The following is a 284,723-nucleotide window of genomic DNA, read 5'->3' on the forward strand; positions in this document are numbered from 1 at the left end:
TGAGAGAGGTGTCGTCAGTGGGGAAGACACTGAGGAGAGTATCGAGTTCCTCTAGAAAGTAGCCTAGGGGTCCAGGAGGGCGGTAGACAACAATTATCAGAATATTGAATGGAGAGGATACAGCAACCACTCCATGGAATTCAAAGGATGAAATGTTGAGATGGGGCAGAGAGAGGGGTGAGTAGCACCAGTTCCGAGATAGCAACAGACCTGTGCCACCACCCCTGCCAGTCTGGCGAGGAGAGTGAGAAAGCATAAGCAGAGGAGAGAGCTGCCGGGGTAGCCGAGTTGTCAGGGGATATCCAGGTCTCAGTCAGAGCCAGAAAGTCAAGAGAGTGGTGTGAAGCAAGGGCGGAAATGAAATCAGCCTTCTTTACAGCAGACTGGCAATTCCAGAGACCACACAGGTGCATCACAGGTGTTTTGGCCTTAGAAGGTTAAAAGGTCATGAGGCCAAATGGATTTGATTGTTAATCATGTGTTAAGCTATATAAAATTATGTTGCCATTTTTTTTTGCCAAAACAAGCCTCCTGGTATATCAGGGATATTAGTCTGCATGCATTACAGTTGGATTATTAGTCTGCATGCATTACTAACATGCAGGAGTTAGACTCCGCCGCTTGGCATAAATATTCCAGTCAGAGCAAGCGTGAAATACATTTTTTGGATATATACAATATATTGAATATTAAGTATAAAACTAACTTTACCATAGTAAAACACCGAGGCCAGAACCATATGTGTTGTAAAAATTTTTTTGTAGGATTCAGATACCTTTGATCCAACAAAGTAGGGTTACCACGATCCCAGCAGAAGGGCGAATTCAGGGAGGACTTCAGGAACAGAATGCAATAAAACTTTTAAATTGGTCAAAAATACATTTGTATAATGTAATATATACATGTATGTATATTTTGCCCTTGAACCATTACAACGATAGACATAAGACTACTTGTTTAGCCATTCAGTACACTAAAGTTAAAAAAAGGATTTTGTCCCCACAAAATAATCTGCAGAACAGCCATCAAAATCAAACAAAAACACCACATGTAATTTTAGCTGTCATTCATCACTGTATATAAATTACAAATAAAATTGAACCTTTTGATTGAACTGATCAAAAGCAGTTTGTAATGATTATGTTACGGGTCCTACGTGGGGTGACCGACATCTCCTAATACAATCCAAATTACCTTTATGCTATTTAATTTACTAGGTATCTCCGCCTGTCAGGATGCAGGAGGCCAGGCAGGCTGGAGGTGGCAAAAGACTAGGCAGGATGGCGCAAATAAGGGCGAACGAGGGTTTATTTGGACTTGCGGGGCGTAGAGATACGCACATTCCAAACATACAACTACAATAATAACAATGACCGACATCCGACAGGGCAAGACATAGACTGATATACAGAAGACAAGCCGACAACAACAGGCAACAGCTGGCCACAATTGGGGAAGCACACGTGGATGATAAGGGGGCGTGGCACACCCGAGAATCAGACGAGCTGGGCATGACAGAACCCCCCCCCCCAAAGGCACGCACTCCGGGCGTGCCTCAGGGGAGGCGATGGACGAGACAAGATTGGGGGTACGGGGAACAGGGAACAGAACTGAAATGCAGAACAGGCACAGGGACAGGAAGTAGGACAGGACCTGACATAACACGGGGAACGCTGACAGACAGACCAGAAAAGGAGGTGACACAGAGGGAACAGAGACAGGCGGAACGAAAGGGCCGGGAGTGAACATGGGAGGCACAGAGGGACGAGGAGCAGAGGCACAAGGAGGAAACAGAGGAGGCCAGACGGGAAAGGTTGGGGGGACTAAGGGGAGTCTGAGGGAGCCCCAGCCGGAGGGGCCACAGGCTACTAGGAGGCCGGAGCTGGAGGGGACCTCGAAGGGGTTGAGGAGAACTATCTCTTGAAGCTCATCGAGAGAATGCCAAGAGTATGCAAAGCAGTAATCATAGCAAAGGGTGGCTATTTTGAAGAAACTAGAATATAAAACTTCCATCCATCCATCCATTTTCCAAACCGCTTACCCTATTGGGTCGCGGGGTGTCCGGAGCCTATCCTGGAAGCAATGGGCACGAGGCAGGGAACAACCCAGGATGGGGGGCCAGCCCATCGCAGGGTACACTCACACACCATTCACTCACACATGCACACCTACGGGCAATTTAGCGACTCCAATTAGCCTCAGCATGTTTTTGGACTGTGGGGGGAAACCGGAGTACCCGGAGGAAACGAATATAAAACATGTTTTCAGTTATTTCACCTTTTTTTAAGTACATAACTCCACGTATTCATTCATAGTTTTGATGCCTTCAGTGAGAATCTACCAATGGTCAATGGTCATGAAAATAAAGAAGACACATTGAATGAGAAGATGTGTCCAAACTTTTGGCCTGTACTATATATATAGTATTTAATTGTTGTTGAGCAGATGAGTGATCTGAATGTTCAAAAGAAATACTAAATAGAAGCGGATGTTTCTGTTATTTTGTTATGCTATTGTCTGTCTCTCCAAATAACACTTAAATTGACTCACACTTGCAGTTGTACCTGCTGTTCCTCGCATAGCTAGCAGCCTACATTGCGGCACGTCATTCCATTTAGAACACTGGTAACCTTGAAAAGTCTGTATCTGGATCAAGGTGATCTAATGTAACGTTGCTTTGAAAAACCAGCATGCGGAGCATCGGGTGGAGGCGGCGCCGGAACCTCGGACCTTCAGGACCGGTAAGGCAGGCTCGGGGCGGGTCAGGAACGGGATTCACGGGGGGTGGAGAGGGGGACTGCACCCCAGCTGCGGACGCTGTCTTCTTGGGGATTTTGGGGACCCGTGGAATAGCATCCCCAGCTAAGCTGGGCACTGGCTTACGAGATGCGGCGGTGGCCCAGTCCGGGATAGAAAGGGGCATCATCCGACACCTACCAGGGGAGACTGCGGAGATCAGGGTAGCTCCCAGGACGATTTCCGGTATCGCTTCCTGGTTATGGAGCCTCCGCTTTCCTTTCTTTTCCCCAGCTCCAGGGTGCTTCCGACAGGTGATCGTACAACAGTCCTCAACCTAAGTTCACCTATATGCAAATCTCCTCTGCTGCCGTCTCTCTGAGCCCCTTGAGGTTTTCGCGCACCTCTTGAGTTAGGTGTGCATCACCAGGTAGGGAATCTCCTCCAGGAGATCCCAGCTTCGGTGAGCGAGGGTTTTGGCAACCGGATCCTCCTGGATCTCAGGCTGCTGAAGCCATTAGAGTACCTCGTCGGTGAGCGCGAGGTACTCCAAATCGGTAAGGGGCAAAGTCTTCTTTTCACCGGCTCTTGGCTCTTGGGGAAGATGGTGGCGCAGGAGGTAGTGCTATCGTTTGGCAACTGGAGGGTTGCAGGTTCGAGCCCTGGTTCCTCCTGACCCCATCAAAGTGTCCGTGAGCAAGACACTGAACCCCAAATTGCTCCCGGTGAGCAGGTTGGCGCCCTGCATGGCAGCCTCTGCCACCGGTGTGTGAATGAGTGTGTGGATGGGTGAATGTGAGGCATAAAATGTAAAGCACTTTGAGTACTCATAGGAGTAGAAAAGCGCTATATAAATGCAGTGCATTTACCATTTCTTTCAGAGTCCGGTCATTCTGTAACGACCACGTGTCGGGCAAGCGAGCATGGAGATGATGGAGCGGGGAATCAGGGTCAGGTAGACAATGTCCAAAAGCACAGGGTTTAGTCAGGCAAAACCACATACACATGGGGAAACACTACGTCAATGACCGGACTGGGGAAACAGACTTGAACGCGGACTAAATACGCAGGACTATTCAAACTGACAGAAAACAGCTGGGTACATTCGGGGTAGAACACGTGGTTAATGAGGCGGTGTGGCACACACAAAGATCGTACGAGCAGGTCATGACACCTGTGCCTTAGTGGACTTGTATCCAAGTTCCAATATGTGGTGGCCTAAGATAAGAGACCCCCACCGCTAGCACTACTAGTTTTGGTTTAGTTGCACTTTAAGTTTATTAACCCTTTAGGATCCTGGGACACGGTCAACAGAGAGGACATTCACTACCTTATGGGGTCCTATTCCACAAATGCTAGCAACCCTCCTAGTTATAGTCCCCTCTCCCAACACCCAATGAAAACATGGCAGACAGTTGTAACACCACTACACCCTTGCACAGCACTCGGCTCTACTCGTGAATTCCACTCTACCTAACACAGCACACAGCAATTGTTAGCTCTTAGCCAGCAAATCAATTGTCCTTCAGCCGGGGCTACACAGGACCCGTCCTGCTGTCCAAGGCGCTACCAGAGTAACACATTTAAAGACACACACCTTCACCAAGACAACGGACAACAAATATAACGAAATGGCGCCCATCGCGCCAGGACACCACAAATACATCAAATACTGAGCTAAAGGAGTAACACGTTAGAGGCTTAGGGCAGCGTCCCCGGGGTTAAGAACATCCAACTCATGGACAGTTTGTAAGCCTACTTAAGAATGAACTGCTATAACCCCGTTATATTAAAAATGTGGGTTATATACAATGGTTTGTGATAACTGACACATGGACTACTTTATGATGCTTGAGATAACATCATGTGGCTTCTGTGGTTTGGCAGCTCGAGGTTCATTACGCGCAGCAGGTGCAGCCTCCAGAGCAGCAGGCAGAAAATGGGGGTGTATGTTGCAAACACTGCTCGTCCAGCTCGCGACTCCCCCGGGCTAGATGGACCTCCAAGGCGTAGCATGTAGCCGAGCAGCACCACCCTGGCAGCCTCAGCCTGCTCCCTCTGACCGCCTTGCTCCTGCTCCCAGCTTACCGGCTCTTCGTGCTGCTTCTCCAAGCCGCGCTGCTCCTACTCCGTGCTCCATGTTCCTGCTCTGGTTGGACTCCTGCAGCCGCTGCCCATCCTGCAGGCTTTGGTGTGCCTTCTCATGACCCTGCAGTACCGTCCTCAAAGTATCAGCCTCATGCTTTTGGCTGCCGCCCTTGCAGCTGAGGACACACCGTGGCTTCCTGTGGGGGGGAGGGGGGTGTTGAGACCGCTCTCTAGCAGGGAAGTGGTTGGAATTCCTGGAAGCTGCTGCCCCAGTTGGAGCTGGAGATGTTGATGACCATGCATCAGTAGTTTCTCCCTGATTTCCAAGCGAAGGCTTGCGGTGATGAGCTCCCAGCTTGGAGATCCTGGTCCCCCTGTCCATGGTTAATGAGCCTCTGTGAATCAAGGCGCGACAGCGGATTCCTGGTGTGTTTTTGCACAATGGACCAATGCTTGTCCAAATCCACTTTCTGGATTAGAAACGGATGAGGGTGATATATGGACCATATTTACATTGAATGTTACCAAACCTGGCCTGTATTTGCACCACAGTCAAAAACATGAGCTCAGTGAAAAGTGGCATTCCAATGTACTTGTGCACTGTGCAAATAAAGCATGCTTGTTTAAACAACCGACCAATTCTACTCCAGGAGCCTCTCTTCACATATGTGGGTGATGAGGGGCTCAGTGGGCTAAGTGTGTGTGGTTATGAGCAGATGGTAGAAGATGGGGTAGGAGAAGATAAGCATTCCAGTGCAAAATTTTACTTCCACAACATAACAACATAAGAACATAAGAACTATACAAACGAGAGGAGGCCATTCGGCCCATCAAGCTCGTTTGGGGAGAATTTAACTAATAGCTCAGAGTTGTTAAAATCTTATCCAACTCTGATTTAAAGGAACCCAAGGATTCAGCTTGCACTACGTTATCAGGAAGACTATTCCATACTCTGACTACACGCTGTGTAAAGAAGTACTTCCTTAAATCCAGTTTGAAATGTTCTCCCGCTAATTTCCACCTATGGCCACGAGTTCGTATATTTGAACTAATGCTAAAGTAACTATTTGGTTGAACAGCATCCAAACCTGTTAGAATCTTATATAACTGGTGTTAACCAAAATCCGTCTTTTGTTTCTTTATAAAACCTGGCTCTAGTATTAAGAGTTTTACAGTTGGCATAATAGCGCCCCCTGCTGGTCAACAGGGTTTGCACCGCAATATTTACGTACTCTCGCCAGTCTGCAGTCTACCTGACTGGGAGAGGCTTAATTGGTCTTACGGTGACAGTTGAACTTTCCGACACTTCATAAAGAGTCTTGCACCAGAACACAACGCAGTGTGGCTGGTTAACACCAGACCAGTCATATAAAGTATAAAAAATAAAGAAAATAAGAAAAACAAAATTTCCTGCCCCTTTCCTCGTTACACAGCGTGCACAGTAATGTCGCGTGTGTTTACGGCAGTGGGGGGGGGGGGGATTCCCTACCATCATCGAAAGAACATCTAAACCCTTTGTCATGCCCGGCTCGTCTGCTCCTCGTGTGTGCCACGCTCCCTGCTTACCCACGTGTGCTTCCCTGATCGTACCCAGCTGTGTCCGTTTACTTTCAATCAGTCCTGTCTATTTGAGTCCTTGTCTTATCAGAGTTCGAGGTCTGTCATTGATGTTAGCTGTTGTCAGTCCGCGTCATATATTTCCCAGTCCGCGCTACAACATTAAATACCCGTTTTACCCCTTATTCTGCTTCATGCTTTCCCGCGTACACGCTCGATCGCCCGCTTTTAATCGCCGCGATCGTGACAGAATGACAGACCCAACAAAGAGGAAGAAGAGAAGCAGAGGAAGGCGAATCCCGGAGGCATCGGCGATCCGCCTGGGAGCTTGCTCTCTCGCCAGGCTATGGCTCCCTACTGGGCTGCGGGACCCGGAGCCAGTCGCCGCGGAGCTACCGCCGCCGCTTGACCGGTGTTTCTTCCGGCCCGAGCGGCTGGCGAATAGAGGAGCCAGCGCTGTGAGAGATGCTGTTCCGCGTGTGCCCCGGAGTCTTAAAGGGGCCACGCCAGTCTCGCTGGCCCAGGACCTGCCAGTCCCGCCGTCTGCAGCAGCAACTTCGGAGGCGCTCCCTTTGCCTCTGCCTGCTGCAGCCCCCCAGCCCAAGGCGCTCCCTTTCCCTCTGCCTTCCATATGCGCTGCACCCCAGCTGGAGGTCCCGGGTGAGCCCCTGGCCATCGCCAATCGGTTCTTCACCCTCCAGGGACTTTACTGAAGGGTGATGGGGGGGGAACCGGCTACACAGGGCTCTCCGGAGGGGGAACAGCTTGCAGCGCAGCTGGGGCAGGATTTCGCCGCGTTCTCTCCCACCTTGCCTCTAAGCGACCTGGAGAAATTGGCCGAGGATCTCCGGAGGCTGATCTCCGGAGGCTGATCCTGCTCCGGAGAGCAGCGGCCCCAGCGCCCGAGCAGCCTCCTCTACCTACGGCTCCCTCTGCCTGCGTTGCCTGCAGCTCCCCCTATGACCCCAGATCCTGGCCCCGCTCCGGTCCCGTCTCTCCCTGCGACCCCTATGCCCTCACCCCGGCGACCTCAACCCCGACCAAGGGTCTGTGTCTCTTAAGGGGAGAGGACACAGATGCAGGACGGGGGTCACTCCCACCCTACCTCCTGGCTCGCCCTCCGTTGCCTGTGCTGAGGCTCGGTTGGCGCCTGTGGGTCCAGGGCGGCTGTCGCCTACGGGTCCCCCTCCCTGGCCTCGTCGCTCTGCCTCGCTCTGGTCGGTCGCCTGCGGGCTGCTCAACAGCAGCTCCTCGGTCGCCTGCTGGTCCCCCACCTTCTGCGCGTAGGAGGACGTCGCCGCCTATTGTGGCTCCCCCCCTTCTCCTTGCCCTCGCCCAGGTCCCCTCCAGCTCCCTCGTCCCCTTCCCTGGCTCTCCCTCCAGCTCCCTCTTCGGCCCCTCCGTTTGTCCCTCGCCCTGTCTCCTCGACCCCTCCGGGGTCCCTTCCGGCTCTGGCCTCCCAGCCACCTGAGGCCCCTCCAGCTGCCTCCTGTCGCCCGCTGGGACTCCCTCGGGCTACCCTTAGTTCCCCCTCCTTCGTTCCTTCCTTTCCTGTCCCTTTGTCTCCCTTTGCTCCTGCCTTTGTCCCTCCGTTTGCTCCTTGTCCCTTTGCTCCGCCTGTCTCTACTCCTTGTCCCCTGGTGTTCCCTCCTGGCACTCCCGGTCCCTTTGTTCCGCCCATTCCCTCTGTCTCTCCGCTTTTCCCGTCCTTTGTCAGCTCTTGTCTTACATCCTGTCGTTCGCTCTGTTTTGTGCCTTGGTCCTGGTCCCTCATAGATTATTTTGTTGTTCTGTTCTAGGTCCCGTTTCCCTCGTCCCGTCCGTCGCCTCCTCCTGGGCGTGCCCGGTGAAGCGCGCCTTTGTGGGGGGGGGTTCTGTCATTCCCAGCTCGCCTGCTCCTCGTGTGTGCCACGCCCCCTACTTACCCACGTGTGCTTCCCTGATCGTACCCAGCTGTGTCCGTTTACTTTCAATCAGTCCTGTCTATTTGAGTCCTTGTCTTATCAGAGTTCAAGGTCTGTCATTGATGTTAGCTGTTGTCAGTCTGCGTCAGATGTTTCCCAGTCCGCGCTACAACATTAAATACCCGTTTTACCCCTTATTCTGCCTGCCTGCTTCCTGCTTTCCCGCCTACACGCTCGATCGCCCGCTTTTAATCGCCGCGATTGTGACACCCTTGTACAGAATGATCGTTGTATCTTAAGCCGTATTAATTAGAACTGGTAAATATAATTCATTTGTCGTTTGGATAATTATTTATCCAGTTGATAACCGTGACTTCAAATTATGACAGTTTTGAAGACAACATTGAGCTTAAGTTTTATTAAAACAATCCTCAACTGAAATGTACCTATTGCGAAAGATATTTATTAAAATCTGGATGCATTTTAGTGGCTAGAGATGGTTTACACTTGATATTTCTGATATTATCTGTTTCACATCAGACCAGCTTGCTTTTTGTTAAGCTTAATGGAAAGCTATTGGCTAAGTTAGGCAGGCTGTATGGAGACGTTTAAATAGCAGTTTAGCACTTGTTGGGGATTACCCCACGTTATTAATTGAAAATTGACTAAGTATAAATACTAAATTACAACCACAATCCCCCGAATCCTTTGTCTCCCTAAATGCCCACGGTACTCTCAGAATAGAATGAATGAATGAGCAAACGAATAAAAGTTGCATTTATACAGCACTTTTCACAACACCCAAAACCCACATGGATGATGTGACGGCAGCCATTCTGCGCCGGTACGCTCACCACACAGTAGCTAAGGTAGTCAGGGGGCAGGAGAGAATTCATCAGTTAGATGCACAGGACATCGGGGTACCACCCCTAGTCCTCTGAAAGATATACAGGGATGTTTTATGACCTCAGAGAGTCTGGAACTCAGTTTTATGTCTCATCCGAAGGACAGCACCATTTTTACAAAACATTGTCCCTGTCACTGCACTGGGGCGTTGGAATCCACACTGATCACAGGATGGGCTCCCCTGTCGGCAACAGTGTCCCCATCACTACACTGGGATACACACTGACCACAGGATGGGCTCCGCTGTTGGCCATAGCGTCCCTGTCACTGCACTGGGCCATTGAGATCCACACTGACCACAGGATGGGCTCCGCTGTTGGCCATAGTGTCCCTTTCACTGCACTGGTGCATTGGGATCCACACAGACCACAAGGTATGGCCAACAGATTAGCCCACCAGCACCAGCACGAGGGCTCATTACGCAATCAGCCTCTGTCTCATTGGCGTGTGCTTCCAGAACATGATGGAAGCCTGTCAGGATGGTGTGTAAGGCATTGTGGTGGACACAGGCACCCTGAAGGTGGTGACGTTGCCCTGCCCTGCCCAGGCAGCAGAGCACATGAGCAAGGTGAATGCCTGGCTGTGGGCCTTAAAGGAGAGGCTGGTGGAGGATCATCTGGAGGAGTTGCATGGCGTTATAGCGTGACACAAAGGATTCACATGCAGTAATGTGAGGGGCAGCTGCCGCTGCGGAGGGGCTTCACATCTTACCAAGCACCTGTGAACCGACATAAGCAGCATCAAGCAGAGGATGCAAGAGCTCACCCTGCAGTTCCTGCAGCCGGGGCACTGTGTTCCATAATGAGTAATATCCATCCATCCATTTTCCAAACCGCTCATCCTACTGGGTCGCGGGGGGTCCGGAGCCTATCCCGGAAGCAATGGGCACGAGGCAGGGAACAACCCTGGATGGGGGGCCAGCCCATCTCAGGGCGCACTCACACACCATTCACTCACACATGCACACCTACGGGCAATTTAGCAACTCCAATTAGCCTCAGCATGTTTTTGAACTGTGGGGGGAAACCAGAGTACCCAGTGGAAACCCCATGACGACATGGGGAGAACACACATGTGACCCAGGCGGAGACTCAAACCCGGGTCCCAGAGGTGTGAGGTGACAGTGCTAACCACTGCACCACCATGCCGCCCCCATAATGAGTAATAATGATTTAATAATGATGTAAGTAATTTGCTCTTACGGCTGCACTTGTCTTGCCATTTGCAGAACTGCAAGTTCATATGGACCTGAAGATGAGGGCTATTCAAAATTCTCACTAAAAACTTTTTATTAACTTTGCTTTTTGTTTCCAGGGCTGAGGAAGTGACTAACTCTGGCTAGGGCTGCTTCCTGTGTGTTTAAGACAAACAGAAATGTCTCCTATTCTCAGAGATAGTTAATTTCACTGAAAAAAAAATCAGTTGAACAAGCATAAGAATGCAATATATTCTACACAATATTGGGAAAATAACAGGATGCACTGTTTTTTGTTTATACTGGCTTTGTTATCTGTGTTCAGTGCAGGTGTCTGTCCTGTGTTCAGCATCTCATGTTCAGTTTGTTAGAAACAAGTCAGTCTGGAGCAAAACAAACAAATCCCTCCTATTTAAAGCCTGATTTGTGTTTCGCAAGCACTACAGGGGAAACAGACTATTTTACTGTAGCAAACAGAACACTGCACACATATTAACATTTATTTAGAAGCTGATTTTGAGCAAACTGGCTTACAAGCAGAGGGCCTTGCGAAAGAGTCCAAGAGTACTATCACTGACCACAGGATGACCACAGCAACCTTCTGATGACAGGCACAGGGCCACACACCACTCAGCATATTGAAGTTCTGCATGTTTGGAAGGGCAGGGCCTGTAATATTTTTAGGTGTCTTGGGCTGCATCATGGCTGTGGCATGTTGTCACAGTGTGTCTGTTTGATCCTGTGCAGTTTGAGAGCATCTTGGGTGTGCTGGGGAGGCTGGAGGCCGGGAGGGTGCAGTTTCAGGTGGAGAAGCTGGAGGTGGATGTGGAGGGCAGTATTGATGTGGATGTATGTGAGGAAGATGTTGGCAAGTGGATTCGCAACCAGCTAGCAGGAAGCATTTAGCGGGCGCCAGCCTTAAAAGGCTCATCAAAGCATAATATACAGGAGGTAGATAGGGCATGGTGGAGCACAACCAAGCTGGCGGAGGCTGACTGTTAGCTAGCAGCATGCTTCTCGGTCTTGGAGGATGAACATCCAGTTGCTGGAGATGGTGACCTTCACCTCCAACCTGAAGCCCAAGATGGCTGCCGTCCAGCAGGTCCTTGCTGTGCTGGAGCAGCTGCTGAGTGACCTGACCCTGCAAGTTGAACAGCTGGCCTGGGATTTGGGGCACAAGGATGAGGACGTTGTCCTGCTACAGGAAGCCATCGCCAGCCTCAGTGCCTCCCTGCAGCTGATCGCTCTGGGGCTCGACGACAGCCTCATTCCCGCAGGGACGCCTCACACGATGCCTGCAAGGTAAAGGGGGATCACAATGCAAACTTCAATGGTGATCAACAACATCATAAAGTCAAGTGCTACTGTTAAGAACATGTACAATAAAAGTTCTCGTATCCGGCAGCGTTGGGACTGAGGTTCTGCCAGATAACTGAATTGCCGGATAGTTGAATGTTATTCTTGAAATGTCGGATGAAGTTCATAGAACACAAGAGATCATGAGGGCACAATGACAGATCAAGTGGAAACTCCACTAAAGCACGTTGTTCTGTAGACATGGGCAGGTACTGGCATAAGTATCACAAATGCCGGTTTACATGTCGACATTCGCCCCCTGATTTTGCTATGGAATCCCTGAATGAGGTCATTACTGCTGTAGGTAATGGATTCATCTCTGCTGAACGTACCAGCATCCTACTGCCAGAACCAGGAGGATCACTGCTAATGCTCCTATTGACCCTCCAACAACAGCAGCTGTAGGACAAAGAACACGAGATTAACAGACGACTCATACAGAAAGAATTATACAGAACCACCTGCAGATAAACACAGACCTGCTGTTTGTCTAAATTCTGACACAAAAGAACCCCGACTAGCGCCTATGTTGTACATTGTGCTCATTCCTACCTTACAATAGATATTCAAATGTATGTAAGACTGGAACAATCTCATCGTCTTAACATCATTAACATCATTACTGAATGGAGATTCCAGAGTTTAACATTTCACTCTCCTGATCATCAAGTTTACTAAATGAATTCAGGTTAGTGTTAAATTGTGTAACAAAGCTATTAATCGCTGCCCTCGGGACAAGAACCATTTAGTGCTGTGTCTGAGGACGCCTCGATCTACTTACTCACCGGTGAATCCATGAGTTGTCGTCTCTTCTTGAACATCATCCAAGTTGCCGAGGGACACAGAGACAAATAAGGAAAAGATTTTGATACTGAAAGCTGGCGTGAAATTGCATAACAAGGGTATAAATGGCTGGGCTCAGGACAGGAACCATTTAGTGCTGCGTCTGAGGACGCCTCGATGGAGTTCCTCTTACTCACCAATGAATCCATGACTTGTCGTCTCTTCTTCTCCAGCATCCGAGCTGACTAGCGACACAGAGGGAAAAGTGGTCACTTTTAAAATGGAAATGATACAGCATACAAGTTCTTCTAATCGTAGAATTAGCCACAAATGCCACAAAAACGGCCATGTGTAACTCAGGCATTTATATGCAGAATGTGCCCCACACAACTGGGACTTCTGTGGCTGAGGTAACAGTAACACACACAAAAATACAGTGTGATGTTTGATTACCTAAAATTCTGAATCCGGGGAACAGACCGGCCTGAGGGAGAAAGTGAGATTCAGATGCGATAGGTATTTTCAATCAGTGCTGCTTAAACCTAAAATGAAATATTGAGTCATAACGTATTCAGACTAATGGACGAGTCTGAATCAACAGGCAGAAAATTTTTCTTTAAAAATCCCCATGTCCCCATATAGTAAGTAATGTCTTAGATTAAAAAAGATCAGCTTCCTTTCTGATATTTGCATAAAAACAACTTTATGTTTTGCATAGAGATTTCTGTTGTCATGAATTAAATGTTAAGTTTTGTTCACAAGTGGGTCATTTTCATCGTCTTGACATTCCCATAAAATCAGCTGTATTTACTATTATCATGTCACTGCTCAGGCAAATTGAAACACTGACATTGTCAACAACCAATACATGAACTCTTTCTAGCTCCAAATCATGACCCTGCAAGATTCCCAGTCTTTGCAAAATCATAGTCTGTGACTAAAGACACATTGTCTTTAGATGTGATATGTTGTCTGACTTTGGTCTTTAAAACATCTTTTTAGAATCTTCCCAAAGTCTTCAAGTGCATCGATATCATTTGTTTCAGTCAAACCTGGTCACATTGCAGCATCAGAGTAAGGTTGACACATTTCTTCATCCATATCTCTTGTGCTGTGAGGCGAAGCACAGGAGGACTGATGTCGGTGTCCCCCTTCGAGTAATACCCTACTGGAAGTGAATTATCCTGAAAAAAGAGAAGCTACAGATTTTTTTCTGTATGTGTCATATCAGACCATTGGGATTAAATAGTGTTTATTACATGCCATTACAGCCCCGGAAATGAGTTACCACCGCAGTACATCTAGTGTTATATACCATACCAGACAACTGCAGAGCCAAACAAACTTGGGTGAGGGTGAAGACTATCCCTACAGAACGTAACAATACTGTGATATTGCGCTGATACGCGGCCGAGTGATTTAAAACTGGGAACACCACCCCCGAAATCTTATCTCGCAGAAGTTGGATGTGCCGGTTCCTGCACAGACCAAACCCACACACCCAACTCTCGCGAGAGGGCTTTGCGTCAGAGTGAGCGGTGGTGAGCGTAACGGAGAGAGAGAGAAATACTCTCACTGGCTTTTTACAAGTCAGTGTTGTTTGGTGACATTTCGGGTTTTTCCAAACATGACGGAAGGCTTGACAGATCGAATGCAGTCTGGAAACTTCGTCGTGCTGCAATTATGTACACGGGGAGCACAACAAATCTAGGTTCTCACCTGAAGCGACGGCATGGGTGCAGGACTAAGCCCCATGTGCCGTGCACAGCACACACCATTAATTTGGCTGCAGAAAAATCCTTAAAGTAGATGAAATCATAAGGGTGAAATCATAAAATATAGAGAGAGGGAGTCTTTAGACCTGGGTGGTGAAGTGTTGCAGTGGGGGGGGGAGAAAGCAAATCGATCTACCTCAGACTTCAGCCTTGGCTAAGAGCTTGTTATGTATACCAGCAATGAGTGTTTCCCCTGAACGAGTTTTTAGCTCTGTGGGTAATATTGTTACTGCTGAGCGCAGTCTCCTTCATCCTGACCATGTGGATCAGCTGATAGTCCTTAAAAAAACATGAAACTACACCACTTGGGTTAAATATTAATTATGAGACAGGGACTGTTGTTAATTTCAGTAGTTCATCATCTTGGATTTGGAGAAAGGTGTAATGTGTACCTTTTGTCTTTTGTGTTTTTGTAACAGCTTATAGAAGATCCGCAGTTTAGGGTTCAACTCTTTAGTGAACTGAGTTGCATTCAGCACCTATGAAGAGCCACCAGAGGCTTGAGTTTGGGGAATCGTCGCATTGTACCTGTTAATTGTAAAGCAAACCGTAGGAATAAAGAAAGAAAATGTGTGCAAATACAAGTATATGCCTACAGTGAATGAACAACTGACAGTCCTTAGTGAAGGAAATTCTGGTTCTTTTTAGAGAGCCGGATGATTTGACTCAGTTCAGGAATAAGAGTCGGTTCCTTTGCTCTCAGATGGCTCTGAATGATCGGACCTAATGGTGCCCATGAACTACCCACAACACTTTACTGAGACCCCCCCCTCACTACTCAAATCACACAATATTTTTCTTGATCCCTACTGCATGTATGGAACATGCTATAGTGCTAGAGTATTATCATGTCTCAGACAAAGTAAGGTCACCACTGTTATTTAAAATCTTTATATAGTACCGTCGTGTTATCATTCTTCAGCTAGTATTCTGGTGAAAACATAAAAATATCCAGTCTTTTCCCATTAATATCAATCTAAATTAATAGAGTGTCACACTGTTAAAACGTGAGCTTTGGCTGGGGCACAGCAGATAAACAGCCCAGTCAAAGGAGACATTTACGCGGAAAATAAACATTTGTGACCCATCACCACGAAATGAGTCTTAAGTCGCACTGGTAGAAATACACCCATAAGACTCATTTCGTGGTGATGGGTCATTTAGCCCAAACAATGAATATAAGTTACAGATCTCACTATTATTTTCAACTAAACTAAGGCTAATAATATACACTGATCTAAGCCTTGAAGCGTGAGCAACCAAACGAGCAACTGTGGTTAAACTGCTGGACTGAAGGAGCCCAGACCCTCACCTGCTCTTCGCTGATCCATTCTTGATCACACAAGGTGATGTTCATCCCCACCATGGCTTCTGTTCGGATGCGATACCTGCCGCCGTCCCTCAGCAATGAGCAGTTCAGGTTTATGGTACGAATATCCGGCATACTATCAGACATACCTGCAAAAGGAGCATATTTTTTTAAGACCATGTATGAGTGAGGCTGGTGCATTGAGGTCAGGAACGTTGCTAGACATAAATCTTTACTGGGGCACATGTTTGCCATTACTTAAATTACATAATTTTTTTCTTGAATGCCTGCTGCATTTAAAAAATGTGCTATACAATGTACTATTTGTATACTTTTTATAGCCAACTATTACTACTACTGCCATACTGATGTTCCTCAGCAGGACACAGGAGTCAATAATGTCGAAGTCAAGTTGAAATCAAAGCAAGATCATCGGTATGATTTAAAGAACTTTAGTCTTGCCGTATTAACATTCCACAGTCCTGATTCTTGTTTCATGCACGAGTTGATACACAGGTTGCTGTGGGCGTGGCCACGGTGCACCGGGAAAAGAAACTATTAATGCACCATGTGTAATGTGGGCCATGGAGTATGATCTCAGACCACAAAGCTTGTATTCTAGGTTAAACTGCATTTCTTTGACATCGTGGATTAGAAAGAAAAAAAATTATTTTCCTGTTACTATCAATCTATATAAGAGCTTGTTAAAATGTCAGATTTTACTTTAGGGGACATCAGATTAATACTGGGGCACGTGCCCCAGTTAATAAAGGGGTATAGCAAAGCCCACGATCGAGGTTCTTATAAACACCAGGTTTACAGTTGTATCACCGTTGCACAATGCTTTCAGCTGACGCTAATTTCTGTAGAGTAATAGACATTAACTTTTATCGAGCACTTTCTTTGCTTAATCATTTTGTTTTCCTGCCAGGGGAACTAAGCGGGTCGTTGACATTCTGATGGTGATTGTAATAAACCGGCACTTTTTTGCAATGGATTTGGATAAATTATACCATTAATGCAGGGGCGGCATGGTGGTTCAGTGGTTAGCCCTGCTGCCTCACACCTCTGGGACCCGGGTTCGAGTCTCCGCCTGGGTTACATGTGTGTGGAGTTTGCATGTTCTCCCCATGTCGTCGTGGGGTTTTCTCTGGGTACTCTGGTTTCCCCCCCACAGTCCAAAAACATGCTGAGGCTAATTGGAGTTACTAAATTGCCCATAGGAGTGCATGGGTGTGTGAATGTGCCCTGCGATGGGCTGGCCCCCCATCCTGGGTTGTTCCCTGCCTCGTGCCCATTGCTTCCAGGATAGGCTCCGGACCCCCTGCGACCCAGTAGGATAAGCGGTTTGGAAAATGGATGGATGGATACCATTAATGCATTATTTTTCGTTTATAGGATATACAGTACTATGCAACAGTCTTACGCAATTACAGAAAATGATGTTTAAATGACCTTTGCGTTGCTGGAAAACTGTATGTCAGCCATAGTGTGACAACTTAGCCATATCAAAACCTCTCCTAAAATCACCACAATATCCAAGACATATACCTATGCATTTTTTTTTACTCAACCATTGCTCCCCGCCCACCTTAACAGCGGTATTTAGTCAGCCTAATTTCATCTAGTCAGCTCATTAGATTTCAGTTTCAGAGAAGAATGGAAAATTCTGCTCGTTTTATTGTGGTGTTGCACATGTCCTAATATTAAATTGTATTATTTTTGTTCTGAGCAAATATATACTTCACACGCTATGTGAATTATCTGTGAAATATACTCTGACACCGTGTCTTAATAACACATTAACAAATATTCTAAAATAGATTTCAAACAGATTTTGTGTAATTATACACATTAAAGAATAATAGCCTGTAGTATATAATATAGTAGCAAATTCAAAACGAAAACATACTCGGTAAATCAGCATATATATATATGCGCCGCAGCCTTCATGCAAGATGCTTGGTAAACGGCACAACTGCACAGATAACACTGGCACCGCCCGTTTCCCATGCCAATACACGTCAAATAGCTTTAACCTCCAAGGAAGGGTTGCCAACTCTCAGGCATCTGGCGTGACACTCACGCTTTCACACTTACGATCACGCAAGAAATCTTACGGCAAATATATGTTATTCCATTCTAAACCTAAAACTACCTACATCAAAAGCGTTGGGGTAGTTTACCCTACAGACTATTTATTAATATACTCTCACACTGTTAAAACGTGAGCTTTGGCTGGGGCACAGCAGATAAATAGCCCAGTCAAAGGAGACATTTACGCGGAAAATAGACATTTGCGACCCATCACCACGAAATGAGTCTTAAGTCGCACTGGTAGAAATACACCCATAAGACTCATTTCGTGGTGATGGGTCACATTTAGCCCAAACAATGAATATAAGTTACAGATCTCACTATTATTTTCAACTAGACCAAGATGAATAATATACATTGATCCATACAGAACTGCTTTGTCACTCCGACTATTATGAAATGAATGAGAAAACATTACTTATGTCACCTTTTATACTTTTTTAAAGTAAGACCACCCACAACTATAATAGCGATTAAAGTCTACGTATAAAATATATTTTTAAAATGTAAAATTTAAAATGGACACGATATGCTATTCCTCCCGAAACTTGGAAAAATGTAATACTGTGATATAATACGGCCACCGTCCAAAAGGGGGAAAATAACGTAATAATTTTTAGCTCATATCGTCCCCCCTACTTACTACCCAGATTAATAGCCTAATACTAGGAGCGGGCGATATGACCTAAAATTATTATCTCAGTATGGGATCCACTTTGTGGATGGTGACGTTATTATAGCACAGATTACTTTTTCTCTACATTTTGGGAGTCGGAGATAACAATACATCAGCTGTTGCTTCCATCTCTTACTAGTCTCGATGTATGGTGTAGCAGTATGGCGGGCCAAACTATTACAAGTGAAAAGCTTAGCCAAGGTAGAAACCATCCATCCAGCTTCCCTTCCCCACCCATCGCACGGTTGCGCCATCGAGTCCGGTCGAGCGCGCGCTTCCCAGCTGCCTTTCCCTATCCATTGCACAGCAGCGCTACGAAGTCAGCTCGCGGCCCTGTAGCACAGTCCGGTCACAGGAAAAAAATAAGTAGTAATCAATAATAACGAAACAAACCGTGGCCATCAAAGAGCTCACTTAAAGATAAATAATATCTTTATCAACTCAATTTTGCTTGGAGATTGTGTGGCACCCTGGGCATTTTAGGGGCTAAGATTATTTGCAGAATTATTATTGTGCTCCTTTCCGTTACCTTTCTGTTTATTATTTAAAGGTAACACTTCATTTGACAGGGCACGGATACTTTGTAATAGTTCGGTTACTGCTGAAGTACAAATCATGAACAAATATAGTCCCTACCTGACATAAAACTCGTGTTATTCATCGCTTGTTCCTCCGGTATTTCCCTCCGTAGTTCATACAATTAACAGATTAATCAATGATGAATTAACACGTGATCAGTATGTAAGACTTTGATGTTATTTCATACATACGTAATAGCATAATAGTATATTATTTGTGCCTTGTTAGGAAAAGTGCGAGGCACTGGGTCGCGTGCTACTTTCACTGCGCTGCCAGCTGGACGCTGCCTGGAGGGACACCCATGTTATTTTGGGGCGCGCTCCACTGGCGTGGATGATTGACATCTCGCTGGTTTTGCTCTGGTACGGGTTGCCTCTTCATATTCACGTACATGCGTGTTTTTAAGTGATGTAACGGGTCGTTTGCGTTTCCATCCTTTGCTATCAAGACACGGCGACAAAGTTTTATTTTTCTTTCCCAACCTCAAGTTTTTCCTCAAACTTGAGTAGTAGTAATATACCTTGTTTAAGTGGCTACTTCAGGCACGTCACCACACCTTAGTGTAGACATACGCCGACTTAACGAATACGTTTTGCTTTTTAATTTGCTACTGTATATAACTGGGTTATTTTTGTTTAATCTGTATAATTACACTAAATCTATTCGTTTTTAATTAGCTAACCCTATGGGAACCAACAGGGGTTCATGCTGAATTGGAAAACAAGCCAGGAAAAGCACAAAAGAATTGTACTAAATCGCCAAGCACAGGAGCTTTACAGTTTTGAAGTAGGTTAGGAAAACAGGTGTTGTAGTTTGTAGTGCTGAACCCCCAAAGCTACTTCATACATTTCTATGACTGCCCATTTACTTCCGCACAGTACTGAAAATAACGTGGAGATAAGTGCTGAGCAAACCTTCAAAACAAAATCCGAGCTCGAATTTTTCTTGAGCTATACTGAATTACGAAGAAATTACTTACACATCAAAATCCCATGCGCAAAAACAAAAATCAGTTCAATACGTTGCATCCCGGTGCTTCAGAGAAGACGGCTTATCATGCGCGGTTATATCAGAAAGCACAAGACAAATGGGCGGCACAAGAAACATGCCCGCAACACGCCCGCTACTGTAATCCAGTGACGCATGCCGCACTTCGCTCGTGCCGCTTGGGTCACTGCAGGAACGTACCTGCAATATTTTAGTAATGAAGAATGGTCGAATAGGAACCAGTGCCCACAAACATGAGCTCACAGAAACTGTGTTATTATCTGTTATAATCAACTGACAGGAACATGCAATTGGGGGGTGGGGGGGGGGGGTGCATCCTTATGCTTAAAGATATGCACCCTTTTCCAATCTACTTACACTGAAACTGAATCTGTGAATCACCCTGCTGGCACCCCCCCCACTGTATCTTTGTCTAGAACGATCATGTCATAAGTTCCTTGATAAATTTAGTTCCACTATGTGTATTATCTGAGCAAGCTGATGCACCCCCTCCACCCCTGCATGTTTCTCTCAGTTGATCTTCTCCTAATATGCTTCTTATAAATCTACTCAATAGACCAACATGAATAAACAGTGCAAACTTTGTAAGGTACTAACAACACAGTTACTGAGCCAGTTTCGTAAATATGAAACATGTAAGCTGCAGTAAAATGCATCCCCCTCGCGTGCTACACATGATATGGCATTAAGGTAAGACAGGGCAGGCGGCAACGAACTAACATCAATGACGGATTTGAGGAAACTAACTCGGACGCAGACTGAAATACACAAGACAAGCCGAAAATAACAGAAAACAGGCGATCACAATTGGGAATAAATACAGGGTAACCGGGGGGGGGGGGGGGGTTCACACAGGATCGGACGAGCAGGTCATGACAATTATTATTATTATTGTCACAAATTCTATTTTTATATTGTTGTTTTATATGTCTTTTAATAATAAACGACAGATAAAATATTTTGTTTGATATTTGCTTCATTACATATTACAGATTCATAACTGAATGACCTTTACACATTCCCGAGCCTTACCTAACTTACCTGGGACTGCTCTGTGTACAACGGTGCTTTCTGGTATGCGTCCTTATCTGCTTACAGCCCCAGCAGACACTGACAACGAACAGCAGTGTCCAGGTACACCAGTTCATCATCCATCCATCCATCCATCCATCCATCCATCCATCCATTCCAGATAATATTTCTTTCGGTTTGTCTAGTGATATTGGAACACTAAAGGTCATTAATTCCTCATTTTACACACTACAGATGTTAAGATTTTGTAAAATATTATTGCAAATGTCTTTGTTATAGGACATCCCAGGTTGATATAATGTAGCATAATAAACTCTGAGTTTGTCTCTGGGGTCAGTTAGAGAGATGCTTGGATCTTCTTGTTTTATGTGTAAGGAATTCAGCTCTGTGCCTTAGCAAAGAGCCGAGCGCCATACAGACCAATGTAATTGTCCTTTGCGTGTCTCCAGAGTATGTTATGTTTTGAAAATGTTCCAAATTATTTAAAGGTGCCTCTAGGTTCTCATGGAGAGTCTGGATTTGTTACAGTGAGTGGAAAAAGAAACTTTGATATCATCCCTTAGGATTCTGGGCTCATCAACTGATCCAGTGTATATATCCATAAATCATCTTTTTTTTTTTCCTCCGAGAGTGGAATAATTTCCATCCATCCATCCATTTTCCAAACCGCTTATCCTACTGGGTCGCAAGGGGTCCGGAGCCTATCCCGGAAGCAATGGGCACGAGGCAGGGAACAACCCAGGATGGGGGACCAGCCCATCGCAGGGCACACTCACATACCATTCACTCACACATGCACACCTATGGGCAATTTAGCAAGTGTAATGGGCCTCAGCATGTCTTTGGACTGTGGGGGGAAACCAAAATACCTGGAGGAAACCCCACGACAACATGGGGAGAACATGCAAACTCCACACACATGTAACCCAGACAGAGACTTGAACCTGGGTCCCAGAGGTGTGAGGCAACAGTGCTAACCACTGCACCACCATGCTGCCCCTGAGTGGAATAATATACATTGTTTTTTTAATAGGAGAGAGAAACACCAACGGATAGCTTTGTGTGGACCTAGAAGTATGAGTTTAGCTAAAACAACTCTATGTTCTGAGAGCAGGCAGGTGATCAAGTGCTGGAGGAAGAGCATTCATATCTGCAGTAATGATTTAAGCATAATCATGGATATCAGGTAGGATTTTAGTTATGTTGACAAAGAAATCTGGATCAAATTGAGAAGGACTATCTACAGAAATAAAAGCAACTTTACACACAGAAATAACAGAACAGTTTTATATAAGATATTCTGCCGTCCTCACTACTAAAATACCCTTGAGGAGTAAATGCCAGTAAATGCTTAGAAACAACAAGTACGCCCCAAGATTAATTATCAAAAGAGGCAGAGACAACAATGTGATGAATATTTGTTCTTTTTGAGATTAAAGTTTTGTATATTAGCAGTATTTACTGGTGGCTATGAAGTTTATGAAGACAAGCTGCTCGCTTAGTTGAGCCATTCAGTCCATTTGCATTCTGACTTGCAATCTGTAAGATTGTGATGTTATCTTATAAAAAGGTTTTATAGAAAGAGATTATTGCAAAATATTTGCAAAGCATCAGAGGCTCAGTTGTACATTCTGAAGGAGACATGATGAAAAAACTAACCTGCCCAGTAACTGGTTGCCACCAAAAGCCCCCCCCCAAAAAAAAAAGAAATGGGAAAAGAAATAGCGAATAAGACCAAAAATTTGAGCAATTAGATTTTACTGTAAAATCCCCAAACAATGGATCATGTGATACTGAGGAATCTCCCCCTTAACTGGAAGCTGATGAGTTCCAATTAAGCCAATGTCATTCTTTTACAAATTTATAAGTAATATTTTACCAATCTACAACATGGCATGGCCAGATTGTGGGTGTAGTTATGGATCACCCACTTTTTCTTTGGCGTTGAGGAAATACGCAGCTTCCTGGTGAGTCTTGAAGATATGTTGCTCAGGGTCGCGGGATAATTTCAGCTTAGCTGGTTAGATGACCGTCGCGAAGCTAAAAGATACTTTCTGATTATCTCATTGTGGTTATACTTCTTCCTTATTACTGTTTGGGGATTTCTGTCAGTTCTGTATCATGTGCAAGTAGCGAGGAGAGCAGATTGATACAGGAAGTAATTCAGGCAATCTGTAAAACGTTTTTGAGTCTGTGCTTTACATAGATTGCGCAAAGGCTGAGAAAATGAAGAACATATTTCAAACCTTGCTGGTGTCTGGTACATAATTTGAGAAACGCAAACTGTGTGGGAGGCCATTTTCTAAGGTTTGTTTTGGGCTTGCGGAAAAGCATCGTGTAGCTTAAAATGAAAGTGCTGTTGTTGGCAAAGAAAGTATGTCCTTACCTTCAAATTTCTGTGGCGAAGATCTTGTGGCTTCCAGAATTTTGTCATCTGCCTGGGACAGTTAGTTTCTTTTGGCAATAAACGTGCGAGTAATAGGTTTGCATGGTATTTGTGCTTTAGTTTAGCTCCCCATGAATGGAATCAAATCTGCTCTGTAATGAAGAAACTGTGTCTCGATGATTAGTCACTGTTTTTACATACTGGCTTCTAACATGATGGATAATGGCTCCCATGTATCAGCAAGAGGGTCGCTCCCTTTGATTGTTTGTACGACGCTGTGTGGCTGTGTGGTTTGGAAAGGAAATATCGCAAAACATTGAAATGAAGTGGGATGCGATTTGTGGGAAATCTCGTGAAAATAGCAAAGGATTGAAATGGCAGCAGTTTCTGTATCCTGGACAGCATGTTGCGGAGCTCAAGAAGCTGTCAGACGCCTGATGGGTTTGGTGTGAGAGAGCACTGAAGACTCCTCAGAGTATTCTGAAAGCTGTTTGGAAGATCCTTGATGACATCAATGAAAGCAATCCACCTAAGATGGCCCAAGGGGATGCAAAGATGTATAGAAATGTAATCAACTTCATATTTATTCTCTGATTGGAAATGACCATCCCAGTCTTCCACATCACTGTTCTAGCATTAGATTCTTTGCAGGAAGAAAGCTTGGACCATCCACTACCTACCAGGTAATTCATGGCATGCTTTGCACGTTGCAAACAATGAGGTCTGAGGAGAGGTTTCAGGAAACATTTGGAGGTGCATCAGAGGAGACAGAGAGCCTCAGCATTCCAATACTTACTGTATTGCCTGGTGAGGAGATGAAAGGGAAAGTGTAAGTGTGTTTCCAGCACAGCCCAAAACCGTCACAAGTGAGGGATCAGTTTGAGTCTGTGGAGGTATAGTTCAGGACTAGTGTGTACTACATATTCTTAGATACCATGGCTGAGGGGCTTAACAGGGAAGCAACGGTGGGAATCCCACTGACAATCATTCAGTCCTTCAACTCCTGGTGAAGATGATAAAAACCGGTGCAACACGGCCTGCGTCAGCAGCTTCTGTAGAGAGATTATTCTCAAAACAGCAGATGATCGAGAACAAACTGAGAATTCTCTGTCGAGAAGAGTGGCTTACTGACCTTCTCCTGTTTACCAGGAAGACATCCAGATAAACCATAGCGAGGTCATCAGAATCTTCCAAGATAAGGCACAGAGGAGGATGCTCCGGTAATGCAGGAGAACGATCTTACTCCCTTCACCAGATGGTCTGCCTGTTATCTGTCTGTCCTCCTGTGCTCTCAACCTTGATGATTTTCGTTGTGTTCTAGGGTCTCTCTCTCCCTCCCTCCCTCCTGGGCCCATCTCTCTCTTTCCTGGGCTCAGCATTGAGCATAATACCCATTTAAAAATATAGTTATTGCTTGTCTCTTCTCCTTTGTTGCATTCAGTCTCTCTCACTGTGCTTCACACCACAGACATGTCTCTCTTGCATTTTGCTATGTCTAGTGTCTGTTCATTTTCTTCTGTCTCCCTTGGGGTCCCTCATTTCAACTTTCCCCCCAGTGCATGAAAGTCCTCTCTGTTCATGTTGAAGTTGTGGATCGCTGTGTATTGCTAATGTCTCTTCATTACATGTTTGTTAGAAGTCACTGGTTCTTCTGTTTATTCGTTCTCTCAATACCGTTTTTAGTTTATGTCTTTGTTTGGGGTTCTAAACATCTCCTTCACTGCATTTTGAACTGGTACCTGTCGAATTTCCTACGGATGAAGACCATTGTCTCTTTGTGCATTTGTAATTTCTGCTGAGTCTGCTGAGTATTAAACATCTGCATGGGTGTATGAGTATTGAAATAAATATGTAAAAGGTGTGCTACTGTATTATATATTTTTGAAGAATATAACATTTTTTAATATAAATATAAAAAGGGGTACTCTCTTTTTCACTTGAGCACCTGTTCCTCAAAATTTCTGTGCAGAACCCAGATGTAACAAGTAAAGCTTGAAATATAATCCTACTGGGTCTCCACTTGACACATCTGGTGAAGAGCTGCATTATGGGAGTTGTAGTGATCGGGAGCAATCCTCAGTAGAGCATTTAACAGCCTCCCAGTGCATCTCAGTTGCTCCGATACAGCAGTTCTGTTTGTTTACAGATTACCAAACATGAAAGGGCCTTAGTCACTTTTTCGTCTTACACTAACAATATCATTGTTATTTTGAATTTCTTAATGTTCTATTTGCCATTTGTACATGTACAAATACATGTATATTCGATTCCAAAATTTCTGCAGCCCCCACCTGGATGATGTAATGGCAGCCATTCTGCACCAGTACACTCACCACACAGTAGCTAAGGTGGTGAAGGGGCAGGAGAAAATTCACCAATACAGGGAGTGATTAGGAGGTCAGATTTAAAAGGGCCACAACGGGCAATTTATCTAAGGCAACAGGGAACCAACCCTAGTCTTCTGAAAGATGCCGAGAGATCATTTATGACTTCAGAGAGTCTGGACCTCCATTACATCGCATCATTTTTACAGCACAGGGCTCCCACAGACTACAGGATAGGCAAACCTGTTAGTCTCACCTCTTCCGACAGCAGCCCAAGCGCTCCAGGTTAGTCTCCGATCTACATATATACTGGCTATGGCCATACCTGCTTAGCTTCAGATGGATTACCTAGTTCAAACTGCAGGTGGTTTGGCTGCTGACAAATCCCTACATTACCATACTTCATATAAGAATTAAAAAGAGAATAAGACACTTTTCTGAAAATTTATTTCAAAAGCTAATGCTTCACACTGCACAAAGTCATGAGGTCATTCTTAAATCTTTTAAGTGAAAAGTGCGTAATGTTTTGCATTGATAGCTGATATATTTCCCTTTTTCTAACTTTTTTTCTCACTGCAATTTTTTTAACTACAAAAAATCCCGTGTCGCAAAATTATGCGTATTAAATACGTGACGGAAGTGCGGAAGTCCATTTGGGACACCCTTCGTCACTCGCCCCGCCCCGCTTTGCCAGCGCTTCCATGAGCAGGGCCCCGTTTCCAGGTGATGTTGCGGTAAAGATGGACCCCGGTGTAACAGGGAATATGGTAGCGGGGGTACCCGTACCTGCGCTGTGTCGGGGTTAATCGCAGATCCCCTTTGTTCGTGGCAAGAGCTAAAAAGGGACAGTAAAGTCACAATCAAAATGTCTGGCTCCCGGAGAACTTAAAACTGCGCCTAGGAATACACGTTTTCTAATCATGGCCGGACTGATCAAGAAGCAGATCCTGAAACATCTCTCAAGGTCGGTATCCGTCGCCTGGTAAATGTCTGTAAGGATATGGGGACACCGAGTACGTGACGAGCGCCGATTTCAGGCAGTATGATTTAACACTTACTTAGCTGGTTGGCAGGAAAGCAGAAAATCCAGCGGGGCGAGTCGGCTGACTGGTAACCGTCCGTAATAGTAACGCTTTAAATTCTTTGTCCCTGGCGCTTCGACGCGATCTGCTTAGTCCTGCTTGTCGCCGACCCGGTCCGCTTTTGCCGGTCCGGGCCCGAATCTGCATTTCGGAGGATTCTTGCGGTGGCGCCGTACTTTAAGTTGTTTCGTAACTTCTTGGAGTGTGATAGCCAATGTCACGCTGCCGTGGGAATGAATCGCGTCCCTATCCGGTTAAAGCCGCGGCTTTCTGGTCGCCGAACCGGACAGGGCTGATGGTTTCCGTATGGGCTCGGGCTTGGCACTGGAATACCCCAGATCTCCCCCCATATTCCGCCCCCCGAATCAGTTGGAGCGCTTAGAGGTGACTTAGAGGAAGAGCGTCCTGTCATACAGCCGGTGCTGCTTCCTACGATCAGAATCTGCCTATAAAATAGAATTGATTCACTCAATAGGTGCTGGTTATCCATAGCGTATCTTTTTTATTTAATTTATCCAAGGGGGAGGATGACCCTACTTGGAAAGCCTGGTGTATTCCCATTGTCTTCACTGGGCCTGAATTATTTATTGATACATGACGCCAGGGGGAAAATCTGATGGACTGAACAGCTTCCTATTAATGTTTGGGCCGCGGATGGACGTCCCTCATGATGCTTGTTGATTTGATGAACTGAGTGTGCCTTGGATCACATTCATAAACTGGCAGCAAATTCTCAGAACGTCATAGGAACACTTAGGGCGTATAGTGTGTAATGGTTGGTGGTCTGACTATCATTAGGGGTCCTTGGTCTCAGCAAGGGTGAGAGCCCCTGCTCGCAGGACCTCCTGCGAAGGACTCCAAGTCACTTTTGCTCAGTTTCATTGTAGCTGTCATGAGGCGGTATTAAAGCATGCTAAACACCGAAGCTAATGATAATGTTTTCAGGGACATCTACAAAACATTAGCTTGGCTTCACTCGAGAAACTTAAAACGTTTTTGTTGCAATAAAACTCTTTCTGTCTGATCCATGTCAACAGATCTTACCCTGTGTTTCAGAAGGCCGTTTGAATATAGCCCAAAATACCTGTACGAAACTGGCTAACGTTTAATGGGCAGCGAGTTGGACAGTCTGTGGCCTCCTCCTCTGCAGAACAGGCCCTGGGTGATAAACTTGCCTCTGGCTGCTATATTTGTGCGTGTGCCTGTATCTTTATTAGTGAACTTTACCCAGTGAAACTACGGGTCAAACAAACCAGGGTGTCAGTGTGGTTCAGGGTTAATTTCAGGCCATGTGCACAGAGCTCTGGCACGAACATATGGGATAATAAAATGCCTGGCATTTTCCCTACTTTTGTTCCATTTGAATACACTGATTCCCACTACAATTTTGCAGGTAGTTATCATTCTTTAATTCAACGTTTCTCAAACTATGGGCCGCGGACCGGTGCCGGTCCGTGAGAGGGTTCCTGCCGGTCCGTGAGAGGGTTCCTGCCGGTCCGCGGAGCCTCGCTTCTGTACCAATCAAAATTCAGTCAGATCAGGTCTGGTATAATAATAATAACAATAATAATAATAGTAATACTATCTATTTATACGAATAATATCTATCTATCTATGCGGATACGCATCCGCGGGGGGGGGGGTGGGTTGGGGGCGGTCCTTTATTCAGGGCCCTGCAGCCCCAATGCTTGACATGACTGGTCCCCAGGACAAATAAGTTTGAGAAACGCTGCTTTAATTGATCTCCTTTAATGTGTACTTATTTATTTTGACATTCTAAAGAAGAGCAAATTATTTACACAAGGATTAAAAACAGGCTGCAACCGCAGGGTGATTGACCCAAACGCAAACAGCACCTCTAGAGCCAAAAAATTGACAGGATTATGTAAAACCAAATTTGAAAGGAGTCTGTATATGAAAAGAGAGCAGCATACAGTTATGGAAAGAGAGAGCAGCAGTGGACTTTAAAATGATGAGAGTCAGAATCTATTGATGCGCCTATTTCTGTTATTTTAGACCGAGAGCTATAGGCGATTGTCAGGACGGAATTGATGCAACCTTAAAATAACCGTTATCGTCCAAGATTTCTTACAAAATGCCAACATTTATCATGCATATCTATGTTTAGATTTAACATTTTACATTTACGTTTATTTAGCAGGTTATTTTGCCCAAAGCCAGTCAAGCAGTCAGGACGTTACTGTTTTAGGCCTTAATATGCCATTTTTATGCCTTAGATATTTGTGTTTTATTTATTAATATTGACCAATGGAAATGATATTTCATCCTGCTGCTTGACCCATGCGTCACAGAGCTGAGATGACGGTGAAGATTATGGCTGTAACGGTGCGCAGAATTCGTAGTTTGGTACAAACCTCGGGTTTGGGTTCACAAACTCGGGTTTCGGTACTGCAGAGAAAACCGAATTTTTGAAATTATGTATTGTTAAAGCAGCAAACAAACAATTAGGAACAGTTGTAACACAAAGGCACCGCATCTGTTGAAGTGTCTGAATAACCAAAGAGATGCTTATTTGCACATTCTACAAATAAAAAAATCATCATCAATCATAACGAACTAAATCCCAGGTCCTCTACCATAAAGTTAGGTTGTATTTCTGTAGAGATAAACATAAACGAGCATGATTGCCCCCCCGTCCTCCCTCCCCCGCTGGTCTGTGCTCACACTGCTCTTAAAGTTCTGGACCCGAGAATGTTTTAGTTGCATTTTCGACGGCTTGTCTGTGTTCTGTGCCTGGGCACGGTTAGCGATCACGCTAGATGCATAACGTTCCCAGGTCCGACTAACCATGCCTAGTCCCATCTTTACAAGCTGACCTCGGAAGACGATAACTAAATAATAATGATTTTGCGAGGCCTAAGACTATGACGAAGTGTATTGACACTTTCGTCAATGAATACAAATGAGATGAACATGTTTGCTGGAAACGAGATACAATCACATCTAATGTAGTTCACATACATGGGTATTCAACTAAAATGTAAAGAACTCCATCCATCCATTTTCCAAACCGCTTATCCTACTGGGTTGCGGGGGGTCCGGAGCCTATCCCGGAAGCAATGGGCACGAGGCAGGGAACAACCCAGGACGGGGGGCCAGCCCATCGCTGGGCACACTCACATACCATTCACTCACATACGCACACCTACGAGCAATTTAGCAAGTCCAATTAGCAAGTCCTCAGCATGTTTTTGGACTGTGGGGGGAAACCGGAGTACCCGGAGGAAACCCCACGACGACATGGGGAGAACATGCAAACTCCACACACACGTAACCCAGGCGGAGACTCGAACCCGGGTCCTAGAGGTGTGAGGCAACAGTGCTAACCACTGCACCACCATGCCGCCCCAGTTAGAGAATATTTCTTGAAGCAAAGGTCCGGAAGATCGTAATGTCTAACTATTTAGTGTGATATATATTTAAGTAGCCTGTTACTTGTATCAACATTGCATGTAATCAGTACCTGGCTATCAAATCAAATTAATTTAGTACAACTGAAAAACTTTTTGACAATATTTATTGTCACATGACATAGAGCTGAACATATATGTATGACTGCTGATATGTGTAATGTTTTCTCATTTACTAGTTTTAAAATAACTTTTTAAAAGCAGGGCTGCATTTCAAAATGAGATATAATAAAATGTGGAAATTGTGCATGTTTGAATAAAGTGCTTAACTTAAAACCCTAATGCAATCGTTGTTATGTGATATATTTTAGTATTCATGGATTTAAGTATTAGTTTTGATAATCCCACACCGGTAATAAAATTAAAGTCTTGTTTTAATATAAATACATACAAACATATCACTTCAGTCGCTGTTAGAGTAGGATATGGGCGGCTTTATAGCGTTATATTTGTCGGAGTAACAACGCAAACGGAATGACGAGCCATTTCAGGTGAAATCAGTGCATTTTTCTTTTCATTAAAAATAAAACTTGGGGTTGCCAACTTCAGCCAGCTGGCTGGAGTGAGATTTTCAGTTCGATTTGTCTGCACACAAATGAAACAGTTCTTACTTTGTAAATAGTCTGCTTTTGTATTTAATTGTGTAAATATACTATTTATGTAGCTAATTTTAGGTTTATAATGGAATAATATGTAGCTTTGGGGTAATTATTTTGCTGTTGAAAATGCTAAAATGGAGTGGTTGCACTTGCAGCTACTGATAGCCCTTGAGAAGTATGTTTTCAATGTTTTTTTTTTCTTGATAATGGGCATAAATCTCTGATACCATTATTGGTCTTTTTCTTTGAACATATTTGAGAATTTCAGATGAAACATTTAACAGCGAACAATAGCAAATAAAAATATTACAAATATTAATTAAAATTATAACAAAGATTTAACAAAGAGAGCAGGCCTGGTGGCATTATAGTCTATGCACTTTTGATTTTGTGATTTTATTTTTGCACTAATGGCACTATTGATTGTACAGTACACCGTTTCTGGGTAAATAAACATATGTTTGTGTTTCAAATAGGAGTGAAATCTGTGTATTTGTGTCCTGCACAGTCAGACCTTAACACCGTTCCCCCCCCGTACGCACACATACGCTGGGTAGTTGACCCCCCCCCCCCCCCCCGCGTACGTACGCATGGGCGATCGTCAGTTGACTTATGCACTGCTTTTTGGAGCTACAAACGTTCCTGTTAATTTAAGGGATAACAAAAGAATAATGTCATGAGATTTACTGTAATAAAATCACTTTCAAATAAAACAAAATGGGTCGCCATTGTTACAGTGCCTTTTAAACCAGATATTTCTGAGGTCAGTGGTCCTTTGCAAACCTGTTTTTGTAGATCGTTTATGAGATATTGTTTAAACAGAGACCGATCGTCCTAAAAAAACTCATGTCACACTCAGGAGCTGTGGCCGTGTAAAAGCTAGAGATGGTGTGGGGAAGCACCGATCATGGTCGTTTTGTCTGATGGCGTTTGCACTTCCTGCCTTAAAGCCTTAAACTCGGCCCCCATTGTCATTTGTTACGTTGCATTCAGGGGCAATGGGGCGCGGCTGTAAGAGAGTGGTAATTTATAACAGAATAAAAATAACGTCAAACTTTCTATCCAACTTGGATTTATTTGAATATGTATGTCAGGCGAACAGTTGTTACAGACATTAATAATAATGGTTAGTGTTACATGCTTATAATTCTGCTTGCATGTTGATTCGATGTTCATGGACTATCCGGCCGGCTGATGATCAGGAGATGTACTAAAGACGTTTTGAGTTATATGCACGAATGGAATACAGTCCAGCAGGTCAGGTATCGTGAACGAAACACTTAATTTTGAAATTTCTCAAATTGATTCACCCCCCCCCCCCCCAGCATACGCACATGTACGCAAAATGCGTACGTACTAAAAGTATGGCCCCTAAATGATATATCGAGTTGAAGGGCTTCCCCATTTCCCTCTATTTTAGGTGGTTTCCGATATTGCCAGCTGTTTGTGCCTGAGCCAGATGTGGTTGGGGAGGATGTTTGTGTGTGGCATGTAACCCTAACCTAGTCAATACGATATCAACAAGCCTCATCAAACAGTACTATGGTGAAGCATATTTCAGATTAACCACCAGCTTTGCATCTGGTTCCCTGGTTAAAATTGCCATCTTTCCATATGACTGAGACTCACAACAGCCAGCCCTTGCTTCCTTTTCATTCTGCTGGGTTTGGATAGAAACAGCTGCCCTGAATTCAAAGGTAGAGTGTCCCAATCCTGTCCTGGGTGTCCACTGTGTACTCGAGTATTCGTTAGTCAAGCTTTAGGCCAGGTAAGTCGGCCAGTTAAATTTAATGACATACGTTTTTGTTTAATGTTTTATTTTTGTCCTGGAAGGCATGGGCCGCTCCAAGGCAAAATGAATTGGGGATCCCCCCCCCCCCCCCCCCCCCGTTTAGGTAGTTTTACAAAGTTGTTAGGCTTATTAGTATGGTAAGGCAATGACTAATATAATTTCCAGAACAAGAATGTGAAATTGCTTGCAGAACAACACAGTTTCTTGATGTGCCTGATTAACGTTGAGTGGGATACTTGACTTCTCCTGCCGGTTCTGAAATCCTGTTCTTCAGGCTGGTCTTCAGGCTTGCCTGCCTCTCCCTGAAACGTAGAGGCCTGTCTGTTCTTTCTTGTTCCATTGCATCATGCGCCTGCTGAAAACCAGCTGCTGTTCCCAGGATAGGTTCTGCCTAGTTCCGCCCGGAGCCAAACTCCCATCGCAGTCTCTCGCTTAGGTTCCCACCCTCTCCTTCGGTCTCCTAAGCACTAAATGGCCTCAGGATTGGGTTTTCAAGTGAAGCATAAGCCAGAAAACCTTAGTTCGTTATTTCTATCAGGTACACTCTGCTGAGTTAAGAGAATAGGCACAGACGGCCTGCTGTGATTGGAGGATAGGGCCCGATAGCTCACTGTGACTGTGAATCTGGTCTTCATTTAGCGCTGGTGATTGAATGTAGGGGAAGTGATGTCACCATCCCGGCCTGAAGTCTAACAACAGATGATGAAGCTGCTGGCCTGGCAGGTAACCTAAGCTTCCAGTGACCTGATAGCATGGACCCCCCCCCCCCCCCCCCCCCCCCCCCCCCCCCCCACACACACACACACACACACACACACATACATACAAACACTTCACTGTAAAAGTATATAAATATTTTACCATGCTGTACCTGCTCTGAGAGGATCATTGCTCCTTTTGGACCGAGCAGAGCGGGACCGACCTGAGTTTGGTTACGATGTAGCTGAACCGTTAAGCTTTGTGGCTTTGAACTGTCAGATGTCATATTTAAAAAAAAAAAAACGTGTCAGCGATTCGCAAAAGGTAGTTTTCTGCAGGGTCGTTTAGCATCCTGTGATTGGAAATGGGGACTGTAGTTTCAGGTCCTTTTCCCCCAGAGGCTGTGACACCCTCACCACGGAGGAGTGACGTTTTGCAGCCTAGAGAAAGTGCTGCCCTGTCTCCTGTGTGTCTGTGTGTGTCTGTGTGTGTCTGTGTGTCTGTCTGTGTGTCTGTCTGTGTGTCTGTGTGTGTGTCTGTGTGTGTGTCTGTGTGTGTGTCTGTGTGTCTGTGTGTGCGTGTGTGCGTGTGCGTAGTCAATAGGAGATTTCTAAAGCAGAGTTAATAATCTGCAGCTGCTTGAGATGGAAGCTGAAAACCTACTTTCATTCATTCGGGGTTCAGGTGGGATTTCACAGTGCGTTGTGACGGTTGGTGAAGCTCCTCAGTGCTAGACAGAGATGAAACGAAGACAGAGGTCCTCTGGCTTAGAGCAGTGCAAGTCACACTAATGACTAATCTGAAACTAAAAACACTAATAAAAGTCTGAAGGCCTATAGAGCCTCTTTCACTTGCGCTGGTCCAACAGTCATAGGGAGTGAACACACCTAAAAATATTTTACTACAGATATTTATACAGTTAGAAGCACAGCAGTGTGACCTAATATGATGATGTTCCTTTGTATATTCTGTCTGGCCAAAAAGAAAGCCGCACGCTGTAATACTTATTTGGACCGCCTTTAGCTTTGGTTATGGTGCATGTTCACCAATGCACTGTTCCCACATGCTTATGCAACAGCTCAACATTTTTTTTGTCCAGATTCGCATTAGTTTCTCATCAAAATCTTGTGTTGTTGATATGTGAGTTGAACCACTCCGTAACGTCGTCTTCAGTACATCTCCGACTTTCGTTGCGGTTGAGGTCACGACTCTGTGTTGGCCAATTCGTGTGTGAAAGTGATTCCTCATGCTCCCCGAATCACTGATTGACAGTTCGAGGCCGATGAATCTTGGCATTATCGTCCTGGAATATGCCCATGCCGTTAGGAAAGGAAAAATCCACTGATGGGATAACCAGGCCATTCAGGAGATTCAGGCACTCAGCTGATTTCACTTTATTGCTGCATAACATAATGATCCAGTCATTGGCTCTTAAGTACTGGCTGATTTAAATTCACATGGTGAGATTTTTTGGCCAGGCAACGTATAAAGTATCGCAGCTAAAGTTACAAAAACCCAGTACTGTCCCGATTCTCATCCCAGCTGTTCATAGTTTCATTCCCACTGTGTTTCTTTCTCATCCTATCACTTCCCAGTCAGTCGCAGGGCTTGGCTGTGCGTTTTTTCCATTTTCTGTCAGGCGATCAGAGTTTCCACACGATCCTCTGACTCATGCGCTTCAGTGGTGTCGCTTTCTTCGTTCGTAGAGGGCAAAGCTTATGCAGCTATGCGTTTATAATACACACACATGATCCTTGCTAACATAACAACTAAGCGTCCGCGGATGACGGCGGTATCAGAACTTCCCAGTCCGTGTGTAGGCTGTGAATCTCTCTGACATGTTAATGAGGCCGAAGCAATTAGTAGGTGTATTAAATGGCAGTGCTACATCCTCTGCGTCGGCTGTTATATAAAAAGGGGAACTCTGTGTTTCTTGAAGACTGATCCATGTGTGTCGTGTTCCTCGATAGGTCCTGGCTTTCAGGAACAACCTGAATGTACAGGGCCATTCCACGTTACGTGTGTCACAGTTTTGACTCAATTTGACTTTGACTCCCTATTGCTCTGATATGGAAAGGTCTTTGCCAAAACTTTTTAGCTTGAAATATAGCTAGTTTAGTTGTTATCCGTTTGATCAATAAAATCTTTTTATATGTAAGCAGCGTTACGTGCGTCACATTCAGACGCAACACAAAAATAAAAAATCAATGAAAAATGTGAAAATTCTGTGAAGTGTGTTATTACAGACACCAACTTTTATTGCTGATTGTAGTCTAAATTTAGTCTAAAAATCAGTAAAAAAAGAGAATTCTGTACTCATGCCTTTTACCAGTTTTTATAGGTGAAATGTAGTGTTACGTGTGTCACAAAAAATTCTGAAGAAAAACATAAAGAATGCTTACATAATTTGCCACTTTTTTTGACATATTTAGTCCAGTTTTAATAAAGATATGGATATTTTACTGACATCTGCTGGTTTTTTGTGATTTTTTGCATATTAATAAGAATTCACATCACTGGCTTCAGAGGAGGGCCATGTCACATGGCTTCCTCACTGGGTTGAATGACACCATTCAGTTTGGCATTTGTTGTGTTTAGAAGACACGCAGTTGGTGATGAAGATCATGAAGAAGCCATTTAAAAGTTTGCCCTTTTAAGGAGGAGTGATTTCTGCTGGAGGCCAGTTGTCATAGATTGATCCATGAGGCTTAATCACTTAATTTTGAGCCTAGATTTTTGCTCGCGCAGTAGTGTGAACTTGTACACTGCTGCTCTGTACAGCAACCTAGAACCATGTAAATCTTTCTTGGTTGTCACTGATAGTCAAGATAAGGGCAAGGATGCCGTCTACACTTTCATGCTGAAATTAGCAAATCTGATAGATTTTAAAGAGAGTGATGATTTGATCATTTATACAGATGGCCCGTCTTCTGATTTTAAGAATAAATATGATTAAACTGGTGTCCATTCCATCTGAAAGATATGACTGTCAAGTCCAATGGAAATATTTTGCCATGTCATGGTAAAGGTCTTGTAGATGGAATTGGGGGAGCTGCCAAGTCTAATGTCAGACGTAGGGTCATGAGTAAAGGGGCCAATGCTAGAGTTGTGCAGAGTGCCATTGATTTTGCTACTGTTGCGCAAGAAAGTTCGGAAGAAGTTAATGTACTTCATGTGCCACAAGCTTATATTTCTGAGTTTATTAAGAGTGAACATCCTTGGGGGACGGTCAAAGATGCACCGGGTATTAGCAAAGTGCATGTGGTAAAATGTTTTGATGGTTTCTGTGAACTTTTTCATACGGACAGAGATTCAGAGTCGTGGTATTCAGTGGTGTATGAGACTGCTCAAAAGAAGGTGAACCTGAAAGTTGGTGACTTGGTGGTTGTGAAGTATGATGATTTGAAATTCCCTGGGGAGGTCATCCAAATTGTAGCTGATGATGTAAGAGTGTTGCTAATGCACAATGCAAGGAAAGGGAAATGGTATTGGCCAAGTCAAAGGGATGCTATTGATTACAAACCTGAATACATAATAGAGAAGATTGATCCACCGTGGACCTGATTGGTCATATTGGTGCTGGAGATGGAGAGAATGTTCTGTATGACTTTGGTTTCAGAATTCATTAAGTCACCAAATTTGTGAGGCAAATGCTTAGGTAAACCATCCCAGATCTGTCATGTGGCCCAGGTTATATCTAATTATGAAAAGAATCCATAAAAAATAAGCTTTTGCAGCTTTTTCACCCCAAACAATTTGCTGTGACGAACGTAGTGTTACGTGTGTCACAGTTTTCAAATGATGTAATACTAGGAATGATGGAAGCTTTTGGAATCAGCTTCTTTGAAACTTTGTTTGTAACTATATTCTAACTTTAAAAACTAGATATGAACAAACTGAGTGGTTTGTGGTCTTCTGTGAGAAAAAATAAGAGATTTGTGTTACGTGTGTCACACCACATTTGTAAAAAAAAATTTTCTCCATTTTCCTGATAGATCAGAGTCTTAACTTTCAAAATGTTAATTTTTTTAGAGTTTTTATACATGCATCTATCAGAATAACTTTTTTTTAAGTTAACCGTCATGATAGAGCTAGTCAGTTTCAGCAGCCAGTGAGGCTGCACAGTGAGGCTGCACAGTGAGGCTGCAGACAGTGATACTCTATTTTTTCTGAAGCTTTGAGCATCAGGGCTAACAGAAAAAAAAAACTTCTTGACCCAAAAGAAATCATTTTATATTTTTCAATTCAGGACCATTTTGTGTGGAATGGACCTACATATAAAATGAACACCGGTAGCATAATCTGATTCTCTTCACTGAAGCTGCTGGTTGTGTCATCTGTCAAATCTCTTGCTCAGTGCGTCTTCTGTGGGTCGGTTCTCATGTCCGTCTCACTGTTGAATTTCTCGCAGATGTGCCATACTGTAAGTGAGCTAGGATGAAGATGATTATGATTGGCTCGGAGATCATATGCAGAGCTCGTGCAAAAAAGAGAGGAGAATGCACGAATCCCAATTCCACTGCTGCTTAATATCATTTAAAATGGGTCATTAATTATTTACTGACTCGCTACAAGGGAGCACCCGCTAGTGCATGCGACTCGACAGTCTGGTCACTGGGAAGTGAGGCCACAGTCTGACGTTGGCAGTGCCGTGATCTGCTGATTTCTTTTTGACGTGGATCTTTCATAGTAGATGTAGGCTGCTCCTGCCCTTATGGGGTTAGGGTCTCATGAGTTACTATAACCTTCATTTGCTTAGTTGGAATTTATTTTTCCCAGTGACTAAGCTGCCTGCAGATAACGATGCCCGGACCATATCGGTTTCTGCAGTTTATGATCACCTACCCATGATCAGAAGGTCACCAGTTCAAATCTCGTGACCAGCAAAGCAAGAGCCTTAACCCCAGTTGCACCAGGGGTGCTGGACGCTGGTCGCCCCTGCGCTGTCACACATGCAGATACATTTGCACGTGTCCATGGAGATAAACATGAGGTGCACGGAAAAAAAGTTTTCCTGTGGAGATGAATTAGATCACTACTGTTCCATTAAACTGAGCTGACGTGGCTGATGTGGCTGACATTTTTCTTAGTTCCTGAAATGATTAAATGGTAAGAAGTGGTTGAGTATTCAAATGGAATTAAAAGTGACATAACTTCAGTTTATTGCTGAAAGTTTTCAGTTTTTTCAGCTGCCAGCTTATTCCTTCGCGGGCTCCTAGAACACTCAAAGAAAAACAAAAAAAAATGTTTCATACTAGCAAACCTTTTGTTTCCGTCTCCATTACCAGCCACAACACGTCATCGCAATGGAAAACGTCTGTATTTTTTTTTTCCTTGCATGTTCCCAACGGAATAAATTAAAATTACTATATACATCAGATATTTTTATGCATGGTGCCATTTTTGATCAGAGCAGTTATATACAGTGAAAATATAGACATAACTAAACATTTTAAAAGTAGTTCTGTTCTTACATTCCCCCCCCCCTCATAGTAGACTTGTCCTTTGCACGAAATTTCCCAAATATTTGAGCGATATATTCTTTTCTTGCTTTGGCTAAGATCAGGGCTAATTCAAGTTTAGTCAGGCTTGACTTTTTTTTTTATTTTATGAAGATAGGTATCAGAGTTAAAATACTCGGGGCTGAAATACTCAGGGCTTGGCTTAATACTCGGGGCTGAAATACTCGGGGCTTGGCTTAATACTCGAGGCTTTATCTTTGACTGATTGGCCCGAATGATGCCCATGGTTCAGCATCGGTGTCTTTGATGTGTAGGAGAGTAAGAGTAATGTGCCCTTTACTTGCAAATTTTCACATTTGCGGGTATCTTCTGCCGCAACACCCATAAATATAAAGGAATACCTTATGCTGAAGTGTGTGTGTGTGTGTGTGTGTGTGTGTGTGTGTGTGTGTGTCTGCCTATACATATACAGACACTAATGGCCAAAATTGTGGGAATACTTCCAATTTTTATTCTTTATTTTTATTCTAACTTTATTCAACTGTTGCTCCAGTTACTTATGTAATCGTCCTGTGTATGACTTTGCAAATGTATGACAACATGTGCTGATATCATACAACCTAATTACCAGCAATGAAATTCTTGAACTCCAAGCCATTTCTCCGTGGTACCTCAGAGACTAGCGGTACACGGTCGGCAGACTGGTTAATTGGTAATTTTCACAGCTAAACTGGAATCTATAGAGACATGTTGTAACTTTTGTGGTAATAATCTGAAACATTTCATGTAGCTGCAGATCAGATCTGCACAACGCTTAGGAGACACTTTGACCACAAAATTTCTACAGTCCGATTTATTTTTAAAAATCTATGTTTTGGGGCAATTTTAAAATGCCACCTGGCCTAGCTGCTTTGGGTAGATGATTGGTGGGTGGAGTGGAGATGATATTTATCTCAGCTTGCATCAGGCAGCAGAGCAACGTTTCAGTAGGTGTAGTGACACTTGGCCTTTGCATATTGCAAATTCACGTATTAGTCATTTTGTGGTACATTCCTCATTTAAGTCTGGTTCTTTGCTCGTGAACATGTGTCTCAGGTATTTGTAACTGATGAGGGTACTGTCTGCTTGGCTTACTGGTTTGTGTGTATGTGGGCCCTTCCTGCATTTTGACATTCTTCGGAAATCCCTCTTCATTGGTCCAGGGCATTTTCCTTGGGCTCACGTTCTTCATCCAGACAGATTGATTGCTTAAGTGATGAGTTTGCAATGAGTATTAAAATGTACTTCTTGGTGTGTTCCTTTTTAAATTAGATTGCATTTGTGTTTGTTTGCCGTCGTAATGAAGATGAAGATTGACCCGACACATTAGCGACAATTAATGTTTGTTTACATTGCTTTCATTTTGTCACCAGCACGTTTGGCTGCCAGTTCGTTTGCCGTACTTTATTATTAACGGTCTGCGTCAGTGTCCATTTCCTGTTCCCTTATCAGCAGGAGTTGCATGCAGTCATCTTTTTCTTTGTCCACCAGAATGCCTTTACAGTTTGCTGGGGTGTCGTCTGTCCTGTACCTCTGACCTCCATACGGTTTAACCTTTTTGTGAATGAGTGTGGCGTGAAATGTCAGTGCACTCTACTCGTGTCTCTTGATTTCATATGATTTGGCTGGACACATTACGTCTGGTGAGGCTCATACCTAGTTGGCCATGTGACCTGGTTTCTGGTTAGATTTCCAGCAGAAGGACTGTTTGTTTGACAAGAGAATGTTAACCACGGTATCTGGGCCTTTTTTTCCGGCTGCTGCAGGTTTGCTAAGAACCTTTCTCCGGACAAGATCAATCTGAGCACTCTGAAAGGGGAAGGCCAGCTGACCAACCTGGAGTTGGATGAGGAGGTGCTGCAGAACATGCTGGACCTGCCCACCTGGCTGGCCATCAACAAGGTGTGCTGCAACAAGGCCGCCATACGGGTAAGCCACGCCCACTCCCCCCCCCCCCCATAAATCTTCATCCTTAACCTGGCGTCTTTTCTCATCATCCTCAATCATGTAATTCTGCCACGTACGTAGTGTTGAGGCACGGAACTCTTGTAGGAACAGCCATTGCTAATTTGTCACGGCGGGTTCAAATGTGATGAAGCGGAATCTTTGATGTTCTATTTGTAGTTAGCATATCTTTGTAGGAAGGTTCGGGGGGGGGGGGGGGTTTTCATTGTCTGCTTTAAGCTGAAACATGCACAGGAAACTGTTGCCCTAGTTTTGCAGTTGAAGGTGTTTGTATGTGGGAGGACACAGGAAGGTCATGAATGTAATCTGCGCGAATTCGTCAAATAAACCGCAGAACACTCACATCTTGACTTTCACAGCAATTTTTCTTCCTGATGATGGTTTTTAATGGATTCCACTGGCTTTCCAGGCGATCGGCCTTTTATAAAATAGCAAGAGGGCTGAACTGTGATAACAAAATATAATCAGCTATAATCTATTTCTTATACCTTCAGTGGCGTCAAAGAACATCATTCAATAAAAACAGATCCCTTCTTGCTTCTTGCTTCCCCCCGGGAAGCAAGAAGCCTTTATTTCATTTTCAGGCATTATTTATTTTGCCGTAGTTTACAAGATACAAGATATCCTTACAACATACCCAAATAATCAGTGTGCATGGCTGGGTAATCTGGCATGGCATCTTGAAGGATTTATTTATTTTAAGGCCTTTAGATCTATTTTGAAGTCCCCCTTCCTGGGGAAGTCTCTAAGCTGCACTCAGAACTGTCTCTAGCTCTTCCCCAGCGGTTTGAGCGTAACTGTGGTCTGTCTCGCTTTGCCCTGGTAACCCAGACCAGAGATGTGTGGTTCCCATTATGACGAATCCAAAAATTTACTGTGGGGTTTTTTCCTCTCCCCCTTATCCCTTCAAGACAAGGGTCACACTGACACAGCCTGTGTCTGTTCGTGAAAAAATGGAAACTGTATGCTGGCGGAAGATCACCTGTGTAATGGTGGTCCGTGGCGGCCTTGAATGGCACAGAAACCCATTGTGAGAGTGTCGCGTCACACTGAGGTCGGTCTTTCCCTGCTGTGGTCGTGACGCGCCATGCCTGTAGACCCCACGGTCGGCCCTCTTCTCTCACAGTGAATCTTGAGGGCATTGTGACTCAAATACTTTATTGTTTTCTAGATCCCGTGGACCAAGCTGAAGACCCATCCCATCTCCTTGGTAAGCATTCTCCCTCAAAGCCTCACATCCAGGGATTGACACAAAAGAGGAACTTACGTTTGTCTAGTCGCAGGGATTATACCTTTAATTTTTTTCCTTCTGTTTTTCTCTCGCGCAGTCACTCGACAAAGTAGTCATGGAGATGAGCACATGTGATGAGCCCCGGCCGCCCAATGGGCCGTCGCCCATAGCAACAGCATCGGGTCAGAGGTCAGGAAACCTGTTGAACTTTCTGTAAATGAGTCTGTTGTGAAATGTCAGTCTTCTCGGCTTGTATACCATTTGACATTGTTTAGCTGGACACTGTACACCTGGCGGGGGTTAGAGTCATACTCAGCTGGTCCAGAAATATTCAGGAACCTTGCAGGTTGCTGGGGGGAGTCGTGTTGGGGTGGCCATTAGGCACAGTGCATTCTCTGTGCCTGAAGCTTAGAGATTCATTTTTCTTGGAGCTGGGACCTGTGAGGGAACAAAAATGTGGACTATCTAATATATGTTGTCACCGAGTGAATGGATGTCTGTGTTTGGTCCTACCTGTTTACGTCCAGGAATGACCTAGAATGACTGTCCTGAGTGTGTATGTATCTGTCCCTCTTCAGTGAATATGGCTTTGCCGAAAAGGTGGTGGAAGGCATTTCTCTGTCCATCAACTCCATCGTGATCCGCATCAGCGCCAAGGCTTTCAATGCCTCCTTCGAGCTGTCGCAGCTGCAGGTCTACAGCGTGAACACCAGCTGGGTGGCCAGCGACCTGAGGTTCACCCGCATCCAGGACCCACAGCGTGGCGAGGTCAGCATGCCTGGTCTTTTCCGTCCGAATGACTGCATGGGGACCGCATGTGGGACTGGTCATTTTTGCAACATTGCCACCTTGTGGTGGGGAGGCCTGCCATAATCATGAGCAACAGGGCTATCAGCAAATCAGGGCGCCCCATTGTGGCTTGAGTTCTGTCAGCAGGTACCATACATCTTCCTCAAAGCAGAAAACCATGGTGGCTGGAAAAAAAACATGCCTGTACAGCGAGGATCTGCCCATCTGCTTCAGCTGACGACTTCTGCCTCCTGTCCACCCCACAGATCCTGACCTTCAAAGAGATCAGCTGGCAGATGATCCGCATCGAGGCCGACGCCATCCAGAGCGGCGATGTAGAGGTGCTGAGCGCCCCCATCAGGCTCATCACCAACCAGTCCAAGATCCGAGTTACGTTGAAGAGACGGGTGTGTACAGCCGCACGCATGCACCTGCCCGCACCCCCACTCTGACACCCTGAGAAGGATGCGGGTGGGGATGCGCTCAGTCTACAGCCAGAGAGCGACAAGCATCTTTGGAACGTCTTGCTTGTTTTCATAAATGACCCAGAGCTTCATTATGGTCACCCATCTGTTCCCCACTTGTCTTGCACTGTATGCCTGCTCCCCCTTTCCTCTGTTAGAAATGGGTAAATGGATGGTTTGTTTGTCCACTGTTTATGAAGAAGTCATCCAGACCTTTGTGTGGTTCTGCATGTTGACGTAAGGTGACGATACAGAGGGCGACTGCAGTGCTGACCACTGCTGATCAGAGTTTTTCCAAATAGAAATTTGTTGCCCAGTATCAGTAGGAAAGTACCCAGGCAACATTATTCGGCAACATTGCCCTGCAAAATTGTTCAAAAATGCCCTATGTATCTCTGGGCTGACATTACAAATGGATGGCTGATTGACTTCATTGGTTCATCTAAGACTGCTCTTGAGGACTGACTGCTTTCATTGAGTGAGATATATATATATAAGGACCCGCAGGCTGAGGCTGGGTTCGAACCTGCGACCTTCTGATTACAGGCACACAGGCTTAACCCACTGAGCCACATCCTGCCCCCAAATATATATATATGAGGCTGGGTTCGAACCTGCGACCTTCTGATTACAGGCACACAGGCTTAACCCACTGAGCCACATCCTGCCCCCAAATATATATATATATATGAGGCTGGGTTCGAACCTGCGACCTTCTGATTACAGGCACACAGGCTTAACCCACTGAGCCACATCCTGCCCCCAAATATGTATATATATTTGGGGGCAGGATGTGGCTCAGTGGGTTAAGCCTGTGTGCCTGTAATCAGAAGGTCGCAGGTTCGAACCCAGCCTCAGCCTGCGGGTCCTTGAGCAAGGCCCTTAACCCCCAGCTCCCTGGGCGCCGCTACGGGTGGCAGCCCTTCGCAGACAACTTACTCTATGAAAAAAAAGAGCACGCTGAGGGAGGCATAAACACAATTTCCCTACGGGGATCAATAAAATATCGATGATTTTATATATATATATATATATATATATATATATATTATTATTATTTTACTAGATGAAGGACTGCAACGTCGTGGCCTCCAAGCTGATCCTCATCTTGGACGACCTGCTGTGGGTTCTGACGGACTCACAGCTCAAGGCCATGGTCCAGTACGCCAAGTCCCTCAGTGAGGCCATGGAGAAGTCGGCGCAGCAGAGGAAGAGCACAGCTTCGGACTCCTCACAGGTGGGGGCCCTTGCCGTGGCACGGCTGCCGGTGCCGTTTTTACCAGTTTAATTATTCAACCCGTTTTGATTCCCCAAACTCTCGCCATGAATGTAGACTTGCTGCTGACACGACAGTCAATATGACTCATCATGAACTGATCATCACTTAGCAGCAGCTGTGTTGCTGGACCACCCCCCTCCCCCGCCCCATGCTCTCCATAACGTTATTGCTCCTCCGGGAATCTCCCCACCCCGCTCTCCAGGGTCAAGCGATGTCATCGTTCATGTATTCGCCATGCAGAAATGACTAGGCTCACTTCCTTTGTCCTCCAAGGGCGCAGCTTCTGTCACCTCGTCGCAGCAGATGCGGACGCAGCAGTCGACAGCGGCGGCCGACCAGAACGCCACCATGGCCAAGCTCTTCAACTCCTACGATGTGCGTGAGACGTCCCACCACCTGCAGATCACCCACCTGGACCTGCACATCTGCGACGATGTCCACGTTAAGGACCGAGGTAGCAAGGTCTCCTCTTCGCTACTTGCATAAATTTCCGGCTATAGTTGTTTTTTTTTCCCCACAATGCACTATGGATGCTGCCTCTTTGCCTCTGCAGTGATTGATAAACGCATCGCAGGTGGAGCCATGCAGTTGTCCTTCAGTCTCATCACCGTCGATTACTACCCCTTTCACAGAGCAGGTAAATGTCCCAGTGTTGCCATGGCGATGGGACACTGCAGTCATTTGACCTGCGGTGACTCTCCTCTTTCTCGATCGGGTCGCGTTTCTGTCCGTGTTTTCGCCCCCGTGACGGCCCCGGGCCTTATGCTCCGTGTCATGTCAGACTCTGACTCAGACTCCAACCCCGGGGAGAACACCAGGGCCCGGCTGAAGCTCCTCACAGCAGCAGGTTGACCTCCTCCTCCTCCTCCTCTTCCTCCTTTCCGCACTGCTTATGGGATGAGGGCAATGTGCTTTGGGCTGGGGATGTCACTGGGTGTTCAGGAAGCGCACAGAATGATGCAGAATGTTACGGGGTGAGGTCGCTTTTAAGTGAGGTGCTGCGTTTATAACATGGAATTCTGGTCCGTGCCCCCCTCCCACGACCTCCCCAGGAGAGACATGCCAGCACTGGATGCACTACGGCGAAGCGACCAAGGCACGGGAGAGCTGGGCGCAGGGCCTACTGGACGATTTCAAGGCCAATGCGGAGATGCTGAAGAACGCTGTGAAGGACCAGCAGAGTGTGGGCTCCCCCCCCCTCAGTTCCCCTCAGCACGGTATGCGTTTGCCCCCGCAGATGCCGTTCTCGTTGATGGGGGCTAGGGTGCGGTGAAAATCCTGCCAAGTTTCCCGGCCGTCTGTGGACCTGAGGCCTGTGGGTTGCTTAAGGGTGGGGGCCAGGACAGTATTGTCTGTTAATACCCTGTCTGGTAGGAGCATCAGGTGCTGTGCCGCTGATCGCCTGAGGGGGGCGCTCTGAGATGCTAACCCTGTGTTGACTGTCCTGCAGGGAAGATCTCTACTACATCCACAAGTTCATTCACCCCCCCGGCACAGACGCCCAGGGCAATGCTCATGTCCAGCTCCGTTGTGCTTAGGATGGCTGACTTCAGCATCTACCAGGTACACGTGTACATGATCTCACACACACACACACACACACACACACAGCTGGACTTTGCCCAGCGGGGCAGTTCTCCCAGCTGAGTGCACACCGCTGGCTTCAGGTTTCCACAGCTGAGCAGCGCCGATCCAGCCCCAAGACCATGATCTCCTGCAACAAGAAGTCCCTCTACCTGCCCCAGGAGATGCCCGCCATCCACGTGGAGTTCACAGAGTACTACTTCCCCGATGGCAAAGATTATCCCAGTAAGACAGATGCTCATGGGACTTCTACTTACATAAAAATGTAAGGGAAATGATTGGTTTAGAGAGAGAACCAATCAGATTGTAGAGTGGGATAAAAAGAGGTATGGGTTAAACTAGCTAGAGGAGGCAGGACCGACCAATCCGATATCTTGATCCCACCTCCTCTACAATATGATTGGTTACCTCATCATTTTTCCTTTTGGCCTCAGAACATTTTTGTTCAAGTAAAGCTCATGTTCGATCAAGTAAAGTCCCTTTAAGATGCTCCTATGCTGGCTATTACAGGAAAAATGGAACGCGAGTATTAGTGTGACAATGACACCCCTCCCCGCCCCCCCAGTTCCATGCCCCAACCTGTATGCACAGCTGAATGCCCTGCAGCTGGTTCTGGACACACGCAGCCTGGTCTGGCTAAACCAGTTTGCACTGGACCTGCAGCAGAGCTTGGAGCAGTTCGTGCAGCTCTACAAGCTGGACGATTCGCAGAAGCCCGACGAGCACGTGGACGTCAAGGTGGACGGACTCATGCTGAAGGTGGGAATCTGTGGGCCGCCCCACCAAATTGGAATGCATGGAATGTTAATTAATCATTTAACCAGCAATTCTATCCTTAAATGAAACAATCTGTAATTATAATAAACTTAATTATTGAGGTATGTGAAATTCAAAAGAAACTGAGTTATTATTACTGAAGTGCTTTTTATTTATTTTGTTCTAAAGTTTCAGAAGTTTTGAGTACAATTGAACATTTATCTTTTTATCTATTATTTATCTCTTACCTTCAGTAACTTTGCATGCAACAAATGCAACGAATTCTGGGCATCTTCTTAGTCAATAACAGATCTACTGAGATACAACAGAACTGAGATGAATGAATGTGAGAGTGAGGCACTAAAATTTTGGTTTCTTTTAGTCATTATAATATTATTAATATATTGACATTAGGATTGGGGCGGCATGGTGGTGCAGTGGTTAGCACTGTTGCCTCACACCTCTGGGACCCGGGTTCGAGTCTCCGCCTGGGTCACTTGTGTGTGGATTTTGCATGTTCTCCCCATGTCGTTGTGGGGTTTCCTCCGGGTACTCCGGTTTCCCCCCACAGTCCAAAGACATGCTGAGGCTAATTGAAGTTACTAAATTGCCTGTAGGTGTGCATGCATGAGTGAATGGTGTGTGAGTGTGCCCTGCGATGGGCTGGCCCCCCATCCTGGGTTGTTCCCTGCCTCGTGCCCATTGCTTCCGGGATAGGCTCCGGACCCCCCGCGACCCAATAGGATAAGCGGTTTGGAAAATGGATGGATGGATATTGGCATTAAATAACACTTTATTTTTAAGCTCAGCCTAATGCCTAGTCGCCTCCCCAGCAGAATGCTTGTTTGTAATTTGGTATTTGCTTCACTTTTATGTCATTTTGGACAGTGGAAAAGTGCTAAATGGGAATTAATTAAATGTTATGCTGAAATACAATTCTCACGATAATCTTATCGTGGATACAGTTTGAAACGGGTCACAATACATTGTCGTTGCCCAGCAGTGCTCCTGAATTTACGTGTCTCCGCATGTCTGTAGCTGGTGGTCCCCATAGAGAAGGACACATCGGGCTCTGCAGAGATGCCGGGCTCTGTGTCCATCCAGACGTCGGAGATGGTGGCGACGAACACGCGCCGCGCTGCCGGCTGCAGCCGTTCCTGCCTCGAGTCACTGCTGCAGGACTTCCAGGGGGAGGGGTTCTTTGGCCGTGGCCACACCTCCTTCCCCCACCCGGCCAATGCCTTCTCCGTGCTGCATCCCGCCTTCTTGCGGCACGCGCACGAGCGCGACACGTGGCTACACGATGTCTACCGGGGCCTGGCCCCGCCATCGTTAACCAGCGACGCCCTCAAGGCGCCTGCCGCCGCTGACCTCTGGGCCCTGAGATTTGCCCAGTTCTGGGCCGACTTCGAGGGCCGCGATGGTGGGCGCGGCAGACCCGTGCCATTTGTCGATTCCTTCCCGCTGGCCCTCTGGGTTTGCTACCCTGCCCGTTTCGCCCGCTACAAGGAGCTGCAGCAGCAGGCAGCGTTGGCCCCTGGGCCTCCTAAGGGTCTTGCGCGCAGTGAGTCCGTGGAAATGGCTGACCGCATGCACCGCAAGAGGCTGCTGAAGGAATATTATGGTGCCAATGGCATCCCGCCTGGCCCTTCACCACCCTCCTCCTCCTCCTCCTCCTCCTCCTCTTCCTCGTCGCCAGCTGACGCCGATGTCCATGTGCTAGTGCATGTGCAGAAGCACCTCAGTGCCCAGCTGAGCCACCCTCAGTATGTCTCCTTGCTCTGCCTCCAGCGCTCTTTCAAGTCGCTGCAGCAGACGTTGCAGCAGGACCGCAAGCTGGTGGACACCCGGTGCCCCGACCGGCAGGACTGCGACCGCGCCAAGCCACTTGAGGTCTGCATGGGCTTGCTGCTGCAGAGCGCCGAGGTGGCCCTGCTGATGCAGCCCGTCCCATCCTCCTCTGACAGGGCCCCTTCAGACAACGCCAGCCCCCTGGGGTCTGACCTGTCCCCCTCTGACGTGAAGGGCTCCTGTGCCACGGGTGCGGAAGAGCCTCCGCCACCGCCCTCTGCTGACGAACTGCTGTGCTGCGGGCCGAGCGAGGGCGAGAAACCCCCGCAGGGCTCCTCTCCCCTCCAGCCCCTGAAGGTGCCCCCTGATGGTGAGGGAGGGATTGAGGCTGCTGGATCAGGCGAGAAGCGGGACTCAGATGGCCTGCCGGAGCCCCCGGCCTCGGAGGACATGGCTCCCGACGCGGAGCAGCTCCCCAGAGCCGAGCAACCCGCCCCGAGGGAGGGGACAGAGAGCAGAGACCGGCCCCCGGGAGCCCGGCTGCCCCAGTCCATGTCCAGGTAAAGCCGTCTGGCTCCCAGTCGCGATGCTCCCTTGTACAACACTCTGAATGGTTGCTACATGTTATTTTACTTATGGTGTCACCGTGCTACCCTGGTCAGCTTGGCTGCTCCCATCGCCTTTGGAGTTTTGCAACCACAGCCTCCTTTGATTTTGTGTTCTTGACTGAGTGTGCTTTCACTCAATCTAAAACGTCCCCTCATGTGCTAGGCCGTATGGGTGCCTTTTGGTCACAGGAAGTCTCTCGCGCTCGTCTCTTCAGAACCCCACAATCGAAACCCCTCAGAAATCCTAATAGCATGAAAACTAGGGTCTGTTTGTGTGTGTGTGTGTGTGTGTGTGTGTGTGTGTGTGTGTGTGTGTGTGTGCGCGCGCTTCTAACCCTAACCCTAACCCTCTTCAAAGGAAAGGAAGCTTGTCAGTGGTGTCTGACATGCTGAGCTGCGCAAACCCCAGGTCCACGTCTCTCTATTCCATGTCCAACATGTAAGCACCCCTTAGCCAGGCTTGCCCTGGTCATCTGTGATCATCTGTGGTCCCCAGTGCTGCTAGTTTGTGGAAATCTCTGGTTAGTCTGTAGTAATATATATTTTTAGCATGGTCATTGGTGGTGATTTTTGGTAAGTCGTGTCATAGGTTTGTACAGTTTGGGAATGACTGTGCTTGTGCTCACGCTTAACCTGTGCACGCTCATACACATAGATACATATGTACTCGGTCAGCCATGCAGAGGTGGGTTGAACACAGCCAGTGACTTGTGCCCTGCACACACATGTTTTAAGAGCTGACATCGTCCTCGTGCCCCTCTTGTTGTTTTGTTTGTCGTGTGCTTTGTTGTCGTGTGTCGTGTGATAACTCCTCTCCTGGTCTCTGTGGCGCCCGCAGTGGGCGGCTCATCCGGGACCGATCCCAGTCCAGCTTCTCCGTCTCCTACAAGAACATGAAGAAGAGCCCCTCGCTGCACTCCTTGGACAACGTCTCCATCGACAGCTACCTGCTGGAGGAGCAGGGCCTGGAGGACAGCGACTCCTACAGCCTTTTGGACCGAGGTATCCTGGTTCCCCTGCCCAGGCTGTCTCTCGGTTACACCCACGGGCATCCGTGAATGCACGGGAGCATGCTCAGGTCATCGTGTATGAGCTGACTGTTTCCTGTGTACTTCGGCACGAGCTTGCCGCGTGTGTGAGATTGACCAAGGTGGCCACTGGGTGGCAGTAAAGCTATGTCAGTACGCTGGGAGATCACGACGCCTGAGTCACAGGGGCTGGAATCCGGAGCAGGCAAGGTGTCAGAGAACCTGGTGACGTGGCTTCAGTTTTGAAGGACACCGTGATCATTCAGCCCTCGTGTTTATCAGCCATTATCTTTATATACTAATATAATAATAAAGTTACTTTTAAATGTACTACAGTTACATAGCAGACACTTTTACCCAAAGAGACATTTTGAGAGAGGAGGGTCATACAGACCCCAGAGCAACTGTGTGTTAAGGGCCTCGGTCAGAGACCCGATGGTAACATCACTCTGCCGACCCTGTGATTTGATTTGCCGACCTTCTGATCGTAAGCCGAGTGTCCGAACTCACTGAACTATATACCACCCACAGCTGCCATATCCCAGAAGATTCCCGATTAGTCATGTTTTTGGTATCTGAGGAGGGGAAAAAAAATGCGCGATTCAAACAAAATTGCTGTTTTATCGGAATTCATCCGTCCGTCTCCTGGTCGCGTACGACACTGGGAGACCTTCACACACACTGTGGAGTGGAGGCAGGATTTGATCCCCCCAGCTGTGGGCGGGTGGGACAGCAGGGATGGCCTGGTTTAGCCAAAAGTGTGCTAAAAATAGTACTCATGATATATTAACAAAATGTTGCTGAGGTGAGATTCCCGTGGGCTGTATTTTGGACCCGGCGTCGTACTACGTCGTTTGATATTAAAAATGAGTTTCGGAACAGCAAGGTCCACACCCGCCTTGCTGGTTTTCCTGCGTCCCTGTGGATCCGGCCTGTGTCTGGCTTTGCCGGCCGGAGGTGACGCGGCGTCTCACTCCCCGTCTGCCCGTCTGTCTGCTTCTCCAGAAGGCGCCGGGGACGACACGTCCATATCTGGCTTCAAGGACACGCTGAGCGACCAGAGCGGGGCGGAGAGCGCCAACGAGGCCCTCAGCCATGACGTGGCTGTATCGCCAGACGCTGTCAGCGCGACCTCGCAGGGCACCGACGACCCCACCAGGGACCTGGTAACAGCCAGCCTCCGGACCCCGCCTGGCGTTTTCCTGCTCGCTGCAGCCTCACTTTTAATCCCGTACCTTCATATCCTGAAGCTGCTTCCTTAATAACGATGGCGTCTTGATTATCCGCCAGCGTTCGTCTCCCAGAACTTAAAATTAGTCGTCTTGCTGAAACAGTGTTGGCGGGACCCTTTTTGGACCCTAAGCAAAATTTGGGTTACCTAATTATTCGTCATCCGGCCCATTCTGAGAAGCTGATCAGGTGTGGTTCTGCTGGTCACTGGGCCATAAGCTGCTGCTCAGCTTGCTTGTGCTTCACGCCGGCCCTTTGTTCAAGCATGTAATCGCACGGCCGTTCACCATACGGGTCTGCATCCCAGTCATGTTGTCCGTCGAGGTACCCCCTGTGGTAATTGGGTACCCCCTTCGCCCCCCCCCCCCCCCGGGTCCCTGCAGGTGTCAGTGCTGGTGCTGAAGCTGCAGTCTCTGTGTGGCGCCCTGGATGTGCAAGGGGAGAGCACAACCGTGTCGCTGGAGCTGGGCCAGGTGCTGCCCGTCCAGGTGGGCAACGTCAGCGTGCGCCAGTACCTCAGCAACCGGAGCCTGGGTAAGATATCTGATTTGTGACAGTACTCACGATGCTCATGGGAGGGGGGTGGGGGGGTCACGAAGAGGTATTCGTCTGGCCTGGCTGCTGATACCAGGTCAGTCTCACACCATTTAGAGCATTGGGTTGGTAGTCTATATGGTAGTCTGGTTTAGCCTTATAAGCCATAGTAGTTCTTGGTCAGTAAGTCTCCGCTATGGCAGCGTGATTTCACAAGTGCGATAATCACCAAGGCTTTAGATAACAGAAGCATTTGTCCGGACGTCGGCTTCTCAGTAATCTACGGACGCCTACATGTGGCCACTGTTTGGTCAGCAAATTAGTACCATACCAGAAAATATTGATGAGAGGTTATTGTGAATATTGTGACTCCCGTAAGTTAGTAATCTGTATAAATTCGGCATATCTTTATTTAGTTAGCGGAGCACGCCACGTAATACCGTTCTGGTAAACCACAGGAGCGATAAGCACTGAAGTGGCGGTGAAGAAAGAAACAGCCCAGCAGTCACATCTTCCGAAAGAGGAGATTCCGCGCATAAACCAGAGAAAGATGTTGGCGCTGTGGTGGTACTTCTTGCAGCTTAAAGTCCTAAACATAAGGATTAAATTTATCCATCCATCCATTTTCCAAACCGCTTATCCTACTGGGTCGCGGGGATTAAATTTATACAGATTACTAAAATTTAGGCTTTTCATTACGCCTCTCATTAATATTTTAGGAGTACTAATTTGTTTTCCAAATAGTGGCCATAAGTAAACATCCACAGAGTACCGAAAAAGCCAGCATTTGGACAGGTGTTGACACCCGTCATCTAAAACCATGGTGATTGTTGTACGTGCCCCATATAACCGTGATGTGATATTCTGCTGTTCTAGCCTCAAACCAAATTTCTGGTGAAAGTTGTCGACCAGGTTGTGTAGTGGTGACAAAAAATGCCCTCGTGCCCCACCAGTTGAGAGACGCTGGGCATGCCTGAACACAGCCACATTATCCCCCATCTCTCCCTTCCTTGCACCGGGGCTGATTGTATTTAAATTACTCTGCCTGCTTTGCAAATTCGTATTGGCAGCGTTTGTATCCTGTCTTGTGAACACACACAGATAGCAGTAAAATTCAATTTTTACTAAGGGGACTAATAATCCCCCTTTTGACTCGATGGGATACATCTGGTCCGCAACTGTCGTCGTCTTTGAATGAGTGAGTGAGTGAGTGAGTGAGAGTGTGTGTGTGTCTGTGTGTGTGTGTCTGTGTGTGTGTGTGTGTGTGTGTGTGTGTGTGTGTGTGTGTCCTTGCCCAGCCAGTAGTCAGGCCTTCGTAAACATCAACAGCCGACGTCCGGACTAATGGTTCAGCTGATCCAAATCAGGCAGCCCTTTATCCAACAGGCCTGGGGTAAGTATGAATGAGGAGAGAGGGTCACTGACTGGCGTCGCTCTGGTGCCAGGGGCGGGGTCGACGGTGACCCCGGTGGCCAGGAAGCCACGGCCAGAGGTGCAGGTGAAGCTGGAGAGCGGCCGGAGCGCAGCGACACACTCCCCGCTGGCTGCGCGCAGTGGTTTCCTGCAGGCCCGCCTGCAGGACCTGAGTGCCGACTTCCTCACGTCCTCCCTGCGCAGCCTGGCCCGCTTCCTGGAGGACGATAACTCCACCGGTCAGGTCCTGCCGATGCGGATCAGCGTCTCCAACGCGCGAGTCAACCTGCAGGTGAGGGGGATGGAGGGGGAGACGCAGCATGGCTGGGGGGGCCATCTGGAGATGTTCTGGCTGCGTTTTAACTCGGTGGGGAACACGTCTTGTGGATCTGATGAAGGACACACCTGGACAGGACCCCGGGTCTGGAAGGATAGGAAGCTGAGGCATTGTGGAGCTTCTCTGGCACCTCCTCATTGTGGAGCTTCTCTGGCACCTCCTCATTGTGGAGCTTCTCTGGCACCTCATCAGGCGGGAGCATTTTTTTATCTCTCTGATTGGCCCCTTTGTCCGAACAGGACGACAGTCCCCGCGATGGTGTCTCTGACGCCGAATCCAAGCCCGTCGTGCTGCACATCGATAACCTGCTGATGCACCGGAGAGACGACGGCTCCTTCTCCATCGGAGGTCAGCCCAGTGCGTCTGTGCGCCCAAAAACATCCTTAAAACCTGCCTGTAGCGTAACTCTTCACCTTGGTGTCCCTCTGTTTCCATGGTAGGGGACCAGCCTTCAGAGGCGGGGCTTAAGAGCGCCGTCCACGTGGACAGTGGAAGCCTGTGTGGCTTCGCCGAAACCTTTGCCGGGATGAGCGGCGCAACCCGAGGTACACAGACGACCCCGCCGCTCACGGGGGAAGCTGATGTCGGCGGCAGTAGCAAAGAGCAGGTAAGCGCTGCTGGTCTTGTAGCTGTAGATGGCGCTCAGTGGGCCACAGGGGGCAGGGATGAATGAGACATGCTCATTCTGCAGGGTCAACAGTCTGAAACCGCAGTGTTCAGGGGGGAAATGTTAAGATGCATGCCATCTGCCGTGCTCTCAGCTGTTTAGCTGTGTTATTTTCTCAGCAGTACAACTGAAGGTGCCCTTATGGGCCCACAGTGGTCGTGCCCCCTTCCTGATACTCTAACCCCCCCCCCCCCCCCCCCCACCTTCTTCCTCCTTCCACCCCCGCAGCTGCTGAAGGAGGAGAATGATTGTTTGAAACTGGAGCTCTCTAGAGCTAAGATGGCACTAGCCGAAGCTCAGATGGAGAAGGACTCGCTGCTTCACCGCATGAAAGCTTTGAAACTGACGACCGGGGGCAACAGCTAATCGTGGTGCCGGGGCAGGGAGGGGTGTCGGGCCAGTGGTGGAGACAGATGCTGCCGCTGTGGCCCCCTGCTGGACCCCAAAGGCCACAGCACATCTCTGGTGCTTTTGTGTGGTAGTTCGGCCTGATTTCTGTCCCACACTGCCTCCCTGCACTGCCCCAGGAGCCTCAGTGTCATGAAGAGGCAGCGTTTCTCTTGCGTACACACACACACACACACACACACACGCACGCTCACTCACACACACCCCTTCAGCTACGTCAGTCTCCGACTTTTCTGACCGTATTAGCAAAGCTGCTACTGCCTCCTGCTGGTGAATAAGCTTCAGGATGGCATTCCACACGTCTGAGTTGCGGGGGGTTAGGGGGTAGGGGATCCCATACCTCCTGACTTTTGGGAAAAGAAGACAGGGTCCCTCTACCCATAGCACATAGGATGACAAAGGGGTTGGGGAGGTGGCTGGGAAAAATGTCACATTGCTAACATGCCTTTGAAGGAATGTCACAAAGGAGACGATTTGCACTGTAATGAAACACATCATGTTCTTAATACTTTTAAAATGACGACAGATAGCGGTTTAGCTCTTAAATTGCTCTAGTTAGATATGTAGTAGTTTTGATGAGAAACTTGTGTGCAGAATGTCTGTTTTTTTCTAACGATTTCTGAATTCGGGAGTGTGGGTCGCAGCGTCAGCCGCCATGCAGCTCGGACAGACTCCGTGTTACGTTCTTATGCGTCTGCTTTGGTTTTTACATACAGCACACGTGTACGTGCGTACATACATGCCGGTTTCCTGTTAGAGCGTTTGAGTAAAATATCCATACTAATTCCGGATTTGCACTTTAAGAACAAACAAAACTGAGCCGCAGGGAACACTAGCGTGCAGAGAACTGGCCGTCCAATGAGGGGAGGGAATTCAGGTGGCTTGATGACCTCAGAAGGGTGGGGGGGCGGTATACACTCAACAGCATCTTCCCATTATGTTGTGCCCAGCCCAAATCTGACTCCCACCTTGTTGAACCATACTATGGCAGTGAAAAGGCCAGTCTGCTATTCACACTACGACGGCGGGACAGAAGGATTGAGAGCCCTTGAAACTGAGACTCCCCTTATCCATGCTAAAAAAAAGAAACTTCTTTTTGTGTCATGCAAAGGAAGCTGCCTGACAGGCCTCAACCAAGGCTTCTTAAGTGCCTCCCTCTCTAGAACCCTGCTGGAGAACCTGGAACGGTGTCTTGCAGCTGGGAACCCGGGGCGTAAGTCTCTCTTGAACTGCGCTGGAAGATTTGGCGCAGCGTCCCTCTATAGAGCCGTAATGGATGAGCAGGCGCTGTCTCTCCCTGTTGAGTTGCAATGTGGAAGCTGGCAAACTGTGCCACTGTAGAGCCAAAATGGAGGACTGCGGGCCATCTGTCTCTGTTTAGTCGCGATGGGGGGATCTGCCACCGAGTCGTGTTATAAAGCACCAATGGAGGATTTGGCACAGAGATTCCTTTTCTGCTGAGGGCCTGAATGTGCTGCAAAGAAAGCCCAACCAAGCTTGATTTACAGTGTTCTTTTTAAATAGAATCCAGACCGACTTCTAAAAGGATGGACGACCTGAAGTGGCAGGGAAGGATAAAACGCTACAATTGCATAAAGACTGAGGGAGGAGTTTGTTCCCGTTTCCAGTGATTATAGCCACTCCCCATAATCATAAAGTTGTTCTGTTTGTTACCTCTAGGCAGTGGGATAAACACACGTTGCAAAAATAATGTAATATTTTGTCTGTTAAAACTGCAGAATCTTGTAAAAATAAATGGCTATCCAATCTGGTTTTTTAAATTTTGTTTTTCCTCTGCAATTCAAATGCGTTTAGCCATCCACAGCCAGGAAGACCTGTGGAGCCTGCCCCTTGGTTCAGTCAGTTAGGCTCTCTTGTGCGCTCTGTTGGAATGCAATGCTTATGTGGGTAATTTGGTGCAGTATCACAGTATCATCTACAAACTGGTCATGGCTTTGTGCTGTTCAGCCTCTAAGATGCTAAAGATATCTGTTTATTGCATATCTGTTTATTAAGTCTGTTCAAACACTTTGCTGCTTTGCTCATTGCCTTTCAATTTACGGCAGAGCGCTGTCACAATGGCAGGAAGCTTCCTGGCTTTTTTTTGAGGACTTTACTTGATCCTCCATAACCTTGATGCACCTTGACGCTGGGTGATTCTGCATCGCTTGAAAGCCTGCGTCCTGCTGGTTCGTATAACGACTCCGTTTTTAATTTCCCCCAGTTCGCAGGATATCTGTCTGTGTTCCTGACGGCACAGGCTGGCCGTGACACTCTTAATTCAAGCCCCCCCCAGCCCACAGATGGGAAAAGTCAGCTGTTGTCAGATAGCCAAATTTGGTCCTGTGACCTGGAAGAGCCTTTGTGGAAATGTGTGTCCGTATGAGAGAGGGAGTACATCTGCACTGTATAGGAGTTTTACTCTTGGACATAAATCCTGCATTTATAATGAATTTCAGGGAGCAGACAGCCTTGGGGCTACCCCCCCGTGGGCTTGGAGGATGCCGATTCAGGGGGCAAGTCTTGGCTTGGTATTCTCCTGGTGAGAGTTCTGACACTCTCCCTCGCCTTTGACTATGGACCTTATGCATTCCTGCGTCGAAATCAGCTCGGGGGATTTTGGTTTCAAGCACTTCCTGTTAGTCACCGAGAACATCTGGTGGTAAGTCCAGTGGGTCAGCTACACTCCTCTGCTGTCCCGCTTGTGTTGTGTGTTTATCTGGTAGTGAGCTCAATTTTGAACGTGCAGGCCAATGCAAACCGAGTGACTGTGTACCTGCCCCTGACCTCTGCTATAGAGACCCCGCCTGATGTACTCCCTGCGTTTAATAAACAAACACCAAGCTTTCAAATGTGACCGCTTATGGGCAAAGAAGTATCTGTATCCCCAAGAGTGTCCTTATAAATTGCTGACTCCACCCCCACCTTCCCACCAAGGCACACATTTTGCCTTCCAGCTTGCTAAAATCCTCATGCGTTAATGTTTAACCTCTGAATGTGCATTTTGTCCACCTCCAGGGTCTAGATCCCGTAAGCAAAGAAATAAAGTCTCCTTCCTTTCACCACACGTTCTGCAGCACCTCCCAGTCTGCGGCAGCTGACTGCCTGTGTGCTGCTTTACGTTATTTCTATATAAATAAAACCATTCTGTCATTCACCAGTCATGAATGGGACTGCACAGTAGGCCGGTGCATTGCACAAATGTCCTGCATATGTTTTTTATTCTGGCACATAGAGGGGGGGGGGCGTTCAGTCAAATTAATCCTGCGTGTGTGTAAGGGGCAGAGAATTATGCTTTCCCAATGGTACCACAGGCTTCTTTATCCCTTAGAACACTTAGGCTAATTCATTTGTGTTAATCCATCAGAACTCATTTTACAGCACTGAATTTTAAAATGGGTCTTATTCCAGCGGGAAAAAACTCGCCAAAATATGTACCTTGTTTAAACCTTTTTTCAAAATAACCTTGTTTTGATACACGGCAGCCGTAGAATTTAAATAACATAAAAACATAGGTATGCTACTGTTCTGTTGGAGTATTGCAATACCAGCGGTAACAATAGGTTTCTCCTCTCTCTGGAGCTGCTAAAGGTATCCACGCCCATGCTGTATTTCGCTCCCGAGAGCGCGCCGGGAAAGAGGCTGTGCGTGGCGCTGTGAGGCTACGGGAGAGAGAGAGTGAGAGAGAGAGGGAGGCAGAAGGACCTGGGACGCGAAGTCTCGCAGGCAACGCAGAGTCACACGGCCGGAGTGAGAGCGAATGCGGGCTGGAGTGCGTGTGTCTGAGAGGAGTGATTGTAGTGGAGAGGACGCGCGAGCAAGGAGCGGTGCGGGTGACGGTCCGATAGTGCGGTGTATCCAGGCAACCGGCCCTCGGACGGCTCGCGCTCCCCCGAGTCAGCCGAGCCGCCGCCGTGCTAAACACGCTATTTACGGCGCATCATTCTGTGAACCAGAAACGAGCATTTCTCGCTTTGTAGCGGAGCTGCCGGTGGAAGTCCGCTTGTGTTCGAGGGACGTCGCTTTGCCGTAGAGAGTAAAAATAGAATGGTGTGTGATACAATGAGACAGTGAGAGGATACCTTTTTCTTCTGTCTTCACCCACCCGGGATTGGATATATCTGTTAATTTACTTCGTCAGCATGGGAAAGGAGCAAGAACTACTGGAAGCGGCGCGGACCGGGAACGTAACCCTAGTGGAAAAATTACTGAGTGGCAAAAAAGGATTGCTGGGCACCGCATCTGGATCTATACCGCTGCCGAGTTTACTGAGGTATGTAAACAACACACTCCGGTGTTATGTATCGCGCTGCCCCGGTTTGGTTCTTCGCTGGTGACGAAGAGAGGCTCCATTGTACTGAAGCCCAACTTGTTTTGCAGTCGAGTCCGTTGAACGGTCACGCGGACCGGCGCATTCCGTGGCGCGAGCGGTTGACCCAGGTGCGAGGAGATGCAACGCGTGGCCGTGACAGAAAGCTCCGCCCACAAAGAGGGGGGGGGGTCCCGGAAGGCCATCGCAGGCGAGCCGGCGGCTCGGCAGCCCTTGCGAGATCCTGGTGGATTGGCATCAGTGCAATTCGTACACGCCTACGGACTCGTGTACCGATTGCATCCAGGAGTTAACTTTTAAAATGCCTAACTGCAGTTGTTTATATGTATAAATTAAGGCAGAATTAAGAAGTAATACTAACAGTTTCAGTACACTAACAGCAGTACATGGTAAGTTTGTTTTTTAAAAAGCCTCCTTACTGTGATAAACAGTAAACGTAACGTACCATAGGAGAATCTGGGCTTTTCTCCCAGGGGGTACAAAGTGAGAGAGCCCAACCAGTCATTCAGTCAGATAGATAGATAAATAAATAAATAAATAAATAGTACATACATTGACAATAAATTAATGCACATTGATATAATTCACACAAGCCGCATTTTCAAATATAATTGAATTTTATTTAACATAATATGTTAAAATATCATTTTCATATGACCGAATAGGAGGTCCAATTGCACCCATTGCAGCGTCGTTCAAATCGCCTATGTTACGTACAATTAAAAAGTGGGTATACACATATTTAGTTCAGATTCGAGACTATAAATCGCGGGCAGTTTAAACACCCCCCTCTCCACGCTGGGAATGGACGATCCAGACATTCCCTCGCAGCCCCAGGTAGGTTGTTTAAAAGGTGTGAATATAAGGAGAATGAAGAAAACTGGCAGAGCACAAATGCACAGGCAGCCCAGCACGGAACCTGGCAGCTGAAGATTGCAGTAGCGCGAGGAGGTGATTCGCTTTCCGGCATTGGACTGGGATGGGGGAGGGGGAGACATGCACGCCGGCGTGTGTGAGTGTGCGGATGCCGCAGGCAATGTTGTATGGGAGCTGCAGGGAACGATATGCAGCTTTACCAAGATATACCTTTACACATTTTTACAGCCTTCTGATTTTTTTTTGACCTGTACCTATTGGTACGTGTCAGCTAAGCAAAAGGCAGTTAGCCTAATGGCATCGGACCTGAAAGTTTCACGTTCACATCCCAGAAGTGAATTCTCAATCGTAGCATTGTGCTTGCACTTAATTTGTGCTGCAAAAGGGGCAGTACAAAGCTACATGGAAAACAAAAATGCTCAAATTGCTGTTATATATTACATTTGTTTACTATTGACAGGTGGCATCTTCCTCGATCTTTATGGACTTGAACAGTCCCTGCACTGGAGTCCAGGAGAAGCCAAAGTCCAGCTGTTTCATCCTGCTGTTTGTCACTCAGGGCTGAAAACTCCTAAACTGAGACATCTTTTCCTTTATGCAGTGTATCTTTGCAAGAGAAGCGAGTGTGGGGAAAAAAACACAGGCAGGCACAGAGCTCTCAGTCAAGGAAGGTTGAATTGTCAGTAATTAATTCATGCTTTGCATGCACTAGTTAAGAATCCAATCCCCCTGAATATTTCTGTACTCTGTGACAGCACAGAAGGTGTGATGACAGATATGATGACTGGAGGGCTTCTCCCTGAAACACTTTGTTTGTTTAGTGGCAGTCAGCGAATCTTGGTTCATGACACCCTGACTGCACTGTATCACCCATCCAGTGGAGGGCAGTGGAGTTGTCATCTCTGTCTCTAAACAGTTGCGGTGGTGATAGTGAACAGGTTGTCCTGAGCTGTGCGGGGGCTTTCACGTTTCCGTCCGCGTCTGTTTAAGTTGGCGGTGAGCAGTGGGGAGAGTCTCACTGCTGTTTTTTTTCAAACGGGCGCAGTTGCTTATGTTAGAGCACGCAGCTGCTTGGTGACTTTGCGTGTTACTGTGTTTCACCTCACTGTTTATCGCTTCCCTGAGGTGACATTTGGATGCTTGGTGTATGATGTTTATTTTTTTTCGCATTTTCTCCTGCCTTCATGCTCTCTCACGGCACCCTAGTGGTGGAAATTAGAAATTGCCACCCCTTCCCCCACCTGTGTCCACGCATTTTAATCTTCTTATGCGCTGTGTCCTTGTTTAATTCGTGCTGGCAGTCCAACTGTGGCAGACTGTGGGATATTGGGGGACTTCATGTGTGCTGGGTATTAAACCTGCCTGTGCTGTGTGTGCTTTACATGCCTGTAGAGTAGTAATGGATTTAGACAGTTAAATGGGTGGGATGATAACACGAGTTATGTAAAGCTGCAAGAACTGTCCATATTATTGTTATCTTTTTTGGAGAAGGGCCTGACATGTTAAGTGTTGCGGTTTGTGAGGATGTTCTCATGGAGATTCAAAAAGCAACTGTTACACCAAAAGTATTCTCTTATGCTCCTTCAGGACCATAATGATCGGTGTGCATATTTAATGAGGCAGTGCACTGATACCTGATCTGCTGATGTGCTTTTGGAGCAGCGGATTCACCTTGCGTGCATATCACTGAGGCCCTAGCAGAAACACTCTGTCCCTACCTCGGGCATGTTGCTGGAGCTCCAGCGTCACATAAATTAATCTCTTACTGGCGCATTTCATATCTAGAGCTCTTCTCCAGGCCCGCAGATAAGACATCGGAATTCTTTTTTTTAGCGACCGCGCCAAAAACTTACAGCTCCTTTTCATAAACATGCTCACAGCCTTTACCATAACTGGAATCTGTGGGATGCGGTATTCCGGAACACAGTGCCTCCAGGACGGGCTTCTGCTGATCTCTTCCTGGAATCGCATCCCAGATATTTCGAAGCGATTGATTTTTGAGTGCTTGAATATGGAGTCAGTAGATGGTTCTGTTTAGCTCTTCCTGAGGAGATGTGTGCTTGCCAAGCGTTCCGCGCCTCCAGTTTCGCCTGTGGACACTTTGTGGGGCCGCTGCGATTTGTAATTAAACACTCTTTCTGCACTCTCGTGATCCAGTAGGGAAGGTGATTGAACCCTAGGACTTTTGCTTACACCCCAATTAGGGTGGTGGCCAAACTGTTTGGCTCACGTTGCCAAGTTTCTTGGAGACGGATGCCAAAGGCTGGGCTACCTCTCTGCTTGCACACTCGCACCAGCACAAGCTGAAATTGTTGCGTGACATCAGCAGATGGATGATGCCGGAAAGCCCACGTGGCACTGAATGTTATGCTGTCTGTGCGCCTGCTTTATTTGGGTAATACAGTGGTTGGGTTGGACACTGTATGAATTCTTTCTTATCTCACCATGAGAGTGTTGTCTCAGTACTAGCTCGTCGTGATCTGCCAGTGGTTTCTCAGTGCGGGGAAGTTCCCCTTTTGCCACATGAAGTGGTGGCACGTTTTGGACTCCATGGAGGCGTCAGCACTTTGTTGTGTCGTCAAGTGAGAAATTCTAGGCGTCCCCCCCCAGTGTCCGCCCACAGCTATAAAGGCTCAACAAGACTAACCGGCTCCGTTCTCTCAGTAGGGCAGGGCCCTGGAGACTGGGTTTGACTGTTCAGGTAAACGTCAGCCTATCTGCTTCAGCCTGTCAAGCCAGTCCCTCTTGTATCCTGTCCTCAGTCTCTCACAGCCATGTGTCCCTCTAGAGCTTCTGTCAGTCCAGTCTGAATGATACACTAACATTTCTCACCCCTTATCCATCTGATCATGGGGCTGTTCTGAGTGTGATTCAGTAGCTCCTCCTACTTATTCTGATAGACACGCCTCCCTTATCCATCTGATCATGTGGCTATTCTGTGCGTGACTCAGTAGCTCCTCCTACTGGTTCTGATAGACTGCCCCCTTTGTCCATCTGATCATGTGGCTGTTCTGAGTGTGATTCACTAGCCCTCCCCTCCCCATTCTGAATGACCCGCTTCCCCAGCACAGAGCTACTTTAGCTGAGCTGTAAGACGTGGCTCCGTTCGACTGCTGCCAGGCCTCTCAGTCTGGAGCCCAGAGGTCTGCTAGCTGTGAGTTATGACTCGGGCGCCACAGCGACAGCGAGAAGTTGGAGTGCAGAAAGTAAATTGAGTGTCCAGAAATGTGTGTCAGGATCTGCTCCTGGCTGGTTGTTTTTCCTGCAGGTTATCTCTGAGTTCATTCATTTTTCTTCCTCTCGCTGGATCTCCAACAAGACTCCGCATTGTGTGGAAATGGTTCAGCCCCTTGAGAAATATAGAATTAAACACCAGTGTCTTTTAGCCCCACGTATTGAAAATGACAAAAAAAATGGAGCCGAGAACCATTTTGCATATGCAGGTATCGTCATATACCACTACAGACTTAGGCGATCAAAGGAAATGTTTAAAACTATTCATCTGGGTTGTAGGTGCATTTTTACTCATGGAAAAAAAAACAGTCTAAAATTAAAACATACTCTTAAACACAATAAAGAATTTGGTAAGTTTGCCAAAAAGTTACTGACACCATGTTGGCTAGATGAAGACCGCTTCAGTTCCCAAATCTCTCCTCAGGGGCACCTCAGCCGTTACGTGTATTTGCTACATTTCACAGTTATTTAATCAATTTAATTTGTTTAAGAAGTCAGTGAGGTATTGATTAGCTATACGAGGTGGGGCAGTGGTCCCGTCAAAAAGTACATGGGTGCACTGGATGGTTGCCTCATATCTTGGGATTGCTTTAGCAGAGCTTCTGAGCTGTCTAAGCTGACACACTTTGACAGACATAAAATCATAGTTTTATGCCAACATGAAGATCATTTAAATATCATTTTGTTTGACTGCCTATGGCTTTCGCACAGTTCTGCATGTGTGTGTGTGAATAGAGCGGCGCAGCCTCAGTCGAGCAGGTTATCACCGTGGTCGCTTGTGGTGGGTTTTCTCTGTTGTGGAGAGCTAGCCGGACCAGAAGCACCGCAGTGAAACCCGCGAGCCCCCCGCCGACCGCGGGGCCTCCCCCCTGGCTGGGCTGCGAGGCTGCTGAGCTCCTCGCTTTACTCTCCGACGTCCACACAGCGCACAGCAGCTTATCGCTGTTAATTAAGCAGGATTTAAACGCCACGCTGCCTGAAGCTGGTTCCGCGGTGTTTTGCATAATCCACCAGCAAGACGCGAGAGTGTCCTCTCGAATCTCTAAGAGAGGGCTGACAGGTGCTGCATTTGGCGTCATTTTTTAAAATATACTTTAAAAAAGCCTGTAAAGCTGCACCCCCCCCCCCCATACATTTGACCCCTGGGGATAGGCTACTTTAGGTGGGAATTTTTTGTCCCCCACAAGGGGAAACTCAATTTTATAAAGATCTGTGACTGCACTAAAAGTGCCAAAATTTGTATTTTGTTTTGTTACTTATAGTTAAGGTTAGGGTTGGGTTGGAGTTACGATTGAGTGGACGGTCCCAACAAACATATGAATATAAATGTATGTCTTTGCGTGTGTGTGTGTGTCTGTGTGTGTGAGCCTGGTCCCCATAAGGGAAAACTCTATTTTATAAAAATCAGTGACTGCTATGAAAAAAATGTTAAATGCAAAAACTCTATTTTTGCTTTGTTACTTATGGTTATGGTTAGGGCAGGGTGGGGGTTAAGGTTGTCATAGTTAGCATTAGCATTTTTCCCATAGAAGTGAATGAGCGGGCTCCATAAGGATAGGTATACCGTAGATGTGTGTGTGTGTGTGTGTATGTATGTATGTGAGTGAGTGAGTGAGAGAGAGAGCAAGAGAGCGAGCACAGGAAGTGAGGGTTTCTCTGCATGTAGCGAGGCTGCCTGTCATTCCACGTGTGACCCCACCCCCGGTGACACACACACCCCCTCTCCATTCTACAGGCTTCTGCCTGACAGCTGAAGGGGTGTGTTTTTTCGCTGCTGTTGATTGTGCTTCTTCAGAGCTCACCGTTGAGGAACAGGACGTGGATTGTCTCCCTTCTACTCTGGGGGGCATTAATGAATGTGCACATTCACTGGGGGGAGCCCCCAGTCAGGGTGGATCTGTGCCGTTTACGTGATGAGCCCTGATTTTTAAGTGCTCAAATTCTGGAGCCAAGCGGCAGAATGTGGCATCAGTTCTGGAACAGTACACAGGGGTGCTAGGATCTGGGGGGTGAGCGGTGGGGGTGAGAATATTTCAGTGAAAACGACGGACCCATCACTATGGTGTGCATGTGTGCATGAGTGAATCTGTCTATGCAATGGTGTGTGCATACGGGGGATAGTATGTATATATCTGAACCCAATGAGAACTGCAGCATGTATCACAAGGTTGGATTTTTGGTTTCACAAGATTTAATTTAATAGTCTGGGCTAAATGTAAGTGAATGAAGATCCATTTCAAGTCCGTTTAAACTGGGCTACCTTAAATCTGGCTAATCAGCAAATCTCCCTTTGTGATGCAGGCCCCAGGATCTGTCTTTGAGTGACACGCTGGTTTATGATCTCATTTATGATATCAGTAGTTAATTTGTGAATCCCCTCAATTATGGTTATCAAGAATAAAATGACATAAAAAATTTAATTTCTTATATCCAGAATAATCATATCCAGCTGGCTATAGCTACCCAGAATGCAATGCATTATGTCGGTTCGGCATAGTTTAATCTAGAATAGCTGTCCTTTAGACACAGTGAGATCTGAAATCCCATTATCGCGGCTTCAAGTGAAAAGATGACTTGCAGTAATGAAACTGCTGATGCCAAACCTGTCAGTCGCACTGAGTGACAGACGGCCAGCGGGTATCCAGAGGGCATGTTGTTCTCAGTCATCTTTCATTTGTTTGTGCTGGTAGCAGCAGTTGCCCCAAACGACATGCAAATTGGTCATATTATGAACTGCAATTACAGCTGTGAAGCTGAATAAAGGATCGGAGCCATTGACAGCTGAATAGATCAGTGTTTCCCAATCTGGTCCCCGGGGACCCACAGCTGGTCCATGTTTTTGCTCCCTGCCAGGCAGTCTACATTTTTGCTCCCTCCCAGTTCCCTGAGTGGACTCTCTATGGGTCCCCGAGGACCGGATTGGGAAACACTGGAACAGATAATGTTAAGTATGAGGTTTAGAAATATCTGAAATTATAGCGAGGCGGGTGCAGTGACCTCACGCCTTCAGGGTAGTGGTTTGAATCCTGACTCTGCACTGTGTGTGACTACATTGATTTCCTCTCATAGTCTGGAATCGTGATTCAGGGAAGCTGGCGTCTCTGATCTGCCCATAATGTGTGTGAATCTCCGTCCCTGCAATAGACTGGCATCTCATCCAGGGACGTCCCCAGCTTCGCGTCATGCGATTCCTGGGACTGATTCCAGGGTCACTGCCACCCTGTATTAGATAAGCGGGTAAGGAAAATGGATTGATGGAAATCTCTCAATATCATGGATTAATATAATTACTGAAAAGGGCAGTGGAATAAGAGAAGTCTATTGAACTATTGAACTGCAAAGTAGTTGGTGAATATCAAGGAATGGCGTTATGATCAGTCAGAATGTCCTTGAAATATCACTGAAGATTCTGTAATAGAAGCTTGTGCCCTGTGCTCCCTGCAAAGGGATTCAGATCCCTCAGCAAGCCTGACCAGCATAAGCGGATAGTCGACGAGTGGATAGGTCTGTAATAGATGTTTCTCACCCCAAAAGATATGCCTCAACATGAGCCGAGAGCAGAGACATCAAGCAAATAGCACTGATGCTGTGGCGCTTATGTCGCATCTGTATGGTGTGTGTGTGTCATCAGGGAATCACTGTGGTTAGTTTCTCTTCTGCTGGAGAACCTACCAGGGCGGAAGTGGCAACACGGAAACCAGCCACCTACCTTTAACCGAGGGCCCTTCCCCATCCTGCGAGAGTCACTTGCGTTGTGAAGCCTCCTGGTGCCACCCTTGCTGTCTTCTTGGCCTTTATGCTCGTTGCTGATGCTCGCTGCAGCCGTCAGGTCTGGGAAGGTGTACACAGGGCACTGAGACCCTGCAGAGGCGCTTGATATCGCCCAGGCAGCAGGGGTAAGGGCTTCCCTGTCAGCAGAGGCCATGGTTGCTATGACAGCGCATGGAAGAATGTCCTATCGTGTGAAGTGGGCATAGCTCTGGATGACATGTTTGTGTGTGTGTGTAGGTATGTGTGTGGGATCTGCGTGATCATCCATCTATCCATCCATATATCCATCTAACATTCTCTTGAACTATCCTGGGTCGCAAGGGCAGGATGCAAGTACATTGCACGACTCTTGATTATATCCTATCTATCTTTATAACACTGTATAATAAAAATTTGCAGTCTGGCACACACATTTTAACATTCCTGTACCTCACTGCCAGGTGACAGTGTGAGTCAGGTGTTGGTAAGAGAAGGTAGGGGGTCTTCAGGCATCAGTCTAAATGGTTCTGCCTGAAGGTCTAATTTGCAGAGGTCTGCACGGCAGTAGAGTCTGTTTGCTGTGGTGTTTTGCCGCATATTGACAGAAGGGGCCTGATGTAGATGTTCTCGTTGTTGCTATTTGGCAATAGGGGAGAGCATCGCTAGGTCTGGGGGTGTGTGTGTGTGTCACATATCCTCAGATGGTGTGATACAGCACTCAGCTGAGCTGGTAGCTCATGTCACGGTTCGGTGAGGGAGCTGGCGTAGGGCAGTGGCCAATGCCTTCCTTAATTGCTCCAGTAATTGTTCTCCCATTTGCGCGTTTCTAGTTCGTAGCCCGGGCAGGGAGCAGAGGTTAGGGAGCAGGACGTGAATTAGCCTCACTGATGGCTTGTAAAAGGCACTTGATAAGGGGAGAGGGTGGAACGTTTCCCAGAAGGCCGTGCCCGCGGGTTTGCCAGCGTGCCCAGAGACAAAGGCACACACACCACATAGTTCGATCAACATATACGTACATGCAAACCAAAATGGACACTTTTACAAACAAATACACAGACATTATACCAGGCCCGACACACAGAAAGACAATAGTCTGTCCACACGTGTACGCAGACTGCCATACGTGGGGAAACGGACCTACCCACACGCACAAACAAACACACAGGTTAGGTATCTATATCATTCCGGGGACTCTCTAATTGTTTCTATGGGCATAATCCTAATCCTAACTATGACAACCTTAACCCCTACCCAGCCCTAATCCTAACCAAACAAAATACAAGACTTCTGGAATTTTCAGATTTTTCACCGGTTTTTATAAAATCGAGTTTCTCCTTGTGGGGACAGAAAAAAGTCCCTGTAAGGCCAAAATAACAGGTTTTTGTCACCACTATGTAATATATACATGACCACACACAGACCCTGCTTAGAGGCTTGGCAGCAGGATATATATTAAAAAGCAGATCATCTCCATGGAACAGTGCTTCAGCACAAACAATTAACTCTTATCTTGTAGCCTTTATCTGCCCGGTAATTAGTCTAATTAGACTGTTTGTTTTTTTTTTCCCCTCCGCATTCGATATTTTATGGCGAAAGGCGAGCGGGAGCCGGGAAACAGCCAACCGTCTCCAGCCGACCTGTTAGCTGAGAGCGTGAGCGACAGCAGAACCCGAAGGTGAAAAATGAGATGTGACAGATAGATGAAATATTGATGACCCTCCAAGTGCCAGGAAGCAGATGAATTCATCATTGTTTGGGATTACTGTTCCGTGCCTGGGATGTGCCCATCGCTGTCCGGCATGCAAGCAAGAGTTTAATTTTTGTGAACGACACTGTGGGGGCGGCATGGTGGTGCGGTGGTTAGCACTGTTGCCTCGCACCTCTGGGTCCCAGGTTCGAGTCGCCTGGGTCACATGTGTGGAGTTTGCATGTTCTCCCCATGTCGTCGTGGGGTTTCCTCCAGGTACTCCGGTTTCCCCCCACAGTCCAAAAACATGCTGAGGCTGATTGGACTTGCTAAATTGCCGGTAGGAGTGTGTGCATGTGTGAGTGAATGGTGTGTGAGTGTGCCCTGCGTTGGGCTGGCCCCCCATCCTGGGTTGTTCCCTGCCTCGTGCCCACTGCTTCCGGGATAGGCTCCGGACCCCCCACGACCCAGTAGGATAAGCGGTTTGGAAAATGGATGGATGGATGGATGAACGACACTGAAGCAACTCGATAGCTTCACGAGGGCATCATCTGCAGGTTTTTCTTTGCCCAGACTTCACCCAAACGAGCCCCAGTAACATACTGCTCACGTGCTGTGGGCACTTCCTGTCCAAACAGGAAGTGGGCACCAGCATATGCTCTAATAGAGTCAGGTGTTGCAGGAGTCAGCTTTCTGTCCTCTCTTCTTCTGCCCCTGAATTTGGGGAGTTTAGGAATTATGTGTCGCTCACAAAATGAGTATCACTGGCTGCATAACGAGAGCAGCAGGAGGAAGGAGGAAGCTGGCCTGGCCTTTCTGTTCCCCCAGCGCGCACCGGCTTAATGGCAGTTTGGGCCTGATTCTGTGGCTCGAGTGCCCGTGTGGGGATGACATTTAGCGTAATTGAATGCGCTCGCCGCTGCACACTGACACACGCAGTCGCATAAATGCTTGCAGCACTCGGGACGCAGGGGCCTCCAGCAGCCAGTAATTACACACTCCCGATTTCGCGCTGGGGGCCCCGCCGCTTGCCTCATCTGCTGTTCCCGTCTCGCTGGTTAAGGTCTGGCTAGCGGAACCGCTAATTAATTGCTGAACAATATGGCTGCTCGCACAGGATCGGGTCAGGCTGTCCTTTTGTTATGGTCGTGATTTTTTTTTATTTTTTATTAACAACTTTCTCAGTGCATGTCAGTTTCGCTTTACACATTTTCTTTTATCTAGATAAGAATGCAAAGGAATAATTGGTGTGTAATATCAGGGAAATAGCAGCTACCCTCCTGGGATGTAAACCTGCAGTTGCTTTATCAGTTTGAATATTGTTTGATCGCTAAAAGGTGCTCTTATGCAGAGTGACTGTGGCTTCACCTGAGTGGGCCTGTATGAGTAGTGGGATGTAGGGCTGCGAGTGGACCTACATTTCAGTTGGGGGGGAGGTTTCATGTCGGACTGTCTGTAGATTTGTGTGTAAGTTTGGGGGGCTGGTGTTGGGGTGTGAGTGGGTTTGTGTCTTCCTTGGGGGGGCTGCTGGTGTTGGTGTGTGAATGGGTCTGTGTCTTTCTTGGGGGGGCTTCTGGTGTTGGGCTGTGAGTGGGTCTGTGTGAAAGCTGGGGGGAGGGGTGAGCAGACCTCTGCAAATGGGCCTGTGTGTCGCTATGCACTCTGTGCAAGCCCTAATGAAAGTGGCATATGGATTTTCCAGCTGGACAAGGTCCAGTCTGTTCCATTTACCCGACCCCAGCCCCCACCACCCCACTACCGAGCGTGAGAAATTAATTGGGGAAAACGAGATATTGGGATTTGTCGTTGTCGTTCCCTGTGTTCTCCGTGCGGCAGACCGGCGGTGACATTTTGTCAATAGCGGGGCCTGCACTGGAGGTGCCTGTCTGATGCCCCAGGGTGGTAGTAATGTGGGCCAGAGCGGGCCCTTTCGGCACCAGGGCACACGCCGCGATGGACCAGCTTGGCAGCCGCTCACAGAACAAGGTCGTGACTCCCACATGGTCCACAGAACTCAGTTACGACTCGCGCTCAGCCAGAACCAAGGTTTCTGGGTCGGATAAAAATGAAAGACACATGTCAGTAATAATTAAGCAACTCACTGAAACAGCACTAGGCCCCCTGGGGGAGGCTTGCTTTGGTTTAGCGTGTTGCAGGTTTGGTGAAGGTGGGGGGTGCAGTTCTGTTAAAGCTTCCGTCTCCGTGGTGTTTCGCGACAGATCAGAGTAAAAAGGGCACCAAGTAAAAGTGGGTTGTCATGTGACTCCTAGAGTCAGGTGTGTCTGCCGGCAACCTCAGAGTCACCGCTAATCTGGCTAATTATCTGTGCCATTTCCTGTTGGACACAGGGCATTGTGGGTAAGACAGATTCAAGGTGAAGAAATGGAAGAATAGAGCTGCCACCTGTTTCACCCAGTTAACTTGTGTGTTTGTCTTAATTTGATTTTTCTTTTGCCTCATCACTGTATGTCTTTTTTGAAAACCCTTGTCAGGTGCCCTCTTATTAATTCTCATTTAGAATGGAATGAAATATATCTTTACTGTCATTGTACATGTACAACAAAACTGTATTTAGTCTTTCAAAGCAATAAGCAGGTCTGGAATTATTACAATTCTGGGGGGGGGGATACAGGCTGATATGTGTGGGGATTTTGGATGTGTATATGCATATACATGCTCAGAATACACTCGTGCTACTTTGCTCCTCTGGTTTCCGTGTCAGATGTCTGTGAGAGTGATCTGATCTGTCTGCATTTTTTACAGTAACATCATCCTGTAAAAACAAATTGTTCTGCTGGGGACAGCTACCTGTTCTGTTATGGCGAAAGGACCACTTTACACAATTACTGGCTGCAGCCGGTGTGCAGAGTGTGAGACGGCGTCAGGGGGGTTGTGGGTAGTGGGCCGGGCAGCTCGTGATGGATGGAGGTGACTGTTTTTCCTCGAAGCCAGAGTCTGAGGGGACGCCGTGCTTCTCGAAACGAGTCTTGAGCAACCAAGCTGTTTCAGAGGAGCTGCCCACACCTGACCGGCCGCAGCAGGTTAAATGAACATTGTGCCGGTGCGCCGAAATCAACACGGAGGAGAGAGGAACAATTCCATCTGTGGGTTCCGTCCAGTTATAGATTTGAGAGTGAAAATGTGAGCGGTGGTCCAGACGCATGACTCCGTCTCTGTGGGCTGGCTTCGGCAGAGCCAAGGGGCACTTTTAATCAGACAGCCAACTGTCGTCAGGATTTCAGGCTTGATTCCTCAGCTTCTGTACTCGCGATCGTACTTTATAAAGGACCTTGTGTCAAGGTATTATTTGTTTGTTTTGCTGTGGCTTAGCAGGTTAGGTGCTCATGATCGGAAAGTCGCAAACCCCCCAACTGCTCCAGGGCCATGCAGACCCTGCCTTCTCAGTTGCGCTTGGATCAAATTGTTAGGTAAAAGCAAAGAGCACATTTAAATAAATGAATGCGAATTCAGTTAAATCTGACGATCTGATACTTCGCATGTATTTCTACAGGAAAAAAAATCCAGCTTTATAAATAACATGGTGAACAGGGTTATTGCCGGGGGAGAGATACCGCTGGTGCTGTTTCTGTGTGTGCGTTTGTCTCCCGGGCTGTTGTTTTTGTCACGTTTTGTCTCCCGATTGATTTACGGGGGGGTTTGGTAAACTGACCGGGGCTATAAATTTTAATGCGGGGGCCTTGCGTTGTAGGGAAGATAATATGGGACATAACAGGCCTGGCAGATACTGGACGTGTGCACCGAGTCCTGCAGCAATCTGTCAATTGGGTCAGTGGTCCTTCTGAAGGGCTAGCTCCATTCATCAATCTAAGTGCCCCGGACTAATGAACTCTGAACAGGAAGGTGGCCGGCCTAGTATTTTAGAACTGGGATGGGTGCTGATTTTTATTAAGTCACTGTTAGTGGGTTAATATGCTTGTGTCCATCAGATGCTTTTATCCAAAGCAACTTATAGTAGAGGACAGGGTTGCAATTTATGTGTGCTTCCTGGGATTCAAACCCACAACCCTTTTGTTGTTAGCGCAGTGTTCTTCTTGTTGAATTAATTAGGCCCATGGCCACCTCTATCGCATCTTTATTATGTTATGAAAGGTGAGTGTAAGGCTTTGCTTTCAAAGTGATTTCACCTATATTTCCATGTGCTGAGGGAATGGTAGACAGCGACCATAAGGCCAGGCCTGGAATCCAGGCTTTGTTTTGCTCTTACATTAGTGCAGCCTTCTCTGGTTTTGGCTCACAGATGAATTTCTGGTGGAGAAGAGCAGGACAGAGCCGCAGTTCAGAGATGGTGGTCCAGTTGTTGTCCCTCAAAGAGCAGGCGAGAGGGTGAGCTGGAACTTAGACCCAGGCCTTGTAGACCTCCCCTCCCCCCATATCTCATGAGTAGCCTTCATCTGAATGGTCCCTCACCTCCACACCAGCCCTCCTGACATTCCGGCAGCCGGGACAGCCTGGAGGTATTTGGTGGGGGCTGAGGGCAGCCTAAGATGGCCCCAAATTGCCCTAGAAGGCCATGGGAAATTCCTTCAGTCAAGTTTCCATGGGATTTGCTGGAACGCGGGGAAGGCGATGACGTTTCTGTCCTTTAGGCAAAGCTTCCTCAAGTACAAAATGTTGATATACTTCCAAGAATCACTTTTTTCTAAAAATATATCTCAGTTTCTCTGGTGATTCTTCCAGGATACACACACACACACACACACACACACACAAATATATATATATATATACCCTTTAATGAAACTTTGATTCAGAGTGTGAGGAACTTCGCGTGACTGTGGGTGTCATGTGACACTACACCCTGCATATACTGGGCTTCCAGGCAAGATCACACTTCTGATTAATGCGAGAGCCCTCCCTAGCCTGACAGAAGCGGAAAGCTGACCGGCACCTTTTCTCTTTTCTCTGCGCACGTGACCATACAGTGGTGACTGAAGCGGGTGCGGGCTGTTTATGTAACCGCCGGCTATCGCACCCGTGCACGCGTTGGGGATTTAGCTGTTTCAGCAGCGTACCTTTTGTTCCACATTGACTGAAAGGGCTCTCGGCCAAGTAGGCCAAAGCTGTACTGACGTAACACTTTGGAGGCATGTTGGCAAAACAGAGAGTACATTAGTCTTGGAGCGAGCTCCAGGGCCTCGTGGGAGTTACTCCCTCGTACGTCGGCTCGTTGCTCTCTTAAAGTGTAAATAGTAGGCGATGTGTGGCTCTGTGGGTTTGGACTTCGTACCTGTTAACGGAAGGTCATTGGTTCACATTGAAGAGTGATGCCACCATTGGGCCCCTGACTAACCCCAGTTGCTCCAAAGACCGTTTGACCCTGCTTTTTACCCTGCTTTTTACCCTGCTTTTTACCCTGCCTCTTACCCTGCTTTTTACCCTGCTTCTTACCCTGCTTCTTACGATTGTATGTTGCTTTGGATAACAGCATCTGTTAAATTAAGTTTTAAAACTGTAAATGGAATAATGGGTTAATGCAGTGCTGCTGTAGGCAGAGCGGGGTTTCGTTTATCTGTCTTGTGTCTACAGGTCTTCCCTTCTTCATCTACTCACACTGCATGGAAATACTTTGTATTCCATAGGTACAATATTGAGCAGAAGCAAGTCACTTTTCAGCACTGCTTTGTGTCTGCTGCCATAACGCAAGGCACCACCAGCTTACTTCACAGACTCTGTTGGTAAATAAGTTCATTTACAACTAAATAACAACAAAAACTTCAAATAAACTTTTTCCGGTATTGTTCAGCCCTATCTTAGAACAAGTTCATGTAAAATTAATTAATAGTAATTGCTTATATGTATTGTAATACTGCGATGGGCTGGCCCCCCATCCTGGGTTGTTCCCTGCCTCGTTCCCATTGCTTCCGGGATAGGCTCCAGACCCCCCGCGACCCAGTAGGATAAGCGGTTTGGAAAATGGAGGGATGGATGGATGTATTGTATTATGTAAAATGATGCAGCTAAGCAACAGGCCTAACCTTAGTTTCAGAAGCAATTATTTTGACATACAGGAATCACAGAAAGTAAATTAATCAAAATAATTTAAGTCAACATGATGACAAAAACAGACTAAGCTACTCTGAAAGGCTAAATCGTACATATCAATTACTGGTTGAGTCCATCAAGCCTGAATGCCTTCTTTTAAGATGTATTTGCATTGCATTCATGCTGGGGTAATATTTAAGTTCTGCTTTGCAATACTGACAGGCAGATGCACTCTCATTCACTTTTAATATTAAGTGCTTCCACACAACTGAGGTTTTCATTCTTTATTTTGACCCTCATCCTGCACGTGCCGTCTTCCTTCCACCATATTGCCAAGTAATCGATTAGGAAAATTTGAATCGATGCTTTTTAATAATCGAGTCATCGAGTTTAACGGAGTAATCGTCGTAGTTCCAGTTTTCTTGTTGCCGTGTGTCTTCTGCTCAGTCCATGTGTCTGTCTGAATATATTCATACAGTATTTGTGTGAAAAATTACGGCATTCAGGCAGAGGGTTATACAGGTACGTTGTGGACGGTAATCACCATGGTGATTCATCTCTCCCTGCATTTGAAGAGGAGGTCTGTGATTGACTCTGGTTCTGTGCTTGGGTGGTGTGATCAATAATGCCATTTCATTCTAATCGCTAGATCTGCTCCGTGACGAGCCGGGAGATGAGCTGATTGCACCGCTCTCTGCCGGGCTGTGGGAAATTGCGGCTCTCGTGTCAAGAGGACAAACTCTACGTGCCGTTTGCCGAACAAAGCAGAGGGACCCTTTTGTAGGCAGCTGGCCTGTCCTCATGTACTCGGCCTCGGGCCTGGGCCTGACTCAGAGCAGGCGGGGAGTTTACAAGCGCTCTGTGATCTGCGGCTATGTGTATGCTGTTAGGACCGGTCAGTTCATGGCTTGCCAGAAGCTGCGACTGCCTGCTGGGCCCGACAGGCTGGAGATGGAGAGATGGTGCGCGGCAGGTTCAGGTTTCACACGCACCGTCTGGGAGCTTCCGTCCAAAACCATGAGTAGTGCGCGATCATCCACAAGCATCCTTGTCAAATCACGCCTTTGCCGTTCTGCCTGTTAAGGATCGTTTGCTCAAAAAAAGTAACAGCTAGTGGTGGAAATGCTTCTTTGTTTAATTTAGCGAGTTTTAAAAAACTTATCTGTTCCTGTTCATGAGTGATATATTCTATGTGCCTTATCATCATACATACCCTGCATATCTTTTTGTGATATACACATATGTCTTGCTGCTATGATTCATTAAGCCATCAATTCAAAGCAAAGGTCTTTAGATCTAATATCTTTTTTTTATTTACTGGTAATTATGGTGCTTTTGTTTTATGTATTTTAATCTAATAGACTAAACAAGAAGGCCATATTTTCCTTATGGCTATCCTTTTCTTGAAGAATTAGAAGATGTTTAAACAATAAATCTACTAGATGTTTGGATAAGTGTAATGTTTTTTTCTTGTGTTCAAGATTTTTGTACTTTGGACATTTGTCCAACTTTCCATATATAAAGTTGTATTTAAGGGAAGTAAAGCGGTTCTCGTGACAATGAGCATTAGTTGTGGGTTTGGTTCAGTTCAGACTGAAACATACAAGTGTTTGTTGCCACTGAAATGACTTCTTGACTGTGTTACGTAATATTTACTGCGTTAGTATATCCATCCATTTTCCAAACCGCTTATCCTAGTGGGTCGCGGGGGGGGTCCGGAGCCTATCCCGGAAGCAATGGGCACGAGGCAGGGAACAACCCAGGATGGGGTGGCCAGCCCATCGCAGGGCACGTTAGTATATCACTGTACAAAAAGGAACATTCTGAGGAGCTTTAAACTGTTTTCTGTGATGTATGAATGTGGGGCAGTTTGCAGAAGAGAACATGCTGATAAGTAAATGCATTTACTATGTGCTGTTCCTGCTGTGCCCAAGATTTCATGTGAAAACTCCTGCCTCTGGCCTTTTGAATATCCCTATGGACGCCGGCCTACAGTGTATTCTCTCTGCTGTTGAGTGTCTGTAAATGCAAATCTTCACATCATAAGCAAACAAGTACAGTAACAGTCTGCTCATGATTATTCATGAGCACCTGCCTTCACCGGAACTCGATTGGCTGTGAGGAGACTGGACTTCCAGAGAGTGGTGCTGAGGACAGGGGCACCTTGCTGGGGAGTTGGCTGTCTTTGGTCCTGAGTTTCCTCATGGCGTCTGTCTCCAGTGTAACCTCGCTCCCCTCCAGGGGGCGTTGCCACTCTCCTGCTTTCGGTATTGTCATGGCGGCGTGTACGATATGCCGAGAAAACAGGCAGTCTCACATGCCCACACTCATGGTGACTCATGGTGTCCAGAAAATCCCAGATGGCCATTTATAAAATCCATACTGGGGATACTGGATCAAAAAGAAGACATACCAGAGGTTGTGTTTGTTGGGGGCAGCCGGCTGGGAGGGGTTAGGGTACTGGGGTTCCTCCCTTTGTGTTTTTAGAGGGGTGCTGACCCACCAGCCTGACAAACCCACAGAGGCCTGACTATGGATATTCAGCCAAAGTGCATTGTGGAGATTTGTGTAAATGACCCCAACAACTAGCCTTCATCTGCGGGGATTGATAACACAGTGGCTGATGCGCTTTTAACAGTCTGTGTGCCTGGGTGACCCTGTACACGGGGGCCTGTTTGCCTGTAGGAGCCGAGACTGCCCCCAGTGCCACAGGCACAGGCCAAACAGGCTGGCTTCTCGGCTGCCGCATGGCCAGGGGGGAGCCAGCAGCATGCTCGTCACCCCTATGGGTTTGTGTATGTCGCCGAATGAGGGGCTGTGGCTCGTTGTCAGCAGCAGCTGTTCCGCATCGTGTTGTGCAGTCGACGTGGCGTGTGTGTGTGTGCGCGTTCTGCGTGGAAGTGGCATGGAAATGCAGGACATGTGACAGTCACCCCTCCCCCCCCACCCCACACTTGCACACACACCTGGAGACTTTGACTGAACCCCATCATTGGAGGTGATGTATGTTATAGCAGACTGATCTCCCCATTCATTGGCTATTCGTCGCTCTGACTCCACCCTCCGAAAACTCGGTTTCCTGGCTTTGCCGGCAGAGTTAGCAGAAAACCATTTGAGGTCCTGCACCTTGTGGTAGCAGCAGAGAAGGGGTGACTCATGTTTTGGCTGCTGATGCTGACTGTTAGCGTGTGCGTGAGTGTGTGTGTGTATGTGTGTTTTGGCTGCTCTCAGTAACTTACAAAACTCCCCAGCCGAGGTTGGTAGCGATGCCGTCATTCTTCCTGTGAGTCGATTAACAGAATGCAGAAAAGTTGTGTAGAATTAAAAAAATACACATACACATTTGGAAATGTGGTGAGAGAACTGAGCTCATGCCAGTAATCGGACCAGGTGTGGGTCTGCTAACCGGACTGGTTCATCAGCACTCAACGTGCCTCACGTACGTCAATCTGGACAAAAACCTCCACCAAATAAATCAATAAATCTATAGGCTGTGTGAATGTGCCTGATTATACCTACAGCGGATCCCACCGGTGACCCGCCTACACCAACTGTACTGCCAGACAAACTTAAACGTTCTTTACGTGCGTATTTGTTGATGTTGATGATTCTTAGCACAGCTGTTTTCCCCTTTGAAAAATATGACCTAGAACATGCACATTTTCTGAGAATTTATACCGAGTCACTGAAAGCAGATCTGCGCAGTGAACGCGTGTAATCCTACTGGGCTACAGTGTGCGGCGTCACGTGACTTGTGGTGAAGAACTGCATTGTGGTAGTTGTAGTGATAGGGAGCAGTCCTCAGCAGGGCATTTTAACAGCCTCCCAGTGCATCTCAGAGAGGCCCATATATACTAGTTGTGTCCCTGTTTACATATCTGTTCATCTTGCACTAACCCTGTCATTGTGCTAATTTTGAATTCCTTAATGACGCTTTATTTATCAGTTGTACAAGCATGAGTACAGGTACATTGGAATGCTGCTTTTTCACATACCCCATCCTGCTCTACTTTGTGACATACATATTCACACACACACACACACATATATACAGGTGACAATAAAGCTTTGGTCAGCCAAACATTTATTCACATAGACATCTGCACACATGCTGTCTCAGGATTACTCTAAAGTTTCTGGGTTACTGCTGGACCTCCATACCGATGACTTGGGCACCCCCCCATACGTTGCCCCTTAAGCGATTCCCATCATTACCAACCTAATGGTGGTGGTAAATGTGAGTGAACAGGGGCAGGAACATGCTTTGCACTGGGGCCCATTAGTCTGCCAATATGCGGCAAATGACTGTGCTTCGTGAAAAAAAAAAACGGTTTCTGTTTGCATAATTAAGCTCTACGACCGAGACGAAAAAAGGCTATAAATGTGTGGGGACGTGATCCAGTGTTACGCTGGCACTGTTAAGTGAGCCTCTCAGCCTGCGCTTGTCTTATTTTCATCATTAATGAAAGGAAATTGTCCTCATGCGAGGGCAGAATATGCTCAGTATGGCCCCAGAAGTTGGACCAGCATTCCTGCGATGGTGTATGCGTAGCTGCCCGGCCCCTGACATCTCTAAAAACCTGCCTTGTATGTTTTCTCTCCTCCTTCTCCTCCTCCCCCCCCCCCCCCCCCCCCCGCCATGTTGCCTCCCCATTCAGTGGCTGGTTAGGAGGAGCTTGAAGCTGTTTTCTCACAAAGCAGGACAGCAGCAGAAGCAGCAGCAGGTTTAGTGAAGCGATGATGGGGTTTTCGTTTCCACGGGAGGATGGAAGCAGCGTGTTCAGCTACCTTTAAGGAGCCACCTGCCAAAGGGGGGCTTGGTGTCCCCATAGCTTGCAGCATTCTGCCAGTGGTGCTTAAAAGACGCAAAATACAAAGGAGAGAGTCAAAAACAATCCTCATGTTTCCTCCTGCATGTGTGACTCGGAGCTCTGGGCATCGTGTGATTGTGCGTGTTGGGAAATGTGGAATGCAGTGAGAGGCACCATATGTTGGTTAACATAACTGTATCCTTTAAAAATCTGGACATATTTATAGTTAAACGTTATCAATATTCAAAGTCTGCAGCACCCCTGCTGAACATACAGCTGCTAATGTAATGGAGATGATCGCATTGGACGAATCAGTCATTTTCTGTAGTGGAGGACGAGGGATTTCATCGGCTCGTTCAGCACTTAATAGGGGTAAAGCTACCACTTTCAATCTGAGGAAATAAGGGACATTACCCCACCCCCCCAGGTCCCAGACGATTAAACACTACAAATACATCGGACCCATTCTAGCCTCTGTTTACAAATCTATTTTCCAGGAATAACTGCTGAATTATCTTAATTTTTATTTCATAAAAAAAAAAAAAAATGACGCAGTAAAAAAAACAATTTTATACTGCATCAGTGGTGATTGGGGGAATCTAAGTTATGCAGGAAGGATTCTGTATCCCTTCGAACAACTGGCACCGTTCTGCAGTTGTCTCCTATAGGATTTCCCCTATAGTTTAGCTCAGGCTGAAGCCCTAAAACCGGTGCCTCATTTCTTGACATTAACGGGGGGGGGGGGCACTTCTCCAGGAGAAGGAGGTAGGACTATTCTTGGAGGGGTCTTTTCCAGTGAGTCACTAACTCCAGAGCTGTGATGTCATCCCCTTGCCTCTCCCTCTTCAGTGGCCTCTCCTCTGAACAGAAGCATTAACGACTGCTGAGAAGGGCAAGGATTCCCCCCAACGCCACGTTTGAGGAATCACCATAAAAACGGCCTGACGATAGCAGACTGTGAGGCTCTTGTTCGTTCGTTAAACCGTGTTCAGTGAAGAAAGTACGGGGGGACACTGACATGGGATGTATCTAGTTCCTTTAGCCAGATTACTGTGGACCTGCCCCACAGGTGCTCAGTACAGAAACCACAAAGAATGTTTGTGTAGGTAATAATACACATAATAATGCACATATTGATAAATGCAGGGGTATAGGGGCCAGGGTTAGGGTTGGGGTGGGGCATGTACCAGTAAATACTTAATTTGGCTTCCCCCCATCCTGTTATTGTGAAAACCACACGCGAGGTTTATGGATTGCTGTTTATAGCAGTGCTTCTCAGGGGAGGTGTGTGCCTTGGAGGTTTAGGTAGCAGGTGGCTGTCATCAGAAGGTCACCAGTTTGAATCCCAGGGTCAGCAGAGTGGTTTTGCCTTTGGGTCCCCAAACAAGACCCTTGGCCCCAAATTGATCCAGGGGTTGGCTCACCCTTCCTTCTCAATTGTGCATCAATTTGGCTAAAGGCATCTAATAAATAATCAGAAATATATCTGGGGGGCTGTGGGATCTGCTGGAGTAGTGGTCTAATCCCGGGACCGTATGGACAGTAGTTGGGAGATTTGCAGGCAACTCTGTGCTGCTCTGTTGCTGCTAGACAACATGTTTCTGTTCTATGGAGAGCAGATCCTATGTCTGCTTCTCATCTGTTTATTTCTCCTTGGAAAATATCATCTCTCCGTTCGTGGCAGTGTTTATTCCTGCGTGCTTCATTCCTCCTACAAGTTCCCCTTGTAGCACGTGCAATATTTCCACCTAGAATAAAGTTTGAATTTGAGTGATGTGTCGGCATCGGCCTCCGCTCAGCCAGCAGAAATGGGTGCACTTGTGTCTAAGCCGCCAGCAAAAAACAAAAACGAGAAAGAATTTTTGAAGCCTGATTCAGAAGCCAGATATAGAGGCAGTATGTGGATGCAGCGAGGGTCTCTATGCAGAGTAAAATTTTCCGTTGCGATAAGCCTCAGCTCTCCTGGAACAGGCCGCGACAGAGGAGTGGGGGAACGCATAATCTGACGACCTAGCGGGGAGAAGAATTGCATGAAAGGAAGCCTGTGTTACGAAGAATCCGGGGGCGGCAAAGGCGGCCGGCGGCCATCCATGATACTGGCACAGCGCCTCCACCTGGATGGGGGGCTGCAGAACAGAGCACCCATTCTGAGGAGCTAAAACGCTGTGACTGTGTGTGTGCATGACTGTGTGTGTGTGTGTGTGTGTGACTGTGTGGGTGTTTGCAACAGAAAATGAACCAGCATAGTATGTTTATAGGTTTGTGTATGTGTGTGTGTGTCTTTGTGTGACAGAGAGAACGAATGAGATGAGAGAGGAGAAATCTTGTTAAATTCCACTGCTTGCCCAAGTAAGTGAATGTGAAAGATCGAGAGAGAGAGAGAGAGAAAGAGGGAGGAGGAGGGAGAGATGAATGCTGAGACGCGTTGCCTCTGCCATTTATTCATGAGTCTAAGATCACTACAATCACTCAGACAGGCCTGGAAACAGGTCCCACACAAACAATTAGAGTCAGATACACTTCAAGGCGAAATGTCGGAAAATACGGGGAAAAAGTCAAAGGCGAAAGAGACGCTAAAGGCAGCAAAAGAGAGACGGGATGCAGGCTGAGCAAGCCCAGCAGGGGGCAGTAGGCCGGCCAGCTGAAGGAGGGCACACTCTTACCTCCAACACACACTAACAGGGTTAGATCGGAAGCCCTGTGCCCCCCCCCCCCCCCCCAAGCAGCAGCAGGGGGCGCTGTGACACCGATGGCTCTGTGTGTGGGTGTCTGGCTCCCTGGCTGATGGGCTTGTTATCATTGATGTTGTTGTTTTTTTCGCTGCTTGCTGTTGCCGTTGCTGTTGCTAGGTGTGTGGCCGCAATGTGAAAATGTATCCATCATGCCCGTAAAGACCTTGAAGGGAATGCAACTGAATAGAGTGAGTGAGAGAAAGACAAGAAAGAAAAGGGGAGAGTTGGAGAGAGAGATGCCAGCCTTCAGGCCAAGGAAAGTCTGGTGTTTAGTTTTTTTCCGCTCCTAGATCTGGTAGGCAGAATCTCAGAATGTAAATAAACACCGACGCTGCTGGTCTGATTATCTGCCTGGGATCCTTTCCACCAATCAAAGGTCACAGCAGAGATGTGCCTGCAACACTATAAGATTTGCATTCACTTACTTAGCGTTCATCCAGCACGACAGACAGTCGAGAGTGCTGGCGCAGCTGGTCCCTGGAGCAACTGGGGTTAAGAACTTTGTTCGCTCTGCCGGCTATGGGCCTTGAACCCGTGAACTTCCTGTCACAGGAATTGCATCCTAACTCACTGAGCCACACACCCAATCAGAATGCACGAAGGAATGAGAGATGCTTCGGGCATTCAGTATGTCTTCTGATTCTCAAAAGACTTTTTGTCCTACCACAACTGTTAACGGAGTTAATTGCTGTTATGCAGAGGATCAAGTAAAAGAAAACCATCCAAATGATCCTTAATTCACAGCTGTCTCCCTCACCTCAGCCTTCGTTATAAGGAGTGATTGGTTAACAGCTGAGCTGATGTCGCAGTGGTTGTGGGTTCAGATCCTTTGAGTGGTTTCAGAAAGCATTCAGCGGCTGTAAGCTGTGTAAGAAAGTGAAGGCTCCTGCGAGCTCCATGGGTAAGGTGACGTGGCTATGATGTTAAACTGTCCTTCAGCGCAGACTCTTCCTGTCGTAGTATAAATCTGCATTACTGCTGCTCGCATGAGACACGTCACCCACAAAACCTGTCAGCTTCCCGAGATGAAGATGGATTGTAGAATGGCAACGAGTAAAGTGTCGTGTCAGAGGCTACCGAATATAGAGGAGCCGCTACACTTTTGCATATGGAGAGCTGAGCATTGTGGGATTTCTGTGGCCAAATGAGCCACATCTGAGGAGTCCAGAAATGTGGCCGTAGGAGTGTTAGGCAGCACTGATGGCAGCAGTGACTTTGGGGTGGAGGGGGTGGATGGTGTTGATGTAACCCCCTTACCTACCAGAGTGTGCGGCGAGCTGCCAGAGAAGCACGCTGCTGGCCACCGTGTTACGCAGCCCACCACCCCGCACTTCGCGGCCCCAGGCGCGTTACCTTGCAGGGCTGCTGCCATGGTAACTGACACGCGCTTCACTTCGGATCAGGGAAGGTTGACATTTTCCTTGAAGTAACATGTCAGACACCTCCCAGGTAATGAGCGAGAATGACAGTAGCTGAAACCGAGATATATGTGTGTGTGTGTGTGTGTGAATGTGTCTCTGTGCAGTGTGTGTGTGTGTGAGGTGTAAGAAAATACACTTTCTCAGGTGTATCCAAAATGGTGACTATCGCTGACTGAGAATGTACAGTGACACGTTTTCTGTCCTATAATAATCAGCAGATGCATCGCACGCTTAAGCCCCAAGTGAATCTGAACGAGCCCCGGATGATTAGTTTAACTGCAGTGTTTTAACAGCTATGCTCTCAGTTTGAGAATGCCATACGCCAGGACAGTCCAGGGCTGTTTCCCAAAACCTCTGTAATGCTACAATCATCGTACCTTCTGAAAATTTAATTCAATGACCTTCAGACAAATTAAGTCTCTGGACCAAGCCCGCGATGATCCTAGCAGCATCCCTGATAGCCAACATCAACCCTTAATTTCCCCACGTCACCTTGTACTGCGTTCACTCACTATACTCTCCTTCTCTTCCCCCTCTCCCTGCCCCATACTCTATAGTATTACTCACTATACTCTGCTACACTCTCCGCTCACTTTGAGGTAGCAGGCAGGCACATTGCGGGGAGCCACACAGGCCCTCCTTGCACACACAGTGTGACAGCGGCCCTGAAACAGCCCTTTGTGCGCCCGTGGGAGGGACTGGCGCTAAAATTAGCTGTTTGTTGCATTCTTGGGTGTATAAACAGGGGCCGCATGATGTGAGTGGATTAGAGGTTCATTGTCATGAGCCCCATTTAATCAGCATTAAACACAGCACTGGGCAAAGCTTCCGTGCTCCAACCAGTGCCGTGACCCCAGAATGGTCTAACAGAGCTCCGTTTCTGTCGGGCATAACATTTGTTGTTTGCCATTCTAGTATAATATAGCTCTGTGTCAGTTTAGTGTAACTCAGTCTCATGGTACTCTAGTATAATATAGGTCTGTGTCAGTGTATTGTGCTCTATTTCTATACCTATTCAGTATAATGTTGCTTTGTGCCAGGCTACTGTAACATTGAGATGTTTCGTCGTGCGTCGGCGTTCCTCATAGTAAATCGGCCGTGTGGGCGTGTCAACATGGGGCCGCGAGAGAGCCGGAAGCTGGCAGACGCGGCGAGCAGACCCTCTCCCGGAGGGGAGCGCGGGTCTCGAAAAGCTCGGGGGTGACGTCACGGGCATGCGTCTGTCGCCGTGCCGCGGCCTGGGGAGAGTGATCAGCGCCGTGCGGACGGCTGCCAGCTCGGGCCACCGGAGCCGCCCATATTATTGCCGTTATGGCTTCATTTCCTAGCAGTTTCTCAAACCCAATTAGGGCTTCTGCTCTTGCATGGTTCATGGTGTTTTTTTTTGAAGCAGCGCAGTCGCTAACGAGGGTTCCTGACTTAAGAGAATGACGGTTGGGCCAATCTTTCGCCCTGCTCACATTCTTCCAGCCCCCCTGGGGCCCTGCTCTCTCACTCCCCCGAGTGGCATGGCTGCCTGCACAAATGGACTCTTCATTCCCCAGTGAAGCCAGCAGGGTTCCCTTGCACAGTGGGAGCTGGGCCTGGTCTGGCCCGTTGTCTTGGCTTCCATCCTGCCCATCTCGGAGACCGACGTGCCACCAATTGCTGCCGTGCTTTTCCGGAAATTTCACTTCAAAGGGCCAGGGTTTAGCTGTTTGCTTTCAGTGGAGACCAACCAACAACACTGCAGTGTGTGGGACCCCCTCCCCTCCCTGCATGACACATGGAGTGTGGAGTGCTTCAGGATGGAATGTTCCAGTGGAATTAATGGCCTGTCAGTCGGATACCAGTACCTCCATTGTTTCATTGGTCACAGCTGACGAATAAGGTGATGTTATAGGCTAGTCTAATCATGTGGGGGAATGGGGAGACGCCATTGGCTGAAAAAGTCACTGCGGTCTGAACAGCTGTCCATCAGGGGCTATTATATGTCTTATCTGTCCAGCACTCATTGGCTTCAGGCAGTTCATAAATCCCTTTTGTGGTTTTTAAAGGTTTTTAACTGTAGTCTGTGAGCAGCACTGTAACTACAGATACACACACACACACCCTTAGCACATAAATGATTCATAATCCACTGATAAGAGGCCATTATGTCAGAAATGTGAGGTTTGAGCACCCAGGCTAAGTGTGTGTGCTTGAATTTCAGGTTCACCACGGTTATGACATTTCCGCTGCTCCTGTCTCGGCGAGGGCCCCCCCCTTACTGTGCCAGAGCTCCGCCAGCGGCCTGGCAGGTCTGGATTGTGGGCTGGATCCGGCGCTCATCTCGCCGCCGCACGCGCTCGCCGAATCCTGTGGCATTTTAAACACCTGAGAAGCCTGCAGTTTTGTGGCATTCCACTTTTCTTCCCTCAGTAGCGACAGGCTGTCACCAGGCTCTGTGGTTTTGACCGAGGGGACGGGATGGCGGAGGGCGGATGCTTGCAGGCTTCCAAAGATAAACCATAAGGCGAGATCCTAGTGCCTCCTTATGCCTGTAAGACTGAAGAGCTTTAATGGGAAAGCACATAAATCTCCGTAAGCCATTGTGGTGCTGTATAAGCTTCTCACGCCATCCAGCCCCCACCTTGTTTCCAGGCCTGTTTGCCACTTTAGTCTGTCTGAGTTGGGGGAGGGAGGGTGTGACAGCCCATACCCCAATGAGGCCTCCGGGAGCCTCCACCCCACAGACAAATGTCCGCAGTGAGCATTCCGGCATCGCAACACGCGTACACCTGCCGGCCCAGCCCAAAAGGCTTCTGTCTGCTGAAATAGCAGCAGGCCAGCCCCTGGTGGGCGGCGCCACCATCTGGCCCCGCTCCGGAATGCCCGGCAGCTTCACGCGGCCGGTGCCGTGTTCCAACGCCCGCGCCCGTCTGCCCCATCTCGCGCTGCCCCAGGAACATTCGGCCTGACAGGTGACCGGCGCGGGTCTCCGGCAGAGAGAGGGAGAGGAAGAGAGAGAGTGGAGGGAGAGAGGCACTGGCAGGCAATGAGAGAGAGGGAGACAGAGAAAAAGGGAGGGTGAGACAGGGAAAGGGAGAGGAACAGGGAGAAGGAGAGGCACTGGTAGGTAGGGGAGAGAGTGAGAGAGAAAGGCAAGGGGAGAGGGAGAAGAACAAAGAGAAGGAGGGAGAGACTGGCAGGCAGGAGGAAAGGGAGGTAGGGAGGTAGAGAGAATGGGAGAGAGAGAGAAAGGGTGGGAGGGAGAGGAACGGGGAGAAGGAGGTAGAGTGGCAGGCAGGAGGAAAGGGAGAAAAAAGAGGTATAGAGAAGGATGGAGAATAAGATGCATTGGCAGGCAGAGGGAGAGAGAGAAGGAGGGAGAAAAAGTGGCTGTGTCAGGCTGGGGGGGAGAGAAGAAGGCAGATGGAGAGGTGGAGAGAGAGAAAGGAAGAAGGAGAGAAAGAGGGTGTGAGGGGCAGAGGAAGAGAGAGGATTTGAGGAGGGAAAGTGACCCAGAAAAGCACAGGAGAGCCTGGAGATGCTGAAATGAAGTAGAGAGAGAGTAAGGAAAACATCAGGAAGAGACTCCCGGCAAGCCTACATGCCCCCAGATAGCTGGAGTATGGAACCAGACCCTACCTGTTAATTATTTCCGGAATCGAGCAGCCAATCCAAGAGCCCCATTCCGCAAAGAGATTTATCTCAGATGCCAGGTCCTGAAAGTCATTAAGCAGTCATTATTATCTTTTTAATTATTATAATTATTTCGCACAATAGTGGAGCGATCTCTGCAATTGCTGCGCAGAGCCAGTCACTAACGGCTCTGGAAATGGATGCCTTTAGACGGCGGGCAGCTGGGTGCCGCTTCAGTCTTGCTGAGCATCGCGGCGGCAGACATCCGAGAGCCAGGTCCCAATCGCCTGGAGCGGTAGTGCGTGGGGGGGGCGTTGGGGGCGGGACTGGGCCACACAAACTCAGTGTGAGAGCAGGGGCGGCGACCTGTCATTTTCAGCCAATACACCAGCAAGGTAGTACCAGTCTGCTGCTTTAAATGCTACTTTCTGCCGACTAATGATGTGCAGCTGAGCTCGGATGACTCGGCAGTTTACAGGAGTGTTCGTCAATGTACACGTGACACTGTATTTCTGGTTCACATTCCGTGTGTGTGTCACAATGGTCACTTTTTCCACATCGACGTGTTGTGCTTCCGGCCATGTATGTTTGCGTATGTGTGTATGACCCCATAATGTGATGAAAACCTGTTATTTTGATATTGTGGGGGGCAACTTTTTTGGTCCTCTCAAGGGGACATTCAGTTTTATAAAAATCTGCTGATTGTTATCACAGATTAGGGGTTTAAGGTTGTCATAGCTGAGATAATTTTTTCTCATAAAAATGAATGGAAAGTCCCCACATATGAGTACCGGTCTGTGCGTGCGTGTGTCCCCTGAAAGGGAGCGGGCCCCTACCTACGCAGAGATCGGGCCCCTTTCCTAGGCTTGCTGAGCTCACAGTGGAGGGCAGATGCCCACCACATCAGCACCTGCACATTTTTCCCTCCGGAGATTCAAACATGGACCCATATTCACTTACCCATTACCCATACCTTGCGTACATGTCGCCCATGCGATAAGTGCAATCATGTACATCTGTCTATCATACAGGTGCCATTCTGCTCTGTTTGCCAGCTCCAGTTTGCACAAATGCCATATTCTCCCCACTGTCATCTCATGAGCCAGTGTGCTTGCTGACGCATGCAGTCCCTCAGTGTTTACAGTGGCCGGGGGAGTTCCCGGGGTGGAGTTCCCTTGGCATGGTGGGAGCGTATAGGCATGTAGGTGACGGTAACTGAGCCGGCTGCCATGGGACGGGGGGCCCCACAGCTGTCAGGACTCTGCATGGCCAGCAGATGACCCCCAGGGTCCCTCTCTGCTACGTCGACTAACACCCCGTGCTTTCCTTAGGAAGAATTTCTTAATTGAATCTTTAAGTGACGCCTGCTGCGTCCCATTTAGCCCCGAGAGCAGGAAGTGCTCTCTGGTCACATGATTCCTGGCTCATTATAATGCTAAAATCTGTTCTGTCCAGGCGTCCCCCACTGGACAGGTCAGCGTAGGGTGACCAGATAATCCATGACAGGGAGGACACTTTGAGCTAAGATAATATTTGTGAACTACCATTTCAATTAAAAGGACCTGGATTGGACTTGCTGTGTGCTGATTGGTCAGTCTCCTATAATCATGCATGTGTCACTAATGTGAAACAGCTGGATGAGTCTTTCAATGAAACAAAAAAGCAGAAGCAGTCAAAGCAGAAGGGGAACTGAACTGTTTACCCAAGCATGGCAGCCTTTCAGTTTTAAAGTAGTTTGTAAAACCTGCAATAAGTCAGAGTGTCCTACTTGACATGGATTATCTGATCAGCACCCACAGCACAGGGATAACCATGGTTTGTGTATAGTGAGAGGGGCGGCATGGTGGTGCAGTGGTTAGCACTGTTGCCTCACACCTCTGGGACCCGGGTTCGAGTCTCCGCCTGGGTCACATGTGTGTGGAGTTTGCATGTTCTCCCCATGTCGTCGTGGGCTCTCCTCCGGGTACTCCGGTTTCCCCCCACAGTCCAAAAACACGCTGAGGCTAATTGGAGTTGCTAACTTGCCCGTAGATGTGAGTGTGCCCTGCGATGGGCTGCCCCCTGTCCTGGGTTGTTCCCTGCCTCGTGCCCATTGCTTCCGGGATAGGCTCCGGACCCCCCGTGACCCAGTAGGATAAGCGGTTTGGAAAATAGATGGATGGATGTACAGTGAGATGCAAGCTGCACGGATGTTTCATTACATTGCATTTTATTTATTTAATAGATGTTTTTGTCCATAGTGGTGCATAGGATCTCAGTAATTGGGGTTAGGGGCCATGACCAATGGCCCAGTGGTGACATCACTCTGTTAGCCATGAGATTCGAACCCACAACCTTCTGGGCACAGGCATAGGGACCTAACCTGCAGAGCCTCAAACCACTCCCTGTTGCCATTTTATGTTGGAGGCCTTAAGGTAGAGGCACAGAGAGGCGCCATCGTTCGTATGCTATCTGCTGCAGCCTTCCTCAGACAGCTGGCAACACACACCTTAAGATGTCTGACAGCTAGGAAATTCTGATGTAAAGAGGCAAAGTGTAAAGGAATCTTACACCTTAATCTTGTAATACAGGTGGCTACTTAAGACCTGAAAAAATGTAGCATATGTTCCTGGTTATTTCTCAGGGGAAAACTTGATCTTTTTTTCAGTACGTGTGTCTCTGTTATGATAAAGAGCACAGTAGGAGATCTAAAGATTAGACATCAGAAACATATAAGAAATAACAGTGAAATTGTTGAGATTTTCTGGCGGTTGCATTTCAACATGTCTGGAGTGGAGATAAAAGTGAAGAAGGCAACCAAGACCCTGCAGGCGCCTATTTTGTCGATCCGACCAGCGATTCGTGCGATTTCTCTGAATGACTTCTCACAAGAGAAATTCAGGTGCTGTGAGCCTGCACAATAATCATCATCTGGTCATTTTTATCGAGGCAAAACAGAATGAGAGTTTTCCTTCCTGTTCTATTGGGGAAGGATTCACCCTTTGCTGATTGTGTTACTCTTTGCTAAAACTATTGTTCTGTGGACAGTGGAAGCTGATGTCATTGGAAGGTCAGACTTTTGCTTGACAACCCCCCTGTTCCAGGCCCCCCAGAGGGAAATAAATATGCCTGAAAATCTGCCTGCCGTTTGCCCTCGCTCATCAATGTCTTTGGCCAATCAGAAGCAGGGTGCGTTGCCCAGCAGTTGCATTTTCTAAAATGAAACCATCGCCCTCAAACGATGTTCTGAGGTTTAGGCCATGCAGGCCTGTTTCTAGTCAGGTGTGGGACACGCAGTTTAGCCTAAGATATGTCACCCTGGGCGTAGTTTTAAAAAGATCAGTGGAATGTCAGGATGTCAGTGTTTATCACTGATCCGAGCACTTTGTGCTGGTAGATGGACTCTTAAGAAAAAGCTCATACAGGAAATGCCTGGCTGCAGAAATGTGTAAACAGTACAACTGATGTGAGTCACTGTGGATTTGAGCATCTGCTGAGCAGTGAACTAATACAGGTTCTGATGAAACAGCGGGGGTATGGACACAGATTGTCCAAGGACTGTCCATGGGCTCTCTGTAACCTCAGAGTTCTGACTCTGAGCACAGGCTGTCCATGGGCTCTCTGTTACCTCCAAGTCCTGACTGAGCACAGGCTGTCCATGGGCTCTCTGTAACCTCCGAGTCCTGACTCTGAGCACAGCCTGTCCATGGGCTCTCTGTAACCTCCGAGTCCTGACTCTGAGCACAGCCTGTCCATGGGCTCTCTGTAACCTCAGAGTCCTGACTCTGAGCACAGCCTGTCCATGGGCTCTCTGTAACCTCAGAGTCCTGACTCTGAGCACAGGCTGTCCATGGGCTCTCTGTAACCTCCGAATCCTGACTCTGAGCACAGCCTGTCCATGGGCTCTCTGTAACCTCCGAGTCCTGACTGAGCACAGGCTGTCCATGGGCTCTCTGTTACCTCCACAACCTGACTCTGAGCACAGCCTGTCCATGGGCTCTCTGTAACCTCAGAGTCCTGACTCTGAGCACAGGCTGTCCATGGGCTCTCTGTTACCTCCAAGTCCTGACTGAGCACAGGCTGTCCATGGGCTCTCTGTTACCTCCACAACCTGACTCTGGGCACAGGTTGTCCATGGGCTCTCTGTTACCTCCACAACCTGACTCTGAGCACAGGCTGTCCATGGGCTCTCTGTAACCTCCGAGTCCTGACTCTGGGCACAGGCTGTCCATGGGCTCTCTGTGACCTCCATATTCTCCTTTAGTCACCCACCGTTCGCAGTCTACGTTTTCAGCAGTTACCTTCTGAAAAACTACACTCAGCTCCATTCTCCTGAGTCAGCTGAGGACATGGGGAATGAGCTGCTCTAGTCAGGGAGGGGGAAGGCAGCCAGGCTGCTTGAGTCATGTAATGATTAAAAACAAAAGCCAAATAATCGTATCTGGTGCTCTGCCAGACCGCCAGGATAAAAGCCACAAGTGGCGATGGGGTAGCGGCCGAAGCACTGAGAGGAGCCTCACGGGCAGACTATGCATACTTGTTAAAACACATGCTCCTTAAAATGCATGCTCACTAAACTGTGTCAACCGTGATGCATGTTTGTTAAAAGGACATTAGTTCAAAGTCATGATGCGGAGGACAGAATCAGCTTCTCTGTTACAGGCTTAACCTGAGGGCAGGGCTTGTAATCCTTACAGGATGCAGCTTCATGAAATTAGTTCTATCCCTGTGGCTCTTTGACCCTTAGTCCCGACGAATGGGCCAGCTAGTTTATTAGAAAAATAAAATAATTATACTATGATATGTCAGCATTAATACTAGACCCACGGGAGTAAAAGTGACTCTTGGCTGTTCTCCAGTGCTGATCACACCTCTGCAGCGTGTTTCCCCGTCACCGCCAGGCAGATAAATCACTGAGAGCACCCAGATACTTCAGGATCACTAATTGGATTAGCTTCAAACAGGCATCTGTGGTCATCGGGCTGCCCGACCCCGGCTTAACCCGTCAGAGGCCTGTTAGTGATGGATGGATGGATGGACATCAGCTGGCGGGATGTGCAGGCTTCCCGTTACCTTTACGGTGTCATGGGTCGTGACCTCTGACTCGTTGTTTGTAGCAATGCTCGGTTTCATTTCCAGGGTTAAATGCCTCGACCTTGACCAGGCAGAGGCTAAGCTGCGGTTGTGGGCGGAGGCGGCCTGGTTGTTTCGGTGGCGGTCAGCAATTGGTGAAGCGGTCACTGAAGCCACATGCACCCAAGGGAGGAGTGCTGCCTTCTCACCACCAAGCCCCGAATCAGCAAGCAGCCGCAGAATACGGGAAATGGGAAGAATTTGATCTGTTGGGGACTACAACTGATTTTCCATTTTCAAGCTGACCTCACTGTGTTGGCCAGGGGTGGCAATCTTGTGACTGGACATGTCAGTGTGGGCTTTTGCTCATATCTCTGTCACACACGCAAGTGTCTTTTTAGTTATGAGACTGTTTATAGAGTTTTTAGACAGATCTGAGGTGTAAATGTAACAGGTGAGTTGTCAGCTGGCTATTGCTGCAGCATTGCTACAACTGGCACCACAGTTAGCCATGGTGGAGTTTTTCACCCCATGAGCTGGGAAGAAGCAAGAATGTGGGCTGTCTAGGGGGTCCCCGAGGATTGGGGGTTGGGCAAAGCTGTGTGTGTGTGTGTGTGTGGGGGGGGGGGGGGGGGGTCAAAACCATCTTTGGAGTGAACTTGTACGAGTGCAGGGGCTTTGCTACGAAACACTGTGGAGAAGAGTCAGTCATGGTGGGGGCGGATTCAAACCATAGGCAGCAGATTCACGGTCCTGTCCTGCTCCTTGTTCCTTTATGGATGAAGCCACACCTGCGTCTCCCATGGGACAGAAGCTGCCCTTGCAATGAGGACACAGAGGCGTCTTTGACTTCCGAGGAGAGGAAGCTGAACCTCTTTCAGAGCCGAGAGCGGGCCCCTCTCACTCTCTGCTGTTTCCCATGCTGTGCTTCTCAGTCCCATCGCACCTATATAAGAGGCCCTCTCGCCCCATAGCGTTGAGGTGTAACAGGCTTATCGCCTCTACCCAACACCCCCCTGGGTATGACATTTTCATTAGCACTGCGCTACCACACTTTGCCCTGCTCTTTGTGTGCCGGCTAATTAGATTACAGCCTCCTAAACGGCCTTTCATGCAGAGAGAGTCTCTCGGATTCCCCGACACTCCCCTCCCATCAGGTCCACGCTCTCCTGCGTTGAGGTCGGCTTAATTACTGTGTTAACGATGGGTCTCTCACAGCTGGAGTGCCGAATCATCAGCGGATCGATGCCCCATGGAACCCGGCGTTGTGTTTCTGTGGCAACGGTGTCCCATCACTCTGTGAAGGCTTGACACTCGTGTTTCATTCCTGCGCTCTGTGCTGTGGTTGTAGGAAATGGGCCTGGGGCTAGAGAGGTGCAGGTCTGGACTGCGTGGTGGTTCTGGAATCTTCAGTAACACCTTACGTATAGCATTTATGTATAATGCATTATATATACCTTCATAATGCATTCATAAAATATTATAAACACGACTATATAAAAAGACATAACACATTATAGCCATAATGCATTATGAATGCTGTCAGCTATAATGCAGTAGAAATACCTACATAATGCAATACAAAGCATTAATCCTTATATTTACCATTATAATGCATTATGAAAGTATCTATACTGCATATAGCTGCATAGAGCTTTTATAATGCATAATAAACATGGCTGTAATGTGTTATGCCTTTTAATTAATTATTATATCTGTGTTTATAATATTTTATGAATGCATTATTATACATTATGAAGGTATCTATGATGCATTATGATGACTGCTTAAAATAAAGTGTTACCGAATCCTCTTCTCAGAGTGGGTGTCCTAGTTGTGGGGTAGGGATGAGAATTGTATGTGTTTTGAGGTCGTTGTTTATGTTTTTTGTGTGTGACACTTGGGATGTGTGTGTTTGAGATGTGTGTGTTTCAGAGTAATAGCACTAGTTAGACTGAGGACCATATTTCAGCTTGTGGGGCACTATGGATCACATGCTCCCCAACCAGAAGAAGGCGCCACTTGGAAACTGCACGGAAGCACAAATACGTGTTTTGTTTCTCTTGCTAAAATGGCCCAGGCTGTTTTGAAGCAGAGAGGGACACACAGAGGCATGAATGATATGAATGGACGTTGCATGCGCTGTCTTTGGCCGATGAATGGGCCGGCTAGCTGGGAGTGACCTGACAGAGTAGCACGCAGCTGTGAGGCTGCCTCTAGCTTGCCTGAAGCATATCTCAAACTCTGCTGCCCCTGCCGCCTCCTCCACCCCGACTGCGGTTACAGATCCGCCGAGCAGCTGCGCCGAGTGTGTGTGTGTGCATGTGTATGCGTATGTGTGTGTGGTGTGTGCCTTTATGTCTGACTGTAGCCAGATCTGTGCATCCTTTTTTTATTTATAAGCTTGTGTGGTATCCTGTTAAAAAAAAAATCTGAATTCGACATACTGGCTTCGGGCTGGGTTCATTTTAAAGTGTGGGTTTGGGCTCAAAGGCACTACATTCCTCCGGTCCACAGCCTCACACCTCTGCTACCCCCCCTTACTGGCTCCCTGTGATTTTCTGGGATGGTCTATAGTCTCCTCTGTCCTCCCAAGCAGTCGGCTAACCTCACCGTCACCGACATTCCCGTCCCATCACACTGGAATGTTTTCTCCGTCTGATTGTTGATGGTGTACGGGGCGTCTAGACTCTGCTTCTGGATGATTGACGGTTGTTATTTTGTTTCCCCCGTTTGGAAATCCCGCTAGTGGAGGGGTTAATTTTATGTTTTGTGTGCCTGTCGAGATTCACATTCCTTTCACTTATTTATTCGTTCAATGAGCTCCTGTATCCTCACTTAGACTTTCACGGAGGACGCTTCCCGCGCCAACGGCATCTGCAGCTGCAGCTCCACTTCATATGTAACATAATACAGGGGAAGAGCCACTTCTGGGTTATTTCTTTATGAGGTTCAGCCCCATAACTCTTAGCCATGCGATTATCTCACATTATTTGGATGCTTCCTAAATGACAGCTTGCAGACACTTCCTTCTGCACTACGGTATGTTAAACCGGGGCAGTTTAGCATCTTTCTCACGAGTGCAACAACTGGACCTTTCTGGTGCCCAAATTAGTTTTCTTTTGACATTTAAACCGGCAGCACCTGGTTGTGACCTCATTACCTAACCTGCTTAACTAACACCAGCTCTAAATTTTATGCGACTGAGGACAAAGGATTGTGTGTCTGTGGTCAATCTCACAGATGACCATATACTGCTTGCGGGTCATGTTAAGGTCACTGACTTGTTCGTGTCTGATCTCCACAGCATCTGGCGAGGACTGAACGTGAACTGCGCTGACAGCTCGGGGTACACGCCCCTACACCATGCCTCACTCAACGGACACCGGTAGGAGCATTGGATCAGTATGTTGGTGGTTTGTGGCTTAGCAGGTTAGGCTTCTGTGCCCATGATCAGAAGGTCACAGGGTCAGATCCTTTCTTCAGCCACATTGTTACATCTCTCTGCCTATTGATATTTATCTAGTAATTGCACAATATATATTGTTGCTGTGTTGTATATTACTGTTTGCACACTTGCAATTGCATTCCTCATTGTTGCTGTTGTAAGATTTGTACACAAGCATTTCACTCACACTTTAGAGTGTTAAATGGTTTGATCTGATCTCTGTTGGGTCCCTGAGCAAGGCCCTTAACCCTCAAAATGCTGCAGGAGTCCTGGATAAACGGCTGACCCTGTGCTTGGATCCCAGGCTTCACTCTCACCTATATGTGGGTGTCTGTCTCAAAAAGGAAGTAAAACAGGATATGCAGTGCGATTGTACACATGGCAAACGAGGCATCATTTCATAGTGGGAGTGTTGTTTTTGTCAACACACAGATCATTCTTTTGAGTGACCTGCAGTAACATGTTGATCATCGCAGTCAGGGTGGCAGTAAGTCGCACGAGGCCTGGGATCATCATTCTTTACCAGGGTCATGCTGATACTGCAAAACTGACCTTTGACCTTTTGATGGGTATGAGTTCTGACGAACAAGAATGCGACCTTTAGAGGATTAAAGCTGACTAATACATCTGTGTTGAGCCTATTCCATGACCTACGCAAATGGCCAGTGCTGCCGCGCAGTTATACATCTGCGTTGAGCCTATTCCATGACCTACGCAAATGGCCAGCGCTGTCGCGCAGTTATACATCTGCGTTGAGCCTATGCCATGACCTACGCAAATGGCCAGCGCTGTCGCGCAGTTATACATCTGCGTTGAGCCTATTCCATGACCTACGCAAATGGCCAGCGCTGTCGCGCAGTTATACATCTGCGTTGAGCCTATTCCATGACCTACGCAAATGGCCAGTGCTGCCGCGCAGTTATACTTCTGCATTGAGCCTATTCCATGACCTACGCAAATGACCAGCGCTGTCGCGCAGTTATACATCTGCGTTGAGCCTATGCCATGACCTACGCAAATGGCCAGTGCTGCCGCGCAGTTATACTTCTGCGTTGAGCCTATGCCATGACCTACGCAAATGGCCAGTGCTGCCGCGCAGTTATACATCTGCGTTGAGCCTATGCCATGACCTACGCAAATGGCCAGTGCTGCCGCGCAGTTATACTTTTGCGCTGCTGTGTCTGTGTCACTTAGAAATCACACCGGCAAACTGCTAGGTGATACATTGGTTTGGATCTTGCATTTATTGTCTTCCCACCCTGCAGTATATTCAGCTGTTGAATCACATAATTGAAACAGAAAAAAAAAACATTTAACAGCATCCATTCTAACATGTATCCATTTATCGAGTCCTGGTCACATTTGTGCTACTCCAAACTTCTGTAGACAAATTTAGAAAATTGTCGAGCTTCTACAAAGTCACTTTTTATGCATTTTCCCTTCCAAAGTTAGTGTCTGTACTACTTTTTACTTTTCTTTAGTCTTGTAAATTATGAGCAAGCTTAATGGAGGTAAGTGAAATTGGCACTGTCATACTTCGTGTTTTGTAGACCTGTTGCTACGATGCCTAGGGTGAGTTATTTAATGCTACATATAAATAGCGCTTCAGTTTCAATCAGCAGCATAAGTACACCTGGAATTGCATGCCTTCTTTAATCCCATTAAAAAGGACTGCTACCAGGCGGACCAGTCACAGTTCTTGCAGTTGCCGCAACATGTAGGTACATTTCTGGGGAGGTGCACATCAGGCTACAGGGAGGGATACTCTGTAGGATCCACAGCGATGCCAGTTCAACGCAGAAGTATGAATTAGCCTTATGTCCACGTTTTTTACCCCATAATAATTCACCCCACGGAAGCCTCACCCACTCTGTGCGATTGCTCGAATTAAGCAACCCATTAACCTGAATTTTATTTTGTTTGCGAGAAGACCCATCCATAATTCCAGTCCTTTAATAAGCTCCATCCACCTTAAAATCTCACTCCTGGCACAGTGCTCCTCGTCCAGCCTGTCTGCATCACAGAGGCACCATGGGAAGTAGGCTGAAGAGAGGGCAGCCTCATATCTCCTAATCTTCTGCAGAAGGAGGTAGATTATGGCGTGATTCCACTAGCAAGAGCACAGCACGCAAAAGCTTGTCATGCTCGGATAGGATAAGGAGGAACAATATAGCGTTTGGAAATAAACACATTGAGCATAACACATGTGCACGTACGTTAAATACTGTTTACAATTCAGATGTGGAAGGCAGAAAGTGGTTTATGTCATTATGAGTGTAATTTCAGTACTGAGATTACAGCAAATTACAGGTTCTGGTAATGTATGGTTTCAGATGTTTCCTTCCGGCGAGTTGAATCCAAAAATCTGTGACAGGTCGAATGACTGAGCGACAGCGAGAGGCTGAGCTCCTCCTTTGCTTTTCCCGGTTTATCAGATGGGAGGTGATTGTGCTGATATCCCATGAGCCTCATTCTCTTTCCCTCTCAGGGACGTGGTGCTGAAGCTGCTGCAGTTCGAGGCCTCCACCAATGTGGCTGACAGCAAGGGCTGCTTCCCTCTGCACTTGGCCGCCTGGAAGGGTGACGTGGAGATCGTGCGCATCCTCATCCGCCATGGTCCCTCCCACTGCAGGGTCAATGAGCAGGTGGGTGGGATGAAATATTGGGAAATTAGCTCAGTGTCCTCTGTTTATGTCTTGGGAAATAAGCTCAGGTCCTCTGTTTATATGTTAGGAAATAAGCTCAGGTCCTCTCCTTATATTGTGCAAAATAAGCTCAGGTTCTCTCCTAATATTGTGGGAAATAAGATTAGGTTCTCTCCTTATATTATGGGAAATAAGCTCAGAACCTCTATTAATATGTTGGGAAGTAAATTCAGGTCCTCTTTTTATATGTTGGGAAATAAGCTCAGATCATCTGTTAATATGTTGGGAAGTAAACTCAGGCCCTCTACTTATATTGCGGGAAATAAGCTCTGGTTCTCTGCTTATATGTTAGGAAGTAAACGCAGGTCCTCTGTTTATATTGTGGGAAATAAGCTCTGGTTCTCTGCTTATATGTTGGGAAATAAGTTCAAGTCCTCTGCTTATATGTTAGGAAGTAAACGTAGGTCCTCTGTTTATATTGTGGGAAATAAGCTCTGGTTCTCTGCTTATATGTTGGGAAATAAGTTCAAGTCCTCTGCTTATATGTTAGGAAGTAAACGCAGGTCCTCTGTTTATATTGTGGGAAATAAGCTCTGGTTCTCTGCTTATATGTTGGGAAATAAGTTCAAGTCCTCTGCTTATATGTTAGGAAGTAAACGCAGGTTCTCTGCTTATACAGTATGTTGGGAAATAAGCTCTGGTTCTCTGCTTATACATTGGGAAATAAGCTCATGTCCTCTGCTTATATGCTGGGAAGTAAACTCAGGTCCTCTTCTTTGATGTTGGGAAATAAGCTCAGGTCCTTCGCCCAGAGGTGCTGGCAGTGGCCTTTGCAGCAGTGTGGCCCGTGCAATTTTTCATAAGTGTAATAGGCAGTGCTGTCCTGTTCCACCCGCTAATGACCAGCTTAATCCCTGTAGCAATTAAATTAAATACACTCCCCCGTAAAGTGCTCAGGCAAAAGTTTGCTGTGATTAATAGTCCCGCTCTGGCTGTAAAGCACCATTTTGCAGTGGCTGGTGCTGCCACCTCCCAGCCTCTTTGAATGGCGCCGTTAGGGTTAGCAGAGCGTTAGCTGCCCACACGCTGCCTGTACTGTGCCGGAAGCCTCATCTGTATGTGGGTGAGGGTGTATTTTCTGTTCCTAGAGCCGCATTTCAGTAACAGACCAGAAGTGAGTTTTGCAGTTAGTAAACTAACCAGAGCGGTTTCCGAGCTCAGTTCATTGGTGGCGGCACTGTATATAGGCATGCTTGTATTTTCACGCAGAAATGACTCAGCAGAGAGTTATACAGATATTCCAGATAGCAACCTCTTCTCTCAACTGTTTGAATCATGTCAGGTTTTGGAAGCCTTCCTTGGCCGGTGTGTCTCACACTTGTGTATCTTCTGGATGTATACTGTGATTCGGGGTTCTACGTGATATATAGAGACAGCTGAAGGTTTCTCCAGTGGAACCTTTCTGCCTGTACTCTCGCACTGAGGCTGGTGAGTTTGCCAGTGTGACATTGAGGCTCTGGAGGTCAAGGATGCCAGCTGTCCTCATAGTGCGAAGAGGGGAGGGTAAAAATGGTGCAATGAGACGTCAGTTTTTCAAGACCTTACCTATGCACTTCAGGAGCACAGCTCTTGACATATGAGTGGGAGAGGAGATAAGGAAAAAGCCGGCTTCTGGTATTTCATATTTTGGCTGCATTGGTGTGTGGCAAGGGCGGCATGGTGGTGCAGTGGTTAGCACTGTTGCCTCACACCTCTGGGACCCGGGTTCGAGTCTCTGCCTGGGTCACATGTGTGTGGAGTTTGCATGCTCTCCCCATGTCGTCGTGGGGTTTCCTCTGGGTACTCCGGTTTCCCCCCACAGTCCAAAAACATGCTGAGGCTAATTGGAGTTGCTAAATTGCCCGTAGGAGTGCGTGTGAGAGTGAATGGTGTGTGAGTGTGCCCTGCGATGGGCTGGCCCCCCATCCTGGGTTGTTCTCTGCCTCGTGCCCATTGCTTCCGGGATAGGCTCCGGATCCCCCGCGACACAGTAGGATAAGCGATTTGGAAAATGGATGGATGGATGGATGGATGGTGTGTGGCAGCCAGGCCGCATTTGACCATCTGCACTCACGCAGCAAACGCAGCCCTTAGTTTCCTGAGCAATCGATTGGCCGGCATTTAATGAGCTGCCTATTTTGAAAACACTAGATCCTCACTGTAGTGTGTCTATAATTTGTGATCGGTGCCAGAAGAACAGTGAATGCGACTTGTCCTACAGAAACCTGGGGGGGGTTTGGGTGCTTGCATGGGACGAGGCTGTGCCGGGCTCTGTCGGTGCTGCTAATTGGATCCAGGTGCTGTAACACATAGGAGCTGGTGGAAGCACCGTCTGAATAATGGGAGTTTGCGGTGATGGTAATGCAAGTACCTATAAAACAGAAAATGAATGTTACTCATTACTCATCACTGAGGGTATGGATTCATTTCAGGGAATATTTGATTGTCTGCTGTATAGGTGTGTGTGTATGTGTTTGTGTGTGTGTGTATGCGCATGTGTGTGTATGTGTGTATGTATGCATATGTGTGTATGTGTTTGTGTGTATGCGCATGTGTGTGTATGCATATATGTATGTGTGTGCGTGTGTATGTGTGTGTGTTAATGTTTATGTGTGTGTATGCGTATGTGTGTATATGCGTATGTGTTTGTGCGGGTGTGTATGCGTATGTGTGTGTGTGTGTGTTCCTGAAAAAAACTGAGAGCACAGACTTCAGTCAGCAGAGAAGATCCACCCCTCAGTTGTGATTATCAATCTCTCTTGACTGACAAGGAAATCAATCGCATCTCTAAGTACTGTACTTTGCGACAGTAAATTGCAGCTATTGAAACACAGGCCTTCACTCTTTTGACAGATGTGTCACTCTTTTCATCTCCGTCCTTCAGTCAGAAACCTCCAAGCAGGGAGTTTTCATACTGCGGAGCTGCAGACTGCGGAATATCAGCAGCCGCCGTGCAGGACCCTTTATCTCGCATGACCCCGGATGTCTCCCCGACACCCAAGCGTCTGTCCCTGTCTCCGCTTGACTCGCTGACACAGCTTCAGCGTCAGTCTGTTCTCTAACCTTCTGCTTTCAAAAAGGAGGTAATAGAAATCAACTTTAAAAGGGCGAATCATGAATGTGTGGCACCGTCTCCATCGTACGTCGCTTTGAATAAAGGCATCCGCTAAGTAAGTGTAATATATTGGCCGGGCTGCGATGGGTTGGTCTCCTGTCCTAGTTTCTGCGGTAGGCTCCGAACCCCCCACAACCCTGCATAGTATAAACAGGTACAGAATATGGATGGATGGTTGGATGGATAGTATTGTCTTGGGTCCTCAGCCAGTGTCTCCAGTAAATGTCGTGTATGGTTTCATTACACAGAGACTCATACTGCGTGGTTAAATGACATAAAAATGTTTTCAGATGTGGATTCAGCAGTTAGTGATTGGTTAGGGTTTGGTTATGGTTATGGTTATAGTTAGGGTTACAGTTACAGAGATGAGACCCTGGTGTGTTGCATTACTGCTTCAACACACATTTCTTCAGTTACCTTTTCTGGTCCCAACTGGCTTTTCCCCGGCAGTGACTGGCAGCGCAGGGTAATCCCACACACTGCGCGTTTCAGAGCTTCGAAGAGCTTTCATCACTAGTGCTGTCACAATAAGCGTGTGTGGGCTCATCTCGCGGCTGGACCTGGTGATGAACCACAAGGGGCTGCCCTCATCACGTGCTGTGGATGCCGAGCTGTAGGGGGCGCTGTCTCTTAGCAGGCTTGTGGGGGGGGGGGGGGGGGGGGGGGGGGGGTGTGGGAATGCTTTATAAATAAAGTTTGAAATGAAATCCAGGTGGGAGTTTCGCTCAGCTTTGCTTCTCACGAAAGAGTAACTCACTTGGGTAGACGCCAGGAATGGCCGCCTCAGAACAGTTAAGGAAAAATAGGCTTTTTATGAACCCTCCCCCCACTGCCCCCACTTGAATAATGGTAAATAAAGACAAATGGATCAGTCATCTTTGCCCTTACGTGATATGCAGGATTAGCCAGTGTCGTTTATATGGGCTTAATGACGATGGCGCTAGTTGAACGCAGAGACGGAATCCCTTCCAGCATCCGGTCGACAGTGGGGTTTAGGTCATGTAACACGGGCACCTCCCCCCAAAGCACGCACTGCTCCTGAGCTGATGCCGCTGGCCCCCTTTAACCTGCGTCACTCCTGTGTCTCCTACAGAAACTGCAAAGAGGGAGAATGAAAAACAAAAACCAGAAGCAGAGGAGAGGAAGGAGCAGGGGGGTCGGGGGGGGGGGGGGGGGAGGAGATGGGTGTGAATAAGACACTGCTGTCCTGCAGGGGTGTGAGACTCCACCATATGTGGTTCTACTGTGGAGTCACCCTCTCAGCTGGAAAGCCCCACTGCATGATGGGAGCTGCACGTGAAAGCATTCTTGCACTGTGTGTGTGTGTGTCGCTGCGACCTCATTAACTGGCGAGAGCGGCTGACACATCTCAGGAATGTTTTCTTAGAGACGGCGGGGGAATGAAGGGTCGTGTCGCTCCCTGAATCATGACCCTGGGGATGGGTGCGTGCTGGGGGGGGGGGGGGGGTGGCTCTTCGAATCTTTTTAACCCTCTGCTACCTACATGGTAAAGTGAGGTGTTGAAGTGTCACACACAGGGCCCAGTACAGATGCTGTGTGCAGGTACCACACCCAGTGCCTAATACAGGTACTGTGTGCAGGTACAACACCCAGAGCCCAGTACAAGCACTGTGTGCAGGTGCCAATTGTAGAACCCAGTACAGTCACTGTGTGCAGGTACCACATCCAGAGTCCAGTACAGTCACTGTGTGCAGGTACCATGCCCAGAGTCCAGTACAGCTACTGTTTCGAGGTACCACACCCAGAGCCCAGTACAGTCACTATGTGCAGGTACCATACCCAAAGCCCAGTACAGGTACTATGTGCAGGTACCAGTACGGGTGCCACTGTCGGATTCCTGTTAATTCTGCTGCATTGCAGATCCCTAATTACTTTGCTCCATAATTGAACTGATACTGTGCTAAGGTACTCACACTTCTCATCTCTCACTCCACAGGATATGGTTCTAAACTGTTTACATTGGGAGGCAGTTTCATGTTATGTGTATCCACAGGTTTTGTCTCACTTCCAAAAAGCAAGGTAGCTGAGAGGTGCATAAAACAGATATTTAAGGAACTTACTTGTGTAACAGAAGCTTTTTGAAAAATTGTCTATTATTAGTTTTGATCTGTTAGGGGTCATTAATCGCTGTTTGTTTGATGCAGTGGGAATTCCCAAAAGTTTAGGAACAGAAACATGTGTGTAGGTACATGAACACGTGCGTTGTGAGTTTGTGCGTGAGATTCCGTTAGTGCTCATTGGTGTGTGTACACGCATGCTTCAGCATACCATCCAAAATTGTCTCTCCCATGCGAGCAGGCATCACTTGTCCAGTGGGAGAGGAATTCTGGGCCAGAAGCAGTGCTGGACAGACTTTCCCAGGCAGAGAGCTCCCTGAGGAGAATCTACCAGGGCGCACACATGCTTCTACTTACAGAGCCTGGGAGCCACCTCTGCGTCACAGGAAATGAACTCTGACCTTTGAACTGCAAACCACTAGATGTGACCATGAGCTGTGATCTGGCCTATGTTTTTATGGGCTGACAGAAATGGTTTGGGGGCACCGGGGCTGAACAGATCAGAAGTAATCTGAGACACAGCCGCAGTGAGGTGCTGCTCCCTTTCTGCGTCTCTGCATCATGCTCTCCTGCACACAGCTTACATGTGTTTTGCAAGGATCTCTTTACATTTTCCTGAATCAATTTAGTTTGTAGTCAGATTTTCTCAGCATCCATCACCTAAACTATGAACCACGTAGAGACACACACACACATCATCCCTGAATCAGTATTTGAAATGTTTCTAAGTTAAAGCAGTGGACAGCTGTTATTTAAGTTTCATTTGTCCCCTGTAGATGTTAACCACACTGCCCCCTGGTGGACTACATGAAAGAAATATTCCTCTGTGGAACACTATATTTTTGGTAAATTAGTTCCAAAGTACAAGCAGCATTGTTTCATGTATGTGTGTGTGGTCCAGATATACCTTACCTTGTGGGGACCAAATGTCCCCACAATGTGATGAATACCTGTTTTATTTTACTTTATGGGGACCAGTTTCCAGGTTCTCGTATGGGAAAGCTCTATTTTATAAAATATATATATATATTGGTCGCAAAGCGAATTTTCCTGTTAGAAATAATGGAAACTCAGATGATTCGTTCCACAACCCAAAAATATTTATATAAAAATGATTAATATGAAATAAAAATAAAAAGTAAAAATACATAAAACAAATTAACCTGCACTTTACCTTTGAAAAGAATCGTGGATGGTGTGAGGGAGATGAGAGAGAGGAGAAGAGGAGGGTTATTTTGTAGGATGACTTTCACTATAACTAAAGGGATCACTGCTATCTGTTGGCTCACTGGAATCTTTTTGTGTGACTTTAACAAGGAACCTATCCAATGACCGCTGCTTTTGCTTTTGCCTTCTTTCCGATTTCGCGGAAATGTGTACATTGCATTGTCGTTAAACAGATTCATCGCTCGCACTGCTACACCCTTATTCGGATGATGCTTTTCTACTAAGTTTTGACTATACGAGTGAGGCACGCCGACTGGGACCAAGCATGGGAGGCGATTACCCACAATCCCGCAGAGAGAGAGAGAGAGAAGAAGAACCATCGGCTCAGTTGTAATTACATGACACTAGGCAGACAATGCGTATACGTGATACTCGTATTGCAAGACCTCGCTCATTTATAAAATTTAAATTTATTTTTACATTTTGCTTGTCTTGCAAAAAACACTCGCATAACAAGTTACTCGCAAAGCAAGGTTTTAATGTATATATATATATATGGACGAAAGCATCATCTTAATAAATAACATGTAGGTGTATTGTGAATGTTTCACAGCATATTGTTTTATAGTGAATTGTTCTATAATTGGTGATCGCCATGCGTTTTGCATGCTGTGGTCTTGTTAGCAGCTGCCATGCATATGGCGCCTTATCGACGAATGCCTGTTTCAGTTGCGCGTGTTTGTGGGTGTATTATCAGCCCCCGCTCAGCTGAGCATACCCTGTGCCTTGTTGCTGGCGAGGGGGAGATAAGGAGCAGTGCTGCGCTGTGAAATATCGCCCCCCAGTCGCAGCTCCCCTCCATCCAAGCCCCCTCTATGCTAACCCTAAGCTCTTTTCGAGAAACTCTTTGTCTCTAGTAACAATATTGCTCCCCTGTCAGTGATGCTCCTCCTTCAGTTTGTTCTGTTTTATCTATATTTATCTGGGCTTTGCCACCTAGGTACCCAACGCCTGTCCAGTGCCCTGTAGCCTGCTACCTCACTCTTGCCTAGTACCCCTGTAGCTTACTAGTTTACTCTTGTCCAACACGCTGTAGCTTGCTAGCTTTTTCTTGTCAAGCACCCTGTAGCCTGCTGGTTCACTCTTGTCTAGTGCCCTGTAGTTTGCTAGTTCGGTCTTGTCTAGCAGCGCGTAGCCTGGTAATTCACTCTTGTCTAGTACACTGTAGCTTGCTAGTTTATTTTTTTCCAGCATCCTGTAGCATGCCAGCTTACTCTTGTCCAGCACTCTGTAGCCCGTTAGCTTACTCCTGTTCAGTGCCCTGTAGCCTGCGAGCTTACTTCTGTTCAGTGCCCTGTAGCCTGCGAGCTTACTCCTGTTCAGTGCCCTGTAGACAGTGAGCTTAATCCTGTTCAGTGCCCTGTAGCCTGCGAGCTTACTTCTGTTCAGTGCCCTGTAGCCTGCGAGCTTACTTCTGTTCAGTGCCCTGTAGCCTGCGAGCTTACTCCTGTTTAGTGCCCTGTAGCCGGTGAGCTTAATCCTGTTCAGTGCCCTGTAGCCTGCAAGCTTACTCCTGTTCAGTGCCCTGTAGCCGGGGAGCTTAATCCTGTTCAGTGCCCTGTAGCCTGCGAGCTTACTCCTGTTCAGTGCTCTGTAGCCGGTGAGCTTAATCCTGTTCAGTGCCCTATACCCATCTAGCTCATTCTTGTCCAGCACCCTGTAGCCTGCTAGCTTACTCTTGTCCAGCACCCTGTAGCTAACTAGTGATCTGCTTGATCTTGCAAAAATGGCTTCTAAAGCCACTGAGATGAATATCTCTCTGTCTCCAGACACCGTTGATTTAATCTATAGCGATCAGAGCGGTGGTTGGTCTCTGGCTGCCGGATGCTGATTGTGTCTAGCGGTTTCCTCCTGCAGCCCGTCTCCCCTTCAAGATCATCTGTGCCACATGGCAAGCTTGTGCAAAGAGGTGACAGAACACTTTCACGGGATAGGAGCTCCACCGCTTTGTGTGTCTTGGACGTGACAGTTCCAAAAAGGATCAGACGGGGGTGGATAATGACAGCTGAATCCTCTGAATCCGAGTCATGTAGATCAGTTATTAAGATGCATGTCATTATTACTTTCAGACAGCAGACCACCCGTTGTTGACACACTGCTAATGGGTTAGCGTCAGAGACACGCTTGTTGGTTTGTGCTGCCAGAGCAGGGATGCTGTGAGACCTGTTATCATTAGCCTTAGCGTCCATGTTTGCCCTCCTCAGACCCGCTGCCCCTGCTCTGTGTGGGCCTGTCTCACTGTGCAGCAGCGCAGGATTAGTTACACTGCTGTTCAGCCCCGATTTCGGCAGGCAGAGTTAAGGCCTTGGGTGTTAGCTGGAGGGTGCTGGCGCAGAGCTCTGGAAAAGGACAGACAAGGATCAGTCAGGGGTTCGGACGGATGTGATCATATATGAAAATCGACATCTACTCTCGGGCTGGCCTGGTCCGCAAATCCACACTTGTTGCTTGAGATACGAGGCAGCAGGGTTCCTGAGGATGCCGTCCGATATAACTGGATAAAAACATGCTGCTGATCTCTCCTCCCCCATACTACATTCAGGCTTAGATATACCAACACTGTCAGCCCAGCTGATGGAGAGCAGTAACAGCTCACTGTGCTGCATCTGTTTAAAACTGTCTGTTTGAAACTGTCTCTAGTGAAAAAATAAAACAGTTTACTGTGCTGTCTCAGAGTGCTGTTACAAAGGAAGACTAAAGAATTCTTATCTACATGCACCCATATAGGGCCATATCTCAGAAACTCTGTTTGATATGCTTGATCAATAGTCATTATAGAGCATTACATGATTTTTGTGCCTCTTTGGTCAGTCGGTGGCGCCCTCTGCTGTATCGGGGTCTGCAGCCACCATCGATGTGCGTATGAGCCCCATCCTCTCTCGCCCTGCCCCAGAACCACGAGAACGAGACGGCACTGCACTGCGCGGCCCAGTACGGCCACTCGGAGGTGGTGCGGGTGCTGCTGGAGGAATTGACGGACCCCACGATGCGCAACAACCACAGCGAGACGGCGCTGGACCTGGCGGCGCTGTACGGCCGACTGCAGGTGGTGCGCATGCTGGTGCGGGCCCACCCCGACCTGATGTGCTGTGGTCGCAGTGGCCTGCACACGCCCCTGCACCTGGCCGCCCGCAACGGCCACCGCGCCGTGGCACTGGTGCTGCTGGAGGCCGGCATGGACGTCAATGCCAGGGTGAGGGGGGTGGCGGGCATCTGGGGAGGGCGGGGGTGGTAAATCTGAGAAGGCAGCGGTCCATCTGGAAGCGAGATTGGCGGAAAGGGTGAAATCTGAGGTGCGAGGGGGGGGGGGGGGGGCTGAGGTGGAGGGAGAGGGAGAGGGGAGAAGATCAGAGATCCTTTGTCACCTGCTCCATGTCCCTAAGCGCTGGCATCCATCCTGTGTCATGTGACCTCCTGCCTCCCCCAAGTACCAGGTTCTGCTGCGTAAGGGGTCACAGTGAAAGGAAGCCAGGTCGGAAATGGCTTTCTGCCTGCTGGCCGTGCAACGGGAGGTGGACGGATAAATGAACATTCTGGTTTTCCACCCCCCCCCCCCCACTGGTTAGCTTGTCGCTAGACCAGCATGCCGTGGCCTCGCGGGGCCTTGCTTCCTGTAGTACTCCTGCGGTCGCAGCACCAGATAAGACAGGAACTGGGCAAACCGCTCAGCTTCTGCAATTGCTGTGTGGGGGAAGTCATGTGATTTCTTGACTTGTCGTTAGGTGGCGATGGGGACGTGTGATCTTCAGAATCCTGGGCTGGTAACCTGTGGGGTTTCTTCTGCCTTCACAGTGTCACTGTTCTGCGTTCACGGTGTCAAGGCCCCTGGTCCTAAACTCCTATGCCCTGGCCCTGTGCAGACCCACATCAGAGTCCTGTGTGTGTTTCCGAGGGTTTATTTACCGTAAGGCATAGGGGTAGGACATGAGTGCAGAATGCTGAACTCCCCAGTTGTTTAAAGATGATAAAGAACATTGAAAAGAGAGTTCAGTGGACTCTCAGAAGCGAGCAAAGGAAACTGATTGGAAGACCCGCAAATTCCTGTAAGCACTCCGTGAGGGAATTGGTTTCCTGGTGACATCGTCACCGAAATGGCACGGACGTTAGAACAGTAAGAGGTTAGGTCACAGGAGCCCAGTCCTTTTATGCTCGTAAAGGGGTTTGTCTTTAGAGGAGAGTGAATTTGGGAGCGATCGAACCGTGTGGCTCTCGAGTCTGTGATTCGGCTCTGGTCAGTACTGCAGCTCCAGGGGGCGTGTGTGTTCACCATGGGAGGCAGCGGAGTAAGCGGTGGAACAGCAGGTGACTTTTGGAATTCATCCTTCCATTTCTCCTGGAGCAGCGGGTCAGTGCTAATTGCTCCTGGCTGGCTATTTGTCATGTGACTGACAGCTGTGCTCCTCTAAGCATCAGCAGCTCTGCTGGGAGGCTTCAGGCTTCAGTGCTGCAGATGGCAGCTGGCTCGGGTGGCTCTGCCAGCAGGTGGCAGAGTGGTGAAGGACCAGCACCTGTCACGAGAATGTTATGGGTTCCAGTGAGCAATACACTTTGACACTATATCTTTCTTTCTTTCTTTCTTTCTTTCTTTCTTTCTTTCTTTCTTTCTTTCTTTCTCTTCCAGACTGAGAAAGGCAGTGCCCTCCATGAGGCAGCCCTCTTTGGGAAGATGGACGTGGTTCGACTCCTCCTGGACGCAGGTGTGTGTCTCTCTTTCTTGTAGCCCTGACCTCACAGAAGGAGCAGCTTGCACTTTATCGGTCGCCCGAAACACCCCCACACCCCTCCAGCCGAGCTGATTTCCCTGGGGACTGATGCCCACTGGTCTGTCTCACTGGCGTCACTGGCCGCTTCAGAAGTGAAGGATAAATCTGGTTAAGCAGGCGGAGGGGATTATAGCGGCCGCTGCGGATTTCTCTGCCTCTGGACGGCTTGGTGCTGACGTTCACGCTGCTAACCCCGCTCTCTCAGCGTGCTGTCGCTCACACTGCGATTTGTACAGCTGCACTGGTGACGATGCGCTAAGCCTGCATCAGGAGAGTCTGCCGGCAGTGCTGCTGAGGTCACCTGACAGATGGACAGAGAGAGAGAGAGAGAGAGTGACAGGGGCGATATCCAAATTTACACCAATTTCTTTGCTTGAGCTTGTTCCAGCCCTGGAAGACAGCACTGATAGAGGTGCAGCCGTCTTCCACCTCTAGAGGGTGCTGTTCACCCCCCCCCCCCATGTTCAGGACCCCCAAATCACTATTTACCTTCAGCCAATGTGATTGCCCAAAGCAGTATAAAGAATAGAATGACTGCAGGAGCCAAATAGATCTATTCCTTGTCTATTTTCCTGGATAAAATTTTCAGTCACAGGGCAATCATCTGTGTGTATGATCCTTCATGGTGCTGAAGCTGTAGGTTTGTTCAGACCTTCTGGTTAACCTGCTGGTTATCAGAGGGCAAGGAGTATTGGCTTCTCTCTGGACTGCGTTGTCACTACAGGCTGGCAGTTATACCATGAGGGGTGGAGCCGCTGGGGGGGGTGTTATCACAGCTCTAGCAATGATGATCCTGCTTGGAAGATTCCTTAAGAGCCACAGGTCAACCCCTCACTCCCACACTCTGCTGCAGGGATTGATGCCAATATCCGGGACAGTCGTGGTCGAACAGCCCTGGAAATCCTGCGGGAGCACCCAGCCCCGAAGTCTCAGCAAATCACAGCACTCATTCAAGGTAGGGCAGCCAATCATGGTGTTAATTCGGCAGAGGAGAACCAATCGCTGTATTCAGGCAAAGCACAGGAGCCAGGTAAAGGACAGTTCATCCCCTCCTGAATCCCTGAATTTAATACACGTTTAACCAAAAAAAGACTCACACATGACTGGAAAATACGGAGTGTAAGGGCCAAGCAGGCGCAGACTTTCACACACCCAGAGTGTCAGACAGCTCAGGCCGGTTGGCTGCTTCCCCTCTGCAGTGTGATGCAGGCTGTTGGATAAGCCTGCCCCATCACCAGGCTGTTGGATAAGCCTGCCCCATCACCAGGCTGTCTCTCTTGGTCTGTTTCATTCTCTATCTCTCTCTGTCGCTATCTGTGGCTCATTCTCTTCTGTCTGTCTTTAATTTTCTCTCTCTCTCTCTCTCTCTCTCTCTCTCCATCTGTACCTGTGGCTCATTTTGTCCCTGCCTCTCTTTCTTCTCTCTACCTCTCTTTCATTCTCTGACCCTCTTCGTCTATATCTGTCTCTCCTTTGTATCTGTGTCACGCTGCTGTTTGCTGGGGATTCTCTGCTCGACACTATCAAGTCAAAATGGAATGTTCTTTGTAATATAAACTTGACTTTCCTCCTAACTCTAGAACACCCGGGAGAACCATTTAGAATCACCCCACCAAAGTGAGCACAGCCTTGCATACAGCACCTCCGGTTTGTACTGGGACCCGGAAACAACTAGAAGGATAATCCCCAGTCCACTGGCTTAGTGCTTCCTCAATGCAGCCAAAGGATCAGCTCTACCTCTCAGACAGGTCTTGGAAGGAGAAGGTGCCTTAGTGGCAACTTCCCTGTGATTTATAGTAGGGGAGGTTAATGTCTGGGAGACAGACTTTTGATGAAAAAGTTGCAGTTGGTTTTGATTCCTGTAGCCAGAATAAGAACTGAAACGTGTAAATAAAATATAATTGTTGTAGATGAGATTTACAGTTTGGTTTGATAGAAACACAAATCAGACAAATAATGTAGGTCGCTGTGCGTAAAAACACTAGCTAAAATTAATGAAATGCAAAAAAAAAAAGTGTTAGTGTTAGAACCACACAGTCATATTGCTCTGCGGGCTGGTGTGTGTGTGTAGGTGTGTTTGTGGTGGAGGGGTGTGAGAGATAGATTGAGAAAGAGTCCCATTCCAGATGCAGGGTGTGATGTTGGGGGTGGGGAGGCGTATGTGTGTGGAAACTCATCTCAGGAGGAGCGGAGGAAAGAGCGAAATCGGCATGCCCAGCCATGTCCGCCAGAGACACGGAACCACATCCTCCACATCCCATTTGGGGACGGAAGGAAATCCCTTGTCACTCTCCCGCACGCACGCTGCGGATTCCACATGGACCGGGTTCACTCGGAGTGAGCCAGTCCGGTGGGGTGACTTCGAATGTTTTGTGAGTGAATGCTGGTCTTGCAGCTCGTGGCCAGGAGGCCACCTGACATGCACACCGGTACATGCAGAAAGCCTACAGTTACGGCCATTTGGCGGCTAGCAAGTCGCGTCACATTCGCTTGACTTCTGCAGCACGGTCGCCTTACTCCCCACAACGTAAGACGTAGAAACCTGACAAATGGAATTCATTTATAAAAGGGTGACTGGCGGTAGCATTGCGGGTATAAATAGGCATGGAGGACATTAGCATTTCACGGTTAGCCTGACAAAGCTAAGCGGGAGGCGCAGCAGCAGACTGCCCGGTCCTCAGTGTCAGTGACCTACCAGAGCATTCATGCAGGGGTGTGTTCATGCGGGGGGGCATATCCGCACCACTCTGGGGCTCACATTCTCTCTCGTGGGGTGTGCGACGTGGCTAATATATTCTACATGTCTTACCTGCGATTGATATCTGTGTTACGTGTCATTGGACAGCGGCTCACTCAGCGGTCCGCGGTCGTGGCGGCGTTAAAACCCGACTCCTCCTGCTCAGTCATGTCTGTCACGTCAGTCAGTCAGTCATGTCAGCCAAGTTTGTGCTCATTCGAGTCTCCTGCACGTTCCACGTCACCGCCGATTTTCACTTCTTTGACTTTACCTGTCCCCAGGACCCCTGTGTGCTGACCTTTGACCCTGGCCAGCTCTCTCAGCCCTCCCCCTCTTCTGGGGCTGAGGCTCGTCAGTATCTGAGTGTACATAGCTCGGCTAAAAATCACTGGCACAAAAATACCATTGTTACAGCCAGTCACTTCCTCCACTTCTCCATCGTTTGTTCTTTCTTTCCTTTTTCTTTCTCTTTTTGACTTTCCTCCCCTTCTCTCTTCACAGAGTACATGGATGTGGAGATGGACGGTAAGACTGCCCAGAATGAGCCCATCCGACACTGTCCCATTCCCACCCCCCGCACCTCTGTGTCCTCCCCGGCTGCCTCGCCCTCCCTCAGGATTAAAAGTAAGCCCCCTCCCCCCTCCCCCCACCTCCACATTTGTGATTAATCTCCTTCCGCGAACCCCATAAAAGAACATCTTGCAATGGTAGATATTCACCGTGGGGGGTGTGAACCGTCTGAGAAACGTGTGCTGGATTTTCAGGTTTTTGCTCCCACCTGGAGCTGCGCAGAGGAATTGCAGCAAGCTGACATTACAGGAGCACGGAGTTTTCGCCTATTAACCAGTAAAGAGCTTTTGGTAACTCTTAGCACAATGGGATGGTTCACTGCTGCAGGGCTGCATTACAGATGAATACAGGCAAATATACCCCCAGAGTCCTACAACCACGCTGTTCATTTTCCTTCAGCCATTTGGGGGGGAAATTAAGTAAACAGACCGAGTGCTGGCGGCCTGCGTTCATCAGCCGTGGGAAGGGCTTGGGCAGACACCATCACTCCACATGGATGCAGTACTCTGGTTGTATAGGCGGCGCTTCAGGGCAGTCAGCCAATAGCAGGGGGCTCAGGAAGTCAGTTGAGAGATGAGGTAGAAGAGTTCAGTGCTAAAACTGTAGGCAAATTAACGTTGTAGGTGAATGCTAGAGCTAAGGTGTAAATGACTGGTCTGGCAACAAGGCTATGTGGAACAGTAAGCTAGAACACAAGGGGAATAAAGATCTTTAAATGAGCTGTGTATGTTCCTGTGGGACACACCTCTCAAATCACATGGTTGCCAATTAAACTGAATGGTTGAAAATGACACTCACAAATAAGAGGAATGAATTTTGAGGATAAGGCTTCCCTAAATGTGGTCAATGCTGCCCCCAGTGGCAAGAATAAGCAATGTCACACTCAGAACCTCTGTGTTGTGCTCTCTGTTTGGCAGAGGGTAGATTTCCTCTGCTGATCTCTGACCCAAGGGGCCAAAATTACAGGCAGTTCTGCTATATTAGCGTTGTCTCCCACGGAGCCCAGGAGCATTCCACAATAGTTGTAAATTTGTGAGTTTAGCAACTTCCCTTCTTTTCATCTTGCTTCACTCTCCCTTACCTACTTTTTAGTGTGATTAAGGACCTTAAAAGCTGCAGCAGAGGTGTGTTATCGACCATCCGGGAAGTGACAAATCTGCCAATTGGAGAGCTTCGGGTTCCGAGCTGAAGGCTCTTACAGATGTCCTGTTTCGAAGCTGGTGTTGGCGTTCTCCTCGCTCCTACAGACAGGCCTCTTTTGCGGTTGTTTATGTCTTGGCAGCTCGCAGATGGAGAGGAGCATCTGATTACGGATTTCAGAGGATTGAAACCCACTTCAGTTTTCTCCGTCTGCTCTCCACCCTCTGCCACACATCACTCGCACCTTCATGCTTAACCCAAAGCCACCTCTACCTCCCCCAACCCCTCCCCCAACTAAGAATCCCTTACTTACTCCCACACACTTATTCTAAGCCAATGATGCTACCAGAAGACCCACTGATATGTGCTTGGGAGCCTGGTGAGGCTGAGAAGTTCAGAGAAAGATTTAGGACCACATATAGCAAGTTACAGACCCGAGTCACAGACAGGGAGCCACTGTTGGTGTATAGAGCCAGGACTTAATGGTAGTCAGTCCTCAAAATATATGACTTCATAAGTAATGGGAAGTGGTACGCTCCAGCAACACCTCGGATAGGAGTGCTCATTAGACGAGTAGAGTGAGGTAACCCTGATGTCTCCCATGCCGTGATAGATCATCTGCTGCTGTCAAACTCTTGAGGATCCTGACGGAGGTTCAGGAATCTCCCAGTGACGGGCCGTCAGGGATCCCAGATGTTCTCCTCTGTGTTCCAGACGAGGCCGTGACGGAGGAGCTGTCCAAGCTGCTGAGCGAGATCAAGATGTGCCGAGACAAAGAGTACTCCTTCGAGGACCTGTGCCATACCATCTCCTCGCATTCCATGGAGAGCTTCGGCGGCGGCCGCCATGTTGACGAGCAGCGCAATGGAACTTTCACACGAGTGAACAAGGTGAAGGGTGTGGGGTGGTGCTGCCCGTTGTCTGTGAGTTTGGCAGTAAAATATGGTGGGAAACAGCCTATGCAGTGCGAGTCAAAAGTTTGGACACACCTTGGTTTTACCGTATAAGTCCTTATTTTTGCTGTGTTATTCAACCTTACAGTAAATGGCCTCAGGGCAGTTAAATAATACGTATCAAATATTGCAATGGCCAAATTTTAGACTCTTCAAAATAGCCCCCTTTTGCTTCAGTGATATTATCACAGGCTCTCACAGATGTAGCAACACAGATTTTGCACAGATTTTGGGCACAAGCGGGCTACCTTGCTCTGACTCTTCAATCCAACTCTTCCCAAAACAGCAGGGTTTAGGACAGGGGGGTGTGGGGGCCAGGTCACCTGTCACGTCACTCCATCTCTTCCCCCGTTGACAAGAAAATGATTAACGTGCTACATGACTCAAGGTGTGCTTAGGGTCATTATCTTGCTGAAAAACGAATGATTTTCAGTAGGTGTTTCCGGACTTTTGCCTGGTACTGTAACTGTTCCTTTGAGGAGTTCTATTTGACTTATTTTGCTGTTGATCATGTTTATCAATATTATGAAGAGGGTAGTGCATGCTCTCATTGTGAAATGCACGTCCTCTTTTCTGTACATTGGCTTTTCCACACCAAACTGCTGCCTGTCCTGCCTGCTACCAGTAGAGGGCAGCCTGCACCAGGAATTTAAGTCAGGATAGGGGCACATTCTGTTTATATAATCATTGCTATCTATTTATAGCAGAAATGGCTTTTTCCCTGTTTGCTTGCTGGCATAAGTCAGAGTGAAGGCACATATGCGTTGTGAGGTAAATCACTGCTGCAGGTGCGCGTGTGTGTTTATGCATCGCACTGCTGCGCAGTGGCTGTCAAGCAAAGTCTTCTGTATGCGGCATGTCTGATCGGGCTGCAGATCTGGGGGGGTGGGGGTCGTTTGGCATATTCTCCTGTAGCTGGTTCTCGGCTGTACGGATATTGGTTAGTCAAGGTGAGAGACCTGGGGGTCTCTGTGGTCAGCAACAACTGGATGAAAAGTGAGAGTAAGAAGAAAAGAGAGCAGTGAGTAAGAAGAAGGTGGAAGAGAAGTCTGAGCACCATGGAGGCTAGACCCCCACCCAGTGAACGCGGGTAATCCTACATTCTACTGCGTGGAGGGTCTGTGTCCAGCAGGGCCGGTTTACAAGTGTCTTTCAGTGACGCAGCAGAGGATCATCATGGGGGATTTATGATGTGATCATGACGGAAAAGTGTCCACATCATAGGGGGTGGAAGGTGTCAGTCGAACAGTTAGATGACATGCATGGCTGCCCAGGCCACCTTCTTCTGAAGGAGTGCCCGCTTAGCACGCCAGCGTCTCTTTGTCTTGGACCCTCCGCAATGGCAGCACAGTAGAAGTATGCAGTTGTGTTGAGGTGGGAATTGATTGACTTTTAGGAGGTGCGGTGTTCAAAGAACAGCTCTCAGGTCTCTTCAGTTACATTCTTTGAAGAGAAAGATCTGCTTGTACCTTCACACTTCAAGGTAAAAACGAGGTTGATGGACATTAAACATGAGAGTCCCCTTCTTTTACTGGCCAGTGAAGCAGAATTGACCAAATTTATTATCGATCAGAGAAGGGATGGGCAGGCTGCTCACATCTGTGCTCATATGGTAGGTACAGATTCAGTTAGGGGAGCATCTGCGCCCGTTAAGTAGGGATTATGGGTAATTTTGTGGTAGCTGTTGTTGTTCTATGCCACAAAACGTATTGGATTTCTGTTGGCTCTTGGCCAGATCAGTGTTGTAGTCTTTATCTCTCCTGATGCCTGCACTGTTGGTTGGTCATGTTCTGTGTGTGGACTAGACCATGAGTACTGGGTGCTGGGTTCATGAACTGGGTGATTGTGAGTGCTGGCTGTTAAGGTATATGAACTGCTAATGGTGAGAGCTGGGTATTGGATGTATTAACTGGGTAATGATGTGTACCAGATGTTTGGTATAGGAACTGGGTGGTGACGAGTACTGGACTTTGTGTATATGAAGTGGCTGACAAGTACCGGATGTTGGATGCATGAACAGGATGATGATGAGTACTGGGGATTGGATTTTTGAACTGGGTAATTATGAGTATTATGTCTTGACTGGTAGCATGGTTGATATGTTCTTCATGTCGGTGGGTACCGGCCCCTTGTCACCATCTCCTGCTTCCTTGCTGTGACAGCGACGCTCTCCTCCGCTGGCCCCAGCTCCCGAGGAGGATGAGAGTGAGAAGAGCTGTGGCCCAGCTGTACTCTGGGAGGCGCTCACGCCCTGCAATGGTTGCCGTAACTTGGGTTTCCCTGGATTGTCTCAGGTACTTTACGACCCTGGATCTCCTCACCTTTGCTCATAAAACACTGAGCTACTAACCTGCACTCCTGTACATTACCACACAGCAAAGCCCACACTGAACCCTACCGTAATCAAAAATCCTGCCAAAAATTATGCCCTGACCTCTACAGTCAGTTCAGCAATGCACAGACGCTCCTCTACTTACGAATGAGATATGTTCCAAACTGCTGTTTGTAACTTGAAATGTTCGTGAGTCGTTATTCAACATCATTTTAATGGTATATGCAAGTACTAAGAACTAGGATGCTGGGAGTTCGCACGCTACACTGCTGCGTGGCGGGAGTAGCGGCCAGAAGTCATACTGGGCAGAATTGGCGCACAGGAAAAAATATTGATGTTGCGGGCAGCCCAATGAACACATTTTGGACTTACAGTCCTCTTTGTTTGTATGTCTGAAAGTTCGTAAGTTGAGGAGCATAACTTTCAAATACATCCTTCAGTATATATATAGTTTGCTTGACTGCAGCATATGTCTTGCTTTATACTTGTTTACATATGTGCTGTTCCTTATATCCTTCAGTATATTGTTTGCTTGACTGCAGTATATACTTTGCTTTATACTTGTTTATATATGTGCTGTTCCTTATATCCTTCAGTATATCCTTTAGTTTAACTTTAAAAATTTCCCTGCTGGGTACTGGGTGCTGTACCCTCTAGTGGACCGTATGCTGCTTCCGGAAGCTAAAGCCTAACCCCCCCCCCCAGCCCACGCGGAGTTTGTGCGTGCTGACAGTGTGTGATGCCCTTCCTGATCCTCGCGGAGGCATCCGGCAAACACCACGAGTATCCGCTAATGCTGGGTCTGTTCGTGGAGAAGGTGACGCCACAGCTCGGTCAATTCTGACGCGCGTGTTTCTTTTCCACGGCCCACTCCCGCACAGTAGCACAGCCCGCGATGCCCCTGCACCCTGTAAGCGCTTCTATGTGCTGGTGCGTTGCCATGGCAGCGCAGCGAAGGTAAGCAGTGCTGACGGAGACGCCCATTCCTCTGTCAGTGAGCAGTTTCATGGCATCAGCGCCCCCCGGAGTCAAACGCAGCAAAGCGCTCCAGATTAAAGGATTAGAAAGAGGATGTCGTTAATTCCGGGGACGAGATCTGGGCAAATTGGACAATTGACATTTTTGTTTATGCGCTATGTCCCGCCGATCCCGGGCGTCCCACTCGGTGGCTGCATCAGGATCTGCCAATGAAATTTTTTGGGTGAATCTTAGATCTTGTACTTGTGTGAGGTCATGTATCCATGATTATCTCTCTTCTGAATGTGTTTCTATTCTCCTGACCACAGTCCTGTCCCCCTTACCACCGATCCTTTGTATAACTGACCAAAGGTCTATATCCCATGACCACAGGTTTCACATGTCCCCGATCACTGATCTTCCATGTTTTTTGTCTGTAATGATCTGTCAGTCATTTGCCTGTTGCATGGTCTGTCAGATGTTTTCCACTAAACTCTAGCCCCAAACCACCCCTGTGTTTGGTGGCGAAGACCCTGTGTAGAGACATACATGGAACTGACTCATCGATGCTTGGCGTTCGCTGAATGAGGGAGAAAGGGGATGGAGTGCTGCAGGTCTCCAGGGGACAGTACAGCTATCACCCCCCTCTGTGACGGGAGCCTCCCTCTGCTAGAGAATGCCAGCAGGCTTTCTGAGGGGAACGTGGTCTGCTCTGCAATCTACATTTGAGATCTTTATGGCAGAATGTGTGTTGAGTGTGTGTTGGATTACGTGGTTCTTCATAGGATCAGTCTCTGTTCCGTCCCACTCTCTTAGAGTGTCCTGTAGTCCTTCAGAGGGTCCCATGTCTGTGAGCATGTCTCGTAGTCCCTCAGAGAATCCCCTGTCCCTCTCAGTGTCCTGTAGCCCTTTGGAGAGCCCCCCTATCCCTTAATGTCCTGTAATCTTTCAAAGAGCCATTTGTCCCTCAGAGTGTCCTGTAGTGCTTCAGCAAGTCTCATATCCTGCAGAGTGCCATGTAGTCCTTCAGAGAGTCCCCTGTCCCTCAGTGTTCTGTAGTCCTTCAGCAAGTCTCATGTCCTGCAGAGTGCCATGTAGTCCTTCAGAGAGTCCCCTGTCCCTCAGTGTTCTGTAGTCCTTCAGCAAGTCCTGTGTCCTGCAGAGTGTCTTGTAGATCTTCAGAGAGCGTCACATCCCTCAGTGTCCTGTAGTCCTTCAAAGAGCCCCTTGTCCCTCAGTGTCCTGTAGCCCTTCGGAGAGACCCCTGTCCCGCAGTGTCCTGTAGTCCTTCAAAGGGCCCCCTGTCCCTCAGAATGTCCTGTTGTCCTTTAGAAAGCGCCCATATCCCTCATAATGTTGTGTGGTCCTTCACAGAGTCCCCTGTCCCCTAGTTCCTCACAACATCCTCTTGTATATTGCATCATATGTCCTTAGAGTCCATCTGTAAACTGCTGAAATGTTGGACACTAACCATGCCTGGCATTTCAGAGGACATGCTGCTTTCTGAGTGCATGTCCGTGTGTGTTTTTAGTGGAGACACAGCTGCGTGTGAACGAGCTTGATGACTATGCTCGCTTCCCCAGCTGGAACAGACAGCCTTTGAAGAATCAGAACACTGCAAATATGCCCCCCCCCATTGTCACAGGTATGTCTTGTCATACCAGATCTCTATTGGCAGAGACATTTGGAGTATCAATGTGTTCCTAGTTATCTCCCACAGTGCAACTGAAAAGCAGCCATTTGGGTTATTAAACATTATTTGCTTGGTCAGATTTATAGCCATGTTTATGTATTGTTGCTTCTTGGTCATGTGACAATAAAGATTCAGATTTTTTGGGGTTTCGATTACAGGCTGTGTGGCAGCATGCTAGTTCATTACCCTCAGCAGATGTGTGTAGATGTAGTCACAGGGTGAAAGGTCACTTGTGGGGGTTATAAGGAGTGAATGCAGTTTTGTAAGTGTCCAGCAGGGGTCAGTGGCACTCATAACTGTGGGTGGAGGTACAAGTGCTGGGAAGATCCCCCCCCCCCCCACCCCCTGATGCCTGAAGTGGAATATTCTTCATGCATGCGTCTCCTCCTCCTGTCTCCATTTGAGACAACAGTATCTCTATGACGATAGCGAGGTGTGAGGGGAGCGTAGGCGGTGGGGGCGACGATTTGGTGGCTATGGCGGGGGGGGGGGGGGGAGGGGAGGTGGGTTCTGGCTGCTAGGGAGGGGGATTTCCTTTTTTGCGCAGAGAGACAATCTTCTCTGGGAAAAAAAAAGTTGTAACTTCTTAATTTCCAAACCCTGCAGAGGGAGGGACAGAAAGAGGAGGAGAGAGGGAGAGGAAGAGAGAGAAGGAGAGCACCAGTGTTCCGGCGTTGCTAGGAGACATAGAATTCATTAAGTGTGAGGCGTGGGATATCCACCCACTGCTCATTGACAAATCTCAGGCCCGATCAGCAAGGACGCGTCAGAGGCCTGTGCGGGTTCCATAGGAAGTTCCCAGCCGTGCTTTAGCCCTCCCCCCCGCCTCAATCTCTCAGACCCTCATTCTCCTGCATCAAGTCTTCCAGTCAAATCAGTCAAATTTATCAGCGCAAACAACTCAGAAAAGAGGTGTCATACTGCCAAGGCACTGCAGAACAATAGGGGGGGAAATTAACAGTAACAGATATTAGTGATGTAAATGTTGACTCGGAAGACATATTCTTGTGTATTGTCATGTTTGCTTTTATTTTAATAGCTGGGCTTCTTGTGAGAACAATTCGTCTCCTAGAATATTGAGGCAGTGTATAACATGCCGTTTCCAGTGCTTTCTGCAGCCTCTTTCCAGCGACCTCCACAACATCCCCCATGACTTAGAAGTTTGTGTAACTAAATTGAAGTTAAAAAATCCTGTTTTGATGACTCTGATTTCTCATTTGTCTGGTGAAGATTTCCTTGCCCTTGACCAGTCATCGCTGTCACGTCATGCAGCTTTACCCTGAAAAGTTGCCTTTCATGCGGTTTGTAAAATCCATTTAAGTGGTCGCCAGAGACCGAGTGTGACTTTGACGCGGGTGCAGGTTTTTGGTCTTCGAACGTCCTGGCCCGAGGGTGGTGGAAAAATGCAGATAAGACTGGATTTGAAGGCCACAGATGATCATCAGCCAGTTAAGGAAAACCAGCAAACTAGTCAAGTCCTCGTTGGTCAGCAATGATTCAGAGACTCCCATCAATCTGGCAACCCTGCTCAGAATCTCACTTGTGAAGTGTTTTTGATGCGTAGAGAATCTCAGGTATTATCATTGTACTTACATGAGAGTCACAGATCTGTGAAAGAGCTTCCTGTCACCTTTGATGTTTGCTCGAGTGAATTACACCATTAGAACTGTTGGGAATTCAGGCCTTGGATATTTTTATACTTTGGATGCTGTCAAGGTTCCCTGCAAAGCTGACTCAACCAGTTGCTATGGAGATGCCTCTCTTGACAACGTAACTGTAAAAAGAAATGTACGTACAGTTCTGGAGCGATGCACAGTGATGCTGCCGTGCCTGAATTAGCATCATGTGATCCCAGCAGTTTAATGAGGTGCACGTCTGTGGCAGTAGGGGAACTGAACCCAGAGCGCAGAGTAAGGGAGCCACAGAGTAAGGGAGCCACAGAGTAAGGGAGCCACAGAGTAAGGGGGAGCCCCACAGAGTAAGAGAGCCACAGAGTAAGGGGGAGCCCCACAGAGTAAGGGAGCCACAGAGTAAGGGGGAGCCCCACAGAGTAAGGGAGCCACAGAGTAAGGGGGAGCCCTACAGAGTAAGGGAGCCACAGAGTAAGGGGGAGCCCCACAGAGTAAGGGAGCCACAGAGTAAGGGGGAGCCCTACAGAGTAAGGGAGCCACAGAGTAAGGGGGAGCCCCACAGAGTAAGACAGCCACAGATTAAGGGGGAGGCCTACAGAGTAAGACAGCCACAGAGTAAGGGGGAGCCCCACAGAGTAAGGGAGAGCCGCAAAGTAAGAGAGCCCCACAGAGTAAGGGAGCCACAGAGTAAGGGGGAGCCCCACAGAGTAAGACAACCACAGAGTAAGGGGGAGCCCCACAGAGTAAGGGAGCCACAGAGTAAGGGGGAGCCCCACAGAGTAAGACAGCCACAGAGTAAGGGGGAGCCGCAAAGTAAGAGAGCCCCGCAGAGTAAGGGAACTGCAGAGTAAGGGAGCCGTCGTATTCTCGCATTTTACTTCCTCTTTCCCTGGGCTCAGACTGTAACAGCTTTCACTCCTCGGTTTGCATTCGGCCTTCATAAAACTCCTGTCTCACTTTTTGGAAACAGATTCTAAACTCATGACTGGTAATGGAGGAATCCTCTGTTCATCCGCTTGTCTTCCTGTCAGTCTTTTTGCCGTATTTCAGTCTAGCTGCCTCCTTTTTTTGACTTGTGCATATCCTTCTCCATCTCTCATATTAGCACATCTACCTGCCACACCTGCTTACATCTCCCTCTCTCCCTTGGCTGGCTGAGGCCCCTCCCTCACAGCCTCACTCTGTAAGCTGTAACCTAGTTGGACACATCAAGAAATTCCTGCCAATAATAGCTCCTTTTACATCAGAGCGTGAGAGTGCTTCTTCGGGATGGGCAGAAAGAGCACTTTGTGCGGGTTTATATTGTGGGAGTGTCGTTGACCAGTTATCCTGGGGTCTGTATGTTGGGGGGCAGATTCAGGGAAGGGTGTGGTAATTAAATCCCCCAGCCCTCAACCCGAACCCCACAAGGCCTGAGATCATGTAGCACCAGGGATGGGAGTGAGGGAACAAAGAATTTCCTGTTTAGTATCGTGGGCCTGAATTCAGAGCTGGCTAATTAGGGGCCAGAGGATGCCCAGTTTTTGTTTGTTGCTTTCCTGTAGGAGAGACAAGGTCGGCAATGTCTCTCCTCTCTTAAGGACAGAGAGAGAAAGCCGTGATGCTGTGAAGGTCTGTGAGGGGCTTCATCTCCGCAGGAAGGGCTGAGGGCTGCGTCGGGACCGCAGGTACATGTACGCTGCTCGTGGGTGGGAACGCATTGATCGATGGCACCGGCCAGGAGCACACCTTACTGGTCCTCTGGCTCATCAGTCCCTGAGGTCCAGCTGTACTGCGGGCATTCAGCTGTTGTGCAGGGTTTTTGAGTAATGTTTGTTTAGGGTTTGCGAGTCATGCTGGATTTCTGAAGCAGTATGGTGGTTGGGCAGGGGGGTAGAGTGTTCTTCTGGGCGGGGTGGGGGTGGACCGACTTTTTGTCTACTCAGAGTACTGCAGCGCAAAGTGGGCTTAGTTATGGAATTCGGCTCAAGTCTCCCAGACTAGTAATCTAGCAGAGTCAGGGATATGATCTTGCATGAAGAGATGGGAGGTTATGACAGTGGGGGCAGGGCGGGGAGGGGGGGATAGGCAGTGACGGTGAGTGAGAAAGAAGGCATGCAGGAAAGCAAGAGCAAGACAGGGAGAAAGATAAATGAGAGAGAGAGAGCAGATAGATGGACCTGCAGATTGGCAGGAGTGCTGGAGGTATGAGAGGTGGAGTGGGTGAAGGAGCAGGCCAAGTTGTCCTCCATGCCGCAGCTGTGTGCTCTCGCTCTATTTTCTTATCCGCTTTTCTCTCTCTTTTTATCTCGGCTGTGTGCTAGCAGGAGCTTTGTGTCCTGCCTCTGGCCGACCATTATGGCTTCCTGTCTGCTGAGGCCTGTGGTCAAACACTATGGTCACCACACACACATACTGCGGGAATCCAGAGTCCACTCCAGCCGTGTCGTCTGACTAATTAACACTGCTAAACAGTTCATTGACGCTAATTAACTCTGCTAGACCGTTATCTTCCGTCTGAGTGTAATCTGGGAAATAGCAGTAGCTCTGATTTCATCTCTCTGTGGACCATCTAATTCCCTGCAGAGAAAAGTTCCCGGTGTCTTCCTAGCTTTGTGTGGGGTTTCTGTGTGGCTGCAGTGTCGGTATGACCTCCCTGCATTTTGGGAGGAGGGCCGGCACTTCTGCCGAGTGAGTAACAGTGTATTAGCACCCCCTACCTCCCTCTTCCCTGGTTCTTTGCCTGCTCGGGGCAGATGGGGTATTGTGGGCGTTTTGGTTTATGAATGGGGGCATAATGACAGAACTGCAGTGCATATAAACCTATTGTAAGTTCAGCACATTCACTTTCATATGGCTGTCTGTTGACTTGGAACGTCCTTACTTTGTTTACAATACTTTCTATTCTTTCTTTTTATTTTATTAAAAATGTGAAGTGTGCCCAGTGACCCTGACCAGGATAAGCGTTTGGGAGATGGATGACTGTCATTTCTATCATTTACAAAGACATCACTGTTTTATTTTAAACATTCTTGTAATGTTGTGATGCTGACTCAAATTTTTTCCCGCCATCTCTCATTATAGTACCAGGACTCCAAGCAGCCCGCTGACATCATCCCCTCGCCGTCACTCGACGTCTTCCTGCCAGAGGACGAGGACAACCCGTTCGAATTTGTCACCAAGGCCGTCACGCGCAAACCCTGCTCGTTGGACATTGGCCGTCTGACCGGCTGCTCTGAGGAAGGTGAGGTCCATGGCGATCCGGGGTCGCCTTGGCGACCATCTCTTTCTTGTCCTGCCTGAATTGCTGTCATGGTAACCGCCTCACCTGTGCCACCTTTATGGTTGATATAGCACAGCTGAGGTTACCAAGGTTACCACCTTAGCAGGAGATGGAGGATCTGTACAGCTGCAGATTGAAGTGCAGTATTTATTTATTAGCTTGGCATACTGTTTACAGTTCTACTGTTGCACCAACTTTGCCCAGTGTCCTGCTCTAAATGTGAAATCAAAGGGCTCCCTTAAAATCCACATTTATCTTGGTTTTATGGATGTATTATCCTCTTTATTCTCTTTTATCTTTAATCCTCACTAGTTAAGATTTTTGCAGCCCGCTCCTCTGTATGAGTTTAAGTTACCTGGTGGAGTCCCCGCTGAGCATTGTGGGTAGTGAGCTCTCACGATGCTGGTCCAGGGCGGGTTTTGTGAGGGTGGGGGTATAGTGGATGTTCAGACTCTTTTGGGCACTTTCCTCAGTATGGGCAGGCAGAAGCACGGCCTTCCGTACTGAGTCCTGTTAATGGGGATTAACGGCTGACGTGATTCTGCAGCCCAAGGGCACGGCGGCCAGTCACGAGTGACGCTGCTCCTGCTTCATTCCGAGCGAGGAGCAGCAGGTGGCAGTGTCATCAGAGCTCACTACCCACAACTCTCAGCGGCACCCCCTCCCCCCCCCCCCCCCCCACAGCAGATGCCTCTTCAGCGTTCCGCGGTCAGCCACACAGATTGCAGCCAAATCGCAGGTCCCAGATGATAATGACAGGTGTCGTCAGGAAACCTTCCCGTCGGTGGGTTTTTTGTCCTCTGTCTGGCTCACACACTCTTGGGCTGCGCCTCTCTCAGCCTCTGCTCTCCTGGAACACTTCCATATAATAAGAGGAGGCAACTGGGGTGAAATCCTTTAGACCTCAAATGGGCTTTTAGAGGTTGGCCTGGATGGTGTGTATGAGTGCTGCTGGGCAGTCTATCCAGGGCTGTGTGCAAAGGGTGCGAATCAAATCTGATATCACAGCGGCATGCTGGGAGAATTTTTTTCTCTGCTGTAACATCCAAGCTGGGCTTGAATACCTGTCCTTTCATCCTGGATCAACTACATTTGCTTGCTAGGCTAAAACTTGTGTGTTAGCAATATACATATAATCTCTCCTCATGAAATATATTTCAGTAACTGATTTTTCATGAAATAAATGGGGTTAATGGTTTAAGAAATAGCCAGAGCTGAACTCCCCACGTTATGCGGAACACGCTTCATTGGATCTGAGCTCTACTGTGGCACATTTGATAACTATCACAACAGAGCTTTTATTACTGCAGACTGCATCCAGGTTTACCTCCTGCAAAGAGCTGCTTTGTAATCAGAACCAGATGCTTCTGCCTGCATCCCGAATGCGAAACAGCAGCGTCTTCAGCATCGGAAGCAGCATCTGAACCATCAAGCTCACAAAGCAGCCATTGTCCGCAGAGCAGATCTGAGGAGCCACAAGTCGAAGTCATGCGTCGTGAACATTTGTTCCTGGTTCGCATTTCTGGGGTGGGGGGCAGTGAAGGTGCCTGCCTGACACCAATGTTTTGTCAATGGAAATGTGGGCAAAAAATTTCAGCACTCAGAAACTGGAGCCATGCTGTGGAGCGGGGAAGGGGGGGGGTCCGATCTATTTGGCTCCATGCGGGCCAAATTCCATCAGCAACACAAAACTAAGGTCTACTGCATCTGAAGAAATTTGCAGAGTGGAGGGGGCGGGGGTGCGGAGGTAGCGATTACTTTGTTGCTTTCTGGAACGCAGACTCTAGATTGCGTGATCCTCATCCAAATGAATTTCAGTTCCCATGCGGAGTGCAGTCGGTCTCCGTTGAGTGCAGTTGGTCTCCGTTGGTGATCACTGCCCTGGAGGAAGACCATTGCCCTGGAGGAAGACCACTGCCCTGGAGGAAGACCACTGCCCTGGAGGAAGACCACTGCCCTGGAGGAAGATCACTGCCCTGGAGCCAGAATCATCATAGTACATATTCTGCTACAGCATAAGCATAAACTGTGTGCAAAGTTACCCCGCAAGCACAACATTAACAGTAACGAATACCAGGAGGGGGTCGGATACTAACAGACTGTATGCTCAAAATGCCCATTAGACCTAATCAGCTTTATGGGCCTGTGGGGAAAGCCGATGCCAATGGAAAGTAAACGATACAAGGTAATTAATCGGCATTAGATGCGTCCAATTGACGAGGCCGCCGCAGTCACCAAAGGTCTGGACCGTTTTTATAGGGAAACTAAGCATGAGCCGAAACTATCCAGCACACTGCGGCGGCCTGTTACCCCTCCCTGGTAAAAGCCTTGCTCGGCACGCTCTCCTCAGTATCCATTTCTGAAAGAGGTACAGAATGTACAGGCTGAGAGCAGGAGAATTTCCATGCCATTATTTTCGTACCACCGCTGCCTCCGTGTCTCGGTCAAAGCGAGAACCTGCAGTGTTTTTACCACAATCCAGAACAGCCCCCTTGGCCATCATGGCTGCCTGTGCCCAGTGCGCACTGCATTGTCACGGTGGCCTGCGAGCAGTGATAAGCTAACCAGCATGGACTATCCTGTCCTCTTTTCTATAGCTTACTGTCATATTGGCCACATGTCTGCCATCTTTCACAGGTCCAACTGAAGTGTAACATTGCTTATGTCCAGTCCGATATTATGCTGTCAATAAAATGGAATCGGTAAATAAAATGTCTGTGTAAATGGGATGATAATATTTCTGCATTCATTTACATGCCCTGCGATGGGCTTGCCCCCCATCCTGGGTTATTCCCTGCCTTAGCTCTCGGCTTATGCTCCAGACCCCTACATCCCTGTATAGCACAATCAATTAATCCATCCATCTATCCATCCATCTGTCAGTTACATATCCTGCTTAGGATCGTGGGATGGGGGGGGAGTGGCAAGGCTGAGGTTCGCCCTGAAAGAAAAGAAACAAATTTAGGCTTTGCAATGTGTGGGACACGCTTCATTGGATCTGAGCACTACTGTGGCACATTTGATCATTTTCCCAAGGGAGCTTTTATTACTGCAGACTGCGTCCAGATTTACCTCCTGCAAAGAGGAATCTCGTAATCAGAGCCAGATGCTTTCGTCTCCATCCCGAATGCAAATCAGCGTGGAGCGGAGCTTCTCCCGCAGTCGCAGCGGAAGCCAGAGTCGCTCAGCGTCGCTCAGCGTCGCTCAACACTCACGGCCGGTCATAGTCAGCAATGAGCTTCACCTGACCTCATAACGCCGGGGAATGAAGCCCAAACGTGTGCCGGCGAATCAGCCGAGCCGAGGCCCGAGTGCTGAAGCGCTGAAATTGATTCTGGTGAGTGGCGCAGTGAGCGGGGACAGCGGTTGCCATGGCAGGGCTCGCTGTCCTCTTGTGTTTTCCTTTCCATTGTCACAGATTGTATGAATCCTGCGCTGCAGCATAAGAGCAGCTCAGTAAGACACTTTAAGGGTCTCTCACAAGCCGACCCTTTGGGTTCCTATGAATCAGTGTCCATGGGAACTGCACTAAATAACACCATGCCAGAGCCCTTTATATTCATTAACTGGAAACAAATGCATTTTTACTTTCCTTCTACCAGCGAAGCTGCAGCATTCAGGTCCTCTGTGTATTTATACCTTCCATGGCAGGATGAGCCTACAAGTGGGATGTTTCACTCAGCAGGGGTCTCCGACCCTCTCCTCCAGGGGCATGAGCGCAGCTGCGTTCGTCTCCCTGTCTTTGCTCAAGAAAAGACCTCTGTCCTAGCCTCTGCCTCCCCCCCCAGCTTCAGACAAGGTCTCTTTGCTGTTGACTTTGGTCTGATGACCAACTCCCAACAGTATAAGACGTCAGCAGTCAGGGGACAAGTCTAGCCAGTGTGCTTTGTGCAGTGTGCTATTTGCCTTATTTGAATGTCACTTTGAATAAATGCACCTGCTAAATATGTAAAATGTACAAATGTATAAAAGTAAATTTAAATGCATACACGTGGACCTAAGGGACAAAGGGGAAAGAGGTCTCATGTCATACTGTGTTTTGGGGGTGGGGGGATTCCCAGTCAATCTGAATGTGACGTAGGCAGCCATTAAAATTCCCTCATGAGTTCTGTGTACTCATCAGCGTCTTCATAGTAAATATCTACACAGATGGCATCACGCTTACAGTCCGGACAACTGAGCACCACAAGAGTGGACCAACAGACCAGAAAAATCTGAGAGAATAAGAAAACACGGAGGCACAGGAATAGGAGCGTGTCAGGAGCGCGGGAAGGAGCTCCACGCTGTGGCGGATATCCGCGGGTCCTTCAGCCGGATCGCTTAATGAAGTCTCGCTCTCAAATGATTTCCCCGGAGTTCAAACACTTTCAATTAAACATTTTTCTATTCATCTTTCTGGCCGCGAGGCAGAGAGACACGCACTGACACAGATGCCATCCTCACCTGTTGCTTTCCCGCCGAGAGCCCCATTGACGAGGAGACGGTGGGAACAGAAGTGAATGGCACACGCCGAGGAGCTGAAAGCTGGACAAGCAGGAGGCATCAAAAAGCGCCCAGACATCTATCTGTCACTCTATCTGAGCACCGCTAATGCAAATGGAATGCAAATAAAATACAAATCTGAGCTTAAATGGAAAAAAAAAATCGGAGCAGATCAGAGTTGTGCCCCAGTTAGTGTCTCTCCCACATTTCCTGTGTGCCACTCGTGTCATGTGACCTAAAGGCGCCTGGCTGCTGGAATGCCACTGTTTGATATGTGCGATGATGGATGTGAAGACAGGCTTTGCCAGCTAGGAGGCTGTTTGTCTCTGCTGCGGAGGGCAGCAGCAGCTGATTGATAAGGAGTGTTTTACTGTCTAATGGGCTGTGTAAATTAGATTCAGTCCACCTCCACTCTCATCTCTTCTTCCCCCTCTGCCTTCCTTCGGTAATGAATCACATGCTTTAGAAATGCACTCCGGTTCGAGAAGTTATTCACCAGCTGTTTCTCAGAGGCACCAAGACAACAGCCACGGAGCCACACTCTGGCCCCTGGAGTGGCCCTTATGTAGGCGTGTGCATGTGCATGCGTGCGTGCGTGTGCATGCGTGTGCGTGCCCTCACGGGTTTTTGTAGTTATTACATTGTAAGTATCAGACTGCCCCACAATATGATAAAAACCTGTAACTTTTTATTTTGTGGGAACATTTTATTGGTCCCCACAAGGATAACCTCAGTTTTATAAAAATCTGTGACTGCAATCAAAAAACTAAAAATGCCAAAAGTCTTGTATTTTGTTTGCTTACTATGGTTTGGACTGGGTAGTGGTTGTCATAGTTAGGATGAGGATCCTAATAGCCCATAGAAATGAATGGAGAGTCCCCACAAAGATATGAGTACAGGTCTGTGTGTCCGCGTGTGTGCATGTGTGTTTATATGTGCACTGACATCAGTGTGTGTGTGGAGTATTTTTGTTACAGTTTGATAAGATACTACTTTGGCTGAAAAAAAAGGCAGCAGAGAGACACACACACACACACACACAATTAAGCGTGTGTAGGAGTGTGACTCACAAGCCTGAGGTACACTCCACCGTTACCTGCTTGGTTGCCATGGCGACGTGTAATCGCAGCGAATGGAAGTGCACGGTTGTGTGTGTGAGGGTGTATCAACAGAAACATGAGCACCAGTCATATGCTGGAGTAACGCCAGTCTGGTTAAGAAAAAGCACGGCTATGGCAGGTGGGGAAGTCAGGACCAGGGTGTTTGTGTTCCAGTGGTTTAATCAAAGTTCAAAGTTCGCGCAGTCAAAGTGTGATGAAGTTATGCTGAAGACTTTCAGTGTCTGCGTGGGGCAGGGAGGGGCAGCCCCACCCACCGTGGTTAAGGTCCTGCGACTTTGCTGGTCTAATGAATAAAGTCTCTTCAGGGATACGTAAATGCAAAGCTGGCGGAGAATCAAGGTCATGGTGACCAGGGTGGCAAGCTCACACTCTCTCGATGCCACTTACCTCTCCGTGTGTCTGTCTGATCCGTTCCAGACGACTCCCCCCATGTGACCATCACAGAACCTGATCTGAGTAACCATGGGAACGGCTCTGCAGGGCCGACTCCAGACTGCTCGCCCCCCTCCCCCGACACGGCACTAAAGAACATTGAGAAAGTGATCCGCCCACAGGTGAGTCAACACACGCGCATACACAAACACACACAAACACACACAAGCACACACAAGCACACACGTCAAATGTGCACTAAAGGCATAAAGACCCAGTAGTAACATGTATATACCAATATATCCTGTCACACCAAATGAATTGCACACCCAGTGGACCATATTGATAAACACATTCAAACACAGTCAAACATTCACTTTGTTTCATTATTAAAGCTCTCACTGCTCACTTTTAGTTCCATTCTTTGATTTCAGTTACCAGATGGCTGCTAGTTTAAGTGTTTACATTGTAACAAGTAATCAGATGCCATTCGGGCTTTGATAGTCTTCCCCTTTGTCCTCTCGTCCTCGTTCTGTCCATCCGTCCACTCCCTCTCAGGTCGTGCTAAGAAGATGCTGCGTAGGACAATGTTTTCCAATGTGCAGCCATCTCTGCGGGGCGGGGTTTCCTCGGTGTGTTCGCCTGTCCACATGGGAATCCTTCCATTTGAAGGGGGGGGGGGGGTCATACCACATGAGATTCCAGTGATAAGCCCCTATATGTCAACAAAGCTGCCAAATTAGTTCCCCTGTCCCCTATGCTGCATTTGCTTGGGGTTTTCAGTTTCGATCTGACGAATCCATGGGGTGTTTCTGTGTTGTGATATTGTGGTGTGAGAACTTGAGCCCCTTTGCATGAACTTTTGGGGGGGATGGGCGGGGGGTGGGGGTGATGGCACAGTCTGGTTACAGCCCAAGGTTCCCGCAGCATTCTCCGGTTTCCAGCCCAGTGAAAAGCAGCCGCTCAGCGTGATTAGAGAGAGACTGTTGTTTCCGGGGGTGAATTTCACACCTCCGCGACCAGCAAAGTGTGCCACCCTCACCCAGGAGGTGTTTATCTCATTTTTTATGAATGGCTTCCTTCACGTCTCGGAAACGGCTTCCCCCGAACAGCGACGTGCGACACAGACACCGCGATACGAACCCCCAGAACCTGTGATGCAATGACCAGCCGTCCCACAGTGGGGCATTCTGGGGCTGTTCGGCTCTTTCTGTGATCCTTGGGGCGGTTCTTCCTCTCTCTCTCTTGGTTTCGAAACTGGTCCAGCAGACACTGCATAGGTGTGAGTCAAATCATTTTCACAGTTTCATCCCTCCAAGAACCGGAAGGAGCAGCCAGGGGTTTCTCCTTGAGGACATGTGGAGATAGTAAATCCCTACAAACGATAAACAGCAGCATGCAGATACATCCAGTCACTCCCCGGCACTTTTAAAGACCCTTGTTTTACGCAAGAAAGAGCCAACAGTAACCAATGTGAAAATAATGGCACCCTTGGCGATGGCTCTCGCTCTGGGTGAAGCGCTTTCTTCCAGACCAGTTCCAGAGTTACGTAACTGGGAAGAGATTGACAAGCGGCAACGGCAGCTGTGCTGGACCAGAGACGGATTCATTTGGGAATAGTAGCCGATGAAAATCATACTTGCATCTCCTGAATACATTGTCAGGGATGATAGTAGGGTGATTAACGTATGATTGCTTGTGCCGGCATTCAGAAAATGTGCTTAGCACATTTGCCGTGTTCAGGGTATACAGTACACGCCCCTTATTGTTTAGGGGGCTGCCCATAGGGAAGAAACAGGATGGTTTAAATGTGACGTGACTGGATTCCTGAGGTCGGATTTTTTTGGGATGAATGTAGCGAGAACAAAAACAGCCTGAAGAGGAGGAGGAGGTTGAGTGGAGACCACGCAGAGATCTTCCCTTCCTCTTTATGGCATTTCGATTCAGCCTTGCGCAGTGTGAAAGGCTGCAGGTCGAAGCCCTGTGCGTTGAATGCGTGACTGAGACACGGTGAAGTCAACATATTTCTTACACCCCGGTGGCCTAACAAAGGGTCAGTTAGACTGGTCTCAGGCTGGTTTGGTTTATGGCTCTTGCTCAGGCTGGTACAGCCGGCCAATGCAGGTGACACAGATGCCATGCAATTGTGCATCAGGCTCTTTCAGAAACCCATTAAATGATTAATCAGAACTCAGCGCTGGTCGTTCTTCCTCTTGTTATTGGAAGTACGTGATGAGAGTCGGATTTTCTCTATAGTTTCTGGGGATGGTAATACTTGAGTTCTCATCTTGTTTGGTTTTTATGCATGATATAGAGTTGCTGATAGGCTGTTAAACATCATTGCTGATCCTGTATAGTAACAGCTGATTTCACCCATATGTTTTACACCTTTTTATGGATGTAACACTTCATTGTTTCATATTAGGTTACTAATTCTGAGCAATGCATCAGTAAAACTTCTAGGATTTGAACCTGTGAATTCTGGGTCATCGCCCATGTTGCTCGCCGCTGTAGTGGGCGGCTCGGTGGGTTAGGACACTGCGCCTACTATCTGGCAGGTTGCTGGTTCAAATCCTGTGGCCAATGGGGTCACAGTTATGCCCCTGAGCAAGGCCCTTAACCCACTAATGCTTCAGAAACTGGCTGACCCTGCCTTCTCAGCTGTATGTTACTTTGGATAAAAGCGTCCACTAAATAATTAAATACATTGTGGTGAACAAGCGGCTGGTGTGTGCTGATTGGGGGCGGGAGGGTTGGATTGGGTCGGGAAGGTGGATAGGTATGTGGAAGGCTGGGGCCTTGGTGCCACTGTCACCCAGGTCTTTTATACCACTGCTTAGGTTACAGTCACTGAATTATTCAGCCTGCCTGTACCTGCAGGTAGGGTTGTTGAAATGCTCACAGACGTTACGGACACAATGCAGGTGCTCTCCTCTGTCTGTGCTTCGGCCCTCTCTGCCTCTCTCTGTCTGTGGCCCTGTTAGTCAATGCTTTACCTTAACAAATGGTGGGGAGGGGCTGTTTGTTATAGAGTACCTGTATGTATTTGCGGAATATTTATTAAGCGTGGGGAAAATGGGAATGCTGTTAGAAACCCCTCCCCCCTTATACTGAGAAATGTGTGTGATTTCCTTTTTTAAACTCAAACATAGAGTCCTCTGGAGTTTGAATAAAAAATAAAACTCTGTGACAGAATAAAAAAAAAATGGTACAGTGTGCTGATAGACGTTGCCAGAAATTTCTCTGGTACAAGTGCAGGGGGAGAGAGAGCAAAATTGTCGGACACTGCTGGCGAAAAGGTTACGATGAGGGGGCTGTTTATAGATCTCCAGCCTGAGTGCTCTGTGCGTGTTACTGCTTTGGGATGAAGAGAGCGATGTATTTACGTTTATGTGTGAGCTGCTGCTGAATATCTGCCTGTGCCTGTTTACGCTTCAGAGTACGCAGCCGTGTGTGTGTGTGTGTGTGTGTGTGTGTGTGTGTAAGTGTATCCTGCGACTTCTCACTGTGTGTGGTTTGTGTGTCCCACTGACTGTGTCAGGGATGTGCGGATACACTGAGGGCTGGACCAGTATGTGTTTTTCCATTCAGAGAGAGGGAGATTCAGCTGTCCGGCTTTGAGACAGCTGTGTCATTGATATTCAGCTCTCGCTGCCCCCTAGTGACAGCACAGTAATGGCACGCTGGTCTGCAGGTCCTGGGCTAGGGGTTTTTTTTATCTCCCCTCTATGTCCATGCCCCAAGGGGGCTTTAGGCTCGACCCGAATGCCTCACCTTGGCTCTCTGATCCACAGCCAGTGGAGTTAGGGTGTATGTGGGATGGTGACATGAAAGTCCCACCTAATGATTATACTGGTAGGGGAATATTGGACCGACGCTACCAGTATGTCATTGTAATGCTCTTATTTAAATCCTCCTCCATTCCCCCTGTGTCAGTGTGACATTCACCCCACAAACGGCATAGCCGAGCCGGCCGGAAGATTAGTGTGCTCCACTAAAAAGCCGCGTCTGCAGTTCAGGGAACGAATCGCTTTTGTGCCGTAACTCTGCGAGTGATGTCATGCCGTAGCAGACTCTCTTGAGCTCTTTGAGCTGCACTGCTTCAGTGTCGCCTTATTCTCCCTGGCTGCAGTATCCTTATCTCTAAAGTTTAGCTTGACAGGATCCTTCCCCAATTAGCTTTTGCCGTAGATTCTGCCATCATCACCCTCTCTTTCAGCTTCCTCATCCCATTCTGTCCAATCTCCATCATTCCCTTTCAGCTTCAGTAGCTCCTTCTGTAGAAGCTACATCATTCCCTCTCCTTCAGCTTCCATGTCTCCTTCTGTCAAATCTCTATCATTCCCTCTCTTTCAGCTTCCACATTCCCTTCTTTTGAAGCTTCATCATTCCCTTTCTTTCAGCTTCAGTATTTCCCTTTATAGAAGCTTCATCATTGTCTGTCCTTCAGTTTCCGTGTCTCCTTCTAAATCTATTATTCCCTCTCTTTCAATTTCAGTATCACCTTTTGTCAAGTCTCCATCATTCCCTTTCTTTTAGCTTCAGTATCTCCTTATGTAGAAACTTTGTCATTCCTTCTCTTTCAGCTTCACTGTCCCCTTCTGTCAAATCTTTTCTTCCGTCTCTTTCAACTTCTGTATCACCTTTTAAGAAACTCCATCATTTCCTGTCTTTCAGCTTCTGCATCTCATTCTGTCTCAGCTCCGTCGTTCCCTTTCTTTCAGCTCCAGTGTGTCTGTATGTAGAAGCCACATCTCCCTCTCCCTTTTAGGCTCTTTCAGGTTCAATCATCTCATCAGCATCTTTCAGATCAGGTCTGTACCCGATCTGTACCTTAGATCTCACATTCCTGCTCAGAGCCACATCTCATCATTGCTGCACTCAGACTTCACGTGCGAGTTGCTCGGGTCCCGATTGCCGAAGGCCTGAGGGTCTCTGCCGTGCGTCTCCTCCTCTGATGTCAGAGCATCTCCCGTCACTGCTGCACACATGCCATTTAAATTTCTCCGCCTGTTCTGCAGCCTGCCTCTCAGTGGGAGGACCGCTCTATATGTTGCTGTTATTGCTTCGCTGTGTGTGGGCTCCACTTTGTGTGGTGCGTTGCCACAGCAACAAGATTTGAAATTAGCTGAACAAAAGTGTATTGAAGATGGGATGTCGCCGAGAGCGCGTTGAGAAAGAGGGAAAAAGCAGACCCTTAATGAGACAACGAAAAAGGCATGAATGTTTCTATGGAGCCATTTGTGCTTTTAGATGCTCGAAAGAGATGCTTCATCATGCATGAAAAAAGAGACTTTGTCAAATGGGGGGGGAGCTAATTACTACCATTATCATTGTGAGAATTATCACCAGATTCTTTACACATTATAATATTGTACTTAACTAATGAATTGATCATAAACATGCTCACAAACAGATTTGGTGTGTTATCCATGTTAATGAGGTGTAAATTGGCATACCGACCTGGGACCTGGCACTCTGAGAAGGGGGGAAGAGAGAGAGAGACAGACAGACAGACCGACTGACTCTCACGGGTGGACCGGGGGGCTAATTTTGTTTGTGGTAATTATTACATTCTTCAGAGGTGATTTTTTTTTAGAATAAGAAATGACAGATTCCCCTCACTGAGTGATATCAAGGATACACCGGTTGCATCCTCATCAAACAAGACCAGTCTCATGATTCCTTCTTGGAAGGCAAGTTAGCAAGACTGGTTTTGCCAAGAGCATGAGTACTGTTTGCGTTCTTGGTATTGAGATTGACCAAAGGTTATATGTGCCTTGCTGTGGGATCAAAAAGCCGGCAACCAGGATGTCTCCCCGCCTTGTTCCCTAAGCTGCCTGCGATAGACAGTGAGTGACCCAGAACTGGATAAAAAATTCCAAATGTTGTGGCAGTTAACCAAACCTTGTGGACATTTGCATCTTTTTAGGGACAGGTTTGGTCATCTTGGTGGCCTGCTTTTTCTAACCCTGATGATAGTTTAACTTTTTTACATTCATGCAGTTTTCGTTGCAGTATGTTAAGTTAGAAGGTACAGCTGACATTTTCACTGCCACACTTTTTTTGCAGTAATGCCCTTTAAGCATTACTGACGATCAATATTCCTCCTCACAGTAGAGCTGGGTATATCGTACCTGGAGAAAGCTCACAGTACCGGTATATAGAATGGTAACTTCTGCATTACTGAATCAAAGCACAGCACAGTTAAGGATACATAAGCAGAGATGCAAATGCATTCACACAAAGATACATCGTCGATTGCAGTAACATGGTCCCCATTGGCTACTTTACCTCCAGATGCCCCGCCCCCTTCTCCATGTCCATGACACTTAGTGGTCAGCATGAAAAAAGTGGTCTTTCACACCACACCTGCCCCACCCCTTCTCCCATCATAACATCACTCACCATCTTGGGAAAACGAGAGAGAGACCGATAGAGAGACCGAGAGAGAGACGAGGGAGAGGGAGGTGTGGAGAGTGAGAGAGGTGCAAATTGACGCTTGTGAATTGAACGCTTTCCCAGAGCCTCCATAATGGAGGTGCCATTTTGTCTGGCATGATGGGCTGTGCCGTTTTCTGACTCCCGTCTCAGGTCAGTGCTTCTTGGAGAGCGGGGTGTTTCAAAGACCAGCCTGGGAATGCCGGATACGACGGGAGGCTGTAGGGATTCACATGGCCACACCCCAAGGCATCAGGGTACCAGTGGGGGGGCAAGGGATGGTACAGTGCCCAGCATATGGGACAGACTCCGTCTCCTCAACTGAGTGCCACGTTACCTCCTACTGGCACCGCCCCCAGGCTTTGCGGGAGCCAGTCAGTGACCAAAGTGGGTGGCCCCAATGTGATATCTGAACACGCCCCTCGTTTAGCTGATGGGTCAGTATGAGTCTATAGGTGATTAGCAGGATTCCTTGAACATTTCTAAGGCATTGCTGCCCTCCGCCTATCACGTTCCTCCTCTGTACAAAATTTACCCAATCTGGAATGTGAGGCTTTGGTTATTAGCGGTTAGCCACCGGCACTTGTGGGAATCCCTCTGGAACTGGGGGAGTAGGGGGAGTGGGTGCTTTGGCATCGGCAGGGAGCAAGCCTGCTCCGCATCTCTGTCGTTTTCTGTGCCAGCTGCGATTTCATGTGCAGGATCTCGCTCCCGGTGGGCGTGGTGACCTCAAGCCGCATAGCGAAGGACGACCTTGAGAGAATGCTGCACGTGTGGCACCTAGGCACTCTTTACGCAGCAAGCACCGGCTGCGGGATATGCACACATGCAGGGCGGCCATATGCGATCGACACTGCGGTGCATCCAGCGGCACCAGGTGTCCATTAGTTTGCAGTGACTATGGGGGGGTGGGGTTCAAGTTTTTGCTTGAGGGCTGAAGCCTTTGGTGTGGGGGCTGATGCTGGATAAATGGATAAAAGCTGTGTTGCAGCACCTGCTCACTTTTCCCCCGGGCAGTACAGGGGGTATACCAGCAGGTGGTGGACATCTGAGGCGTATCTCCCTGTAGGGGGCGATCATCTGCACCGGTGGGGAGCGGAGAGAGGCAGTCTTTGATGTCCACCCTGTCACTCGCGGTGTGGTGCTATCAAGGCACGCTGCCATGTGTGGATGAGATGGAATCAAGGGGCCGCGCTGCGCAGACGGGACCCAGCCGTGCAGCAGTCTGGGCATTCTGCGCAGACGGAGTCGTCAGGAGGCCCAGCTGTCGGCCGGGGTGGCGCATGCGCTAATTAGCATGACATCTGCAGGCCGGTGATGCAACAGGAAGTTGAAAAGATCCTTATATAAGCCCTTCCTGCTGTTACACAAGCGCCTTTCGTGAGCCTCTGCCCCCATTTGCTGGAACAGCACATCCGGGGAGCGGAACGAATCTCTCGGGGGGGGGGGGGTCGTCTCCCACACTGCGGCATCCCTGGGGAAGGGGTTACCCCAGCGACACGGGTGTGTGGATGGTTGCCCTATTATACACGCACACACATTCACACACACACTCGCATACACACACACACGCTTGCATACACAAACACACACTGGCATACACACACACACACGCTCGCATACACAAACACACATACACATGCCGTCGCCTCCTTGCCACGGGGCAGGAACCCACATAGCCATCTTCAGCTAATGAGGTGCGATGCTTTAATATGAAGTGAAAAATGCAGCGAAAGCTCCACAGTGGTGGAGCCACTCACACAGTGAGCAAAAGCCCCCCCCCCATTCATGTCTCCGTCCCCCTCCTCTTTTCCCCAGCCGAAGCAGCGCATGTCCCTGTCCTCGACCCAGGAGACGCAGCGGCCCAACCACAGCTACGACCCGTCGGAAGTGAGCTCTTCGCTGGGCTACGCCAGCTTCAGCGCCAGCCCTCCCCTCAGCCCCGCCCTCAGCCCCGCCCTCAGCCCCGCCCTCGGCTCCGCCTTCAGCCCCGCTAATTACTCCATTGGGTCCGCGGAAGACTGCGGTCTGGCAGGTGGGAACGCTACTGCTTCTCTCACTCTTTGGACACCACTTTTCTTTTCTGCTTCTTTCATTCTGTTTTCATTCATGTGACATGCTGTTGTTATCGGTCCTACATTACAGGAGCAAGAACTGTTTCAGCTCAAAAAGTTCAATCCATGCATTCATCCATTCAACCATCCATCCATACACCCATCCATTCATCCATCCATCCATCCATCCATCTATCATCCATCCATCCTTCCATTCATCTATTCATCCATCTATCCATACAAATGTACATCCATCCATCCATCCATCCATACATCCATTTTCCATGCCCACTTATCCTGTGCAGGGTCACCAGCATGCAGAGCCTTTCCTGGAAGCTATGGGTTCAAGGCATGGAATAAACCAGTACTGGCCACCTAGCCAGTTCAATCCATTGTCTCATTTTTATTAACTGTTTACCCAGTTTATGGTCGCAGTCTGGAGCCCATTCCTAGGTGAAGAGGATGTAAGGTGGGGTGGTATACGGGTATCAATCTCAGGACGCACTCATCTTCACGCACACAAACTGCTGTGCTGTGGGGGAAACCCCCCGCTTAGCCCTACAGAACATGCATCCACACACGGGATTCATATCGATAACCCTGCAGATGTGATGTGAGGATGGGAGAGGCAATGTTACCTGTCAGCACGCAGCAGTGACTCAGTGCTGCCATGGGTTAGTCTAAACCAGCCTCACCAGTCTCCACACGGCAGTGACTCAGCAGCGGAGTACGCTTAGTAATTATCCCCGCAGTCGCGGTGTTCAGCCTCATCCTGGGCTGATGTGCCAGAAAAACATGGGGACGGTTCGCTGCGGCGACGCTCAAGCTGAGGTGTGATCACAGCTGCTGCAGTGCGTGACGTTTTAGCGCAGCCCCTGGAAATGCGTGCAGTGCTCAGGTATGTTACCAGTATGTGAGAGACTGCAGACGATTCCAAGAGCACTGGAGCTATAGAGGAAAGCAGGAAGGATTTACAGTATATGAGGTACATGGGTGGTCTGTGGCTCTGTGGGTTAGGCCACTGTACCTGTGATTGGAAGGTTGCTGCTTCCAGTCCCAGCACTGGCAGAGTAATTTCACTGTTGGGCCCTTGGGCGAGGCTCTTAACCCCCAGTTACTGCATGGGCTGTGTAACTTCTATTTCACAACTGCATGTTCTGCTAAATGATTGATGCAAGCTGATGGTTCTACATTTATTCTTTACAAAACCTTTTTCTACTCATCCCTGTCAATCATATGGAGAACGTAAGAAGGCAGCTCTGAGATTGGCTGAGCTTGTTTGCACGCTGACCTTGTCAGTCTTCTGCAGCAGGTATGTTTACATCTTGTTTCAGTGCAGTGATTTTGGCAGCCCATGCCGCACCATCCCCTCCCTAAGTCAAATGCGACATGACTTCCTGTTTCTCACGGTGACGTCTGAGTTGTGACATTTAGCCAGCTGGTCCTCCAGATCTTGGGGACACGCATCAGGTTCAGGCACAGGTTGCCAGTATGCGACCCACTGCCATCCCGATGCATCTATCAAAGCAGCGATGGATGTCAGAATGTTGCACTGCCTGTGGTTTTGATATGGTGGCCGACCAGTCTGGTTGAATCCCCTACCCACCGCTGCTGTCATGCAATCCACCATTCACCAGTCTGCAAAGCTTTCTTCTGCGGCCAAAATGACTGTAAGATAAATTGCCTGGCTGCAGCCAGACAGGCACCTCCCCTGTGTTCTGACTGGCTGCAGATGGACAGGCACATCCTCTGTAATCTGATTGGCTGCAGATGGACAGGCACATCCTCTGTAATCTGACTGGCTGCAGATGGACAGGCACATCCTCTGTGATCTGACTGGCTGCAGATGGACAGGCACATCCTCTGTAATCTGATTGACTGCAGAGGGACAGGCACATCCTCTGTAATCTGATTGGCTGCAGATGGACAGGCACATCCTCTGTGATCTGACTGGCTGCAGATGGACAGGCACATCCTCTGTGATCTGACTGGCTGCAGATGGACAGGCACATCCTCTGTGATCTGATTGACTGCAGATGGACAGGCACATCCTCTGTAATCTGATTGGCTGCAGATGGACAGGCACATCCTCTGTGATCTGACTGGCTGCAGATGGACAGGCACATCCTCTGTGATCTGATTGGCTGCAGATGGACAGGCACATCCTCTGTGATCTGATTGGCTGCAGATGGACAGGCACATCCTCTGTGATCTGATTGGCTGCAGATGGACAGGCACATCCTCTGTGATCTGACTGGCTGCAGATGGACAGGCACATCCTCTGTGATCTGACTGGCTGCAGATGGACAGGCACATCCTCTGTGATCTGATTGACTGCAGATGGACAGGCACATCCTCTGTGATCTGATTGACTGCAGATGGACAGGCACATCCTCTGTGATCTGACTGGCTGCAGATGGACAGGCACATCCTCTGTAATCTGATTGGCTGCAGATGGACAGGCACATCCTCTGTAATCTGACTGGCTGCAGATGGACAGGCACATCCTCTGTAATCTGATTGGCTGCAGATGGACAGGCACATCCTCTGTAATCTGATTGGCTGCAGATGGACAGGCACATCCTCTGTAATCTGACTGACTGCAGATGGACAGGCACCTCCCCTGTGATCTGACTGACTGCGGATGGACAGGCACATCCTCTGTGATCTGACTGGCTGCAGATGGACAGGCACATCCTCTGTAATCTGATTGGCTGCAGCTGGACAGGCACCTCCCCTTTCATCAACCTGGTTGCAGATGGACAGGCACATCCTCTGTGATCTGATTGGCTGCAGATGGACAGGCACATCCTCTGTGATCTGATTGACTGCAGATGGACAGGCACATCCTCTGTGATCTGATTGACTGCAGATGGACAGGCACATCCTCTGTGATCTGACTGGCTGCAGATGGACAGGCACATCCTCTGTAATCTGATTGGCTGCAGATGGACAGGCACATCCTCTGTAATCTGACTGGCTGCAGATGGACAGGCACATCCTCTGTAATCTGATTGGCTGCAGATGGACAGGCACATCCTCTGTAATCTGATTGGCTGCAGATGGACAGGCACATCCTCTGTAATCTGACTGACTGCAGATGGACAGGCACCTCCCCTGTGATCTGACTGACTGCGGATGGACAGGCACATCCTCTGTAATCTGATTGGCTGCGGATGGACAGGCACATCCTCTGTAATCTGATTGGCTGCGGATGGACAGGCACATCCTCTGTAATCTGATTGGCTGCGGATGGACAGGCACATCCTCTGTAATCTGATTGGCTGCGGATGGACAGGCACATCCTCTGTAATTTGACTGGCTGCGGATGGACAGGCACATCCTCTGTAATCTGATTGGCTGCAGCTGGACAGGCACCTCCCCTTTCATCAACCTGGTTGCAGATGGACAGGCACATCCTCTGTGATCTGATTGGCTGCAGATGGACAGGCACATCCTCTGTGATCTGATTGGCTGCAGATGGACAGGCACATCCTCTGTGATCTGATTGGCTGCAGATGGACAGGCACATCCTCTGTGATCTGACTGGCTGCAGATGGACAGGCACATCCTCTGTGATCTGACTGGCTGCAGATGGACAGGCACATCCTCTGTGATCTGATTGACTGCAGATGGACAGGCACATCCTCTGTGATCTGATTGACTGCAGATGGACAGGCACATCCTCTGTGATCTGACTGGCTGCAGATGGACAGGCACATCCTCTGTAATCTGATTGGCTGCAGATGGACAGGCACATCCTCTGTAATCTGACTGGCTGCAGATGGACAGGCACATCCTCTGTAATCTGATTGGCTGCAGATGGACAGGCACATCCTCTGTAATCTGATTGGCTGCAGATGGACAGGCACATCCTCTGTAATCTGACTGACTGCAGATGGACAGGCACCTCCCCTGTGATCTGACTGACTGCGGATGGACAGGCACATCCTCTGTGATCTGATTGGCTGCGGATGGACAGGCACATCCTCTGTAATCTGATTGGCTGCGGATGGACAGGCACATCCTCTGTAATCTGATTGGCTGCAGATGGACAGGCACATCCTCTGTAATTTGACTGGCTGCGGATGGACAGGCACATCCTCTGTAATCTGATTGGTTGCAGATGGACAGGCACCTCCCCTTTCATCAACCTGGTTGCAGATGGACAGGCACATCCTCTGTGATCTGATTGGCTGCGGATGGACAGGCACATCCTCTGTGATCTGACTGGCTGCGGATGGACAGGCACATCCTCTGTGATCTGATTGGCTGCAGATGGACAGGCACATCCTCTGTGATCTGACTGGCTGCAGATGGACAGGCACATCCTCTGTAATCTGATTGGCTGCAGATGGACAGGCACATCCTCTGTAATCTGATTGGCTGCAGATGGACAGGCACATCCTCTGTAATCTGATTGGCTGCAGATGGACAGGCACATCCTCTGTAATCTGATTGGCTGCAGATGGACAGGCACATCCTCTGTAATCTGATTGGCTGCAGATGGACAGGCACATCCTCTGTAATCTGACTGACTGCAGATGGACAGGCACCTCCCCTGTGATCTGACTGACTGCGGATGGACAGGCACATCCTCTGTAATCTGATTGGCTGCGGATGGACAGGCACATCCTCTGTAATCTGATTGGCTGCGGATGGACAGGCACATCCTCTGTAATCTGATTGGCTGCGGATGGACAGGCACATCCTCTGTAATCTGATTGGCTGCGGATGGACAGGCACATCCTCTGTAATTTGACTGGCTGCGGATGGACAGGCACATCCTCTGTAATCTGATTGGCTGCAGCTGGACAGGCACCTCCCCTTTCATCAACCTGGTTGCAGATGGACAGGCACATCCTCTGTGATCTGATTGGCTGCAGATGGACAGGCACATCCTCTGTGATCTGATTGACTGCAGATGGACAGGCACATCCTCTGTGATCTGATTGACTGCAGATGGACAGGCACATCCTCTGTGATCTGACTGGCTGCAGATGGACAGGCACATCCTCTGTAATCTGATTGGCTGCAGATGGACAGGCACATCCTCTGTAATCTGACTGGCTGCAGATGGACAGGCACATCCTCTGTAATCTGATTGGCTGCAGATGGACAGGCACATCCTCTGTAATCTGATTGGCTGCAGATGGACAGGCACATCCTCTGTAATCTGACTGACTGCAGATGGACAGGCACCTCCCCTGTGATCTGACTGACTGCGGATGGACAGGCACATCCTCTGTGATCTGATTGGCTGCGGATGGACAGGCACATCCTCTGTAATCTGATTGGCTGCGGATGGACAGACACATCCTCTGTAATCTGATTGGCTGCGGATGGACAGGCACATCCTCTGTAATCTGATTGGCTGCGGATGGACAGGCACATCCTCTGTAATTTGACTGGCTGCGGATGGACAGGCACATCCTCTGTAATCTGATTGGCTGCAGATGGACAGGCACCTCCCCTTTCATCAACCTGGTTGCAGATGGACAGGCACATCCTCTGTGATCTGATTGGCTGCGGATGGACAGGCACATCCTCTGTGATCTGACTGGCTGCGGATGGACAGGCACATCCTCTGTGATCTGATTGGCTGCAGATGGACAGGCACATCCTCTGTGATCTGACTGGCTGCAGATGGACAGGCACATCCTCTGTAATCTGACTGGCTGCAGATGGACAGACACATCCTCTGTAATCTGATTGGCTGCAGATGGATAGGCACATCCTCTGTAATCTGATTGGCTGCAGATGGACAGGCACATCCCCTGTAATCTGACTGACTGTAGATGGACAGGCACATCCCCTGTAATCTGACTGGCTGCAGCCAAACAGACACACATCCCTTAATCAGACTGGCTGCAGACAGACACACTCCCTTTAATCAAACTGGCTGCAGCCAGTCAGGCACATCCCCTCTAATCAGTATGGCTACAGTCAACTGTCAACAGTGAATCAGGCAAATGACTTCTGGTCAGGATCTCGCTGGAGCATGTGTGCCCGCCAACATGAGGGACATATGACAAATATCAAAGAGTGGATGACATCAGTTTGCATGAACAACCATGTTCCTGGTACTGCCTGTGGGATGGGAGGTATAGGGTTTGATTTGCAGAAGTCCATATAGCCTGATTTCTTTATCTTGCACAGTTGACGCTGCTTCTTTTTTGGCAGAACCAAAAACACAGCCTTAAAGATTCATGTACAGCGTCGTGTACAGACTGTAGGCCTGCATGGCTCATGGTCGGTCAGAGTCGTGTACAGACTGTAGGCCTGCATGGCTCATGTTTGGTCAGTGTCATGTACAAACTGTAGGCCTCCATGGCTCATGGTCGGTCAGCGTCATGTACAGACTGTAGGCCTCCATGGCTCATGTTTGGTCAGCATCATGTACAAACTGTAGGCCTCCATGGCTCATGGTCGGTCAGAGTCGTGTACAGACTGTAGGCCTGCATGGCTCATGTTTGGTCAGTGTCATGTACAAACTGTAGGCCTCCATGGCTCATGGTCGGTCAGCGTCATGTACAGACTGTAGGCCTCCATGGCTCATGGTCGGTCAGAGTTGTGTACAGACTGTAGGCCAGCATAGCTTATGTTTGGTCAGTGTCATGTACGAACTGTAGGCCTGCATGGCTCAGGGTCGGTCAGCATCGTGTACAGACTGTAGGCCTCCATGGCTCATGGTCGGTCAGCGTCATGTACAGACTGTAGGCCTCCATGGCTCATGGTCGGTCAGCGTCATGTACAGACTGTGGGCCTCCATGGCTCATAGTCGGGCAGCGTCATGTACAAACTGTAGGCCTCCATGGCTCATGGTCGGGCAGAGTCGTGTACAGACTGTGGGCCTCCATGGCTCATAGTCGGGCAGAGTCGTGTACAGACTGTGGGCCTCCATGGCTCATGGTCGGGCAGAGTCGTGTACAGACTGTGGGCCTCCATGGCTCATGGTCGGGCAGAGTCGTGTACAGACTGTGGGCCTCCATGGCTCATGGTCGGGCAGAGTCGTGTACAGACTGTGGGCCTCCATGGCTCATGGTCGGTCAGAGTCGTGTACAGACTGTAGGCCTGCATGGCTCATGGTCGGTCAGAGTCGTGTACAGACTGTAGGCCTCCATGGCTCATGGTCGGTGAGCGTCATGTACAGACTGTAGGCCTCCATGGCTCATGGTCGGTGAGCATCATGTACAGACTGTGAGCCTCCATGGCTCATGGTCGGTGAGCGTTGTGTACAGACTTTAGGCCTCCATGGCTCATGGTCGGGCAGAGTCGTGTACAGACTGTGGGCCTCCATGGCTCATGGTCGGTCAGCGTCATGTACAGACTGTGAGCCTCCATGGCTCATGGTCGGTGAGCGTTGTGTACAGACTGTGAGCCTCCATGGCTCATGGTCGGTGAGCGTTGTGTACAGACTGTACAGGCTCATGGTTGCTTGCAGTATTCCTGCTCCAGGTAGTTTGTATCTCAGATACTGGCAGGTTGGCCGAGTCGCTGTGATCCAGCCTATCTGTGCCCTTCTGCATGCTGAATTCATGCTGTATAGCTTAGTAATGTAACACTCTTTCACACATAGAGATTAAGCTGTTTCCCCCCCCCCCCAGCAAAAGAGCACATGAGGTAACACCAGCTCTGTAATGCAAGCAGATATATGGATAATTTCTCCTGCTGGGGGCTGTTTGGCCCCAATCCCCCTCCAGCTGAGGATCTGGGCGCCGATCACAACGCTCCCTCTTCCCGTTTTCACGTTTTCCTCTTTACCTCCATTTATTAGCTGCTTGAGGGCCACCCTGCTGTTGCCACGGTAACCCCCTCCCAAAGAGAGGCTTCCGGCGAGCCATAAAAGGCCCCCCCAGCCCCCCTCCAGTTCCGGCTGCACTTCCCTGGGCCGCCCCCCCGACACATGGGGGCCTTGCCTGCTGATTGGCTGACTCCATTTGCTGCCCACATAGGTAGAGGGGGAGTCCCACCGTGAAGGGGGGGCGGGCGGAAGGCTCTTGGTGGTGATTGGCTGGTGCCCTGTAACACCACGCTCAGATTCCACACCTGTGTGGGGGGGTCTTAGTGGTGGGCGGAAGGATGGTTTTCTGGTTGGTAGTGGTGGGGGTTTGTGGATGGTCTGTGAAGGCTGCAGGGTAAGGGGGTGTTCCTGGTGTGTGTGAGTGAGTGTGTGGCCACCTCCAGAGGGCGCTAGATCCAGGGCAGATGTTCGGTTTTAGCAACTTTAATCTCTTCATATGAGAATGGAGGATAGGGACTGGGTTCGGTGACGGTGTGTGTGTTTGCATGAGCGTGTCATTGTGTGTGTGCGTGCGTTTGGTTGTGTATTTGTGTGTGCGCACATGCATGTGTGTGTGTGTGTGTTTGTACAAATGTTCAAGCGCCCCCCTCCTTCCCCACATCGGCTGCTTGGTCCCTTTCGTGTATGTGTGTGTGTTTGTGTTTGATAGCCGTCTGCGTCTTGCGTGGGTGCGTGTTTCTGTGAGTGTATACACAAGTATTCCTGACTGTCTTCATGCACGCGCACATGTGTGTGTGTGTGTTTGTGCATATGCCCTAATCAGCCACCCCCCAGGCTGCCTGTCACACTCGCTCCAGCTGAATCGCTGCGTCGGGAGCTCGTGTGCTGGGCTCCCAGTGACTTTTGCACTTTACCCCAAAGCCAGGTGCATACAGCACGGTTAGCTGCTCGCGATTCACCAAACCAGCATGTCCTCAGAACGCATTTACAGCCCCGACTGTCAAACTAGTTGAAGGGCGGATCTACACAATGTAAGTAAAACATCCAGGTCACTCTAGAAAATAAAAATGCATTAAATGTACATTCATCTGCATCTGAAATGAACTGGATGGGACTGAGATTCTGGAATAGTTGACCATGTACCCCGGCCCTGGCAAATGACTGCCCCCAAAATAATCACCCATACATGCTAAAAAAGATTAGCCTATTAGCCTCTCTTGTGGATATTTTGGACCCGGCAGATTTGTTCTGGTGCCGACACTGCATTATATCCCTCTGGGAGGGAGGGGTTGGACAGGAGTTTGCCTGCACTGGGATTAAGATGATAAACGTGCACGATTTTCAGTTCCCGGCGGCTCTTGGGAGGGGGTCCCTGCCTTTAGGTATAACCCTGCTCCCATTGGGGGCCCCACTGATGGAGTGCCGAGCCGCTCGACGTGCCAGTGGCACACTCGCATTAATGGAGCAGGGGGGGCGGTCTGCAAAGTCAGTCTGTCAGAGTCCTGGGTCCCGGCTGAGCAGGGATGTTTCTGCTGCTTCAGCACTCGCCAGCAGCCCGGAGGCGTGAGCCGAGCAGAGTAACGGCAGTCCAGCAGGTGGCGTAGTCGTTGAAGTCATGGTGCAAAGGCAGGACCCTACTCCGGTGCCACTGAGGAAAGCACATAAATGGAAATGCTCTATAAAACATCCAGCTGTTTAAATATTTAACATAAAAAGCGCCCTTTACAAGGGAATCCGCTAAGCAGCTGTGTGCAGATGTCAAGGACTTGGACCAAAGACTGAAAGTCGCCTGAAGCTTTAAAGCTGCGTAAGATGATGGAGTCCCATTGGATGAAAGCTATTTAAAACAAAGATTTGCTATTTCTGTAGTCTTGCTGCAGATGACTTGTGGTTCTGTGCAGCTCAGTAACACCATTCTTTGTTGGAGTTTGGCTTCTCATGCTTTGAGTAACGCTGCCTTCTATTGGAGGAAATTGTGGTCAGTGGGTGGGGCTCGTGGGGGCATGAAAGAGAAAAAGTCAGCCATTCATTAGACTTTTGAGGTGGAATATATCGTAAGGGACATAGAGTGGTCTTATTTTGTGCACATGGATATGTGGATAAATGCAGATAAATACTACTTTGATAAGTCTTTGGTCGGGTGGAGTGACAGGCATCACCAAACCCAGAGCATCTGATGGCCAACCCCCCTCCCCCCCCCCCAACTGTGTCTCTCCCGCCCTGTTCCTCTCTCCCTCACACCCCCCATCCTCGTCTTCTTGTTCAGTTCATCTCGGTTCCATTAGCCATCACGCCCAGGAAACACTGTGACACTGCCAAGACATGAAGTAGACGGTGACAGCGACAGCCACGGATGACACACGCATTAGTGCTACATGGCTGTTGGGGGGGGTGTCCGCAGAAATCAGCAGATTACCAGGCACAGGCCCAAAGTTCACCGCTCGCCGTCCGTCAAGAGGCACCGGGCATGTGGGACGTGATCTCCTCCTCTAAGAGCCTGACAAAATGCGTTCAGAGGCAGCAACATCGGTGTAATATAGCGGTGTAATTAAACCACATGCTTTGCTCGGCATCTTACATGAGAGACCGTTTTTATTGGACTAAATGTTTCGATTAATCTTGGTTTAGTTTAATGGGTGCCTGCAGGTTTGAGTAGGTCTGGTTAAATCACCATGAATGGAGGGAAGTTAGGGTGATCCCTGACTGACAGGAGCCCTAAAAATCTGGAGCACAAGTTGATTGGTCATGGGGCCCAAAATTTCTAATGGCGCCCCTGCCGCTAGAGATGTTAGTACTCTGATGTCATCACGTTGATGTAGCAGAGATGGGTGTATCTCAACAGAAGAGGATTGTGGGACAGGCTCGGAGGACAGAGACTTCCTGCTCCCAGGATACATCAGTTGCCCCCACTGTGCCTGTCCGCCCTCTGCTGGCTTCGCCATCATCTCATATCCTTCCCCCTCACCAGCTGACTGCCACCCCGCCGGTGACGATCGCCATGTTGTTGCCATCCTTCAATTCTCCAAGTGGGCCATGTTCCGCTGGCGGGATCCGAGCTGGTTGCCGTGGTGACAGGCGTGCTTTGCCGAAGTGAAAGTGAACGCGAATGGCTGTCCGCCCTTGGGAGATGGGGATGAGCGGGAGGTGTCACTTTTTAATGGGGCCACCGTTGGAGATCATACCTGTACTGCGGGATGCGTGTTTATGAGGGGGGGGGTCGATAGGGAGACTCACGTCAGTCAGGGCGGACAGTGAACATCAGTGCCAATGGGACCACTGTCAATCCACCCCTGCAGCCCCACGCTCTCAGTAGCCTGTCAGTAATGGTCCTCTTATTGAGAGTGGTCTGTGGCTCAGTGGGTTAAGCCTCTGTGCCTGTGATGGAAAGGTCACCGGTTCAGCCCTCAGTAGAATAGTCACATCTCTGTTGGCTCCTTGAGGCAGGACCGTAGCTCCCAGAATGCTCCAGGCCTGACCATGCATTCAGACTCAAAGCTTTACATTCACCTGTGTGTCTGTGTGCTTCAGGTATACATTGCAAAAAGACCATTTATTTTGACGTTGTGGGGACCACTTTTTCAGCCCCCACAAGGGGAAATTCAATTTTATATAAAATCTGTGACTGCAATCAAAAAACTAAAAATGCCAAAAATCTCGTATTTTGATTGGTCACTTATGGTTATGGTTAGGGCTGGGTAGGGGTTAAGGTTGTCATAGTTAGCATAGTTAGTGTGCCAGTGGGAGACAGAGAGATGCTTGTGTCGTCTCCCCAGTTGCCTGTTTAGATTTCATTGACCCACACAAACAACTCACTCCGCCATCCTGCTGTGAATGCTGACAGACTCAGTGCCGAATTCAGGCCTGGTGGGAGTTAAGCAATCATGGCAACAAGTTGTCAGAGTTAAATTAGCAGTAGCTGGCTGTGTAAACAGGGACGCCAGCTTTCCTGTTGGTGCAGTCACGGCGTGCCCATCTCTACTCCGTGGCCACCTCCTGCCCGTGCCCTGGCAACGCGCCACCCAATTAAAAATGGTACCACTCTCAGCTGTGTGCTGCAGCTGCAAAGTTCCCCGATCGGCAGTGTCCGATATTATGCGGTTTTTATTTTTCGTGATTTTGAATTCATGGCAGGTTCAGCATTAAAAGCAAACAGAAGTGAGACCCTTGGTCCTTTCGCATACATTTAATGTGACATTAGGTGTGCTATTATGATGATCTGTTTATCTGTTGATTTCGATCTGTTTTGCCTGGGGATAGACATAGGAAATGTGCTGGTATCCCTGATGGTCTGTAATATTCACTGCTTCTGAGCTGTTGGCCTTCACCAGTCAGAGATTTCAGCAAACATGCTCAGGGGCCACTTCCGCATCATATAACAGTTTTAAAAGGGTGTGAGCCTTTATTACATGAGTTACGTTATTTGCCGGTCCTCGATGCCCCATTGGAAGTCTGCCTCCAGTCTGGAGGAGAGGGTCCCTAGATACTCCTTCTGTTACATGCTGTTCTTTTGGCTTGAAGACTGCTGATGTTGCCCCTCCCGCTTTTCATTCTAGGAAAATCAATCTGTCAATCAATAAATACATCCCGTGCTATTCTACACTGCGCCGTCTGATCAGAAACGGGTCGTCACAAAGCACTCGTAGATGGAATCAAACTCATTGGGCCGTTGCGCTTCGCTGCATGTTCTGACGTAGATATTATTGTAATTATCGCACTCGTTCATCATTGCATGTAAAGCTGCAGGGCTCTTTTGGCCTCTCTGTATAGATCTGTCCTGGTTTGTTCATCTAGATTTCTTTCTGTTGTTGTCCTTCTAGAACTTTCCAGACTTGCTTATGGTGCATATATTCCTGTTCTTCTTTTATATATGCAAACAACAAAGCCTCTCATATCACTAACAGGAGAGCTATTTTCTTGAATTTTCACTAGAAGGAATTGTTTTACTTTTGTCAGTAACGGGAATTACTTGGGTGGGCAGGAATGCATAGATAAACATATGCATTGGCCTGCAGGGGGCACCATAAGGCTGTCACATGTGGTGGCAGTGACACTTTTTGACAGTATCAGGATAAGGAGAAGCCCACTGCATTGTGTCCTGGTCATGGGTCTATAACCTGATAAGGGCCGGATGTAGGCTGCTTGGTCCACACAGGGGCGTGTCCTGCCAGACACCTGTCCATGCAGGTGTCTAAGTGGTGCTGGAATACTGTTCTATCAGATCGGAGCACCAGCTGTCAGACATGTATGGGGAGTAGGGATGGTGCTTTTGCCTTGTAGTCGAATGCTGAGGAGAGCAGAGCTTCAGGGAGATATCAGGCGAATAGGGGAATCGGCAGTGGTTTGCCGCGTCAGTCCTGAAGTGCAGCCACTCATCCACGCCTGGTCACATCTCTGCTGTCTCTTACGGATTCTGCCTGATGATTCTGGCTTTTCTTTGGCGCCTGGGCTTTGCCTGTTTTCACATCAGGGGATGCAAAGAGAGACCGAGAGCTCGAATCATTGTTAAAACGCGTATTAATGCGTATCAGAGGTATTATTGCGCTTGGTTTCGGCGTCGTCCTTAATCGCTCGTGTTCCTGCAGTCGCTGGTAGTCTTTTGCAGGCTGATTGCACACTTAGAATTGGAATTTAATTGCGAATTTGACACACAGGGAGATGTGTGACAGAAGGGCCCAGGGCATTGTGGGTGAGTGGAGCTGTGGAGGCGAGGGGGTGGCTGTCCTAAAATGCACAGAGCGCAGCTCCTGCGAGCTACTCACCCACAGACTGCGGCTATGGTGACAGGTCCATCCACATGGAGCAGCAGCTAAATCTGTAACAGGCACCACTATCATATACCAACTTCGCTTTGCACAAATGATCTTTTGCTGTTTTGGGAGTATCGTATCCTTTCCACCGCCTTATCAGTGTCTCTCCCATGTCATGTGGTGAGCATCCTGTTATGTTCATTCAGCATTTCCCAGCCGAATGTTTCGGTCATTATTCACACTGAAGGGCGCTGATGGATTCACTGGAGGCCTGGAGAAGTGATGACTAAAGTCCTGTGAGCATTTGCTAGCAGTCAGTAGGTGCATCTTCCGCTGGGCCTTAGAGAAAAGGCAGCTGTTAGGTAAGGTCTGCTTTTGTGAGAGTGTAGTCAAGGGCAGTGTGATTGGCTGGCCTGTAGGGGGCAGAAGGGCATAGTGATTTTGTCTGTCAACATGAGCATCAACCTCGCTTGTACGTCTCCTCCATTCTGCTTCACCACCTCCTTCTTTCATATTGGGTTGGCTAAGCTCTGATTTTGAACTCACCACAAACTGGCTTTTGAAGGGCGCTTTGAACAAACAGATCTGATTAATACCCCCCTTTAACCTCTTTGCACTAATTAAGGCAATTTTAATTTCTTTTGTACCTGTTTTTGTAATTGGTTGCTGTCCACCCTGACACCCAATTTTGCCTATCCCAGAAGCCACCAGTGAGATTTATGATCAGGAGACTAATTGGATTCTCCCATCATCCCTCCCTGCGTTAACGACGGTGCCCCGCCTATCTGACTTTGCCGTTTGCCTTAAATGTCCTTCGACGGCGGGCACTTGATCCAGACTGGGGGGGGGGGGGGGGGCTAACAAGCTGCCAGTCCTCGTATAAGCATTGCATTTGGCAAGGATTTGCCCACTAGTTCTGGGATTGTTTTCAGACCTCACAGCTACATTATTTGCCATCATTGAGGTTATTTGACACAGTTCATTGGGTAGTGTTGGACAGGCACCGTAACATCTTTCTGTTCAGCGATATCGTCCCTGTGTGGCATTATCCCGTTTTTGGTTCCAGTTGGCTTATCGGAACGGCCCCCATTTGGACGTGCGTGTTTCTGAACGGCACAACAGTCAGCCGACACGCGTGAAGACAAATTAAAATGGCAGCATTGTGTGATTATTACATGCTCATTATTGGCAGCGTGTTGAGAGCCATGAGGCGGCCAATGGCAGCACGATGCAGGACTGGTTACCGGCGAAATCCGATCTGGTTAAGGGAGGCTGAGAGCGTGGTTTGATCCTGTGGAGGAATCTTGGCCGATCCACCAGGTCTCCCCAGTCGGCCCTGCCAGCTCCGAGCCTCTATAATTTGCTCTCCATTGGCATTTAGCCCATTTGCCGCCGCTGTCTACATGCCAGCGTGAGTGAGAGAGATATCGGCACCTCGCTGTCTAGCTGTGACTTCTCAGCTGCTTCCCCCCCACTTGCTGGCATTCGCTCTCCATCGGGACGGCGGTACCAGCCGCTGTGTCCGCTCTTCCTCCATGAGAGCCAAGCTTGCTGATGGCCGTACCCCCTCGCAGATACCTGCTCTTTCTCAGCCAAGTGCTACAGTTCTGACCCTAAAGCACACATCTGTTTCCACGTGCTTATTGTCTTTATTACCCCGTATTGCTGATACTATCAATTATACAGGGTGTTTTATGTGAATTATACAACTGAGTCTGTAACGTACTGTCATGCAATATGAAGCACATTATCATTCATTTCCCCATTTCCTTATTTACCATCTTAGCGCTTATTTATTTGGCAGTTATGTTTGTGTTATTACAGGCCAGTCAAAGTTAACATGGGGACATTTCGTCAAAGAGCACATCTCCACCCACTAACCTGCTCTCTATCCTCCTTTGAGTATCAGGGGAACTTGTACTGGGATCCTTTCTGTTGAGGCTCTTTGCTCTGAGAGCTAGAGGAATGGGGAATTCTGAGCTTTTTTCTGGAGAAGTACTCAACCCTGGAGTCATGTGATCCATCGTGAGATAAGACAAGCTCCAAGGACAGTTCTGTATACCTCTTAGGGGTAATGATTGCTTATCTTTCCTCTAGCTGGTATCTTTTTCGTGATCCTAATTCCAATTGCTCTTACACTTTTTTTTCCCTTATCTTTGGGATAATGCTCACTCCTTCCTTCAGTCCTTCACTTTTCTCCTGAACAACCCCATGCCTTGGTGATAGGCCTTCTTCTTAACCCTGTAGCTCAAAAAGTAGAGTAATGCACTAACATCATAAAGGTTGTGGGTTCAAATCCTGGAGTACACGTAAATTATAACCTTTACTTCTACTATAAGTCGCTTTCGTTAAGAGTGTCTGATAAATGAATTAAACATTAATTAAACGTCACTCTCCTGTTCTTCTCTCTGTAACCCAGATGACGTGCCAGTTGAAGACGACTTCCGTGAAGGACACATCCCTGAGCAGTTTGCTGGGCTGCTGCATGGTTCATCACCAGCCTGCGAGTCCCCTGACAACCCCTACCAGCTCTACGGAAAGGTGCGCAAGTTCAGTGCCCCTGAGCCTGGACCGGCACATCACCACGGCAATCTGCTGCAGGCTCCCGAACTGTGTGCCCGCCTCCCCCGAACGGGCAGTGAAGCGTCCGCCCTAAAGGGTCCACGGGAACCCAAACCGCAGGTTGTTTATCGGACCATCTTCCATACCCGTGTGAACCAGAACCAGAACAAAACCCGGAACCAGAGCCAGAACGAGGCGGATCCAAAAAGCGGCTCCCCAGCTCGGTCAGGCTTGGAGGAGCGAGCGTGCACGCTCGGCAGGATGCGTTCCGTGCCTAAGGACGTGCTGGACCTGCAGCTCTCCCGGAACTTCTCCAAGTCAGACTCCAACCTCATCTCCGTGTCACCCATCCAGGAGGAACGACGAGGCCAGCCTGGCACTGGCAGAACCAGCCCCAGCAACCGGCTGGAGCGAACACCGTCCTTCACGGCAGAATGGGAGGAGGTAAGAGTGGCTACAGTGGCCACCGGACTCTCGTTCTCGTTGGTCATTGGTTCATTGTTTATGGGTCTTTGTCCTCTTAGTGGACTATGTTTGTAGTTGGTTGGCTTCCATGTGCGTATCTGTGTGTTTATACACTTTAGGCGAACTAATTTGGCATCCCATGATGATGTCAGCAATGGGTGTGGCTTAATTAGCAAATCCTTCTAATGAATAGAGCTGCCTGCATACTTTTGTCCATATATAGTGTGTTGATCTGACATCCCTATCTCACGCCATATCCATTCTGACCTCCCAAAACTCCTAAAACTGATCTGTATGCATGTCAATTCGACAATATGTAGCACTGGTTGTAGGATGAACTGAATGCTAAATGGCCTTGTGGTTGACATGAGGGCATACTTGTGGTATTCTGTAACACCTTCCCACCGGGCTGCTTTCTTACATTCGAGTAGAGTTCTACATAGACCATAAAGAGAACAAATCGCCATTCTATACCAGTCAGGTTCAGGTTTACAATTTACCCAGAATTCAACTCAAGGAGAAACTCCTTTTTAGAGGATCTCAAGTTTGGTACTAATATCAAACTCAGAGAAACCTGCCATATGAGGCAAGCTCAGAGAAACCAACCCTAAGAGGGAAGCTCAGAGAAACCAACCCTAAGATGCAAGGTCAGAGAAACCCACCCAATGAGGCAAGCTCAGAGAAACCAACCCTAAGAGGCAAGCTCAGAGAAACCAACCCAATGAGGCAAGCTCAGAGAAACCAACCCTAAGAGGCAAGCTCAGAGAAACCAACCCTATGAAGCAAGCTGAGAAACCAACCCTAAGAGCCAAGCTCAGAGAAACCAACCCTATGAGGCAAGCTCAGAGAAACCCACCCAATGAGGCAAGCTCAGAGAAACCAACCCTAAGAGGCAAGCTCAGAGAAACCAACCCTAAGAGGCAAGCTCAGAGAAACCAACCCTAAGAGGCAAGCTCAGAGAAACCAACCCTAAGAGGCAAGCTCAGAGAAACCCACCCAATGAGGCAAGCTCAGAGAAACCAACCCTAAGAGGCAAGCTCAAAGAAACCCACCCAATGAGGCAAGCTCAGAGAAACCAACCCTAAGAGGCAAGCTCAGAGAAACCAACCCTAAGAGGCAAACTCAGAGAAACCAACCCTAAGAGGCAAGCTCAGAGAAACCAACCCTATGAAGCAAGTTCAGAGAAACCCACCCAATGAGGCAAGCTCAGAGAAACCAACCCAATGAGGCAAGCTCAGAGAAACCAACCCTAAGAGGCAAGCTCAGAGAAACCAACCCTAAGAGGCAAGCTCAGAGAAACCAACCCAGCCATAAGAGTTAGTCTCAAAAAATCAGCTGTAAGAGTCAATCTCTGAGAAACCAGTCCTACAAATCAAGCTCAGAGAAACAAACCCTAAATAGTCAAGCTCACTGTGAAATCCTGTTTAGGATGAACGTGGATTTCTTATGGCAGTCAGCACAGCCGTAAGCAGAAAATATGACTTCCGCAGTGATGATGTTTCATGCTCCATCTTTGTCTCCCTATAGATTGATAAAATCATGAGCTCCATTGGAGCCGGAATCAGTACAGAGCTGGAGGAGATCAAGGAAGACGCATCAGGTGCGTGTTTGTCTCTGTGCATCTATGTGTATATGTACGCGTGTGTGTGTGTGTGCCTCCTGTCTATATCTGTGTGTGAGTAATGAAGTAAACTCGTGAAATTTACCTCTCAGTCTAAAAGGCCAAAAGTGTATTAGCAGTAGGTCAGAGGCAATAACTTTCTGAATGAGCTCGCACTGTAGAGACAAATTGCATCATGGGAAGTTCATATATCTAGGCCGTGAGGTCAGCCCAGATCTTAGGCTTGAATGGCACCCTCCACTACACTGACTGTATTGCGCTATTCTTTCATTGACAGCTCTGGTCCTCTGCCTGTCCAGAGTACCTGAAAGGACGTTCCCCTTGTGCATGATATCGTAGCCTGTGGTGCCATATCAATGCCATGTGGATGAGCTGCCTTGTTACATTTTAGACTGACAGCTGCTTGTAGGTTGTGTTGCTACGTACAGTACGCTAGCTTTAGCTGCCCATGTTTTGGTCTGTATGTACAGCGTTCCACTGTGGTGACCTGCAGACAGGAACCCTATCCTCAGCCTTTGGCGAACGCTTTGTTCTTTGTCTCCTGGGGAACCCCATTAATGATGTATGGTTAAATGTGGAGGTAGCTGATCCAGGTAGGACATGGATAGTCTGATGTGTGGAGCAGCCGTCGGGCGCTAAAGCGACCATGTGACTCACTGCCAGTCTGTGCTGGAGCCTAAGATGGAGCAGGACCACTGGGCCTTTTTCTAACGTTACATTTCTACTGCCTCTCTCTTCCCTCAAGTGTTGCATGCCGCAGTCAGTCATCGTGTGTCCCCCCTCTCCTCCTCAGCCGGGGGGGGGGGGGGGGGGGGGGGGGGCACGTGTCTCCACAGCGTATAGCGCTAATTTCAGGCCATAAAGAGTTTATATATTGAGGGAATGAGGATAAGTTTCAGGGGAGAGGGAAGAACATGAGAATCAAGAGGAGGAGAAGCGTTTATAATTTTCCCCTGATTCTGATGGAATGAAAGGTTTATCTTATGGAGTGGCAAGTGTGTATGTCTGTGAGAGTGTGTGTGTGTGTGTCTGAGAGTGTTTGTGTGTGAGTGTGTGTGAGAGTGTGCGTATATGTGCATGTGGGAGACTGTGTGTGTGTCGGAGTGTGTGTGTGTGAGAGGGATAGTGTGTTTGAGAGTGTACATGTCTGTGACAGTGTGTATGTATGTGTGACAGAGAGAGAGTGTGTGTGTGTCAGTGAATCTATGTCTGTACATGACAGTTTGTGTTTCCTTGAGAGTGTGTATGCATGTCTGTGAATGTGTGTATCCGAGAGAGTGTGTGCGTGTGTATGAGAGTGTGTATGTGTGTGAGAGTGTGTGTATGTACAAGAATGTGTATTCATGTATGTTAGAGTGTGTGTGTGAGAGTGTGTGTCCATGAGAGTGTGTGTATAAGAGTGCGTGCGTGTCTGTGAGAGTGTTTGTGCCTGCGTGTGTGTGTGAGTGCATGCGTGTGTGTGAGTACATGCGTGTGTGTGAGTACATGTGTGTGTGTGAGTGCATGCGTGTGTGTGAGTACATGTGTGTGTGTGAGTACATGCGTGTGTGTGAGTACATGTGTGTGTGAGTACATGCGTGTGTGTGAGTACATGCGTGTGTGTGAGTACATGTGTGTGTGTGAGTACATGCGTTTCTTTATCTCTTAGTATGTATGCCTGTACCTTGTGTGTTGCCGCTGTGTCTCTGTTAGTGCCGTTGCATGTGGTTTTGCATTCATGTCTCTGTTCTGCCTGACTGTGTGTCTGACTGTTTGTTTCTGTGGTTGCACACGACTGTGTGCCTGCGCTATAGGAGAAGGCATCCTCATACAGCTCCACACCCTCAGACAATGGCGAGGTACGGAGCGAGGGAGGGAGAGAGAGAGGGAAAGAGAGAGAGAGAGAGGGAGGGACAGAGGGAGGGAGAACTGGAGAAAGAGGGAACGGGAAGAAGAGAGGAGGGGCAGGGAGAGACCGGGAGGGGGGTTGAGAGAGAGAGAGAGAGAGAGAGAGGGAGAGGGAGGGAGGTGTGGGGACCAGCGCTGTAGGAGCATATAGATGAGTGTGGGAGTACTTGATAAAGAGAATTCTATCAGGCAGCCAGGCAGTGCCTGCTCCCTCTCCCTCTTTCTCTCTCTCTCTCTCTCTCTCTCTCTCTCCCTCCCTTGCGCTCTCTCTCTCCCTTTCTCACACACACACACACGCACACACACGCTCCGCGCGGGAAGCAAGAGCAACAGCTGAGCCCTCGCTGCCGCCGCCGCCGCTGCTCCGCCATGGCCACACAGCGACCCGCCGGAGCCTGAGGGACCCAAGCCGTCGCCGGGCCGCAGGGGCATCCTCCGCTCCTCCTCGGCCCTCTCCGCCTCCCTCCGTGGGCTTTTTTGTTTCCCCCTCCTTCCCTCCCCTCGTGTTTATTTTTTTTTCCCGTCTTGGTCTCGTCACGCGGGTCGCCGCGGTAACCGGGCAAGCTGGCGGGCTCTTTCGACAGCCACTTTGCCAGGAATATGATGTGGCAGTGCCAGCTGTCGCAGCCGGACTGCCGCTGCTACCGCGTGGACGGCTACTCGCTGCTCAAGCGGCTGCCTCTGCATCCCCTCATAGGCCCCCGGTGCCCGGTGCAGTCTGTGGGCCAGTGGCTCGACAACATAGGCCTGGTCCAGTATGAGAACCACCTGCTCGCCAACGGGTTCGACAACGTCCAGTTTATGGTGAGTGTTCCGCCAGCTCGCCGATCCGGCCATGCTCTATGTGCTCTGCTGCTCGGTCTCAGGCTAGGGGGAGCCGATTGAGGACCTCTGAATTACCCCCCCCCCCCCCCGCCACACACACACACACACAGACAGACACTCACACTCCACCCCCAGCGACGACACATTGAGCCCACGTTCCGGAAACTTTGTCGCATGTGGCGTGTCGCGGTTGCCCCCTCCTATCAGGCCTGCTTTGCTTTCCCTTCCAGCTATGCGACCTTGCCGGTTAGTTAATTAAATCAGAAGATGATCCCATTTAGTTTTCCTCGCCGCAGCCCGTCCCAATTCTGATTAAAGGCTTTCTTTCACACTCTGACACCTGTGGGTAGACCCTTTTTCATGGAATAGGTGTGTTTCCAACAGTCTCTGTCCATGAACATGTTTGTGTGGCAGGATTTGGGGCAAGACGGCATGTTTTCCAGAGGTTCTGCGAGTGAATTATCACATACCCCGTGCATCTGTGTCTTCGGTATAGCTTGGTGGTCCTGCACACTGGGCCAAGGCAGCCATGCACACCTCGCATGCCTGTGCACGAGATCTGGCCACCCGCCTGTAGTGCATTGTCAGGGACGTGTGCATCTCCATTGTGGTGAGATAATTACCCAGACTTCTCTGTGGAGCACATCGGAGGCATCGGAACAGGGCTCATGCGTACGCGCCGAGATCCCTCGCTTTGCGGAGTGTAGCGCCACCCAGCTATACGCGGCAGTATGAATACTTCAAAGTCAGCAACAGGTGCAAGGAATGTGTGTGTATGTGTGTGTCTGTCATTTTTATATTGCTGGCTGTTAATGATTTCAAGTAGGAGCGATGTGTGTTTGTCTGTGTGTGTGTGTGTGCGCTGTTGACGTATATGCAGAAAGAGCACTTGTGTGTTTTTCCGGGTGACGCATAGACCGCGCTGAGACAGGTAGCTTTATGTAAGTAATGGTGTGTGTGTGTGTGTGTGTGTGTGTGTGTGTGTGTCGGTAGGAAGGGCAGGCATTCTGTGTTTCTGTGTTTGAAAAACTGCAGCAGCTTGTTAGGGCTTCAGAGGGGCTGGTGTACAGCTGGCAATGTCGCACATGGGACTGGATGTGATGTCAGGGCAGGTGTAGTCGCCCTGTGCGACAGACCAGGTGTATGTCCGTGGTCTTCTGCCCAAAGTGGGAGGCTTCCTCATGCATGGCGAGGCTGCGAGCGTGGGCTGTTGTCACGGATACGCAGCATCACCACGTGCTGTGTCCAATGGGAAGGCAATGGGATGATGGTCCCATTCAGTTTGTTTTCCGGGGGAGGGGTGTCCCAAAACACCTTTCAGTCACAAGTCGTCTTGAGTAATGCAGTGTGTCGCAGTCCTGTCGGCGTTGGCAGGGTGGCGTAGTGTGGGGGACTGCCGTGAGGGTCTTACGTCGTCAAGGAAGTGCGGGATATGCGGGTAGGGGTGGCAGCATGGCTAGACGTAACGATGCCAGCTTGGTATTCTACGCCCTGCGGGGGCAGCTGTGTAGTTCTGCATTCGTCATGTGGGGGGATACAGGCCCCTCACTGAAATGAGGGGGTCCCTGAGCCTCTGGGGGGGTTGGGGGGGGGGCTCCTCACACTCTGAGGATGGCGCGATGCTACCACTCAGAGCCGTGAAGCCCGGCACCTCGGAGGCACATTGCTGAGGACACAGCATCCTCTCTCTGCCGCTGTGCCAAGGAGACCTGGTCTGCATAGTGATGTGTGTGAGTGTGTGCGCTGTGTGTGTCTGTGCCTGTCGCCACCCAGAGGTGAATGGACTGTGCGTTTGTGTGTGTAACACTGAGAGCTACATGCTCCGTAATGACGCCTCTGAGGATATTTACTGGACCCACTGTGCTGGCTCCTCTCCTCGCGTTGCTATGACCTGCATCTGTCCCTCCGGTTGCCCTGGCAACTGCAGCCTGAGTGGGCTGTTCCATGCGATCTGCAGTGCTGCTCGGCAACCGGACTGAGGGGAAGAGTCAGAGCTCAGCCATTATGCCTGCGTGTGCGTGTGCTTGTGTGTGCATGCATTAGTGAATCAGTGCGGAGGCTGAGCACCAGGGATAAAGACTGTAAAAGGACTGTTTTCGATAGAAGTCTTGTTTGACCCCAAAAGGCAGGGCAGGCCGTGCCATTAATCCAGTTAAAGAGCATGACCCCAGAGAGAGCAGAATCCGTAATCTGCGCTCAGAGGCGATATGCAATCAGGGACAAATTACATATTAATCGGTAAAGAGCTCCATTCTCCCAGGGCAGTAACACATGGAGGCTGAGCTAGCTGGCCTGTCTACTTCTGGTGTTTTTCGGCAGGACAGGCGAGTGACCCCTTAGCCAGAGCTGGCTGAGGGCTGCCAGAGCTGGTGAGCCCTTGCGTGTGGGCTGGTGACTGGATGGTCCGTCAAGGGGCCTTTTAAATAAAATCCACCCGCTGCCCCTCTTCCGCTTATGGGAACATGAGGAGCCGCTCTTCCTGCTGCTTTTGTTTTTTAATTTATTCGCAGGACGCGCTCTGGACAGCATATCATGTCTGTGTGTGTGTGTATGAGGTGGATTTGATGTGTGTCTGCACTGTAAACTTCAGTGCATTGTCAGCGCACTTTAAATGCCTGGCAATCAGTGCATCACGGTGTAAACCTGTCATCCCTGTCCATTGTTATTTTTTAAATCTCATGTAAAATGATGGGTGCTTAGGAAAACTCTGTCTGATTTGTCTGCTATATTTGGTCACCTGACCAAACCCTGCCGCCCCCCCCCCCCCCCCCCCCCCACCTTCTCCACTTCCTTCCCCCAGACGGAGGTCTGTAGATATTTCTGCCTTCTCTGGTCCTCTTCCTAGCAGACTCTGGGGGCTACCACCTCGGATACAGCGCAGCTGACTAGTGAATTAGAATACACACCTGGCTGATGGATTAAAAAACACACCTGGCTAGTAGATTAAAAAGTTACCCTGGCCAGTAGATTAAAATACACACCAGGCTAGTAGATTAAAATGTGCACCTGACCAGTAGATCAAAATGTGAACTTGGCTTGTGAATCAGAACTCGGAGAGCCGGTGACCAGTAAGACGGTTGGATGTTGACCGGTGTGAGTCTGTAGCCGTCATATCTTGGAAAGTCGATGATGCTGCCTCTGAATAGCCTCTGCGTATATTTAGCAGCGGATAATACAGCTTCCCAGTCCTTGAGTGTCTAGGCCACAATAAACACCCGGTTTCTCTGTTTTCTGGTTGCCACCATGTGACACCCAGTGGACAGCAGTGCTGGTCTCGCCTATCCTGGCACGGCTTGCCCGTTCTCTGCCAAGTTAGTCTTGTGTTCCTTTATCAGGATGTTGGAGTACTTATATAAGGTTGTACGTTGCCTAAGCGAGCTTGTGCCTGGACCTTGTGTGGCCATAGCGTCACGTATGGACGTGTGACTGCTGGTGGTTATTTGATGCGGCGTTGTGGACCTGTGCCACAACTGAGCTGTCTCTGTGTGTCTGACACATGTCTGCGAAAATGCCTGCTGCTCTGCAGAGCTCTGTAGACAGCAATCAACCACAAGTTGCCTATGTGCCCCTAGGTTCTCTACTGTTCCTGAAACACATCAGAAGAGGCCACTATCATTTAGATGCTGGGTCTGATTCTGATGGTGCAGGATCCACTAGCTGGGTCTGATGGTGCAAGATCCGCTGGCTGGGTCTGATGGTGCAAGATCCGCTGGCTAGGTTTGATGATGCATGATCAGCTAGCTGGGACTTATGGTGCAGGATCTTTTCACTGAGTATGATGATGCAGGATCTCCTGACTGGGTCTGATGGTGCAGATTCAGTTCACTGTGTTTGATGGTGTAGATTCAGATCACTGGGTCTCATGGTGCTGGATCAGGTTGCTGGGTCTCATGGTGCGAATTCAGGTCACTGGGTCTCATGGTGTGGATTCAGCTCACTGGGTATGGTGGTACAGAATCCATTAGCTTGGTCTAATGGTGCAAGATGCGCTGGCTAGGTCTGATATTGCATGATCAGCTAGCTAGGACTGATGGTGCAGGATCTTTTCACTGAGTATGATGATGCAGGATCTGCTGGCCGGGTCTGATGGTGCAGATCACTGAGTCTGATGGTGTTGGATCCACTTATCAGTGGTGCAGTATTGTCATTATTTCATGAGACCTCCTTTGGAGGCCCCCGCCGCTTACTCTAGCCCACAGAGAAGCCCACATTCACATGGACACAATTCCATTTCTTATTGTGTAACGCGGATGATGGCTCTGCGTTTTCGGATCCACACTTTGTTGTACCTTTCATGAAGGTACCTATTCTGAATTGCTTTAAAAAATGATTCAGATGCATAGCTATGTATGTAAAATTCGAAGCAAAGTAAGTCATACTGACATGTTGCTAAGCATCTTTAAATATTGATAAAGAATGACAGAACAAAGCAGTCAGGACTAAAAATAGAGGCTATTGAGAAACAAGGAGAGGAACAAAGACAAAGAGTGGCTGCCAGTGAGGGATTTAGTCTGGTGTTACAGGGCAGAGCTCTTATCCTCGTCTTGGGGCACCAAGTGGATTATTTGACCACGGAACTTTGGACATTTATAATCTTGTTTCAAAGTGGCAAGCAGTTAGCCTGGACTCTGGGTGCTGAGTGCGCCCACTCACGCAGCAGCGATGCTGCCTCTCACGCTGATTAAGGCCTTCCCTTTGCTTCCATCAGGCTGTAACTGAATACCACTTCAGTTTCTTTAATTGGTTTAATTGGCACAAAGAACTGCATTTATAGTTCATATGCAGCTGAAAGCTCGGCTAGGTGTAAAAACTAGTGACATAAAATAAGGTTTTAATACTTCTGCGCCCACACACACTCTTATCCCGAGATGGTGCCAGGATGGGACATATTTTATTGCCAATGTGGGAATGTAAAGTAAGTGGGGGGTTGGAGGGGGGTTTGTGGGGGGTTTGGGTTCAGTTTTACAGCATTTTTCTGTGCGTCAGCAACAACAGCAATAACTATAACAACGGCACCGACAATAATAATTATTATCTATATATTATTATTATCTAAACTCCAAAATATTTGTTGGCCTTAAACTTCAGGAGTGCTTAAAACATAAATTAAATAATGTGAATAAATCAGTTTGTACCATGGTATGTGTGTAGTCAGTGTCTTTTCTCACTGCTTCAGTAAACATTGCTGTTTATACCAGAGTGTGTGTGTGTGTGTGTGTGTGTGTGTGTGTGTGTGTGTCTGCAGGCAGTATGTCATTCCTCATGGCAGCTTTGCAGTTTATTTTAGTCTGTCTTTACCTCCTCCGCCACTCTGCTGCCGCTGATGTAGTTCGGCATTGCCTATGGATTATTTAGTGATACCACACAGGCCTTACCATTAAATTCTAGCCTAATTGCCCGTGAATAAAACCTTCCTTAAAGAAACAGCGCTCAGATGGATAATTTATGACTTGTTTTGCCCTCTCTGTCATCGGCAGGGACATTCAAGCTGTGTGTTTACCATGAAATGTGTGCTGGGTGAGCTAGAGGCGGCTGGGGAGTGACGTTATCTTCAAGCTGCTTGCTTATTTCATTAGGAACCACACTGATGGACACTTACAGTGTCCAAGGAAATTAGGCTGGGGGAAAATCGAGTTTGTTTGTCGTAAGCATCACGCGTGACCTGGATATGACCAGCCTGTGGTACTATAGGGTCTACAGCGAGCCGCTTTGCTCTGGAAATAAAAGACCTGCTTCCGGCTGGATCCCACCAATCAGAGGCTGTGCTTCCCCTTATCATGAAGTCAGGGATCAGCACAGCAATGCTCTCGTCTGCGGACCAAGGACATGGTCCACCAATCTGAGGGGTCCATGTGCGTTGTAATTGCTTCCCGTGAGCCATTGGGGGCAGCAAAGACACACAAATCATTGTGCAAACACACACACCACACAGTCATTAACACAGACACACCAATCAGGCCTTTCTCCTGACTGCGACTGAGTGACGCTACGTGGGTGGACTTTGTTTCTCTTCCAGGGCAGCAATGTGGTGGAGGACCAGGACCTGCTGGAGATCGGCATTCTCAACTCTGCACACAGACAGCGCCTCCTCCAGGCTATCCGCCTCCTGCCGCGGGTGAGTGAGACGGTCCGTTGGAAGGGAGGGCTGAGATTCTCATCATTCTGCCTCATGGATGCAGGATGGAGCAGAGCCACAGGGGCACTGGCCCGAGCTGAAAGCTGATTGGCTCCTGGAGTGCCCCCTCTCCTGTCACTCACTGATTCCAGATTTACCATTGGCTAAAGATGAAGTTGGCCTCTCTGTATGAATCAGGTCCTCACTTATGCGCCCCACCTTAAAAATTCCTAGAATCACCCCTAGTGCAGGGGGGTTGAATGGACCCAGGAAGTCACCTGTGAGGGTGGCTGTGTCTTCTGCGTGCAAGATGGAGGATGGCCGGGAAACTCCTGGTTCTTCACTGGACCGTTAATCCACAGGCTCAAAATAATGAGCAAATGAACAAATGGAGTTATAACGGTGATGTGTGAAAATGTCTGATCCTTAGAGATTTCGCTGTTGTACCTTTGAGCGATATAAATGTTAACTCAGTTTAATATTTTGTGACCCACACTAGGGTTCATGGACAGATTTCAGCATAGTCACACATGAGGTGTCATGAAGCAGCAAGTGGTTGTGTTACTAGGATTTTCCTTTAGCGAATGAGACTGACCTCCAGATACCCCTAAATGTAATATTTGAATTCAGCAGCTGCTCTTACCTGGCTGTACAACTTTTCAAAGGCATTAAAAATGGAACCTGCTCCTCTGTTGTCCTCTTAATGTGAAACACAGAATGTGTGTTTTCATCTCCTGTTCCTCACAGGAGCTATAGTGCAATTAACTTTTTGGAACTGAGAGCAGGGCAGTCAGAGTAGCTAAAGAGAGAGGAGTAAGAGAAACACGGTGGGAGAGAGGGACGCTGGGAGAAGGGAGGAAGAGAAGAAGAGAGAGGAAGGAAGACAGAGCAAAGCAAAGATGAGCACAGAGTGGGAGACAGAGAGAAACAGGAAGTGTAACAGAGTAACAGGAACACAGAAGAAAGCAAAGAGGAGCATAATGAGGGAGGCAGAAAGAAACAGGGAGTGAAACACACAGAGGAAAAGGAATGCAGAGCAAAGGAAAGAGGAGCAGCGAGACAGACAGAGAAACAGGAAGTGAAACACACAGAGGAAAAGGAATGCAGAGCAAAGGAAAGAGGAGCAGCGAGACAGACAGAGAAACAGGAAGTGAAACACACAGAGGAAAAGGAATGCAGAGCAAAGGAAAGAGGAGCAGCGAGACAGACAGAGAAACAGGAAGTGAAACACACAGAGGAAAAGGAATGCAGAGCAAAGGAAAGAGGAGCAGCGAGACAGACAGAGAAACAGGAAGTGAAACACACAGAGGAAAAGGAATGCAGAGCAAAGGAAAGAGGAGCAGCGAGACAGACAGAGAAACAGGAAGTGAAACACACAGAGGAAAAGGAATGCAGAGCAAAGGAAAGAGGAGCAGCGAGACAGACAGAGAAACAGGAAGTGAAACAAAGGAAAACAGAGCAACGCAAAGAGGAGCACAGAGAGGAAGATAGAAACGGGAGGAGAAAAAGTGGAGAGTACAAACAAACAGGAGAGTACAAACAAACAGGAGAGTACAAACAAACAGGAGAGTACAAACAAACAGGAGAGTACAAACAAACAGGAACAAAACGAAAAACACAAGAAACAGCAACACAGAGAAATCCATCTGATAAAAATTCCGAAAAACTCATCATCAGTGAGTGGGTGGATAATGGCTCCAAAATTAGAACCTACATCTATTTATCCCCTTGATCCCAGCAGGCAAAATACTGCAAAGCAATCAGATAAGTTTAAATTACATCCACAAGGCAGGTGCGTTAATGTACTGTGTGAATGAACTGAAGTTTCACACCACTGATGCCAAATTACTATTACATTCAAGATGCTCAGGGGCGTTGTATGCTCTACTGTTAATACATAAACAAGAAAAGGTGACCTACTGCACAAATGAAAGCCAGTCTTTATATATACTCAGCAGCTAGAACCCAAAAACAGCAAACATAATACCAATAGGGTAACTATGATCCAATAAAAAACAAGATAAAATACATATTTTGTGTTAATATCTAAACATGTAGTTATATAGTAAAAAGGCATGTTTTTTTGTGATCCAGCCAAGTTCGGGCCCATTGTGGGGCTCTCCTGGTGCAGGATGTGGAGTGATTTCTTCAAAAGTGACAGGTTCATCTAACCTGATTGATGGAATTTGTTGTGCATCCTCCAATGAAAAAAGCCCAGTGTGTATGCCTTCCTACAGGTGCGGCCAATCGGCTATGATGGGAACAACCCCACGTCAGTGGCGGAGTGGCTGGAGTCTCTGGAGCTTGGTGACTACACCAAGTCTTTCCTCATCAATGGCTACACCTCTATGGAATTGGTCAAGAAGATCTGGGAAATTGAGCTCATCAATGTAAGCAGCATCTCCTCTTGTTCCAGTCCCGTTTAATATCGCATTCTAATGGAACGCACAAAGTCAGTTAATCCAGTAGAAATATCTACCTTGATCATACGGATCTGTGGTAGGTGCCCGCACTGGGGTGCCATGACACCACGTCCTGTTCTTGTTTACAGCATCTCATCCCAGGATCGCGAGGTACTTATCTGAAATCATTCTCCTGAAAGATATAATATGTGCAGCCTGAAAGGCCTTAGGGGATTTTAGATACTGGGAGTGCAAAATGACTTTCCTTTGGACTGAATGAGGATGTATGTTTGGGGGGGGGGGGGTGTTTTGAATTTAAATAATCAGATCTTCTCTGAATTACCTTGTGTGGTTCTGAATGACCGTTAACTTAAACGGTTTGGTGTTTGATTTTAGCATTTGGTGACGGGGTAAAGAAAACGTTTCATTCATTCATTCATTCATTCATTCATTTTATCCCCACGCAATACTGGAACGGAGCTGTAGGAATAAAAAAGCGCAAAAGCACGGCATAGTGGCAGGAGGTGGGCGGTACGGTAGGCCGCGCTCTCCACCAGCTCACTGCAGTACTGAGAAGAGGGGCTGCGGGCTCCTTAGCCGCTCACACAGAGATGCTGTACAGGAGGTGGTGACCACTAGGGGGCACCAAAACCACTGCTTTTCAGTACATGTATGCACTATGCATAGGTCTGTCTTAACAAAGAGTCTCTGTGATATGGGATATGAGTGTCTGAACCCTCCTGTTAGCCAATGGCAGAACTTCACTGAGTCCCTACCTCTGAACACTGTGTTCAGAAAGTTCAGGGAATCAGAGAATGGAGAGTCCGGTGTAGTTTATTTATATAGCGCATGCAAAGCATATTCGCAGAGCGTGATGAAGCCATTGGTGTTAACAATGTACAGTGGACAGGAAATTAGGATGCAATTCCAGTGGCCCCAGTGGCCAGTCGTGATGAGCAACCTGATCTGAGCAATTTTTGAGGGGATCATGTGACAGCCTGAAGGTAAGCAGTGAAACAGCTGGAGGGCAGAGATCAGAAGATGGATGGATGGATGGATGGATGGATCAAGGAGGTGAGGACTGGAGGTAGCTGGCTAACGGGGAGCGTTCTGAATTAGGTACCCCACAGTGGGGGGGGGGGGGTTACTTGGATAAATTACTATTAAGCTTCTACTGTTCTTAATGCCAGCCCCCCCCCCCCCCCACCACCACCATCAATAGCGGCAAAGAAGCAGTTGGCATGACAAGCTCCTTATTGTATTAGGGAACAGAGATGTGGCCCCTTATTAAAGCAGAGGCTGCTCTCATCCCCCGGTTCACTGCGTTTTGGGCCAAGCCGTGTGGCAACTGCATTCACTTCCCGTGGAAATAAGAAGGGCAGTGCGCAAGTTTAGACTTTAAAGTTGGTCTACTGGGACACATGACCGATTTCATTACCGCGTTGCCCCCTTGATTGGCAATATTCTTTAGAGGTTAATGAACACACAAATGAATGCAAATTGGAATTTAGGTTCACAGCTGCATTACTGCTTCTTGGCCAGTAGAGGGCTCTGGTGTTCTTTTTGATAGTTTCCGCAGAGAACATATTGTGCTTGTGTACAGAATATCTTGCTTTACAAATTGACGAAGCCAAAAGCGAAGTTCAAGCAGTGAAGTTACTGAGGGATTCACTTTGATTTGAATACTGTGGGGAGCCAGAGATACTGAGCTGTTTTTTCTTCCTTCTGCTTCATAAAGCTTTATACGTTCGTCCGTATAGTCTGATGAAAATAGAAAGGTCAGCACATATTTACAGAATTCCCTGAGCGTGCCTGCTAGCAGGGACTTGCTCCCAAATAACCTGTGCGGAGGAATGTGGCTCTTTTAGCCAGGGGGAGTAGAATGATTTTTGAAGCCTGAGCAAGAGGTGCTGAAGCTCGTTGGAGTAGCGATATTTCCATCTGCAAGGACGTGTGTGTGATTGCACACAGCATTTCGTGCTTGATGTCGCCCTGTGTGTGTGCGCTCACCAAGCTAGGATTTCACATCCGCGCTGCATGTTTCTGTATATGACCGCAGTGTGCCGGCCTGTCCCTCTTTGAGTATGAAACATGTTTTTGCAGTAGAACCACACCTCAGGGCAGAAACACATCGTTTCTCATTGAGACATTCCTCTGCAGACACAGGGACTGAGACTGAACTCCGAGCTCAGTTTTGCAGACACACGGCAACGGGGAGCCACTGAGACTGAACTCTGAACTTTTTGTAGAGACACACAGAGACTTGAGACAGACTGAGACTGAACTCAGAGCCCATTTTATAGACACAGAGATTGGAGACACGGGAGCTGAGAATAAACTGTTTACAGAGACCAGATATTCCAGTTCCAGGTAGAGGTCTAAGTGCCACTGGCAATACTGAAGTCCTGAGAGGGGGAAATGGGCTGTATGAGGAGTGAGTTAAGCCTCATGAACAATGCAAACGATGCATGATCAGCGCGTGACCCAAGTTGTATGTCTGCGAGCCTGCTGCCTGTCAGCCTGGTCCAGCTGTGCAGGCACCAGGTCACAGCACATCGCTCAGCACAACGACCAGTCACTGTGGCTAATACAAGCTGCAGCTAAGTAATAAAAGTTTTACTTTTTGATGACCAGTAAGACAGGTAGCGGTTACTATAGCGACCTGACGCGCGGAGCAGGGTTTTGTCACTGTGTAAAACTGGCTCTTCTGAGCCTTTGGGGGGGGGGGGGGGCAAACGTGTGGCCGTGTGTTTGTGTGTGTTTGTGTGCATGTCAGTGTGAAACTGCGAAACCCGCTGCGGTAACAAAGACTCCGACCATCTGCTGCGTTCCATGTGAGACGGGCGGCTTGAGATTGGGGGGCCATGACTGCAGACTGCCAAAATGCGAACGGCCCACTGTAAACGGCCGGCCTCCCACCCTCGCCCCTGGTGCTGCTCAAACTTGGATGACACGTGCAACACGCGGGCTTGGGAGCAGACCACTCTCAGGCCTCAGCTGGGAATTCAGTGCTCACCTCGCGCAGTCTGCAGGACAGGAAGATGATGGCGCCCCCTATCTTTTAATACTGAATTCCTATTCAAATGGTTTTACTAGTCTGGGAAATTATTCTGAAAATGTATTGCCATTGCTGTGGAGCATTGCAAAAAGAACACCTATATCAAATGTAATAGGTAATACAGTCCTCGTAATAATGTAGAGATGGAAAACCAAATCTCTCTCTCTAGCATGTTGGCTCAGACAGGCGTACTCCAGGCATGCTCCAGGCGTGCTCCAGGCGTGCTCCAGGTGGTCTCGTGTAACAGATGTGTGTTTCAGAGGGAGCTGCGTCAATCCCAGCCTCCCACCAGTCACCTGACCTGAGTATGGCCCAGAGACCATGACTGCCTTTTTCCCCTGGATTCAGGGGCGTAGCCATGGCGACATTGCAGATAAGGTGGCAGTGTTACCATGGCGAGTCCACAGGTGGGATGCGAGGGGATCATCGTGGGGGCTGAGAGAAGAAAAAATACTGCTCTGTTTGCAGCAGATGCGATCAGGACCAAAATTTACAGCGCGGTCAGGTGCTGAACCAGCCGGGCACAAGCCTCACGGAGCATAAGGCAGCGTGTGCAGAAGGAGGGGAACCGTGCACCCGGGCTTCATATCCCAGCCCAAAATCCGCAGGATCACGCTGTAGTGCCGCTCTGCTTCCTCTCCAAGAGTAACGCCTCCTCTTCAATGGAGGCTCCTCCAGTGGACATGTGTGTCTGCAATGGGGGAGTATTGATGGGTGGGGGAGGGGGGGGGCGCTGAATCTGTCCGTGTTGGCCTGTGCAGAAACGTCGATGTCAGCAGACGCGCTAAGAAGCGACACTGTGCCCCCCCCGCCCGCCCTGACTCGCTGCGGCGTTGTGTCCCTAACAAAGGCAGGAGGGGGTTAATGATCCGAGCTCCTCAGCCGCCCGCCAGTTACCTGCGCTGCCGGCAAGCGTGCGAGAGCTTGTCTCTGGATGTGCCCCGAGTCGCCATAGTAACGAGGCGGAGAGCGGGCGGGCGATTGAGGGAGAGAGAAAGAGAGAGAGAAAGGCAGAGCAGGAGGGAAGGAGGGAGGGAGGAAGGGAGAGAAGGATGAGAGCGTCTGGGTAGGGAGTTGCTCGAGAGGCGAAGGAGGAGACTGGCAATCGGGCCACGCTGCGGCACCAGCACCCCGGCGGCAGAGCGAGAGGGCAGACCGGGCCGGACCGGAGCGAGCAGGCGCCTGTCCTGTGGGAGGGTGAGTGCAGACCCTATACACAGCGACCGCAGAGTGTGGGGGGGGTGCACGAGTTTGAGGGGGAGCTGCGGAGCGCCGTATTCATGACGGGCTTTTCGCACATGCTCCACAGGATGCATGCTTTCCTATTCAGTATCCCCTCTTCCTCGCTCTCCCAAGGCCCCCTAAGTTGCCCCTCTGCCGCACCGCCTGGCCAACTCTGTTCTCCCCCGTGGCCAAGCACCTTTGGGGCCTTGGGACCGCGGATCTGGGGGCAGTAACGCCCTTGGTGTCCTGGCCGAGGGATGAGATGGGGGGCCACTCTTGGTGAACTGCAAGCCGGCTGCAGGGTGACTGATGGTGCCGAGCGGCTGCCTGTGGCATCCCCTGGTCCCCCCCGGCACACGCGCCGCCCGAACCCCACCCCCCCTTGGCTGCCGGTGGAGTTTTGTTGCTCTTGCTGAAGTTCTGCATGCGATTTGCTGGTCCCGGTGCCGTCGGATTAAAGCGAATCCTGCATTCCAGCTGAGGCTGTCAAAGTTACACTTCCTGCTGCAGGAAGCAGCAGCTCAGTGCCATGTAGGCGCAGCCCGTTCTGTATCCTGGATCAGCCAGCTTACGGTGAGGCTGTGAAACCTGCTGCTCCGCTGCCGTTTTGTAATATTTAGTTTGGTAATTAGCTTGAAGTTTGTTGTGCAACTTGGTTCATCATTGAGGCCGAAGCTGGAGTTTGTTTGCCGCCGTGATTCACTGGTGTCAGGGTGCGGTTTGTCTGGGGCCACCGCTTCCAGCGTGCTGGCTCTCCGTTCGCCCTGAGGACAGTATGGTGTGCATCCCTACCGGGGTGGGGCTGGGGAGGTGCGACGACATAAAGTTGGAGATGTGAGGCACACCGCCCCCTACAGGTTGGTAACTGAGTGACATGCTGGGCTGTCCTTTATGCACAGATGGTCATAATCCAGGAAAACAAATACACACACACACACACACACACACACACGTGTGACACATACATGGAATTAATACACACATATGTTTACACCCATTCACAGTACTAAACGCACGCACATCATTACACATATACACAGAATTAAACAAACACATTACTACTCACACAAACACACACATACATGCACTCATACATACACACATACGTTTATAGCCCTACAGGCCCCTGCTCGGCCCTGCCAACGCTCACAAACTCTCACGCACTCTCTCTCACAAACACTGTCACACACGCATACATGCACTCACACACCCGCACTGAACTGCACGGTCCTGTCCACTCGCACACACTGTCTCACACACACACACACTGTCACATATACTGTCACACACACACACCAACACGCTCTCTCTCACACACTGTCATACTCACACACACGCACACACACACACACACACACACACGCCTTCAGAGGTCCTGCCTTACCCCCCTGCCCAGGCTGTGCTTTGGCTGACGTCCCTCCCGGCTGCAGTTCGGTCCCTGCAGGGAGCTTCCGGGTTCTCCTCTCCTGACCGCGCCGCCGTCTGGCCCCTCTGAGCTGTGGCCATCCGCCTGCAATGTGTGCGTAGGAGCCCCACGCCGCATGTGTGTGTGTGCCGCTCTGCGCCATGGCGTCCCACATGTACAGTGCAGCACGGCAACGCATCAGCTGGATCAACGCGCCCCCTCGCCGTATCGCCACTGGCCCGGATTTCCGCGTTACCTTTCAGCGGAGGCTGACTGCATTCTATGCATAGCGCCAGTGCCCCTTGTGGTTGCTAGGCAACCAGCTTATTCTACACCCCCCCCCCTCCCAGTCCCTACCCTCCACCCCAGTTGTTACTAGTTGTCGGTTAAAGATGGGTGGGAAATGGGAAGGAAATGTGATCCCTGATAACCAGCAGCTCATCACTGCACATCACCTGTTAACTCGGGTCGTAATCCTGTTGTTTTCTACATGGTCACAGGGTCACGGAAGTAAGGAGTAAGATCCTTCGGGACACTGTACATGGAAGGTTCTACTATTATACTATTCAGCGGAGTTAAGTTCTCCCCAAACGAGCTTGGCCTCCTCTCGTTTGTAAATTTCTTATGTTCTTATACGGTCAGGCAGTCAGGAACAGTTTCAATAAGGGTGTGTAGGTGGTTGGTGTACAAAAGCAAATAATTCATTAACAAAAATATGCAGGGTTTTCTGCTGAAGGCAGCGCTGCATGCAGCAGGTCGTGGGTCACTGACGATGTCAGTACCAGCCGCAGACAAACACTCTGCTGCAGAGTTAAAGGGCTCGAGCTTCTGGGGGCTCAGCGGACCGGCGGTGTTCCTCTCTGTGTCACGTGACTGGGTCATGGGTCGGCATGTGGGAAACGCTTACCTATATTAAGGAAGGGGGAGGCGGGTGGGAGTGGGCACTCGTCTGCATGGATGGCCGATGCCCAGGGGATCAGCCCGGTCCGTGGACCCCGATGCGGTAATGTTTTGATTGGACGGTTGACCGAGCCGCTTCCCACTGTCACACGGCGTCGAACCTGAAGAACAGACGCTCCGGCACTGCGGCCCACCATCGGCGATGACATCACTGGGCTTGAACTTCGGTCTGATACTGTGAATGAGGTCATTAAGCTGATGGAGCTCCAGAGGACCCTCACCCACCCACCCAGATCCGAATTCCGGTGGGGGCCTGAGGTCATCATGATGCTGTCAGGACCGGCTCCTCCTCCTTGGCCAGTCCAGGCTGGGGCCTGCAGGTGGGGGTTATGGCAGGGTCTTTCCCAGTGAAGCTTCTTGTTGATCTATCTGAACATCTCACTGCTTGGTCCTCCACTCCCATTCCTGCTAATTCTCTCTTGGATTATCTGCTGATCTTACGCACCAGGGACCGTATGCGTCACGCGTGTCCCTGGTCCCTGAATCACGTTCCTGGCCGTTCTGTTGGGCACCATATGGTGAACAGTGCTCAACATCTCAACTGAACGAGTGAGTAGAGTAAGTAGTGAGTAGTGAGAGTGAGTAGCATGGCCATCCTGCCGTGGTACAGTGACGGCTATCACCCAGACCAGGACAGAGTTGTCCGCCAGGGCCAGTTGCGTCTCCCAACAGTGACGGTTATCTCGATTGTCATGGTGCCCAACCCCCCCCTCTAGCAATGAGGCTTCACAGTGTCGCTGCTGCCCATCCAGGTTAATCCTGTAAGGGTGGTTATTTCTGCAGGAGTTACAGGCTTTAACAGGGATTATGTCACGGATTGTGAAACGCACCTCAGTGCCCCAGGACACGTTAGCCTCACAGAATCCAGTCACGCTTCATTTTCCGGCAATATAAATTTTGGATGTGGCTGGACTCAGCTCTGTGATTAGTGCGTAGTTTCCTTGTAAATGAAATATGAGGTGGGGCGAATATGTAATGAGACCCCCCCCCTACAGGACAGACTTGGCAGTGCTGAGCCTCAAATGCAATTTTAAGACCTTTCTGTTAAACCTATTCAAATGGATGCAGCAGACACACAAAAGCCAGTCACATGTGCAGACGTCACAGCAGAGAGCTTCCCAGAATGTCCCACGAGGTACCAAAGCAATTACAACTGTGTGTGTGGTTGTCACCCATCACCCAACGGGCAGCAGGCTTGGCAGGAGAGGAGAGCAGGCAGCTTGTTTGTTTGGAACATCAAACGCGGGCAAAGGACGGAGTTATTTTCTGCCGTTATTGTTTTAAGAGTTGGCACGTTTGGTGTATGTATATGAATCAGGATGGAGGGCTGGGGACAGGATTAGAGGGCGGCCGCCCACGGATCCAGCTCCTCCTGCTGAGGAATCAGGGAGATTTAGCCTGGGCCTCCTCTTGCCTCCTTGACCTCCCCACATATCTCAGTCCAACTGCTCCCACTCCACACCATTTTAATCTAAATCAAACGTGCCGTGTCTTCCTCCTCCCTTCTCTCTCTTCATCCCTACCTCCTTGTCTCTCCGTCTCTCCCTCTCTCCTCTCCTCCTCTCCTCCTCCGACGCTCGCCTGTGGTCCCCGCTCCCCGTCAGCGATCCCGCAGCCGTGTCTTCGCCGCGAGCCGGGAAGTGGGTTAATTACCCGTTCGGCGGCATTTAGACCGTCTCGAAATTAAACGTGCAGGAATATCGTCCGGATCGCTGCTCTGAGCCGGGAGCCGGATTGGGAGAAAAGGCAGCTGGTGGAGCGAGGAAGAGAGATAGAGAGATAGAGAGAGCTGGTGTGCCATAGAGTATATTTTATGTCTGTGTGAGAGAAGCCTACATTTTAAAGTGTCATGCTGGCTGCTTTGATCCCGGCTGTTCAAATGGGGGCCATTTTAATTGTTCATGTACGATGTGCGGGGCAGATAGCGATCTCGCTTTTGAAGCTTCTTCGTTGAAGATGTTTTGTGTCTTTTTTTATGTAAATCGCCTTCATCTGAAATCTGCTTCTTCGTCTGTTGTTTTCCCGCCATTGTCCAGTATCAGATAAGCCGCAAACAAATTTATATGCAGATTCCGTAATAATCCATCCGCAGTACATCACCTAGTCAGCCCTGCTGCCAAATTATACAGGAAGTGGAAAATGATCCAGCAGAGTTTATTACGTGAGAGGAGGGTAATTTCTGTGCCTCTCCGAGCCCGACACCGCTGTCGGCGTGAACGGCCTTGCGGGCGGCCGTCAGTGTCGTTTCCGTGGAAATCCATCCTTCTGCCTGCCTGCCTGCCCACCCTGCTGCTCTGTCCCCCTCTCTCGCTCTCCCTCTCTCTGTCCCCCACTCGCTGTGTGTGAAGGCTGTCCGTGTCTGTATCTGTGCATCCGTGTGCCAGCAAGTCTGTGTCTGTCATCCTACGTGCCTGTTTTTACGTCTGTGTGTCTGCGCGTGTGTCTGTCTGCGCATGTGTCTGCAGGTCTCCCTGCTGCAGCTGGCTCCTTACTCTAATCAGGTAGCTTCGTAATTGGTGCGGGAGTGCAGGAGATGTGGGAGTGATTAGTGTCTGGATGCTACAAAGCTGGAATGCACCCTCCCCCCCAGGCCCGCTCTGAGGATAATTAAACTCACAGCTATGTGTGAGACGCTGTGTAATTATTGTTCTGCACCCAGAAAGAAGCCCTGTCTCCTTGTCATCTTCCCAGCATGCCGAGCCCAGAGCGGAGACTCCGACGACACCGTCGTCTGTTTGCTTACCAGTCACCTCGCGCATGTGATGGTTTGCAGTATTTTTGCTGAAAGTAATCTGGTGCCTCGCTGCATGTGTGAGCAGGCAGGCTGTTGGATGAGTGAACCCACACCCTTCTGGTGTTTGACCTGTGGCCTAGCTCCCGTTGATGATGTCATGTGTGTCCACAGAGGCTTTCACTGCCCTGAACGTGCCCTGCTGAGTTCGAGCGTGCTGGGGACACAAGATGGATGGCTTTCTGGCTCGCGTACTCACAGGCACACACATACCACCAATACAGCACTGCGTTCCGTCACTTCCTAGTGCGTTAGCCACATGCTAGCAGCTCCATCCATCCGTCATTTGCTGTGATCCACGTTAGCCTTAGAATTGAGTGCTTGGAGGAATTTGGTCGATCAGTTATGTTTTGATGATGGAAAGGTACAGATGACTGAGCTTTTTCACTGTTGTGTTTCCTCCCTCAAACTCCGTCGCCATGCCGCCTTCCCAGCCACCTCACCAGCCATCTCTGCTGTCCTAGTCTTGTGTGTAAAAAGCCATCTTTCTTCCATCCTCAGGTGTTGAAGATCAGCTTGCTTGGACACCGGAAGCGTATCCTGGCATCCCTTGGAGACCGTCTCCACGACGACCCACCTCAGAAACCGCCCCGAGCCATCTCCCTGAGAGTAAGTGAGCTGTCCGGAGGCCGGCCTTCACGCCCCGCTACCATTGGCTGGTCCTAATCTGTAGGGCATCTGCATTTTCCTCCTCATGGGTGAATGAGGCGCAGTGAGTGGCTGCTCTTGTCTTGTGATGCCAGCCAGCTGGGACTGGGGGGCTAGGGGAATTCTAGGATTTTTTAAGACTAGGGGAATAAGATGGGCTATAATTCATACACCAGCCTTATCATTAGCCAACGGTATGCTTTGAATCGGTGAGTGTCGGGTGGCAGGCCGGGGGGGGTGAGTTCCAAGGACTAATCAGGTTTCAGCTGAGACCAGTGTGGCCACACCCCTGTGCACAGCCGACTGCTGTCTGGCTCAGGAAGGACTTGTTTCAACTTCCATGCGTCGTTAGTCCATGATGCTGGTTACTGGTGTGTGACAGCCTTCCTGCATGAGGAGACCCAGCTGACTGGCAATGAGCTCCTTTGATACGCCTCTGCATTCGGCATGCGTGTGGGAATGCAGCGCGCTGTCTTTATCCAGCGGGGGTGTCTGTGAAGCAGTAAGGGGGGGGGGGGGGGCGCTCAGGGACTGCAGAAAAAGCAGGGGATGGAGAGCAGAACAGGCAAGACGGGTTCAAGTGAGCCCCTCTCCCTGTTCCTCTGTGTTAAAGCGGCTTGGATGAGGCTGTGGCCGTTAGCTGGCAGCAGGGAGCAGGACTCTCAGCAAACAGATGGGCTGAATTTCCGGGAGGACAGGACAGGGGCAGCAGTCCGGAAGAAGGAGGAGCACGGAGCATAGAAAATGAAGCCAGGTGGCAAAGGGCATGTGGCACTTTTTCATACACCTGTGACCCACCTCCCCCCCCCCCCCCGCCAGTCTAGTATGCAATATCTACGTGCAGTTGTAATTAAAAGCCATCCTCCAGCTCGTCCACTCCTGGCATAATGTTGCTGGAGGTCAGCTTGTAGACCACATCTCCGGGGACTGGAGTTTATGCTGAGCCAGGGCCAGATGGCGCCCAGCCCAGGTGGGCTTCCGCAAGGGGCCCGTGCCTCCGCCATCTGCTCCAGGGGCCACAGGACAAATTACAGAAACATGGAGCAGCGGGTCCATCCGCCTGCTGACTCCTCGAGCACGATCGATCCACCGCCATGCAGGCGGGATAATGAGATTCTGCCCCAGTTGTGATGTCAAGAGTTGGGGGGTCGGTGGGGGGGTGAGTCACAGGAAGTGAGGCTATGCTGTCACAGGAAGCGGGATCCCTGTGTAACTCCAGTGCCCAGGCGGTCGCCAGCGGATCAGAGGGCAGCAGGTATGGGTTCAATTCAATATATTTTTATATAGCGCCTTTCACAACAGAGTTGCAACAAGGTGTTTGTGGCAAACCATTATACAGGTCTGTTCCCCGCTGCTGTGGCAGGACTTTGGTCAGAGTAACCATACAAAAGACAAGTGTGATCTGTTACCACGAATGCCCTTTAACGCCACAGACCCTCCTTGTCCTGCAGGAGCCCACTGGGAATCACACACCTCCGCAGCTGTCACCCTCACTCAGCCAGAGCGCCTACACCACCGCCGGCTCGCTGGACGTTCAGCACCTCATGATGCAGGCCGACGCCCGGCGCCGCCGCAACGACAATTACTTCGACGATGTGCCGCGCTCCAAGCTGGAGCGGCAGATGGCGCAAGTGAGCATGGTCAGTGCCCCCACCCCCAGGCTGTGACCCCATGGATGCCAGTGTCGGGGCTGGTGTTTGTGAGGCACTGTTAAAAACGACCTGGGATTTGGAGAGAGACCTGATTCAGCCGTCCCACAAAGTCACACATCTTTTGTTTCATGGATCCTTAGAAAACATGATGTCCCAGGACGTGCTGATAAATGCACAGATGTCCCAGGACGTGCTGATAATTGCGCGATGTCACAGGACATGCTGAAAAATATGTGATGTCCCAGGATGTGCTGATAAATGCGCAGATGTCCCAGGACGTGCTGATAAATGCGCAGATGTCCCAGGACGTGCTGATAAATGCGCAGATGTCCCAGGACGTGCTGATAAATGCGCAGATGTCCCAGGACGTGCTGATAAATGCGCAGTTGTCCCAGGATGTGCTGATAAATGCACAGATGTTCCAGGACGTGCTGATAAATGCGCAGTTGTCCCAGGACGTGCTGATAAATGCGTGAAGTCCCAGTATGTGCTGATAAATGCGCAGATGTCCCAGGACGTGCTGATAAATGCGCAGTTGTCCCAGGACGTGCTGATAAATGCGCAGATGTCCCAGGACGTGCTGAAAAATACGTAATGTCCCAGGATGTGCTGATAAATGCGCAGATGTCCCAGGACGTGCTGATAAATGCGCAGGTGTCCCAGGACGTGCTGATAAATGCGCAGGTGTCCCAGGATGTGCTGATAAATGCGCAGATGTCCCAGGACGTGCTGATAAATGCGTGATGTCCCAGGACGTGCTGATAAATGCGTGATGTCCCAGGACGTGCTGATAAATGCGTGATGTCCCAGGACGTGCTGATAAATGCGCAGATGTCCCAGGACGTGCTGATAAATGCGTAGATGTCCCAGGACGTGCTGATAAATGCGTGATGTCCCAGGACGTGCTGATAAATGCGCAGATGTCCCAGGACGTGCTGATAAATGCGCAGATGTCCCAGGACGTGCTGATAAATGTGCAGATCCATGGCATTTTTATTTTAAAACGATTGAGGACAATATCACTTGTCAGGAAATCAATTTTATCTCTTTATCCATTTTTCTGTACCCAAACCTTCAGGAATGTACAGTTGGTACAGGAAATAAAGTCCTGTGACCTATAGGGAATCTGTATATCTGTAGTTACCTAGATTCGTCAGTCAATCGAAACATGCTAGATTTCCCATAGTCCCCTTCATGTAGGGCTTCTCAGTGATTTCAGTGACTAACTCCCACTGTTGAGGTGGGAGACAAGGACACTACAGAGAGATGCAGTCATTGACAGCCCTAGGAGCAGATAACAGGGGGTTTGAGGTGTGACTATTGAATTCTGCAGTGTTTCAACACTAAGAGTTGTGGTGTGTTTAACCCAGGAGATACACACAGAAACGCAGCAGACAGCATGACTTTTTCAAAGAGCCTGATTTCAGGTTTAGGATTCTGTGGCTAATAGCTAAAGTATGATGCCAGTTGTCCTGGTTTTATTGAGTACTGCACATAGGTGACCCCTCTGTCCACCTGTAATTTTTCCGCTTTCAGCAAGGCGAGTGGTGCGAACCAATCACGTTGCGGCCACCCAATGAGGCGACCTCATCCACGCCGGTGCAGTACTGGCAGCACCACCCGGAGAAGCTCATCTTCCAGTCATGTGACTATGAGGCCTATGTGAGTCCCGCCCCCTTCCACCGAACCTCACCTTTAAGAGTCACATGAATGACCATCAGAAGCAAGGCTTTGTTTCCGTGTCCTGAGCTCCTGAATCCAGAGAGTCCTTCCCAGAGGACTGGGAACCTTACATGTGCTGAGACAGATGTTGCCACATAGATGAAAATGGTTTTTCGTATAGAAGTTAGTTTTTTTTTCTATTGTTTATTAGAATTCTCAGTGTTTCGCATCACTTACTGTTTGGGAAAACAGCTGGGGCTGGCAGCGTGAGTTATGATTGCTTTCAGATTGGGGCCAAAGAAGGAGAAATGGGCGGGGCTATCAGCGAGCCTATCCATGCATGACTCCGCCCACAGGCTGTGTGTTGGCACGCCACCATCTTTAATTAGTCGACCAGTTGTCCGCAGCAACACCGATGATGAGGTCTTAATTGCCATGTTGGCAGAAGGCGGCGATGTAGTATGAGGGGTTCCGTGCATCTCTTTGGACCTGGGCGGTGACATGACGCCCTAGATGGAGGAGGAGGAGGCCATGTTACATTGTGAAACTCTCTTTTTCAGTACCTGGGGTCCATGCTGGTAAAGGAATTGAGAGGAACAGAGTCTACACAGGACGTTTGCTCCAAAATGAGGGTAACTGTCCAGCCTGATCGTTCGGAGTCGTCCACCACACGCACACACACACACGCACACACACGCACACACACACACACACCCTGCTGGCTCCCCCCGTTTCCACGCCGACGCTGACCCCCATTACCATCGTACTTGTTACCACTCCTTCCCCTGCGGGAGGCGCAGCAGGTAATGCTGGCGTGGTTTGATGGACGGCGTCAGCAGGAAGCCCAGGTGCCCTGGTGACCCTTGCAGGGTGACACAGCGTCAGCGGGACGATCCATCCCCCTTTTACCCTCCGCCTACATCGTCCTGCAGTGCCAGCAGCTGCTTGTATTCGTTTATATCGGCTTGTATCCCGTGTTTTCAGATAGCTGAGCATGTACATATGTAACACCCAGCTTTCCAGCCCTGTGTCCTTGCTCTCGCTCGATTGTATGTGCTTCTTCGCGCTATACTGGGGCACTGCTTCATGTCACGACACTGGAATAGTACAGTTGTTGCCACTGAGAACGGTGTCTTAACAGCTGCAGCTAATCGGTACCTGACGGACCTGTAGGGGTCGCTAACTTAGCAATCAGCTAAAACATCTTGACTGACTTCCTAGGTGCAGTTACAGTCTTCTGGGCGGAGTGGCCTTAAAGCTTTTAGCGGAGCCAATCACGGCTCATGAACCATGCCAGATCTGCTGAGTCTGAATTCTCCATCCTTCCACTGTACCCCCAGCTCTGATCATCCAGAAGGCTCCCTGAATGACCGTGAATCATTCCCGGCACATCGCATGAATTGCTAATACTTTCACATGCAATTTTGAAACCCCCCCCCCACCCGCCTGACTTGCACTGTTATCAGAAAACTGCTGAATCCTTCCGATTTGTGGCAGCCTTAGAGCCCAGCTGAGACAGTCGGACAGTAGTCAGGGTAGCACAACGGGAGGCGGCCGACGCTGCCGCAACCTGACAGCACAGACTGACTGTCAGCTCCAGCTGCCTGGGTGGGATTACTGCGGGAATGTCGCATTGCTGCTGGCAAAATCGCATTTTACAGTGCAACCCTTTACACTGAACGGTGCCTCAGGGAACACTGGTGCGGAAACCTGGAAACAAAGAAACGAGTCCCACTTGCCATGGTGACGGGATGGAGTCTGATTGGCTGTTATCCCCTATAAACCCCTCCCTTTCACTTAAGTGTGTGGTGCTTTTTCTCGTGCATCCTCACACTCTGTGCTGATCTAAAACCTCCCATTTTGTCTTTCGAAGAAGTCCACCGAGCAGATGAAGAAGATCCCCACCATTGTTCTCTCTGTCTCATACAAAGGGGTGAAATTCATCGATGCCACGAACAAGGTAGGTGGGTCGCGGTTTTTGTTCTGCTCCAACCGCAGACCATGTGTGACTTTCAGTGCTTCACGTTCCCTTAAAATGACTTCTGCCGAGTTCCTCGGATCCAGAAAACAATCTCATGCCGCAGTCAGTTCTCACGCTTATTCTCCGCACTCAGAACATCATCGCCGAGCACGAGATCCGCAACATCTCCTGCGCAGCCCAGGACCCTGAGGACCTCTCCACGTTCGCCTACATCACCAAAGACCTCAAGTCCAGCCACCACTACTGCCATGTGTTTACAGCCTTTGATGTGGTGAGTACTCCATAGCGCCCCCCGGTGACAGAAAACAGGCCGCAAGACACAGCAAGGTGGCCACATCTATAAATGTGTCTTTATCTTTATCTGAAACCCCCCCATACGTGTGTCTGCAGAACCTCGCGTACGAGATCATCCTGACGCTGGGACAGGCGTTCGAGGTGGCATATCAGCTGGCTCTGCAGGCTCGGAAGAGTGGGCACGGCTCATCGACGCTGCCCGAGAGCTTCGACAGCAAGCCAGCAAAGCCCATCCCCAAACCCCGCGTGAACATCCGCAAGTCCGTGAGTACCGGCCGAGTCCGTGTGCCCCCCGCCCCTGGCATTTCACCCCCTCCCCTGCTCTGTTACCTTCACAACTGCTGCATCACCTGGAATGGCCTCACCTGAGCTCCTGCTCAGCCCCCATCGCGTCACCGTTTCACGTGGCGGCGGCTTGTCCCCCCCCCCTCCCCCCCTCCGTAGCACCCGGACCCTCTGCACACTCAGTCTACCTCTCAGCATCATTCTTTCTGCTCATTTCTACTTCCAGCGTCCTTTTCTGTGGACGTGATCATGTGACCATGAATGCAGAGCCTGTAGGTGTGTGTCCGTGAGCTTGGTTTTATCTGTGTGTGTGTGTGTGTGTGTGTGTGTTTGAGTGGGTATTAGCGCTCAGTGGTAGGTGATCTGTAGAGGGACAGATGGAGCTGACATCTGAGCTGCCTTCTGAGGTGTCTTCTGAGGCACAGTGCCCCCTAGAGCCTAGGGTGGTGAACTGCAGCATGTAAAGTGCCAGGCAGATTTTTTGCTCCGGACTTCACGGCACTCGGCTGAATTATTGTGACTTCTAACATACCTGTCAAGCAGCATTATGATTAATTCCTCTACAGCCCCACAGACAGGGCTGGATGGGATTACCCAGAGTGCACTGTGAAAAAGATAACACAGCGTGTGATGTATGGGTCCTGCTGAGGGGCTAAACGGCCGCATTTCACGCATGTGTCTGTGTGTGTCTGTGTGTGTGTGTGAGCGGGTATACCTATCCTTATGGGGACACAATGTTATGCTATGAAAAAACTAAAAAGCATTTTTCCCATAGAACTGAATGAGTGGGCCCCATAAGGATAGGTATACCCTACATGTGTGCGCGTGTGAGTGTGTGTGTGTGTGTGTGTGTGTGTGTGTGTGTGTGTGGCGGTGGGTGGCCAGCCAGTCAGATAACAGCTGATACTATGCTGTCTATTTAATTTGTGTGAGTGGCTTAATGGGCCCAGAGTCTGTCAGCCTGACCGCAGCCATCACTGGACTGACTGGAGGATCACTGGGACTGACAGGGCAGCCTGCATGTGACAAAAATACAGCAGACGGGCTTTGACCCCATCCATCCTCACCAGTCATTTCATTAGCTAGCGTTAGCCTTAGCACCAGCAGGTCACTTTGACCACATCTGTCCCCACCAGTCATTCCATTAGCTAGCATTAGCATTAGCACGTAACTCTGTCCCATCTCCCTGCAGTCTGCCCTGTCTCTCTCTCCCACTTCATCTCCATCTCTGTGACCCTCTTGCGTTCTGCTGAGCCTGCCCGTGTGTGTGTGTGTGTGTGCCTGTGCTGTGCTCTTCCTGTGCCGACCAGGCCCTTTGACCTGTGCCCTTGTGTTCCCGCCCGTAGGTCATGCCCCCCTCTAGCCGCTGGTCCCTGGGGCACATACACACCCCCCACCGGCCTCCTCCTCACCTTCCTCTTCCTCCTTCCCGACTCCTCCATCCTCACAAAGTTCAATTTCAGGTCTTCTTGCATTTTCCTTTTATTCTCGTTTTTCTCCTCCTCCTTCCTTTCCGTTGGTCCGTCTGTCTGTTGGCTTTCGTTCGCTGGTTCACTCGCTCATCCCCTCATCCCAGCTGTTAAATCACCCCACTGCCATCTTCGCCCTGCTTCCCATCGCAGCACCATGTGAGCTTCATGCCTCAGTCCGTTATTCATGCTCGCGCAGGGAGAGTTGCATATGGGCTGCAAAAAAATGCACATCTGGTAGTAACCTTAGGCAAACATTAGTGCAAATCACACGCCTTCACGTAGCGCTAGACTTCGCCGCTGTGTGGCTCAGTGGGTTAGGGTGCCGTGTCTGTAACCGTATGGTTGCTGGCTCAGATCCCAGTGTCGGCAGAGTGATGTCACTGTTGCGTCCCTTAGTGGGGCCATTAACCCCCAGGTGCTCCAGGGACTGGCTGACTCTGCTTTTGAAAAAAATATATGTCGCTTTGGATTAAAGTGGCTGCTAAACAATGATGTTCAGCCTCCCCCCCTCTTTTACAGATGGGTTCCCCACATACAGATCACGGACATCCTGACCCTTCCTTCAGAGTGAGGCCATTTAACAATACTGGGCTTAGAGAGGTGTCTCTCCAATGCCCCCTGAAGGACAAACACTCACTGTTAACATTTAGCCTGACAGGGTGTCTGGGGGGGGGTCCCACGGGGTGCACCGGCTGGCAAAAATACACGGTCTCCATTGCTTCGTTTTCGTAGCAAGCACAGCGCAAAGCTCATGTGGCCGCAGGTGCCGGAGCTGCCATCCGTGTGTGCGTGTGTGTGTGCCTGTCTAGGTAGAAGCCGTGTGATATCTCCCCCCCTCCCTCGCTGACCCCCCACTCCCGTTCCCCCCCCCCACCCCCATCTCCCACCCCCCTAGATGGAGCAGCCGTCCATGGATCAGAAAGGCCACGCCAACGTGCCGTGGATAGTGGAGCCGGGGCAGGAGGCCAAGAGAGGAGTCAACACCAAGTATGAGACCACTATTTTCTAATATGCACCCACTGTCCACTCCTGTGTGTGTGTGCCTTTCAGAGCGCCCTCTAGAGGCCCCCCACGGAGCCGCAGGCCGAGTGACCTGTGACCTTTCTCACCGCCCGCCGTTAACTGTGGCCGCTGCATGATGACGCTGCCGCTGTCTCTCTCTCTCTCCCTCCGCCCCCCCATACCACCCCTTCCCCGTCCCCCCTACCCCCTTCCCCCCCCCGGCCCCGGCCTTCCTCCCGCGGGTGCGGTGATGTCGCCGCAGCTGCAGACGCATGAACGCTGCCCCAGGGGCGAGCCGCTCTGTTTCAGCCTGTAGGGGGCAGCGGTCAGCCCAGAGTCAGGCCTGCGTGTCGGTCCCCCCGCTCTCATTTTCCTGACAGTGATGCAACTATATTCCTTTTTTTCCCCTCCTCCCGCCACCAGCCCTCGCTCCTTACTGGACGTCCACCTGGCCTTTCCCGACCACCTGAATGAGAATTAAACCATAATGCTGCTATGAGCTGATACCTTACGGCCCTTTTTTTTTTTGTCCGAAAATCCTCCCCCCACCCCCCCACCCCCGTCATTAAGCTTTGCGCTTTGTCTTGTGGAGAGGGCTGACCTGTAGGGGGCGAAAAAAGGAGAGAGACTGGGGGGGTGGTTCCGATGGGTTCCGCCATGACACTCGTTGTAGGGACGGACTGCTAGGTGACGCGTCTTGTCTGTGCACGATGTAGCAGATCTTCTTAAACCTGTGTCCGAGAAAAAACAAAATCCATCCCATTATTCTGTCCATTGGGTTTTAAGTCACTCCCCACCTCCATGCGGTTTGAGCGGCATTCTTCAGCAGCCACTGTCTTGTGTACTAGAGGCGAATTCTCCATTAATCTGCATCTTTCCCATTGGAGAGAGAAGGCTGGCATGTGGCACATGTGAGAGGGACCTGTCGATTCTGTCCCGCGTTGACAGTAACTGCAAGCAGAACGAGCACTTTGTATCAGAGTTAATACGGAGAGAAAGTGTTTTACAATGAAACAATGAAAGAAATGTTTTTGTTTTCTAAAAAAAAAAAAGAAAAAAAAAAACTGAAAAAAAAATTAACACGCAAACTGTGTAAGTTGCGATGCGCCGTGTGACTTATCGGGCGCATGATGTCCACGTTGGCCTGGTGAAGAGGGGTGTGGCCAGCAGGAGAGGCGGAGCTGTGGGAGGAGCCTCTGGATAAGTCATGTGATCTCCTTTACAGGGCAGTGCCGGACGCTCATGTCTTTTACTGTGGAATGCAAAGAATGTAGCCAGCCCCCGCTAAACACGGACCCCTTCTCAGAGACACGCTGTTAAAGGCACCCCCCCCCAGCCCTGCCAATCACGGACCCTGTCTCACACGCAGTTCTGGCGGACCGCAGAGCTTGCTGAGCACCAGTCATAACAGAACGTACACTTTTGCAGAAGTCATCGCTGCCATGGCAACAACTGTCACCGGTGTGGTGGGGAGGGGAGGCGGGGAGGATTCCCTCACGGGGCGTGACCTCTCACCCTTGCTGGGAAAAGCTGGGGAGGAGGGCTGGGGGTCAGGGGGACGGGGGGACGGCTGGAGGACAGGAAGCACGGCACACCCCTGAGCACCTACAAAAACAGTTGAGGAGAGGGTTGGATTGGGAGGGGTGGGGGGCGGACACACAAACAGCGAAATCGCCGCAGGATAAAGGACTTGTGGTTTGCCTTTACTTGTTTTGCTTTTTTCCCCCTGTTTGCTGTTCGTTTCCGTCTTTGTGGCCAAGACCACAGTATTAATATGCACAATGTGAGTGGACTGGCATGACGGGCTGGTGTGGGCCAGCCTCATCAGGGAGGCGGCGTCCTGACGGGGGCCCTGCCGCCTGCATCAGTGTTCTCATTGCCAGACATCTGAAATGCTTAATATAGGACTATTATTACGATGATTATTATGATACTACCATTAATATTATTACTATTCTTATTGTGCAATTATGGTCTAATGTTGTCTTAATGTTACATTATTTTTATATGATATGCTGAACTAAAGCTGGGCTTTAAAAAGAAGCCGTCGAAAAAAAAATTTAAAAGACACAAACTGCAGCCCGGAATGTGTGGATGGGCTCCGTTTGAAAATACATTGTGTCATTTATCGTGGGGCTAAAACTCGGTTTCAGTCAGATGTAATATTTTACCACAGTATTACTGTACTAGAATTTAAAAAAGAAAAGTCCTCATGTAAATAGATATTTTGCCAATTCATTGTTCATACATGTAATGTAGTAAGATTCGCAGTACATCGCACTGGAAATACGGTACCAAATTTTGAGAGAAACACCATGAGGTGATATAAAGAGCGGAGAGATTTATGAGGGCCAGCGAATGGGAACCTCGCTGCAGACTAACACCTGTATATAAGCTTGGGCTTCCAGTACACAGATTTTGTAATTTTACTCATTATTTATATCCTTGTAAAGCACATGAAATAAACATGACTTGTACAGTCATCAACTCCCAGCAGCCTCCTGTGGTCTGTCTTTCGCGGTGTCAAAAGACCACCCCCTTTTGGTGACAGGGTGAATGAGCATCTTCTCTGGTGTGTAGACCAACCAAGAAAACTCCCACTGATGATGAACGGGGCACTGGCTCACTTACTGAATGCCCTTAGGGCACACACACTGCACATTTCCTACTGTACTACACACAGTGTTCTAGCACAGGATACTATTAACGCTGCACGCACACAGTGTGTTAGTGTGTGTGTGTGTGTGTGCGTGTGTGTGTGTGTGTGTGTATAGTTATCCTTACAATTTACATTTATGTCAATGGGTAGCTGTCCAGGGATGAAAAAATGAGATAAAATGCAGCTATGTTTTTATGAATGTAGTTTTTCTTTCAGCCAGACAGTAACATTATTATTAAGTTTATGTGTTATGGGGTTTTATTTACAGTGAAAAAAAGAGATATTAGCTACAGAGGCTATTGCCGACTCATTTGTATCACCAGCTAAGCCACTAATTGCTATGTGACGCAGGGCGTTGCCAATGGCAACGGCAGAACCTTGACCTGTGTGTCCTGAAACTCTTAGCCATCCCACATTGAACTGCATTTGATAAATATTCATAAATAATGAATTGCTAATTAGCCAGAGTGCTCGTGCCCAGATTCCATAGTAACGTACGGTGCTTCCGCAGGCAGATTAGCAGCTACTGCATGAGCTTTCCCTGGACTAATGATCATGATGCATGCAAGCATAGTACAGGGAAGCTCCTTCTTTGGGTCAAATGACAGACACACCTACAGTCCCCTTGGTTTCACCCTCCATGCTGACGGGCCGCAGAGCTACAAAGCGGTCGACTCATCAATCTTCCACGCAGCCTCATCAGGGACATCTGCACGCGGGCGGAGACGGTGTGAATTGCGCTTAAGCTGTTCATGTGATGGCTGCATCTGCTCATTTCCTGCAAATGCGCATCTGAGAGAAGCTGCTGATAGCCGTTCCCTGCCCTTATTTAATGGCAGCAATATTTCTCCAGATTTATGACTGTGTGTGTGTGTGTGTGTGTGTGTGTGTGTGTGTGTGTGTGTGTGTGTGTGTGTCTACGCGTCTACTGTATGTGGCTGTACGATCGAAATGTCCCATGCGGGGGCTCCCCGGCACGTGGTGTGAATAACAGCCACACTTCGTTGGGAGAGTCAAAGAACATCTCAGGCAGCAGCGGAATAAATCTTTAATTAAGCACACCCCCAACCCCCCCTGAGGAGCAGAGAAACGCAGAATGAACTGAATCTGGAGCCGGAGCACTGATTTCATGGTGCTGTGATCCATAGCTGGGGTAGGATAAACTTAGATTTTTTTTTCCCGGAGATTACGAGGGATTTCGTCGCAGGCTGCAGGGCAATGTTGCGTAAATGCCGAGTTACATAATGATCCTGCCACAATGCTTAGTTATATATAACGGCTCTGTGTGCAGTTACATTGTGCTGTGCAGCTTTACGTAAACACACATTCTCTCATTAAGGACGGTGCGCATGACTTTGGGGTCGCGTGGCATCATTTATGGGTGCGTGGGTGGGTGGGTCAGATGGGAGGATACGCCCGTCGTCAGACATTAGCTAAGTAACATTGCCGTGAACTATTTTACATGCATTTACCATAACTGATGATCAAAAGCAAGGATGCACACACACACACACACACACAGGATTGTAATTATATCTTTGTGGGGACTCTCCCTTCATTTCTATGGGGAAAACTCCAATCCCAACATGATGACCTTAACCCCAACCCAGCCCTAACCTTACCCATAAGTAACCAAACAAAATACTAGATTTTGGCATTTTTAGTTTTTTTGATTGCATTCACAGATACAGTAAATATAATACACACACACACACAAATGACAAAGACACAGACTCACCTGCTGCCTTTGGATGACACGAGGAGGACCTGCCAACTCCTCAGACACAGAGTTAAGCCATAAAGCAGAGTCACACCCTAGCACATCCATCCTTATTCAATGGACAGTTTCAGTGTACATTTCAATGAAATATCAGGGCAAAATTACAGCAGAATTAAATGTACTGGTAATACAGAAGTAAAACATCAGTTAACCCTAACAATGCACAAGTACACTGCAGGTATTATCGGGTAACGAACACACGTCCTGCCTGAAAGTCCCTAGTTTTGCTCAGGTTAAAATGTAACACTGAGCCAAAGCTCCTACTGGCGTCATTTATATTTCACTCCTTAGCTGGTGCTTTTTTCTGGTGACTCCGAATTTACACCCATTCATACTTACGGTGTATTGTTTTTACTAATACACCTCCTGAGACTTGACGACCACCAAGTTAGACTAACGAATCCGTAGGCTTAAGCGTTGGCCTATGCTCTGTCTGTTTTGAGCACAACTGAAAGGGTGTCTGTGTGCTAAAGCCACTACTACACTCACTATAGTATCACATTTACTTATCTGAAGTGTCATACAGGTGAGAATCAGAGGGCAGTCCGACAGTGACCCTGGAGCTACTGGGGTGAAGGCCCTTGCACAAATGCCTAATAGTGAAATCACTCTGCCAGCCCTGGGATTTGAACCAGCAACCTTCTGATCACAAACAGAGTCCTAACCCACAGAAAAGCCACAAGCCAGCACCAAGAGTAAGACTAATACAGAGAGATGTGGCCTGTCCTTCTAGGGGCATATAGATACACTGGAATGGTCGCATTCCCCAATGCAGCCACTCTGCAGGCTCCATGGTCAAGCCAAAAGGCCCCAATACTCATCGTGCTCTTGCAGTGACACAAGTAACTGTCCAACTTACAGGCCAGTGTGAGGATGACGCACATAATGCAACCTTAATTCTGCAGAACGGCCCAGTCATTCTTCAGCTGTGATCACGTCCAAAGTTTGCTGAGTATGAGAGGTGACCCTACACAGTGTAGGAATAACTGGGGGAGTGGGGGGGCGGGGGGGCGGCTGAATGGCAGCCTCAACTGCTCTGAGTGTTAGGTGTTAGCTACTGGCTCCCAGCGGTGAAGGTCACGCTGCTCTTCCATTTGGCACTGAGCCCGCCCACATGGTGCGAGCTGATTGGCAGGTACTGCCGGTGTACAGTAGCACATGGCGTACTCACTGCGGGGAGCTTGGACGCATCTGAGACGAGTGACCGTAAAGACAAACAGCTTAAAAATACGATTAAAATCAGAGCTACATCTCCAAAGACGGCAAGGAGCAGCAGCAGGTGGGGGTGAAGCCAAGACTGAAGGAAACTCAGTGGGTGTCCACTGCTGACAGCTGACTCCCCCCCCACACCACTTAATGTTTGCCACTAAAGTCGTTCTTACCCACGATGCCCTGCTTTCAGGGTTCCCCCTCCCCCCTCACAGGAAAATGCCTCTCAAACTCCAGCTTTCCATGCTGGGAAGTCTCTCCTAGCAGGACCTGGCTCTTAATGCTGTCTCTGAAGATGTTCTGCTTGACAAATCTCCCTCCCGGATGGAAAAAGGAGATTAACTGCTATATTAAAAGCCATCAGAGAGCCCCCATCTGTAAGCCGCTGGACCTGTCCCGATTTCTGCGTTGGCAGAGCTGGAGATCGGGGTGGAATCTGCCGGAAACATAAAGGACCCTTTGAGCGCCCTTCCTGCAGTGAGGGAATCATCTCCCAGCCAGTTCTGGGATCTCTTCTGGTTTTGCATCACCACTGAGTATTTTATGCTAAACCACCAACGCAGTATGACAGAAATACATTTCATTGACATGTTTTCTGCTAAGGTAGAGTGGTTCTGTGGGTAGTGTCATTGTCCCACACCTGCAGCGTTGGGGGGGGGGTTTGAATCCCACCTCCGCTCTGTGTGTTCAGCTAGGAAATTCTCCCTCTGGGTTCACCCATTTCCTCTCGCAATCCAAAGACTTGCAGTTAGGCTAATTGGTGTCTTTAAAGTGCCCGTAGCGTGACCCCAGCCTTATGTCCTGCGCTGCCTTTTAAGCAATTACAACATGGACTGATGTCCTTGTTTATTATAATACATCTTTGCATGCAATGATAATGACCATGAACACAGCATGAAGGAAAACATTAAAATGAATGAAATGTTAAATACAAATGAGATGATAAAGAGCTATGTAATCAATGGAACAGGTTAATACATGTAAAAATAATGAAAGTGGAGAAAATAATGTACATGAAAGAGCATCAGATCCAGCTCTCTCTCTCTCTCTCTCTCTCTCTCTCTCTCTCTCTCTCTCGTTATTGCTTTCCCTCTCCTCCTCCAGTCCTACAGAGTGAGTTACTGCCACCCAAGCAATCATGTGGGGTGAATTATCCCCCCTTCTGGGGACCATACTGCCCCCTCCATTCCCCTCCGACGGATGGGGAGAGGTATGTGGGGAGAGGTATGCAGGTGGCCATAACATCTGCTGCCTGAGCAGAGCGCCTGACCACGCACCACCAGGCCCACAGCACAGAAACAACAAGCTGACAGGAAGCGGAGCTTCAGCAAGGTCAGGGGAGGGGTGGTGGGGGCCAGCGGGGGGCAGCGTAGAGCAGGGAACAGGCAGCCAGGGTCAGCTGGGCACGGGGGGGGCGAGGGGTGTCAATGTGGGGATGCAGAGCCCAGAGCTGCCAAGAACCAGAGTTTAGTGGCAATGCACGACCCCCCCACAGCCTGACACTGTCGCTCTGCCAGGACGCCTTGGAGCATGAGGCGAGAGCCAGACTGGGCTTCCACACAGACACAGGTGTACACAGAGATACAGACAGACACAGGCACACAAACACACATGTACACAGACACCGGTAGACACACACAAACATGTAGACAGACAAAGGCACACAAACACACATGTACACACACACACACATGTAGACAGACAAAGGCACGCAAACACACAAGTACACACACACACACATGTAGACAGACAAAGGCACGCAAACACACATGTACACAGACACCAGTACACACACACACACACACACACATGCAGCCAGACACAGATACACACACATGCACACAGACACCAGTACACACACACACACGTAGACAGACAAAGGCACACAAACACACATGTACACAGACACCAGTACACACACACACACACACACATGCAGCCAGACACAGATACACACACACACGCAGACACACACACACATGCACACAGACATCAGTACACACACACACACACACACACACACACATAGACACACACACACGAATACAGACACAGGCACACAAACAAATACACACTTTTTCATATCTTCATGGCGACTCTCCATTCATTTCTACAGAATAACCCAAATTCCAACCATCTTTGTCTGTGCAACCTTTTTAGTTTTTTTATTCCATTCACATATTTTTTATAAACTTGAGGTTCCTCTTGTGGGGACCGAAAAAATGTCCCCACAAGGTCCAAATATCAGGAGGTTTTTCTCACACTGAGGAGCCATAGAGACACACAGACAATGATGAAGGTTTGATGTTGGGGGGATGGATAAACCCAAATGAACTATCTGGGGGGTCCACTTTCACCCCATCCTCGCCGGCTCCTACACCCCTACGCCTAGACACACACACTGTACATTCCTATTTGCCCAGTTTCTGCTGTTAATGGCGCCCTTTGTGTACCTGTGTAACTGCTGCTGGTTTACCTCTGCCTTTTGTGGAAATGATGTCTGGAGACCTGATGGATGCTGCTGGTTATCATGCTGAAGCAGATGGACGCCTCAGTCTGCCCTGGAAAAGACGTAACCCCCAGGACCCCCCCACCGCACCCCGAAGTGCCTCCTAGGGACCTGCTGTGCTTCCCAGCGTTAGTTACATTATTTTTGGGACCAGCCTAACTCTTGCACCCCATCACACAGACAAAATATCACCAAAATCTATGGCTCATGATCCGACCCAGACACATACCACCAGGGTATAACACCATCATTATACAATTACAGGCGGTGCTGCTATTACGCATGTCTCCAGTAAATGGGGTCCGTATCTCTCTCTGGCCGATGCATGACTTCAGGCTTGAGGTGTTTACGTTTTGCCCAGCAAAGTCACAGACCTGAAGGAACCAGCTCAGTGCTCAGCTTCATTGTCTTATTGTCTTATTGTCTAAGATACCGCTGTATCAGTTCAAAACCCCAAAATCTGGCTCAAAGTTAAAGGAAATTGGCCAAAATCTGATCAAATATCTCAAATAAATATGCCCATCGCAACACTATCACTTCATGTTCCTGTACTATTTTTCATATTAAGATCTACACATTAACAATGCTATCAAACTGATAATTGTAAACGAGTCAAATTTAATCATATTGGTGAAATTTCAGGTGCTGACTGTGAAAGAATATTATTAATACAAGAGAAAAGTTGCAAATTTCATAAAGCATTTTAAACGCAGTGGTTAATGGTTGATTCTATAATCCTTGTTATTTTTCTTGCTTGGTTTTGCATAACACTTAAAGGTTTTCAGGGGAATGCATGTCATGTTATAGCAGAAATGCCTGAATTATAGCAACATTCAAATAAAATTCAAAACCGTATTACCAGGTTCGTGAAATTGTCCCTTAAACATCAACCCCTTGGGTAAACGGACATGCTGGTGCAGAGATAACCTCTGCTTCCTCACAGAAACCTGATTCACCACCACTGCTATAGGTTTTACGCTTTAAAGGTAAGATACACACACACACACACACACACACACACACACAAGCCTCTATCTGTAACTGAACATTTCCAGAAGCAGAGAGGAGACACAAAGCAGGTACCTAGGCTGCCAGCCAAAGGAGATGCAGACTTGTCTGTAAACGACGCTGGTGGTCACTGACTGCCTGTTTAAGGACGGGTCAGCTGGCAGTGAGCACGCTCCTGGCGTTGGTGCAGTGAAGCCCCACCCCCACCCCCCAGAACACCTGTCCTACTGGTGATTCACCCGAGTGAGCAGCGGAACAGTTTATGTAACACCTTGCCTTGGGTTGCCTTTCTGAGCTTGGGTTAATGTTGTATGTGACACCATTATACAGTGAGCCCTTCTGACTGTCGGTGTGACACTCTTATGCAGTTAGCCCTTCCGACTGTCTGTGTGACACTTTTATACAGTGAGCCCCTCTGATTGTCTGTGTGATGTTGTTATACAGTGAGCCCCTCTCACTGTCGGTGTGACACTTTTATACAGTGAGCCCCTCTGATTGTCTGTGTGATGTTGTTATACAGTGAGCCCCTCTCACTGTCGGTGTGACACTTTTATACAGTGAGCCCCTCTGATTGTTTGTGTGATGCTGTCATACACTGAGCCCCTCTGTCTGCCCGTGTCACAGTTATACAATGATCCACTCTAACTGTTTGTGACGCTGTTATACACTGTCTTTGTGATGATGTTTATACAGAAAGTCCTTGTCGGTCTGACACTGCAGTGAGCCCCTCCGATTGTCTGACACTGTTATACAGTGAGCCCCTCTGTCTGTGACAGTTATACAGTGAGCACCTCTGATTGTCTGTGTGACACAGTTATACAGTGAGCGCCTCTGTCTGTGTGATGCTATTATGCAGTGAGCTCCCTGACTGTGTGATGGTCCTATACAGAGAGCCCCTATGTGTGTGAGTTATGCAGTGAGCCCCTCTATCCAGCCTTTTACCGGGTTGTCACAGGTCCTAACCCTTCAGCTAAAAATAAAAATGCTGAAAAAGGAACAGACTGAAAAATGAGCTAAATAAAAGGGCAGGCAGCAGAACTGTGGCTGGAATCCTCCCTGCAAGCCGGTGGCTGGTAGACCATCCCCCAAGGGGCCCGGCGAGGGGCCCGGCGTGTGTCGCTCTCACCGCAGGTGGCTTCCGCCTTCCAGCAACGGCGGCCACAGCGGGGGGGCGACGAGGGCTCATCATTGCTGGGGCCAGCTCATCCACGCTGAAGGGTCTACGAGCAGGCAGATCCCATGCCTGCCTTAATTACCGTGGCTCCCAGACGCTGATTAATGGGGTGGTTGCTCCTGGGTCCTGATGAGGATACACTCTAAATATACCAAGCGCAGAGGAGGGGAGGCTGCTTGGCCACCCACTGCTCAGCGAATCAGGTGGCCCATAGCCAGGAAGGGGCGGTTCTCGCAGCCTGTGTCTGAGTGAGACCCATTTGTTGAACCCTGAACCAACTCATCTGTTTGGCTCTCCCTATGATGAGGCCCCGCCTCCAGTGTCAATGTGAGGACATGCTGGCACTAACCCCCGCACCTTACTTCCCATATGACCCCTCACCCCGTGCCCCCGTTCAAGGCCCCGGTTCTCCACAGAGTGGGAGCATCGATCGATGAGCGGAGCAGTCTTCATCATGTCCCTGTTTTGTGGTCGACCGTCACACATCACATCGAGCCACGACAAGCATGGTCAGAAGTGATTTACACGCTCCTTCCTTCCAGGGTACATGCACTGAGCACATGGGAAGAGACAGAGCATGTAACAGGGTATGATCACACCGCTCTGTAAATACCCGTGAATGATTTCATGTCCCACAAGGAGGGGCTGGGGTGACCGCAGGTCTCTCTGAGGCACAAGCATTTAGCACAATCAGACACCCACCACTCCACCAGACAGACTGTATATAGACATGTAAACATTTTTATTTAGTGCGTAGCACCATTGATACGAGTGACGTGTTCTCTGAAACTGTCACTGGCATGGGGTGTCGTCCCACGTGGACACAGGCTGTGTGAGTGTTCGGGGTGCATCATGAAGACACTCCCCCTGACTGGGAGGTATTCTGATCCCACTTTTGAACATTAATGCACCATCATACACACTTCGGCTGAACCTCTGACCTACAACCAGCCCCAAAGCCTTACAGCAGGTTTATCTGTGGGCGACACGTCCATGACAACGACAGATCCTGTCAAATCCAAACAGGCTGGTAAGACTTTCATCACAAATGCTCCTCAAAACCTGAAAGAAACCCTGATCCATGATATTTGCTTCTTTGCTCTGTTCTGTTTAGCACTGGAGGACAGGGTTTCCAAAAACACAGAAAGCACAAAGAGTGATTTACCATTAAAAAACTTGAATCAATTAATAAAAGTAGTAAAGTAGGCCTCCCCATTTCATATATAAACCCAGAGTATCCTGCACTGTAGAAAAAGCCCTAAAAACAATTAGCATTCAGCAGGTTGCCTCAAATACCACAGGATAACATTCACAGTAAACAACATGCTGACCCCACAGATGTGCACAGCCCCTATCTGCACCTGCACAAAGGCTCATTCAACTCTCCTTAAGATGTAGAGGATTCCAAGGTTGTCGATGGTGATGAAGGTCCTGAAGTCAGGTGACACGTGGATCCTCTTCAGATTGGCCCCCTTCGTGTAGAAGGTCTGCAGAGTCTCGCCCTTCTCCACGTCCCACCACTGAAACGCACACAGAGGCAGCTCGTCGATGAGAACTCCCGGCCTCAGGAGCACCCGGGCACGCAGCACAAGGTCCTGACTGATGGTCCTGCCTTAATTATCTCAGCATCGATCACACAAACGGGCACTAGCGAAAACTGCATGGGCGTTCGATGGAATCCGACTATGCGGTTTCGGACAGTGTGTTCTAATGGATGACACCGAGGTTCATTCTTCACGGACTGTGATGAAAGAATGAAACAGTAAAATGAAGGGACTGTATCAGCCAACAGAGATTCCAAAAGTGGCAATGAGTGTGACGTCAACCCAGGGAACAGGCCCACCACCTGAACCTGTCCCACAATTCCCTAGGGCTCCTGATTGATGATATCTAGTGACAATGTGTCATGTACATCACACTTTTTAGTTGAATGATAATGCATTGAGGGGTACAGTAAGCATGTCACCACACTGACTACCCACTGGTCTCTGAATTCTAGAATCATTCACATTATCCCCCCCCCCCCCCCCGACTATAATCCTTCCCATTCCCCCAACCCGAGTTCAGCTGCTTCCACTTTCTAAACACAATGACCCAGACACCACGCTCACTGGTGGCTTTTGGAACATTACAGGGACCTCAATGGTCTCCAGATGGTCTGGTAGTCCTGAGGTCCGATGCAGCTGTACAGGCTTACAGAACCCAGGCAGACCCGGCGTCGGCTGCTCCCCCCCCTGGGCCAGCTCGTCCGCCTAACAGCCACGATTAAGAGGCTGAGGCAGATGCGTGATTTACGGCGGCGCTACTCTCAGGGACTGGAAATCCGTAAGGAGGAAAAAGGAGGCCACGGCTCCACATGGGGGGAGACCGGGGAGGACCGCGCCTCCTCCTGTCGCCCGTCTCAGTGTTTCATTAATCATAAAATGGCTCATGGGGACAAATGTGGCCCATTTGTATTTCCCGGGCTGGCATGTCGCTGCGGCCGGCATGGAGCTAAACGCCAAGTGGGGCCCCTGCTGGCATCAGCGACCGGGACCCACCACACGGGCACCTGGGACCTGTATCCGTGCTCCTGGGGCAGAACAGGAAGTCCCGTCCCCCGACAGAGTAAGACAGCAGAAGCAGCGCAGTGAATCTCGGCGGCGTAACGGTATTTATGGTGCCGTTTAAATAGCAGTGTCCCATCATCAGCACTACTCAGCCACATCTGTCAAAAGCAGAGCAGGAGAGCTGTGGAGGAGATGAGGAGCGCAGTGTAAAGAAGCTCACAGCTTAAACGCCCAGCGCATCCAGTCACAGCTGCTGACAGACGGGAAACGGTGCAGAAGCGCAGGATTAACAGCCATGTTTCGAACGTCTTGCGCAAGCAGCACCAGCGGGACGATCACATCAGCACACGCGCCACTCCGGAGGGGCCTGGTACAGGCGGATCAGGATGACAGGCAATCGCTAAGCTAAATGAAGTCCTAACGGCCTTAAGGCTGCAGGCATGCAGGACAGGAAGAGAGGCATTAAGCAAAGACTCAGAAAGGCAGCTGCCCGGCAGTGACTCCCAGCCTCTGGGGACGTCAGCGCCCCCTGCTGGAATGTGCGGTAATACAGGGAACCCTGGGACTGAGCGACGCCCCGATAAACTATGAGCTGAGTGAGACAGCTTGGCAGGGCCGGAGCTGGCTGGACAGAACACCCAGGGCACTGCATAACACTCCATAAACACACCGGCTGTGCGTGTAAATCAGAGGGAACAGACACCGAGGATCAGTGGTGGGAAAGGAGACAATGAACATCACCAGTATCTGACACTCGTGAAATGCGGGAAAAAGTGAACCTCGTATGGGACACGAGAGACAGAGAGGACACAATTCTCAGAGCCAGATGACTGTGTGTGTGTGTGTGTGTGTGTGTGTCCTCAGCACTAACAGGCTTCCCTGATGCAGCACGAAGACAGAAACAGCAGCTTGTCCCCGAATCCTCTGAGAACAGCTTAAACATTACAAACTGCTATTTTTACCTGCTTTTATTAAAGCAAAAAACGGCTTTTAACCTGACGCCAGCATTGAGACAGAGAGGCTAAAGCAGGCATGCAGGCTAGGGGGTGGGGGATGGGCGCGCAGAGGAAGCCTCCACCGGAGAGAAGCACGCTGGGCCCAGGGAGCAGCCAGCCGGGGTATAGGGGATGGGGCACCAGGGTAACGCGGCGGCTGGAGACTCCGCCCAGCGATTCAGCCGCAGCCATGAACACAAACACAGGAGGGCATCCATCCCGCAGAGCAGCAGGACGCTCACTGCGTGCCTCCATTCACCCTTTGACCATCGTTACCAGTGAACCAGTCTCGGCTGTTTCCACATCCGGTGCAGAATTTACTGCATCCTTCTGTATTCCATCTGTAAACTGGCAGAAGGACCATTTACTGGGAGACTGATCAAAGCGAATGAGCAAATCGACTCTCCGCGGAGCGTCAACGGAGAGAGCGTGTGGCGTCGGCTCACTGGTACACACCGTGTTGGTATATACTGCTGTATATACAGCAAAATAAATTCACAAATATGATAGGTGTAACTAAATTAGCAGGAAAACAAGCAAAGAGGGAGGTCTACAGGTCAGAGGATGGAGGGAAGGCGAAAGAGGAGAACAGGCCTCAGTGGAGAAGTGGTAAACATGTTGCCAATACCCAGGAGGCACTGCCTCGCCTCAATCGCCTCGCCTGTGCCCTCTCTGCACGTTTGGCTGTAAATGTCGCCCAGACCCTACTCAGAGTGGGCTGTCTGTAGCGGTGTGGGGTGGTCGGGGGGGCTGGGGTGTAGGCGAGACAGTAACATCGTTGCAGACAGACCACTCAGCAGCATTAATGCAGCAGCGGCTTTGAGGGGAGTGCTACTGACAGGCCGCAGGCTTTGTCTAACTCCGCATTAGTGGCAGGCGGAGCAGAGCCACACTGATTAATAGCTGCCGACGCAGGCTGCTGTCACGCACCGTTTGCACATAGTAACGGCAGCAAGTCGTTGAAGATGCAGCCGAGCCGGCCGCTCCCCAGTGTATTATGTCATCAGGCTGTCAGGCCATCCAATCAGAGAGGTCCGCCGAGGATCTCCGGCCTGCGCTCCGATTGGACGGCCTGACATTGTCACTGTGTGTAATTTGCGGCGCGCCAAGGAGAGCAGTCAGCCAAAGACACACCCACCCAGAGATGCCCCCTCCACATACCAAAAGCTGACTAGAGCTGCTCGTTAACTAATTACAGCACATGAACAGGGGGGTGGGGAGTGGCTTTCTTCACAGATTAAAGCAGACCTCCCATAGCAAAACCATTACAGTTGAAAATGAGCACAGCTGTCGCCTACGTTCACCTGCCCCGCGCCATGCCTGCACACAGGAGCATCGATCCCAGGCCATCCCCAGGGCCTCATGTCCGCGTGCTATTAGCACGGCCAATCAGAAGCCATCGACCCCTGCTTGACCGTCCCAGAGGTGACAGAGCTAACGACATGTGCGGCGTACAGACGCGGATGACGGCTACGGGTGTGAAGCGATCCCGGAGAATGCAGGGCTGGGTGTGATATTACCCACCCATCCACCCACATGCCCAACCCATTTCCACCACTCACTGCCTAAGAAGATGGCGTGCGCACGTGCCCACACACGCACACACCATGCTGCTGTTATTGCCCTTCTCAGATATATTTACTCTGTATTTCATTACCAAATGGACAGCATTCAGTCTAACACACAAGAACAGGTGACCAGATCCTCTGGGATCAGAGGGATCTTTCTGCAGGCTGCAGCTTGCGGGGTTGTGACAAGCCGTCACCGGCTCACACCAAGTACGGAACGTTCCGGAAGCTTTCCTCTGGTCTGAGAGGAATGAGTCCCCCGCAGCTAGAAGAAAGCCTTCTGTGGCATGTGGGGGTTAGGAGGCAGCCTCTCGCTGGGCTGAGCTGAAAGCTCTGGCGCCCCCTGCTGAATGGATAGGTCACATCGGCCCGATTCTCCGACAGTAAAACCAAGCCAGGAACGATAAAAAGGCAATATAACCCTAAGCCTGGTGACTGAGCCCTACAGACGGAGACCTTAACACCGTCACGCCTGTGGATCCTTCAGTCTGAGGGCCTCACTCACCTTGACGTAGCCTCCTGTGGACACCAGCACCCTGTCGTCAGGCGAGAAGTGCAGGTCTGTCACCCAGCCGCCATGCAGTGAGTCCATAGAGTCCTTGCTTCCGCTGGAGCAGATCCTGAGCAGCGAGCCGTCCGGCACACACCAGAGCTGGGGAGACGCGGAGGGACGTGGGTCACGCACAGGGGAGAAGATGTGGCGGACAGGAGCGGCACAGCGGCCCGAGGAGGAGTCGGAAAAGGGGAGTGAGGAGTCATGGCCTAGGCGCAGACTTCCTGCCCCTGATACGTACCCGAATCTCGCCGTTGTCGTCCCCGGTGGCCAGCACTGCGCTGTCCCAGGAGAAACAGCAGCTACGGATGCAGCCCTGATGCCCCGTCAATCTGTGTAGGCAGCTCCAGCTGTGGAGGCTCCACACCTGAAGGAAGGAAGACAGGGGGGTGCAAAGATGAAGGACTGAAGGAAGAGGGGGCGGGGCCTGTGGGACTCACAGAGCTGGCTCAGAGGGAGCTCACTGCACACAGCCACACTGGATGCTGAACACTGGCAGCTGGGCACACCCATAACGCATGCCGGCCCACAAGGAGGCACCAAAATGAGCAGGAAGAAAAACACCCGCACCGTCCTTGGCTGAGGAGAACGCGGTACAGCTTCCTCCAGCCCTGTGTGGTACTTAGTCTGCCTGTCTGACAAGAACACCGCCCTCCCACGCTTCACATCTTAAAAGGTGCCTAGCACTAACTCCCAGAATACACCAGAGACAGATCATCCACTCAGAGCAGAGCATCCTCCCACAGAACAACCAATAAGAGCACAGGAAAGGCCTGTGGGGAGGGCTTTTGAGATTCCCTGTTGGTCAGCCCCGCCCCCTCCTGTTACCTTGGCAGTCTTGTCGGTGGAGACTGTGGCAAACACACGTCCGTTAGGCGAGGCGTCACATGACAGGATGGAGGCCTGGTGACAGGAGATGTCCTGGACCCGGTCCCCGGTGGCCATGTCCCACACCTGCCACACAGACGACAGTTAACGGTGACGCAAATGTCCACGTCGAGACACGCCACACAGGGAGGGACAAAGTGACCCATTTGTCATTGGTCTCTCAGAGAACACGCCGCTCGCTGTGACGACAGCAGGACGAACACAGTGTGTCCCGTGCATGACTGCGAGCACACTGGCCGCCTTCCAAGCCCTCTCCTCTATCAAAGTCACTCCTGCAATGTCAGCCGGTGATAAAAAAGCTTCTCACTGAAGCCTGTGAGACTCCCCTACCTTAACGGTGCCGTCGTAAGACCAGGACAGCAGGCCGGAAGAGGAGGGAGAAGAGGCCAGGAACAAAAACCTCCTGACCTGCTCCGTGTGACCCTGTAACACCCGACACTCCCCTGTCTTCCACTTCCACACCTGCAGGGGGAACCCAAGAGCTAGATCAAGTCATATCATAAAGTCAAGGCATGTCGCTGCGCAGAGGGCCTAGTAATACACTGCTAGTCAGTGGTCACTGCGCATCCATTTAAACAGCAAAGTCGACATGAGAACCGCACCCTGATGGAGGCGTCCTCCGAGGATGAGACGAGCAGCTGCCCGTCGGCGTTAAACTGGCAATGCAGCACCATCCGCGAGTGGCCAGTAAGGGTGCACAGGACATCCCCAGAGGGCAGCGCCAGCATCTGGGGGCACAGATGAGCACGTCACATAGGCGGTCACTCAACCCAACCTCCCAGTAAACAAGCTTTAATGCAGTCAGTACTAATTAGCAACATCATTATACCAGAGTTTCTCAACCCGGTCCTCTTTGCTTCCAGAGGGAGCAAAACGTGGCCCCATCTGCTGGTCCCAGGAGGATCAGGCTGAGAAACGCTGCTTTAGATTTCAACAGACAGGAAGGATTTTAGCACATCATTAAAAACTTAAAGCTTTCTGTATTTGTCAAGACTTTATTTCCTTAGAGAAAGTTTTGATTTTATGCCTGATAAATAAGCTGAAGTACTGAGGCAGCAGGAAAAGTGGAAAAAAGGGAGATTCCGAAAACAAACAACTGGAGGGCCAAAGAAAATGAAGGAGTGCAGTGAGGCAGCTAGAGAGGGAGGGAGAGGAAAAAGGCAAGAGGCTCGGCGCAGATGCTCTGGGAGCGACTACTTAGGTCTGTCTCTCTTCATTGGCCAGACGTGTCCTCTGGAGGGACTGCAGTGCGAGTGAAGAAGAGCCACTTCTGAAGAAAGTGCTGGAAATACATATGGCTCCCAAAGAAGTGAGTGAGCGATTTTGGGGAAGAGGCACTTGGGACAAACATCAGGACTGATGATGTTGTACCTATGTAGCCGGGGGGGGGGGGTCGGCAAGTGAACCTCCTCACAGATAGAGACTCCCCCCCCCAGTTAAACAGCAGTGCAAGTGCGTTTCCTGGCATGCCGGCGTCTCGCTACTGTTCCACACTGAATTATTAAAGCTGCAGACTTCAGGGGCACAGGGGAGGCTGGAGGACATGTCAAGGCCCCGCCCCCGAAAACGGGGGATGTCATGCGTGATGTCATGTGTCTGTGTTTACGTCGGGCTCGTAGGGACGCAGTGTGGTTCCATGGGTGGAGACGTTTTCACACCCGGACTCATGTGGGAATTCTTGACAGATCCAGAAGACAAAAACCCACTGATATTCTCCTGCTCTCTCTTTCTTTCTAAAACACAGACGCTTAACCGCATGGGCTGCAGCCCAGTGGAGTCCCATCAGCTTGTGGCCTGTACTACATGCTACCATGGAAATACCTCTTGGTAATTCTTGGCTGAGGTCTGTGCCCCCACCAGGCCAGCTGCAGCACTCCTTTCTCAGGTGCGACAGCACTGAGATGGTCTCCTGCCCTGGAGTCCTCAGGTTGCCTGTCCGCCATCATTCGTTGCCGTGGCAGCACAGCTACACCGTTACCGTCTCTCTCGGCGTCTCACGGAAGCCGAGACTCACACCAGCTGCAGGTGTCTCTCTCATAGCCTCTCGCGATAAAAATAACCGTAAAGGCTGCCTATTTTCACCAGGCTGATGCTGCTATTTTCAATGAGCCGATGCTGGAGATGGCTAGAACTGCAGGCCGGCCCCAGCACGCTCACCCTGCCCTCCCCACCTCGATTACGAGCGTCTGCCCACCTTCACGCTGCCTGTGTCTAGGCCCAGGGCCACAAGCCTGCTCCTGACCCCCAGGGCCAGCAGCTGAAGAGTCCAGAAGCTGAAGCTCCTCAGCACCTGCCTAGCAGTCGGTATCCGACCTGCCTGAGACAGAACACACACACACACACACACACACACACACACAGACAGACACACACACACAGACAGACAGACACACACAGACACACACATGTAGTCACAGGAGGCTAACCTCAACCACACACACAGTTATTGGTGGCTAAACTCAAGCCCCCCATCCATACACACATGCATGTTTATATTCATATCTTTGTGGGGACCATCCATTCATTTCTATAGGCAAAACCCTAACCCCAGCAATGACAACCTTATCTGCTACCCAGCCCTAACCTTAATGATAAGTAACCAAACAAAATACAAGACTTTTGGCATTTTTGATTGAGTCACAAATTGTTCTACAATTGCGATTCCCCTTGGGGGGGACTGACAAAGTGGTCAAGTAGGGATATTCGATCCTACCTGCAGTCACATCACACACCATGACTCACGATGCCACTATCCGCAAAGCCTGCCATGGGGATGCAGCCCTCGGCGATGGACTGATGCCAGCAGGCCAGTGAATCCCACCAGGACAACCCGTGTGATTCGGCATGTGACCCCCAGTAAGCTACCCGCAAGGCCAGTCACACAAGAGTGCCCCCCCCCCGGAATATAATCCCTGGCATGACTCAGGCGCCCTCAGGCCACACCTGGCTGAGCCGATGGACGGGAAGGGCGAGTGGACGACTGAGGGGTGACAGGAAGTACAGAGGTGAGGTGGGGGGGCCGGAGGGTTACGGCGAAAAGTGGAGGAGAAGCAGGGCTGTGAGCGGAGGGCTGGAACAGAGCGGCGGATGATCCCCCCCCCCCACCTGCACGACCCCGTCTTCCCGCCCCAGGGCCACGGCAAGGGGGGCGCGGCACAGCGCCACACAGTGAATCCGGGACTCCTGCGCCTCCGCCTGGAGCACCACCTCTCCCGTCGTCCCGTCTCGGACCTGAGGATGCACAAACACAAGCGGGTCGCTGCGTCACAGGTCACAGTACTTTCCTGTCCAAAGAGAACTGCGGAAAAAAAGAAGCAAACCAGAGCCTGACCTGTAATCGATTCATGTTGTCCGCAGCCAGGATGGTGACTGTAGCCCCATCAAAAAGCACGTCGGAGTCCCGCTTCAGGGAGACTGCGCTAGAGGTGTGGATCTGGCAGGTTTTCCAAAGCTACAGAAGACAGGAGAAGCTCAAAGCAAGTACAGATCACATTACCAGAACATTAGAGAAGAGCTGTTTGGTCATTACATAACAGCTGTCACAGCAAGGGGGCGCTCTACGGACACTCGGGTGAGCAGGAGACGCCCCCAGAGATGACCGCTCACCCTGACAGTCTCGTCGGAGGAGCACGAGAGGAGGAGAGAGCCGTCCGGAGAGAAGCGGACGCAGTGCACCCAGCTCAGGTGACCCCTGAAGTCGGTGATCTTCTTCTTGGTCTCCATGTCCCACAGCTGAAGCAGGATTCAAAGAGACAGACTGCGAGTCAGCGCCGAAGGCGGGGGCACAAGACGCTGCGAGCAGGCAGGGAGAGTCAGCGCCAAAGGCGGGGGCATAAGACGCTGCGAGCAGGCAGGGAGAGTCAGCGCCGAAGGCGGGGGCACAGCACGCTGCGAGCAGGCAGGGAGAGTCAGCGCCGAAGGCGGGAGCACAGCACACTGCGAGCAGGCAGGGAGAGTCAGCGCGGAAGGCGGGGGCACAACACACTGCGAGCAGGCAGGGAGAGTCAGCGCCGAAGGCGGGGGCACAACACACTGCGAGCAGGCAGGGAGAGTCAGCGCGGAAGGCAGGGGCACAACACACTGCGAGCAGGCAGGGAGAGTCAGCGCATAACTCCGAGCGAACTCACCACCAGTCACCTGCAAAACCTTAAGATAACCAGCTCACCAGAAATTATCTATCATCTATCAAGACACTAGGACCCAGGCCATGTACAGGGCTGTGTTAATTCCTTGTGAAAACCCAGTCTTCTTTCCACGCACCACAGAGTTATATATTATAATATATCATAGTGCTTGTGCTTCCTGCAAAACGACAATGCATCATTACTCCAGAATTAACTCCACTATTAACTTCAGAAGAACCACCTTTCTGTGGGATTAGGTAATAATAGTCCGATTTTCTCTGAATAGTCTTTCCGTTAGCTTTGACTATAACCAGATACAAACATTCCAAAACTCAGCTGGCTATTCATGTGACCATGTGACCGTTCACGTGACCGCTGGACAGCCTGAGGTCTCATGGGAGCCCTGGCATCCTACCTCGACGGCGTAGTGGGAGAGTGCCACGGCGACCAGCTTGCTGCTGGGGCAGTAGTCGCAGAACTGCACCGTGCTCAGGCGGCTGGTGCGGATCTCAGAGAGCAGCTCCCCCGTCTCCACACTGAACATCTGCCAACATAAAGAAGCCTGCTCACCTGGTGACCGAAGGATGTCGGTGCGCTGCACGGGTCATCAATAACCGCGATTACGGGCGGGGTAAAGTGACAGACCCGCGCGGGGCTCCGTATGCCTGCTGATCCCCGCTCTGCCCACGGGGGCTCCCCTTGTTCACTCATGAATAATAGATTCAGCCCAGCTGGGAGGCTGTGGAAGCGGGCCACCACCCCAGCCCAGGCCTGCTGGGGCGTAGCAATGCCATCCAGTACCGGCACACAGTCGTTAGCGCCTCTGTCAGCAGGCTAATTAACACGGCTGCCAGCCAGAGATCGGAGCAGCATCCTTTGCTCTGAAGTGAAACAGAACTCAAGCCCATACACGCACACATACAAGCCGAGCCCATATATATATATATGCTGATCCCCGCTCTGCCCACGGGGGCTCCCCTTGTTCCCCATATATATATACACACACACACACACACACACACACACACACACACACACACACACACACACACACACACACACACACACACACACACACACACACACACACACACACACACGCACACGCACACACACAGCAAATGTTTTTTTTCCCCTGAGGCCTCAGAAATTAAATGTGGGTAGATGTCCCAACACAGGCAAGACACCTGTAACCTCCCTGGTCAGCTCACGCCCGCGCTGTACGAGCGCATTCTCTCTCGGGACATGGTGGGGCTGCCTAGCTGCTGAAGCCACTGGCCATCTGGCCCAGCTGGACAGGACAACGCGCACATACTCACAAAGACTGCATTTTTGGCGGCACAAAAAAGGTGCTTGCTGTCTGCGGACCAGCTGCTGCACTTCACTATGGTTTCTAGCTCCTCATCTTGGTCACCCAGGAACTCCTTGATGTCGATGGACTTCCATTCGTTCGCCGACGAAACGTCCCACAACTGTCAACAAACATGGCTGCTGTTATTCCCTTAAATGGAAAAATGGGTGGAGCTCAGAAGTCTGGGTAGCAAAAAGGGGTGGGGTTATACAGGGATGTGGGAAGAATTATGTTCAAAGACAGACAGGCAGATGGGTGGAGTCTCTCCTCATACGGGTGGGGTAAATGGAAGAGGACACACCTTCAGTGTCCCGTCGTTGGAAGACGAGGCCAGGAACTTGTCGTCGGGTGAGAAGCAGCAGTGGTTGACTGGGCCCATGTGGCCAAACATGGTGTTCTGAGAGGACTGCCGGTTTGGGTTCCATAGCTGGGGAGAGAGCGACGGGTCCAAGGGTCACCCTCAGACGGTACGCCAGCCACAGCCTCCCTCTCACGTGAGTGTACGTCATTCGCGGCGTGGCCTCCTGCAGCCCCCACCCTCACCTTGGTGTTCATCATGCTGTCGTTGGAGCAAGTGGCCAGCAGGATGCGCCGTCGCGCGTTTGTGAACTGGCAGTGGTTCACCTGCTCCTCGTGCTCCTCGTCGAAGGTCCGGTTCAGCATCCCGCTCTCGGCGTTCCAGAGCTGGGTCAGAAACATGCCGATGAAGGGCCCCCGTAAAAGTACACATTACCCCCAAAGCTCAATTAAATTTATTTTTATGTAGCGCCTTTCACAACAAAAGTTGCCCAAATGCACTTGACAAGAGTGTGTGACAATCCATTACTAGATCATCATTTATACAGAATGCCTCTGGGTGTCCAAAGACGACTGACTGCCCAACTCAACCCCCCCACCCCCCCTCCCCCATTTATACAATGACTTGAAGTCCCCCACCCCAACCGCCGTAAATTAAATGTTCAACTTGCCTATTTGCTTGCTTAATGCCACTAGCAAATCAATATCATGCCCATGCCCCTTAGCTCAGATTGGCCATATCGTGTGACTTGTTGGCCTGAGATGTCAACCAGAAAGCGCATTAGCAGCTGAGCCTGAGTGTGCTCTGGCAGCACAGTACTAAAGGTCTGCTGGGGCTCATTAGATGCTTAGCCAGGCTCACAGCGGCACCGGGACTCAAGCCTCCCGCCGTGGTGGCAGAGAGAGCAGGAACGATGCTGAAGATGACATGGTGGAGCTGAGCTCGCCCGCTCCCAGTCACCCCTTACCCTGATTTTCTTGTCGCTGGAGCAGGTAGCGATAAGCCTGTCATCAGGAGAGAAAGCACAGCACAGCACCTCGTCCTCGTGCGCCTGGATGTCGAGGAGCTTCTCTCCGGTTGTCGTCTTAAATACCTGTGGCCACAAAAAAAGAAAGAAAAAAAAAGTGACCAATCAATGAGGTCTTTGAAGAAGCACAGGTCCACATGTGCAAAAAGCGCAGTCTGCTTCCAGCTGTGAGATGCCCAGCATCTCAGTAAAGGTGGCCCTCTAGTGGAATTTTCAGAACATTATACTTTCTCGTGGAAACAGGAGATTAGTAGAGAGGCTTACGTTGAGGATGCTGCCTGAGCCACAGGAGGCGATCTTTTGACCATTTCGGGAGAAGCAGGCATACAATATGGATCCCTGAAGTGGTTTGACCACCAGGTGGGACAAATTCTCCAGGCTGCTCTTATTACTGGAACGGAACAAAGTGTACAATCAAGCACATTTCATCAGCTCCAAGATGTCAAGTTCCAGCCAATGAGAATAGAGCATGCACCCAGACGTGCCTGAGATACCTACACCCAGTCCAGGTAGAACTCGCCCCCGCCACTGGCTCGCTCCTGTGCCCGTAAGTGGGCCTGCCGGTATACCTCGGAGGAGTTTGGCTGGGCCAGGCCGAGCTGCACCACGTCTGGGAAAGGCTTCTGCTCCAGGTGGTACCCATTCACTGAGAGGAACTCCTGAAACTGCTCTCGCACGGTGCTATTCTACAAGCCCACCAGGGGGCGAAAGAGGGAGACAAGGAGCAACATTGATAGACAACAGGCAGTGAGAAAGAGAAATAATGAATTTATGAGGCAAAGAGAGTGAAAGTGGAATTTATACAGAGACAGGCACTGTTACTGCATAATCTATCTTCACTATGCATAACCACATGACCTCCACAGACCTCTTTATCAAGTATAGTGGAGTATTCCAGATAGTCGTTGATGAGAGGGGCGGGTCCCATGATCTGAGCTTTGGTACTGACCCAATTCAAGGAGAACATGAGTTCACACAGCTCCTACGAAACAAAAAGAGCACATTCTGAATTATAAATTGAATTACTGCCAGCATAGAAGGTGGCCAGTCAAACCCTGTACCAGTTTAATAAAGATTAATATTCACTTAAGCTGATAAGCTGAGCACCTTGATCAATGCCACTGACCAATGGCTTTGCTTCATTTTATCTTTCAGCTTGGTTACTTAACCATGTGCGAGACACGTCGTTAATATGAGACGAGGCATACAGTGTGAGATCCATGTAGCGGGTGTTGGTCTAAGGGTGATACCTTGGAAAGCTCAGCCTGAGCCATGTGGTAGGTGAGGTATCTGAACCAATAGAGACTCTCCTCATTGCCAGACAACTGGGGTCCCCTCTTGTAGAACTGGTTGTACTGACGCACTACTTTGGAGTGCAGTTCCTGAGGAACAACGCACACCGAAGTCAGGCTTGGGGGCTCTTCTGATTCCAAAGAGCCACAGACACATACAAACGCACCCATATGCAAAACTAGCACTGCAATATAATTCTAAAGGGAATTCATTCAACTGTAGTGTTAAACCTTCCCCAAAGAGAGCTACTAAAAAGGAGCTTACTCCTGACTGACTGGTAGCGACTATTAAAGAACAAGGAAAGGGAAATCAGTGCAGCATTGCAAGATAAGACCCAGAATAGATCAAATGGAAGTAGATGTCAATGACAGTAGGCCTTTGAGAAGATAAGACGACAGCACACCAGCCGAATCAAGCTCTGCATGTCACGACTCCTCACACACACCCGAAAACGATCCCGGTTCTGTTCGGCGAGGAAGTCCAGCTGCAGGTCATGCAGATAGTACAGGTATGGCTTCTGGCTGCAGTCGCGAAACAGGAGCGATTTGTTCACAAACTCCTGCAGCACGTCCTCCACTTCCTCCGACTCCAGATCCCAGAGGACAGATAGGACCTTCAAGAGAACACAAGGCGAAGGGGGTTTGGTGAAACAGTGGCCAGTGCTGCCTCCTAGAGAGTTTCATGCTGAGAAGCCTGTGGTCAGGATATTGTCATTTTAACGGTTCATCTCAAGCTATTTTCTTTCTACCATTTTGTACCATCATACACATCTATGCTCTAATGCTGTTCATACCAGACATATACCCTCATACTCTCCATACCAAACACGTCGTGGCCAATACTCCCATACTCTCCATACCAAACACGTCGTGGCCAATACTCCCATACTCTCCATACCAAACACGTCGTGGCCAATACTCCCATACTCTCCATACCAAACACGTCGTGGCCAATACTCCCATACTCTCCATACCAAACACGTCGTGGCCAATACTCCCATACTCTCCATACCAAACACGTTGTGGCCAATACTCCCATACCAAACACATTGTGAAGTAGCCATTTAATAGGATCGTGTATTTGTATACCATTGTATAAATGACTGACACATAACTTATTATGATTAACAAACGAATGATTGCATAGAAAATAGTTGCAATGGCTAAGGATGTTATGGTGTTGCTGATGAAAAATAGGCCCTTCATTGCCAAACACCAAATAAAAAAATTATTATTCAATTATGAGTCATTAAAAAAACTGTTAGTTAAACATTAAACTATTGCTTAATTTAAAAGTAACCTTCATCTGGGTGATCACATTGATATGTGGGGATCTGGGATGTAACAGATGGTCAGAATATTTGATCTGTTGTCTGTCTGCATATGTCAGATTTGTGGCATGCCTCATTAGGCAGAGAAATACTGCTGCTCTCACGCATTCACTTAATGGAGTCAGTGTACTGGTGAAGGGATAGATCAAATAAGCCATAGATAGAAGTGATTTCCCTTAGAAAAGAAATTTTAGCAGTTTTAAAATGCAAACTTTTGCATTTCACCATTTATTTTGATATAATTAGGGCATTTTCTATCTTGATTTTAAAATGCACTGTGATGTAACTTTGCCCATCCCTGTATACTCCCATACACTCCATACGAAACGCATGACATATACTCCCATACCAAATGCACTGTGACCTATACTTCCACACTCTCCATACCAAACGCATTGAGACCTGTACTCCCATACTCTCCATATCAAATGCATTGTGGCCTATACTCCCATACTCTCCATACCAAACACACTGTGCCCTGTACTTTCATACTCTTCATACCAAATGCACTGTGACCTATATCCCTTTAATCTCAATACTAAACATTGTGACCTATACTCCTACGGTATACTCTCCATACCGAACACACTATGACCTATACTATCACACTCCCTATACCAGCCACACTGAGAACAATACTCCTATACTCTACAATAAACCCACGATTACCAATACGCAAGCACAGTGCTGCCCTTACTTTGGCTGGCACCTTGACATCTTTCTTCAGCACGGTGAGGTCCTTGTACAACGTTTGAGAGTCATTCTGCAGGACCGTGATGCTAGCATCCATGGCCTCGTCCAGGGCGTCGTAGTCGTACGAGGTCGATTTGCGGATGCGGCGGAACTGCTTCTGCCGCAGCTGCCGCAGGTAGTAGTCCCACCTGTCTGGGAAGTCACGAAGCAGTGCCCCGATCAGGGACACCACCAGGGGGGAGCCTGAGCCACGCGGGACACAAAAAGCAATGCATTAACCAAAGTGCTGCATCCCCAGTCTCATACATCCAGTCGACATGTGAATATCGCAAAAAAACGCCTAGTAGCTCTCACAGAATAACAGAAATACACCTAGAACTTGCCAACGGCTAAAAGAAGTGCCTATTTGGTTCTCTATGGGAAGATACGATAGCAGCATTAAGTGGGATAGTTCCCATCTGATCTGGCAGCCATTGCTGCTGCCTCTTCCGAATAATGACTCATGTGGTTCCCCCAGAGGTGGATATAAACATGCTGAGCCTGTGAAGAACATTCCCAGCAGCTCTCTCTGTTGTTCTTTTTAAAGGAATATTCGCACAGTTCATCGTTCCTTTGGTTGTATCTTGAGTTTGTGCCTTTTTGTACATTTTTTCCCTCTTAAATGCAGTCCTGATATTATTATCAGCATCTGGTTGATTTGGCATTTTGGGTTCAAGCTGCCAGGGCTGGGTATCAGTGTGTCTGGAGTTTACATGGCCTTCCTGTGCCTGTTGAGGTTTCCTCTGGACACACAGGCTTCCTACCAGACATCTAAATTGCACATAGTGTGCGATCATGTGCATGAATGCATGCCCTACGATAGGCTGGAATCACTACCATGGTATCCCCTCATAGAGACCCTGAACTACATAAGTGGTTAAGGAGGATGGATGGAGAGTCTTTTTTTCCATCTCACTGCTAAAATACAAACGCCAGCACATTTTGAGGTTAACTCACATTTGCACTCTTTGACAATACTGCCCGCCTGCTCTGGGAGCTCCCGCACCGTCCTGTTAACATACAGGGCCAGAACCTCCAAAGCTTTATTTTGGTCCAGGCTGCTCTCCACCTCCACCTCCTCTCTTTGGCCTGCAGGGAGAAGCAGAAACACACATGCCTCCACTTTGGTTTTTGTGGGGACTTCCCGCGGGATCTTCTTCGATCTCACAAAAACTGCCGAACCCATGTAGATGTTTTCAATTGAATGGGAAACCGTCATGACTGTGGCCTGCGTTCAGGCCAACATCACTGTAACCTGACAGTGGAGTGGCACCGTACCGCTCACAGAGTCCACCAGGCTCCGGTTTCGAGTAGTGAGCAGCACCCGGCACTGGACATCGAACATCTTCAGGGCCGCCCCATCCCAGATGTCGTCCAGGATCAGAAGAGTCCTGGCGACCAAAAGGAAGTCATTCCATTCGTTGTTGGGATACCGCTTGAACAAATAGAGGCAAAAAGTCCCCATTCGCAACAAAAGTGACTTCATTAATAGCACAGGTATATACAGACTATAGCTGGTTCTGGGGCACGTGCATAGACATTTCAACGGCCTGAATCTTCTCTAGGGTAACACTGGTACATACAGGTGTGATTCATACCTGGGGTACTTGTTCAGCATAAGGAATCTGAGCTGTTCCTTAGCCTCTTCAACGGAGCGGGGTCTCCGGGCAGAGGAGTTGCTTTTCTGCTCCAGACGGAAGCACAGCGACTGCATTTTCCCCAACAGCCCCGGAGGATCGACCTGGCCAATCGACAGCCAATGGACTCCTCCGGGGAAGCACTCTGAGGTTCCACATAGACAAAAGAATGATCGGCAGGATGTTAATTCTGATAATACGCCATAGACTCCACCCTCCACTAATATGTTGAGCTTCGACTCACTATTCCCACCTTGAATGAGAGCCTCGTCCCTCACGGCCTCGGCTGCCAGTACAGATTTCCCTGACCCCGCCATTCCAAACACGGTGACCCAGCCGGGGTTGTCCTTAAGCTTGTACAGCTTCTGTCGGATCGTGTTGACGAGAACTGTCCGGCTGACGAACACCACAGGCCTCTGTGGGACTCCGCCTTCAATAAGCACCATCTTAACTGAGGTATAGACACCGAGAGGTCAACGAGTACTCTTAACATAGATACAGACACACAGAGACCACTGAGGAATGGATGTAACCTAGCAAAGACAGACAAAAGACGTCATAGCACCATTATTGTTTTGTTGTTTGTGAGGATGCCCGTGTTAGCTCCTAGATTCCCATAATTCCCTGCAGTATCGACGAGAGTTTTACCATAGGGAGTACCTCCATCTGAGTAGCTCTTCTGTACCTCTGGGGAGATGAGTGGCAGATCCTGCTGTAGCAGGCAGGCCAGGTCCCCATAGCCCTCGCGGATGAGGGCATTGTACAGGGAGACGTAGGCACGGTTGTCCTTCTGCAGGACCAAGTCAACAAGGGCAGCTGCTTGCTCTCTCCTGGTGAGCTTGGATCAAGCCAGAGATGGAGGCCGGTCAGCATTTTCTTCTGCGGAACTACACCATACTAGGCCCATTTTACAAATATAAGTCACTCAAAAACATATGCAGGGCTCATTTGGCCTCAAAACTATAACAATATTTTATGTCTTGTTTCCACCAACATAGAGCCGGTGCTGGACTGGTTCTCGCTTGGCGCCTTTTGAGAACCTGCATGCATTTACACCGGTTTCAAAAAAGAAGGGAATGGAATGTTATGCAGAGAGTAAAAGTTAATATGAATTTATTTTGATATGTTTTGAATTTTTAGTCTTTATAAGCTGCTGAACTGAAAAAATAGCCTTTAAGTCCCATAGTTTTCAGGGTATGACTTGTTGCACTCTGTCTCTATGGCCTGCATCTACTTTTGTCTCCTTAAAGCCTGTATTTCTCCCCAGTCTGTGTGTGTAAGTTTATTCTTGCTCGTTGTTTTACCGCTGTCCTTTTAAAAATTGGTTAAAGAATTGTTGTCTGCCTCATGATCTCACTACCACTCAGGTGTCACAATGTTTTATTTCTTCGACCTGTGACATGTTTATAATTTATCATAAAATCTTGCCAGCCGATCATTCTTTCGTTTTCCACAGAATAAAAAATAAATGATGTAATGTTATTCCACTAACAAGCTGGCAAGTTGTTTCACTGCCAGCACTGGCGATATCAGACAAAACCAAGTTATGGAGTACATTTTCCAGGTGTTTGGAAGTTCTGGACGCGATAACCCATCCCACATTCGGCGTTACGCTTCAAAATTCTGAATTTTTCTGGTTCAGGGTCAGTTGAGGTGAAAACACATGGAACCAGTTCCAAATTGGGGAAAAAACCCGACATCGACTCTGGCATCGGTTTGGTAGAAATGAGGCATCCCACCTGCCTTGGCTTACACCATTTTCATAAATAATGAAAAGACCTTTACTCAGTCAAAACAAATCACACTGCTTACAATTAAATAATTTTTGTTTCAGGGTCTTAGTCTTTCTCATAATTTCAACAAACCTCAGACGACTCCGACATCACTGCAAGCATATACAACTCACCCTGCTGCTGACGCTATTCTCTTCATCAGTGGTCAGCACTTTGTCGCTGACCATGTGGTCCATGAGGTAAGAGGACTTGATGTCCTGCTCCAGGACAGTGCGAGAGCGCAGCAGGCAGCTCCGAGCCCGTTCCTCCATCCTGAGCTCCGGTTCCTCGGAGGCGGCACATGCAAGGTTCCCGCGGTGATGAAGGGCAGGTCACGGGGGCAATGTGTCTCAGAATGACTCGCGACTGGGAGTATCATACAGTGTATTCAAAGGAAACCTTTAATGTCAAAGTTCATGTTATCAGCTTCAGGCATCAACACGCCTTGAGGAAATACGTCGAAAGGAACCGGTAAGAAACTTAAAGACACTTTCCAAAGAAAAAAAAACGCCTGACATTCCCGGTTTGTTTTCTTTCCCTAATAGTAATACGTCAAGATGTAACATTATGTTTAAATAAGCAAGAGTATGTCGGCGGTACGTCCTGTAACAGCATAAGTCATACAGAAAGTAAGTCCTGTAGCGCGTTTACAAAACAATACCAAAGCATTAATACTTAATGCACTCCAGCAAGGTAGATAGCAACTTACTGATAAAACAATATCAATTTGTCGTTAAAAAACTTTAAATACGTCGTACCGTTGCCTCTCACAGTCCAGTAGTAGCCTTAGACAGGCAAGATAAAGACGTTAAGTATTCATTGATCCCCTAATAACTGACCTAACTAACGAGTCACTGGTTTGGCAGCTTAAAAATGTACATAAACATGTAAATACAGCAGGTCGACAACAACATTACTTCGTCTGAATAGTTACTATACAAATTTATATTCGTCCCTTATTTTTACTTAGCTAGTCATATTACGAAGAGCGATAACTTACTAAATTCCGTCAGCTGTTTTCCTTCCGTCCGATTACCTGTCAGTGTACACATCAGCCGTGACAGTTTCGGAAATTCAGGCTGATATTTCCAAGTGCGTCCCTGAATTTCAACAAAACAACTTCCCTGTTCGAAAGCAGCCAATAGCAAGCCGCCTAGCGATCACGTGACGGGGCCGCGTTATTTCGAACGGTCACGTATCCAGGCAGATTTGTTGCCGGAAGGGTGTGTGCGACCAATGTTAAAGATTAATCAACTTTTAAATTACATTTAAACGTCTATGTAATACATTTTAAAAAGCCCATCTACAGACATCCAGCCAGTGATTATTAAAAATATAATTTAAGAAGCTAACATTTCTTTATTCTTAACGAAGTATGGTATTATTTTTATTTCGTTTGCTAAAATTACATTAGCGATGTAAAGGCGTTCATTTTAATATCATATATATATATTTCTTCACATCAGAGGTAAGCTTGTTTTTTCTCAACAGCAGTCCCAAAAACTGTGCCAGAGATGAGCATGGGGGTGGAATCGCTACTTCGTGGTGAGCACTTTTGCTGATTGCTGGGCAAGGGGGTGTGGTCTTGGGTGGTGGGATGAACTTGTTCAAGAGGGCTCAGCCTGGGGTTGGTGCACTTCTCTGTCCCCAGCAGCTTATCCAGGGCAATCACACGTCGTTCCTGCTGCAGCCAGTATAGCATCTCAATGCGATCCCAGCGCATCTTCTGCTCGTAAGGCCTCCCCTGAAAGACACCCCAGGCAAGTAAAACAAATGTGTTCTTTATCAAATCCTTCTATTGACAGTGACTTACAATGTTACACCTTTACTAATACAGCTGGAATATTTCAGGTTCAGTACCTGTTCAAGAGTATGACTGAAACACCCCTCATGAAATGGATTGGCAGCTATCCTATCTGCTCTCTCTTTCCCAACACTAGTAGTATGAGCGGTGAAGAAGAACCTACCAGACTGCCCTACAGTGGCCAACAGGAAGAAGGACACTGACATGTGCTCAATATAACATTTCATCAGTTTAGATAGGAGATGACAGATATAAAGGACCCCTGAACCTGCGTTGTAAGGCACAGTCTTAGATCAGGGTTTGCCTCTTGAGGCTGTTTATGCCTCAGTCTCCATTTCTCCACTGAGGTAAGAATGATGGAGGAACTCATGCTTACATTGTATGTGACGGTATCGCAGAAACGGTCCCGGATGAGTTGGATATCCTTGGACAAGATCCTTTCCAGGGCCGATATCTGCCTGTTGATTTTCTGCCTGCGCTTGGACTCATCCATCCTTGCAATCGATGTGCCTCGATAACCTTGGAGAGATTCATGTTTCACTGCCCACTGTGAAGTTACTCTGTCAACACTGGCCGTTTGGGAGATGAATTGGGAACTTTAGAATAAATCTGTGCAGGGTTATCATCTCTGAACAATTCAGCTCTTATATAGAAATTGTATTGGACAAATAGTGGTTTGTAGCTTGCTATACAAACACGACAGTATGTGTACATGAAATTCAGCAAGATGCATTTGCTCCGTAGCTGATCTGCATATTTCAGAGTGCATTTTTCTGTGCAGTCTCTCAAAACTCTGCTGAGGAATTTTGTCTCACCCTTCCCTGCTATATCTGATCAGAGGAATTGTCTAACATTCCATGCATGCATCCATCCATCTTTCAACTAATCATTGTCCTCAAAGTAAGAGAAGCCTGCTGTGAGTTTAATAATTATGGATTCTGATTGGCCCCGGGGAAGACCCAGGACACGCTAGAGAGACTATGTCTCTCAGCTGACCTGGGAATGCCTCAGGATTCCCCCGGAGGAGCTGGATGAAGTGGTCGGGGAGAGGGAAGTCTGGGTTTCCCTGCTGAGACTGCTGCCTCCACGACCCAACCTCAGATAAGCGGAAGATGATTGATGGATGGATGGATGGATGGATAGATTCTTATTGGCCAGAGAGGCTCCACAACTGGCTCAAAGGTAAAGGAAGGCTGGAAAATCAGCAGTGCTTGAACCTTGAGGACCGTGATATGAATTGCTTTGCTGTATGTTGGTCTAAAGCTCCATATCTTGGAGAAATTTTGCTAAGATGGCCACTCCTGCTACGACTGGTTACTGCCCCAAGTTTTCCGCAGATAGATAAAATATCTTTGTCATTGTACATATACAACGAAACTCTATGTGCCTTCTCCACCAACGCTACATATTATAGAAATTGAACCATAATAATCATAATATACACGATATAGATATACTGAACGTGATTAAATAGTGAACCGGTAGTGCAATTATATATTCTATTTAGCAGCATTAATCGTAACAATGTAGATCTTTAAAATTAGCAGTAGTCATATGAGTAAAAATGATCAACGGGGTAGTCAGTCAGTAATTTGGGGGGGGGGGGAGCAGGTTGGCAGAAGGGTGCATATGGAATACTCCTGAGGGTGTGGTGAGGTAGCGTTTTTTGAGTGTGTCGTGTCTTGCCTGGTTCAGACGGTTGATGGCTTTGGGGTAGAAACTGAGGGTGTAACTTTGGTTTGAACATTGGGGGGGGGGGGTTGAGGTTCCCACCCATTTAGGGAGAGACATGATTATTGGGGGAGTTGTAGTAGCCAGTTTTCATTATTGGTCGTGTTACAACCCCCCCCCCCCCCATAATTATGCACAGGGTAGAAACTTTTCCTCAGTATGGAAGTGTGGTAGTAGACATGCCTATAGCAAATTTGAACAATATGGTTTCACTTCATCTTATTTGAGTCTCAGAGCCTAATAAAGGGCTTTGTAACCTTGACAGACACCAACATATTGGTTCCTTAGATCTTCAGAAATTTCATTTACTTGACAACACAAAAATACTTAGAATTATATTGCCCTGATACATCACCACAGCCTATGAAAATATCACCAGCTGCTCTGGAAATGTGCAAGAGAGTCAGCCATGGCGTGTCTATGCATGCACAACATTTCTTCCATACTCAGCAGCCATATCTGAGAAGGCAGCAGATACAGTTAATGGAGCACATACCATGCTGGAAGAACCTGCTGGGGTCAGACGCCCCCCTCTCAAACACCTCCAGCTGGGCCAGCAGTGCCTCCCTCTGCTGGATGAGCTTGGCAGTGCGCTCCCACGCTGCAATTGCCTAAGGGTTACACACCATATCGGACTGATGCTGGAAGTCGCTTGGAATGGGAGGGTGACCCAAGATCAGCACAGCATGTGTCTCAGCTGGGGGGAATGGGACCCCTATTACAGACACACAGAATTCCACCACAAAATTATATTAAGTTAATTCTATTTATCATCAGACACTATTCTACGTGTTAAATATAGTTCATGACAGCCCTTTTCCGAACGATTACAAAGTTACCTTGGTGCTTTTTCATTTGTTGGAACTATAAAAATATACTGCAAAATGTTGTTTTTTTTAACGGCCAGCAAAGTCATGATTGTTTCCTGACTACTGACATTTAACAATGATGTAGTGTTGTGATATTTGTGATAATTACTTTAAAAGTGTTTCTCTCCCCCCCCCCAACCATTTATCCAGCTTCTTCATTCAGTTCTGCGTGAATCACTTCTGCCATGGAGAAAAGAACACGGTCTATATTTATAAAATGCTTGCAGGGAATTAAGACCACGGTGTAAATGGCGGGAAACAACTCATTAATTATGAAATACGATTATGAACATTGGAACAACAATATACCTCAGGTCTAATTACAAGGCTGTGAAAGACAGAGTGACAACAGAATATCACGAAAACAGAGAATTCTGAGAACAAGCAGAATGGAGTAGGCAGAACATATGGGGATATTAACGCTAAAGTCCTAAAGCTGGAGAGAAGACGGCGCCAGGAGAAATACTGGAATCCATACAGATGGTAACAGCTAAAAATTCCTAGTAAAAAATCCAGCAGAAAAGCATGGTACAAGCAGGTAAAACACAGTGGACAGCCTGAAACTTTAAACCTACAGAGCAGGGAAGCGGGAATGCTGGAGAACATAAAGATCCCTCCTAAAATGACTACGACCTGGAGCATAGTACAGCAACACGGTTCGGCATGTAGACATCAGCATGTTGAAAGCAATTTCTCTGTGTCCTCCATGTTTGGCACCATCACATTTGCACTGAATCATGGGAATGGAGCGGGGGAGGTGTCTGCAACAGCAGGGGTGCCCGAGCAGACGTTCAGGACGCCTGTCACAAGCCAGACGCTTGCCAGAAACACGTCATCGTTGGCAGTGATGTACCTGCAACTGAAGCATCTTTGTTCATCTGGTGCTGCATGTTTGTGTGAATGTATGTGTTTGTAAGAGAGTTTCTGGTAGCATGTCGAGGATGAGCACCTCCGTCAGACGACTCTGGTACGAGGGCGAACTGTACTTGATGGCCATTTCCAGTCTCTGGCTGGATGGGAAGGACAGAGTCATCCAGATCCTTTCCAGACAGACTTGCAACTGGTCGTCCTCACTCACTGCAACAAAGGGCTCCTTTCCAGACTGGCTCCATCTCTCCTGGGCCCTCTGGGGAGAGGTTGCCAGTGTCACACACATTCAAATATGACTGGGGATCAAATGGTAGCACGCTTGCTCAGCATAGAAGGGCTTGCTGGATTGAAACTGGGGTTCTCCAAATACTTGGGCCCTTGATAAAGACCCTTAACACCCCCCTCCCCCAAAATGCTTCGGGGGAGATGTGGGGGAGAAAAAGCATTACAATGTACTTGTGCAAATGACAAATAACGCATCATTTAATTTCAACTCCAAACATCGAGCACCTAATGAGCACATAAGATACATATAACACAAATTGTAATATTCAGATGCTCACAGGACCAAGACCATTGCACAGATCCACAGAAGACCTTACAAGGATACGCTGTGTAGCCTGGAACACACCAAGCCGATTCTCGGGTGTTGAGAGCCGGTGAGAGTTGGTGAGAGCCGGTGAGAGCCGGTCAGAGCCGGTGAGAGCCGGTGAGAGCTGGTGAGAGCCGGTGAGAGCCACTCAGAGCCGGTGAGAGTCGGTCAGAGCCGGTGAGAGTCGGTGATTGCCCGGCACCGCGGTATGTATATCCTTGCTCCCTATTGCTGCTTTTTATGTCGCTTCAGCGTGTTGAATCACAGCAGAAACTAGTTGGTAAAACCGAGCTCTCTGATTGGGCTGTCATCTCTAGTTGTGCTGGTGTCTCACAGTGCGAATTTTCACAGCCGACGGGAGACAGCAGGAGTCGCTCGTTTCTTGGTGCTGGTTTTTTTCCTTTGGCTTGGTGTGTACACAGCTTATGACCATACACACACACACAGAAAACCAACCATATATAGCACACAAACAAAGCATTGTATAAAATGGCACCCGTTCCTTCACACATAACACGTAATTCATGTAACAATTATATGTGCAATACGGGTGAGATAGAAGTATTAGCACCTTCGTGAATGTTCATCAAGAGAATTATATATCGCAGAAACACAGGCATCAATGACTACCTTAGCAAAAGCTGAAATCTTGCTGCACTGAAAAGCCACAGTGCCGCGGCCTACCTGTGTAGCGCTAGAAGATGTGTCCTCATCTTGACTGTCCACCTCTGCAAAACAAAACACAGGCTGGCTTGATGGTTTCCACGTACCGAACCTCTGGTCACAACAGTAGGGATTTGGAAGGTCGCCCTCAGGAGGGGGTAGGAGGGAATTACCATTCGGCCGTGGCTCGCTCCACAGACCCCCCAGCAGCATGGAGTTCACATTCCAAACCCCCACCGCAAACTCCTCCTTTATCCTCTTCTGAGAGTCAATCTTCTGACTTCGCCTTCTGTGACTTTTGGAAGTAGACAGGAAATGCACCACAAATGATATCAAGCGGGAAAAGAAATAACGAACCATTTACTGACTTCTTTTTCTCCTCGTGCTGAGCCAAGGCCTTCCTCTTCAGTTTCTCCTCCTCGTCACTGTCATCGCTGTCATGCAGGTGAAACATCTCTCCCAGGTAATCCAGTCTCTGAAGGAAACATAAAAAACCAGCAATGACTTTCGGCCATGCAAACGAAAAGGGGATCACGCAGTAGAATCATTAAAAAGCATTACCTGGTTTGAAATATACTTCATATAGTCATCCACACACAGGTTGGATTTTGACCAGTGCAGCCGACTGCCATTTGTCCCGGATGTCACTTCCTGGGGCTTCTTATGCTGCATGAGAACCTCTGTCCTTCTAAGAAAAACATCAGAAATGTCTGCTTTCACAGTCGGTAGTTTTATGGGAATTAAGTCTGTCAAGGGCACAAGGTCCCGTGAAGAACGGCAACCTTCAGGTCGTGACGTCTCAGTATAACCTCCACGCCATCTGCTGCCCTTGACATCTGCGCTATCTAAGCTGTTTCCCAGTTGGTTTCAGAAGGTCACCTGCAGGTGGGATGGCTGGTGCCAGACCTTTTCAGCTCTGGGTTGAACGACCTCTGACTCTTCTTACGGGGGGGCACCCACATATCACCCCCATCCTCCATAGCCGGCTCAATCACCGGGTCTGACTGCAAAAGACAACATCGCTGTCATACACTAATGTTATAATGCAAGAAAACAACCTTCCTTTGTTCATTTCTGCTTGCTTTTACAATCACTATCTGCACAAAGTAGGTACATACATCTACAGTACATTCCTCCAATATTCACAGTAAGCAAAATCTATCTATACAGCATTCTACTCCATAATGTGAAACCGTGAAATATGTTTTTCAGGAAAAGCATGCTCATTCTTTACGACGGGACGTTTCACACCTCATCAAAGTTCAGATAGTGGTTGGACACAGTTTTGGACAGCTCCCTGTAGACCTCTTTCATTTCTCTCCTGAGGTTCAGGTTTCGGTCCAGCCACTTCACTGAAGAGGGCTCAGTCTGTTGATGGTGAGAAGCGAGTGTGCCACTAATTAAAGATCCCTCTCCTGAATGAGGGGATTGCATCTGACACTAAGAAAAGATCTCTGTTAATGAAGTGGAATGATTCAATGAATGAGGAAAGATTTCTGTATTAATGAAAAGGAATTAAGTAGGGTAAGTGTAACTGGGAGATAGCAGGGCGGGGTTACTGATGGAAGACCTCGTTGCTTGCTGAGTGGATGGAGCACCTACACTAAGACTGGCTTATTGTTTCAGGAGCAGGATATAACGCATTTTCTCAGAAACGACTCTACTAAACAAACCAAAAACAATACAATGAGACATCTTCCAATGGAAATCTATCTTTACACAGCCGACAATGAAGCTTAATGTTACTTGGATTGATACGTGGATTGTCGTCAGCTAGACTAATATGTGAGTGTCAACGAAATACAACCTAATCTAACTTCATATTCACAGTTAACAATGATGTTATTATCAGTGTTATTAAAATTAAAGATATAAAGTGATTCGTTCAAATAGCCATCATGAACACATATGTTCAAGTACAAACAGAAAGACTAGTCATACATGACTTCATAAACCATCTTTTCATTGGTCAATTATATGTCAAATGCTATTGGATGTCAATTAGATGCAGATGGGGCAATAAGTGTCTGTGCCCTTGATTGGAAGATTGCCATACGCTGACTGAGAATGGGCTTATTCCAGTAAAAAGTCAGAATCGTCAAAAAGTGGACATACGTAGTTTTATATGTAACTGGAGCACCTACCTCCCCAGTGAGATGGCTGTAGACAGGTGGGTACATATGGAGTTTGACTGTTTCTGTAAACACCCTGTCAGAGACACGGGGGGGCGCAGTGCGAGCGATGGATTTGGGAGTGACTGAGACACTGACAGCCACTGGCTGTGGGTGTTGAGGTTCCTCCATCACAGTGGTCTTCATCATGCCATGGTCCTCTTCTTCCTCGGTGAGCTTCTGAAAGGAGGAAGGGAGACGGCAAGTGTGTGGACGCAGAGCGCTGCTATAGGGGTGTGCAGTGTTGGGCAGTGTCGCTACCTGTAAGGTCTGTTGCAGGAGATGAAGCTTGCTGGAGCCGCTGTGAGACAAAGCGCTGATCAGGGCGGGCAGGTCCGTCTCGAGGTTTGTCTCAGGGTCAGTCATTTTAGGCTCACCCACAGACCCAATGTCTTGCACCAATCTACAAAATCATTACATCACTCACAGTCATCACTGCAAATTGAGCCCATGACATCACCCCATACTGGCGTCTACAAGCTGCTCTGTCATCTCATGGACACAGTACCAGCCTGTATACTTCCGTGCTCATTCAGTGGAAGGAGCCCAAGCCACACCTCCTCAAGTCTTCAGCAGCGCTGATGGGCTCCTTCTCACGGCAGGAGCTTGGCTCCAGGCCCAGCAGCACCACTGGAGAGGGTGCCCGGGACGGCGGCGGCTCCAAGCCCAGCTCCTCCAGCAGGGACCCCTGCTCTAGCTCCGGCATGGACTGGCAGCCCTGAAGAGGAGCAGCAGGTAGGATGCTCAACAAGGCGTACAGTGGTTAAAGTGCATGTTTACCGTAGGTCTGAATACTGAAGAAGAAATTCAATACCTATTGAAATAAACCTACGATAAATCTGTCACTCATGTGAAAAAAAAGAAATTATAATGCCCTCATAATATTGTAACAACATGGCAATAAATACTAATGATAAATAATAAACAAGAAATATATACCACATATAACTGAAATATATGCCTTGAGGGAAAAAAAATCACAGGAAAATATAGTAAATAAATCTAAAAATATACAATTCATCAATATCCCGAAAATAATTTAAAATGGCTGCAGTAAAGTGGGGGTGTCCTTCCTTTAATGGAGAGACAGCAGTGCTGCATTCACCCTCAGCCTGATGGAAGAGCCTCTAGGAGCGCAGACCGCCCCCACCTGGGCAGTATCACCAGCGCAGCTCTCCGCAGTATCTGCAGACACACGCACACACCTGCGCTAGCATCTACACACTGACATCACTGGCATTCACAAAACCTTGTGTCTGTTGCCTTTAGGTTGCAAGATACAGTGCAAGCCCTGCTCACTCAAAAAAACAACATTGTTGTCATTTCAAACATGTAGTCTGTGTATTTATGTAAGAACTTGTATGTTAGTGATGCCCATACACTGTTCTCTGTGGTTGGTCTCTTCCAGGTGACTCGGTATGAGGTCATACACGCATTCCAAATTCAGCTCCCCAATCTCCTCCTCTATCTGCGAGGTGGAACAGACGTGTTATAGTACAAAACTGCCCTCTCCTGTTTTGATTGTGTAACTGCAGGCAGAATTGATCTGACTGCATCGCTAACTGCAGCTACCAAAGCATGTTTGACGTCCTGATTTATCACTGACCCTCCAAAGCTATAATAAGAACAAAACCGCCGTTAAACAGTTTTTACTCTTAGCCGCCTTATTGCGTTTTTCTGGGAGGCAAATTAGTGTCAATTAAATTAACATCCTGCAGACAAGGATGTCTAAAACACTGCAGTTATACAATTTATACAATGTAAAGCTGACTGTATAGATTCTTACTGATTTCCTTCATAAACTGCAATATGAGGCACAGCTCTCACCTCTTGGAGGTCTTTCTCAATGGAAGCTTTGTGTCGATTTTCGAATCCACTCTTCCTGTCGTCGGACTGGGTGCCTGGTGCCCCCTGCTGTCCACTGCTAGGCTCTGCCTTAATTTCCGCAGTCACACTGCGCCTAATTGACTGAATGTTTAAACTGTGGATTACAAACAACCATGTCAACAGGGTCAACTTACATTTTTATTTCAGACAGAAAACTTCAAGCTAAAAAGAAAAAGAAAGTTAGAAATGTTATTAGTGTACATATGTTGAAATACCTTCAATACTGTTTACACACAAAAAGTTTACAGGGATAATTATTATATTACCGGAATTTACATTCCCCTCTGTGTTACAATTATTTTCTGCAATATGTATTACGATGTCTTACTTCCCAGATGAATTATTCCAAAGAATAATGTGGGGGGCCTCCCTCCCCCGCATATACATTGGTGAATTCTACACCCTGTATGTCTCAACCACCCAACTGAAATCTCCATCACCCACAGACCCCTGAAGTTCAAACCCCTCCCGCATGCTCATGCCCACTGCTCACAGTTTGCCGCAGTCCAAGGTCATCTGTGCGCACAAGCGGCTGCGATTGGCCAGATCGCCGAAGACGCCGCGCTTCCGCAGAACATCTCGCAGGTGGATGTAGTGCAGATACAGGCGCTTGCACACTCGGAGAATCTCACTGAAGATCTCACTCTGAAGCTGCTGATTCTCTACCTGGGACAGCGAGGGGTCACGGTTCACCCCGCTGAGGTCATGGCAAATCAGTCCTAGCTGTGACATCATCGTAGCTGTCTGAACAAAAAACAGGGACGAGGAGAAGTGTAGCCATCTGCACTCACATGTGATTTTGGATGTATGTAGAGTGTGTGTGTGTGTGTGTGTGTGTGTGTGCGAGCGGGTATAATTATCCTTATGGGGACACAATGTCCCCATAACGTGATAAATATCCATTTTTTTCCCTTATGGGGATCAGTTTCCTGCTCCCCATAAGAGAAAACACTATTTTCACCAGTTACATCTTTAGTTATAACAAACATTACTCAAGGTTAACACTGCAGTTACGAGTCACTGAGACTTAAAAACAGGACCCGACATACAAAATGGTCCATCTTCCGGTAAGAAATGGTGGCACTTGAGTCACAACCCAATGACAGTTTGCCCCTGTTTTAAAAAAATTTGTCCTCCAACAGGTGACAGTGAAATCCATTTGCCCAAATCAATGTAGAAAGCATCCGAAACTAATTATATAAAACCATCTCCCTTTATGAAATATAAATGGCTTCAGTAAAATTTGATATTCCTGACTTTATAATGCTCAATACTTCACACAAAATTCTCCTAAATAACAGAAGAACTAGACATTACAATAATTTATCCATTTTTCAAATATAACTATCAAGTATATCCAATAACAGATAAATATCTGTTTTCCGTTTTTCCCTTATAGGGACCAGTTTCTCCATAAGGATAGGTATACCCTACAAGTGCGTGTGTGTGTGTGTGTGTGTGTGTGTGTGTGTGCGTGGTCCAAATGCCCCCCACAATGTGATAAAAACCTGTTATTTTGATGTTATGGGGACCATTTTTTCGGTCCCCACAAGGTAAAATTCAGTTTTATAAAAATCTATCACTGCAATCAGTAAATTAAAAATGCCAAACGTCTTGTATCTTGTTTGGTTACTTGCGGTTAATGTTAGGGCTGGGTAGGTGTTACAGTTGCCATTGTTGGGATTAGGGTTTTGCCCATAGAAATGAATGGACGGTCCTCACAAAGATAGCAGACTATAGGTCTTTCTGTGTGTGTGCGTGTATGTGTGTGCGTGTCTCACCAGAGCTTGCTGGTCATCCTGAGAGACTGAATGGAGGACGCACTGGTTCCCCATCCACTCCTCCAACATGGATCGCAAATCTGATAGAGAGGTGGGGGCAAGTGTATGGTCCTCCAAGACAGATGAGACAGACTGCACCTCCACAGTCCTATCTAGAAGAAGTCATCTATTACAAACATAGTCTACCTGACCCTGCTTTGGAAATGATCAGTAGGATGATCACTGCAGTTCTTCATGGAGAACTGGCGCCCCGCTGCCAAGATAAAGGCAGAAACTTCCAGCTACATCTATCTATAAAGACAAATTAGGCGTTTAAACGTAATTCATACTTGGGATTTAACGAGGGATTCCGGGAGGTAATTGCGACCCAAATCTGACCTACTCACATCCACACAAATTTTCCTTGAATCTATTTACATGCTGTAGGCTACATTCGGACCTGGATAACGTTTCACCTGTCTCCCCCTCGTGTAGAGTCAGCTGTCCCAAAATGCTGTAGTACCACTGGTGGCGGTCACAGGTGGACGGTGCCTGGAGGTCCATCCTCCTTACACGTCTGCTCTGGGATTTCTCCGCTCCACAGAGGCCACAGGACATTGGGCTGCCTCTCCTCATACCCCACCTGACTGGCTAACGGAAACCCATGGCCCAGAGCCAGTGGGACTTATAAAGCCAGTGGGAGTTCCAAATTGGGTCCTTAGGTAGATCTACAGCATCAGAGGGGACGTGAAATTTGTTGTTATAAAGCACAGAATGCATATTGTGGTTACCATTTAAAAGACATTCACAACATATATAATCTTGAATCCTAAACAAGTTAAGGACCATTTACGTCCCAGCAATTTGGAATGAACTTCACTAAAAGCAAGATTGTGCCCTACGTCAAATACCCCTAATCGTTATACAGTTTTATTTTAGCAAAGCTAACGTAATACCTACATTTTCCGAGCAAGTTTTTAGAAACGATTTATATGTACCAAACAAAGCCGGCTACTGAACTAACATAATACTAACATACTCTTAACAAATTTAGCAGACAAACTTTCACCAAATAACGATCACTGTTAACAACTGGCTAGACATGCATGTGTTGTCAAACAGAACGTTGTCCATTTTGCTGAAACGAATTGACTGCTGTATATTTAAACTACCGCCCGCTTCACCATCCTGAGCTATTGAGTATTACTGCATAACCATTAATGAAATTTTATCACTAAATCTGTGAATCTGACCTTTCTTCCTTCTGCAGCCGCGTGGCGACGGGCTGCGTTGCTAGGAGACTGCGACGCTCCGCAGTGCCCTAAATCTGACTGGATCTGGACTGACGTTGGCCCGGATTGTAACGCAGTTTCCCCCTGGGTTAGAAATTCTTAAATACTCAAAAGGAAACTTTGATAAACAGGAAATCGTTTTTCCAGTACTACTGGAAAAACTAGAAGATCAGTCTTCTGGACGGTAGTTACTATACTCCTGAGTTATTTTGTAACGATCCAAGCGTCCATTAGAAGAACTTAGTTACCTGAGAAATTCTGTCCATCCATCATTATAATGCGTTTTCACACCGAAGTTCCGGAACCTGGTCCCGGTTTACAGGTCCCTGGACTTTTGTAGCTCCTGGCCACTTCAGTCTGACGCTTTCATAACACTCGTAGGAACAGTGAGCTTTTTGCTGAATAAGCTTGGAAGACGCTAAAAGTTCATAAGTTAAACTTCACGTACAATTTCATACGAAACTAAACCGCCACGTAAAACAGTGGATAAATAAGTCATTTTGATGGTTAAAGTAGTTTGGTTAGCGATGGAATTTTTCCATGCAGAAATATGGAGGTGCAAGCAAAAATGTATTAATTGATGCATTAACTGGGGTAACAAAATATTTCCATCTGCTCAGTTTTTGCCTCGCTACATCTCCCTTTCTGCACTTCGACGTAACTTCCATGTTAGCTCAGTGTTTGTGGTCAACCAATCAGAGAGTTATTGCTGTAAGCCCCTCCCCAGTGGTTCATGTTCGAAAGAAAAGTACGGAGTCTGGAGTATTTACTTAAAATGGGTTCTGGAACAGCTCCTCAGAGGAACTACAATTATGCCGACAAAAGTTCATGGTTCTGGAAAAAAGTTCTGGTTTCGGGGAAAACGTTCGTGCATTTTGAAAGCACCTAAAAACGCTTAGCAGTCTGAATGTGATCACGTTATATTACAGACAGGATATCATTTTTGAGAGGGAAAGGGCTTGTTATAGAGGGTGTTGTGTTATGAAACTATTTGTTATGAAATTATTGTCATTTCTCAGCATTTTAACTTTGGTAGAGGGCTGATTTACTTCCATGTAGCGGCCTCAGTGACGTTAGGGTTCCCACGTACCACATTTTTGGTGGCATTTTATTTTTTTTGTGCTAATTGTAGTTTCTTGTGTGCTTGTTTTCTTTCTATTTAAATGTCAGTAAAGCATTTAGTAAACTCTGTGGTTCAAACCGTGCTATACAAATAAAGATTGTTATTAGTGATGGCCAAATGAAGCCTCATGAACCACTTCCTGTTAGTGATGGACAAAATGAAACTTCACGAACCATTTGCTGTATTTTTTTGACCCCACTAGATGGCGCTCTTGGTTTGCATTGGGGCATGCTTTGAACCCTTTTTTGAGCAGACAGCACCATCTAGTGGAGGCAAAAATAAGGCAAATAGTTTATGAGGCTTCATTTGTCCATCACGCATTGAATGTAACCTAAGTTCATACACTCAAACACAACAAAAATCTTGGTTTCAAAAGGGATGCATTTATTTCACCATAATATAACTGCATTACACGAATTCTTATAACACACAAACCATTCTGGCTATAGTAAATGTAAGTTTTTACAAAAGAGTAATGTTTATTTAGAGATCACGGATGTTGGGGTTCAGCTATTATTTCTCCTCTAGTGAAAATGACAGCGTCGCATAACAAAACACATGACTACAGCCACATGAAAATGCATTACACAGTCGCCTGTAATACAGAGTAGTAAAGCATACATTTAAAAACTGTATTTTACCCATTGCAGCAGAAGGAAAAAAAAAAACCAACAAACCTTACATATTTATATTTTGAAATGGTTACACCAACATCGACAAATTCTACCTCTATGACTAGTTGGTAAAATGAGTTCTTCAAACAGCCAAGATACAGAAATTATACGTAATAATAGTGGAGAAAACTATGCTTCATGAACCGTTTGCTGTATTTTTTGACCCCACTAGATGGTGCTCTTGGTTTGCATTGGGGCATGCTTTGAACCCTTTTTTGAGCAGACAGCACCATCTAGTGGGGTCAAAAAATACACCAAATGGTTCGTGAAGCTTCATTTTGTCCATCACTACTTAAGGTGTTCAAACTGATATCCAATGAAATAAAACTTGACCTATTTCCCACACAGTTGTTCCTTCAACACGGATGGCTGCATCTGCATTTGGAAAGCAAACCAAATGCCAAGCAAAATTCCAAACCTGAAAAAAAAAAAAAATCATCGTAGGCCTATTTCCAAAATATAAGCAAACGGCGTCAGTTCAAGTGATTTTCACCGGTTACATCTTTAGTTATAACAAACATTACTCAAGGTTAACACTGCAGTTACGAGTCACTGAGACTTAAAAACAGGACCCGACATACAAAATGGTCCATCTTCCGGTAAGAAATGGTGGCACTTGAGTCACAACCCAATGACAGTTCGGCCCTTTTTTTAAAAAAATTTGTCCTCCAACAGGTGACAGTGAAATCCATTTGCCCAAATCAATGTAGAAAGCATCCGAAACTAATTATATAAAACCATCTCCCTTTATGAAATATAAATGGCTTCAGTAAAATTTGATATTCCTGACTTTATAATGCTCAATACTTCACACAAAATTCTCCTAAATAACAGAAGAACTAGACATTACAATAATTTATCCATTTTTCAAATATAACTATCAAGTAGATCCAATAACAGTAGTTTAATTATATATGAATATATATATATATTTTTTTTTACAGGCAAACATAGCCCACAATTGAATGAGCTGCTAGTAGGTCTATTCGACACCTTTTTTTTATATAAAGCACCACATTTTCATTTGCATAACATTTTATAAAGCACCACAAGTTATTGGCATAACATTCGGGGATACCGCAATAGTACTGGCGGACAGTGTGGAGATCGCTAGTTTGTGGGAATGACATCTAAAACATGCAGCACACATGACACCTTGCACTAAAATGGCTGGCTGGCTGCAGAGACAAACATGTTTGGAAGGTGTTTGGAATCAGGGGCAAGGGGATGGTTTTTTCCAGGATGGGTTTTTACTGGGAATCCACTGTGGCAACAGCAGTCTTCTGGGGTGAATTCGGGGGCATCCCGCTGAAGAGCAGATCCTTTAAGATGCCCATGTAGAAGGGACTGTACACTTGCTTGTTGAAGTTCACTAGGGAGATGAAATTGGCCCCCAATACACCGATTTCTGCCTGAATCAGGGCGAGCCCACCCGGAACGGGAGGAGGCGTGAGGTGGGAGTTTGGTGCAGTGAGGAAATTCTTGAAGTACTGTTGCACCCTCTCCTCTGAAAGAAGACGAAAGAATGAGAGAGGATAATTCAGGGTGTAGTGACGACAGAAGCACTACCAGCGACATAAGACTCCCTGTTATTGTCGTTTAAATTCAGCGTTTTAAAATAACGAATAAATCAATGAAAAGTTGTACCGCTGCTTTCAGCTGCAATATTAATAAGCATCTATTCACTGGCATACAAACCATTAATGAATTTCCATGCAGGCCTGGTACCAGTAAGTTTTCATAAGAATGTGTTGATAGTGAAAGCACTCTTCATGTTTATTAAATCACGTTTGTTTTTGTAATTAGATTCTCAGGAAGAGATGTGATGACCATCAGGTCACAGAGGCAAGGTAATATGAAGAGTTATAAGAGAAGATCATTTACTACAAACTGAGTTTGGTCATAAGAAGTAGAGCAGTACATCAGGCAGACTTTAGGACGTAGTCCAGATTCAACCAACTATTTCTCACCTTTACTGTTAAAGTAAGGCAGACAGGTTCCAAGAGATAAATAATAGAACTTTTTCTCAGGAACCAGAACCTTTCTCCGGTCACTTTTACACCATAGGAACTTGGCCCAATTGTAGTTCGCTGGAGGCAGTTACGGACTTACGGAACCCTTTTTTTGGTACCTACTCCACACTACGTTCTTTTCATTCAAACATGAACTGCTGAGAAGGGGCAAGCAGCGGACAGCTTGCCGATTGGTTGACCACCAGCACTGGCACTAACTTGGAAGTTACACAGAAGAGCAGAGAAGAGATTTAATTATCAGAGCAAAAACTGAGCAGATGGAATTATTTTTGTACTTCAGTTACATTTAACAAAAAAATTTTTTGCTCATCTTTTCATATTTCTGCATCGGAAACATTTTATCTATAACCAATAATAGGGGACAGTGTGTGGTGCAGTGGGTTAAGCCTGTGTGCCTGTAATCAGTAGGTCACCGGTTCAAACCCAGCCACAGCATGTCTGTGGTTCCTTGAGCAAGGCCCTTAACCCCCAGTTCCCTGGGCACCACTGTGGGTGGCAGCCCTTCACGGACAGCTTACTCTACATAGAGCAAGCTGAGGAAGGCGTAAAGATAATTGCCCCACGGGGATCAATAAAGTATCAATTATTATTATATACTTTTGTCCAATATTGCCAGTACCAGCTGCCAAACTTGTCAGCACTTATTAGTGGAATGCATTACACCGTTTTGTATCCAGTGAAACCGAAAGACCCCATAATTAAACAAATAGCTTAATAAAATAACTTGTTCATTCCCCATTGTTTTCGGGATGGCAGTGTAGTTGAGTCATGTGTGAAGCTTAACCTACAAGCTTTTTGCATCTCCCATGCTTATTTAACATACAAGTTCTGTTATGTGGTGTAAAAGTAATGCACGGCATGCATGGCTACAAAAGTCCCAGGTCCTGACACACCAGGAACTAGGTTCTGAAACTTCGGTATGAAAGCATCTTATTAGACAGTGGAAGCAGGATACTACCACTGAGGAGACTGTAGACTATTAGGAAAGAGTAGCAGGAAAGAAAGACCTCGGTCAGCACTCGTGGCCTCACCAACAAGGTTACGGATGGGGTTGTTTTCCTGGAGGATGCTGCAAATCTGTCCCTTCAGTGTCGCCTGTACATCAGGCGAGATGGCAGGGTAGCTACACCCCACCAGGGTCTTATTCAGCTCCGAGCAGATCTGAACACTGACATTTTCCAGGGCTTCAGGAAGGTCAAAATCCCTGCAGACAGGGTAAGAGAAACAGCATTACTACACAATGTGAGCAGCTGTGCAGACACCACGCATGTTTTATTAAGGTATGAAGGTGGGACTCACGGGCCATGCATGCCCTCCAAAAGGACACTGGTCATCTTCTTAAGCCGGTCGGCCAATCCGGGAAGCCCAGAGATGGGTCCGCCGATGGTGCTGTAGACAATTAGCAAGATGGAGGCCACAGTCTGAAGCAGCTTTAGACGCTGCTGCAGCTCACGTAAGCGCACCTCGTCTGTCATCAGTGTCTGAGGACAAAAACACGTGGCACTCCAGTCATCTCACCAGCAATACATACTACAGTCATAAGATTTGTAATATTCGGTATTAGAACTGGGAGATAACCCTCAAAACTTGGTGTTCATGCATTAACAGTTATAGCTACTGCATATAGTGGCCACTTACCTCAGGGAGCACATTCTTCTGGTGGTCCCAGTTCAAGAGCTGGATGTAGGCTGTATCGAATATCTGTGTGGGACTGGGGAGCGCCGGCGTGCTCTTTGCAGAACCAGAGGACTGACTGGCAGTGGGCACAGCAAGTAGCGTCTCCAAAGATGCCTTAATCCAGGCAGTTGTGTGGTCCAGTGCATCTGGATTGCGGGAGAATTCATATGAAGCAGATTCTCAAAGGTCAGCTCAAATGATTCTACCTGTTATATTTAAAAGTTACAAACATTGTTCAAGGTAAGCACTGCAGTTACATTGATTTCTACGTTGATTTAGGTAAAGGGATGTGACTGTCACCTGTTTGAGGACAAAAATGTACTTTAAAAAAAGTGAGGGGGGGGGGCAGATCAGTAGAATGTAAAGTAGATGATAATAAACATTTTTTGCATAATCATTAAAAGTATTTCCCAGTGGAATTCATGGTACCAAGGAAAATCATAGGACAAAAAACTGGACATACTGGAAATTGAGTCACAAAAATAGACTCAGAGAAGAGGTGACAGTAGGCAGCATCAACACTTATCATTCAACTTATTACAAAGCGCATACCGCCTACTGCTGTACGACTTCAAAATCACTCATTTGTTTATACAATTTCATACCTACAAAGTCAATGATGGAGAGTCTGCCTGTACTTGGCCAGTCCGCATCAGACAACATGCATATATCTTACATGATTCTGGACTCAGACAAAACAATAAATCAGCATCTAAAGCAGGGGTCTCCAACTCCGGTCCTGGAGAGCTACCATCCAGTAGGTTTTCTATCCTACCTGGCTTCTGATGAGCCACACCTGCACTCAGGTAAATACCAGGAACAGGTGTGACTCATCAGAAGCCAAGTGGGACAGAAAACCAGTAGCCCTCCAGGACCGGAGTTGGAGTCCCCTGACTTTACAAAGTAATGATTTGCTTCTTTCTGTATAGCGAATCTTGTCTATTGACTCCAGGACAAATTAATCCATATCAAGTGATTCCTTGTTTGTTCCAAGAAACTGATCAAATCAATCATCAAAATGCTTGCTGAGGAGCTTGCTACTTGTCTCTGTAAAATCATCCTTTGGAGATGTTATTCATGTTTATTACCATTGTTCTGCTAGTGCAGAAATATTACATATCACCATTACAGCACCATCCATCCACCCATTTTCCAAACCGCTTATCCTACTGGGTAGCGGGGGGTCCAGAGCCTATCCCGGAAGCAATGGGCACGAGGCAGGGAACTACCCAGGATGGGGGTTCATCAAATACACATATATTTTAGATATCTGTTTCTGTCATACATTCCAACTTGAGCAATTTGTACATGAGATCCGAGCAATCTTTTTGGGCAAGAGGTTAGATCACCACAGGTTTGCTTCATCATGGGTGTTTATTTTTAATTGCTTACTCTCCCTCTATGTATGTATCAGTGAATATCTAGGCTTTTCTCCTACTTCGGGTACTCCGTCCTAGAGTTGGCAAATCAGTTAATTTGATACATCCTGAGAGATCGTCACCCCCAGTTGCCATCATCCATAACCAACCAATTTCAACTTCAACCTCTTATTTCCACTTCAAAGGGAGTTTTCCACAGGATATTACTCAATTTCCTTCTTTGATGGGGTTCCTCCTTTTCCCCTTAGGACAAAAATGTATTACACTGAATTACAAAAATAATTATTTGCGGGTTGATTGAATCTCAAAGCAAACCTGAATTACCATGCTCACATCTGAATGTCAATGAATATGGAGCAAACAAGGTCTCATTAATGCAGTGACAGAAAAGCAAGGTTACATAAGTTACATAAGCTAGCAATTTCTCTGCTGGCCATTGGCTAGACGGCACAATGGATCACTGTTAGGTGTCCCAAAGAAGTGGGACAGTGACACACACAGAGAGAACTCAGAAGTCACTGTCAGCTTCTCGTCTGCAATCATTAGATCCTCTTCCATGTAAAACTATATGCTAACGGTTTCTTAGACACAGATGCACCTGCACAGAAACACACTTATGTATGAGGGCGCTACCTGTTGGTAGGAGGGCCAAATCGCTTTTTATGGTAGGAGTCAACAGCTCATCTTTATACAGCATGGTTAAAATACATAGGCAAAGTAGAATACCCTACAATATTGCCAAGACTAGACCTCAAACATTTTTTAAGGGTGAGATCCTACTGGGAACCATTAAGTGCAACATTTACGTTGCTTTACTACGAATGAGGGAATGACCATAGCTCAGTGCTAATATATAGCATATTGAAGAGCACATACTTGGAGTACGTTCCACAACACTCTGGAACTTGGCCCTCTCGTACTCTACGGACTGCTTCTGCAGCTCTGGCCTGAGGATCTGGATGGTGAAGTTCACCATGTCCAACTTCATGAGATCCAGCACTCGGAATATCTCCCTGGGAAACAAGGCCAAGACGTTGAGTCAACTCAGAGTACTCTCCTCTTTCAGGGAGCTATTCTCTTCACTACTATAGACAAATATTACAAAGGACCTCTGTAAACTTGAGAGAACATACAGTTCCCATTCTGCTTATACGTGAAGATGGAAACAAAATCCATTTATGCCTTACTGACCTTTAAATATAAGAGTCAATGTATGACTTAACAGAAGATGGACATATGCTTGTTTTTTTTTATAACCGACTTACTTAAACATTACTACAGTGTTGTCCAAGTTCTCCTTCAGTTTTTTAACCTCATCATCCCTCACAGGGGCACAGAACTTGGCCATGACAGAAATGATGTAAGTGGCCAGCCCCTGAATGTCAACTGCATTGTTGTCAGCCTGCTGCCGGATGAGGTCCACGTCCAGCACCTCCAAGATCTGGGTTCTCAAGCGATTTGCTCCGGGGTTCAGAAAGGACAGCAGAACCTATGAAATCATGGAAAATCTGGGTTTAGTGGGATTTTTCTAGAGCACAGATTCTCCTTGTGGGGACACCCCGAAAGTCCACATTTTTGCTCCCTTCCAGCTGTCAGTCAATCAAGAATACCTGGCACTGGTGTACTAGGAACCAAAAGAGAACAAAAATGTGGACTGTCTGGGGGGTCCCTAAAGACTGGGTTGGAAATCACTGCTCTAGAGCATCTTTAATGATATGGAGGCTGAGAAGAACCAACTCAGAGCAACAAAGACAATTATCTAAATCATGCAATCTGAAGAAGTCAAGAGATGTGTGCACCATTATTCTGTGTATCTCTTACAAATCAGATGCCATTGATGTATACTGCCTTTTAAAATAGGAACACTAAAAAACACTGCACATACACTGCACTCCATGTCCCAGGGGCTTAACTTCTCTCGTGGGATACCCAAAAGACAGATTGCTCACCTCTCTTATCTCCTGCAGCAGCCTGATAGCGTGCTCGTACTCCGGAGGGTCGTTATTGAGTTCAGACTCCAGGCAATCCCAGAATGCCTTGTGGACGATATCTTTCACCTTTTTCTCTAAGCTGGAAGGAAAGTTGAACACCTCTTGACATCCAGATAACCCACGCCAGTTAAGATTAAAGACAATCACACCGCATGAGAAGACTATCACCTTTGCCCAGAAGGGTTCCATTTTCAAAGAACCAGGGTGAGAATTTCAGTCAGCAGCCCCCAAACTACAAAACAAATTCTAAAGATGGAGACCAGAAACATCTAAAGAGACATTTAACTCGACGTACCTGTTCTGAGGTAGATTGGGCTGCTCAACATGAAAGCTGTTGTTCATAATAATCTCATGTGCCAGGCTCAAATTGACAAGGTCCCGGGCGGAAGCCATGACTCCGTCGAGGGTTGTGACTTTGGGCGGGCTAGCTGGAGACAAACACGGCAAATGGGAATGAAGCAAAAAAAATAAACTGAAAACCAAAACAAGCAACCACACTATCTGGGGCTGATACAGGCACTTGCAGCAATTAACATAAGAACTAACAATTTAAAAAAGATCCATTTTTTTATTGTACAAGGCATGAATTCCATATCTAAAGCCTAATCAGATAAAGCACTAATCAGGTTAAAAGATACATAAACATACCTTCATAATGCTTTATAATGGTCAGTATAAGCCATTATAATGCATTATACAGTGATTTATAGGGCATTGTACATGACATTAAGAAGGTGTCTATAATGTCTATAGTGCTTTAAAGTGTTACCGAAATTTTTAAAATATTTATTACTCTTTCTGTCAAATGAAAACATTACATTGCCAACTTAAAATTATCTTTAAACCGTAACTGACCTTTTTAGGGAACAGTGACATGCATAGCGTGAGATACTAAGCAAAACACATCCTCTTCAGAGGACAAAAATCAAATGGTGGCTCTCAGTAGGATATAAATAAACTTACAGGAAGGTGAGCTGTGATTGCTGGAGTCCCCACTGGTGAAGCTTTGACGGGAGAACTCAAAGTCACTCGACGACGTCACACTGTCGCACCTGTCCGAACATTCCGTGTCACTGCTCGGGTCTTCACTCGCTGTTGTGGATGTGGATGTGGATGCAGGACGTTCATCGTTGAGCGGCATGGTAACAATGAGCAGAAGACTGCAGTAGCTGCACCCAGATTGCTGTCTGGCAATATTAATGTGAAATGATCGGTTTTCTGGTCTGGATCTTTTAAAATGTACATTGGTGGGCACTGATCCAAAAAATTAGTAATTTTGGAAGGCTCTAAAAGGATTTTAATTCATTTTTTAGATGCATTCATTGTGATTTTATTCTGACAGCATCAAAATCCATCCAAGTAACAAAACAATTACTCTGACTACCGAAGAGTGGAAACTAGTTTGTGTTGGTTACCAAACTACCCTACTGTTGCTAGGAGGGGAGTACAACAGAATGGGCTTTACAGCTCATAAAGCCGTGACCATGGCAACAGCTGGAACTTTATACAGTTGGCACAAGAGCAAAGCCGGTTAGAGCACACTTGAATATCCGATGCAAGACATTCGGAAAAAATGTTGTAAACAAGACAGCTAATTCCCACACACCCCAAATAAGAAATTTAAAAAATCTTGCATATTTAACCTGATATTTAAATATATACATTTTGGATCTTGCTAAAGGCATCTGGCTCAGATGTTAACAAGTAGGTCAGCGAGACACAGTGTCCCAGCTACATGGAACTGGATCAAATGCACCTCTGGGATAATGACAATAACGGCTGACCTCTCAAAAGCCAACGGATCCAGTTACACTGGCGGTACTCCGGATTATTAAGCCCAACATCCAACCCTACAGCATTGGGGATATACGATTCCTGTTTTCACAGACCTAGAGTAATTAATGTATAACCTTTTAAGGAGGGTTGTTTATAACTAAAAGAAAACGAATGATCAGTTCTTGAAATATGTTGTCTAATGAGGTGGCCAATGTGTGCCTTAAGGGCATTTGGAAATTTAGCCAATACCAGTTTGACGGTTTACCAGTTTAGCCAGGCAACCCGAGCAGCTCTGACCGCCCCCCCCCCCTCCAAAAAAAAAGCCTGCTATTTCTTTAAGAGGACACACCACCGCAGTGCCCACTGCCCTGAGATATACGTTGTCCCGCATGATAAACGTACCACCGAAGCGTCTGCTTGTTGGCGCTGTACGAAATGACTGCTTCGACCCTAGGTTCTGACTAAATGGTTTTGGCATGGTAGTGTTCTTGTCCTACAGATTAACCACACAATTAAATTAATTAAATCGGCCAAAATGCGATGACATTCAACACTAAAGGCACGCGGTGAATGTATTTGCGTTTCATTATAAAAATGAAACGATTTTCTGTTGCAACAAAACAAAGAATGCAAAGGACGTCCTGGTGGAATTTTTAACCACATATCGCTATCGTATCTGTATCTAAAAAATAAATCGGATGACCAGTTTCAACAAAACCCTCACACAGCAAGAGAAGCCAGTGACTGGAAGAACAACGTGTTCCAGGGGCGAACAACGTCTTTCAAGAGAGGAAAACAGACAGTCGTAACATTTTTCTCTAAATAGACAAACTGACATCCCTGGCAGCAGGATCGCTGGTACACAAACTGATTAGTCAGCAAACACACAGCTTGGCACCTCTCTTCGCATTGGCTGAGCCTTCGTATTGCTCAGCCATAGAAGGATAGCACGAGGCTACTGTACACACCGTCTCAGCTGCAGCACTAATAATAATGTTTTATTTATATAGCGCCTTTCTCACACTCAATGACGCTTTAAAATGCAGACAATACGAAATAACTGAACACAAAGCAGTGCACACACAGCAACAACAACACAACGACAACGAGAGCTTTGACTTGCACCGACACAAAAAAAGGCTCGGAGCTCACGCGTCACCGAGCTGTACACGTGATCGGAGCTCGCGCACCAAAACAAGACAGGTCAAGAGGAGCAGCGACAAAAATGCGAGGTTATACGATACAGTCGCAAAGGCAACACGTCGTGTCACTGTTAAAATGCAAACGACCGGCCATACCCATCACCAAAGCACAACAAGAATTTCTTCAAGGTTTAGCATCATACGAAGTTAAACCTTCAGAAAAACAAAGCACAGACTCCACGAGCAGTTTAACCTTCGCGTCAAACGACTTAAAATCTCTTAGCTAGTTTTCCTCATATTGGATAAAAGGTTACATTTATTCGATATACGATTAAATAAACGATTAATTATTTATTCGACAGCAAACTGTTTTATGAAAAATAAGGTGGTTATATTGAGGTATTAAGATCAGAAGTCTGTTAACAAGTAACAGCAAAACAATCGAGATCCCCAAATCAAAACACATTATGTATGCAAAAATGTCCTAATGACATATCCGTAGAAATGACATATTTGTAGAAAAACTCCAACTTCCAACTACGGTAAACAAAACTGTAACGTGAAAACTGTAACTTAGTGTGCGCTTAAATTGTCGATCGCATTTAAACTACACAGAAATGATGTGTATTACCTTCTATTAAGTCCCCCAAAGGAGACTTTGTCACAAACAGCTTTGTATCTGTATGGCTAGCGAGTGTAAATACGGTCCGCCTGCTTTCTCCTGTTTTCAGCAGAGGTCTTTTAAATATCCTACTGACCAGCTGGTAGCGAGCATTTGTTACAACTCGACTAGTCCAATTTTCAGGGTGAGGACACAAGGGTAGCGTCTTTAAATCGAGATAGCTCCAGTATGGCAGTGGGCATAGCAATGATATTTATATATAACTTAGTCGTATATATGTCTGGTATATTCAATTTTAAATCATTTGGAGATATTTTGCATAAACACAATTCTTTACCTTTGCAGTATAAACAATGGCACGTACCATTTCGCTTCGTGTTCTTTGTTTACGGATGTGACGTATAGAAAGATCGATTATACTACAAAAAAATGTATGTTCGCCTCAAAGATTTTATGTTTTTTTACGAGGTCTATTAATATGACTTTCCAGTAGTAAAAATTGTGAATAAAAGTCAAAAGAAGTTTGTTAACTCTACTTGCTCGAGTCGAAGTCTGTTAAGCTACTCACAAAGTTGTATCCTAAATGGAGTACTTATTATTAATAACAATATCACAGTTTTAACTAAGTTAACAGAAAATACTTTCTATTAAAGGTATTCATGAATGAAAACTTAATCGACAATCCCCCCCCCCATCCAAAAAGAAAGAAAAAAAACGATAAAGCAACTCGAAAATAATCCCAACGTTACACTTTCTCAGACGGTGAGCGGGATGTAATTTAACTTTTTGCAATTTGATTTGAGCGATGTAAAACATATTTTTAAAAATAGGATTTTAATACATTGTAAATACTGCGGACTGCCTCGTAGCTGAAGTTCCGCGTTTGGAATTTAGGCAAGAATTTTCAATTTAAGTGAATGGCATTTGCTCCTATACGTCAGTGCAAACAAACATGGATGTAGTATGGTGGTGTGTTGCAACTTTTTATTAGTCTGTTTTTACAAAATTCTAACAAAATTCCCAAATATAATGCCCACCCACTTAAAACTACGGTCTGCAGGCTCGTGAAGCGGAACTCTCTTCTCACTGTGCTTTTTTCCACACGGCTTTTTAATAATGGACGCGGACTCAAAACGTGATTGGCTTCGTGAAAAAGTACGCGGACAACTGGAATAAACGCAAATACATCTTTCAAGGAAAAGTGCGTGAAAAGAACAACTCTTAGCACAGAAATATTTGCAAACGTGGCTTACGTAAAAAGCAATAATGACAACCCTCGTTCTTGATAACGGAGCATATACAGCCAAAATAGGATACAGCCACGAGAAAGTCAGGTAAGATCATCCGTCAGCTAATTTTCAGTTAAGTTATCCTCTTAAATATGTCCAGTAAATTATACTTACATTAAATATGCGAGGACAGAATATGAAATTAGTTATGATCAACAATACCAAGCACGGTACACTTGTTATGTTCATCCAGAATTGCCAGGGAGATGAAACAAACCAATTGAGTATTATTATACTTTGCCGATCAGCCTCAAAGGCTTTTTTATCTACCTTCTTTTTAAGTTTACTGTTATGCTACGAGTTGGACATGTGTCATCATATACATTTTTTTGTCCAAATATCTTTTTACCGTAGCGTCATCCCCAATTGTCAATTTCGGTCGAAGACGTCGAGATTGAAAACATTTACTGCTAGTCAGCTTGATGAAATAAAGGATCCTTCTGGACTTTTCTACATACTACCCTTCCAGAAGGTGAGGCCACGGCGATACAGTTTGTCGCGGGAGAGGGGCGACGGTATATATAAAAAAAATCTGACCCCCTACGAAGCTCTAACGTTAAACACTCAAGGAATGGGGCACAACGTTATGCTATCGTTTGATCGTTTGATGGCAGATGTTTACGATTACCCGGGTACATCTGATACAATGTATGTTAAAAACGAACATAAAGTTTTTTTTCATGCTGAATTTGTGTTAGTATGTGTTTTTCTCCAAGTAGATTGTGCTTCTTGTAATGCTATGTATTTTTTAGGGTTATCTGGTGAATTGGGATGTACAGCGGAAAGTATGGGATCACCTGTTTGGAAAGGAAATGTTCAAGGTAATGTTTGTTTTAGAGTAGTATAATATCTGTGTTTCTTTATGAAAGATGGAGAGTGTGTTGCATCTACACTGATTTAACCCCCCTCATAATGTTCAACAGATACATTGTGTACTGGTTTAATATAATAAAGCATTAATAATAATAGTTTTGTTGTTGTTTTCTGCAGGTGGACTTTGCAGACACAAGCGTAGTGATCACAGAGCCCTATTTTAACTTTACCTCAATTCAGGAATCTATGAATGAGATCCTGTTTGAGGAATACCAGTTTCAAGCAGCTCTTCGGATTAATGGTAATTTATGTTGGATGGCATCAGGTGATATACTGTGCCATAATTTGGAGCTACTTTCATGGATTTGGTTTTGTCTTCTGTTTCAGCTGGGTCACTGAGCGCACACAGATACTTCTATGAGAACAGCTCAGAGTTGTGCTGCATCGTGGTGGACAGCGGCTTCTCCTTCACACACATTGTTCCCTATTGCAGGGGCAAGAAGATGAAGGATGGAATCTGCAGGTCACAATGCCACAAACATGACTAAGTCTAAGATGGGATCCTGCCAAACACCTGAGCACTGAAGATTTGTGATACACAATGTTGATCAGATTGTAATTTGATTTCTCCTTTTGTTTTATTGTAGGATGAATGTGGGTGGAAAACTGCTGACCAATCACTTAAAAGAGATCATTTCATACAGGTACTTGACATTTACAGTACTGTGCAAAAGTCTAAGGCAGGCAAAGAAAATGATGTTTAGATTATCCTCGTGTTGGTGTAAAACTATGATATCATGCCTGTCAAAGTGTGTCAGCTTCGCCATTTCAGAATCTCTGCTAAAATCATCCTAGTATTTGCAGCGACCGTCCAGTGCAGCCATGTATTTTTTGACTTGGCCACTAGCACACCTCATACAGCTAGTCAGTCTGTCACTGACTTTTTAAACCAACATATTTAATTATTTAATTGAGCTGCTGGTGAAATTGAACAAAATCATGGAACGGCTGAGGTGCCCCTGAGGAGAAGTTTGGGAACTGAAGCGGTGTTCATCTAGCCATCCAACTAGATATCAGTAACTTTTTAGAAAACAGAAGAGATGGTTACTAGTTTTTATCGTGTTACTCTTAATCTGCACATGTTCTAATGTTAAATTGTGTTTTTTGTTCTAAACCAAAGAACAGTTGCTACCCAGATAAACAGCTTTAAACATTCCTTTGGACTGCCTAAGACTTTTGCACAGTACTGTATATCTTATCAGGCAAAATATGTTATGTCTTGGTTATATACTGTAAATTTATTTGTGACGCTCTCGTCCCCTTCCCAGTATTTAGTGCACCTTTGTAATGACATCTTCTGCAGGCAGTTACATGTCATGGACGAGACCCATGTGATCAATCAGGTGAAGGAGGACGTGTGCTATGTTTCTCAGGACTTCTACAAGGACATGGAAATAGCTCAGTAGGTTTACTCTCACATTCGTTCTTTCGCTGCCTAATGTTAGGTGACCGCCCTTAGTCGGGGTGCATCACGTATTCTTAATGAACCTCAGCAGTCCAGAAGCTCTTTGCAGCATCCACTACTTTTAAGGAAGACCCATGACCAATAGAGGAGTATCCAAACTTTTGGTGTCCTACACATTTTTTTTTGCATGAAATGAACTGGACAAAAATCTGACTGATGTTGCTGTACTGAAGTGTTATAATAACCCCACAGGTTAAAGGGGGAGGAGAACACGGTGATGAAAGACTATGTGCTTCCTGATTTCAGCTCCATTAAAAAGGGCTACTGCAAGGTAACTTTTTATGTTTAGGTAACCATATTAGATGTGATGCGAAATCTCTAAGTTTTGCGGCACAGTAGGAGCTACTATACATACAAGCTGCGGAGGGGTGGGCTGTACAACGGGAAAACAAAAGGGGGTTTCTCAGTGTTAGGTGTATTTACTACGCCAGATATTGTTTGTGTGACTGGATCTGACTCAATAGTCTGTAGTAGCATAATGGAAAGGATATATAGGATTTACACAGTGTTTGGATATATCCTCTACTCCAGAGCTCTTCAAATCTGGACCTGAATTCCAAATCCATGCCTAGTTTTCAGTCCTCCCAGATAGCTGATTTAATAATTACTCATTCTGATTGGCCACAGAGGCTTTACACACAGCTCACAGGTAAAGGAATGCTGGGAAAACGACAGTCCTCAGACCTTGAAGACCATGATTTGAATAGTTTTGCTCTACTCTGTGCATCTGAATTAGTGATTACTGCACAGTTTCAATTTCAGATGGGAGCAGAACACTGAGGTCTTCTGTTGTCGAAATAGAAACTTCTTGATTCTGTTTGAGATCTCAGTTTGCAACTTAGGAACAACTAACATTATTTCTAATTCTGGTTTCAGTAAGACCTCTGATATGAAACTGACGTTTAATAGTTAATTCACAAGAGCTGCTTCAGTTGTAATATTAATAATTATAATAATAATAATAATAATTATTATTATTATTATTAAGTTATTTTTACCAGACTTTGCAGACAAGTGTACTAATAATAATCGACCTTGCAGATTGCATTTGCTGCTTGTGGTACTTGCAGAATTTCATGGTATATTTAATGTAACATTGTGTTAATTGTATGATAACACACCCTCTATGCTACGATGATTATTTGAATCACTTTGTAATTTTACTAGGATCTGATGTTAACCAATGTTACAGTTTTAGTGGTGTTGGGTTGAGTTCTTTGGCTTGGCTCCATTTGCTTTTGGCCGCTGGGGGATCCTTCCTGCAGCATGACCAGGGGTGGTTATGCAGTTGTAATTAGTGCACGCACATCCTACATTTTATCCCACACAGTCCCGGGAGGAGATGAACTTCACAGGCAAGTACAAACCCGGCGAGCAGATACTCCGGCTGGCCAACGAGCGCTTTGCCGTGCCAGAGATGCTCTTTCATCCCTCTGACATCGGCGTCCAGGAGATGGGCATCCCGGAGGCGGTGGTCAACTCCATCCACAACATGCCGGAGGGTATGAGGATGGGGGGGATTCGGAATGTATTTGAAACCTAAAAAGTATAGAAGCTGCTCTAAGCAGTCAGAACACATAGCAGATGGTTAATATTCCCACTGAGCCTGCTGCTCGTTCATTAAGAAAAAAATGGCAGGCTGTAAACGGCAACTTTGAAAATGCAAAAGTGGAAAGTTGATGTTTCCGCAGCACTTTTTGGTTAATGTGTTTGCTGCCCATTTCCTGTGTCTGAACAGAGATGCAGCCTCACTTTTTCAAGAACATCGTGCTCACTGGGGGCAACACGCTGTTCCCAGGCTTCAGAGATAGAGTGTACAGAGATATCCGTTCCTTCGCTCCCACCGACTTCCAGGTGTCTGTGGTGTCACCGCCCAAGTGAGTGTGGGGGGACCGACGATGTAAGGGACCGAAAGGCACCAACTCCCTGCTTAACCCTTTTGCTGTGGCTTTTTCTGTTTCCTCAGCCCCATCTGTTATGCATGGGAAGGGGGCAAGCTCTTGTCAGAACACCCAGACTTTGAAGAAATGGTCGTCACTCGAGAAGACTATGAAGAAAACGGACATTTCATCTGTGAAGAAAAGTTTGATATTTAAAGCACATTCCAAGCAGCAACACCAGGCTGGTGAAACACTGATTCAAAAGTGTTTCAGCAGTAATGCTATACAGTACTATGTGCTGAATCACATTAAATGCACTTCTACTGCTAGCTGTATTTGGGTTTAGTGTAAATTGTATAGATGTTCAAATTCATTTTTGTAGTTTTTTTTTACCGAAATGCGTTTGTTGTTTAAGAAACTCATTGTGAATTTAGGTTGGCTTTTTTTGAACACAAGACTGTACATAATAAACTTTTAACACATCTTACTGGAAGTTATCTTGTCTGAATATGGATGCATACAGACGTTTTGCGCCTATACCCTTCTTACAAAGTAAAACAGTCGAGGATGAAATGGTTAATTATGTGTACACAATAAATCTACTTTGTAATACAACGTAAACTGAAACAACCATAAGTTATGCTTTGACTGGCATTTAGTGACGTTACGGGTAGTGATATATTTATTTCAATAAACGCTGCAATAAATTTCATAAGCCATATATAATACAGGACCGAAAACTAAGCTGGCCCACTTAGTTAAGGCAAGTTATTTAGACGGCGAGGACAACAACTTCAACACTAGTCCGTTGGCTAGTAAAAAATGCACATTGGACTCCACGACCATTAAATTAGCCCAATTCGCTAGTAGCAAAAATTCTTCCATTGCACCTCTGTTCATATTTCGCAGAAATACCCCTGAAAAACGCTCCGAAGGGCCGTGAGGTGATTGGATATTCCATCTTACGTCACTTCCGTGTGTGTGATGGCGGCCGATTTGACTCCGAGATTCCGAAGGTTAAACAGCCAGACGAGGAGTATTCGTGAAAATGGCCAAATAGGTACGAAAACCTGTCTGAAGTATATATGATTTGTATTTTAATGGTAGACTTCTTCTTTCTATCGTCATACAACAGGAGCGAGTGCAGATAAGTTTTTTTCTACTACTGACTTGCGCCGCACGTCACGGTGTCTGTGTTATGCGTCTAGTTTTACACCCGGTGTATATGCAGGGTTTTGGGATAACCTTTAGGACAGCTGTTCAAACCCAGATGTGAGGACTTTTCAGCCAATCAGTCCGCTAATTAGTAATCTAAGTAGGGAGTTGCAGTGAAATCCCGCATACACAGCGGCCCTTTCTGGATATTACTGGCCACCCCTGGTTTAGACCATGAAACTGCGAGGACAGACTGGGGCAGTTATTCTCTTAAGGGGGTCAGAAGCGTTTGACATTAATGTCCTCCAAGTATTACACTAGATTGCCGGCATTAAGAAGCAAAATATTATTTTGAAAACCAATGTTATTTATGCAATGCTTTGCAGTTTCATTTTACAGTTTTTACAAATATGTAACTCACTCTGATTTCTGATTTAGACTACCTTGGTTCCACAAGGTTGATTATTTTCATTCTGTCACTAGCTTTTCACCCACTTAAGTGTCTCGACCACCCAGCCGCCCCGAGTCCTGTTCCCAGTGCACATTTTAGCTCGCATATATAGATGAAGTATTAATACATTTATTTCAGACCCAAGTAGCACAGCTATTTAAGTGGAATATGGAGGGGGGGCATGCATGTTGTCACAGGGGTACTGCTCCCCCCAGAATGGCGCCTACTCTGTCCGGACTGCTGTCGGCTGTCCTATTTTAACCCCTGTCGTCCTTTTCCCTTCTGTTACTCTACAAAACACGCGAAACACTCAGACCACGGAAGCTGTGAACTGGCATGCATGCGATTAGTGTAAAACCTGGTACGTAGAGCACGGTACAAGCTGCGAGATTTCTATCGCTGTACTCGAATACTCCCACAGGTTTCTCTGGGCCGTTTCATGCCACACAGCTATGGAAAAACATCATCCAGGCGCTGCAGACGCAGGTGGAAGTACGGCCTAGGCGGCTGCATTTGCGCACGCACGCCGACTGTTTCACCGGCTCGGACGCGGTGGATGCGGTGCTCAGTCACCTCATGCAGGACGTGTTCTTCTGTTCCAACGAGATCTCGCGCCTCAAGGCCACCCGACTCTGCCAAGCTTTCATGGAAGCCAAGGTTTTTGAGCCCGTGGGGACGAGACTCTTTCGCAGGGAGAAAGAGGCCACGTTTGAGGACTCGAGCTGCAGCCTGTATCGATTCCTCGATTGTGACGCCTTGCCTGGCTCAATGAAGTGCGGAAACATGGAGAACGAGACACCTGACGTTCCTAAAGGGAAGAGAAAGATTCACAGGTTTAAACTAACCTTTGATGTTTATTACTGACTAAGCTCAAGTCGCTATGAATGTAACTTGGCTGTTTAACCGTTTGCCTCATGTGGTATATTAGCCTTTGCTTGTACAAATTCAGTACTGCTTTTTGTAGATGGATGGTGCCTAGTAGTGATGGACAAAATGAAGCTTCTCAAATCATTTGCTGTATGTTTTTCGACCCCACTAGATGGTGCTCTTGGATTGCTTTGGGACATGCGTTGTGCCCCCTTTTGAGCATAGAGCACCATCTAGTGGGGAGGAAAAAGTCCAGCAAACGGTTCATGAAAAGTCGGTCTGTCCATCGCCATTGCCTAGAGGTAGGATTGATCATACAATAGAATGCCCCTAAGCAAAGTTATGCAAAACCCATAAAGTCAGAGTTTTTTAATAATAAAGAAAATGTATGATTAGCTTAACACATTCTCCATTATAATCGTGAAATTTAAAAAGAATCATGATGAACAATGAATGCAGCTCTGTTAACTTGTTCTTCAGTTGCAGTGTTCACTAACTTATTAACCTTTAAATGTACTTTGCCATCAGAAGGGATCAGCTGAGGACCTTTTCTAACCCTCTGGCTTCGGAGGCGTCAGACAGGAGGGTGGAGAGGCTGCTGAGGACCATCAACCTGAGACCTTCCATGCCCTCTGACCGGCCTGTGGCCGCTGTCAGTAGCGCCCTTCCCAAGAGAGGTTAGGGACAGTGGGAGTCACTGGGACGCATTTCTCGCTTGTGGATGCACGGTGTCTGGGTCAGCCATTATCCACACTAGGGGTGTAAGACATGATTGCACACAGAGTTGATTAATTCAGGTCCGTAGAGTAAAAGTCCAGAGCGGGATTTTGTTTCAACCAAGCAGCTGAGTACTCAGCTGGTTAGCAATGTTGCCATGGATGTGACTTAATTGTCCCTAGGCAATTAAGGGATTAAGGGCCTTGCTCAAGGACCCAATGGTGCAAACACTCTGCCAACCCTGGGATTTGCACCAGCAACCTTCCTAACCCACTCAGCCACACCCGCCCTGAAAAGCGCTACACAGAGAAGCAGTGGGGATTCAAACCCCCAACCATAGCGGTGTAAGGCAACATTGCTAACCACTGAACCACCATAAATACTGACAGCGGTACCAGTTTGACATACAGATGTAGCAAGAAGATACTATTGGATGTCCTATGATAAAGTGGCGTGCTGTTTGAGGAAACTGGTGCAAGCTTCTTTTTTCCAGAAGGAAGTTGCTAAAAGGCTTATACCGGAGTGTGAGAAATAGTGGGCTTGTGGTTAAGGGACTCGAGTTAATATTGGCAAACTACATCAGTGTTTATCAATACATATGACTAGTGTAGATACAGGTAAAGCCTGGATATTTTGTTGCTGTATCTGCACACATCAATGTTCTGCTCTAATGAAATACCGTGGCACCGAAATTACCCAATGAAAAATTCTTGGTCCAGATCAACAAAGCATTCACTTAATGACATGTCTCAGAATCACTTGCAGGGGGAAAACATTGCCATTAATGACTATCAGCACACTGATTAACAGCTGGCTGCCCTCGTGGGTGTCTCTGAAGGGTGCTAATTAAAGTCTGCTCGCTGCGGAGGAAATGGGGGCTGTGCACGGCGCCGGGCGGCTCTGTGTGATTAGCGTGATGCTACTGCAGATGAAAAGATGCACATGATGGATGAGACTGTAAATGAGGCACTCGCTGAAGCCCACCTGGGATGTGGTCTGAGTAATGAGGTCCATGCCCTCTGCTTTGAAAGCCCCCGTGCATTTAATGTGTGCCCCAGGGAATTATACTGCTGCACATCAAAGCTTCTCTGTTTGTCTGCTACACTACACTGCAGGCACAGGGTGGAGTTGCTGAGTCTTAAAACTGTTGTTTTCGGGTTACGGTTGTGTGGCTTTTTTGGTCTTTTTTTTTTTGTGAGACTGTGTGACTGCCTGCATTGTAGGTGTGTCTGTGGTTTTTATCTGTGAAATACAACAGGCTGAACTATCTCTGCCGACAGCTTGCCGCGCACGATATGTGCTCTTTGTCTCCCCCTAGTGGTGGAAGAGGTGTGGAAGCAGCATACACTCCTGCAGCTACTGCAGATTGTGGAGCTTCCTGTCCTAGACGGCATTTTGACTTCGACGGCACAACTGGAGCCACAGGAACGAGTCCTCCTGTCTAACTGTCAAGACCTGGTCATCCCCAACAGCTTTGTTGACAAGGAGGTCATCCAGAGCCTGAACCTCCCACAGTCAGTACCAGAGCTTAACTCGCAGCCCCAGTCAGTAGAACATTGCATTCTATTGGGTCCTGTGTGTAACTCTGTTTTTATGCAGTCCCTGTATGTGAGCTTCTGCTTGTTTCAAACACACTATTTCTTACCCCACCTTACCCCATTACTCCCTCTGCTACCCCCCCCCCCCCCAGGCTGGATCCCTGGCTGGTTGCTGCCGCTGACTGCCTGGAGCACTTCCCCGATCAGCTGATTGTGGTCGCAGGGGAGCATCTCCTCCAGCAGGGCGGTGCTGTAGCTCAGGGGGGTGGTACCCTTGCCACCACAAAGCGAGTTCTCTTTGACATCATCGCCAAGCACTATAATGGCCAGGATAGGAAGGCGCTCATCTCTGGACACTATCTGGACATTCATGTTGCCATCCTGCACCTGCTGGGTGAGGCTGGCCCGCATGCGTTTGTGTGATTCCTTGTGTTTGCTTACACTTCTTTGGTAGTAATGTATGGTTACCTGCGTCACAGCGGAGGCCAAGCCAGAGTCGGCCCTAAGTGCCTCCCAGCTGTGCCTACAGCTAATGGGTCCCGGCGATCGTGACGAGCTGCGGAGGCTGCTGTCCTTCATGGCCACCGCATCGCATCCGGATGCCTGCCGACTGCACAAACAGGTCCGGGCCCTGATCCAGCTGTACCAACTGCAGCCGTCTGCCAGTCACTTGATGACCGAGATTTATAGACGTAGAGGGTTAGCCATAGTAGTTAAGGAACAGCCTTGAGTCAGAAGGCTCCAGGTTTTGTGAGGCTGTGCCATCTGGAGTGTGGCGCCCTCTTCAGGCTGCTCTTGATTTTATTATTTTGAATATCTAAGATAATGGATGTAAGTGGCTGTTATAGGTCAGTGTGCTAAGTCTCTGTGTTATATGATTATATCGATATTCTTTATCTGTACTGATGTTCGACAGTCTTGTGTCCCTCTGACACTTTCAGACCAACAACCAGTCCTTCGTCAGTCGGACCTTCCAGAAGGCCATAGTGCAGAGTAAAGATCTGTCCCGGGCCCAGAGTGAGAGGCTGGTTGTGTTCCTGATGGACAACCATGAGAGACTCTTCAAGGTACCGTTTCTTTGTACAAACCAGGCACACCTGTTTCGTTCATAGTCCGACGCCGGTTAGGGTGTTCAGATATAAATGTAGCTGACAGTCATATTTGTTATTAGATGCTGTTAAATGCTGGGATAGATTACAGCAACGACGGGGGTACATTCTGGGAAATGCGTTGTTAGGCAATTTTATCATTGTGGAAACATGAGTGTACTTATATAAACCTAGATGGTACAGTCTACTACACACCTAGACTATATGCTATAGCCTAAGTGACAAGTACAGTATAGTACATACATAAACCAGTACCCGTTATCATTGTGTGCGCTATACTGAACTTTTACACGACTGACAGCACAGTAGGTTTGTTTGTACCAGCATCACCACAAAAACGTGAGTGATGTGTTGCTACAATGTTACAACGGCTATGACATCACTAGCTGATGAGAATTTTTCAGCTCCATTACAGTATGATGTTCTGGGACCACCGTTGTACATGCCCGTTGTTGACCAAAACTTCATTAGATGACGCATGACTGTACTGTTAAAATTATTAGTAATTGTCTTTATTCGATATGTGGTAATTAGACGCCTGCATCGCTGATTAAGATGGTGAGCAAGACTTTGCAATGCCTACAGCAAGGCAGGGACTTGGATGCTATACCAAGTAAGTGTATTCTATATTTGGCGACATTAAGTGTTTCTCTTAGTGAGCTGTATACTGATCAACAATGTCGCTATAAATAAAATCCTCTTGTACAGGCTCAGTGGGCAGCAAATCAGATCCACAGCTTCAGCGTTGGGGGGTTGAATCTTGTCTCTCCTCTCTGGCTGTAGAGTTTGCTTGTCCACCAGCTGGCTTTTCTCCCTTCTTTTGAAGATATTTTTGGCTATTTGGTTTTCTCTGATCTGCCTGTGTGTGGGTGTACACGTGCCCAGTGATGAACCGGTGTCGCGTCCAAGGTGCTTTCTGTCTATGGCGACTGGCAAAGGCTCCAGTCTTGTTTCTCAACCAAGTCCATTTGAACCCCTAGACAGTCCACATTTTCGCTCCCTCCCAGCACACCTGAACCAAATAGGTGTGTTGGTAACTGGGAGCAAAAATGTGGATTGTATGTTGAGGACTGGGTTGAAAAACACTGCTGTAAAGGATAATCACTTGGAAGATTTGTCAGGCCCCAAGTCCAGTGATATTAAACTTTTTCCAGCCTGCTAATGAAAGATGCTGAAACTAAATTAAATGCTAGTAATAACTATGGTTCTTTTGCAGCATTTGCATTTTGTCAGCGTGTGACTGTGCAGCAGTATGAGGCCCAGAGGGACACGGCCACCCAGGAGAGCCTGAAGCAGCTGATCCGGAACGTCAGCCTAAGCGCTACGCTGCCCTTCAAAGACAGGAGGAGGCTGATGAGAGATTTCCAGAAACATCACCCAGTAGTCTTCCTCCAGCACTTTGCCACAACTATCGAATAGAACGGCACCACGCAGTGGTGGTCATCCAACACTGTTTCTCAAGTGGATGGATTTTAGCCACTGTGATTAGTAATTAGCTGGGGTTACAGTAATGACTGTCTGAGGCCTCTTGACCTTATTATAAAACATATAGGCTATTAGTCTGCATGCTAAATCAGAGATGCTAACTTTGGTTAGCTGGCTGGTGTGAGATTTTCATTTTGAGACGTCTGCACACGCATTTACATGCATGTAACAGTTATTACCTTGCAAATAGTCTGTAGGGTTTGCAAACTACCCCAGTGCTTCTGATGCAGCTAATTTTAGGTTTATAATATAGATTTCTTGGGTGAGTGTTACACCAAGTGCTTGAGAGTAGGCAACCCTGTTAAATGTATTACCAAATGTAGTTCTCTCAGGGATAGTTAGTAGTAACTAGTCTTAAGGAACAGGCTGCTGCTTAAGGGAAGCATTTAAATGATTTAATTTTGTTCTGTGGTATTAACTTCGAATTGTATTGGGGCACTTGAAGCAGGATGTCTTGTGTAAAACTGTAGCTTAAGCTTGGGCAGTACCTAATTTTTTGTCATACCGTCAGGACATTATATGGCAGTATACTGTACTTTACAACACAACACTATTCCAGTATTTTGAAATCTTGGCGTTTTATGAATCGTTAATGTTCTGTTGAAATTTTGATGCGATTTGATTGCTTTTACAGTAAATTCGCGCTGAACAAACAAATGGAATTGGATTTAAATGGGAAGATATCGGGTACGTCATGAAAAATATATGTGACCTATTGAAGTCTGATCTTTCCATGTGTGTACAATTATTCTGTGTTTTAGAAAGGTTTGGTTACATTTTATTGCTGTAATTTTAAATGAATGGTATTCATGGCTAGGTTTTAGCACAGTGTCGTCCAGATTTGCTACTCATTTTAGAGTATTCCAATATGCATCAAAGTGTTGGAATAATTCAGTTATTTGCAATATTTTAACTATTTGATTCAGAATTAATATCAAATGCACTTTAACATGCTGGAAATGTTTGACGATGTAATTTGAAAATAAATTATTTAAAATAAACACTAATTTTAAGCACACCGCATTGGTGAGTCATACAGCTTGTTTCATTGCTGTTCCTGTTCAAATCGTCTTAATTAGCCTGAAATAAAATAAGTTGTAGATCTGTTTTTAATGACATTTATTTTAAGACTCTGAATTATTCAACTCTTGCATAGATGGTGATGCAAAGGTGCTTGTTTGACTTGTTTTGCTTCACAGGAAACCACCATAGGTGGAGATTTCAGGTCCAGAGAGTGCAAATCCAGACCACGATTTTGTTTCAACCATAAAGAGTCAGTCACAGAATATTCATCTGATTGGTTGAAACAATATCATGGTCTGGATTTGTACTCTCTGAACCAGTAAAATCACCACCTCTGGAAACCCTGCATCGCTAAACTAGTAATAATCTTAAATTTGGTCATTCCTGTTAAATCGGGTATGAAATAAATAGATTATTTGATCTTGTGCTTGACAGTAACGCTGATATACTAGGAGCTAAAAATAGAAAATAAAAGAATATCATAGATTCCGTAGATAGAAAACAGATGTACTGGTTTTGCATAATTGTCAAGTCATAAGTGCAGCTAGAATAGGACTTCCTCCAAAATTCAACATTAACAGAATTCACGTTTCGTAATGCCCATTTACTTGCGAAAATGTGTCATTTCAGTTGTGTGTATGTACCACATGATTATTGGTTGCGACTATAACTGGCACTCTCGTTGACAGCTTGTTTGTACAAGCGATTCGTCCATTCAATTATCGCTACTGCTGCTCAGTTTCAACCATCTCAGCCGATTGGTTGTTTTATTCACCGGACTCAACGCTGTGGGTGTTGATTAGCCAATACTATTTCCCTTCAGTTATTTGCAGAGAAAATAATAAATTCCCGTGACTCGACCGGATGTGACGTTAGTCGCCTGAGCAGGTTGAATTCTGCTCACTGGAAGACATGGAGGCTCGTGACTGTTTTGGCCACTGACAGTTATATTTTGCACTAATCTAGTACTATAATATTTAGTCAAGATACTGACACCTTATTCAAGTGAAAGGTAAGCATCAGAAACGCTTACATCTAAGTAAATTCGCGCTGGCCGTGGTAATTTAATTCGGTAAGCATTTTAAAATGACGTCTGAGCGTAGCCTAGCAGAAGAAGCAAACAAAACAGCGGTTGTCGATTCGGGGGCCCTAGTCATGGAGGAAGGTGTTCAGATACCGGGATCCTGAGTTCACATCAGCCCGGCAGTCGGCGGACTGGCTACCAGTCCGTCCGCCACAAACTCTTCTCGCACACGTCGGCCGCGTAGTTACCTCGGGGGTCTGCCAGGATAGTTCGTTCATCACAGCATTACCGTACTTTACACTCCTTTAACATTTTTTGAGACTAATAATTAAAGGAATGGCGTCCTTAACTATGTTGACTAGTGAGCCGCTCGTATATTTTCCGTAATGACGAGCTGATTTCTCCTGCTGGGTCCGTTCTTCAGTTGGGATTTCGTCACCCGTTCGACGGGAAATAGGCAACATGAATGTTTCAGGGAGGCGCGGTGTGCGCCTGATCGGCACGCAGCGTTACGGTATCTCACGCATTTAAAGCGGAGGGCAGATACGCCGAGTGTGGCTGTCACACCGCGGCTGCAGGGCCCTGTTCACGCACCACCTAGTAGCCACTTATCTGAACTATTTCAGCGTCCGCACCCCCCCCCCCCCAAATGAAGTCATCTAGACTGTTTCCTCAAATAGGGGAGCCACTGCATTAATAAAAGTGATGCTATTTTTATGAACGTCGACAGGTTTACTTTCGAGTTGATTATAAACGTATGTGCAGCCCGGAAGATTTTGATACCTCTTTTGTTTTCCGATGTACTGTATTGGCTTGGTATCGTGCTGGAGTTAAATGTGTTTGAAATGGGATTTTTTTTTCCTGGCGCTCCAGTGAAATGTTTACTTGAGCTCAAGTAACCTTTGCTGCCAGCTTGATTTATTATATAATCTTAAACGTAGAAAAATGGCTGTCAACGGGTAACTAGTTACATCGTGATAGTTTATTAATTACAATGTCACGTCCATGTTAATTTTGAGAATTTTTGAAGTGGTTAGCTCATTAGGATTTTGGAGCATGTCAGCAAGGATTTAAGCAGCCTTTGGGAAATATTTAGTCACTAATATTTCAAATAACACATTGGCAGAACACGCAGGTGGTCATTTTCTTTGAATTTTTTTTTTTAAGATTCTACTTTGTATGGCAAGGTAGGCTTATGTTCTTTCACATTTTTTAAGTAACACTGGGGTTTGGATTTGTATCCCGTTTGATGTGCTGCACGTGTGCCTGTCGGGAGTGACTTGTATTCCAATCGAAGCCTTTGATCATGTGCGTAGACCACATCTAAATGCATCCCTCGGTGCGGATCCACGGAGCCACGCAAGCAGTCAGGTTTTTGCGACGTGTGTGGAATTGTGGATGCACCGATTCTATTTTCAGCTGGTCAGGGTGTCTCAATTTGGAATTGTTTAATGGGGGGAATAACACTGTATTCTCCTCCCTGTAGCTTTTCTTTTGATGTGCTGACAACACGACTTGTATCTCAGGGCACGTTTCGTGCCCTACTTTTACGAGGTAACAGCACATACCACAAAGAGGATTTGCGTGCATCAATTAAATGTGCGCCCTCTTCCCTGTTTCTGAGATTTTCTCTGAGCTGGAAAACGGACAGTGATCAATTTGTGGTTTGCCATCTAGGTGCCTGTTCCCCTTGACTGAAGTGTTTTGCTTGATCGGCTTCAGAGACCTGAATGCAGATACTGTGAGCCGAATGTGTCTGGAGATGCCACTGTCTTTAATCCTGGCCGAGGCCGCCAAACAGGGATAGGAACTGTGGGCGTGTGTTTGTTTTGGTACTCGTGATTTACCTTTGCAGCGACAAAGTTCCCATGGTGGTTTCTGTCCTTGGCATCAGTGACAAAATGCAGCCCTTCAGTGTTTCATGTGCTGTATTTTATGCCCAGATAATGTAAATTCATGTCAGCAGGCATGTCATAGGTGAAGAGCCACTTAGACACTTCTCTGGTGGCTCCTGATTGGCTCATAGACTGAGTGAATATCCGTATTAAAGTCTCCTCTCAGGTGACTGAGGTCAACGGGCAGAAGAATCATGGAGTCCATGCTCAACAAGCTGAAGAGTACCGTCACCAAGGTGACCGCAGACGTCACCAGCGCCGTGATGGGCAACCCAGTGACGCGTGAGTTTGAAGTGGGCCGGCACATCGCAAGCGGTGGCCCCGGTCTTTCCTGGAGGATCTACAATGGGACCAAGAAGTCCACCAAGCAGGTAGGTTGACCTGATGGGTTATGGTTACCTACCTCACCAGAGGAGATTCCCGATATGGTGGATAATGTCCATATTTATCTTATCAGCATCATTTCCCTTACTCGTGCCCATCTGCTGCTCAGAATTGATAGTTTTACCTTAGCTTCACAGTCATTTCTGGAGCTAAAATGTTGAAGATGCTTTCATGATAACCTTTGGTATTCCACCACGTCTGCTTCCCCAGGAGGTGGCAGTCTTTGTTTTTGACAAGAAAATTATTGACAAGTACCAGAAGTTTGACAAGGACCAGATAATCGATTCGCTAAAGAGGGGCGTTCAGCAGCTGACCCGTCTGCGACATCCTCGGCTGCTCACAGTCCAGCACCCCCTAGAGGAGTCACGGTGAATAACAGCTAGTGCACAGTTCACAACCATCTCTGTTTTTGTTAGTATATACGTTTTATTCTTTGCCTCTCAAATGGCATATTGTGGGTCAGAATGACTCACACTGTAAATCACACGTTGACATCATCTGAAAGACTTCATTTTCACTTTCTCAAAAGGTGATTCTTCCGCTGGCCCAGTTGAGCCTGCTGCGTTTCTGTTAAGTGCATGCAGAGAGTGTCAAAAGAAAATTGCTAGCATAGATACCTTGTTAATTTTCTTCCTGTTGCTTATTTGCTCATTAGTCTGTGAGGTAGGTGGGACTCTCAATCCTGCATGTCATGGAATGAGAAAATTGCTGCATTGAACAATGGAACATTTATCGTGAATGTTTGAGGTTTGGGAGCTGTTTACTTGAATTTCCATTCAGTGGCAAATGCCCTATTAGTTTACTTGCTAGTAGCCCTACCAGATCATCGTAGAAAGTATGAATGGGAATGGAAGCCGAACCATGGCAGGCTGCAGTGCTGTGCTGTTCTGCAGAACCACAATTGGGAATATCTTAGCATCTACTTGAAAATAATTGATGAAAAAGTAATTTTGCAGAACAAGAACTGTAATTATGTCTGAAATGGGAATCTGTGCCGTGACTCATCCACGACACCCCCATTTCTCCAGGGACTGCCTGGCATTCTGCACCGAGCCTGTTTTCGCGAGCCTATCCAATGTCCTCGGCAACTGGGAGAACCTGCCCAGCCCCGTGCCCACAGACATCAAGGACCACAAGCTTTATGATGTGGAGACCAAGTATGGCCTGCTGCAGGTGAGACGCTGCCTTGTGTTGAAAGGTACAGGCCTGCTACTCGGTAGGATTTATAGGAAAGAACTTTTGTGAATGACTGAAAATTTGTAGGTGGGGCCAAAATCCTCTTAACTCCGGCAAGACCGGACCATGAGTGCTTAAGCGGCTGGACCTGACTCGCTAGTGGTTTGCATGTACCTACAGAGGACCTAAGTTGCTTTAGTAATTACCAAGTCTTCCAACTGGATAAAAGGGAAAACTGCAGGTTTTTTGTTAATTTCAGCTGGGGTCTCTAATCAATTTTCATTTTCACAAGGTGTCTGAGGGCCTCTCATTCCTGCACAGCGGGGTCAAGATGGTGCATGGCAACCTGACCCCGGAGAACATCATCCTTAACAAGAGTGGCGCCTGGAAGATCATGGGCTTCGACTTCAGCATCTCCTCCACAAACCCCTCTGAACAGGAGGTGAGGTGCCTCGGCAAGGTCCAAAGGGAAAAATGACTCGACACATAAGCTGTTGTCATGGATACTTGGACCATAAAACAGGATGTTGACCTACTGGTGAGCTGAAAGTTCCGTGTAGTCATTGTCTCTCTGTGCTCCTTTGTGTATCTCTGTCTGTGAACCAGCCCAAATACGCATGTAAGGAGTGGGACCCCAACCTGCCCCCACTCTGCCTGCCCAACCCGGAGTACCTGGCCCCCGAGTACATCCTGTCAGTCAGCTGTGACTCCGCCTCTGACATGTACTCTCTGGGCGTGGTCATGCATGCCGTCTTCAACGAGGGGAAGCCTATATTCCAGGTCAACAAACACGACATCTTCAAGAGCTTCAGCAGACAGCTGGACCAGGTTAGCACTCTCACTGGCTTTGATTTTTGGTTCTCTTTATGACTCTCTATTCTGCGTAATGACGAGCCGATTGCTCGTATGCTGTGCTGTGACTCGCATATGGGGTTAGGACACCTGTGTGACACCCCCCCCCTCCCCACCACGCATCTCTCCCCACGCTGTTCTTCCACAGCTCAGCCGGTTGAGCCCGAGTGCTCTTACCCACATCCCAGAGGGGGTGCGGGACCACGTGAAGATGCTTCTGAGCGTCACGTCGACAGTCCGACCAGACGCTGACCAGATGACCAAGGTGAGATCTGTGGTCCTTCTTGTTGCCATGGGGGAAAAGTCGCTTGATATACCTGCTCGATTCCAGCATCACAGTTGCAAAAATACAGAAAATTTTGCGTCCTTCTCCCAGATCCCTTTCTTTGACGACGTGGGTGCTGTGACTCTGCAGTACATTGACTCGCTGTTCCAGCGGGACAACCTGCAGAAGTCCCAGTTCTACAAAGGCCTGCCCAAGGTGCTGCCCAAACTGCCCAAGGTAGGCGCGGCCGTGTCATTGGTGCGGCCTTCCGGCTGTCCTATCTGATTGGTTGTAATTCTCGGTATGGTTTGTATCAGCCAGCTTTTGTTTACATTGAAATGTTTGACGGGTAGCGCGTTTCTAGAATACGTTTCGAGCTGTCTGGAGCAGTATCTGGCCGTGCTCCGTCGCCACCATTTTAACAGAGCCTCTGTGTCCACCCGTCAGCGCGTGGTGGTCTTCCGCATCCTCCCGGCCCTCACTTCCGAGTTCGTGAACCCAGACATGGTCCCGTTCGTGCTGCCCAACGTGCTGCTCATCGCCGAGGAGTGCACCAAGGAGGAGTACCAGCGGCTCATCATGCCCGATCTCACGCCTGTCTTCAAGCAGCAGGAGCCAGTGCAGGTATGGCCAATGCGGGCACCTTCGCGTCTCCCCTTCCCCGTGTGCGCTGCCACAGTCCCCCAGGACCTTCGCAGGTGTCAGCTTAGCTTAGCTTGATAAAATCTCCCTGAATAGCCTTTCGGAGGTAACAGGCGGTGGTTTCAAAGGACATTTCGGAACCAGGTGTATTTGACATGTACAGTCCAGGCGCAAGGAATTTATTTTGGTATGACGGAACGCATTAAAGTAAATTAAAATGGCTGAAATGGGTGATTACACAACAAATGTAATTCTGTTACGAAAATGTCATGCTTTTAACGGTACCTTTTTAAGGGTAAAAAGGGTACAACCCATTATGCAGTGTAATTTGATAGTTGGGATACAACAGCAGAGAACTATTAGTATTTCAAGCAAAGCAAGTCAGCTCTTTTCACCCTGTAGGCATATTTTCCTTTTATTTGTAATTCAGTTGCCATAAAACTCAAAACCTAGTCCCTGGTTTTGAGTTCCTGGGGCGCCTCGTCTTGGAACTTCTATAGTTTGCGACAATGCAACAGGAGTTCTTGAAATAGCTTCTGGTTCCTGAATCCAGTTCCTGTGGTGGGAAAGCGCCTATAGAGCAATAACCGACCAACAATACAGAGCATGTTTGCCGACCCAAAGAGCTCTCGCTGTAAAAATTTTTTTTTTTATTCCTGATCTGAAACAGTGAGTTTAGGCTGATGGGAATTACTTACAAATTCCGCTACATCCTGTGGCTCTTTCCATTTTTTTTATCATTCTTTTCTTTCCTCCTCCATGCTGCCAGGCTAGCAACATGGTGAGTGGTCTTCCCGTGTGTCTTGTTTCAGTTACAGCGTGTCTATAGTCTATTTACACACTCAGACCTGCAGAGGGCACATGTTCACTCTGTGTCTGAAGCTTGCTGTCAGATGTTGCCTGATTGACGACTCATCTCCTCTGTTAGATTCTGCTGATATTCCTGCAAAAGATGGACCTGCTTCTGACCAAGACTCCCCCCGAAGACATAAAGAACAGCGTGCTGCCCATGGTCTACAGGGCCCTGGAGGCACCGTCCATCCAGATACAGGTAGGAGTGGTGCGTTGCCACGGGGACCCCTGCTGCATGGGAGCAGCCAGGATGTGGATGTCACCATGGCAACAGTCCCAACCTGCCTGAAGATTTCTTGCTCTGTGAATAAACATGTGAGGCTGGGTGTTGGTCTGGCTCGGGAAGAAGACGAGTGTCTACAGCAGGAATGAGTGGTCACACCCTCACTCTGTGCCGCAGGAGCTGTGCCTGAACATCATTCCAACTTTCGCCAACCTGATCGATTACCCGTCCATGAAAAACGCACTGATCCCCCGCATCAAGACCGCTTGTCTGCAGACATCCTCACTGGCTGTGAGTTACATTATCTGTATCTCTCTTTCTCTCTCTCTCTGTGCCCCCACCGTAACCTGTATGTTCTGCAACCACGGCTCGTCTTCCCCCTCCCTTCTCACTTCTATCCCCATACACAAAATCCCATAAATATAACCATAAATAAGTGGATGTTTTATGGTGGCTGCGTTTCCCTAATGAAATGCCCATTGACCTGCTGGTCTGATCGGTCTGTTAGAGTAAACCTGAAATGACCCATATCAGATTGATCATTTCCTTTAATTTCCTTTAATTAATTAAGGCAAAGCCTGACTTTGGAGCCAAAGTCATTTCCGCACAGGCTCATGCCCCCCCCCCCCATTTTCACCTTGAACTCTCCCAGGAAACACGATGACCAGTTATAAATGTCCTCCTACAGCCTGTTCCCTGCGCTCTGTGCTGTCTGGCTGCGGTCTGCTGTCTAGCTGCGGTCTGCTTCCTTGTCTGGCTGCTTGTTTACATTACTGTTCTTTTGTGCTGATTGGCTGATACACCCGTCTTGGTCTGCAGGTGCGTGTGAACTCCCTGGTGTGTCTGGGCAAGATCCTGGAGTACCTGGATAAGTGGTTCGTCATCGATGAAATCCTGCCTTTCCTGCAACAGATTCCGTCCCGGGAGCCCGCTGTTCTCATGGGGATTCTGGGTAAGGAGGAGGAGCTTTGCATGCTAATTTAAAGCATCTTTAGTTTTATTGTTTAGGAGTAGTTCAGGATGAGTGTTACTCCTTGTGCTTGTGTCTGTGCCCTTAAGTATGCATGCTGCATGCCATCACACCTTGCATATGATGTTTCACATGTGTTTGAAATGTTGTTGGAGCCATATTGAGTGATTTTTGTTTTCTGTGTATATTTGAAATTTTATCATAGATATAATTGCAAAATTATCTATAGAATTTACATGTGAATTTAGCTTAACCTGTCGAAATACCTACACCTAATGATGATAGCTGGTCACTGCACCTAGGATTGGTCCTGTAGGGATGTAGGGTAATGGGTGAAAGGAAGCAGAATGTAAACCATGCTACTAGATGGCAAAGCAAATAGGTTTCGCCTTCAAAATTACAGCAGCGTGAGGTATTTTTAATGCACAGTGATTATGCAGTAAACGTAATATGTAACAGAAGAGCACATCGGCAGCACATCACGTGTTGTTTTGTAATAGCTGGTATTCGTAATGGGCTCTTTCTATAGGCATCTACAAGTGCACCTTCACCCATAAGAAGCTGGGCATTCCCAAAGAGCACCTGGCCGGGAAGAGCCTGCCTCACCTCGTGTCCCTCAGTATCGACAACAACCTCAACCTCACCCAGGTACGCGCTCTCTGACCCGCGGCGGGCACCCGCGGCGGGCACCCGCGGCGGGCACCCGCCCTGCAGCTCCAGTCACGCTGAGCTTCGGCGTCTGTCTTGCAGTTTAACTCCTTTATGGCCGTGATCCGCGACATGCTGAACCGCATGGAGGCCGAGCACAAGACCAAGCTGGAGCAGCTGCACATCATGCAGGAGCAGCAGAGGTCCTCCTGGTTTCCCCGTCTCGCACTTGTCATGTGACTCTGGTGTGGCGCATGTCTCTCGGGAGTTTCTTTTATGTGTGTTATGAAGATTGTAACCACAAAACCCCTGTTGTGAAATCCTGCTAATACAGGAGCCTGAACATTTCCAATCAACTGAATCCATCTGAGGAGACCAAGAGCACCCCAAGCCCCGGCAATGAGGTGAGGTCATTACCCTTTGGCGACCAGCAGGGGGAGCAGAGTTGCATTTAGCATGTTTCTCTGTGTGCTTACGACTGTCGTTTCCCATCATGCCCCAGCTGGAAAACATGTTCAGCGGCAGCTCTGGGAGCAGTGAGGTGAATGGGAAGGAGAACGGATCCTCCACGGCCGCCCCGCAGCCCAACCGAGTGAGCCGAACCCCCTTTTCCACCCTCAAGTTATCAGATTACTAAACGCCTCCACCGCAGTTATAATTTAACACTCGATTCTTACACATGCACCACACACTTTACTTTAGCTATGTTGCACATTTTTTTTCCTCTGGTTTTTCTTTTCCAGCAAAAGTTTTGGCTCCTTTACTACATATTCATATATTTTTTTCGCTATTACTCTTTGACAGCAGGTTATAGTGTCTATAAATTGCATGTGGCAAATAAAAATCCTTGAATCCTTCTGCCGTCTCTCTGGCCACGTGCTCCGTGTGTCACATGCAGATACAGTGTCAGAAGCATGTCGGCTTCATGTCGGTTCAGAGACTGACCCCTTTGTTTGTACCTCCCCGCCCCCAAGATGTCGCTGACTCTGGAGGAGAAGCAGCGCCTAGCGAGGGAGCAGGAGCAGGCAGCCAAGCTGAGGAGCCAGCAGCCCCTGGCACCACAGACCGTCAGGCCGACTCCGGCCACCTCGCAGGTACCCGCCCCCTGGACGAGCCCGTGGTTGAAGCTGCATTAGTTAGTCTGTTGAGGTTTTGGCTTTCTGCCCCCCCCCTGAAGGATTACCCCCCCACCCCCTGAGTCTGGTTCCTCCCAAGGGTTTTCTTTGACCCCTTGCTTGCTCAGTGGCAAGAAGCCGTGTGACGTTGTGAAAATGTGCCGTGCAAATAAAATTTAACTGAAATTAATGTTTCGCCACTTTCAGTCGGAGCTTGAGGGTTTCTGGCCTGACTCAGTAGTAGCTGTTTCCGCAGCTGAATGTATCCGGCATGGAAGAAATCATTTGGTCCGTTTTGTCTCCTCCAGACCAAAGACCTGACCAGCAGCCTGCTAAACAACGTGGCCTCCCTGGGGAGCCTGTCCCTGGGCTCCGGCCCCAAGCCAGCGGCGGCACAGGGGGCCATGGTGCCGGCCGGGTTCCCCTCGTCATCGCCCATGGGCAGCGTGGGCTCTATGCCAGGCATGAGCAACGGCTACAACCCAGGGATGGGCTTCCCGATGGCAAGCGCGCGGCCGGCTGGCCCCAGCCTCTACGGGGGCATGGCCACCACCAACAGCACACCCAGCTTCACCTCCCTTGCCCAAAGTCAACCTAACAAGGCCCCGGATATGTCCTCCCTTGACTCTCTCTTTGGCCCCCAGAAGCCTAAAGTCAGCTTGAACCAGATGGCACCCAAGCCAGCCCCTATGACGGCGCCTGGGGCCCCTAGCCCCTGGCTCAACCAGTTTGGGGCCCAGCAGACCCAGCCGGCTGCACCCCTGGCTATGGGTGGAGCTCCACCAGCCTTTAGCATGCAAGCAAACCCATTCTTCAGTCCCCAGAACTTCTCGCAGGCCACGACCACAGCCAACCCTGGCAAACTCCAGCAGAGCGCCTCTGTGAACAATGACCTGAAGGACCTCTTCGGATAGACGGCCAGCGGCTATCGAAGGTTTTAATGGGAGGACTGTCGCAGATGGATGGGAGAGACCAAGCAGATCCGCAGGTGAATGGATGGGAGAGACCAAGCAGATCCGCGGGTGAATGGATGGGAGAGACCAAGCAGATCCGCGGGTGAATGGGTGTATGATCTCATTGGCTTCATTTTAAAATCTCCGATTTGATTCCAGTTTTACGTTTAGACTGTTAACGTTTTTCGCCAGTTTTCCACCTCAGAGCAGACATGTGTATGGCGTATGCGTGTCTGTCTGCCTGCCTGTCCGTGTTCGGTAGCTGCTCGGCAGATTTCCACAGGAGCCTCTCTGTAAGGTGATGTGTGCACTCAGACAATCATTTAAGCGCAAGAAAGCAGGCGATGGAGTTCGGACGCGCTTGGATGCTGGTCATTCGATCACTATGGAAACCAGAGGTCCTCATGGCAAAGATACCCCCGTCCCCCCAGCCTGCCTCCCTCTCACTGCACCGTCCTCAGGCGCCGCAGTAACGCGGTGCCAGGGACCTTTTCACATTAGCTGTGATCTACATGCTACCAGGCTGCCTTACCTCAGCGAGGATGTAAATGTAACCAGTTTAGGGGGAATTTGGGTGTTGGCACACAGCACTATATATACAGGGACGGACAAACACTGCTGTAGGTCTGTGCGTTTCTCTGCATGAAAGGGAGTGACAGCACTTTGATGTCCTGAGAGAGTGTGTGTGTGTGTGTGTGTCTGTGCGTGTGTCTGTGTGGATTAAGTGCAACATGGCCTGATCTGCTTTCATGAAGGAAATGGTTTGACTTAATGTATATTGAGATACAGAATGACGGTTTTGTCGTGGAGAATGTTTGTTGTCATACACTGGTTATATCTAAACGTAAGATTTTTTTTTTTTTACAAATCCTCTTTCCACATACTTTACTGCCTGGACGGTAGATCCTTTGCTCTTTGAGCCATAACTTGTAGATTTTGGTTTAATATTATTATTTAAAATAAAAACGCCAGGCTCTGTCGATTTAGTGTGCACTAGTCTGTCACATAGGTGTCTGTATGTCTTCTGAGCATCGCCGATCTTAACTGGATGGAAATTTTGGTTTACTTATTTCACGTAAGGGGTGAGGGTTAGTAACAGTTGGCATAGGCCACCCGAAGGAAGTAGGAGAAATCAGTTACTGTATATAGAAAACAGACAACCTAATGTACGGCAAACATATCAGAGAAGCAGCACCGAGCAGAGGATTTCGCTACCTGGGACCTATGTTTTGCAGCACTGATTTGTTCTTGAGTGAAAGGCCTTAAGAGAAGATTGCAATATTACACTGAGGGTTGGTGCAACTGGTGTGCTTGTAGGTTTTTTTTTTATAGAGTCTTACTTAAATTGCAGTGCTAACTGTCAGTTCATGAGTAGACTTCCAAATGACATTTGTTTTTAGTAAGATGTTTCTAAAGGGGTGCTGGCTGCTTGGTGATTCTTGCCACTAGGGGGCACTCTGCCTCTTGGAGCCCCACTTCACATGAAGTGATGCTCAGGCAGGCCTGCCTGAGCAAACCCCGATGCTGTAACGATGGTTTTAAATGTGATTTAAACAGGGGTGGTGGGAGGCAACTGTACACTTTCAAGCATCATGTGGCCACATTTTGTTTCCCGTCACATGACGACGTGACTGATTTCCGTTTGGCCGCTGGCCAGAAGCCCCCCCCCCCCCCCCCGGCACGTCCCGGCCAGTCGCACCTGCTCCATTGCCATGGAGCTCCTTCCCTTATGAACATTTTGGTGGCGTCTTTTTAGTCTTTGCTTGCAATCAGAGATGAAAATCCTATTCTTCTACCAGAGTTCTGATCCTTTATACATGAGAGATTTCATCTGTATGGTGTGGCGTCTTTGTGAAATTTGTATTGTGAATGAGGTGGTGGTGTGTGAAACAGATTGCTCAGTGGAAAAATCTGTATATATATATATAAATACATATTCTAATATTCTCGACTCTTGTTTTGATTTAATTTGTCTTAAAGTGTGACCTTTTTGCAAATCCTCGATCGGCATAGACGGTTACTGCTGGCTATGCATGATTCCACGGGAGGAATTGGGCAAAGCAACAAACGGTCTACAGGATTAATGTGTGTTGTTGATCCCTGGGTTAACCTGATGGAAACCAGTATGGTAACAATTACTTATACTCACTAATCCATGGGTTTCAGAGTCTCAGTTCTTCTACCAAGTATTGCTGTCTGAGTCTTGACACATGCTGCAAATGCAGGTTCTGGAACTTTCCATTCCAGGCTTCTGAGAAGCTGCCTTTCACATGCGAGAATTAGTTATTGCTTCTAACATGGAAAACTGTAAACCTGCGCTAAGTTTTGCATCTACGTTGTTCCTTGTTCAAGTTATTTTTTACTGAACACTCACAGAAGTATGAAACCAAAGGCTTCTGTGATCTTTTCCCGAGTTATTTAAACATTTAAAAAAATGTCACATTCTTTAAATTTGCGAATGAACTGTAGCATAAATGAAGAAATGACTTAAATGGGCCGCAGATTGTAAATAATATAATTTGACAGTAAATGTTTCCATTATTGACAGGCAGTGCAGGTTCACTGTGGTCACCTGGTGCATCATCGGAGAGCCCAGTGCAGACTTACTTTATAACGCACACTATAACTCGATAAACCCTTTCCACCAGAGGTTAGGATTTGTCCTGCAACACCTGCAGCGTTTGTGGAAAACCGAACAGGCTTGCTGTTCAGATGTAAGGCATGGGATAGCTGCCTACCCTCAGTCTGACTCCATTCTAACAGACTGGCACTAAAATATCACTGTGTAGGCTCAGGTGTCCATAAGATACCATTCACTGATTACCTGAGCCCATGTTGCTGAACTCACCTTCACATCTCAAGCAAGATGGTTACCGGCGGGCACTTTTTATTCGCAATGACAAGAAATGGCCACTAGGGTGTAGTACAAGACCGCACGGAAACGACCAAAGCAGCACGTTAGCATAGGAAAACCGTGTTTCAATAGTTTGGCCTTTAAAAATAATTGCGCGGGGCAGTTAGTTAGTTTTGTTGTTTATCTCACGTAAATTATATTGTTGAGCGAGACTCAGGAATGGAAGGTGGTGAGTCCGCTTGCGTTCCATGTAAACCCATTGCGCCGGCTCAGTCATTTTGGTAGTTAGTGTATGTGTTATTTAGTGAGGCTCAGTGCCTCACTGGGTAGTAATGCAGACTTCAGGCTTACTGCGACTCGATCTGTACTGGAGGAGAAGCCATGCAGAATGTTGGCAGTAAAGAAGTCCATTTACTCAAGTGTTATACATGAGTATCAATTGTTTAGGAAATGTAAGACAAATATTGTATTTTGTATATTTCTATGAAGGTTCTCATTACTCATTACTGAAGCACATCTTTTAAACCAGAGGACGGATCTTCTTTTCTAAAATGCAGTAAACTGCTCCTACTCTGTCAGTCATGTTACTGCGCAGTTATAAAGCTGGGTGTGTGTACCTGGGTTGGTCGTTTTATATTTTTTTATTTCCGGAGGAAGTTTCTTCTACTGCAATTTCACTGCCCGCAATCAGCAGGTCACCGGTTCAAACCCCGCCACAGCATGTCTGTGGGTCCTTGAGCAAGACCCTTAACCCCCAGTTCCCTGGGCACCACTGTGGGTGGCAGCCCTTCACGGACAGCTTACTCTACATAGAGCAAGCTGAGGGAGGCGTAAAGACAATTTCCCCACGGGGATCAATAAAGTATCGATTATTATTATTATTATTATTATTACATGCAGGTACACACACACACACACACACACACACACACACACACACACTGCCAGAGCCGCGTGAAAACACTGCCATGCTATTTTGTGGGGGTGTGATGGGGAAGCGATGTTTAATTAAAAAATGACAATGGCTGCCCCTTTGTCGATTCAATTGAATTTCAATAGGCATTGTATCATATTCTAGAAGAATTTTACTCTACAGGTTCTTGCAAGCAAGTCAGTGCATTCAGCAGTTTGTTTCAGAGTCACTGGGTTCTGTAAATGCATCGTGGCAACAATGCGGCAATGCATTCACATTAAAATAGAAAATGTACTTCTGAATACTTGAGTATTTTTTAAATCAAGTACTCCATTTAGCTTTAGTAAAAATTTAACTGAACAACTTTCACTTGTATTGCAGTAATATTTGAACAGGGATTTCTATACTTTGCAAAGACTGCGGAGGCTTTCACAGGATTTCACCCCCAGTGAGAGCAGGTGACTCCACCAGGACCCTCAAAGAGATGAGGCTAGTCCAAGTGTGAGCGTGTGTGTGTGTGTGTGTGTGTGTGTGTGTGTGTGTGTGTGTGTGTGTGTGTGTGTGTGTGTGTGTGTGTGGTGTATCCAGCCACATTCATCCTCAGCCTCTACTGTGCTATTGCTGGGGATGCCCTGTAAATCTATCACTATTGGGGGGGGGGCGCTTCCCCCCCAGCCCCCCCACTTGCCTTCACTCTCTGAGGGTCTAAGCGCCCAGGGGATGTTTGTTTTAGGAGAAGATCCAATAACGCCCTCACTTCTGGAAACTGTCTTGTAATTGACACAGACTCACTCCCGCCCCCTTGTCCCCTGTCCCCTCGTCCTCTGCCCCCTCGTCCCTTGTCCCCTGTCCCTCGTCCCCTGTCCCCTCGTCCTCTGTCCCCTGTCCCCTCGTCCTCTGCCCCCTCGTCCCTTGTCCCCTGTCCCCTCGTCCTCTGTCCCCTGTCCCCTCGTCCTCTGCCCCCCTCGTCCCTTGTCCCCTGTCCCCTCGTCCTCTGTCCCTCGTCCCCTGTCCCCTCATCCCTTGTCCCCTCGTCCTCTGCCCCCTCGTCCCTTGTCCCCTGTCCCCTCGTCCTCTGTCCCCTGTCCCCTCGTCCTCTGCCCCCTCGTCCCTTGTCCCCTGTCCCCTCATCCCCTGTCCCCTCGTCCTCTGTCCCCTGTCCCCTCGTCCCCTGTCCCTCGTCCTCTGTCCCTCGTCCCCTGTCCCCTCATCCCCTGTCCCCTCGTCCTCTGTCCCCTGTCCCCTCGTCCTCTGTCCCCTCATCCCTTGTCCCCTGTCCCCTCGTCCTCTGTCCCCTGTCCCCTCGTCCTCTGCCCCCTCGTCCCTTGTCCCCTGTCCCCTCGTCCTCTGTCCCCTGTCCCCTCGTCCTCTGCCCCCTCGTCCCTTGTCCCCTGTCCCCTCGTCCCTTGTCCCCTGTCCCCTCGTCCTCTGTCCCCTTGTCCCCTGTCCCCTCGTCCTCTGCCCCCTCGTCCCTTGTCCCCTGTCCCCTCGTCCCCTGTCCCCTGGCTTTGCTTTGTTTGTCCCCCCTGGCTGAGTCATCTTTCCTGCCTCGCTCAGCACACATTTTAAGCCTCTATCAGTGATCTCATATCTGTGGAAGGGGGTGCAGGATAACGATGGGGTTAGGATTATCATGGAAGTGAATCGGTCTGGTCAGGTGAAGAGGTTGTGATTTTTTGTATTAGGATGAAGGAGAAGCTAGTGGGTGGCGCTGTGGTGTAGTGACTGGAAGCGTCGCCTCACACCTGGCAGGCTGGCATATGGAGCTGGCAGGAATCCGTCATGTACACCAGTGACCGTCCAAAGACGCGTGGTTAGGTGAAATGATGTCTCTGAGTTTATTACTTGTATGGAGTCATAACCCATGACAAGCCTGTCCCAGAGGGAGGTGGTTTGGGAGGGGAGTTGGGGGGTTACTATATGAGGACGACAGGGGAACCAGGGCCAGTCCTCCCCTTCTGTCCAAAACAGTCATGACCACTTGCAAACCCAGCCCAGCCCCCCTCCTCTTTCAGTTCCATTTCATGAAATGTACATTTTGGTATTTTTGCTCCCCCCCCTCCTAATCCATGCTGTCAGGGGTCACAGTATGGGACACGGAGACAGGTGACACGTCGACACCAGCATGGGGCCACAAAACGCCCCACATCCCAGGAAGAGGATACCCATTCATGGGCCACACAGGGCCGCTGTCGTCCCCAAGCTGGCCGCCGTCCCATTAGAGCTCATTAAGCCATTCTTGGTCCCTTATACATTCCTGAGCCGCACGGCGACTCTGTAATTAAGCACCATCATGATGGTGACAGGACACAATTGCCCGTTATCACCAAATGTCACTGAACATGCCCATTACATACTGGCGCCTCTTAATCTCAGAACCCCCCCCGTAATGTACAGCGAGCATTACACAGAGCATTTGTTCCAAGCCCAGATGTGCAGAGTGCAGTGGCAGGTCACACGTCCGATATCATTCAGCCTGGGGTTCATGGGAGGTGCAGGGCAGCGTCCTTCCTCCTAGATCATAGTTGCAGTTTCTTTTTGTAGAAGACGTCTGTTTCCAAAGTGGCATACAATTGAAAACGGGGTCAGACAGTCCGTGGAGATAGTGGGGCCTAAGGGCCTTGATCTAAGTCCCACAGGTGACATAACTTTGACAACTCTGGGATTCGAACTGGCAACCTTTCACATAAGCACATCATGCTGACCCTTCTCTGATACAGCACCTGTCTGTCATGATGCTGCTGTAAGATTCATTTGTGACTATTTGCTCTTTCTTCTTTTCTTTCCTTTATTGTATCCTTATGCTCAGACCATCATGGTTTAGTGGGGGAGTGATGGACACTGTTCTCTGCGCTATAGAGAGGAGATGATGCAGTGTGTCTGTATTACAGGGAGGAGGTAATGATTTTCGTCTATTACAGGGAGGAGGTGATGAGGTGTGTCTGTATTACAGGGAGGAGGTGATGAGGCGTGCATTTATTACAGGGAGGAGGTGATGAGGTGTGTGTTCTACAGTGAGAAGGTGATGATTTGCATCTATTACAGGGAGGAGGTGACGAGGTGTGTCTGTACTGCAGGGAGGAGGTGATGAGGTGTGTCTGTACTACAGTGAGGAGGTAATGATTTCCATCTATTACATGGAGGAGGTGATGAGGTGTGTCTGTACTGCAGGGAGGAGGTGCTGAGGTATGTATTTATTACAGTGAGGAGGCGATGAGGTGTGTCTATACTGCAGGGAAGAGGTGATGAGGTGTATCTGAACTGCAGGGAGGAGGTGATGAGGTGTGTCTACTGCAGAGAGTTGGTGATGAGGTGTGTCTATACTGCAGGGAGGAGGTGATGAGGTATGAATTTATTACAGTGAGGAGGTGATGAGGTGTGTCTACTGCAGGGAGGAGGTGATGAGGTGTGAATTTATTACAGTGAGGAGGTGATGAGGTGTGTCTGTACTAGGGGGAAGAAGCTTGGGAGATTATATGCATGAGATTTCCTTTACAATAATGTGCTCCTCACATGAGTTACCCCACTTCTGAACTTGGGGGCCCAGGGGCAGGAATGGGAGGGTGGGGCGTCTCTCATGAGTGAGCGGGGAAGAAAGGCTAAAAGGAAAGGGGGGTTGAGGGGGTGGGAGGGTGAAACCTGTGATGGCTTCACATGGCACACATGGGCCAGTTCTCACTGCTCATAAAGGGGGCCCCTCGACGACCCCTCACCTCGGCCGGGGAGGGCCGCGGCGCACGCTGGGAGGTGGCTGGCCGCCGTCCGCGCGGCACATGGGCCGCCTGCCCCCGCCACATAATTGAATTTTCCACTGGCTGAAGCAGACGGCCCCATCAGCCCGGGCACACGTGGCGGTGACAGGCCGGCTCCCAGCGTCACTGCCAGCGTGGGCCGGGGGGCGGGGGCTGAAAGAAAAGGGGGAATAATGACTCTGCAGGACGGAGGTGGGGGGGGCAGCGTGTGGCTCTGTAACCTCAATAGCTGGGGGGGGGGGTTGATTTGAAAAGATATCAACATCACTGCCGAATCTGAGAAGTCATACAGTGCAAATTGTTTTGGTGTTTTTTCTCACTCAAAACACACCTGCCTAAACTTTTCTTATGGAAAGAACATGTCCAGTCAGAGAGGTCCTGCATTCGCTCGCTCGCTCGGCTGGCAAACTTACGCCATACTTTCTCCGCGGCGCTCCAGCAGGGAGAACATTGGCTGCCCTTAACCCTAACCCTGTCTGCCGGCATTCGGGTTTACGCTGCTGTTCTGAACCCAGCCTGTGAGGCCTAGGCTGCTCAGCTCACTGGACGTTCACTTATTTGGCAGGCAGAGTGGTTTACAGGCCAGGCACAAGCATATAATGAGCCAATGTGGGAGGTCTGCATCGGATGCTTGAATATTACTGTATAAAGAGAGCACTGTATGAAGGAACACTGTAAACAGCAGGGAAATTTTAGAGTTTAAAACAGCAAACCAGCCTTAGAACTCTGAAATTGCAACTAGATAATTAATAACTTGCTGATAAAGCAATAAGCTGCGGATAGAGATACAGGCATTACCGGTGAAAATCGTGGCATTAAATGTGCACGTGTGCAAATTCCTGCAAGCTCACACTGAATTCGTGACAGGTTCTTAAACGTGATCCAACAGTTCGCCCAAATTTGGTAGCCGGATGTCAGAGGTGCGGTGCAGTGAGAGTGAGTGGAGATGCAGATGAGCATCTTTGGAGATACAGTTGGCCTGTCATATCCAAGGGGGATTGGTTCCTGGATCCCCCCCCCTCCAGGTACCAAAATTTGTGAATGCTCAAATCTCTAAATATAAAATTCCATAGTATTTGCATATAACTTATGCACATCTTATATCATATACTTTAAATCATCTCTAGAATGCTTGTATTACCAAATGTCATGTAAATGTTACTGTTTATACTGTATAGTTTACAGAATAATGGCATGAAAGAAATATGTCATTATATATATACTGTATGTATATATTCAGTACAGGCACACGCATTGTGGTCAGATCAGGTCAAGTTGGGGAGCATGCACCGGGACATCACATTGGCACTCCCACCACATGCTGGAACACCTCAGGATCATGGTGGGCCTCCCCAGGCTGACACATGGTCCAAACCCACCTTCTGGAACTGGCTGTCTATCACATGGGTGTCCCCTTGGTCTGACCCAGCTGCTCAGGTCCTCAGCAGTGACGTCAAACTAGCGGTACCCAAGGAATCTCCGAAGAGACACAGTATGACAGGAGCCCAGTTTGTGTCTCAGCTCACTGGATAGCATCCACGTCTCAAAGCAGAGTCAGAGCCAATAGGGAACACCCCCTGATGAACCCCAGCATCCACTGGCAAGAACAGATTACATATAGAAAATACAATTTTAATTAGAGAAAATCTAAAATCTCTCTCTCTCTTTCTCTGTACTCACTGCTGCCCGTTAGCTATGCGTTTTCTGCGGCACATTTATTAATCACTAGGTCAAGGGAGGGAAAATCTACTTGGGCTAAGTAAGTTAAACTGAGAAGAACACAGTAATTGTCGCTGTTGTTGTGTGTGTGTGTGTGTGTGTGTGTGTGTTGGGGGGGGGGGTAACTATTTACTTTGCTATTTCTAAGCAATTGGGGGGTCTTGTTCCAGTACAGCAAAGTGTTAGGAAAGAGGTGGCGACTCTCTGGCCTGGGGGGTTAGAGATTGAGCTGGTGGCAGACTCCTCTTCTCAAGAGCAAGATGGTTTCAGCTCCAGGTCACGCATAGCTGAGGCCCCCACCCACCCAGCCACTAACAGATAATGGTATCCTGGTCACTTTGAACTGTCATTCAGGCCAAAGCAGCCGCCCGTCAGGTGACTGTCCATGTGTGACTGTCCTGTGCCTCTCCTCTTCAGAATGGGCCTGGACTTATCCGCTTTGGCCTGGAATCTTCCCGGGATTGTCAGAAATGCCACAATGTGTTCTGGTTGCTGGAAAATAACTGCAAAGGGAGTCATTTGCTAGTCATTTACCTGCACATTTGTTTGATTGATCATTTACTGAGGCACTGCTCTTGTAAAGGTCTTTCCTGATTCGCTCTGCTGTGCGTCTGAAGGGCTGACAGCCATACATGTTCGGCCCCCGTTTATAAGAGCCGCTATTGCATGTTCGCAGTCTGCAAACACTCTCTGCTCTTTGTTTCCTTGTGTGCCCAAGGCTTTATGACATCCTGTCTCTGACAGCTTGTTGACCGGTCAGGGTCTTGTGGGCTTGAGTCTTGTGGGCGCACAGAGGCTGCAGAGCCAGTGGCGACCAGGAGAGTGTTTCAGGGGTTGCTTCTGACGGTGGACTCTGAGATTGAAAGCTTACAGTTAGAGTAACAAGTTTCGTTTTAAATGTTAACTTTACAGCTGCTATGGCAGTGATGCCGATGTTGGGGCCGTTCATCCTGCCTGTCTGGTTGGAGACTTCTGATCTTTTTATTTCAGTTTTAACACAAGGGGGGGACAGTCTGCCAACATAGCATCTTACCCTCACTTGATGCGTTCCCCGGCAACGAGCCCCATCCCCTCCTGCAGGCCTAACCTCTCCTAATCCTCCCCCCTTCCCCCCCGCGGTCGCCGTGGTGACGGTTCAGACGAGCAGGTGACGCACTGACAGAGAGCAGATGGTTCCCTGTGGAGGTAAGCGTACATGAACAAAGCCTCTGTATTGATCATGTAGCTCTTCTCGCTCAAACATCACTCCGGAGTTTTTCCACAAGTTTTGCCCAGCCCCCACCCCTGCGCCCACGCGCCCATGCGCACTCCCCAGCCACTCTCAGACCATCCCCTTTACTGGGCATGACAGTAATGATGTCTACATCGTACAAATATGCACGTGATTTTAATACGGCGGCAGAAAAATGAACATTAATGATTATTGACCATATGGAACTGCAGTAAAACTTGAGTCTTGACAATTGAGTCCATGTGCATGTGATGAGTGACTGGAGCATGCATAATTATGAGTGACGTGGCATGTGGTGTGCGTTTTTATCTGATGACGTCTGATTTCTGATTGGACGGCGACAGTCCTCACAAGGTGTTTGGTTTCCTGCACTCCTAGATGGGGCCTAGTTAGAAATTTTGGACCCGCTGACAAAATGTCACCTCTTCCAGTCCTCTTACATTGTCTAAGTTTATAATGTTATGTAGTCAGGGGCCCCTGTAAAGTGCATTGCCCCCTGAATCTGCCCGGGGATCCGTGTCCCCCACTGTTCCCCTGTCTGCAGGTGCTTCAGGGATACAGTAACCTGCTCCAGAGAGCCCCCCCCTTGATTGCTGAGTCTCCCTCTCTCTTCCTCACAGTGGATAAAGACCAGCCATCTCTCACTCGCCGTGGCCTCTTTCTTCCACTATTAACTCTTGAATAATCCAACAACAATGAGGAACCACAAAGCGGTGTGCGGCCGTTTGCTGGAGGGGGGGGGGGAGTGGCTCATGGAGATCAACTAGTGTACACGGAGGGTTGGGGTCGGCAGCAGAAGCCTGTGGCACAGTTGTGTCCCTTGTCCCTCACCTGGGGTGTGTTGGATTTGGAGTGAGTGTGTGTGTGTTTGTGTGTGTGTGTGTGTGTGTGTGTGTGTGTGTGTGTGTGTGTGAGCCAAGATTGCGCCCACCCCCCCCAAACCCCACCGCCTCCACCAACCAATGCTACCTATCAATAGTGACTCCCCAGGAGTGCGGAGAAGGAGCGGCCTACATTCAGGCTGGGGCTGTGGCAAAGACTCCCAGCGAGTGGCTATTGAGACAGCCCTGTGCCCTTAATGGAGCCACTAATAGGCACCTATTCAGTGGGGAAAATGTTTTTTCGGGGAGGAGGGTGCAGGAAAAAGGGAAAGTTTTTTTTTTTTGTAATGCAACAATCGTGATGGCTGCCGCTTTCTTCTCGTGTGCGTCTATGTGTGTAGAATTTATGCATTTCCCCTCCCCCAGCGCCCCTCACCATCGAGGGAAGAAAAAACACAAGCGGCCATTGAAAGCTTTTATGTGCGGATAGGAGTTTGTCTTGTCCGTGCCTGGCAACCGATTGACCTGTGGCGTTGCCACCTGCGGCGGCCCGGGGTGATGTGCCTGGCCAGCAGGGGGCGTCACCGTGGTGCTATGTGGCGCACAGTGGCCTGATGTCCTGTCGGAGTTTCAGCGAAATCAGATCTAAGGCTCTGAAAGGTTGTGGCTTCACTCTCAGGTTGGGTCCCGAACCCATACAGTCACGGCAGCTGTATGAATGCATGGCCATTTCTGTGTATGTAACTCTACATCTAGTTTAATTTTGTGTATTTTATTTATTCTGAGGATGGTCAGTACCCCCCCCCCCCCCCCCCCCGAATCTTCCCAGATAACTCCCATGTGGAGTTGTGAACCAAAAACCTACTTAAGAGAAAATAACCTAGGAAAGGCTCAGATTTGATCTGTTCTTCATTTCCATAGGGCGTTGTGGAAAACCAGAGGCTGTAATATAATATCCCACTTTCTGTATGCTTGGTGTGTGACCAGATGTCCCCACAATGTGACGCTTTTACTTTTTAACTTGTGAGAACATTTTTCAGGTAGCCACAATATAAACCTAAATTTCATGAACTTTGCAATCAAAATAACCAAAAGTCTTGTACTTTGTTTGGTTACTTAAGATTAAGGTTAGGGCTGGGTGGGGTTTAAGGTTGTCATAGCTGGGGTTAGGGTTTTCTCACAGAAATGAATGGAGAGCCATGAATGTGTGGACTGTGAGTATGTCTCTGCTATCTTCACTGTCAGCAGACTGCCCATGTGTTTGGGTGGGGGGGGGGTCCGGAATATCACACGCCTGACATGTATGGTTGTTGCAGTGTGTGTTTTTCAGCACATCTGTAATGAGGGCAGTGAGAAACAGGTGCACATCCTTCTGGATAACAAGAGACATGAATGAGCTTTGCACTGCAATTAAAAAATTTTGTAAAGGTCTGAACTATATATATAGAGAAAATACAGTAACTACACTGACACTGTAACTGAGAAGAAGGGCTTAAAATTTTTGTCCATCATACTGTCCACCAATATTTCAAGTTGGGAGGGGAATGATTACGTACTTATTAATTATATATTTATGATGTAAGCAGATATTTTGTCATGAGATAAAACCATCCAAAAACATCCAATTTCATATTTTGATAAAATATGCAGTTATGGTGTTTTGCCTTCTGTACGACTGAATAATAAACATCTTTATTTCTGAACATAAACTGTTAAGTTATTTCCATTCCTACAAATGAAAAGTCATTCTGACAATATTTGTCTTTCGTAATTAGCGACACTGCAGCTAATCACTGGCCGGTCATAGTCAATTCTGATGCACATCCCTGTTTACTTTTATCCCTATGGAGGGGTGATGTTTCATTGAGTCACTTTTGCACATCATAAACGCGAAGTCACATTCATTTGGCCGAATTGCAAATGCTTCGGAACAGACATGCAAATGATTATGTGCAATCATCTGCTGATTCCTACAATAACAAATGTTTATGATATGCTGGTCAAAATGTATTATACTGATACTCTCACTCTCGAAAATCTCACCCCATACAACATCTAGGCGTTGGTTCATTGTATGTCATTGCATGCGAAATGGTTGAACCAGTTGTCATAATCTGTCAAGCATATTCTCTATACATCTCTATTGCAGTTTATTGTTTTATGATTTGAGTTTTTTATGATTGTGTCCTGAATGTAACTTCACTCAGGTAAATCTTGACTTTCACCTATAGAAGGGAGTGTTTGAAATGTTAAATCGACCATGTTGATCATCCAATTCTCCAAAACATTCAGAGGCGCTTCTAATGAACATTCAATTGCCAAGTATATATTGACAGAGCAAAACACAGTGTTACAATCTCGCAGTGGAAGATCAACAAGGAAATGAACAGGCTCAACAGCTGGGAAGAAGAAGAGGAGTAAGAATGCATGGTGGAAGGGCAGGGAGGTGAAACAGAGGAACGAATCGAGAATTAAGGACGAATCGAGAAAGTGACTGAGAAAAACTGTGATGGACAGGGACTCGATGTTTCCTCTTCGGGCCGGAAGAGTGAGGAGCACATCAGCACTGGGGACGTGCAGAGTCTCCAGGCAAGTCTGGCATGAATAAGTATGAGGTGAGGTCAGGATGGAGACATGAATAGGGGAGGGTCACCGAGTGACAAGTAAGCGGGAGCCCCCCCATTACCCCCCTCCCCAGCAGGGAGCAGACTAATGGAGAAATGTGAAGACCATATTGCTTCACATGTCCAGAAGCGAGACTGACAGATTGATCGGTCAGAGGAATAGCAGCGTTCTCGGCGGGGTGTGGGACCCCCCCCCCACTGCCTGGGCCTGTAGTGAAATCTCAGGACAGGGTTCCGCATAGGCCAGACCCAGGCCTTTGTCCCATGGCACGACACCATCAGTGGCTGCCTCAGCAATGCTTTGAATGTATCTTTTAAAGAACTGCAACCTAGGGAATCCAAGATCGGCGATCCGTGACAGAACTCCCCCCGCCTCTCGCTCCCTGGTCCATCCAAGGTGCCTGTGGCTGGTGTTGAAGTCCCCGTTTTGACTTTAAAGCCTGGGTTTATTTTAATATAAGAATCAATTACCTGTTGCTGTGTGTTGTGGTTTCCTAGAGAGAATTTTCCTGCAGAAACGAGAAACAGAAGGTTATTAACTAGGAGGGTGGCATTTCCCCATAAAGCCTTTGTCTCCTTTTATAAAGTGGCTTGTTGATGCCTGTTTGACATAAATTCCCTCCGCGTTTGTGTGCAAATGACTAATAACAGACAGACCAGTTTAGTGGAGAACATCCTCTGTTTCACACGTCACGTCCCCAAGCATGCTGGCCTGATTTATTGCCAGCAGGGCTTCCCCCGTGATGCATTACTGAGCGACGTCCTAGCAACGGCTATTGTGATGTTGGGATTACCCATAATGCACTGAGCAGTGGGACGTCCGATGGTGGCCAGGCAGAGGATGGGCAGCGTGAGTTTAGTTTAGACTCAGACAAACCCAACTTATGCTCATTCACAGGGAGATAAAAGTCTAAATTATAAGCAAACAAAAGCCACTCCTGCGATTAGCTTAAACCTGCCACACTCAGAGAGCGGATTCTCTTATTGCTCTTTTGTTATAATTGGTCAGTTCTGTGTATTCTTAGCGGTTTAAGGCTCTGGCTGACAGCATATGTCTTCTGTTAGGAGGTACATAGCAGCCTTTTCAGGAAGATACACCCTTGGACTGGTGAGATTCATTTTCCCCCTGGACGGACCCTCACACTTAATTTGACTATATCTGGGCTGTTTAGCCTTTTTGGTGCTGATCTGACCGTGGGTGGAACATCAGCTGCAGGAGGGCCTCAACCTGTGTGACTCCTTGGAGAATTCGGCCCGATTAGCGGTTCCTGTGAGCTGACCCTGGTGTAGCAGATGGAGCAGGGGCAGTCACCTGAACTCAGATTGAAGTCACAGTCATGGCGTGTCAGCCCCTAGTCCTGATGGTCAGAGGAAAGGCCGTTTGCAGAGGAAATCACGGGAGGGTTTGACAGTTCATTCACCCAGACCTTTAGTCCCCACAATGTCCCCACATATCCCCACAAACTGATTAATATGCAAGGATCAGAAAACTGGGGAAAATGGGGAAAACTCAATTCTCTAAAAATCTGTGACTGCAATCAAAAAACTAAAAATGCAAAAACTCTTGTATTTTGTTAGGTTACTTGTGGTTAAGGTTAGGGCTGGGTAGGGGTTACGGTCGTCATAGTTAGCATTCCCGTTTTTCCCATAGAACTGAATGAGTGGTCCCCACAAAGATTTGAATAGAGCACAACCCCCCATTTATGTGTTTACGGCCCTGTCACTAAGGGCCATGCTGCTCTGAGGCCTCTCAATATTTAAACACATATTTCACTTCCTCTCCATCCTCTGGTTGAGACGCGGTCTGAGCGAGACCCTGGTGGTCTGGGGGATGCACTCCAGATGATGACCTCTGATTGGTCAGGCTGATAGGGATCATTGTCTCCTCAGAGCTGGCCTGCATATTCCACAATAATGTAATTAAAGGCTGAAGATTTATGAATTAGGCAAGCCAGACCTCGATCCATGTTCATTCTCAATTAGGGCAGTGAAAAGCCTTCGGCCCCAGCTGTCGCTGTTTACTGTTTTCGATTGGTGCTGCTCGGGGCTGTGGGGGGGAGGGGGGTGTCATTTCTCTGAGCCCTCTTCTAGACTGGACTTTTGACTTGGCTTTGCTGATGAGGCCTAGTACCACCAGTGACCATACTGGCTAACAGCGTGGACATGCAGTACAGGCGAGCAATATG

At 48.1% G+C, this 284,723-nt stretch overlaps 9 protein-coding genes and 2 long non-coding RNA genes across 28 annotated transcripts; 7 read left to right on the forward strand and 4 right to left on the reverse strand.

Annotated features, from left to right (window-relative positions):
- Window positions 1–10,354: 10,354 nt before the first annotated feature.
- On the reverse strand, window positions 10,355–27,132 carry LOC125732190 (uncharacterized). 6 transcript variants are annotated; one of them, XM_049005940.1, is made up of 9 exons: window positions 19,941–20,044; window positions 18,519–18,715; window positions 15,613–15,758; window positions 13,578–13,709; window positions 12,979–13,009; window positions 12,723–12,770; window positions 12,528–12,551; window positions 12,075–12,141; window positions 10,355–11,681 (listed from the first exon to the last, which is right to left on the reverse strand). In XM_049005940.1, the coding sequence occupies exons 2-9, from the start codon at window positions 18,634–18,636 to the stop codon at window positions 11,585–11,587; spliced, it is 663 nt and encodes a 220-aa protein (XP_048861897.1). In that variant the 5' UTR covers window positions 18,637–18,715; window positions 19,941–20,044; the 3' UTR covers window positions 10,355–11,584. The 6 variants fall into 6 exon arrangements, with proteins under 6 accessions (XP_048861897.1, XP_048861896.1, XP_048861899.1 ...); XM_049005939.1 differs by having other exon boundaries at window positions 12,528–12,554; XM_049005942.1 differs by lacking the exons at window positions 18,519–18,715; window positions 19,941–20,044 and adding an exon at window positions 26,770–27,132 and having other exon boundaries at window positions 12,528–12,554.
- LOC125732296 (uncharacterized) lies at window positions 23,228–24,943 on the forward strand. The gene is made up of 3 exons (XR_007391713.1): window positions 23,228–23,308; window positions 23,790–24,070; window positions 24,537–24,943. It is a non-coding gene; the product is annotated as an uncharacterized LOC125732296 (long non-coding RNA).
- Window positions 26,321–56,670, forward strand: uhrf1bp1l (UHRF1 binding protein 1-like). Of its 3 annotated transcripts, XM_049005932.1 has the most exons (22): window positions 26,322–26,675; window positions 40,582–40,744; window positions 41,952–41,990; window positions 42,109–42,200; window positions 42,590–42,779; window positions 43,067–43,207; window positions 44,331–44,501; window positions 44,817–44,997; window positions 45,097–45,180; window positions 45,325–45,390; window positions 45,596–45,760; window positions 45,994–46,106; window positions 46,211–46,352; window positions 46,693–46,886; window positions 47,922–49,234; window positions 50,121–50,284; window positions 51,316–51,476; window positions 51,924–52,074; window positions 53,520–53,779; window positions 54,064–54,172; window positions 54,265–54,431; window positions 54,720–56,670. In XM_049005932.1, exons 1-22 carry the CDS (start codon window positions 26,632–26,634, stop codon window positions 54,855–54,857), a joined length of 4,248 nt encoding a protein of 1,415 aa, XP_048861889.1. In that variant the 5' UTR covers window positions 26,322–26,631; the 3' UTR covers window positions 54,858–56,670. The 3 variants fall into 3 exon arrangements, with proteins under 3 accessions (XP_048861888.1, XP_048861889.1, XP_048861890.1); XM_049005931.1 differs by having other exon boundaries at window positions 26,321–26,675; window positions 45,097–45,390; XM_049005933.1 differs by lacking the exon at window positions 45,325–45,390.
- Window positions 56,671–58,521: 1,851 nt separating this feature from the next.
- anks1b (ankyrin repeat and sterile alpha motif domain containing 1B) lies at window positions 58,522–189,753 on the forward strand. Of its 6 annotated transcripts, XM_049006103.1 has the most exons (27): window positions 58,532–59,172; window positions 95,706–95,786; window positions 98,335–98,491; window positions 107,844–108,143; window positions 109,572–109,647; window positions 110,567–110,668; window positions 112,952–113,074; window positions 114,875–115,050; window positions 117,276–117,407; window positions 124,790–124,949; window positions 131,009–131,145; window positions 139,223–139,439; window positions 155,369–155,490; window positions 155,866–155,955; window positions 157,504–157,576; window positions 160,182–160,288; window positions 166,326–166,424; window positions 168,662–168,814; window positions 178,766–178,873; window positions 180,364–180,552; window positions 182,101–182,226; window positions 182,787–182,858; window positions 184,100–184,186; window positions 184,341–184,478; window positions 184,598–184,765; window positions 187,154–187,245; window positions 187,684–189,753. In XM_049006103.1, the coding sequence occupies exons 1-27, from the start codon at window positions 59,042–59,044 to the stop codon at window positions 187,739–187,741; spliced, it is 3,474 nt and encodes a 1,157-aa protein (XP_048862060.1). In that variant the 5' UTR covers window positions 58,532–59,041; the 3' UTR covers window positions 187,742–189,753. The 6 variants fall into 6 exon arrangements, with proteins under 6 accessions (XP_048862057.1, XP_048862055.1, XP_048862058.1 ...); XM_049006100.1 differs by having other exon boundaries at window positions 58,522–59,172; window positions 155,369–155,955; window positions 180,364–180,543; XM_049006098.1 differs by having other exon boundaries at window positions 58,528–59,172; window positions 155,369–155,955.
- Window positions 189,754–198,318: 8,565 nt separating this feature from the next.
- Window positions 198,319–217,988, reverse strand: apaf1 (apoptotic peptidase activating factor 1). Of its 2 annotated transcripts, XM_049030872.1 has the most exons (27): window positions 217,851–217,988; window positions 216,593–216,782; window positions 216,198–216,395; window positions 215,906–216,089; window positions 215,586–215,698; window positions 215,265–215,396; window positions 214,273–214,511; window positions 212,691–212,858; window positions 212,203–212,334; window positions 211,821–211,934; window positions 211,451–211,638; window positions 211,217–211,343; window positions 210,893–211,018; window positions 210,171–210,311; window positions 209,929–210,054; window positions 209,596–209,748; window positions 208,692–208,820; window positions 207,759–207,884; window positions 207,484–207,603; window positions 207,258–207,383; window positions 206,347–206,469; window positions 204,755–204,880; window positions 204,483–204,614; window positions 204,093–204,218; window positions 203,506–203,631; window positions 203,217–203,363; window positions 198,319–199,119 (listed from the first exon to the last, which is right to left on the reverse strand). In XM_049030872.1, the coding sequence occupies exons 1-27, from the start codon at window positions 217,986–217,988 to the stop codon at window positions 198,973–198,975; spliced, it is 3,897 nt and encodes a 1,298-aa protein (XP_048886829.1). In that variant the 3' UTR covers window positions 198,319–198,972. The 2 variants fall into 2 exon arrangements, with proteins under 2 accessions (XP_048886829.1, XP_048886835.1); XM_049030878.1 differs by lacking the exon at window positions 206,347–206,469.
- A 63-nt stretch (window positions 217,989–218,051) lies between these two features.
- LOC125751755 (uncharacterized) lies at window positions 218,052–219,476 on the forward strand. The gene is made up of 3 exons (XR_007400786.1): window positions 218,052–218,187; window positions 219,208–219,261; window positions 219,368–219,476. It is a non-coding gene; the product is annotated as an uncharacterized LOC125751755 (long non-coding RNA).
- ccdc87 (coiled-coil domain containing 87) lies at window positions 218,943–232,135 on the reverse strand. Its single transcript, XM_049030913.1, has 20 exons — window positions 231,604–232,135; window positions 230,540–230,791; window positions 230,085–230,236; window positions 228,797–229,047; window positions 228,244–228,397; window positions 227,797–227,884; window positions 227,522–227,601; window positions 226,974–227,134; window positions 226,678–226,819; window positions 226,390–226,596; window positions 225,497–225,613; window positions 225,125–225,249; window positions 224,807–224,933; window positions 224,614–224,720; window positions 224,419–224,540; window positions 224,267–224,310; window positions 223,070–223,246; window positions 221,748–221,862; window positions 219,897–220,039; window positions 218,943–219,460 (listed from the first exon to the last, which is right to left on the reverse strand). The coding sequence occupies exons 2-20, from the start codon at window positions 230,697–230,699 to the stop codon at window positions 219,179–219,181; spliced, it is 2,754 nt and encodes a 917-aa protein (XP_048886870.1). The 5' UTR covers window positions 230,700–230,791; window positions 231,604–232,135; the 3' UTR covers window positions 218,943–219,178.
- A 706-nt stretch (window positions 232,136–232,841) lies between these two features.
- tcp11l2 (t-complex 11, testis-specific-like 2) lies at window positions 232,842–243,908 on the reverse strand. Of its 2 annotated transcripts, none has more exons than XM_049030972.1 (10): window positions 243,782–243,908; window positions 241,196–241,419; window positions 240,528–240,660; window positions 240,191–240,311; window positions 239,507–239,730; window positions 239,118–239,254; window positions 236,824–237,008; window positions 236,485–236,666; window positions 236,217–236,389; window positions 232,842–234,659 (listed from the first exon to the last, which is right to left on the reverse strand). In XM_049030972.1, the coding sequence occupies exons 2-10, from the start codon at window positions 241,371–241,373 to the stop codon at window positions 234,403–234,405; spliced, it is 1,590 nt and encodes a 529-aa protein (XP_048886929.1). In that variant the 5' UTR covers window positions 241,374–241,419; window positions 243,782–243,908; the 3' UTR covers window positions 232,842–234,402. The 2 variants fall into 2 exon arrangements, with proteins under 2 accessions (XP_048886929.1, XP_048886920.1); XM_049030963.1 differs by having other exon boundaries at window positions 236,193–236,389.
- Window positions 243,909–244,684: 776 nt separating this feature from the next.
- On the forward strand, window positions 244,685–249,766 carry actr6 (actin related protein 6). The gene is made up of 11 exons (XM_049030986.1): window positions 244,685–245,106; window positions 245,416–245,533; window positions 245,814–245,882; window positions 246,052–246,175; window positions 246,262–246,397; window positions 246,522–246,578; window positions 247,238–247,336; window positions 247,592–247,670; window positions 248,730–248,901; window positions 249,138–249,276; window positions 249,366–249,766. Exons 1-11 carry the CDS (start codon window positions 245,039–245,041, stop codon window positions 249,493–249,495), a joined length of 1,191 nt encoding a protein of 396 aa, XP_048886943.1. The 5' UTR covers window positions 244,685–245,038; the 3' UTR covers window positions 249,496–249,766.
- A 441-nt stretch (window positions 249,767–250,207) lies between these two features.
- depdc4 (DEP domain containing 4) lies at window positions 250,208–257,635 on the forward strand. 2 transcript variants are annotated; one of them, XM_049030938.1, is made up of 9 exons: window positions 250,208–250,339; window positions 251,307–251,718; window positions 252,281–252,429; window positions 253,788–253,983; window positions 254,160–254,401; window positions 254,487–254,629; window positions 254,949–255,074; window positions 255,651–255,729; window positions 256,333–257,635. In XM_049030938.1, exons 1-9 carry the CDS (start codon window positions 250,264–250,266, stop codon window positions 256,533–256,535), a joined length of 1,626 nt encoding a protein of 541 aa, XP_048886895.1. In that variant the 5' UTR covers window positions 250,208–250,263; the 3' UTR covers window positions 256,536–257,635. The 2 variants fall into 2 exon arrangements, with proteins under 2 accessions (XP_048886895.1, XP_048886905.1); XM_049030948.1 differs by having other exon boundaries at window positions 252,284–252,429.
- An 844-nt stretch (window positions 257,636–258,479) lies between these two features.
- scyl2 (SCY1 like pseudokinase 2) lies at window positions 258,480–270,567 on the forward strand. Of its 3 annotated transcripts, none has more exons than XM_049030892.1 (19): window positions 258,480–258,636; window positions 260,699–260,914; window positions 261,138–261,295; window positions 261,956–262,100; window positions 262,396–262,545; window positions 262,710–262,931; window positions 263,104–263,220; window positions 263,332–263,457; window positions 263,668–263,844; window positions 264,632–264,643; window positions 264,791–264,913; window positions 265,115–265,228; window positions 265,757–265,889; window positions 266,437–266,555; window positions 266,658–266,758; window positions 266,890–266,959; window positions 267,058–267,147; window positions 267,530–267,649; window positions 267,979–270,567. In XM_049030892.1, the coding sequence occupies exons 2-19, from the start codon at window positions 260,738–260,740 to the stop codon at window positions 268,582–268,584; spliced, it is 2,760 nt and encodes a 919-aa protein (XP_048886849.1). In that variant the 5' UTR covers window positions 258,480–258,636; window positions 260,699–260,737; the 3' UTR covers window positions 268,585–270,567. The 3 variants fall into 3 exon arrangements, with proteins under 3 accessions (XP_048886849.1, XP_048886856.1, XP_048886865.1); XM_049030899.1 differs by having other exon boundaries at window positions 260,710–260,914; XM_049030908.1 differs by lacking the exon at window positions 264,632–264,643.
- Window positions 270,568–284,723: the final 14,156 nt, after the last annotated feature.

The sequence above is a fragment of the Brienomyrus brachyistius genome, chromosome 1, assembly GCF_023856365.1.
Source record: "Brienomyrus brachyistius isolate T26 chromosome 1, BBRACH_0.4, whole genome shotgun sequence".
Classification (NCBI taxonomy): Eukaryota; Metazoa; Chordata; class Actinopteri; order Osteoglossiformes; family Mormyridae; genus Brienomyrus; species Brienomyrus brachyistius.

Excerpts from the sequence above, each read along its gene's own strand:
- LOC125732190 (XM_049005939.1), bottom strand. The coding sequence starts at position 18,636 with ATGGCGCAACCGTGCGATGGGTGGGGAAGGGAAGCTGGATGGATGGTT. Across the intron at positions 15,759-18,518 it reads TACACCATACATCGAGACTA|GTATGTCTGATAGTATGCCG; the intron begins GTAAGAGATGGA and ends CTCCTTTTGCAG. Across the intron at positions 12,142-12,527 it reads GACAACTCATGGATTCACCG|CTGCTGTTGTTGGAGGGTCA; the intron begins GTGAGTAAGTAG and ends TTTGTCCTACAG.
- uhrf1bp1l (XM_049005931.1), top strand. The coding sequence starts at position 26,632 with ATGGCCGGACTGATCAAGAAGCAGATCCTGAAACATCTCTCAAG. Across the intron at positions 46,887-47,921 it reads TGGACGGACTCATGCTGAAG|CTGGTGGTCCCCATAGAGAA; the intron begins GTGGGAATCTGT and ends GCATGTCTGTAG. Across the intron at positions 50,285-51,315 it reads CTACAGCCTTTTGGACCGAG|AAGGCGCCGGGGACGACACG; the intron begins GTATCCTGGTTC and ends CTGCTTCTCCAG.
- anks1b (XM_049006098.1), top strand. The coding sequence starts at position 59,042 with ATGGGAAAGGAGCAAGAACTACTGGAAGCGGCGCGGACCGGGAACGTA. Across the intron at positions 95,787-98,334 it reads GCCTCACTCAACGGACACCG|GGACGTGGTGCTGAAGCTGC; the intron begins GTAGGAGCATTG and ends TTTCCCTCTCAG. Across the intron at positions 110,669-112,951 it reads AATCACAGCACTCATTCAAG|AGTACATGGATGTGGAGATG; the intron begins GTAGGGCAGCCA and ends CTCTCTTCACAG.
- apaf1 (XM_049030872.1), bottom strand. The coding sequence starts at position 217,988 with ATGGAGGAACGGGCTCGGAGCTGCCTGCTGCGCTCTCGCACTGTCCTG. Across the intron at positions 210,312-210,892 it reads CCAGCGACAAGAAAATCAGG|CTCTGGAACGCCGAGAGCGG; the intron begins GTAAGGGGTGAC and ends TTTCTGACCCAG. Across the intron at positions 203,632-204,092 it reads CCACCGACAAGACTGCCAAG|GTGTGGAGCCTCCACAGCTG; the intron begins GTAACAGGAGGG and ends TCCTTCCTTCAG.
- ccdc87 (XM_049030913.1), bottom strand. The coding sequence starts at position 230,699 with ATGAGGAGAGGCAGCCCAATGTCCTGTGGCCTCTGTGGAGCGGAGAAA. Across the intron at positions 229,048-230,084 it reads AGGATGACCAGCAAGCTCTG|ACAGCTACGATGATGTCACA; the intron begins GTGAGACACGCA and ends TTTTTTGTTCAG. Across the intron at positions 224,311-224,418 it reads GAGCGAGCCACGGCCGAATG|AGGTGGACAGTCAAGATGAG; the intron begins GTAATTCCCTCC and ends TTTGTTTTGCAG.
- tcp11l2 (XM_049030963.1), bottom strand. The coding sequence starts at position 241,373 with ATGCCGCTCAACGATGAACGTCCTGCATCCACATCCACATCCACAACA. Across the intron at positions 236,390-236,484 it reads TTGGAGGGCATGCATGGCCC|GGATTTTGACCTTCCTGAAG; the intron begins GTGAGTCCCACC and ends CCCTGTCTGCAG. Across the intron at positions 234,660-236,192 it reads GGCCACGAGTGCTGACCGAG|AGGAGAGGGTGCAACAGTAC; the intron begins GTCTTTCTTTCC and ends GTCTTCTTTCAG.
- actr6 (XM_049030986.1), top strand. The coding sequence starts at position 245,039 with ATGACAACCCTCGTTCTTGATAACGGAGCATATACAGCCAAAATAGGA. Across the intron at positions 245,107-245,415 it reads TACAGCCACGAGAAAGTCAG|CGTCATCCCCAATTGTCAAT; the intron begins GTAAGATCATCC and ends TTTTTACCGTAG. Across the intron at positions 248,902-249,137 it reads CATCCACAACATGCCGGAGG|AGATGCAGCCTCACTTTTTC; the intron begins GTATGAGGATGG and ends GTGTCTGAACAG.
- depdc4 (XM_049030938.1), top strand. The coding sequence starts at position 250,264 with ATGGCGGCCGATTTGACTCCGAGATTCCGAAGGTTAAACAGCCAGACG. Across the intron at positions 253,984-254,159 it reads CAGAGCCTGAACCTCCCACA|GCTGGATCCCTGGCTGGTTG; the intron begins GTCAGTACCAGA and ends CCCCCCCCCCAG. Across the intron at positions 255,075-255,650 it reads ACCATGAGAGACTCTTCAAG|ACGCCTGCATCGCTGATTAA; the intron begins GTACCGTTTCTT and ends TGTGGTAATTAG.
- scyl2 (XM_049030892.1), top strand. The coding sequence starts at position 260,738 with ATGGAGTCCATGCTCAACAAGCTGAAGAGTACCGTCACCAAGGTGACC. Across the intron at positions 262,101-262,395 it reads CCAAGTATGGCCTGCTGCAG|GTGTCTGAGGGCCTCTCATT; the intron begins GTGAGACGCTGC and ends CATTTTCACAAG. Across the intron at positions 263,458-263,667 it reads TGCTGCCCAAACTGCCCAAG|CGCGTGGTGGTCTTCCGCAT; the intron begins GTAGGCGCGGCC and ends TCCACCCGTCAG.